Raw genomic sequence first — 288358 nt, forward strand, 5'->3', positions numbered from 1 at the left:
AAAAATGTATGAAGTTAACTGGGAAGAATCTCCAGTTTTACTTGTCACAGTATAAATTAATTACATATTTGGAAAAGGCCCTCAGCATTTCCTACAACCACAGCTCGAAAAGTGATATTGTTCTAAACGAGCAAATTACTACCTTGGCTTGTTTTACCGTGTTTCTGCTCAGATTTCTAACTGCAACAAAAAACAGTTTGGTCTGGTATCCACAGTGCAGTTTGGGGCTTCTACTTTAATGAAGTTAAAACAAAAACAATGGAACACTCACAATTGGCTTTTCATTTGCAGAATCTGGCTCCATTTCCTTCCTGGCTTCCTGAAATTCATGTGTATTCCTGTGCTAATGTAGTTCTTGAAAACACAAAAGTTCCAAGATTGTAATAAAGAAACCAAGAAACGAACTCTGCAAGACAGTTAAAACAACTTCCTTGACTACCACAGCAGGTGAGAATTCACTGGAATGAGGCAGCAGAAGGAATCTGATTAACCCCACCTGCTGAAGAGCTGACACACTATTCAGTTCACCTGGGCCAGGTCTTCACTTTCTGGCATTAAAATTCGGGGGCGGGGGGGCTCCTCGTGGTGCAGTGGTATTGTCCCAAACCCAAGTCTCAGTTTAGGGGTAAAGTCCGACCTGCTCCAGAGATGTGTATTAACAAGGTTGATTAGGAAATAGGTAATTTTTAAAAATAAAATTAAACTGCAAGGGGAGATTATAATTCTGATTTCTACTCTGAAATGAGTTCAGATGGTTTCCACAAACAAAGTGTGGTGAAAACAAGGTCAGAATGGAGAGGTGGGAGCAGGGGTGGGGTATGAGGAAAATGGAACAGTGCTTGGGCATGTGATCAGGAGCGGGGTAGGAGGGCAAAACAAATATACTGAACCCAAGACATTGACTTGGTTTCTCGCTTCACAGATGCTGCCAGTTTCTTCAGCACTTTGAGTTTGTTTCATATTTCCAGCATCTGCAGTACTTTTTCTTTATCTTTCAATTGGACATTTCAACATTTATTGGCCTCCTATTTTGGTATTTGCTGAAATATTAATACTTCTGTTTTTTGGAGACCTTTGACAAAATCATTATGCATCAAAAATACCAACAGCCTTAAGACTGAACACAAGTCGACCTGTATCCATCTTCTTGACAGCAAAAATTTTCATTTATAAATAATCGCTTTTGCAACATTTTTTTAAATAAAGAAAATCTGAACAGATTTGCAATAGCTTTACAAGAATGAGAAAGCCTCTGGTATATTGGCCAAGCATGTATCCAGCAAAGTCAGTGAGCATCAACTTATTGGGGATAATGGAAGGCATTAGTGACCTTATTCTTCCCCAGTGTCCATTCATAAACTTTCCGGCATTGAGAGATCAGAACCCCAAAATTTTCTTCTTACTCTCTACCCCACCCTGAGTCCCTTAGGTCAATTCCACTATATTAAATGAGATTGGTCAATTTAGCACAAACTAAATCAAGATTAGGTCAAAATGGTTCAGTTTACTTATCCGTTATTGTCTACGTTAAGCCAATTATATATACAGTCACATACTTGTTCCCGTGTTGTAATTCATTGCTCAATCAATGATCAATGTGAAACCTTAAAGATCTTTTGATAACTACACCTCTTGCATTTCTATAGTTTATTGCATCTATAAATTTAAGAAAAATGTACTTATATTTTCATGAAACCAGCATTGCTGGTTAAGCCATCATTTTTTGTCCACTTCCATTTGCCCTGGGGAAGATGGAGGCCAGTTACTTTCTTGAACTTCTGCAGTTTTTCGGGTATAGGAACACAAAGGAAAGCATACCAAATGCCTTCTTCACCATCCTATCTACCTGCAACTCCATTTTCAAGGAGCTATGAAACTGCACTCCAAGGTCTCTTTGTTCAGCAACACTCCCTAGGACTTTACCATTAAGTGTATAAGTCCTGCCCTGATTTGCTTTCCCGAAATGCAGCACCTCACATTTATCTAAATTAAACTCGATGAAGATGGTTGTTGCCTGACACTTGTATAGCACAAATGCTGCTTGCCACTTGGAAGCCCAAACATCGACACTGTCCAGGTTTTGCGGAATATTGAAATGGGCTACTAATAAAACATTTTATGTACAAAAGACAGAGAAAATAAATCATATCGCTGCTCCTTGGATGCTGCCTGAACTGCTGTGCTCTTCCAGCACCACTAATCTATAAATCATATTTGCCAACTTAAGGTTCCCATTCCTGATAGCCATCCAAGGTCAGAACAGTACAGCACAAGAGCAATGTGGGTAGTTACCTCCCTCCCTCCCTCTCTATTGTACTTTGCCTCATAGTTCTTTTAAAATAACACAAATAGATAGAGGTGTACTGAAGATGACAAGCAGATATAAATCAGGCACTCCCACAGCTCGAAGTGCAAAATTAGTGAAATTACAGGAGAGAGGTGGCATTGTATATTGGAGTCAGAAACCATATTGAAAGTTTAAAGTACATATCATTTTTATTTTCATCACTAACATTGTTTCTATGCTGAATTACAATTGGTTGCAAAATATTAACTTGCCTGTAGTTAAAAAATCTATGACAGCAATATAAACCTGAGTATGTTAATTGTAAAAGGTAAGGCGACTGCAGAAAGCAATTCTTACATTAATCTTGGCACTTTAGATGAATGTCAACACATCAATCATATATAAACACCAGCCATTTAAGTGATCACAGTTAGGTTCAGGATGATAAGGTGAACAGTTGATTCCAGTTTCAACTAATGGTTGAAGCCAGAGTTATGGAAGAAACCTAACCAGGAGCTGTTCCACAAGTTTACACAAACCATAGTTAAAAGACAAATTGAAAATGAACAGTTTATCTCAAAAGTGACTTTTTAAAAAAAAAAGTCGAAAAATCAAATTATAATTATCTCTCAAATATTTGTCACTTCTAGACAAAAACAGTTGCAGAAGTTATAAACTCCAATTTTTTCTATATTTCTTTAAATAAAATTATCTTAGCACTGAATTTTCTTAGCAAGCTCAACATATTTCTCAAATTGGTTTCACATAGATATTACAAGTTATTTTTGTTAATTATTCAAATGCACAATAATTGATACCCAAAAGCTTTGATCTTTCTCATGTCCCCTGGAATCTACTGAGGTTGTACAAAAAGTCCTGAATGTATTTTGAAAGATTATAAAAGAAACTAGATTCAGTTTCTTAAAAGAAATCGGTCAAACTGTTCTCTCCTTTGAGGGATGGCTTTGCCCTGATATTTTGTCCATTTGGCCATCATTCACATGTGTTAATGATGGAGAGTGGGGGAATAACTACAGATGACTATTCCTCATCCAATGAAATAGTCATCAGGAGTGGGAACTCTCAAAATTTTCAGTCTTTAAGCAGGGACACTGGAGACCAGCTTCACAGGGGTCAGCTAGCTCAGTACAGACAATGGATTGAACCTGTGATCTTCCTGTACTGTATGGTTGAGCTACCAATTGGATAAATACATATTTCACTCCATGTCTTTAATGCTATGACATCTAGTCAAGAATATGGCACTTGTAATTCAACTCAGCAATCTAGCCAACTATCAATGCTTGACAAAATTTTTGACAGAGGAATTTCCAATTGATTCATTAATCAAAACAATGCTAGGATGGAACTTTGTTATGGTCCATTGTTAATGTTAATGGATCTTTCACAGACACTTGCTGCCCCATCTTGCAGTCATTTCTTCCAAGGTGAATATTTCCACAACTGAACAATTTTGTTGTACTGTATCTAACTTGGATGTTATTCCATATTTCACTTGTTTCGTGCAGCAAAGGTTTGGTTCTGGAAATAACACTGCAGTGCTGAAAAAGCCAATGGTCAATCACCAGTTGGATAATTTCTGCATCTACAAATCTAATTACCTACATCTAACAACATTGATCAGAGACTGCATATAAAGAAAATAATAGCTGGCAGAATTAAATTACATGCAAATCAATGCTACTGCTGCTCAAAACCTCTTGCGGATATCAGTAGAATATATGTTTAATTTTCAACTGAACAGAACACTGACTTTTGTCAAGTCTCTCTTCAACAACGGGATAATGGCATTAAAAGAATGAAAGATGCATGGTGTAAAATGCACAAGTAATCAAGCAAATGATCAGGTCTGTCTTGCTTTTAGTTCCTGATCTTTGTTTAGACATGTACAAAAAACGTGTCCCATAAAAACAAACTCAAATTTAAAATACTTATTAGCTTCATTCAAACAATTTTTGGGAAATAATCAGACAATTCTTTACATACCATCACTAAAATTAATCAAGTAAATTTAAATGTTTATGTATTAGATTAACACAAAAATAATGAAGCTATACTCTAAACTTCTGCATAAAATTCAATATTTTTATTGAAGGCAATGGCCTGGATTTTTAACTTTGGGACATGCAACAGGAATCAAATAAATTCCGAGCATAGTATGCATGCCTTGGGAAATAGTGCTTGCAAATTTTCATTGGGGGGAGAGCCTGCAGTTGAGCCAGCCCACCTGGGAATGTGGTTAAAGGCCGCTAAAAGCGCTGAAATAGCTTGTTTAAAAGATCAGCCTTGATACCATGGGCTGATGCATTTTGTTCTAATGACAAAGGTAAAAGCCCCTAGACCACTTACACTCTCCCTGCTGCTTCCACGCCATACTATACCCCCCCCCACCACCCAACCCTCATAATCCCGATGGTACTTCTAGATCCATTTGCTTATAATGCATTGTATAGAATTAGTGAATCCACTAGTTCAAGAATGCAATTTAGCTGCAATCCATGAAATCCATTAAACAGTTGAAACAAATGAGCTTTGGGAAAATATTGCTTGATTAACAGCTCTGGCTTTCTGCTGTCAAGTGCACAATGTTTTTTTAGAACAAGTGCTGTAGTTTCTGCTACTGAGACATTTAATGGTCTGGATAAATATTGGAAAGTTATGAATGAATTATTTTTTAAAGTTTTTTTTTAAAAACAGCATCCTGTTTGCACTATGAGGTTTGTTGAACCAAACAGCATAAAGATGTCACAGCTTAGCATTTTGGTCATGTATGCATATTGAATGCGTGAAGTACAAATTTTAAAAAATTAGATTAGATTCCCTACAATGTGGAAACAGGCCCTTCGGCCCAACAAGTCCACACCGATTGTCTGAAGAGTAACCCACCCAGACCCATTCACCTACTCCCTACTAATGCACCTATAACTTTGGGCAATTTAGCATGGCCAATTCACCTGACACGCAGATCTTTGGACTGTGGGAGGAAACCTGAGCACCTGGAGATAACCCACACAGACACTGGGAGAATGTGCAAACTCCACACAGACAGTTGCCTGAGGCTGGAATCAAACCCAGGTCCCTGGCGCTGCAAGGTAGCAGTGCTAACCACTGAACACAGTGCCGCCCTGAACTTATGTTTTAAAAAGGTTTTCTGAGACAGACTGTGCTTCACAATACCAGAGGTCCCAACTCCACAATGATTACGAAGGAGTCGAACAAGCCTCAAGCTGGAGTTGACTAGGTTAGCAGGAAGTAAGCCCATAGCCCATAACCCAAACCTCCAACCTTAAAGGGGTTTGGTGAAAATCAGAGTGCAGAAGAGGAGTCAGGAATCCCAAATGCAGCACGTGACCACCATTCTTAAAGGGCTTCCAAGTCAAAAACACATTATTACAGCACAGAAAGAGGCCACTTGGCCCATCATATCAGAGCTGGTTCTCCTTAAACAGTACATCAAACAGATTAAATATTGCCAGACAAAGGTCTTTTGGCAAATTGCATCAAGAATGGCATTGTGATCATGAAAGGCGAGTATTTAAAAAGTACAGGATTTCTTTTCCTCCTGCAAATAGGTAGCTGTCAATTGGACTGCCTTGGGCAAATTTGTACTTCACGCATTCAACATTACATTTTGTGAACGCTACAGCCTCAGCTGACTGTTTTATTACAATTCAGATGGAAATAAAGGTTGTGAATTGAGGAGACTAATGCTGTGAATGAAAGTAATAACAAAACTAGTTTATCCTATGACACTATAAAATTACATAACTAAATTAAATCAGTCACACATCTAACTCAATGCAAAAATTAATAAAACAGTGCAGCGAAGAACTGAAGCAAGCAAAAAAAAAGGCTTTAAGCCAAGTATAAAAACTACAGAATGCTGAAAGCAAGCTTTAAAGTATTTAAAATTAACTTGACAATATTTATCGAGAAGTCTGAGCAAACTTCACATCGACTACAAAACAAGCTGTCCTTTGCTCTGTGTGCCAACATACTTTAGAAGCTTCAGCACGTTAAGATTTTAGTATAAAATACTCCTTTGTGTAACAGTTTCAAAATAGTTCTGCCTCCACAATGAACATGTCCATGGCATTTTATTCCAGTGTGTAGCCTGTCAAAATACAGTGTAAAACCTTGATCGGTTATGAAATAGTAGATTACTGCATTGCACTATTTTTCTGTTTCTGCCAGCTCTTTTCTCGCAGACTCAACTCAGCCTCTGTAAAGGCAGCTGGTCCCCAATTAGTGATCAGCTGACGACCCTTTGGGCCTACAAGAATGAAAGAACAAACAATAAAAAGGAACAATTCAATATGCACTGAATGAGAATGACAATATCTTAAACTTAATAATGACCTAGAAATTACAGTGTATGTTTGAGGCCAAGAGTAATGGAACAGGTAATAATTCCACATTTTCCATTATTTTACAGAAATTATTGTCGCAAATCTTCCCTGGCTCATTTCTCTCTGATGTACCACAGACCCAGGAGGACCAGTTCCACCACAGAACACACCAGATGGCCTCCTTCTTTAGAGACCGCAATTTCCTTTCCCACATGGTTAAAGATGCCCTCCAATGTATCTTGTCCACATCCCACCCCTCCAACCATAACAAGGACAGAACGCCCCTGGTGCTCACCTTCCACCATACCAACCTTCGCATAAACCAAATTATCTGCTGACATTTCCCCACCTCCAAACAGACCCCACCACCACCAGGGATATATTTCCCTCCCCACCCCTTTCCGCCTTCCGCAGAGACCGTTCCCTCCGTGACTACCTGGTCAGGTCCATGCCCCCCTACAACCCACCCTCCCATCCTGGCACCTTCCCCTGCCACTGCAGAAATTGCAAAACCTGCGCCCACACCTCCTCCCTTACCTCCATCCAAGGTCCTAAAGGAGCCTTCCACATCCATCAAAGTTTTACCTGCACATCCACTAATATCATTTATTGCATCCGTTGCTCCCGATGCTGTCTCCTCTACATGGGGGAGACTGGATGCCTCCTAGCAGAGCGCTCTAGGGAACATCTCCGGGACACCCACACTAATCAACCACACCGCCCTGTGCTCCAACATTTCAACTCCCCCTTCCACTCTGCCGAGGACATGGAGGTCCTGGGCCTCCTCCACTGCTGCTCCCTCACCACCAGACGCCTGGAGGAAGAACGCCTCATCTTCCGCCTCCGAACACTTCAACCCCAGGGCATCAATGTGGAATTCAACAGATTCCTCATTTCCCCTTCCCCCACCTCACCCCAGTTCCAAACTTCCAGCTCAGCACTGTCCCCATGACTTATCCTACCTGCCTATCTTCTTTTCCACCTATCCACTCCACCCTCCTCCCTGACCTATCACCTTCATCCCCTCCCCCACTCACCTATTGTACTCTATGCTACTTTCTCCCACCCCCACCCCCCTCCCCCACCCCACTCTCCTCTCACTTATCTCTCCACCCTTCAGGCTCTCTGCCTGTATTCCTGATGAAGGGCTTTTGCCCGAAACGTCGACTTTACTGCTGCCTGATGCTGCCTGAATTGCTGTGCTTTCCCAGCCCCACTAATCCAGAATCCCTCTGACGTATCTCCATTCTAACTTCCTCCCCATATGGAATCTACTTGGTTTTAGCTACCCAGCGTTGAAACAGTTTAGTGTTTTTTAAAAAACAAGATAAAATTGCTATATTGTAACATTTTAGCATTAAAGATTTTTTATTAATTCATGGGATGTAGGCTGATATCTTAAACCTCTAGAATTTGCATGATGAAGGTGTATGCAGTGCTATTAACAAGGGAGCTCCAGGATTTTGAGGGAGCAGCATTGCACATCCAAGTTTGGATAGTGTACAACTTGGAGGAAGAACTTGCAGTTGCTGTTTCTATGTGCTGACAGCCCTTATTCTAGTTGGTAGGGGTCATGTATTTCGAAGGTGCTGGCAAAAAAACTTTAGCAATTTGCTGCAGTGCATCTTGTTGATGGTACACACTGCTGCCATGGTCAACCTGTGCTGAAGGAAGGGAACATTTAAAAGTCAGTGCATCGGATTTCAATCAAGCAGGTTGCTTTGTCCTGGGTGGTCAAGAGGTTTTCTTTTTGAGTGTTGTTGAATTATCCATTCAAGAAGAATGCTCCATCACCCACTGCTTTGCATCTTGTCGATTTCCCTGCACCCAATCTGGTCTTGTAGCCACAGTATATACATAGGTCGCTTTTGTTTCAAGTTATGTTTCTGGCCTATGATTATCCTCAGAGTATTTTTGGTGAGGAATTTGGTGATGGCATTACAAGAGGTGATTAAATTCTCCTTTGTTGGAGAAATTATTGCCTAGAAGTTGTGCACAACAAATATTACTTGCTACTTATCAATCCTACTTTGAATGTTATCTAGTTTTGTGGCAGACAGGTACAGACTACTTCATATCTGAGGAATTTAAATGGAATTTAACTAAATGTGCAATTACAGTTGGAGTATTTGAAGTAATATTAAATCACTAGAGGGTGACATTACATACTCTTAAACAGATGCACAAATTGCTGTACTGACAGCCTCTGAACTTCATAGTTATCTGAATGATATTAAACTAAAAAGGGACAAGTTATCATAAAATGGATACAAGTGACATTTAAAGGAACAAATCAGAAGATAGCAGCAAGTGATTTCAGTAAGATGACCATTCCTTTTAAAGAAACTGATCTGGAATTGGGAACATATTACCTAGATCAATCTGAAATTGATAATGTGCCATTCAGTCATTGGGGAGCCAGAGTTCAGATATCTCTGATCCATATACAGGAGATAGCGGCTAGAAAGGTCAAGTCCCACCTGCTTCAGAGATGTGTAATAACATGTCTGAAGCGGTTAAATAGAAAATAGTGGCTCGAAAAGGGCTAATAAGAAGCAATTTGATGCACAGTCAGAAGACTAAAGACTGAATGACAACTTTAGTCAACAGAAGTGAGAGAGAGATTTATGCCAAATAATGGTTATTGCAGGTTCTGGGATTTAGATGTTTCAGTAAGATCAGGGAAAAAGATAAAAGAGGAGGTGGTGTGGCATTGTTAGTCAAAGATAGCATTAAGGTGGCAGAAAGGACATTTGATGAGGACTCGTCTACTGAGGTAGTATGGGCTGACGTTAGAAATAGGAAAGGAGACATCATCGTATTGGGGGTTTTCTATAGGCCTCTGAGAAGTTCCGGAGACATACAGAAAAGGATTGCAAATATGATTCTGGATAGGACAGTAACAGTGTAGTTGTTGTGGGGAAATACTATAGTTTGGTAACTTTCGATGGGTCAGTTTTTGTCCAATATGTGCAGGACGATTTCCTGACGCAGTATGTAGTTAGGCCAACAAGAGGTGAAGCTACACTGGATTTGGTACTGGGTAATGAACCAGGCCAGGTGTTAGATTTGGAGGTAGGTGAGCACTTTGGTGATAGTGACCACAATTCGGTTACATTTACTTTAGCGACGGAAATGGATAGATATACAGCGGAACCTCGATTATCCGAAAACCAATTATCCGAAAATCAGATTTTCCAAAGGAGTTCTCGAGGTCCCGATAGAAACATTACATCAAAGACATGTTTCGAACAGCAATGTGTTTTTTGTTTACAGTGATTAAACAGGCACTGCCTCCAAATGACTGACCTCCCACCCCCTCTCTACCCGTACCTTCCCTGCTTCCCCAGATAATCTGATCAACATTGTCCTGTACAGGGCAGAGGTGGAACCTGTCAAAACGTTGCAGTAAAAAGTATGTGTGCGCGTGAGTGTGCGTGTGTCCGCGCTATTTGGAGACCTATCCCACAAAGGCAGCAGCAACAGCAGTCTTTTTGTTGGTGTCCAGGCCAGCTGCCCCAGAGAGGGGGCAGGGGCAGTGTTGGACAGGGTGGAGGGGGCAGGGGCAGTCCTGGACGGGTTGGAGGGTGCGGGGCAATGTTGGACGGGGGCAATGCTGGATGGGGATGGGGGCGGGGCCAGTGCTGGACGGGGATGGAGGGGGCGGGGCCAGTGCTGGACAGGGATGGAGGGGGCGGGGCCAGTGCTGGACAGGGATGGAGGGGGCGGGGCCAGTGCTGGACAGGGATGGAGGGGGAATAGTGCTGGGCAGGGATAGAGGGGGGCAGTGCTGGATGGGAATGGGGGACGGGGACAATGCTGGACGGGAATGGGGGGCTGGGGCCAGCGCTGCACGGGGTTAGAGGAGGCCAGTGCTGGATGGGAATGGGGGGGCGGGGACAATGCTGCATGGGGATAGAGGGGGGCTGTGCTGGACAGGAATAGGGGGCAGGGACAGTGCTGGACAGGAATGGGGGGGCGGGGACAGTGCTGGACAGGAATGGGGGGGCGGGGACAGTGCTGGACAGGAATGGGGGGGCGGGGACAGTGCTGGACAGGAATGGGGGGACAGTGCTGAACGGGGATAGAGGGGGGCAGTGCTGGACGGGGATGGAGGGGCGGGGACAGTGTTGACGGGGTTGGGGGTGCAGTGCTGAATGGGAATGGGGGCGGGGACAGTGCTGGACATGGATGGAGACGGGGATAGTGCTGGGCGGGGATGGAGGGGTGGGGACAGTGCTGGATGGGGTTGAAGGGGTAGGGACAGTGCTGGATGGGGTTGAGGGGTCGGGACAGTGCTGGACGGGAATGGTGGATGGGCGCAGTGTTGGACGGGAATGGGGTCGGGGGGGCAGTTTTGGGAGGGGATGGGGGCTGGCCGGGTGTTGGACAGGAATGGGGGCCGGGGGGTGGGGGGGGGCTGTGGGGCGGTGTTGGACAGGAATGGGGGCCGGGGGGCGGGGTGTGGGGCCGTGTTGGACTGGAATGGGGGGTGGGGGGAGTGGTGTTGGAAGGGGATGGGGGCAGGGGCGGTGTTAGAAGGGGATGGGGGCGGAGGCACTGTTGGACGGGGTTTGGGGGCGGGGCAGTATTGGACAGGAATGGGGTCGGGCACAGTGTTGTACGGGAATGGGGGGGCGATGTTGGAAGGGGATGGGGGCGGGGGCAGTGTTGGACGGGGATGGGAGTGCGGGGGCGGTGTTGGACGGGGATGTGGGCGCGGTGTTGGAGGGCAGGGGAGGTGTTGGGCGGTTGGAAGGCTGGGTGTGCGGGGGCGGGGGGGCAGTGTGGGGGCTGGGTCTCACGCACTGTGTGCTGTTGCAGTCTCCTGAATGGGAGCAGACTTTAAAAACTCTGAGCCCCAGAGAAAAGGCATTTAATCGATTAACCAAATAAACGATCATCCAAACAAAATAGTGCCCGCCCATCTCGTTCAGATAATCGCGGTTCCCCTATATAACACAGGGCAAGAGTTATAGCTGGCAACTGTAATGCAATTAGGCAAGATTTAGGATGGATAGATGGGGAAGGAAACTGCAGGGGATGGGCACAAGTGAATCATGGAGCTTGTTCAGAGAACAGCTATTGCGTGTCCTTGATAAGTATGTACCTGTCAGGCAGGGAGGAAGTGGTCAAGTGAGGGAACCATGGTTTACTAAAGAAGTGTAAAGATGAGATGTGAAGGCTCAGTTAGGGTGCTGGAGAGTTACAAGTTAGCTAGGAAGGACCTACAGAGAGAGCTAAGAAGAACTAGGAGGGTCATGAGAAGTCTTTAGCAGGTAGGATCAATGAAAACCCTAAGGCTTTCTATAAGTATGTCAGGAATAAACGAATGACGAGGGTAAGATTCAGGCCAGTCAAGGACAGTAGTGGACGTTGTGCGTGGAGTCCAAAAAGATGGGAGAGGCGCTAAATGAATATTTTTCATCAGTATTCACAAAGGAAAATGACAATGTTGTTGAGGAGAATACTGAGATAGACCATTAGACTAGATGGGATTGAGTTTCATAAGGAGGAGGTGTTAGCAATTCTGGAGAGTGTGAAAATAAATAAATCTCCTAGGCTGGATGGGATTTATCCTAGGATTCTCTGTGGTCAAGTGTTGGAAAGGATTATAAGAGATAGGATTTATAATCGCCTAGAAAGGAATTATTTGATTAGGAATAGTTAACATGGTTTTTTGTGAAGGGTAGGTCGTGCCTCACACACCTTATTGAGTTCTTTGAGAAGGTGACTAAACAGGTGGATGAGGGTAAAACAGTTGATGTGGAGCATATGGATTTCAGTAAAGCATTTCATAAGGTTCCCCATGATAGGCTATTGCACAAAATACGGAGGCATGGGATTGAGGGTGATTTAGTGGTTTGGATCAGAAATTGGCTAGCTGTAAGAAGACGGAGGGTGGTGGTTGATGGGAAAAGTTCATCTTGGAGTTCAGTTACTCGTGGCTAACCGCAAGGATCTGTTTTTTGGTCCACTGCTGTTTGTCATTTTTTTAATTAGTTGGATGAGGGTGTAGAAGGACAGGTTAGTAAATTTAGAGATGATACTAAAGTAGGTGGTGTTGTGAACAGTGCAGAAGGATGTTGCAAGTTACAGAGGGATATAGATAAGCTGAAGAGCTGGGCAGAGAGGTGACAAATGGAGTTTAATGTGGAAAAGTGTGAGGTGACTCACTTTGGAAGAAGTAACAGGAATACAGAGTACTGGGCTAATGGTAAGATTCTTGGTCACGTAGACGAGCACAGAGATCTCTGTACCCATGTGCAAAGATCCCTGAAAGTTTCCACCCAGGTTGATAGGGTTGTTAAAAGTGCATATGGTGTGTTAGCTTTTATTGGTGGAGGGATTGAGTTTCAGAGCCATGAGGTCATGTTGCAGCTGTACAAAACTCTGGTGGGGTCGCACTTAGAGTATTGTGTACAGTTCTGGTTTCTGCATTATCAGAAGGATGTGGAAACATTGGAAAGGGTACAGAAGAGATTTATTAGGATGTTGCCTGGTATGGAGGGAAGGTCTTATGAGAAACGGCTGAGGGACTTGAGACTGTTTTCATTAGAGAGAAGGTGGCTAAGAGGTGACTTAATAGAGGCATACAAGATGGTCAGAGGATTAGATAGGCTGGACAGGGAGAGCCTTACTCCTTGGATGGTGATAGCTAGCACGAGGGGACATAGCTTTAAATTGAGGGGTGATAGATATAAAATAGATGTTAGAGGTAGTTTCCTTACTCAGAATAGTAGGGGCGTGGAATGCCCTGCCTGCAACAATAGTGGACTCACCAACATTAAGAGCATTTAAATGGTCATTGGATAAACGTATGGACGATAAATGGAATAGCGTAAGTTAGATAGGCTTTAGATTGGTTTCACAGGTCAGCACAATATCCAGGGCTGAAGGGCCTGTACTGCGCTATAATGTTCTGTGTTCAATAACATTCTTTTGAACTTCAGATATTCCTGCACAGACTTCAGAGTTGTGGGGTATATTTAAACCAACGCGGCAATCATATGACAGAGAATGATGGCATGTGCATGGGGTTTCCCTGCTGTTTTTACAAGAAACGCTAGCACCCAATCAGCCAGATGTTGAGAGCTTGTGTCTCAAAGTGAAAATAACTGCTATTATTAAATATCATTCATTTTGACTCAAAACATTTCCGTGAGACTTACATAGAACATAGAAAAATACAGCGCAGTACAGGCCCTTTGGCCCTCGATGTTGCGCCGATCCAAGCCCACCTAACCTACACTAGCCCACTATCCTCCATATGCCTATCCAATGCCTGTTTAAATGCCCATAAAGAGGGAGAGTCCACCACTGCTACTGGCAGGGCATTCCATGAACTCACGACTCGCTGAGTAAAGAATCCACCCCTAGCATCTGTCCTATACCGACCACCCCTTAATTTAAAGCTATGCCCCCTCGTAATAGCTGACTCCATACGTGGAAAAAGGTTCTCATGGTCAACCCCATCTAAAACCCTAATCATCTTGTACACCTCTATCAAGTCACCCCTAAACCTTCTTTTCTCCAATGAAAACAGCAATGAAAACTTGTAAAAACACTTTTGAACTTGGAGGTACTTTTCAGGAAATATTTTAGACTGGCTCACCAACTTAGCCTACTTTTGTAATTGACTAGACCATAAAATTTAAGATATGTGGACTCCCAAATCTTACACTATGGTAATGCCATGCGATATGATGGAATTTTATATTCGGTATGAAAACATGATGCCATCTTGTCGGGTGGTGTTAAGGCTCAGTGGTTAGCACTGGTGCCTCACAGTGCCAGGGATCCAGCCTTGAGCGTGGAGTTTGCATATTCTCCCAGTGTCTGCATGGGTTTCATCCAGGTCCTCCGGTTTCCTCCCACAATCCAAAGATGTGCAGGTCAGGTGAGTTGGTCATGCTAAATTGCCCATAGTGTTCAGGGATGTCTAGGTCAGGTGCATTTAGGGGTAAATATAGGGTAGGGGAATGGGTCTGGGTGGATTACTCTTCAGAGAATCAGTGTGGACTTGTTGGGCTGAAGGGCCTGTTCCCACAGTGTAGGGATTCTATCTCCAAAAAGAAGAGAGTAGGTAGTGATCAGGGTTCCTTTTCCATGTTTGACCTATTACTAATAACTTCATAGGGTTTTGAGTCAATGCTAAGGGGTATAAACTGCATACCACTGTGGGTTGGACTTACTGGTGGATGAAGACAGAGCCTAGGACATTGGCTGAAATAGATGTTTTTGAGAATAAAAGTCTTCCTGGGCTACTCAATATGACAGCTCTTCCAATTTTTGTACAAATATTTGGATGTTGCTGAGAAAGGTTTTGCGGTATTGGCTACAGCTGCACGTGCCTCTATTGCATCTGAATCCTAGATAAGTGCCATGGGAATTTCTTCTTCTGTTCTTAGAATTCTCTGAAGTGGTTTGAGGGAACTCTGTGGTTTGCTAGGCTATTTCAGAAAGACAGGTAAGAATTGAAGCTCTTAAATCAACAGTGAATTAACAACCCAACTATTTTCCCCCTACAGAGGTTTTTATTCATGGTTATCAAATTGTTCTCAGCTGTGATGAAGATACAGCATACAGTAAAGATCAATCAACACAGTTGACCATACTGGATATTAATTCCATAAAATTCAGCCTTTTGCATAGTGGAGCCTACAATGATTTATGTTCTGATTATCGGAATCCTAAAAGTTTACTTTGGAGGAGAAAAGGGAACAGATATGTACATTAATCTCTCACATTGGATAGGTTTACAAAAATAACCTTATCCAGCACTTATTCTAATTTGTCACCCAAATCAATTGGTTATGAATAGAAGATTAACAGCAAAATACTTATATACTTTGTCTAAATTAAGTTCTTCAAAAAAAAAACAAATTGCAGTTCATGAAAAATGCTTCAAAAGGAAGGAATCAGCATAAATCTTTCCTTGACATCATCTTACTTCGTGCAGTGATACAACAAGGAATTGCAAAGCATTTGTGGAGAGGGAGACCGAGTAAACATTTCAAGTCTGAAAACCCTTCTTCAGAATGAGGATCTGAAGACGAGTCTTTGGATTCAAAACTTCAACTCTGTTCTATCACCACCAGATGCTGCCAGACCTGCTGAGTTTCTCCAGGTTTTCAGCATTTTCAGTATTTTGCTTCTACTTGCATAAGTGACTGATGCCTTACTTTCACCAAAACAATGACAAATAACTTATTTTCCAACCATTTTTAAAAATCACATTCAGGTATAATTACACGAGGATATATTAACCTCTTCACTGCCATCTCCAACCTAGTGGGCCCTTGTACACGATAAAGGCTTTACTGCTGCTAGATTATTATATTCTATTGTACAAATAATTAGTCAACTTCCCCTACCTGGCTCGATAAGTCGGAGCAATCCTTCATGTTGAGCCACCTTGGCCTTCCAGTTCTTTGTCTTGCTAGCTGCCAGCTCTAATTTTTTTGCTGCTTCCTGACAAAATTATAAAGAATTGAACCAGTTTATTGCACTCATACATCTACAAAGCTTCAATTATTACCTCTTCTTCCCAATTTTCTTCCTCCATATAAGATTTAAAATCTTGTTGAGTAGAGATTGCAGAATTGTTGAGCACTATTACAATGACATTAATCATGTGAGAATCTTGACAGCCCATGTTATTGGTATGCCTTTTGCAATTCCCACATGTCTTACTCGAGAAGAGAATTACCATAGATCTTGGAAGCTACATCACATTCCCAGACAAGTAAAAAGGAAGTTGAGATGGGACAGGAATTTGAGAGAGAGAGAGACAGACAGACAGACAGAGACAGAGAGATTCAGTGAGAGAAGGAGAGCTATAAGGTCAAATACAAAGCAGGAGTCCATTCCCTAAATTCTTATTCATTAAAGTAATCTGAAAAAAACTTTCCCCTTCTCTCTCCATTGTATTTGCTTCAAATATTCATCTAATTATCCTTGAAACTGAATCAGGGTCTCTAATTCACTAACATCCAAGTGTTCTCCTCCAAGACAGACACCATCCTGACTTGGAACAAAACTGTCATTCCCTCCTTGTCACTGAGAACTCTCTCTATAGTAGCAATGTGGATATATCTCCAGTAGATGAACGTAGGTTGAGAAGACAATTCATCAACCCCTTAAATATAACTAGGGATGCAAAACCATAAGAGTAGTCTACAGTAAATTCAGAACTGCGAGATGAGTTCGGAAAAGTTCTGTCTATGACCGATCTTCCTCAATGTCTGTACAGCAATAGAAGCATTGGCAGACAAAATCTGGCATTAAAACTGCAGGATTACTGCTAACATCTGTTAGATTTGCAGATGATAAAGCAATTGTAACAAGCACAGAGAAGGATTATAAGAACCAGTAGTCAGACTGGTAACAACAGGCATGAACTTTGGAAGGAAAGTGAACAAAACCAGGGTTTTGATTTGGTATATACCCAAAAGACAAGAAATATTCATCTATTCATGGAAGGAATTGAACCAGAACAGGTGTGAGAATTCAAGTATTTAGGAAGCATATTATCTGCTGACACCAAAAGAAAGAAGAACTAGAATAACAACAGGAAGCATTGTATTTAAGATGATGACCACTGTTAACCAGAACACAGAATAAAAAACAAAATGTTACTTGTAAAGCACTTGTCCAGAATGTTCTTTGTATGGATGCGAGACCTGGGCCTTGGTTAAAGGGGAGACCAAATTACTAAATAGCTCTTAAATTTGTGTTTGCAAGGAGAATGGCAAGAATCAGCTGGATGGAAAAAGTAACATATACTGAGGAGAAGAAGAAAGTAAATAAACAAACATTTGCTCATCGTAGTTAGGAAACAGTAGAGACACTGGCAGGCACACCTTGGGCTGAAAGGGACTGATAACAGATGTTATGAAGAGAACATTTCAAGGGAAAAGAAGAAGAGAATATCAATACTGGATAGTTCGAAAATTATGGGGTATTATTGGTTAATGTAAAGACCATGAGAAGACAGAGAGACAGAGAGAAGACTGAGCCAGGTTCAACATTCAGGCTAGCTTTTGCAACAAATGTTGGGCTTGACAGCACTACTCACATTCTATACACAAAAAGAAAAAAATTCAAATCAATCCATCCCTGTGGCATGATGCATCATTCTGCAAAAAGCCGGTGTACAGAAATTACTCCTAAAGTTCTTATTTGTTGTGAGGGAAGAATTCTTAAGCTTATGATCCCTGTCTTCTCAATCATTTAATAATTATTAATTTTGTCAAAGCCCCTATATTTTTAAAACTTTTGAAAATCTTTCCTTTCTACTCTAATGCACACAATCCCAATATCTCAAAATTCAATTGAACTATCCCTGTGTCTCCGTTTCATTGTCATTACCTTTATAAATGTAACTGCATGCTCTGAATGGTCCTTCAAGTTTTTTTAATTGGACTTACAAAGTTTTTGGGAATATATTGCAACAAGACTCAATGTAGCGTAAGAGGTTAATGTTAAATATGCAAATCAAAAGGTTTACAGAGTGATGTAAGATCAGTTGACAACCATAACCACTCGAAGATTATTCCATGTAGTATCTCATGTAAAGCTTTGTCCAGTAAATAGCTGAGAATATTCACCTATAGCCTAGTCTCCTGCAGTCTCCACCATCTCTAGTGACAAATACAAAAACTGACAACCTTCATAGACATTGATAACAGGTAGTAACAGTGAATGAATTGACGGACAAAGCAGGAAATGGGAACAGAAGAGAAATAAATGATCAAGTAAATTAGAAAGCACAGGAAGCATGTGTAAAGAGAAGCAATAGAAAAATTTAAACCCTTACTGGAGTGCTTTGAAAAGGAATAGACCCGAATCAGATGGAGAAGTGGCAGCACTGACATTGCAGATTTAAGAGGGCACCCAAAAAAGTTTCAGGACTATTGGAAAAGCTACCAAAGAACAGATCAATGCCAGTGTCTGCACCAAGGATGGCAAGACAGACAACATCTTGGTCAGAAGGGCATTAACAAAAAAAAAGGCTGCATATGAAGTTGTTATACAAGCTGTCAATGCAGATCATTTAGAGGAACACTATTCCAGAAAGGGTAAAATTTAATAGACACACTCAGTAATTGGGAAAGACTATTGATCTGTTTTTAATGGCTTTGATAGGCTAGCTCAGAATTCCAACTACAGACAAATTAATTCAAAGCCCATATCATTATAGAAGAGACATAATGTGGCTTTCAGCAATTGAGGGAAGATTTAACTTCATTGAAAACTATTTGTTTAACCAGGCAGACAGAAATGAAAAACAAAATTATGCATTTATTTGAGGTAACAGGGAGACTTCCTGAAGAAAGACACTGAGACCAAAAGGTTTATAGGGGAGCAGTTTGGAAGATCAGATAGATTAGCCAAATCACCACGTGGCTCTCAGTGAACTGACCATGAAGGCAGAGACTTGAGGAGAGTTATAGAGTAAAGGTTAATGTTAAATATGTAAATAGAACAGTCTACATTAAGAGTGAGGAATGATAAAATGACAACCATAACCCATAGAAGATGGGTCCATATAGCCTTGTGTAAATCCTTGTCATGTAAATAGAAAGTGTTCAATAAATATTCATCAACAGCCTAATCTCTTCCCATCATCTCCAGTTCCAAACACAAATACACAATTTTCAGAGACAACAGCAGCAGTCTCAGTAGATGTTTTTAATTGCGTAGAAAATTATCTGTTATTTTCCATTGTAATACATATAATTAAAGTCTAGAAGTGACAACTACATGCTGAAGGAAGTGCATGGCCATTTTCAGATGTTACCAAATTAGAAGAATACAAATTAATTGATTCAGCATTTACACATTGTGAAGCAGCAATTAAGATCAAGAAACTTGCTTGATCTTTGTGCAATCTTCCACATGAGTATGTCATCTTGTGTGTCAGTCTTACCCCATATTGCTCAAGTGCATGTTTCCTTTCCCGCTCAAGTTCATCTAGTTGCTTCATTGCTGCATCCAACGCACGATCTTTCATTGCTCTCTGGTTTTCCAGTTCTTGCTTTTCTGCTTCTGTTGTTTGTATGGTTTGTTGTTGTTTTAAATGTAGCCTCTCCAAATCCAGACGTTTACTGCATTCCTCTTCCAGCAATCTGCAGTCAAAAAATACTGACAAAGTTAACAGGTTTCACATTCAAGTCCCTCTCTCTAGGCACAAATGAGTAAAAGTTCTATCCTGCAATTAATATCTAACATACCCAAGAAAAATACAAGGGCACTCTTACTGAAATCAAAAACGAGAGAAATATTTTATGTCTAATCATGTGTAAAACAAACTGTTTCTTTTTCTCATGAGTTCTCTGTCTTCTTGTGAGAGTTGGTCACTCTCTGGTACCTTTCCTAAGGGATTTTTTAAACTCATTGAACTTTAGAAACAGTGTTGTTATCAAGTTCATTCACACGGTTTCCAGCACAGGAACTGTAGTGGTGCAGTAGTAGTGTCCCTGCTGCTGGGCCAACAGTTCCCTGGTTCAAGACCCAAAAGTTTTAGAGGTGTGAAACAATGCCCCTGAACAGGCTGATTTGAAAATTTCCAGCACAATGGTCTTGGTTAATCACTTCTCTCCTAGTACAGAACAGATGAAATGCTTACAAAGTACTTGTGTTTAAATAGAATTGTATGAATTATGAAAATGTAATTTCAAAGCTAAAAGATCAACTATTGATAGTTGTATGTGAAGTTTAAAAACACGACAAGCACAAATCACAAAGGACACTTTCCTTAAACGAGTACTGGAACAATTCACGACTATTCAACAGACTGTTCTTCTAAATAACGACTTAATTATTCTGTTAACTAGGGGTATTATTTTTAGTGCATATAGTTACAGAGCTTTTCATAATATCTGAAAGCACTAGAGATGATTTCTTAAATAGTCCAAATTCGAGGTTACATACAGAAGAAGACTGCGTTATTAGATCGTCTTTATAAATCAGATAGAGAATGTAGAGTGCTATGGCCAATGGGGTATCTTCTGTCAGCACTATTTATCATTTATTACATGAGGAAATATCAGGAGATATGGACAATCTGCTTAAAAGATGGGATCAGGATTTGGGACTAGAAATCTCTATATAAACATGGAACGACATTTGGGAAAACGCTAGAAGTATCACCATCTGCAACAGAACTCAGATCATTCAGTTGAAGATACTTCATAAGGCCCATATAGCACTGGACCAATTGGCAAAATTTAAGGCAGGCGCATCTCCAATGTGTCCCAAATGTAAAATAGAGGTGGGCACTCTTGCACATTGCTTATGGACCTGTCATAAGATCCGTAGATATTGGACTAAAGTAGCAAATGCTCTGACAGAAATCTTAGGAACAGAAATTGTATCTCTCCTTTTGGGCTTTTCGAATTTCCCTCCCTGGTTTTGCACCGGAAGAGATTATTTTCTATTCTCTCTTTCTGTGCAAGGAAAAATATTTTGGTAAACTGGGTGGCTGAGGGTCCCCCTGGACTTTCGAATTGGCACAGAATAATCATAGAATGTATTCCTCTTGACTTCCTTACAAATATGGTGCACCAAAAGACCGCATTATTCCATAAAATATGGCAGCCCTTCTTGAATTACATAAATACAGATATTTCGGCCATCCTAACAAGGGCTTTTATTTGATTGAGATGGCGAACCTGGCTGGTCCGGGTCTCTTGGGAGAGGAATCCCGCATGAATACAGGTTTTGTTAGGATTTGATGTTAATACATTCCGAGCATGTATCTCATTACTCAATTTCTGTGTTATCCGTCGTTTTTTTCCCCTTATTTGAATAATGTAAGAGACTTAATTATACACTCTGGTTAGTTGTAGGTTAGATTAGTAGTTAGTTGAGATTTTTTCTCTTTTTTTTGTTAAATTTTGGTTATTATTTATTTAAGGGATAGCCAACATGGCTTTGTGCATGGGAAATCATGTCTCACAAACTCAATTGAGTTTTTTGAAGAAGTAACAAAGAAGATTGATGAGGGCAGAGCTGCAGATGTGATCTATATGGACTTCAGTAAGGTGTTTGACAAGGTTCCCAAAGGGAGACTGGTTAGCAAGGTTGGATCTCACTGAATAAAGGGAGAACTAGCTATTTGGATACAGAACTGGCTCAAAGGTAGAAGACAGAGGATGGTGGTGGAGGGTTGTTTTTCAGATTGGAGGCCTATGACCAGTGGAATGCCACAAGGTTCGGTGCTGGATCCTCTACTTTTTGTCATTTACATAAATGATTTGGATACGAGCATAAGAGGTACAGTTAGTAAGTTTGCAGATGACCAAAATTGGAGGTGTAGTGGACAGCGAAGAAGGTTACCTCAGATTACAGCAGGATCTGGACCAGATGGGCCAATGGGCTGAGAAGTGGCAGATGAGGTTTAATTTAAATGTGAGGTGCTGCAATTTCGGAAAGCAAATCTTAGCAGGACTTATACACTTAATGGTAAGCTCCTAGGGAGTGTTGCTGAACAAAGAGACCTTGGAGTGAAGGATCATAGCTCCTTGAAAGTGGAGTCGCAGGTAGATAGGATAGTGAAGGAGGCATTTGGTATGTTTTCTTTTATTGGTCAGAGTATTGAGTACAGGAGTTGGGAGGTCATGTTGCGGCTGTACAGGACATTGGTTAGGGTATATGAATAGGAAGGGTTTGGAGGGATATGGGTCGGGTGCTGGCAGGTGGGACGAGATTGGGTTGGGATATCTGGTCAGCATGGACGGGTTGGACCAAAGGGTCTGTTTCCGGGCTGTACATTTCTATGACTCTAAACACAAATTCGCTTTCCACTCTGCCAACCTTTCACTTTAATGCCCTCCTATGTTTAGTAATACAATAAAGGATGTACCATTTCATGATAGACACTTGAAAATACATACTTAGTAATCTCATTTAAAATGGAGAGCTAAAATAGGATTAAATGCATCCTGGAAACTGCAACAAGACAGAATAGCAGCACTTAAACAGCTTGTAGCATTAATTGCAGTTAGCAACAGTAAGGACACAAACATAAATAAACTGAATTCAGCAGGTATTGTAACACTGCCACAGGGATAGCCCACTAAGCCTTCAAACATGTTTCAACAGTCAATAAGCTAATTTGTCACTCCATTCAGCCACTTTAGTTTCAAATCCTCTTAAACTATTATTCAGCAAATCTATCAATTGAACTTATAAAGTAATGAGCTAGCATCTGCTGCTTTTTGAGGGGCTTCCATACTTCTTCTATCTACAAGAGGAACCTCGATTATCTGAACGAGATGGGCGGGCACTATTTCGTTTGGATAATCAATTATTCAGTTAAGCCTTTCCTCTGGGGCCTGGAGTTTTTTTTAAAGCCCGTTCCCTGTTCAGGAGACAAAGCAACAGCACAACGCGTGCGAGCGCCTGCCCCAAACCTGTCCAACCCCGCCCCCTCCTGCCCCCAATCTCGCCCACCGTCAACCCTGCCCTTCGCTCACCCCCAACCCCATCCAATCCCGCCCACCCCAAATCCGCCCAACCCTCACCCCCACCCGACCCGACCCCTAAACCTGTCCAAATCCACCCCACGCCCCCAGAAAAAGGCCACACTCTCACACAACTTTTTACTGCAGCATTTTGACAGAATCCACCTTTGCCCAGTACAGGACAATGTTGGAGAGATTATCTAGGGAAAGGGGGGTTCAGGGTCCTGTTTAATCATTGTAAATCAAAGGCTCGATCAGTGTTGGAAACACGTCTTTGATGTAATGTTTCTATCGGTACCTCTAGATCTCCTTCAGATAATCCGATATTCGGATAATTGATATTTTGATAATCGAGGTTCCTCTGTATTATGTGAACAAGTCTTTCCGAAGTTTTCAACTGAATTCCCTGGCTCTAATTTTAAGATTATGTCGCCATGACCTTGATACTTCCATTTGCAGAAAACATTTCTACACAGCCCTCTTGACTCCTTCTGCAATTCTAAAAAGCAACTTCAAATAATCTTTCACATAATACAAGCCTTCTTTATGTAATCACCCCTCATACCCAATCTGTGTAACCAAGGAGACATTCTAGTGAATCTGTACTGCACTTCTTTTGAAGTGTATGCATTTTAAGGTGTGGTGCTAGAAATGTCTAGCATATTCAAAATGTTCCAACAAAGGCTTTGTAAAGCTGTGAACTAGCAATGTCTCCCTTATATTTTACTCCTCTAGTTATAAAGGTTGATGTTCTATGAGCTCTTTTGATTATTTTTTGCAGTTGTCTAGATTTTAGTGATCCTAACGTTTCACAGTTTAAAAAATGTGGAGATCTATCCTTTTCGGTCCACAATGGATGATCTCCCACCTGTGATGAAATCCATATTGCAGAATATTGCTAATTTATTTAACTTATTAACATCTCTTGGTAATCTTGCGTCTCATCTACATTACCTACAATGCCATCAATCTTTGTATCATTGGAAAACTTGGATATACAGCTATATTATGTTGTCCAAGTTATAAATCAATTTGATGATAAGTTAAGGGTTGTTAGCACTACTCTAAACTCTATCACCTAATTACTTTTATAACCAGGTCAATAATTCCCTTTAATGCCATAAGCTTTCGTTTTACGTTAGTCTCTTATGTGGAACCTAAGAATGTTTTCTTGAAACCCATGTAAACATTTTGTGCTGTCCTTCTTAAGTTACTTCAGTTCAATTTGGTGAATTACACATGACCTATCCTTCAAAATCGACTTTGGCTTTTCCTGATCAGTTCTATTTCTCGATGTGCTCTTTCACAATTCTTAATTGGGCATTTCAATTCATTGACCCAAAAGTTAGAGCAACAGGTCTACACAATTTCCTGGTTGCATACTCTCTCCTTTTTTAAATAACTATTTTATGTAAGATTTAAAATAATCTCTTCTTGAATGTGCGTTCTCTGGAAGACTGTCTAGTAATATTTCAGTCTTTCATGTCATTATTTTCCAAATTCTTTCTGGTTGAGTTCCAGTACTTGCTTCATCAATTTACCTGGAACATCAAATATACTTAACATTTCTCTCTATTGTGAAGACCGACACAAAGTAATTTTGAACATGCTTTGAATATTTCCTTATTTTCACTTGAAATATTACTCAATTTTTTAAAGAGCTGACATGATTCCTGACAACATTTTTTTATCCAAGTTTTTGCTGTAAACATTCTATTCACCTGAAGGGCTTTTGCCCGAAATGCCTATTTCGAAGCTACTTGGATGCTGCCTGAACTGCTGTGCTCTTCCAGCACCACTAATCCAGAATCTGGTTTCCAGCATCTGCAGTCACTGTTTTTACCTTATTCTATTCACCTGTACCAGACTGGGAGCAATACTCTGGTTGGACAGTAGAAAGGCTTTGAAACCAAATAGAGGAGGCGAGGGATCAAGTTTCAAAAAATTCTATAAATTAAATAGAGATCACGAGCAAGACAGCAAAGTAACAAGGGTGACTGAAAGGGTAAGAATGTATAAACCTAAAGATTGCAACAGTAGGTTGGGCTAGAAATTATAAAAATAGTAAAAACAAAAGTGAACTAATTGAATACACAGCATATAACAAAGCAAATGAAGTTGCAGTACAAATAGAAATAAATCTGTATCATCTGATATCAATTTGATTACAATGACCTGGCTAAAAAACATGAATACATGGATCTGAATATTCTAGGTTACATTACATTTAGGAAGGACATAAAACTAGGAAAAGATGGAGGGATAGTTATGTTAATTAAGGATGGCATTGGTGCAATCAAGAGATGGCCTTCATTCTGACGATAAAAAAATGAATTCAATCAGTTTGGGTGGAAATGAGAAATCATAAATGTCAGAAGTCACTTGAGGGGGTGACTTATACATTCCCCCATTATCAACTATTCCTTAGGACAGGGTATAGAAGTAGTAGTGATGGGAACTTGTGAGAAAGGTATAGTGATAATCCTGAGTGATTTTAATCTGCATTAAAAACCAGGTGTGAGGCCTTCAGATCAGGAGGTAAAAACAATGACTGCAGATGCTGGAAAGCAAATACTGGATTAGTGGTCCTGGAAGAGCACAGCAGTTCAGGCAGCATGGATGCTGCCTGAACTTCAGATCAGGAGACCCACTCAAAAGTAAGGAATCCAAGTATGACCTTCGCAGAGCTATTAAGAAGCCAAGGATCAATACTGATCCAAACTAGAGACCCAGACAGACACTCGGCAACTATGGCAAGGACTGAATGACATCACAGGTTCTAAAAAGAGACAATGTAAGATAGCAGACGATGACACATCCCTCCCAGATCATCTCAATGCCTTCTATGCTCGCTTTGAGCAGAATTTCAGTGGAGAGGTAACTCTTATTCTGACAAGTCCTGACAAACCTATCCCAACAGTCACTGCAGAGATCAGATCAGTTTTCCTTCATGTGAATCCAAGGAAAGCGATGGGACCAGATGAAGTACCAGGCCATGCACTCAGAGCATGTGCAAATCAACTGGCAAAGGTCTTCTCACCCATCTTCAATCTCCTCCTGCAGTAGGCCACTGTCCCTGCCTATTTCAAGAGGGCCAACATCATCCCTGTACCTAAGGCGGCCCATGCAGCATGTCTCAATGACTACCGCCCAGTGGCCCTAACCTTGGTGGTCATGAAGTACTTTCAAAGGCTGGTCGAAGCATTAATCAACTCCAGCCTCCCCACTACTCTGGACTCACTCCAATTTGCCTATCGGAACAACAGAAAGGCAAGGACTGATTAGGGATAGTCAACATGGCTTTGTGCATGAGAAATCATGTCTCACATGATGTGATCTATATGAACTTCAGTAAGGTGTTCAGCAAGGTTCCTCATGGGAGACTGATTAGCAAGGTTAGATCTCGCTGAGTACAGGGAGAAGTAGCCATTTGGATACAGAACTGGCTCAAAGATAGAAGACAGAGGGTGGTGGTGGAGGGTTGTTTTTCAGACTGGAGGCCTGTGACAAGTGGAGTGCCACAAGGATTGGTGCTTAGTTTTCTACTTTTTGTCATTTACATAAATGATTTGGATGTGAGCATAATACAGTTAGTAAGTTTGCAGAGGACACCAAAATTGGAGGTGTTGTGGACAGCGAAGAGGGTTACCTCAGATTACAACAAGATCTTGACCAGATGGGCCAATGGGCTGAGAAGTGGCAGATGGAGTTTAATTCAGATAAATGCAAGGTGCTGCATTTTGGGAAAGCAAATCTTAGCAGGTGGTAAGGTGCTAGGCAGTGTTGCTGAACAATGAGACCTTGGAGTGCAGGTTCATAGCTCCTTGAAAGTGGAGTTGCAGGTAGATAGGATAGTGAAGGTGTTGGGTATGCTTTCCTTTGTTGGTCAGAGTATTGAGTACAGGAGAGGGAGGTCATGTTGCAGCTGGTTAGACCACTGTTGGAATATTGCATACAATTCTGGTCTCCTTCCTATCAGAAAGATGTTGTGAAACTTGAAAGGGTTCAGAAAAGATTTAAGAATGTTGCCAAGGTTGGAGGATTTGAGCTATAGGGAGAGGCTGAACAGGCTGGGGCTGTTTTCCCTGGAGTGTCGGAGGCTGAGGGGTGACCTTATAGAGGTTTACAAAATTATGAGGGGCATGGATAGCGTAAATAGGCAAAGTCTTTTCCCTGGGGTCGGGGAGTCCAGACCTAGAGGGCATAGGTTTAGAATGAGAGGGGAAAGATATAAAAGAGACCTAAGGGGCAAGTTTTCACACAGAGGGTGGTATGGGTATGGAATGAGCTGACAGAGGATGTGGTGGAGGCTGGTACAATTGCAACATTTAAGAGGCATTTGGATGGGTATATGGATAGGAAGGGTTTGGAGGGATATGGGCTGGGTGCTGGCAGGTGGGACTAGAATGGGTTGGGATATCTGGTCGGTATGATGGGTTGGACCGAAAGGTCTGTTTCCATGCTGCACATCTCTATGACTCTATCTCGGACTAAGCCTTGCTCTCTGCAACTGGATCCTCAATGTCCTGACCCACAGGCCACAATCAATGAAGATTGGGGACAATATTCCATCGTCACTAACACTCAACATTGAGCCCCCAGGGGTGCGTACTCAGTCCCCTACTGTACTCACTGTATACTCATGACTGTGTTGCCAAATACCACACTAATGCCAGTTACAAGTTTGCTGATGATACCACTATAGTCAGTCGAATCTCAGATGGCAACGAAACAGTCTACAGATGGGAGGTGAAAGACCTGGAAAAACGGTGCACTGAGAACAACCTAGCTCTCCATACCGGCAAAACCAAGAAACACATTATTGACTTTCGGTGGGATGTTACTCATGCCCTTCTAAATATTAACAGCACAGAGATGGAATGAGTGAGAGAGTGTCAAGCTCCTGAGAGTGGTCATCAACAACAAGCTTTCTTAGATTCTTCACATGCAATGGTTTCAAAGGCCCAACAACATCTCTTCTTCCTCAACAAAATTTGGCATAGTGGCAAATACCCTTGTCAACTTTTATAGTTGCGCTATCGAGAGCATTCTGTCTGGATGTATCACTAACTGGTATGGCAACTGGTATGTACCATTCAAGATCAGAGATGGTTACAGAGAGTGGTGAACTCAGCCCAGACAATCACAAAGGCCAACCTCCCATCTATAGAATCCATCTACCAGGTCCACTGTCAAGGAATGGCCACCAGCATTCTCAAAGATCCATCCCACCCTGGCAATGTTTTTCTAAACCTCTACCATTGGGGAGAAGGTACAGAAGCCTGAATACATGCACCAGCTGGTTTTGAAACAGTTTCTATCTTATTGTTGTTAGAATACTGAATGGACTCACAAACTCTTAGCATACGCCTGTACCTGTGTTTTTGTTTTGCTGCTGTGTACCTATTATTTATTTATCTATGCTACTTAACTATGTGATCTGCCTGCATTGCTTGCAAGACAAAGCTTTTCTCTGTGCATCGGTACACATGACAATAAATTCAATTCAATTCAATACATATAGATTGGTTAATTAGATTAGCAAGGGTAGCCTGGAGGATTAGTTCATTGAGTACTTTCTTCTCATTTTCTTAGAGCAGCATTTCTAGAACCGACCAGGGAGTAAACTGAAATCAATATTGTAAATATGTCATGAGATTAGTTTAATTAATAACTTCATAGTAAAGGTACCCCTTGATAATAGTGATCATAACATAATGCATTTCACATTCAGTATGAGGAAGTAAAGAGTGGTCAAACACTAATGTCTTTTAACTTAATTATGAGGGCATGAAGATAAAACTGGCAAAAGTGAACTGTGAAATTAGGTTAAAGGACAGTTCAATAGATAAATAGTGGCAGACACTTAAGGATATATTTCTAAATATTCAGAAACTACACATTCCACTAAGATTCTAAGACTGTGCATCTAAACTTTTCTCACCTTGACTCCATTTTAACGGTTGACAATAGCAATCACCACACCCGTGAAATAGGGGAAGGAAAGCCATTTGCAGAGTATAAGTAGGCCATAAGATCACCTACTTCTCCACAAGGTTTTTCAACACAGAAATCAGGCCTCAAGGTCAAACCATTTAGGCCAGACCTACCCGAAAGAAACTCCAAAAATTTAAAGTGACTTTAGCTCTCAATTGCAGCTGTATAGCAGGAATTGCTGTTTTGGCACTCATAGGTGAAGTCCTGTTTTGAGAGAATTAAACACCATTCTTGGCTAACGAAGAAAGAGTACACAATTCCTCAAAAAATGATGATTGGACAGAACAGAAAGAAGCGTGAAGAATTACTAGGACATTAATAAAGGAGAATTTAGAATGAGGGAAAGCTAGCTAGAAATATAAAAATAGATATCAAGTGATTCTAAAGGTCTTTAAAAAGGAAAAAAAGTGAGCAATGGTTCTCCAGATAGATAGTCCAGGGGAATTACTAATGGAAAATGGCACATGAATTAAGAAAACATCCAAATGCATTAAAAGCATTTCAAAGAAGCTTTACTAGACTGATCACTGGGTGGAAGTGTTACATTTATTAGACTGATTACAGGGTGGAAGTCTAGATTAGAGTGGTGCTGGAAAAGCACAGCAGGTCAGGCAGCATCTGAGGAGCAGGAAAATCGACGTTTCAGGCAAAAGCCCTTCATCCTGATTCCTGATGAAGGGCTTTTGCCCAAAACGTCGATTTTTCCTGCTCCTCAGAAGCTGCCTGACCTGCTGCACTTTTTCAGCACCACTCTACTCTAGATTCTGATTTCCAGCATCTGCAGTCCTCACTTTTGCCTACTGGCTGGAAGTGTTACATTTACTAGACTGATTACTGGGTGGAAGCGTTACATTTATTAGACCGACTACTGGACGGAAGTGTTATGTTCTGAGCAAAGTTTGGATAGGATCTATTAGAGTTTAGAAAAATGAGATGCGATATTATTGAAATATGCAAGGTCATGGGCAGACTTTTCAGAGTGGATGCAGATATGTCTACATCGAGGGTATGGTTTAAAAATAAGGAGGTCATGCATGCAAGATACAAAGGACTAAGGAAATCTTCACCAATAGGGTCATAAGACTTTGTAATGTTCTTGCCTCAAAAATGGTTTGTTTGGGAGGGTGGGTAAGAAAACATTTCAGGCTGAGACAGACAAGGGGTTGATGGTTATCAGGGATAGGCAGGTATGCACATAGCACTTCTTTGCTCTTACATGTGGAAATTAATATTTCTCATTAAAACCACCCTGTGTTTGCAACACGTCTGTCTCTTCTCTGATATCATTTTACTATGTGATTGCTGCTATCAAGAGAACTGTCCACAACTCACTCCTGTTGCAGTTTAGAATTCACACTTATTCTTTAATTCTAACCATAGACTCGCCACTGGTTCCTTTCCCATGTCCTTCCCTACTAAAGTTTTAATCGTTTCTTTCATCAACAGGGTGAGCCTCCTCCTCTGCAGGTTTCTCTCTAACTCGTTCCATCAGTAGAGTTCCCTCTTGCCCAAACACTGGTATGCCAGAATCTCATGAAATGGAATCCCTCCTTTGAGTAATAATCTTGACGTAAACAATCCTGAGGTTGTACTTTCCAAATTAGGACCTAACATCTAATGCTACCTGAGCAGAATCTCCTCCCTGTTCTTCTGCCATATTGTTGGTTCTGTCGCAGATCACATGGACATCCCTGTCCTTCAGTCTGTTCCACTGAAGCCCAACATAAGTTTAAGGAACAACATCTCATCTTTCAATTAAGCACTTTACAGCCTTCTGGACTTATGTTCAACCTCAACAATTTCAGCTTGTAAATTAATCATCCCTCCCATTTATTTCATTTCAATTGATTTTGATTTTTCCTTTAATTTTGCTTTCAGTCAGCAGCTCACCTGTTCCAAGGGCAATTTTAGTTTGTCTACTTCTCGTTTTGCTCCATCACTATTCCTTTTGGCCTTAAAAACTGACTTCTTTTGTTATTCAATCTTTCCTGACCACCACCCATCAAAGACCTTCCTTTAGTCCTTGTTCTACAACCACTTGTTCAAATCCTATGTTTCTAATATTCCTTGTTCTGATGAAACGTTTGGTTTCTCCTTCCACAGATGCTGTCTGACCTGCTGGGTATTGTCAGCTTTTTCCAAGACACTCAGTTATGCCTGCAGAGGGCATTACCCTCCCCCTAATTAGTGACATTCTCTAGAACTACTCTACATATAATGCGAGACTCTTCTTCCATGAATGTTCTTAAAATTTCCCCTTTTTAATATCTGGAAGATTTAAAGTATTTTACTACCTGGTCTGAAGTTTTCGGACAGATTCCTCCTCTTGCCGAGCCTGACGCTCATCCTCAAGAGCTTCCTCGAGCCTTTTGTACATTTCTTCCAGTTCCTTCACACGTTGAAAGTACTGCTGCAGTTCAGTAGACTTCTGAGCGACTTGCTCTTCCACCTGCTCTCTGATCTGAAAACAAGAGTGTACAGGTAATAACCTTTGTTGAATTAACAAGCATCCCACGTGGATACACAGTTGTTTCCAACTGGAATGAGCATTAATGGGCCTTCCCATTTATCAAATATAGTGAAGGCTCAACAAGATTGGCTGGATTCAAGACCAAAATGAGCCAAATTGAAGCTGCACAAAGTACTTCATTGGCCATTGAATGCTTACCAAAAGTCCATTAGGTTTAAAAAAGAAAGGACATTTAGTTTCAAAGGGAAATTACAAGGCTGTGCCTTGGATTTTAAAACAAACCTACCAGCACTCATATTTATTTCGAAAGAGGAGAACACAGATTCTAAACAGAATACTAGTAAACAGGCCCTGCTGGCTGTAGCTGAGGCTGTTGTTTAATTATTGTTTTAGAGACAAGTAATCTCAGTGTCCCTGTGCACCAACTGGAAAAATATAATCAGCCTGTACAATAAAATCAGTCCTGTTGAAATATTGCAATTGTTCCAATTCCTGAAGAACATTCACTGCAACATCAGTAACTTTTCTCAATTCAAATCAATTATTAGCAAATTAAAGCCAGTAACTACAGTTTCTGGGGCCATGAATCGTTGATCAAGCACAGGGAGATACTGTAAGCTGGAGGATTAGGAATGAAGAGAGTCTGAGGCTGCTCCAAAACAGCATTGATCCCATTACATGAGAAACGGGAAACTGAATTTCACATCTCACAATAAGATTATAGACCCATTAACTTCTGCTAAAATCAAACAACACATAATGGATAAACAGGGAATTCCTTTCATATTAATTCATTTGCAAACTGCTGCATATTTACACTAAGCAGCACTATGAGCTAAAATACTAAGCACTTACTTAAAAATGTATGGTTCAGAAAGTTGTAAGATGAATCCTCATCTGATCCATCTGCTACATTTACTGCCACCTTCTTTCCTGGGAACCACAGGACTGGTTTGTCTAGTGTAATAGTGGAAAACCAACTGGTAGTCTAACGAAGAGACCTCTTGTATCAAACAATATATTTATTGCATGATAACAACTAGACAGAAGTTACATTACTATGATAGACACAGTCTTAGTAACAATGAGGGGCACCTCAATGTGAGGGATTGTGTTCTAAAGTTACTCCCTGCTGAGTCCATGTGATATCATATTGGGCAACACTAAATGCATTCCTCAGTCATTTCAGACCCTGGCAACCTTACACAAGCTCCCACTGAGCCATGAGGCCCCATTGCTGAATCACATAGCACATTTCTTTATATATATTTATTCTTGTGAATTGATTCCATGAATCCAAGGCCATACAATATTTGTGTACCCACAATGCTATGGTTTCTAGAACCCACAGGAGGACAGCTCTGCAGCTGCTATGACAGACCGCAACACAAAAGAAAACTAATTTGTCACAGAGTATACCAGCTCAGAGGCCAATTTCACAAAGCTCTCGAATCTGTCAACAATTGACTGCTGAACTAATAAAAAAAAACTGGAAAATAATGCACAACTGATTCCTGTTTATCAAACATGAATAAAACAATCATGTAATAACATCTATGAACAGCTTAATTAGCAAGTTTCACTTTAACGCAGCCATAGTCCATATACTTTTTATCAAAAGCAAACTGTGAAGTGCATTGTACTTACATTTTTTTCTCGTTCCAGCTCCTGTCTGAATCGATCTTGCAGCTGCATTTGTGTCTGTAGGCGTCTTTTCTCCTCAAGAGCAGCCTGTGTTGCAGCATCCTCCAGTTCCTTTACAGACACAAGGCAAATATAGAGTCAAATAAAATTCAATACATTATGTTTGTCCTGCATTGTGGGTGGGGGGCTCTGTCCTCTCTTGGCAATGTATCACGATGGCATCTTAACAGGATTTCTTATTAAGTCAATGGTAGGAGAACTATCATTTCAATTTTATGACCTTTCACAGAACTGGAAGTAGTTAGAGATGTAACAGATTTTAAACACATACAAACAACAGGAAAAGTGAAAGGTAAGGACAACAGGGCCAGGTCTGTGATAGGGTGGAAGGTAGGACTGATTAATTGACAAAAGGGATGGTAGTGAAAGGTGAGAGGAAATGGTAGTGAAACAAGAATCAAAAGATGGATTTGGAGGAACTGAAATTGATCGAAGATTAAGTTTCACTTCAACTGCTATTCAAAAATACTAGTACAACGGCATCATTTGTACTTTTTACAATGTAGTAAGCAAGTAATTCTGTACCACCAAAAGAAAACACTCAGGGGTGAAGTCAGGACCAAGGTTCACCCAGCTTTTCCAAAAGCATCGTGGACCAAACATTCTTCTCAAGACAATACAATAATGTCCTTAAGATGCTAGACTCCAGGGTATCACTGAGCAGCTGAACATTCTGAAGTGTACGGATGAACAGCCAGGGGCTGTTGTCCATATCATTGCCATAGACAGAGGTTAAAAAAGGGGTAAAGGTACTGAAGGTAGATTTCAGGAAGCTAGAAAAGCAAGTGATAAACAGAACTTTAAAAAGGTAATAACCTCCAAACTCAAAGCAAAACATTGCAGCTGCTGGAAATCAGAAATAAAAACAGAACACGCTGGAATACTCAGGTAAGACCAAGGAATGGTCAATTTGAAATATTTACAGCACACTGTTTTTATCCCTGGTTTACTTCCAGTACGATAATGAGGACTGACACAGCACAGTGTGTTGACGAATATATCGCTGTGAAGGTGCAGAAGGGAAGGTGTTAGATTCCTGAGACCAGTTCTGAGGGTTGTGGGACATCTGGGCAATAGGAAGCACACATTTATTGAAACATAATTTGAAGGAGGAAAGGAATGTCAATCCAATATTTCTGGCTATTGGAATTTGAGATGAGATAGAGAGGCTGATAAAAGAAAAGATGAGGCAGAGGAGGCTGGACTCAATCTTGCTTAAAGAATCATCTCAGCCCTGAAGAGAAATGATATACTAGATGGATCATCAAATACAATACAGCATAGTAGCAGGCCCTTCGGCCCACCAAGTCTGCGCCAATTCCTAATTCTTATTTCGGCCTGCTACTTATTGCCCATACAGCGTATCTATCCCTCTGTTCCCCTCACATTCATGTGTCTATCAAGATACACCTTAAACATTGCTAACATGCCTGCTTCCATCACCTTCACAGGCAATGCATTCCAGGCAACCACCACCCTCTGTGTTAAACATTTCTTTACGCTCCTCCTCTAAATGTTCCCCCTCTCACCGTGAACCCATGCCCTCTTGTAGTCGACCTTTCCACCCTGGGAAAAAGCCTCTGACTATATACCATATCCATGACTCTCATTATTTTGTGGACCTCTATCAGGTCGCCCCCTCAGTTCCATCTTTCCAATGAAATCAATCCAAGTTTATTCAACCTACTGGTTGATGGCCTATTGGTATTATGACTGGACTGTTAATCTGGAGACCCAGGTAATATCCTGGGGACCCGGGTTCAAATCCGACCACGGTAGATGGTGGAATTTGAAATCAGTGTAAACCTGGAATTAAGTGTCTATTGATAGCCATGAATCCATTGCAGATTGTCAGAACCGCCTATCTGGTTCACTAATGCCCATTACGGAAGGAAACTACCATGACTATCTGGTCTGGCCTACATGTGACTCCAGGACCACAGCAAAGTGGTTGACTCTTAACTGCTCACTGTGGCAATTAGGAATGGGCAATGAGTGCTGGTCTAGATAGTGATGCCCCCATCCCGTGAAAGAATAAAAGAAACTCCTCAAAAGTAAAACCCCCCAGACCAGGCAACGTGCTGGTAAACCTTCTTTACACCCTCTCCAAAGTTTCCACATCCTTTTAGTAGTTTAATATTCCAAATGTTGTCAGGGGATAACAATAGCCGCGCCTCCAGCCTGGGTATCCTGTTGCGAGGAGGCAAATTCACCATCTCCGAGGTTAAGGAGGTGTTGGGCGGACGCCTCCTTGTCACCAATGTCATGTACAGGAATGCTCCCCAAGACTGATTAATGTGTACGTCCCAGTGGGTAAGAGTGAACGGTTGGCTGTCCTGCAGCAGCTTCCACTATTGCTGGCTACGTCCAGGCCGGTCATTCTGGCCGGAGACCTCAATTGTATCATTGATGCAGATGGATGATCTGGTGGGGGGGGGAACAGTAAACTGGAAACGGTAAAAGATGCCAAGCTGCACGACGTCTTCAGCACCCCTGCAGACAGAGGACAGCGTAGATACACCTGGTCACGGGCAGACAGGTCTATCTGCTCAAGGATAGATTACTTGTTTGTGTCTCGAATGTTCTCGGTCAGATCCACCGACGTCAAGCCGGTGTTCTTCTCTGACCACTGCCTCCTGCTGGCCGACTGTCACCTACAGGATGAGCAGTGGGCTGGTAAGGGAACGTGGAAGCTGAACACAAAGTTGTTGACTCCGGGAAACATTGAGGAGCTACGTAGGTTGGAGAACCGTGAAGCCCCTCTTTGAGTCCCCAGCGGACTGGTGAGAAACAGTAAAAGGGAACATAAAGAGGTTCTTCATCCTCAAAAGGTGTTCAAGAGGAGAGAGAGAGGCGGGGAAAACTGTCCCAGCTCCAGGAAAGTATGCAGAACCTGCTCCTGCTGCAAACGATGGGGGTTGATGTGATGGAGGACCTCCAGGAGGTGAAGGGCCAGCAAGCCTCGCCCTTTCCCTTGGAGGCTCCAAGATAATCTTCCGGTCCAGGGTCCGCTCGGTGGAGCAGGACGAGACGTGCTCACGTTTCTTCTTCCAGAAGGTGCACAAAGAGAGCTCCATGCTCAGCAGCCTGAAGGAAGAAGATGGCTCGATAACATCATCTCAGGCTGACGTCGTGAGGATCAGTAAATCCTTCTATGCCAGTCTGTATGATGCGAAGCCGACCGACAGCACAGCCTCCCAGTCGTTCCTGTCCTCTAACACGGAGGTCTTAGACAACAGAACACCGGAGGGGCTGGACCAGCCGCTATCTCTGGACGAGCTGACCAAGGCCCTCGAGTCCTTCGAAAAGAATAAAACTCCCGGAAGCGACAGCTTACCGGTCGAGCTCTATTCTGCTCTGCGGGACTTGATTGGCCAGGACCTACTGGAGGTGTATGTCAGTATGCTTCAGGCAGGTACCAGGAGTGAATCCATGAGGAAAGGCATCATCACCCTCATCTACAAGCAGAAGGGGGAGAGGGAAGAACTCAGAAATTGGAGACCAATCCCACTATTGAATGTGGATTACAAAATTTTGTCAAAGGTTATCGCCAACTGGGTCAGGCCTGCTCTGGGGTCAGTGATTCACCCTGACCAAACCTGCGCTGCGTGTCTCGCACTCCTCAGGGATATGATCGCCTACGTGCAGGACAGGGGGTTGGACACCTGCCTAATCAGCCTGGACCAGGAAAAAGCTTTTGACAGGATATCACACACGAATATGAGAGATGTTCTCGCCAAATGGGCTTTGGGGAGGGAATCTGCAATTGGATCAGACCGCTCTACACCAACATTGTAAGTGCAATCAATGGGTGGGAATCAGATAGCTTCCCAGTCAGATCTGGAGTCAGGCAGGGCTGCCCTCCCTCTCCTGCCTTGTTTGTGTGCTGCATAGAGCTATTTGCCGACTCCATCAGGAAGGATGCGAGCCTGAGAGGGGTGACTATTCCTGGCAGTGGGGGCCTACAGGTTAAGGCCTCCCTGTACATGGATGACGTCGCCGTTCTCTGCTCGGATCCACTGTCCGTGCACAGATTCATGTGCATATGTGACCAGTTCGAATGGGCCTCGGGGGCCAAGGTAAACAGAGGCAAGAGTGAGGCTATGCTCTTCGGGAACTGGGCCGACCAATCCTCGATCCCCTTCGCCGTCAGGACTGACCACCTGAAGGAGCTAGGTATTTGGTACGGGGTGGGGGGGGGGTGGTGGTGGTGCTGGGGCATGCGCCAAATCTTGGGAGGAGTGTATCAGCAAAGTGAGGCAGAAACTGGGCAGATGGAAGCTACGGTCACTCTCCATCGCAGGAAAAAAACCTGGTCATCAGATGTGAGGCACTGTAACTGCTGTTATACATGGCACAGGTCTGGCCTATTCCCAGAACCTGTGCCGCTGCAGTCACCCAGGCCATCTTCCAACTTATATGGAGATCAAAGATGGACCGGGTCCAAAGGGACTCGATGTATAAAGATCTGGGCAACGGGGGGAGAAAAAACACACCCAATGCCACCCTCACCCTGATGGCCACCTTTATGTGAGGCTGCATCAAGCTGTGCGTGGATCCCCGGTACGCAAACACCAAGTGTCACTACGTACTGAGGTTCTACCTGTCCCCGGTGTTGCGAAGGATGGGCCTGGTCTCACTGCCGTGGAATGCTCCAAGAAGTTGGACTGTTCCATATCACCTGCCCTTCGTGGAGAAGTTTAAGAAGAAAAACACCTTTGACCACAAGTCCATCAGGAAGTGGTCAGCACGTGGTGTCCTTGAGACCCTTCAGGAAAAGGAGAGGGCGGATCCTGTCTAGCAGTTCCCTGAGCAGACTGTCAAAGTCATTTGGCAGAATGCCTCATCACCAGAACTTTCCAACAAGCACCAAGACATGGTTTGGCTGGTGGTGAGAAGGGCCTGTGAGATCCTTTATGCACGCCCGGACTCTCTCCCGCATCGCACACTGCTCTCGAAGCAGCTGCGGGGGGGACAAGACTGTCACGCACCTCCTTCTGGAATGTGCCTACGCAGAAGAAGTCTGGAGAGGAATGCAGTGGTGTTTGTCAAGGTTCATCTCAAGCAGCGCCGTGATGCGGGACTCCGTGCTCTAAGATCTGTTCCCTGGGACGCACACCGAGACGAACATCAACTGTGCCTGGAGGATCAACAACTCGGTGAAGGATGCTCTCTGGGCGGTCCTAAACCTGCTGATCTTCCAGCTGAAGGAGTTGACCCGGACTGAGTGTTGCAGACTGGCACATTCCAAGGTCCAGGACTACGTGTCGAGGGATGCACTGAAGTTTGGGGCAGCTGCCGCCAAGGCGCGGTGGGAAAGACCACCGTGTAACATCTGCCTGCCTGAGAAGAACAGGGGGCCCACCCAGACATTTGGGCTCTGCTGACACCTCAGCAGAAGAGCTGGATAGCAAATGTACAGACTTGTATATAGGAAAAATAAGTTTCAATGTCTGTATGTAAAGCAATGTAATGTGCGCATAAGAATGGCATGACCAATTGTATAGAAATCCAAATAATTTTATGAATAAAGTATATTTTTGAAAAAAAAATTAGTGTGGTTACTTCTGCTGAAATGTGACAAAGATTTTCATCCAATCCCCGTCCTTATGCTTTGTCACTACAGGTTTGACAGGGTAAGGAAAATCATAGGGACATCATCCCTATCTTATCACTCCATGACAGGCATCATTAGGTCACCTAAACTACGTCACTTGAGATTTAAAAAAAATCACAGCTGTTCAAAGCCACAAAAAAGTACTGCAAAGTACGATAAGCTTATACCTAATCTTTAAATAGTGCATTGCTCACACTGGTGTTGTTATAGAAACAGTGTGTTGAGCTACGAAAGATATTATCTTTTATTTTGCAATACATGTACGCAAAGTCCAACAGAAACCATACTCTGTCATCTATCACACATACTTCAGAAAATTTAAAAATCCAAATGCTGCTTACGTTAAATCTAAGAGACAATAAATTACAGAATCACTGAAGCAAAGTTATAATTCTCAGCAGGTTTTAAAATAATTAATAAGTGGACCAACAACTTTGCTACAGCTGCCAAAAACTGAAAAGAATGCAAAGCGAAATTAAACGTGAAAATGATGATTACATGGGGAGCAAATTCAGATTCACTTCTCAGAGCATCTTTCTACCTCATTAACATAGGTCAATGTTAAATTAGGAAGTCACTCAGACTTCCAGTATAAAAATATTCAGACCTGAACAAAATTTATATTCGTAGGTAACTGCTGAAGCATGAACACACATTTAAAGGTTCTCAGCGATGTCCTTAGGCAATTATCCTGCGGTTGATTTCTTCCATGGTCATACATGAAAGAATAATCAATTAGGGCAAGTTATTCAAAGGTTACTGGGGAGGGGGGTTACTGATTTCAGCAGACCACCCCAGCAACAAAACTGGATAGCCCAATGGAGTATTTTAAAATGTGAAGATTTATTTTAAATATACTTTAATTTGTTTGCATTTTTCAGACTGCTTCCTTCAGCATTAGTAAATTGATACAAGTCAAAGAAGCACATTTACCACTAAAAACCAAGATTGACTACAAAATTGAAAACAGGTAAATTTGTTAATCTCATCACATTAAGCTGCAATAACTTTCAATATTTCACAAAATTGTGTGAAAAGAATAACACTAACTCGTTGAAAACCTTTTATAATATCCTCTCCACTGATACTCGTCTCCTGATGGTAGTAAGTACAGTTCAGTGAGTCACTCAATGTAATTCTAAGGGACCATTTCAACACTGGCTCAGATAACAAGCCATCCCACCATGGTGCACATCATTACTGAGCTGAATTCTGATTGTGCTGAATGACTGTTTAATATCTGCACTCCCCTGAGGTTCATCACCTGAAAGTTAGAATCTGGGAATATTTTCATGACCATTTTGACAAAAACTAACTCAGCACAGATTTCAGATCAAATTGGGGTTATTCTGGTCTTCATAATTCTGTAGCATACCGTTGAATACATTTAGCTATCCTGCCATTTGGTAAGGTCTCATATAACCAACCTGCGATCTACAAACTCTTCACAGACAGTTCACTCTGAAATAACTCCACAGACGCTGGTATCCCAACACCAAGTCACCCTCTAATGACACATGGAGAGTCTTTGACACTGATCCAGCTTCCTCACAGCTGCTTCTCAGGGTGAACAGGATGTCTGATACTCCTGTTCCTACCTGTCACCCAGGATTCCCTGATTTGACCAGATTAACAGCCCCAGTTGGGGAACTCATTCAATTAAGGTCCACTTGGCTGACCTCATTGCAATTACTATTTACACACACTTTCTTATTAACACACATGAATATGAAGAATTCTAAATAAGAACCTTAAAAGTTACAATCACAAGAAGAAAGAACATTTAAAAATCATAGTGTTCAACAAAGGACTAAAATTTATATTCAGGCAATCTTACACAATATGCTTCAGCTACTTGATGAAAAAAATGTCCCCAACCATTCAAGGAACCAAAGTATTTTACATTTGCTGATAATAACAGGTAGGGGTATCCTTCATCACCAGTACATGGAGAATAGATCTTCAAGATAAATTGAAGATATTCTAGAATATAAAGAATGTGATGAAGTATTATTTACTCGGCAAAATGTACTGTTTACGCAATGAACAATGGAGACACAGATGTCTGTAGTGTATGAAACCAGGTGGATCGCGTTGACTACAAGACCCTTAATTGGTGTTAACCTGGCCAATCAGGAAAGCCCTGGCTGACCATGATAAATAGGGGATTTAGAATTTTCTCAGTTCAGGGAAATGACTCCAAGCTGACTGGCCACAGCAGTGTACTGTGCACAAGTAAATAAAGGGTGACTTGGTGACAGGATACCAGCCTCAACACAGTTATTTCAATGTGGATAAGTAAAATCTTATACTCAAGAGACAAACCAACCTGTCAATGTTTAATCCAGCTATTTTTGTTATGTTTCCCCTAAATCCCCACACCACTGTAACCATACTTTATTGAAAGTAACTGATTCCTCCTGTTAACCTGACGTATTCAAGGTACAAACTAAACTCAAAATAACTACACGTCAATCATTTTATTAAGATCGTCTGCAGCCTTTTAAAAAAAAACTTATTCATGGGACGTGGGCATTATTGATGAGGCCTGCATTTATTGAGTATCCCTATCTGCCCTCGAAAAGGCATTGGTGAACTACCTTCTTCAACCATTGCAGACCATGGGGTGTAGATACACCTAGAGTGTAGCTAGGGAGGGAGTTCCAGGACATTGACCCAACAGCACTGAAGAACCAGAGGCATAGTTCCAAGTCAGAATGGAGATGGTTTTTAAGGGGGAAGTATTCCCGTGCACCTGCTGCACCTGTCCTTCTCGATGGTAAAGGTCACAGATTTTAAATATGCAATTAGAGAAGTCTCAGAGTGTCGCTGAGGTGCATATTGTAGTTGATACACATTATGCATTAGTGTCTGAATGCTGTGTGGGTCTTGTTGTATTTCAATTTGGAGTGCTTCCGTACTTGGTGAGTTATGAATTGTGTTGAACATTAGGGAATCATCAGCAAACATCTCTGATCTTACGTTGGAAACAAGGGCGTTGAAGAAGCAGTTGAAGATGGTTGGGCACAGGACACTACGCTGAGGAATTCCTGCAGAGATGTCCTGGTTTAAGATTATTAACCTCCAATAACCACAGTTTTTGCCCTCATTCCCATCAATTCCAGTTTAACCAGGGAAGCCAAACGTTTGTGGAAATCTTAGTAATAAATATGTAATTTGACAGTTTACAAAGAGGAGTGAAGACTATGCACTGCATTTCTCAAGATATTTTCACATTATACCACTGCGACTATGCAAACAAATGGAAGAAAAATTAGAGAAATTAAATCAGAAATTAGGGGGAAAAACAGCAGAACCAAATGGTTACTATGACTAAATGCAGAAAATGCAAGTGAAGCAGATTCAAAGACGAGCTGTACAAAGAGATAAAGCAGAGTAGAAGGTTCAACCACAAAGCTGTAATTCATGGTTACAAAATAATTGTTTCCACTTCGTGCGTAAAAGAAAGAATGGAAATGATCTCATTGTTTGTGCTTGCGTTTGTGTAGAAAATAAAATTAAAAAGGAAAGGAGTAATCCAAAACAATGTGATAAGGACATGGCCTACATCCAAAGTTAACTAACCTGACCTTGTTACAGAAATGATAACGAGAACTAAAGGTTTGGAATATTTGCAAGGTTTGGTACAGAAAGCAAACAATTGCTTTTCTTGTGAAGTTGTTTATAACATCAGGTAATCAGTTGCATTAGTAAGGGAACCTTGCTACTTGCTCCTTCAAGAGTCAAAAGTGAGCCTATTTTATAGAAGCAGTGATAGACTGATTCTATTATCAGTCAAGAACCCAAAGTTACTGGGAGTTAGGCTGAAAAGTGGTGTGAGGCTACAATCAGATCAGCCTCAATCTTATCAAGCGGTGGAACAGGATCAAGGGGTTGAACTGCCTACTCCTGTTCCTATATTATCTATGCATTTAGTTCCCACACGTATCTTGAATTACGTGAGTAGATTTTACATTCAAGTTTGCAGAAATACAGATAACCATCAGAGGATAATTTACAAAATTGAATGCAAGAGAGATGAGTGTTACAACCCAAGACCCTGCCCAATTATACCTCATCAGTAGATTTTCTCAACAGTACATATTTATTCTTCACTTCCTCCACTTTTAATAAATAACTTCCTCTCTAATTCCTTAACATCATCAATAAAATCGCAGGTCACCACCCATAATCCTGCAATGTTTAATCCAGGAGTACAAGAACAAAGCATTCATTAATTTTCCTCTATAAGTAATCATCAAATATCTTGTGGTTCAAGTAACGCAGTAACCTATGATGCATATCCATCCTTGCCACTGGTGAGATGGTATGAATATCCTCAACTTACCCATTTTTGTTTGGAGTGGGTCATTCCACATCTCCCACTCTAACACTCAGAATTACCTCTGTTAACTCAAAATACTCTAGATATGTGACTGTGCCTCTGCCAACCAGTCAAAGCATAGGCTGTGGGTAGATGGCCTTCTGTACCTCAGACTCTGCACAGATTCTACCAGGATTAGAGATTCTACTCATTTTTTCTTCAAACGTGGTGAATCTTTGGAACTCTCTTCTGGATAAGGTGTTGATACCAGGAGTTCTTGAATAATTTTGAAGTTCAATTAAATGGATTATTTTAAGTGAGGGAATGAAAGGTTGTCAGGGTAGATGAGAATTTGGATTTAAAGGTACAATTGGATCAGTCATGAACAGCCTCTTCCTGCTTCATATGTCTCTAGAAACCAATTCAATTACATCAAAGCTGCAACATTGTTTAAAAACTTAATTTGGTTTCAAAAGCCATCAGTGATGCCAATTAATAATTATACTGAAAGCTGGTGGAACTACAGGAAATCAATGTCTCACTGTCCAAAAGGATGCAATCCAATACTGTACTCCAGACTAAGTAAGACACCCAAAGCCAATTCACATGAAAGGAATACGAGGGACAACAGATTGCACATGTCAATGCTGCATTTGAAACATGACCATTACAAGATATGATCCTTGATCATTCAAAAATAAAAGATGATTACATTTGCTCATAGGTTAAGACATTATAATGTCATGATTTGGAGGTGCCAGTGTTGAACTGGGGTGTATAATGCTAAATATCACAATACCAGGTTATAGTCCAATAGGTTTATACAACGGATGAATGGACGCCGCACAACAATCAACAGACAGGAGTGTTCCCTCCCGCTGGGAGTGTTCCCTCCCGCTGGGAGAACACTTGACGATCCAGCACATTCGATATCAGATCTTCGGGTAACCATCCTCCAAGGCTGTCTTCAGGACCGGCAACAACACAAAGTGGCCAAGAAGAGACTGATCGCCAAGTTTGGTACCCATGGGGATGGCCTTAACCAGGACCTTGGGTTCATGTCACACTACAAGTGACCCCACTGCACTACACACACAAACACAGACAGACGCACGCATGTGCGCGCGCGTACACACACATACGCTCCTACAGACCCATACAGTCAAGCAGACCCTCTCTCATACATAAACTCTCTCTCATACGCTCACACATTCACTCCGACACTCATACCCCTTTACAGTTACACACACACAAGTTTGTGGGGTGAATTTGCACTTGCAGAATTGCATTTTATTTTGCTCAAAAACTGCATGAATCCATGTAATATTCTGTAACTCCCTTTTTTAGATTCGAATCAATCTGAACATTGGGGCATATTACAGCCTCACATTTGCCACCTCACCTCTTCATTGCATTATCTGAGCCAACATGGCACCAATTGTTAAAGTTCACTTGAGAATGTAACTTTAAGCAAGTTACGGGATTTATAGATGGAAGAAGTGAAACCAATATGGTCATTCTAAAAGATGAGAGACTTAACAGACAATCCAGGTCTCTTTCAATATATAATTTCAGTTGCATCACACTGTAAACTTGTGCCATAAATTCTGAGTTCTACAATTTTATACTCCACAACCACCTGGAAGTATCAGCGCTCCAAAGGCTAGTGCTACCAAATGAACCTGTTGGACTATAACCTGGTGTTGTGTGATTTTTAACTTTGTACATTATAAAGTGACACAGTTACAAAATCCAGAAGGGTTTCAAGTTTGCTTGCTGATCTAAGCTTGTAGAAATGTTAAGATTCACCTTATTGAGTTAAGCCTAAGTCCTGGGGAAAAATCAGCCACTCAACCTTTATTGCGATAGTATTCAAGAGTCCCAATGAATAACAGAAGAATCAGGTTTTTCTGATATGTTCTAAAATGTTCAGACAGGTATGAAGTCATGAAATGAGCCACTTGTGTACAGATTTAGAGGGTATTCAACTCCATTGTGGGAGAAATGAAATTTAAAATACAAATGTTCTTTCTGCAAAGCCAAATTCTTTAATGAGCAAAATGACCAACGTTAAAACCAGACTTTAAGCTGAGCTGTATTGCAGGAAATACCAAACAGAGGGAAAGGGCTTTTCTACACAATGATATGCAGAATGATAATGGTGGGCAGTGGGAAGGGGAGGGGGAGGGTACACCTTCTAAATGATAAATAGCACCTATTCACTAAGACCTGGCCCAAGTCTCCTCGCATCCAAGGACACAGCAGGTACTTTTAAATATTATATGAAATTAATAAAATTGGTCCGTACAACAGCTGTAGTCCATTTTGGCTTTGATTACAATGTTGTGTGTGTTTACCGTGAAAGATGATACTCAATGAAGCAATTATAAAAGAGTTCCTAGGTCTAAAATAGGAAAACCCATTTAAAACCATTGGGAAGTGATGGCATGTCCAAAGAGTTTGATCAGGAAAGGAAGGTTAGAGATAAGGAAGTAGTCTGCAAAGTCAAACAAGTCAAGGGTTGTTCTTCAAGAACAGCAGTAATAATAGCTTAAAGAATAGTGAGGCAATACTTGAAGAGAGAGAACCAGTCGTGTGTGAATAGGGTCAAGGGAGTAGGAAGCAAATCTCATGAACAAAATGAATTTGGGGACAGCAAGAGTGGTTATAGTTGAGAAAGTAAAGAAAGCTGTGAGTTCAGGGCTAAGGTGGGAGAGCCCTCATAGGAAATTTGAGTGAGAAAAGGGATGGGAGGAAAGCAGCTGAATGGATCATCTCAATTTTAGAATTATTGAACAATACAGAAGACTATCTGCCTTTCTACTGAATATTTTTTAGAGAGCTAGTAGCATAGCTGTAATGTCACTGCATTAGTAACCCAGAATTCAGGTAATGCTCTGGAGACATAAATTCAAATCCTACCACAACAGACTGTAAAATTTAAATTCAACAAAAATCTGAGATAAAGAAAAGCTAGTCTAATGGCAACTATGAAACCACTATCAATTATCATAAAACTCGACCTGGTCACCAGTGTCCTTTACGGAAGAGTATTACCATATTATCTTATCTAGCTTACACATGCCTCCAAACACACAGCAATGATAAAGACTCTTAACTGCCCAATGAGCACTAAGGAATGGACAATAAATGCTGGCCTAGTCAAGGACACACAGATCTCTCAAATAAATAACAAAAAAAATTCAGTGAGTTCCTATTTTTGCAATTTTTAATTTCTCCTTTATTTATCGAACTCTCCTTTGAATTCTCCTGTTGCCTCCACCTCATCAGGCAGTCTGTTCCAACACTTACTGATGTTATATTCTATTCGTTTATGCATAAAGCACATTACTTGCTGTCCTGCCACCTCCTTCAATTTGTGGACAAACATCCCTGTCTTCTTCTCTTTGCATCCATTTTAAAAAAACATACCACCGAGCTTGTATTGGTTCTGCTCATTTGTTTGTTTACTCATGGGATGTGGGCTATAGTGGCTATGCCAGCATTTACTGAACAACCCATGTTGCCTTGAGGTGGTGGTAAGCTGATTTCTTGAATACCTGTATTCCATTTTATGACTGTATCATGGTCATAGGTCACCACAGATCATAGAAATCCTACAGGGTAAAAACAATGACTGCAGATGCTGGAAACCAGATTCTGGAGTAGAGTGGTGCTGGAAAAGCACAGCAGTTCAGACAGCATCCGAGGAGCAGGAAAATCGACGCTTCGGGCAAAAGCCCTTCATCAGGAATACAGCGGGAGGGGGAGGAGGAGGGTACACCTTCTAAACAGAAATCCTACAGTGTGGCAATAGGCCATTCAGCCCATTGAGTCCAAACAGAGTCTCTGAACAGCATCCTAACCAAACTCACCCCACTACCCTATCCCTGTAAACCTGCAGTCCACCTAACCCACACATCCCTGGACATCATGAGCAATTTAGCATGGCCAATCCACCTAACCTATACTTCTTTGGACTGTCGGAGGAAACCCACGCAGACATGGACAGAATGTGCAAAATCCACACAGCCAGTCGCCCGAGGCTGGAATTGAACCTGGGTCCCTGATGCTGTGAGGCAGCAGTGCCACTAAGCTATCGTGCAGATTTTTGTTGAATTTAAATTTCACCATCTGTTGTGGTACAATTTGAATCTATGTCTTCAGAGCACTACCTGAGTTCTGGGTTGCTAATGCTTGCTACCAGCTCTCCAAAAATTATTCTGGGTTATTCTCCTTTTAAAATGTGTTACCTCACACTCTTCTGTTATGTCCAAGTCTCAGGTCATCTCCAAATGTCAAAATTGTGCAGAAACAAGTAGTATTTTACCAAATACCTTACTTATCTATTTCAGGTACTGCCAGTGCTACTAATATTAAAGCCTTGAATTTTATTGTATCCATTACCATAGAAACATCATTTATCCCAGCTTTGACAAAGTGACTTTAAACTAAACATTTACTACTTTCACAATTTTTCTCATCTGTGCCAATAGATCTGCAGTCAGTTCATTTGCTCCTTACACACCTCTTATTGTTGTTACTACTCCAGAAAACCTTTAAAACCTTGGCATTAATCATCAATCTATTCTTCGTACTGCCTCTTTATCCTTCATATCCTTTGTCACTTGTCTACTCTTTACGTGCAGTCCAATTCTTCCTTGTATTATCAAACATGCAAGTTAGATGCCCCAGTTTTTGTTTCATCCTTTCTTCCAGCTCCTTCATTATCCAGCCAGCTTTTGCTTTGGTTGTCCTGCCTTGGGGAAATGAATGTAGAATATCCCTGTTTCATCTCCTTTTTAAAAAGGCCATTCTTTGCTTCATTGATTATTTTGCTTGCCTTACCTGGGCCACATCCATTTTTAATTTACTGAATATGCCATTCTCAAATTAAGTATTTTTATTCTGGACCATATTTTGTCGTCTGTAACCAATCTAAATCTCACAATGCTACAATCATTATTCTCAAAAGGCTTCCTCATTTCGTAATGTTCTCCATTTGTCCACTTCACTAGATCTATTAATGCTACCTTCCCATTGGACAAGGAAGTTCCCTTCTGACATTCACCTTCTTCTTTAGTTAGCACAAATCATTATCCCAATTAGTACTGGTGTTATTAAAATCTCTCACCATAAATACTCTAATACTTATATATTTGTTAGTTTTGCAAGATGTCAAGTAGCAGAATGGTCGCTCCATTGCTGGCCTCCAATAAAACAACTTTGGTATTTGATCCCCCAAGGTCATTCTCTATGACGTTGCAATATTTTCCTCACACAAAATACACCCAACTCTTTTATTCCTTCCATATCTCTCCTGTTTATCTTAAAGAGGTCCCTCCTATTGCATGATGGTCAATTTCTCAACCATTCCCAACCATGGCTTTAGCCATATATTAACTTCCCACATCCTTCTATCTCGAGCATATGGCACTGGATGTGACCAGAGGTTGATACTTTAAGGCTAAGTATTCTAATTTGCTCCTTGTTTCTGTAAACTTTGACCATGCAACTTTGACCCTCTTCTTTCCTATATCATTGGTTCAACATGGAACACTGCCTTTACTCTATTCCTTTTGCTTGGAATCGTCTCCATGGAGTCAATTACTCTGTCACCAGGGAGACAACATACACTGAAAATAGCAGAACTGCCAACTTTCTAATTCCCCATTAACACTGCATCCCTACACATTTCCCTACCTGTACCAGGATGTCCTATTGTACTGAATGTTGAATCTTAGTCTGAAAGTGTTTCATTCCCAACAGACTCTGCACAATATGCCTCATCCTATCCTTCAAGGAGACCATCTGTTTCCGAGTGTGTAAGGGTAGGGGTAATCACTTCCTGAAACTGCAGTTCTGGAAACAGTTAACCAATGCATTGCCATTGAACCAGCCCTCAAGTTCTTTCACCAGAAATACAAGTTTAAACAACGAGAGGTATCTCCTGTAATTATGGGCATCCAGGATACATTATTGGGATTGCAATAAGAAAGTGGTATCTGAAGTTCTTGCACGTGCTGCTCATTCCACATCTTCGGTCACCCTCAAATTCTGGGCCTATACCATCCTCTTACATCCCCAACCCCATAATTTCAGGGTCACCCAGCCCCTCAAACCACAAGTTCCCATCCACAAGCAGGAGAGAAATGAATCTACCTCTGCATAAATCTACACAATCATTCAATCCCAGAGACAGAGATGTTATTGTTGCTGAGTAAAGAAAACTCATTGTATCTTAAAACAGGAATCGGATTCCTGATGAAGGGCTCCTTCCCAAAACGTCAATTTTCCTGCTCCTCGGATGCTGCCTGACCTGCTGTGCATTTCCAGCACCACTCTAATCCCCAGCATCTACAGTCCTCACTTGTGCCATAGAACCTTAGTGCTAACTGCATTAAAATCACCACACTTAAGAGCAGGATTAGACCATGTATCTTCTGGATTCTGGATTAGTGGTGCTGGAAGAGCACAGCAGTTCAGGCAGCATCCAAGAAGCAGCGAAATCGACGTTTCGGGCAAAAGCCCTTCATTCCTGATGAAGGGCTTTTGCCCGAAACGTTGATTTCGTTGCTCGTTGGATGCTGCCTGAACTGCTGTGCTCTTCCAGCACCACTAATCCAGAATCTGGTTTCCAGCATCTGCAGTCATCATTTTTACCTCCTGTATCTTCTGGATTCTGATTTGCCATTCAATATGATCATAGCTCAACTGCTAGCTCAAGTTCTCACCTTATCCTCATATCCCTGGTTTTCCTTCTTGCCCAAATAATTATTCTCAGTTTTGAATATATTAATCAACTGTGTAATCAGAGTGCATGAGATATAGGATCCCAAAGTTTCAGAACTCTGAAACAGTTTTTTCATCTCACCTGAATTGGCTGACCCTACATCTTGAGAATATCACTTCTGGACTCCCAGCAGACTTGCATCATTAACCCCCTTTGAAAATTTTATACACTTCAATGAAGGCATTGCTCATTTTCCTAAGTTCCAAACTGTGTGGAGTTACTCTATTCAATTTCTTCATCCTAAGTGAGCATTCGCATCACAGGAATCAATAAAATCACCTCTACAGCATCCCCTCCTCGATCTTTTACTATAAATTCCGTATCCTATGATCCTGCCCCGCTGTACACCTGATGAAGGAGCAGCGATCCGAAAGCTTGTGCTTCCGAATAAACCTGTTGGACTATGACCTGGTGTTGTGTGATTTCTAACTTTCTCCACCCCAATCCAACACTGGCACCTCCAAATCCTAGACCATAAGGGAAGGCTTAGTGGTTTGAAGGCACTCTGCAGTTCACAATTCAGGAGTGATCATTTTGAAGTGAAGCTTGTATTTTTTAAGACTGTAAATTGTCATTAAGTGCCTGTTTTTTGGGGGGTGGCTTTGGTTGTAGAAACCTCATTGAGGTTGGGTAACTGGCATAACAGCCTATTAATTACTCAGTCAAATAGTCAATCTAATAACAATCACGTTTTAAATTGGTGAAAAAAATACATTTTGTTGAAGGCTTTTGTCTTGCTCTTATCGGGATATTTCCCAAGAGGGGAAAACCAACAATGACACTGGATGAGAGTGTGATGATTGGTTGGCAAGTAGTCTCTGGTTGATAGGGGTGTTGCCATTTATATGGTTACCAGTTAACAGCCAATCTTGATTTAATTTTAAAACCAAACCAAGTTGACTTTGATTGGTCATGACATTGACCTGAAAAATGAACCAAAAAGTGTCTGTCACCTACTTTGTTGAGTTGGAACAAACACAACGTGTGTGTATGTTCTTTCTGCCTGCAAAGAACTGGCCCTCTCTATTAAAACATGTAGCTTGCTGTACACACAATTACACTACATTACGAACCTAACAACCGTAAATTGGATGTCAGCATAATTCCTCACACATTCAGGATTATCCAGTGAATGTTATGCTATTGCACAATCACATTTAATGTTAGACACTCAGTTTTGCAATTGCAGGTGGTTGGCTACAGTCAGTACCTTGCTAGCTGAGATCAGCTGAAGTGATACATTGTTTGATATGATCCACCAATCTTTGGGCAAGCAGCCAACTTTTACTTCACCACATTACTCTTTCATTTGATGTATAGAGTGGCTTTTTGGCTTGACAGCAGCATTCTATTAATGTTCTATTAATTAACACCATTCATGTTGTTACAATGAACACCATTCAGTTAGCTTCACTTGTTGGTTTGAGCAATGTGTACAATTAAATATGTAGACCTTACATCCCAAAGACCAGCAGATTGTATTAAAGAGCATTAAAGACCATGTCTGTTTGGCTGCTCACAACAAGCAAGGTAGTGACTGTACCCAACTAGCCCAAACTTACAAAACTCACAACGTAATGTCCAACATTAGATGTGATTCTACTATTGTACAATTGCTGGATAATACAATTGCCGTACAAAAGCCTTCAACAAAATGTATTTTTTTCACCAATTTAAAACGTGATTGTTCTTAGATTGACTAACTGACTGAGTAATTAATAGGCTGTTATACCAGTTACCCAACCTCAATGAGGTTTCTACAACCAAAGCCACCCCCCAAAAAACAGGCACTTAATGACAATTTACAGTCTTAAAAAATACAAGCTTCACTTCAAAATGATCACTCCTGAATTGTGAACTGCAGAGTGCCTTCAAACCACTAAGCCTTCCCTTATGGTCTAGGATTTGGAGGTGCCAGTGTTGGATTGGGGTGGAGAAAGTTAGAATGTGCAAGGAATTACATTAACAACCAGAATTATCAGCTACGCTCACAACGTTGCATATTTGTGAGTATTAGAAGCTACACATTAATATAATATGGAGGTGCCAGTGTTGGATTTGGATGGATAAAGTCAGAAGTCAAACGACACCAGGTCATAGTCCAACATGTTTATTTGAAATCAGAAGCTTTCAGAGCAGTGTTCCTTTGTCAGGTGAAGTTCCAAAAGTCTGGGATTTCAAAAATACCTGTTGGAGTATAACCCGGTGTCATGTTACTTCTAACATATATTACTACACGGAGTCCTTTTCTTCGCAGGCTGAAAGAACATCTACACACACTATGCCTTTTTCAACTCAACATAATCAGCGTCAGCCAGTTTCTGGTTCATTTCTCACTGCAATGCTTGAACCAATCGGAGCTGACCTGCCTCATGTAAAATTTAACAAAGCCTGGCTGTTAACTGTCAATCAACATTAATGAGCATATTCTCTATGGCAAAACCCCCGCCATTCGAAGAATACTTGCCAGCCAATCAGCATCCTCCACTGCTGTGTAAATATTGGTTTACTTCTCAAATTTGCATACTTGAAAATATGTGCAAGACAAAAAGCTTAATAAAATATGTACTTTCTAAACAACACTCATGTTCTGTACTATCGAATGACCCTGTCATAAATTATTGGTTATCCATTTTCAGAAAACCATTTATCACTTCTATAGACACATCTATCCATATGGAGCTCAGATCAAGAATTCCTCACCTTTCGCATTTTCTCTAATTCTTGCTGTTTATCTTCATTTGCCATTTGCAGCTCTTTCATTCGCTGTGCTATCTCATCTTGCTCTGCTTGTATTTTCTGTCGTAGTTCTCGCCGTTTCTGTCGTCCTTCCTTGTGTGGAGGAAGTCTCTGGTCCCTCAAAAAGTTGATGGCTGTTTGAATAGCTATTTAAAATGAACAAAGTCAGAAACCAAACACAAAGCTATACTTGGTAAAAACAATGACTGCAGATGCTGGAAACCAGATTCTGGATTAGTGGTGCTGGAAGAGCACAGCAGTTCAGGCAGCATCCAAGGAGCTTCGAAATCGACGTTTCGGGCAAAAGCTCTTCATCAGGAACCTGATGAAGGGCTTTTGCCCGAAACGTCGATTTCACTGCTCGTTGGATGCTGCCTGAACTGCTGTGCTCTTCCAGCACCACTAATCCAGAACAAAGCTATACTTGTCAGGTGTTACAGAGTCAAAGTTACCACTGTTAGTGTCGCTATGGTTGACCAGCACTCATTCTACTCATTCCCCTTGTATCAGTACCAGACTGCACCACAGTGGAATGCAGTTACCATGTCTCGATTGCTTTTTAAGTCTGATTTCCTGAACACTGGGACTAGAATTTATGATCTTTTGCAGCCTGTAAAATACTGTAATAAATTAAGCTGCTGAGAGTCTGGGCAAAGTTATTGTTAAAAATCTATTGGCCTTACAGGAAAACTATTTTATTATCTGGAACTTATTATTGCCGTATCAACAAAAAACTGAATTCAGAAACAGGAATGACTCAATAAAGGCAAACATTATGCAATCCAAGTTGCAGCGAGAATAGATGTATAAATAGATTCACTGTGGGAAACAGGGGCCCTCTCGTGGCACAGCCATAGTGTCCCTACCCCTGGACTGAGACACTTGGGTTCAAGTCCCACCTGCTCCAGAGATGTGTAATAACCTCTCTGGACAAGTTGATTAGGAAAATAGATAAAATAATTTTATTTTAAAATGCGATAGGGTTAGTGATTGACCTTTCTCCCCACCTAGGAATATGTCTCTTCTGTATCACACCATTCTCAATCTAATCTTAAAGGATGTGAAGAAAAAGAAAGAGACCTGTGCATGAATCTTTGAAGGTGGTAGGACAAAATGAGAAAATTATTTATATTAAATAAAAGTTGGATCTTTGACTTTGTTAATAGGGAAATACAGCACAGAAGTAAAGAAGTGATGATAAACCTTTGTGAAATATTGACTGGGCCTCAGCTACAGTGCTGTGATCAATTCCAATACTATTTTAAGAGGACATGTTACAAAGATTAACTGGAATGGTACCATGGCTGAGGGATACCAATTATGAGGAGGCACAAAAGAGGTACAGCAGAGAAGGTTAAGAACAAACCACTATAGAGACAAACCACTATAAATGCTGGAGGAAACATCACAGAAGTGCTTCACAGGAGGTTCCCAAGCACTGAGGATGTCACCTAGACAGGGGACGAAACATCTGCAACACAAATTCCCAGCTCAGCGAACAGAACCACAACAACGAGCACCCGAGCTACAAATTTTCTCACAAACTTTGAAGGTTAAGAACAGTTTGATGGAGGTGTTCATGAATGGTGTTGATAGTTTTCAGTTCACAAAAGCCAGTAGTCTGATGACATAGATTTTAAGTTGAGTGGCAAAATGACTAGAGACAACAGAAAACTGTTTTTACACACAAGAGAAATTTACAATCGAAAATTTACTTGAGGAAGCACATAATGCACCGACAGGAAAAAAAGTTACATAAAAGGAAAGAGCTCAAGGGTGATTGACTGTATAACTTGACTAAACAGCTAAGGGCTTGATGGGCTGACTGACCTTCTTCTGTGCTGCCTCATTCTACGATTCCAAGCCTGCCCACATTTATTTTACTTACAGCCCTCAAAATCAAAAATTGTGGTGCCGGAAAAGCACAGCCGGTCAGGCAGCATCTGAGGAGCAGGAGAGTTGACATTTCAAGCATAACCTCTTCAAAGCCAAATAAGCTATTTTCCGTCTATTTGGGTGGACTATATTTCAACCCAACGATATATTCAAGATGGAAAGAGAGTTTAATGGCATACTAAAGTAGTTACCTGGTTCTACTAAGCTGTGATACACTCATGTAAATGAAACAACTCCACAGAGACTGGTATCCCATCATCAAGTCACCCTTTATTTATGAGAGGAACGTTCTTGACACTGATCGAGCACCCTCAGAGCCAGTTCTCAAAGTGAACAGGATGTCTGACACTCCTCGTCTGTCAGCTAGGGCTCTCTGATTGGACCAGATTAACAGCCCCAATAAGGGAACTCACATTCTAGAAGGTCCACCTAGCTGACCTTGTTACAATTACTACAGTAACCATGATAAGTTCAAGAGAATGATAAAGGGTAAGAATTGTCAGAACTCAAAATTAATTTATTCTATTAATTCCTTCTGTATACTTAAATTGCATTACAGATTTAATTTAAACGATAAAATATTATAATATTTAGACACAAGTGAAAGACTTTGAGAAGTTGTTTAGTTTTAAAAAATCATCAATTTGTCAGATACTTCTAAGCATTTATTTAAACTTTAAAATGCCCCCCTGTTCTATTCAATCACTGAGAAAAGCAGCCTGTTTGAAAAAAAATCTACATATAATTTCCCAGCCGATCAAGGCCAGCTTGAATAACATATTCCAAAACGGTCTTCTGCTGAGTTGAATTAATTAGATATTATCCTTCTATGCCTTCTTTATGATAGATATTAACCCCAGTACTCAAGTGTAAGTAACATTTCCAGCATTGACAGTGACATGGGATTCACAAAGTTTTTTTTTAAAAGGAATTATAAAAGAGTTTTTAAAAAATCAGAAAGCTGCAAACTCCAAAGAAGTATTTCAAATCACCAACAGAAATCTATAGACATCTTGCTGATACACCCATTTTCAAAACATTGAATTATTCAGTGAAAATGACACATAATCTGAAAATAATGGGAGCAGTGATCCAGTGGATCAAGTAGTTTTCACTTTTCTCTATAATAATCTGCAGGTCCTTTTTTAACACTTCTGGTCAATGGAAAGGATGAAGTAGCAAATTGAAACAAGGCTTTCCCTTTTTAAAAAATTCTTCCATCAGTTGTGAGTGCTGCTGGCATGACAGCACCTATCATCTATTTCTGACTGCCCTTCAATTGAGTTCCCGGCCATTTCAAAGAACAGTTAAGAGTCAACCAGATTGTTGTGGGCCTGGAGTCTCACAAAGGCTAGATTTCCTTCCTTGAAAAGGACATTAGATTTTTTTAAAAAATGCTATTTGATGATAATTTCACCTTTTATAGTTTCAATTTGCATTGATTTGAACTTCAATTTCACCAACTGCTGTGTTGGGATTTGAAAGCACATCCCTAGAGGATCCCTCTGGATAATTAGTTGCCATTTGGTGATGACCTCTACTTTCAATGAAGTAGAATGAACTCACAGAGCTGATGCAATTCACCTCTTTACAGGCTAATCAGAAGGGACACTGGCCAAAGTGATAAGCAGAGCAAATCTCCACCCTGCTGATTTAGGAATTAAGATCCTAAGAGAACATTAGAAATTAACTCAATTTATTTAATACTTTAATAAATTCAAATTGAAACTTTGAAGTACTCAGTGTTTATGACAGTGCAGAGCCATTGTATCACGAGAACCACAAAAGGTATCTCATGTTATTTTGCTTACACTAACCAAAGTGATCCCTTGAAAATGAACCAGCAAATTCTACATAATCATTAACATTTGGTAGCATATCAAGTTGATTGATGCAAGATCAGGGAATGGAATACATCAACTTTGTAACAATGAAACTAACTCTAATTTCTACTTTTATTCAAAGAAGCCCACTTCTTGTTGAAAGATGGCCTTTAAATGTTAAGAACTTGCATTCATATTCACCTTCAGTTGACTCAAGTGTTCTCACATAAAGTAACTTTGAAGTTTACTACTGTTGTGGTGTAGTATCAGTCAATCTGTACAAACTAAAGTCTGACAGACAGCAGCAAAATAAATTCTTCAGTATGGGTTGAGGGATAAGCACTGGCAGGACACAAAGAATACCCCTACCTTCATTACATTGTGTCAAGGCATCTTTTTCATCCATCCAAGATGACAAAAAGGGCCATTATTGATTTAAAGTTTTATCCAAAAATTGACATCTTCATTAGTGCAGAATTCTCTCAGTGCTAAATTACTAGAGCCATTAATTTCCTTTCTCTTTAAGTGGTATTAAATAATACAACACTTGCATTAGCAAAAAAAAATTTTGAAGAATTTGAAATTGAGAGATTTGAGCCCATGAATTTTTGAGTCGGCAGTGGGAATACTACTTCTGAACCATGCTTGATATTATGGTCATGTCTAGACTGTCTTTGTTGACTTGTCTCATCTACCCAGCATTTTGTTGCTAATATAACTGTACTTGGCTAGGTGCATCTAGATAGCCTTACCACCCCAACAAGCTGTAAGAGGAAAATAACTTGTGTTCACTACATTCCTGTGATGTTTGAATTGAACGGAATTGAAGTTATTGTCACGTGTACCGAGGCACAGTGAAAAGCTTTGTCTTGCTCGCAAGACAGGCAGATCACAGAGTTAAGTAGCATAGATAAGTAAATAATAGGTAAACAGCAGCAAAAGCAAAAAATAATAATTTAATACTAATTAATATCACTCAAACTGAAACAAAATTAATGGCTCCAGTAGAATACACTTGATTAAAACCTCCTTCAACTTGAGTGTGCATACCAACTGAACTGTAAATAGTAAATAACGGACTGCTCTTCATATATGTCTAATTCAACCTAGGGCAACAAATTGAAATATTATAGAATGAAGATGGATATTGTATTAATCCCTGACATTAGAAACTGTCAATGCATTTAATAAATCTTAGACGCTTCACAACTAAGTTATATGATATATTGTATGTATTAATAACAGATCAATGACAAAGAGTTCATTTTCTCAACTATTTTCATTGTTTTTGCAGGCCAGAGGTGGGGATATTCACTCATCATGAATGGTGCAGAACGTTGTGCAATATTTCAGGTGCTGAAACAGCTCCAGCTCAAAATTCTTGACAAAATCTAAGACAATGCTGCCAACTAGATTGGCACCCCATCTAACCCCCTATCAGCATTCACTCCCTCCCCGACCAATGCACAGCATCAATTGCGTGAACCATCTATGAAGCAGCCATTCACGAAGGCTTCTTTGGCAGCACCCTTCAAATACATGACCTCTACCACTCAAACATATGGAAACACCAACATTTGTAAGTTCTCCTTTACCACACACCACACCATTCTGACTTGAACTATCAAATTGTTCTTTCACAGTCGCTTGGTTAAAGACCTGGAACTCCCTCACTAACAGGGTACCTATGCTGCACGGACTGCAGTGGTTCAAAGCATTGTCTCTCCACCATCTATACACAGGCAATCAGGAAAGGATGATAATACTTGCTTAGCCTGTTATGCCTACATCCTGTGAACAGATTGTCAAAAACATGGTACACAATACATTGGATTAGTTTTGGGGACAGCACATTCTGATTCATACAAGATTGGCCATTAATTGCCTCTATGTTTAGGAACATTGTAGAAGCTTGGATATAAAAATTTGTCCTTACCTTGGATCCATTCTTGTTTCTTCTTCTTGTCGGATGCGCTAATTTCAAAACTTTTGTCAGCGCATTTGATCATCAAGAGGCATTTCCTTCCATCTTTGTCTGGTAGAGACTGCAATGGAAATCAAATAATTCTATTTTCACAATCTAATTATCTTTTCAGACAAACTTACATACATTTTGTACATCAGGGCTTCATATCAATACTAAAATCCAATGAAATTACTGATGCTTTCCCTATTTGCTCCAGAGAACATCTTCTGTATACAATATTTTTAAAATATCATTGGCCTCAAATGGCTCATATGATCATGAACATTAGCCTGCATGTAACAGGCATTTCCTGATTTAATTATCTGATTGAACTAAGATAGGAAAGCTTTAGAATCAGCAGGAGGTCATCAGGCACACTGCAAATAGCTGGCAGTCTGATGGGGCACACTTCCTGAGAGCAGTTATCAGATTATTAACGTGATGCCACTGCTGCACTATTAGAGATGGGTGATGCTAAACTAGAGGGATATAAGAAACTTGTACACAGAACTGCCATTCACAACTACAGGATGCTAATCTTATTCACACCAATGGGATTATTTTTTGAAGTGTATTGCTATTGTTATGTTGCCAACTTCCAGACAGCACTGTGCCATAATCAGGAGATGGAATGGCTGGCTCATTAGCCTATTTTTGTATTGTTGACCAAGGAAGCAAATCTGACTCATCTCTGGAGATGGCATCACCCACCTCCAACAGTGCAGCAGTGAAGATTAGATTACTTACAGTGTGGAAACAGTCCCTTCGGCCCAACAAGTCTACACCGACTCTCCAAAGAGCAACCCACACAGACCCATTCCCCTACATTTACCCCTTCACTTGACACTATGGACAATTTAGCATGGCCAATTCACCTAAGCTGCACATTTTTGGACTGTGGGAGGAAACCGGAGCACCCGGAGGAAATGCATGCAGACACGGGGAGAACGTGCAAACTCCACACAGACAGTTAGACAGTTGTCTGAAGCGGGAATTGAACCTGGGTCTCTGGCGCTGTGAGACAGCAGTGCTAACCATTGTGCCACCGTGCTGCCCATAAAGTGGCATGTTTACGGTCAAATCACAGAAGGTGTACCCCATCAAAGTGCCATCGCTTTGTGGGTGTGCCTGAGGACTTCATTCTGATTCTAAAACTTCTTATCTTAGCTCAAATCCTTCAATCTTCAAAATGGCACAGTAAGGCCTTGCACATCTATCCTAATGGCTAGACAGTAACTAGATTTATATTTATTAAACATTTATATTAATGCTTACTTCAATACAATATCCTCTTGCTAATACACTGAAGGCTCAACCTACATTATGAGTTCAAGCCCTGGAATAGGGAATATTAGAACAAACCTCTACTAACAATAAAATGATTGAATAACACAGAAAAAAGATAACTTAATTCTTATAAGGGGATTCATGAAGAGAACATGACCAGAAATGGTTCCGTTAACATAAACTATTTTGATAAACTATTTACAGCAAAGTGCGACATAGTAACAGTAACCTTTATAAATCACACAAGTTAAGATTTCACTCCTAACAGAAATCTTATTGCAGAGATAGAGGACATGTTAAAAAATTGACAGTTGATTTCAATTAGATATCACGTGAACACAGATATGTGGTGGTTATCAGAATGAACGAGTCAAACCAACAGAGAAATTAATGAAAAGCATAGACAGTCTCCAAGGATACTGCTATCATTAGGTCCAGGAGACTTATAGATAAAAAGAAATTCTGCTTTTCAAATCAAACCAAAAGATTTCTAAAGTTAAGAGCTAAGTAGGCCTTCACAGCTGAGAAACGAGAAGTGCTAACAGTTGGATGCTGAAGACAACTGAGAGGCTCAATTTCAGCAAAACTAAAGAACTGACTTCAGGAAGAATGGAGGAGGATATGCCGTGTCTACATTAATGGAGCTGAGGTGGAAGGATCGAATGAGTCAGAGACCCCTTCCACCTCAGTAATACTCTTTTCCAACCTCTTCCATCAGACAGAAGATACAGCAGCTTAACCACACATACAATCATAGAGATGTACAGCATGGAAACAGACCCTTCGGTCCAACCTGTCCATGCCGACCAAATATCCAAATCCAATCTTGTCCCACCTGCCAGCACCCAGCCCATATCCCTCCAAACCCTTCCTATTCATATACCCATCGAAACGCCTCTTTAAGTGTTGCAATTGTACCAGCCTCCACCACATCCTCTGGCAGCTCATTCCATACACGTACCACTCTCTGTGTGAAAACGTTGCCCCTTAGGTCTCTTTTATATCTTTCCCCTCTCACCCTAAACCTATGCCCTCTAGTCCTGGACTCTGCCACCCCAGGGAAAAGACTTGGTCTATTTATCCTATCCATATCCCTCAATTTTGTAAACCTCTATAAGGTCACCCCTCAGTCTCCAACGCTCCAGGGAAAACAGCCCCAGCCTGTTCAGCCTCTCCCTATAGCTCAAATCCTCCAACCTTGGCAACATCCTTGTAAATCTTTTCTGACCCTTTCAAGTTTCACAACATCTTTCCAATAGGAAGGAGACCAGAATTTCATGCAATATTCCAACAGTGGCCTAACCAATGTCCTGTACAGCCGCAACATGACCTCCCACTCTTGTACTCAATACTCTGACCAATAAAGGAAAGCATACCAAATGCCTTCTTTACTATCCTAGCTACCTGCAACACCACTTTCAAGGAGCTATGAACCTGCACTCCAAGGTCTCTTTGTTCAGCAACACTCCCTAGGACCTTACCATTAAGTGTATAAGTCCTGCTAAGATTTGCTTTCCCAAAATGCAGCACCTCGCATTTATCTGAATTAAACTCCATCTGCCATTTCTCAGCCCATTGGCCCATCTGGTCAAGATCTTGTTGTAATCTGAGGTAACCCTCTTCGCTGTCCACTACACCTCCAATTTTGGTGTCATCTGCAAACTTACTAACTGTACCTCTTATGCTAGCTTCAAAAGCATTTATGTAAATGACAAAAAGTAGAAAACCAAGCACCGATCCTTGTGGCACTCCACTGGTCACAGGCTGAAAAACAACCCTCCACCACCACCCTCTGTCTTCTACCTTTGAGCCAGTTCTGTATCCAAATGGCTAGTTCTCCCTGTATTCCATGAGATCTAACCTTGCTAATCAGTCTCCCATGGGGAACCTTGTCGAACGCCTTACTGAAATCTATATAGATCACATCTACTGCTCTGCCCTCATCAATCTTCTTTGTTAATTCTTCAAAAAGCTCAATCAAGTTTGTGAGACATGATTTCCCACGCACAAAGCCATGTTGACTGTCCCTAATCAGTCCTTGCATTTCCAAATACATGTACATCCTGTCCCTCAGGATTCCCTCCAACAACTTGCCCACCACTGAGGTCAGGCTCATACTATTAAGTTCACGAATGACTTCTTCCCCTGCTACTATTAGACAGTTGAATGGACCTCTCTAATTTAAAAATCTAATATTGATCTTGCTTATGTGTAACCACCTGTGCAGTCTTAAACTTGTATCACTCTGTCTAAAGATCTAATCATCTACTTGCCCTTGTATGTTATAATCTGCCAGTACTGCACACGAAGCAAAGCTTTACACTGTACTTAGGTACATGTGACAACAATAAACCAAAACAAGTCAATTGTTCTTTCATTCATTTCTATTCACCACTAGCTAGCTAGACCACCATTTATTACTAATCGCTAATTGCCATGTGAAGAAGGCAACGAGCTGCTGTCTTCTACTGCCACAGCCCTTTGAGTATAGGACCTGGTGTTCTATCCAGTTTAGTCTTTGAAGCAGTTTGATACAATGGAGTGGCTTACTAGACCCTTTCAGAGGGCAGTTAAGAGTCAATTGCGTTGCTGTGGAGTCAAATGTAATCAGACCGGGCAAGGATGCAGGCTTCCTTCTCTCAAGGACATTAGCGAGCCAGATGATGTTTTTAAGACCACTGACAATGGTTACATGGTACCATTATTACATCTTTTAAGTCCAGATTTTATTCAATTAAAATGTCACCATCTGCCATAGTGGGATACAACCTATGCCCCAAGCCTGAGGTTCTGGAGAACATGTCCCAGTGACCTCAACACCACCTCCCAGTCGGCTCAAACTTAACCCTAAAGATTTAACAACATAATCCAGATTAATTCAGTTGTGTGAAGGGGGCATGATTCAATACCTTTCTCACACAGATAATGGACGAAGTCTGGAATGTACTACCTAAGAGTTCAGTGGAAACTGGTTTACCTGAAACATTCAAAGGGAATGTTAATTGGTATATGCTAAGGAAGAATATGTAAGGTGATGGGGAAGAGACAAGGGAACAACATTAGATGAGGTTAGGGACCAATTGGCCTTCTTTAGCACTGTAACAATTCTTTGACATGAGTGGCACAGTGGCCCAGTGGTTAGCACTGTTGCCTCACAGCACCAGCGTTCGATTCCAGCCTCAGGCAACTGTCATTGTGGAGTTTGCATGTTCTCCCTATGTGGGTTTCTGCTGGGCACTCTGGTTTCCTCCCAGAGTCCAAACATGTTCAGGTGAGGTGGATTGGCCATGCTAAATTGCCCTGTGGTGTCCAAGCTAGGTGTATCAGCCATGATTAATATGGGGCTGCAAGAATGAAATGGGATGCTCTTTGAAGAGTCGGTGCAGACACAATGGGCCAAACGGCTTCAATCTGCCATATACGGATTCTATGGCAGTTCAGCACATAACAGAGAGTTATGTACGATTGAGGAGGCTGTCTTGAGGATGAGATTTTAAAATGATGTCCTGCAAGTTTTCTCAGGTACACAAGATAGATTTGATATCAATATTCAATGCAAAGGGGAGTGCTCTCAAAGTCCAGTCAATGTTTCTCCCTGAAATCAATATCCTTCAATTAGCTGGTTACCTCATTGTTGCTTGCATACCCTTGTGTTACATTCGCTGTTGCATTTCCCGACATTACAACAGTGACTCCACCTCAAAAGTTGGTTCCTGGCTGGGAAGTGCCTGAGGTCATAACCACGAAAGCTGCGAAAATGTTTTTCCACAATGTGTAATAGCTCATGACTGAAAAACTGAAAGCTATTGAAGCAATCATATTGCAGTGCTGAGAGATCATTCAAGTTCAAGGTTAATTATTTCATAATGAGAAACAAAGGGAGAAAACAACAACTTAACTTGGAGAACGATTTCAAATGGATCCTAGGATTTCTCTCAACTCATTACGAACATCATAGGGAAAAATCCCTCATTCAAATATTTCTTCATTTGATAAAATCACATATAAGAGGAGTACACCATTCAGTCCATCATTCCTGTTCCACCATTCAATAAGATCATGGCTGATCTGATTGCAGCTTTAATGCCATATTCTGTCTGTCCCTATAATACTCAACTCCCCAGTCAATCAAAATGGTGTTTAATTCAACCTTGGATATAAATACACAATTGCCCAGCCTCCACTGTTCACAGTGAAAGGGAACTCTAAATGTAATGACACGTTGAGTAGCAATTCTTCCTCATCAGTCCTAATTTAGAGATACTTGTCTTAAAACTGTGCTTCCTAGTTCTAGATTCCAATATGAGAGGAAATATCAAGATCTCAGAAGATTGTGTTTATGTTTCAATAAGATCACCTCCCATTCTCTGAACTCCAAATGACCATAGGTACAAAACTGCTCATCACACGACAAGCCCTTCAACCCAATCAGCCAGTTTCCAAAGCACGCATACCTTTTCTTCAGTAAGGAGGCCAAAATTGTACACAGTACAGCTGTTCCAAGACTTCTTTAGTTTTATACTTATTTTGCCGAAGAATGAGCCAACAGATAAGTGGATTGTGATCCCACTGAAAATTTTCAGTTGAATGATCATTGGCACTATGCACCTCTTGTTTATTAGCAGTGTTGAAGAGATCAGAATCATCCCTCCTTCATCTGTTTACAAAACATTAACTGGATTTGGACCAATATAAAGCTGTTGAGTTGGGCAGCCATCACCACAGTTGTTACACTTGGTTTGTCAGAAAGAAATTTAAATGATATGGAGCAAATGGTGAACAGAACTAACTATATCCCTTCAACATGTTTACTTCCAGCTGCAAACCTAAAGACAAGCCAAAGGAATTTGAAAGCAGCATGGAAGAGGGTAGGAAAGAATCTCTTCCCACAATGTGCCTCAAACATTTGTGGTTGAAAGGGTTGTATTCAAACTCATTTTTAATCCCGAACCACCATTTAAATTATATTATACAATACTCAATATGAAAGTTCAGCTGTAAAATGTTTTAAGAAACAGGTATTCATGTCCAGGTATCCGGGAGATGGGTATGTCTGCTTCTCACTGTAGAAGCAGTGTGTTCTCGACAGGATCTCAGGGAAGCAGAGCAGACACCAAGCAGAGGCCAAGATAGAGCATGAGAAAACAGGAACACAGCATGCCTCTGCTTCATACTCACGTGCTCACTTTGGCTCATCTAGCCTGAACAGTTGCCCCACATGGGCGGCACGGTGATTCAGTGGTTAGCACTACTGCCTCACAGTGCCAGGGACCCAGGTTCAATTCCAGCCTTGGGCGACTGTCTGTGTGGAGTCTGCACATTCTCCCAGTGTCTGCCTGGGTTTCCTCCACGTGCTCCGGTTTCCTCCCACATCCAGAGATGTGCAGGTTAGGTGAATTGGCCATGCTAAATTACCCATAGTGTCCAGAGATGTGTAGGTTAGGTGAACTGGCCATGCTAAATTACCCATAGTGTCCAGAGATGTGTAGGTTAGGTGAACTGGCCATGCTAAATTACCCATAGTGTCCAGAGGTGTGTAGGTTAGGTGAACTGGCCATGCTAAATTACCCATAGTGTCCAGAGGTGTGTAGGTTAGGTGAATTGGCCATGCTAAATTACCCATAGTGTTCAGGGATGTGGAGGTTAGGTGCATTAGCTAGGGGCAAATATAGGATAATAGGGTAGGGGAATGGGTGTATATGGGTTACTCCAAAGGGTCGGGGTGGACTTGTTGGGCCGAAGGGCCTGTTTCCACACTGTAGGGATTCTATTCTTTGATTCGAACATTCCCCCACCTAAAAGGCCAGCCCAGTATTATGGTCCCCCGGTAAATGTTTATGGACACTCAGGGATCAACGAATCTTAACTGGAGGACCACTGCTCCAGGATTCAGTGGGTATGTTTGTGTAGAGTTCAGAGAGTTAGATCTGATGGTTGGGTGGTGTGTTTGCAATGGAGTGTGATGCCAACAGGGGGGCTCAATTCCCACATGGGAACTGAGGTTACCATGAAGGACCCTGCTTGTCAACCTCTCACTTCACCTGAGGCATGGTGACTGTCAGGTTAAAGCACCACCAGTCATCATGCTGTAAGGAGAGAGCAGCCCTATGGCCCAGTTGGACAATGACAACTTTGTTTCTTCGCTACTAATTCAGAAATCTGGTTTGATACTTCAGATATGAATGAGAGTTCAAATCCCACCTTGCCTGTTTATGAATTCAGAATCAGTTCAAAACAATAAAGAAAATTCAGGAAATTAATTTTAAAACTAATTCAAGGAATTGTTTGATTGTTGTAAAAGTACTGCAACTTCACTAATGTGACAGAAGTTTGCTGACCTTACCCTGTCTGGCCCATGTGACCTCAGGCTAGTATTGCAACTTCTGGTTGGAGCGTAGCACACATATGTTACTGCACTTGGTTTCCCATTTTCTAATCTTATCAACTAGTAAGCTCATTTAACATTTAGTTTTTGTAATAGTTAGGATATCTCATGTCTTAAACATTTAATCTATTGCATTTATTGTTGTGCAACATTAAATTTGATAAATATAGCAGACATTAAACATATTGGCAACAGAATAACAAAACTCAGTGCTAACCACTTGGGGGTTTTACAGTGCTAGCACTTTCAAACAAAATGCAAACTTAGCTCTATTTCTGCTCCTTGGCTTCTATCAGTTATAAGCAGTTTATGATATTTAGGTCCATTTACCTCCACGTAGCATCTGGAGCTCAATAAAATATCTCCTTTCTTCTCTTTAAGATCTTCACCAACATAATACGAAATTATATCAGGTTTCAGTAAAAACCAACGCTCATTCCAGTTCTTCCTTTTGTGTCCTTTTTTCCACAGATAACCCTAATTAAAAGATAACAATTCACCGTGAATTTGAACAAATAAGACTGTTAGCTACAATTAACACTAACGGGATTGAAGGCAAATCACTGAGCTCGTATTCCAGTGAAAGACCGAAATTTGAAGGAAGTGACTAACTAACAAAGGCTTTATTGTGGGGTTAAGATAACACATTTGCCGAAGACGTAAAAGATTGGTGTATATAAAACTAAGAAATATTGATAGATTAGTTGAGTGCTCAAAACTGCAGCAGATGGACGAATGTTGTTTTAAAAAAAAGAGGTCGGTCATGTTTGACCAAACATGTGTAAACCTGAACACTTCTTGAATGCTGAAAAGCTTGGAACAATGGACATTCAAAAAGTTTTAGGTTTGTATAAATAGTTGGATATTGAGAGGGACAGAGAAAGTGAGACACCTTGAAGATCATAGGTTCTTGAAGGGTGCAGGAGGGGTATGGTGGTAAAGAACACATATTGAGCACATAAGAATGCACATAAACTAATCCAAAATCACTCCTGTTAAAAATAAAATGTGGACACTAGCTCAAATAACAACATTAAATCTTACACTGTTAAATTCTTTATGTAAAGGTATATAGAACAAAGACAGGCAAATAGAATTAAATCACAGATCAACTATGATCACTGAATGATAGAACAGTTTTGAGGGGCTGAATGTCCTTTTTCAGCACCCAAGTTCCAAGAACTATTAATCATGTACCACAAGTACCACAAGCAGCTCCAGACAAGGGGCACCAGAAATTCAAGAATTATTCTCCTGAAAAAGAAGTACAACTGGAAAAGTCAGTGAAGAAAATCAGGATAACTTTATTAAGTTTTTAGATGCATAGAAGAGTTATGGCACAGAAAAAAGCCATATAGCCCATTGTTTCCGCACAATCAGAGAAAGAAAAGCTTTAAAGCAAACCATCTGTCCACTCCAATCCCATCTTCAAGTAGCTGTCCGCAGTCTTGTAAGTTGCAGTGACTTAGGTGCAGATCCAGGTACCTTTTATATAGATTGAGGGTTTCTGTCTCAATCATCAAAATAGGCAGCCATTTCCAGGCAGCCAGAACCTTTTGGGTGAAAAGTTTTCCTATGCTCCTTCTAATTCTTTTCCCAATCACCTTAAGTCTGTGCCCCCCAGTAAATTAACTTCTTTAGGGGAAACAGGTCTTTCCTATCCATTCTATTTAGGCCTTTCAAAGATTTGTATGTATATTAAAGCATTCCCCAGCTTTCTCTATTCTAAGAAAACAACCCGAGCTACAATTTTGAAGGCCTGGCAATATTTTGGTAAAATATCCTCTGTGTTCTCTCTAGAACAATTTAGTCTTCCATATAATGCAGTGACCAGAACTATACACAAACTTCCAGCTGCAGTCTAATCAGCTTTTTATACAGTACCAGTGCTGCTTTTGTATTCTAAACCACATCCAATAACAAAAAGCATTTAATATGCGTTCTTTACCACTATGCCTGTCCAGCACCCTTCAAGAATCTGTGGACATGCTTTCCAAGGTGTCTCACATTCTCTACCCTTCTCAACATGCTCCGGTTTATGTAATGCATTTCCCAGCTTTGTTTGTTCTACACTCCAAGTACATTACCTCACACTTCTCTGGACTGAATTCCATTTGTCTCTTTCCACCTACTCAACCAAATTATTGGTATCATTTTGGAGTCAACATCTACTCTTCACTGTCAACAGTCAATTTCTGTGTCAGCTGCAAATTTCCCGGCCAGGTCTCCCACAGATAAGCCCAAATAATTAATATGTAAAAAGTGCAAAGCATCCAACACTGAACCCTATGGTACACCACTGGAAACAGCTTCCCATTGCAAAGACATCCATCCTTAACATTATCCTTCTCTTCTAGTCATTGAACCAGTATTGGATTTAATTCACCACATAACCCTGTATTACAATGGCTTTTTACTTTTTTGACTGGTCTACCTTGTGGGATCTTACCAAATGCCTTATTAAACAACAACCACATAAACAACATTCACTGCATTATCCCCAGCAGTCTGAAATGTGCTTTCCAACACAATGATCCACCATTGCTGCTGTAATTGTCAAAACCAGTATTGTCATACAAGGTAACAGATCGAGACTGCAAACCTGAGACTTTTCAGATATATACCCCTCCTCCCAACATTTTAAGCAATAATTTTCCACATTGACCATTATCTTGATGGCATCCACTGTTCTTCCGAGAGTAGGCCAACTCTAGAATATAATTAGTAGAATTGCAGACCTGATGTTTGTATAAACACTTCAGAGGCATGAAATGCCACTATGATACATAGTTAACTTGTTTTCAATGAGTTCATAAACCTGGAATGTAATGTTTGTCTCACTAATGATTATCACAAATCTGCCAGATTATTGTTAAAACTGACTAATGCATCACTGACCCTCAGGGAAGGAAATCTGCTATCCTTATATGTTCTGGCCTACTTATGACTTCAGAACCATAGCAATGGCCTACAGGTCAGACAGAGTTACATCATATCATTATAGAAAGGTCAAAAAATAAAACTGCTGGTCCAATCAAGTTTCAGATAAATGGTAACACCCAAAATGATGATAGAGGGAGATTCAGCAATGATAAGCCATGGAAAGACAGCGGAGATTCTCTCTTATTGGAAACATCATTGCCTGGTACTTGTGTCACACTAACATTTCTTGTCACTCATTAGCCCGAATCGGAATGTTGTCCACAAGCAGCAAGACCTAAACATACCTGCTTTAGTATTTGTGGAGTCACAAATGGTACTGATACTTCGCAATCATCATCATACTTCCACACTTGTGACCTTATATGATGAAGAGAAGGTAACTGGTGAAGCAACTAAAGTTGGCTGAGCTTAGCACATTAACCTGAGGGACACATGCAGCTACTTACTGGGTTAGAGATGTTTGGCTTCCAATGACCAGAATCATTTTTCTTTTGCACAAGCAATGACTCTAACCAATGAAGATATTTCCCCCAATCCCTCATTCTGCCTCTTACAGCAAGCTCGTAGGTTGTAGCAGATTTCGCTCCCTAACTGGATACTCAATTTCTTGTACTCCATTAGTTATTTCACCAATACTAACAGTATTCTGAAGGACAAGGTACTTCTGAGACATTCTGAAGCTGAACTGGAATTTGGAATCCAAAATGACCATTAATACTTATTCTCTGCTTAAACTTGATTTTAACAGCCAATCTCACCTGTACAAACTATGTACAGCCACACGGAGAGGGATCTATAAAATGGCTAATTGGAATTTCATACACACAACAATGTGTACACTTTACAAATTAATTCATAAATAAGAATCAGTATGTGGCAAAATGAACTGCTACTTACAGCTAAGGAATTCAGCTAACTTCTAAAAAAAAATTGGTCATGCAATTTGTATCCATGGTAATACTTAGTAAATATTGTCAGAAGGTCACAGTTAACAGGGTAAAAAAAAGACAATCACCCAGCTAGTTCTGTGCATTAAAGTATCAGGCAACTGATATGTTCCATTTCCACATTGGGCACAACTGAAAAAAATCAAGTGCAATTTGTGCAAGATTACAAATCACTTGCTGTTGTAATAGATTTGAATAATCAATAAAGTAAACTTCCCCATCAACCACTGTAAATAGGGAGAACAATACAATAAGTTGTGAGCACTGCTGAAAAGCATACATGCCTTCAAAATTGGTAATTGTGTCCACAATTCGTTTACTTTAGCGATGGAAACGAATAGGTATATAAGGCGGGGCAAGAATTGTTGCTGGGGGAAAGGCAATTATGTTGCGATTAGACAAGATTTAGGATGCACAGGTTGGGGAAGGAAACTGCAGGGGATGGGCACAATTGAAATGTGGAGTTTATTCAAGGAACAGCTACTGTGTGTCCTTGATATGTATGTACTTGTCAGGCAGGGAGGAAGTGGTCAAGCGTGGGAGCCATAGTTAACAAAAGAAGTTGAATCTCTTGTCAAGAGGAGGAAGTCATCTTATGCTAGGATGGGACACGAAGGCTCAGTTAGGGCATTTGAGAGTTATACGTTAGCCAGGGAAGACCTGTGGAGAGAGCAAAGGCGATCCAGGAGGGGACATGAGAAGTCTATGGCAGATAGGATCAAGGAAAACCCCTAAAGCTTGCAATAGGTATATCAGTAATAAAAGAATGACTAGAGGAAGATTAGGGCCATACAAGGATTGTAGTGGGAAGTTGTGCGTGGAGCCCAATGAGATAAGGGAAGCGTTAAATGAATATTTTTCGTCAGTATTCACACTGGAAAAAGACAATGCTGTCGAGAAGATACAGGCTACGAGACGAGACGGGATTAAGGTTCACATGGAAGAGGTATTAGCAATTCTGGAAAATGTGAAAATAGGTAAGTCCCCTGGGCTGGATGGGATGTATCCTAGGATTCTCTGGGAAGCCAGGGAGGAGATTACAGAATTTTTGGCTTTGATTTTTATGTCATCGTTGTCTACAGGAATAGTGCCAGAAGACTGGAAGATAGCAAATGTTGTCCCCTTGTTCAAAAATAGGAGTAGAGACAACCCTAGTAATTATAGACCAATGAACCTTACTTTGGTTGTGGGTAAAGTATTGGAAAATCTTAAGAGATAGGATTTATAATAATCTAGAAAGGAATACATTGAATAGGGATAGTCAACATGGTTTTGTGAAGGGTAGATCGTGCCTCACAAACCTTAAGAGTTCTTTGAGATGTTGACCAAATAGGTGGATGAGGGTAAAGCAGTTGATATGGTGTATATGGATTTCAGCAAGACATGTCACAGAAAGTTATTACACAAAATACGGAGACATGGGACTGAGGGTAATTTAGTGGTTTGGATCAGAAATTGGCTAGCAGTAAGAAGACAGAGGGTGGCGGTTGATGGGGAATATTCATCCTGAAGTTCAGTTACTAGTGGTGTACCGCAAGGATCTGTTTTTGGTCCATTACGGTTTGTCATTTTTAAAAATGACCTGGATGAGGGCGTAGAAGGATGGGTTAGTAAATTTGCGGATGACATTAAGGTTGGTGGAGTTGTGGATGGTGCCAAAGGATGTTGCAGGTTAGAGAGAGTCATAGATAAGCTGCAAAGCTGGGCAGAGAGATGGCAAATGGAGTTTAATGTGGAAAAGTGTGAGGTGATTCACTTTGGAAGGAGCAACAGGAATAAAGAATACTGGGCTAATAGATTCTTGGTTGTGTAGATGAGCAGAGAGATCTCGGTGTCCAGGTACATAGATCCCTCAAAGTTGTCACCCTGGTTGATAGGGTTGTTAAGAAGGTGTACGGTGTGTTAGCTTTTATTGGGAGAGGGATTGAGTTTTGGAGCTACGAGGTCATGTTGCAGCTGTATAAAACTCTGGTGCTGCCGCACCTGGAATATTGTGTACAGTTCTGGCCACCGCATTACAGGAAGGATGTGGAAGCTCTGGAAAGGGTTCAGAGGAGTTTACTAGGATGTTGGCTCGTATGGAGGGAAGATCTTATGAGGAAAGACTGAGGGTCTTGAGGCTGTTTTCATTAGAGAGAAGAAGGTTGATAGATGATTTAATGAGACATATAAGATAATCAGAGGGTTAGTTAGATTCTCTAACTATCTAACTAACCCTCTGATTATCTTATATGTCTCATTAAGCCATCTATCAACTTTCTTCTCTCTAATGAAAACAGCCTCAAGTCCCTCAGCCTTTCCTCATAAGATTGTCCCTCCATACGAGCCAACATCCTAGTAAAGTTAGGTAGGGTAGACAGTAAGAGTCTTTTTCCTCGGATGGTGAGGGCTAGCACAAGGGATCATGACTTTAAATGGAGGGGTGATAGATATAGGACAGAGGTAGTTTCTTTACTCAGAGTAATAGGGACGTGAAATACACTGCCTGCAACAATAATGGACTCACCAATTTTAAGGGCATTTAAATGGCAATTGGATAAACATATGAATGAAAATGGAATAGTGTAGGATAGATAGGCTTCAGATTATTTCCACAGGTCGGCACAACATCGAGGGCTGCAGGGCCTGCAGTGTGCTGTAATGTTCTATGTTCTATTACCCATTGTTATCAATTGTTTCTTATAAAGTCATATGCAAGGAAACACTCTTCAGTCCAACTTGTCCACACCAACCATGTTCCCAAACTAAACTAGTCCCACCGTGTTTGGTCCTTATATCACCAAACCTTTTCTATTCATGTACATGTCTAAATATCTTTTAAATGTTGTAACACGACCTGAATCCACTACTTCCTCTCACAGTTTAATCCACACACTAACTACCCTGTGTAAAAAAATTGCCCCTCATGTCCCTTTTTATTCATTCTCCTTTCACTTTAAAAATACGTCCCTCTGTTTTGACCATCCCCACCTTAGAGGAAAGACCTTTGCTGTTCACCTCATCTATGCCCCTAATGATTTTATAAACCTCTGTAAGGTCAACCCTTAATCTCCTGTACTCCAGTGAAAAAAGTCCCAGCATATCCAGACTCTTCCCATAACTTAAACCCTCCAGTCCTGGCAACATACTGGTAAACCTTTTTAGAACCTTTTCCATTTAAAGGTATCTTTCGTCTAACAGGGTGACCTCAACTGTGCACAGTACTCACTCAATGTCCTGTACAATCTCAACATGACATCATAATTCTTATACTCAAAAGGTCTGTTTACCGTGATGTAAATTTCAAAGAATTATACACCTGAACCCCCAGGTCTCACTGTTCTACAACATTACTCAGAACCCTACCATTTATTGTCTAAGTCCTGCCTTTGTTTGTTTTACCAAGATACAATTTCCTTCCTAACTTCGCAATATATTCGATCAGGTCCCAGAGATTTATTCCAGCACTTTATCTTCTCTAACATCTATATTGATTTCCCAGAGTTCTCTAACCTCCATTTCTTTGGTGATAAAGGATATTCTATTCTATACCATAAAAACTGACACGAAATATGTATTTAATATCCTCTTCCATCTCCTGAGGGTCAACACAAAGACAACCTCATTGAGGGGTCTACTCTCACTCTAGTTGCTCTTTGCTCAATATATTTGTAGAATCTCTTACCATTATCCTTAACCTTATCTGCCAATGCCATTTCATATCTCCTCTTTGGCTTCCTAATTTCCCTCTTAAAAATGCCCCTACACTTTAATATTCATCAAGAGATTCACTTGAACCTAGTTTTCTATATCTATGATTTTTTAAATTCTTGACAGGAACCTTAATATCTTTATTCATTCATTGTTCCCTAGTCTTACCAGCTTTACTTTTCACCAACAGGAATATAATGTCTCTGAAGTCTTGTTATCACACTTTTGAAAGCATTCAGTTGTTGTCTCTTTACCTGTGAACAGTCTACTCCAATCAACTTTTGAAAATTGTCTCATACTATTAAAATTTGCCTTATTCTAATAAAGAACTTTAATTTTTATGGAAGGCTTATACATTTCCATAACTATTTTAAAATTAGTAGAATTATATGTTCCCTCCGAGTCAGAGAACACTTCAGCGGTCCGGGACATTCAACTTCACACCTTCAGGTGACCGTCCTCCAAGGCCGTCTTTGGGACAGGCAGCAATGAAAAGTGGCTGAGCAGAGGCTGATAACCAATTCGGTACCCATGGGGATGGCCTCAACCGGGACCTTGGGTTTATGTCACACTACAGGTGACCCCATTGCACCACACACACACAAAGTTTGTAGGGTGCATTTGTACTTGCAGAATTACATTTTACTTTGCTCAAAAACTACATGAATCCATGTAAGATTCTGTAAATCCGTTTTTTAGATTAGAATCAGTCTGACCATTGTGGCACAGACAGCCCCACACAGGGATGCTAACACCTTCAATACATTATCTTGGCCGACATGACACTGATTGTTAAAGTTCACTTGAGGATGTAACTTTTTAAAAAAAGTTTTACAATTTAAAGAACTGAAACCAACACGGTCATTCTAAAATATCAGAGACTTAACAAATGATTTAGGTCTTTTTCAATATATAATTTCAGTTGCATCACACTGTAAACTTTTGCTATAAATTGTGTTTTATAATCTTATTCTCCACAACCACCTGATGAAGAAGCAGCAATCCGAAAGATAGTGCTTCCAAATAAATCTGTTGGACTATAACCTGGTGTTATGTGATTTTTAACTTAGAATTTTGATCATTAGTCCTAAAATGTTCCCCTATTAACACTTCAGTCACTTATTCTGCCTTATTTTACAAGAGATCAAGTTTTGCTCCTTCTCTCGTGGAATCATTTACATATTGTTAAAGAAAAGTTTCTTGAACACATTTAACAAATTCCTCGCCATCCAAACGTGAATACAATGACAGTCTCAGTCTATGCCTGGTAAGTTAAAATCCCTTATTGTTGCAACCCTATTTTTCTTACATCCATCTGAGATTTCTCTACATACCTCTCCGCAGTTTCCCTCCGACTATTGGGAGGCTTATAATGCAATCCCATCAAGATGATCGTCCTTTTTTATTTCTAATTTCAACCCATATATTTTCACTCAGAAATACCCTCTCTAATTACAGTAGTAATGCTTTCCTGAATCAAAAACACCACTCCCCCTCTTTTCTTGTGTATCCTTCGTATAGCATCCAATACCCAAAACATAGAGTTGCCAGTCCTGTATTTACTTGCATTAAAATTATTAATTGATGTAATAATTTAAAAAAAGGTAAGCAGGTGCAATTTTATCACAAAAAAAACATTAACAGATGTCCAGTCCTCGAAGATTATGTAGCCTGATTTTAAATTACTGAAAATGGTAAACATATGGCAATATTTACGAATTTCATTGGTAAACTCTATTCAGCTTTTTAGCAAATTAAATATTTTTAGTACCTTAAACATTTTAAAATGTGCAACTGATGACTGGGTGTGGGAAACAAGCCCATATGAGGACACTAAGGATGTAGCCAGATTTGTGGGTGGTAACAGCTACAGAATCAAACCAATACTGAAATGTATCATATTGAGAACAAATCTCAACTAATCAGGTTAATATTAGGCTAATTCTGGAACTAATGCTGCTGCCAGTACAAAAGTTATTAACAGAGTTTTAAGAGACACATTAATGAAGCTTTTACCCCAGAATTTAAGTTCATGCAACTGCCTCATTTTTATCACAATGCAACTGGGTACACAGTGGTTTCACCAGCACAGAGAGGCAGAAAAAGAGGTCAGCTAGAACAAATATACTCCTTTAGTCAATGAAAAAAAAATGCTTTGCATTTAATCTGCCAGAATTTCTCATGCGGATAAAATCATAATATGCAACGTGTCTCAACAACTGTTGTAAAGGTCACACAATTCATCTCCACTCAGCTATGGAGGTAGTTTAGATAATTAGGAAGCAAAATGTATTTCGAGTAAATTTGGGGTAGCAAAGTGGCTCTGTGGTAAGTACTGCTACCTTAGTGTCAGGGACCTGGGCTTGGTTCCAGCCTCAGGCAACTGTCTGTGTGAAGTTTACACATTCTCCCAGTGTCTGCATGGATTTCCTCTGGTTTTCTCCCTCAGTCTAAAGATGTGCAGGTTAGGTGGAGTGGATCTAAAGAAAGGGAATTCATGGAATGCTTACAGGATGGCTTTTTGGAACAGCTTGTCATGAAGCCCACAAGAGAGCAGGCTATTCTGGACCCAAGTGCTTTGCAATGAACCAGACTCTATAAAAGATCTTAAAGTAAGGGAACCCTTAGGAAGTAGCGACCATAATATGGTAGAGTTCAGTCTGGAGTTTGAAAGGGAGAAGGCAAAATCGGATGTAATGGTGTTACAGTTGAATAAAGGTAATTATGAGGGCATGAGAGAGGAACTGACTAAAATAGACTGGAAGCAGAGGCTAACCGGGAAGACAGTAGAGCAAAAATGGCAGGAGTTTGTAGGTATAATCGAGGACACTGTACAGAGGTTCATTCCCAAGAAAAGAAAGATTAACCGGGGAGGGATTAGACAACCTTGGCTGACAAAGGAAGTCAGGAAATGTATTAAAGAAAAAGAGAGATCCTATAAAGTGGCTAAGAACAGTGGGAAATCAGAAGATTGGGAAGGATACAAAAGCAAACAGAGGATAACAAAGAGTGTAATAAGAAATGAGAGGATCAAATATGAAGGTAGGCTAGCCAGTAATATTAGAAATAATAGTAAAAGTTTCTTTCAGTACATAAGAAACAAACGACAGGCAAAAGTAGACATTGGGCCACTTCAAACTGATGCAGGAAGCCTAGTGATGAGCGATAAGGAAATAGCAGGAGAACTTAACAAGTACTTTGCGTCAGTTTTCACAGTGGAAGACATGAGTAATATCCCAAAAATTAAAGGGTGTCACGGGGCTGAGTTGAGTATGATTGCCATTACGAAAGAGATAGTGCTAGAAAAGTTAAAAAGTCTTAAAATTGATAAATCTCCTGGCCCCGATGGGATACACCCTAGAGTTCTGAGAGAGGTGGCTGAGGAAATAGCAGAGGCATTGGTTGAGATCTTTCAAGTCACTGGAGTCAGGAAAGGTCCCGGATGATTGGAAGATGGCTGTTGTAACCCCCGTGTTCAAGAAAGGATCAAGGCAAAAGATGGAAAATTATAGGCCAATCAGCTTAACCTCGGTTGTTGGTAAAATTCTAGAATCCATCATTAAGGATGAGGTTTCTAAATTCTTGGAAGAGCAGAGTCTGATTAGAACAAGTCAACATGGATTTAGTAAAGGGAGGTCATGCCTGACAAACCTGTTGGAATTTTTTGAAGAGGTAACAAGTAGGTTAGACCAGGGAAACCCAGTGGATGTGGTCTATCTAGACTTTCAAAAGGCCTTTGATAAGGTGCCACATGGGAGGCTGCTGAGCAAGGTGAGGGCCCATGGTGTTCGAGGTGAGCTGCTGGGATGGATTGAGGATTGGCTGTCTAACAGAAGGCAGAGAGTTGGGATAAAAGGTTCTTTTTCAGAATGGCAGCCGGTGATGAGCGGTGTCCCTCAGGATTCGGTGCTGGGGCCACAGCTGTTCGCATTATATATTAATGATTTGGATGAGGGAACCGGGGGCATTCTAGCGAAGTTTGCCGATGATACGAAGTTAGGTGGACAGGCAGGTAAGTACTGAGGAAGTGGGAGGCTACAGAAGGATCTAGACAGGTTGGGAGAGTGGTCCAGGAAATGGCTGATGGAATTTAACGTGAGCAAGTGCGAGGTCTTGCACTTTGGCAAAAAGAATAAAAGCATGGATTACTTTCTAAATGGTGAGAAAATTAATAAAGCTAAAGCACAAAGGGATCTGGGAGTGCTAGTCAAGGATTCTGTAAAGGTAAACATGCAGGTTGAGTCCGTAATTAAGAAAGCAAATGCAATGTTGTCTCTTATCTCAAGAGGGTTGGAATATAAAAGCAGAGATGTACGACTAAGACTTTATAAAGCTCTGGTTAAGCCCCATTTGGAGTACTGTGTCCAGTTTTGGTCCCCACACCTCAGGAAGGACATACTGGCACTGGAACGTGTCCAGCGGAGATTCACACGGATGATCCCTGGAATGACAGGTCTAGCATATGAGGAACGGCTGAGGATACTGGGATTGTATTCGTTGGAGTTTAGAAGATTAAGGGGAGACTTAATAGAGACGTACAAAATAATACATGGCTTGGAAAAGGTGGATGCTAGGAAATTGTTTCTGTTAGACGAGGAGACTAGGACCCGTGGACACAGCCTTAGAATTAGAGGGGGTCATTTCAGAACAGAAATGCGGAGACATTTCTTCAGCCAGAGAGTGGTGGGCCTGTGGAATTCATTGCCACGGAGTGCAGTGGAAGCCGGGACGCTAAATGTCTTCAAGGCCGAGATTGATAGATTCTTGTTGTCTAGAGGAATTAAGGGCTACGGGGAGAACGCTGGTAAGTGGAGCTGAAATGCGCATCAGCCATGATTGAATGGCGGAGTGGACTCGATGGGCCGAATGGCCTTACTTCCACTCCTATGTCTTATGGATATGCTAAATTGCCCATAGTCCTGAGAGGTGTGCAGACTATTAAATTAGTCATGGGAAATGCGGGTCAGGGTGGGCTGCTCTTCAGATGGTCAATGTGGACTTAATGGGCTGAATGTTGTGCTGGAAAAGCGCAGCAGGTCAGGCAGCATCCGAGGAGCAGGAGAATCGAAGTTTCGGGCATAAGCCCTTCCTCAGGAATGAGGCTGGTGTGCCAAGCGGGCGGAGATAAAAGGTGGAGGGGGGCGATTTTGGGGGAGGGGCGCTGGGAATACGATAGGTGGAAGGAGGTGAGGGTGAGGGTGAGGGTGATAGGCCGGAGAGGAGGTGGGGGCAGAGAGGTCGGGAGGATGATTGCAGGTCAAGAGGGCGGTGCTGAATCTGGGGTTGGGACTGAGATAAGGTGGGGGGGAAGGGGAAATGAGGAAGCTGGAGAAATCTACATTCATCCTGTGTGGTTGGAGGGTTCCTAGGTGCTCTTCCTCCAGGCGTCGTGTGGCCAGGGTCTGGCGATGGAGGAGGTCAAGGATCTGCATGTCCTTGAAGGAGTTAAAGTGTTCAGCCACGGGGCAGTTGGGTTGGTTGGTGCGGGTGTCCCAGAGGTGTTCCCTGAAACGTTCCGCAAGTAGGCAGCCTGTCTCCCCAATGTAGAGGCCACATCGGGTGCAGCGGATACAGTAAATGATGTGTGTGGAGGTGCAGGTGAATTTGCGACGGATATGGAAGGATCCGCCTCACCTTCATCCCCCTACGCTCCCGGATCAACGAGTTTGACACACGGCTAGACATCGAGCATTTCATCCACCGCCTTCGCCTCCGCGCCTACTTCTTCAACCAGGACTCTCGCCCACCCTCTGAAGACCCCTTCTCCCACCTCCAACACACCCCATCCACCTGGATACCCAGTGCTGGCCTCTTACCCGCCCTTGATCTCTTCATATCCAACTGCTGCCGTGACATTGACCGCCTCACCCTGTCCATCCCTCTCACCCACTCCAACCTCTCACCCTCATAACATGCAGCCCTCCACTCCCTCCGCTCCAATCCCAATCTCACCATCAAACTGGCAGACAAGGGAGGCGCAGTGGTAGTTTGGCGCACCGATCGTTACACCACTGAAGCCAGACACCAACTCGCAGACACCTCCTCCTACTGCCCCCTTGACCATGACTCCACCTCCCACCACCAAACCATCATCTCCCAGACCATTAATAACCTCATCACCTCGGGATCTCCCATCCACCGCCTCCAACCTCATTGTCCCACAACCCTGCACTGCCAGTTTCTACCTCCTGCCCAAAATCCACAAACCTGACTGCCCCGGCCGACCCATTGTCTCAGCCTGCTCCTGCCCCACCGAACTCATCTCTGCATACCTCGACACTGTCCTGTCCCCCTTAGTCCAAGAACTCCCTGTCCACCTCCTCCATGATTGTCGCTTCGCCGACCCCCAACGCCTAATCTTCACGATGGACATCCAGTCCCTATACACTTCCATCCGCCATCACAAAGGCCTCCAAACCCTCCGCTTCTTCCTCTCCCGCACCCAACCATTACCCTTCCACTGACACCCTCCTTCAACTGACTGAACTGGTCCTCACTTAACAACTTCTCCTTCCAATCCTCCCACTTCCTCCAAACCAAAGGAATAGCCAGGGGCACCCGCATGGGCCCCAGCTACGCCTGTCCCTTCATCAGACATATGAAACAGTCCATCTTCCGCAGCTGCACTGGCACCACCCCCCGACCTTTTCCTCCACTACATCGATGATTGCATTGGCACTACCTCGTGCTCCCACAAGGAGGTTGAACAGTTCATCCACTTTACTAACACCTTCCACCCCGACCTCAAACTTACCTGGACCATCTCAGACTCCTCCCTTCCCTTCCTAGACCTCTCCATTTCTATCTCGGGCGACCGACTCAACACAGACATTTACTACAAATCGACCGACTCACACAGCTACCTAGACTACATCTCCTCCCACCCTGCCCCCTGTAAAAACACCAACCCAAATTCCCAATTCCTTCGCCTCCGCTGCATCTGCTCCCAGGAGGTCCAATTCCACTAACGAACAGCCAAATGGCCTCCTTCTTCAAAGACCGCAATTTCCCCTCCGAGGTGGTCGATGATGCTCTCCTCCACTTCCCACACCTCCGTCCTTGAACCCTGCCCCTCCAATCACCACCAGGACAGACCTCCGGATACATCGTATCATCCTCCGTCATTTCCGCCACCTCCAGACAGAACCCACCACCAGGGATATATTTCCCTCCCCACCCCTATCAGCGTTCCGGAGAGACCACTCCCTCCACGACTCCCTCATCAGGTCCACACCCCCCACCAACCCAACCGCTACTCCCGGCACCTTCCCCTGCAACTGCAAGAAGTGCAAAACTTGCGCCCAAACCTCCCTCCAAGGCCCCAATGGATCCTTCTATATCCGTCGCAAATTCACCTGCACCTCCACACACATCATTTACTGTATCCGCTGCACCTGATGTGGTCTTCTCTACATAGGGTAGACAGGCCGCTTACTTGCGAACGTTTCAGGGAACACCTCTGGGACACCCGCACCAACCACCCCATGGCTGAACACTTTAACTCCCCCTCCCACTCCGCCAAGGACATGCAGGTCCTTGACCTCCTCCATTGCCAGACCCTGGCCATATGAAGCCTGGAGGAAGAGCGCCTCATCTTCTGCCTAGGAACCCTCCAACCACAAGGGATGAATGTAGATTTCTCCAGATTCCTCATTTCCCCTCCCCCCACCTTATCTCAGTCCCAACCCCCAAATTCAGCACCGCCCTCTTGACCTGCAATCTTCTTCCCGACCTCTCCACCCCCACCCCCTCTCCGGCCTATCACCCTCACCTCCTTCTACCTATCATATTTCCAGTGCCCCTGCCCCAAATTCCACACCCCCTACCTTTTATCTCAGCCCACTTGGCACACCAGCCTCATCCCTGAGGAAGGGCTTATGCCCAAAAAGTCGATTCGCCTGCTCCTCGGACGCTGCCTGGCCTGCTGTGCTTTTCCAGCACCACACTTTTCAACTCTGGTCTCCAGCATCTACAGTCCTCACTTTCTCCTCCTTAATGGGCTGAATGGCCTGCTTCCACACTGTTGGATGTCTATGATTCCATGATTCTACACCAAGATCATGTCTAAAGCTGAGGCCATGCATTCAGATGCGACTCTTGTTTCCTTTCTCACCGATCTAATACAAACTTCCCTCTGAATGTTAATTTTCACTATTTCCTGCCTTGTCCCCTCCAAATTATTTTTGACCTTGTGCTCATCCAACTTCCCTTCCTGGCCTCATGCTGAGTGATACTTTCAATGGTTCCCATCGCTCGGGTCACATGCCCAACCCTTCACAGACCACTGTAATTCCTCTTGGAAAACAAATTCTATTGTCACCAGCTGTCCAATGACACAGCCAGAAACTGTGCTATGAGAATGCAGGAGAAAGATATGAAATTAGTTTCCACACATTTGCTGATGACACCCAGTTTGACCTTTCCTCCACCTGTCCCTACCCTTTCACTGACCCTACTGTGAAGAGTGCTTAGCCATCAATTGACTTGAGCTGTGTTTTTCTCCAGTTAAACATTAGCCTGTCTGAAGTTATTTTTATTGCAAATTCCCAAATCTAGACTCAAGTCATTGTGGTCATTGAGGCTCTTATCAGAGAACTGATTCATGATTTCTCTCCTCACCTTCTTCCTTAAATCCATTTTGTTGGCCAAGCCTTCAGCCGCTTGCTCATTTATATCTATTTATGTTCATGTGAAATGCTTAGGGTCAGATGCCCCACACCTGCTCCTAATTTGTATGTTTGAAAACTAGATCAGAGTACAAAGCTGCCATTTTTTAAAGACATGACAAAAAATAAACTCTTAAGCATCTCTAAAAATTTAACTTGGTGTTCAACTGTTTCAGATGATAAACATTAAAAGAGTTGACACAGAAAGAGAATTCACCCCTGATCAGGGTTGAAAAGTGGTAACTCCAATATTTTGCAATGGTAGCACTAATCACAGCATCACTGTCAAGTTCAAAGAGCAGCACGGAACAGAGGGTGGCACAGTAGTTAGCACTGCTAACTAACAGCACCAGGAACCCAGTTCGATCAGGTGACCGTATGCAGAGTTTGTATATTCTTCCCATGTCTGCATAAGTTTCCACTGGGTGCTCCGGTTTCCCCCACAGTTCAAAGATGTGCAGGTTAGGTGGATTTGCTAAGCTAAATTGCCTATAATATCCAGTGATTTGTAGACTAGACGTGGATTAGACACAGGAAATGCAGGGTTACAGGGAAAGAGTCTGGGGTTGAGTCTGGGTGGGATGCTCTTCGGAGGGTCGGTGTAGAGTCGATGGGCTGAATTTCCTGTTTCCACTCTGTAGGGATTCTATGATAAACAGCTCAAAATTACCTTACTATGCAAGAAATGGTAATCTGGATCGACTTATTTATGAAGTTTTATTTGGGGATGAAGCCAAGTCACTCCAGAAATGTTGTTACAAATTCAGGGTCAGCTGCAGATACTTTCTCAGGTTCAGTGACATCAGTTACCCCTTACAGGTCACATGCCTCGCAAATTCCAAACTTGATTCACACTACCAAATATCCACTAACAATCCAACGATGTAGCAACTGGTATCACCAATGTAAATTGGATATTGTGTAAGTTGCACATATCTCAAGTGCACTTCTCCAATCTTTTTGAAGGAAAACCATTCTCGAAGATAAGAATGAAACAAGCTGTTTTATTTGTCAGGCAGCACAAACTTACAGTGCAGTTATAAAAGCTCTTTCTTCATGTGTTAATCATTCATAACGAGATCTACAAACTTGTAAATGGATAGAGATGAATAGTTTACATCTAATCATCATTAAAAACATGACATTAGCAACAGATAAATAATTATCCCAGAGTGTACAATATTTCAAACAAGTAATCTGAAGTGAAGGTAGACTCACCTTGATGTAAAATGGTGACATAAAGAAAAGCTCAGAAGACCCAGAAATAGAATTATATGGATGGAGATGAGGAATATGAAGGGCAAGGCTATGGTGGTGGGGTTAGATTCTAGGCTCCTAACAGTAATTCACTGTTACGCTAAGTATTAAGAAATTATTGGACCTTGTAACAAAAGCATTCTAATAATTGTGGAGAACTTTAATCTTTGTACCAATCAAGTTGAGAACAACAATCTGGGAAACGGGCTTGCAGTCTTGGAATAATAAGCTGTGGAACCAGAGATGATGGTGCCTTAGTTCTAGTATCATGCAATGAACAGGGCAATCTCATATTAACAGCTTGACTGGGAAAAAGTGACCATATCAAAACACGCTCTTTTAATAACAGTCTCAGCAAGAAAGGATCACCCAAGGAACATTCAGTAAGCTAGGAATGGTATTGAATTAAATAAAAAAAGGTTATTATGTTACAAAGAATGAGAATGAGGAGCATTTAAGAAACCAGCAATGCACAAGAAAATGTTAACGGTGAAAACAGAAGGAGACTAGACTAGCCAGGAAGATAAAAATAGGATCTAAACATTTTTAGAATTATATAAGGACAGTAGTTAAATTAAGAGGCAGGGACAGGAAACCTCATGGGAAATGGGAGAGTGATAAAATTGAGCAATTATTTTATGTTTGTCTTTACAGTAAAAAGACTGATTACATAGTCGAAATAGACAGTGATTTAGGGGCTAATAGGTGTGAGGAATTTAATAATGCAATAATTCAGGATATCCAACTGGAATGGAATATCATTTATTGTTGGACACCAAAATAGAGTGACCACTCGTGGCATGCACATGCTAGTCCCAGCCTGGGAGAGAAAGCTTTTTACATGTTTTCTAAATCAATGTCTTCAGATGTCATTATGCACCTCAGCAGCAGGTGGGACTTAAACCTGGGCCTTCTGGATCAGAAATAGGAACAATAACACTGCATCACATGAGGGCCTAAAGGGCTCAGGTGATGTGTTACAGCTGGGCAGGCCATTGCCTGTTACCAAGGGAACTCATACTCAACAATCTCCATGAGCAGACTAAGGAGTCATTCTCCATGAGTCTTGCTGTGATTATCACAGGTAATTAATTTCAGATAGAAAGTGAAAACCAAACTAACTGGAAGGGACTAAAAGTGAGGCTCTTGAAGCACAGTGGTAGAGTTTCTACCCCTGAATCAGGAGGCCCAGATTAAAATCCCATCTGCTCCAGAGGTGCATCTCTGACCAAGTTGATTAAGAAAATAGGTTAAGTTAAAAAAAAAGGACTAAAATCTGACAAATCCTCAGAGCCCGACAACCTACGTTTCAGGTTTTAAAGAGTTTGCTACAAAAATAGTGGATACAGTGGTAATGATTTTTCCAAATTCCCATGATTCCAAAACAGTCCCAACAGACTGAAATTACCAAATGCAGCACTGTAATTCAAGAACAGAGGGTAAGAGGTGGTCAGTTATCCTCCTTGTACTTGGGAAAATGCTGGAATCTATTATTCATGAAGTCTGAACAATACACTTAGAAAATGATAGTACGATCAGACAAAGTCACCATGCTAGGGAATTAGTGCTTAACAAACTTATTAATTTTTTTTAGGGGATCTGGTCGCATAGATAAAGGGGAACCGCCAGTATACTTGGATTTCCAAAAAGGGAATCAAAAAGGGTGTCATACAAAAGATCGGTACACAAGTGCACCAGGAGTTTGGGGGGTAAAACAGTTTCATGGATAGAGGAATATTTGAGTTAGCATACTATTAACAAGTAGAGTGCTACTGTTTAATCAATTTGAAATGTATGTGAATGGCTTGAAGCAACAGGGAGATGATAAAAATTTAGAGTGGAATGTAAACTGGGATGAAGACACAAGGAGACTACAAAGTGATAATAGATAGGTTGTGCATGGCACTGCAGCAACAAAAGGGATATAATGTGGGGAAGAGTGAGATTCTTTACTTTGGTAATGAAATAGAAAATCAGATTTTTTTCCGAAAAATACAAAGCTTCTAAATGTTGTTCAAAGAGATGTGGGTGCCTTCATACAAGGTACACAGGCATAGTGCTGGTAGTATCCTTACCTTTGGGAAAGAATTTCAAGTATCATCTCAGGCCTTGATGGGCACAGAAGATGTGACTGGCTAAACTATTCAGATTATCAATCTGAATCCATTTTATACACCTGCGGTGGGCAGCAAGGGGAGGGAGTGTTTACTGGTCAGCCAAGATCTATGGTCCCTTCTCCACTGATACATAGCAGCATCATTGGTGAGTTGCAGCTTGTTGAAGGTATACAAAGATCCTCGGAGAACACCTTCCAAACCATAACGTCAACCACCCAAAAAACAAGGGCAGCAGACATATGAGGATGCCACCATCTGAAAGGTCTCCTCCAAGCCACTCACCATACTGATGTTAAACTAGATCAGCATTACTTCACTTTTTAACAGCATCAATGGAGTACTTACACCCCCATGTACTACAGTGGTTTAAGAAGCCAGCTCACCATAAATAATGGCCTCATAACAATGCTCAAATTTAATTGGATAAAAAACACATGCAAATGCTTTTCATCCATGACACCATCTGACAGCAAGCCATTTTTCAGATACATGACCACCACAGACGGTCTTACCTCACCATCAACTCTAGTGACTCCTCCATTGTCTAAATTATCTGATTTCTAGCCATTGAGTACTAGGTATTAGACAAGTAATGTACTCCAATAAATACTGGGAAGACAGATGCCAATTATTTTTGATCCCTAGCTTCTGACTCCATCAAATTTCCACAGCAAGTATCAGAGGCTACATCAGGCTGTTCACAAGCTTGATGATAGATCCAGCCAAAAACATAACCTAATGTGTATTTTCACCACAATAACATCATCCAATTCTGGACCCTGCCTCAATTCAGCTGCTGCTGTTATCATCACCAATACCTTTGTAACCTCCAGAATTGATTGTTCTAAAGTACATCTGGTCAATCCCCCTTGAGATATTTTCCATAAACTTGAGTTCACCCAAAGCGCTATTGCCTATGTCCTAACTGGCATCAAATTCTGTTCACTCATCTCCCATATGCTCCTGGAAAAGCCATGCTTCGATGGCCAAGTTCATCCCTATTCCTGTCATCTCCTCTATGCCTACTACCCTCTGACATATCTGTGCTTTCATTCATTCTAGCCTCTTCAGTATCCCCAATTTTATTTGCTCCATCTGATACATCTGTGGTTTAGCAAGGTGGGGGGAGGGGACTCCCTCTCAAACTCTCTCTCTCCAATTATACAGCTAAAAATCACACAACACCAGGTTATAGTCCAACAGGTTTAATTGGAAGCACACTTCCAATTCAACCTGTTGGACTATAACCTGGTGTTGTGTGATTTTTTAACTTTGTACACCCCAGTCCAACACCAGCATCTCCAAATCATCCAATTATACACTTCACCTTCCTCCTTTAACTCGCTTCTTGTTTGATATTTCTTTGACTAAATCACTGGCTATTACTCCAATATCTCCTAATGTTGCTTAGTGCTGTTATTGTGCCTCTATAGTGAAGACCCTCAGGACATTTAATTACATTACAGGATGCTACATAAGTACAGGTTGCGATTGTTCAATGTTGAATCCAATGTACTCAAGCAAAAGGTGAGATGCTACTCCTTGAATGGCACAGAAAACAGAACGAAAAAGGTGAGAGAGCTCAGGGTCACATTTGTGAACTAGACAGAGGTGTTCCATAAAACAGAAACACAATTTGTGTTTTCTCTCCCTAGCATTGGGAACAAAGAATTCAATTTACCAAATAAACAAAGTTCAAGTAAAACACTTGCATCTGGAAGGCATGGTTAGAACTCTGAACAGTGGGAGGCAAATATATACGAAGGCAGGTGATTGTCTCTCCTGTATTTCTGAGAAATTGATGTGAAAAAGGCAGGCAATATTGGGGGTGACTGAAGAGTAGATCAGAATGTGATGGAGGGAAAGGTACCTTCGAAATGTTGAAAGGGGAGTTGAAAGGTGCATTTGTTGGTGGAAACATGCTGGAGTTTTGGATAGAAGGAAGATGAGGAAGATGGAAGATATACTAGAAGCACAGCTTCCAAATCTTTTTGTCCATCTCCTTCTGCTTTTCACTACAGATCTCTTTGTCCCATGGGCAATCCAAGTGCTTGCAGCTTTTTCCTTGGGCATAGACCTTAGCTGTCCTATTCACCACTATATTCCTCACTTTGGTTGACTTTTTTCTTACATTGAATTACTTCTTCTTTGACTTCATTCACTTCCTCCAAAGAAAAGAGGTCATCGCTCTGTCTGCAGTTTCGTGGTCTGTGTGATACATTTTGTGCTCCACTCCTGCTCAGAATATGACCTCCCCATCTTATCCTAACACACTGATGAATGAAACACAAATGAATTGGAACAAAAAAGTTCTCTAGTTTCAGTTTTCAGCAGTCTTAGCTGAAGCTGGATGTGTAAAATAATTGGTGATGAGAAGGGAGGTAATTTTGAATCTTATTTAAATAAAAGAGGTTACCTCCTTCTCAGGGGTTCAGTTTAAAAGCTCCAGACCACAAGTGTTCGATTATAACCCTGAAGGAGTTACACAAAGCTGATAAAGTCGAAGCTCACTTGTATGACAGTTCCAGGAAAAGGCCATCAGACTCTCAAGATGGAGATCAAAGACAAGGCAAAATCAAACCTTACAGATGTAAAAGAGAAGGGAATTATCTTGAGTACGTTCACGATAAAGGAGTAGTTTTAGGAGGTATCAGATTGTATTTTCACCGTATTCTGGAAAGCTTAAGTATGTGTATATGTAAATAGTTTGTTTATTCTAATTTGACTTACACTTCTTTTATAGATGGTGCCACACCTGCTGAGTTTCTCCAGCACTTTCTATTTTTATTATAGTATCTGTTATGATCCTGCTGACCAGATTTCCCTAAATTAAACTGGTCCCAATTGCCTGTGTTTGGCCCATATCCCTCTAAACCTTTCCTGTTCATGAACCTGTTCAGATGTCTTTAAATGTTGTCACTGAACCTGGACCTGCATTTATCACTTCCCCTGGCAGTACATTCCATGCAAACTGCCCTGTTTCCCTTCTCACCTTAAAGTTTTGTGTAATAAAGTTCTGTTTTATTGTTAACCCTGAATTTGCAGCAGTGTGTTTGTGTTTCAGTGAAAGACTGTCTTGTTAAACCAAAAAGAAAATCTAAAAATCTACATTTGGGTTCTAGCTTGTCCAATATAACATCAGGTCAGATCATAACAGATACTATAATAAAAATAGAAAGTGTTGGAGAAACTCAGCAGGTGTGGCAGCATCTGTGAAAAGAGAAACAGGGCTAAAGTCTCAGATACAATACAACTCTTCTTCAAAACTGCCTCTTGTTCCTAGATTGCTCTCCATTATTAGTACACCCTACCAGACCCCAAATTCAATTGTATTATTCCAATGCTTTCTAATTCAAGGATCGTTACCACCATCCCTAGAACTGCAAAGATATTGGTCATCTCATCGATCAATATGGCTATGTGGCTTCCTACTATCAATAAAATATCGCCAAGTTCCCTGCTTTTTACTGAAGGTAAAGGATTTAACTGAGCCAAGAAGAGAAACAACAAACTACCGGTCCTACAAATGTAACACCATCAATTAAGTCTTCCTCTAATGTACATATTCACACAACCTAAACTGCAAGGTGGCAATTAACATGGAGAATGGCATAATAATTTTTTTTATGTTTCATATACACACATACACTCCCTACTCATGCCCGATTACAGACACATGTATTCTACTACACCTGATCGGATCATTCTTTCCCCATGACTGAGTTTCAACCTTGACTTCCACTTTAACAGCTGCTGCTGAACACAAAAAACAAAGTTACAAGAAGAAAAACAAAATTTTGGAACAGCTTCATGACAAATGTAAGAATCACCCACACTTAAAAGTTTAAAATCAGGTGTGGCATGCAGCACCAAACACCAGCCAAACCCATTCCCAATACCCACCCTCAATCAGGTTTTGAACCCTGACAGCCTATAAACAATAGTGATGTTTAAGAGAGAATTAGACAGACACATGAACAGGTAGGGAATAGACAGATATGGACTATGTGCAGGCAGACGGGATTAGTTTAGAATGGCATCGTGGTCAGTGCAAATATGGTGGGCCAAAGGGCTTATTCCCTAGCTGTGCTATGTTCTATGTATAACAAACAATTTTACTTGCAGCATTTTGCAAAAGGGTCTATTTCTGTGTTGTATAATTCTATAGCTCCTAAAATGCTGTGTGGTTCAGCTCCTCACTTTCCCAGAGCTGCTCCCAGAGTTTCACAATGACTCCTAATTTAATAATTAATCTGACAAGCTAATCAAGTAAACTCAGCATTAACTTCTATAATACAAAGTAATTGAACCCCCCCTTACATTAAAAGCATACACACTTTTATCCTATTTTCATGGTAGTGTTCCTCCCAATAATCTCTTTAGTTCAGATTAACACCGTTTATGTGGGCAACATAATCCCCCACCCTGCAGCACCCCAAAAATAAAATTTCAGAAGCTCCCAGCCGTTCAATTTCCTCAGGTGTTGTAACCTCCCCAGTTTCAATGACTGAACCTCCACACTGTTCATTCAACACACAGGTCTCCTCTCCAAATATTCACTGAACAAATATTGTCCTAGTCCCAGCAAATGCTCAGATACTTGCTACCTCCCTCAACTACTTACTAACTCACCCCGTTCCCCCCTCATTCTTTTTTACCTCATTTCCCTCTAAAGCCTACTCATCTTTATTCACCAACTGGCTCCTGGAAATATAATTTGCAACAAAGCAAATGATGCAGCTTCTACAAGAAAATCATTAAGTATACTTACAACAGAGCATGTTTTTTTTAAGTACCTGTTGTAACACCTCTCGTCTGGTAATATGAGACCGCATGACAATACTCAGCGCAGAGTGCCCCGATAATATTCAATGTGGTACATACCTTTCATCTGAGACTAAAGTCACCAACACTCAATTATACGAACAGTTCATGTATTTTTATGATGAATAGCACCACCCTCTCCTGTAGTGCACTACAATAAGAAATCTGCAAAAACAATCTTCCAGGAAAGCCCTTAGTAGAGCAGCAACAATTATTCAAATATCATCATATAATGCAATAAAAGCATATTTGGGGTGACTTTGACCTCCTGCAAACAGTTAATAACTCTTGAATTTTGAAAAATTAATCAAATGGTGACCACAAAACCATTATCAATTGTCGTTAGAGGGCCGTCTGGGGTTCACTGATGTCACTTCAGGAAATAAAACAAGTCATCCTGAACTCGTCTGGCGTACATGTGACTCCAGATCCATAGCAAAGTAGCTGACTTTTAAATGGACCAAGAAACCACTCAGTTGTATCAAACCGCAACAGAAGAAATGAAACCAGATGCCACTCAGCATCAGCAAATTGACTGGAAACATATGACACAAACAGTCCCATTGACCATGCAAAGTACTCATTTCTAACCTCTGCGGGGGGGTCATGCAAAGTTCGGGAGAGGGTGTCTCAAAGCAACAGAGCTGAAAATGTGTTGCTGGAAAAGCGCAGCAGGTCAGACAGCATCCAAGGAGCAGGAGAATCGATGTTTCGGGCATGAACCCTTCTTCAGGCATGCTCGAAACGTCAATTCTCCTGCTCCTTGGATGCTGCCTGACCTGCTGCGCATTTTCAGCAACGTATTTTCAGCTCTGATCTCCAGCATCTGCAGTCCTCACTTTCTTTTATCAAGCAACAGCCTCACATAGGCATTTTCACATAATCATACCTTAGGGACATCATCCCAGATATCAGATTCACTGTCCTTGTTTATATTCTGACCACCCGAGGTGGTGGCACAGTGCTGTATAATCAGGAAGGGAAATGCCCTGTTGGTGCTCCAGAATAATGGCAATGGGTGAAACATTGGCCAGGAAACAGCTTGCTGCTTATTCCATGCTGCCCGCTTCAGCTTATGAATCACTACTCCATATTGAACACGCCCTGGAGAAAGCAGCAAGGGTAGTAAAGATTGTATTGTATGTGGAGGACTTTATTGACCAGCATTATGGCATCAAGGAGTCCTAGCTAAACCAGAGTCAATGGAAATCAGAGGGAAAACTCTTCACTGGTTGGAAGCATACCTAACACAAGGGAAGATTCTCTGGTTGTTAAAGTCAATCATCTCAACTGTGTGACATCACACCAAGCATTCCTCAGGTTAGTGTCTTAGGTCAAAAACCTTCATCCTCCATCTTAAGGTCAGAAGTGGGAATGTTGCTATTGACTGCACAACATTCAGACAATTTGCATTCCTCATAATGAAGCAGATCATAATATAGGAGCAGAAGTGGACAATTCGGCCCACCCAGTCTTCTCTGCAATTCAATTAGATCATAGCTGATCGATGATCCTCAACTCCACTTTTCTGTCTCTTCCCCATAATCCTGGATTCCCTCAATGATTAAAAAGCTGTCAATATCAGCCTTAAATATACTTAATGACATAGCCTCCACAGCCCTATGCAGTAAATAATTTCATAGGTTCACTACCCTCAGAGGAAATTCTTCCTCAACTCTGTCCTAATGGGAAAACCCTGACTCTGAGATTATGCCCTCTGCTCCTAGACTCTCCCACAAGGGCAAATAATCTGTGTTTACCTTATCATGTCTCCTAAATAATCCATTCCTGAAGAAGGGTTTATGCCCGAAACGTCGATTCTCCTGTTCCTTGGATGCTGCCTGTCCTGCTGCGCTTTTCCAGCAACACATTTTCAGCTCCTAAATAATCTACACAAGGTTTTCTCTTATTCTCCTAAACATCAGTGACTATAAGCCCAACCTACACAACCTCCCTACATAAAGAAAATCCCTGCATAGCTGGAATCAAACTTCTCTGGACTGTCTCCAATGCTAGCATATTCTTTCCTTAGATAAGTGGACCAAAACTATTGCTTTCCTTATTACATGCTGGACTCAAGCTTTTTGTGATTCATGCACGTGAACCCCCAAATCCCTGTGCAGAAAGCTACAGCACAATCTAACTCCATTCAAATAATATTTAACTATTCTATCCTCTGCCAAAGATCAGAATGATATGTTTTCCCACACTATATCTTGTCTGCCATGCTTTTATCCACTCACCCAATCTACATTAGAGTGGTGCTGGAAAAGCACAGCTGGTCAGGCAGTATCCGAGGAGCAGGAAAATCGATGTTTCAGGCAAAAGCCCTTCATCAGGAATGAAGGCAGGGAGCCACCAGGGTAGAGAGATAAATGGGAGGGGGGTGGGGCTGGGGAGAAGGTAGCAAAGAGTATAATGGGTGGATGGGGATGGGGATGAAGGTGATAAGTCAGAGAGGAGGGTGGGGCCTGCTCATGATTCCACCCCTATTCCCCCTACCAGCACACCCACTCCAGTTACAGGCTCTGCCCCTATTCCCAGCTCCACACCTACCCCAGGTCTTAGCTCCCAGCCCAGCCGAGTTTTCACCATCCCCCCCAGACCTCCCCCTCATTGAGGATGAACAATCAGTCCTCAGCAAAGGCCTTACCTTTATCCTCCTCCATCCACGCATCAATGAATTTAATATGCGTCATGACGTCAAACACTTCTTCTGCCGCCACCCACCTTAAATTTTCAATCAGGACTCCCACCCACCTTCCGAGGACCCCTTCACACGCCTCCAACACACTCCATCCACCTGGACACCCCGCGCTAGCCTATTACCCGCCCTCGATCTCTTCATTTCCAACTGCTGCCGAGACATTAACACCTCAATCTGTCTACACCCTCCTCCCCCACTCCAACCTCTCACCCTTACAACGCGCAGCCCTCCACTCCCTCTGCTCCAATCCCAACCTCATCATCAAACCAGCGGGTAAAGGGGGTGCATGGTAGTTTGGCGCACTGACCTCTACACCACTGAAGCCAGACGCCAATTTGAAAACACCTCCTCCTACTGCCCCCTTGACCATGACCCCACACCCCATCACCAATCCATCATCTCCGAGACCATACACAACCTCATCACCTCAGGAGATCTCCCATCCACTGCTTCCAATCACCCTCCTCCCATTTTTCCCTCCATCCTGGAGGCTCTCTGCCTTCATTCCTGATGAAGGGCTTTGCCCAAAACGTTGATTTTCCTGCTCCTTGGATACTGCCTGACCGGCTGTGCTTTTCCAGCAGCACTCCAATGTAGACTCTGATTTCCAGCATCTGCAGTCCTCACTTTTGCCCACTCACTCAATCTGCCTCTGTAGACTCATTATGCCATTCACACTTGACTTCCCACTTCTTTGTTACCTGCAAACTTAGTGATGTATTTTAGATAATCATGTCCCCAGCAATGATCCCTGTGGCACTCCACTAATTACAGGTAGCCATCCTGAAAATGGCCTTTTTGTCCCTACTGTATTTTATTAGTTAGAAAATTCTCTCTACATGCTAATATTCTATACCAAACACCATAGGCTTCTAACCACTCTGCTATTACATCTTTTGCCAAAGACTTTAGCATTCCCAATAACAAATATTAGACTAACTGTCCTGTAGTTATTTGTTTTCTTTCTCTCTCTTGGTTTAAATAAGGGTGATGCATTGGCAGTTTTCCAATTCTTGAAAAATTACCATTAGTACATCCACTATCTCTGTAGCTACTTTTAAAAAAATCCTTGCATGCAACCCATCAGGTCCTGGGGATTTATAAACCATTAGCCCCATCAGTTTCCCTGGTACTTATTCTCCAGTGATGGTTATAATGTTTATTTCCGCTGTCCCACTCCATTTGACTCCTTAATTTTTAAAATGTATTTTTGAAATGTTATTAATGTCCTCTATTTTGAAGATAAATACAAAATATTTACTCAACATCTGTCATTTCCTGGTTCCCTATTGTGTTTCCCTGGCCTCATTCTCTCAGGGCCCTATGCCCACATAGCCTTTCATTTCCTGTTTATATATTTAAATAATATTGTCCATTTTTCTTACCTGCCAGTTTACCTTCATTTATTTTCTCTCTCAATTACATTTGTCAGGTTTCAAAACTTACCAAATTCTCTCATTTACCACCAAGCTTTGTCACATGATTTTCTTTCAATTTGATGTCTTCCTCAACTTCCTTGTTTAACAATGGTCAGTTTGTTCCCTTTCTCAAATCTTTCTTTCTCACTGGGATGTATCTTTGCTGAGAGTCATGAACTATTTTCTTAAGTGTCTGCCATTGTTCCTCAACCACCATTTTGACTAAACACTTCTTCCAGCCCACTCTAACCAACTCACCCCTTATTCTTATGTAATCCTATTATTTAAATTACATGGTGATTTGCTTGGACTTCATTTTTAAACATGCCTTCATGAACTGATGATTTATCCTCTGTGCTAAATACCAGCTACTGTTCGGGGCTGAGAGACTACTCCCACCAGTATCTTCTTCCCCTTGTTATTTCTTATCTCCATCCATCTGTTCAAAAATCATTTCTTACTATCTGCAGTCTGTGTTTATATGCAGCAATACCTGTTCATTATTCTGACTTGGGCTCACAAGTGACAGGTATTTTTCACACTACACAAGTGCTAGGCAATGTGTCATCTCAAACAAGTAAAAAATTAACTATCTCCCCATGACACATACAAGTATTACCATTATTCTCATCATCAATATTCTGTAAGTTATCGTTGATCAGAAATTGCAATGAACCAGCCATATACATACTGTAGCTACAAAATCAATTCAGAGGTTGAGAATTGAGACCAGTAACTCACTTCCTGACTCCTCAAAGCCTATCCACCATCAAGAAAGTACAATTCAGAGGTGTGATGGCTTCAACAACACTCAGAAGCTTGAGACCATTCAGAATAAAGTAGACCAGTTGATTAGCACTCTATTAAATACATTCAACATTCACTTCCTCCACTCCTGATGCAGATGTACCATCTGTAAGATGCTGTCCAACAACTCACTAAGACTCTTTAGCCAGCACCTTCCAAATAGCTGACCTCGAAGGACAGGAGTGACAGATACAAAAGAACATCACTACCTATAAACTTCCACACACCATCCTGACTTGGAACAATATCCCCATTCCGCCATTGTTGTTGGGTCAAAATCCTGAGATTTCTTTATGAAGAGAATGTGCATGTCTCCACACTCCCAGGGTTGCAACTTTTCACAAAGGCAGCTCACTACTACCTTCACGAGAGCTATTAGAGATATTCAAAAAAATGCCAACCTAGCCAGCTTTCTTCACATCACATGAATGAATAAAAACAAAGAAAAAAACTTAAATTGCGATGTCTCATAATAGGGTTTTAGATTTTAAAATTACTTCTATATTTTATAAAAAGTACATATTTATATCTTGCATCAGGAATAAGTGAACAATTACAAATTCTGTCAAATAACATTCCATCATTTGATTGTTATTGGAAATAAATCATAGGCTATCATCAAGAACAATGCACAAACCAACCATTAGTAAAGTGAGCTGACAGGCAGTTTCCTTTTTGCAAGCTTCATTACAGGGGCAGGATAGATTTAAGAGCTGTGTTTTGAAGCAAAATCCATCTGTATATTTAGATTATCTTTCAATTCTAATTGAATTTGCAGATATTTTATATAAAACTACAGATTGTAGGCACTGAAAATGTATATAAAAGCCAGTTGAGCAAGTTTATGGATTCCATTAGACTATTTAATATTTGAAATACTTTATTTCAATATGATCCTAAACACTTTGAGAATAACAAGGTTTTTTTTTTATTTAAACTCAAACTGTGCAAGGAAGAAAAGGTAAGCAGCCCTCTGTCAGACTTGCTGGCAAATCACTGGGCAAGGCAGAAAATTAATAGGGACTGTTTTCTACTCTGGCTGGGAACATAAGAGGGAAAGACCAGGCACAAAGACAACCAGATAGTTCTGAGGAAAACATCAGGTCTGGAAAAGGAAAATTGTTCTTTAACCCAGATTCAGAATCAACCAGGATCATAAGGACAAGGAGGGAAAAAATGTTTAAGTTTTCTACTTTTCTTGTTCTGCGCAATAGTCTGCAGTTCGTTTAATTGGGACAGAACTGGATTACAATTTTGTTATGATTATGGCTCTTCTCCCACTACTATTTAATGTAAGTTACCAGGAAGACCATCTGAATATTTTATAAAATCAGATTTTAAACAAAAAAGGCTAAAAAAAATTAAATAATTCTTGACAAATATAAAGCATGAGTTTATTATCAACAAAAATGTATTCAATAATATGCAATGATTGGCCAGCATTTGCAATCTGCATAAAAAGTATAAATGCATATTCCTACAAATATGCCCAAAATATAGATACACAGAGTCTCTTTTTCTCTCTCCCTCTCACTCTTCAGGAAAGCAAAAAAGAAAATTCACATTCCTCTGAAAAAGTAAACTAATTGGTCAATAGGTTATTCTTGAAGATAAAACAATTACGCATAGAATGTTCTGGAGTCTGTTGCTCAGACATTCTTACACATGCTCAAATTGCTAATCATGAATGTTTGTATCTGATGTCTTGCAGACACAGCTTGCTCAGGAAACAGAATCTTCAGATGTTCTTTTCAAAGACCAAAGAGGCTTCATTCTGAACTGATGAAATGGGTTTTCTTTAGCAGGCTTCTCTGCAACTGAACCAGATAAAACAAGAACCTCTCCAAGCTCGTGATTATCAAAAACGTAATCACTATTAAAAGACCCAGCAGGGTCTCAAGCAAAGCAAGCAGTAATCACCACATTTATAATTTTTAGGAAGCCATGTTAAAAAAAATGCCCATAGTGAACTTTTAATGATCTCTTTCAAATAAATCACTCCATGTTTACCACAACATTGAAATTAATTCATTTTCAACAATCCTTCAATGTCTAGGTCGTCCAAGCAATGTTAAATACATTGTGCCCTCATAACAATTGTTACAAACAGCAATTGAAGGTTCAGAGCAACACAAAGCAAAATAGCAATTGGTTTCAAGTGGAAACCCCTTAAAGATTGACACAAATGAGGATACACACAAGACAGCTCCTATTTTTAAACCCATGAGTTCATGGTCACGTAATTAAATCCTGGATAGGACATGCATCCCCCTAATCACAAGACACTCAAACCGTTTGCAGAAATGATCAATGTACCAAACAGACTATATCATAGTACACACCAACCTTTTAACACAAACAGAAACTGCTGGCGAAACTAAGCTGGTCTGGCAGCATTTCTGGGGAGGTAGCAGAGTTAACATTTTGAGTTGGGGTGACTCTTCAGCAGAACATCAGAAAAATCACCGGACTCAAAACATCAACTTTGTTGTCCCTTCACAGATGCTACTAGACCCGAGTTTCACCAGCAAATTCTGTTTTTGTTCCAGCATTTGCAGTTGTTTTATTTTGACCTTTTAACATATATACTTAAAACTGATTATCTACTAACATCAACTTACATTTACATAGCATATCTACATGCTAAAACATCCAAAGACACTGTAAATATGCTGCAGCAGCATCAATTTATAGTCATATGGAAAGTTAGCAAAAACACCAAGATGCAAATTACTTTAATTTTGTTTATTTGAATATATTTTTAGTAGTTACTTTATTAAGAGTGCCCCACATCTTAAAACATTTGGTCAATAAAGTGAAAGAACTTCCGCTCCATAACATATGCAAACATTTGCTTGTTAAGTTTGTATTTTAATCTCTACTGTCCAAATGGTTTATATTAAAATACATCACAGGAAAGTCATTTGTTTACTTACCAGTATTAACTAAAATGCTCATGTCCATCACCTAACCTTCCAAACCTCCCGTTTATTATCATTCCCCATTTTAACATTAAACCATTCAAATATTTCATTCAAAAATATACTGCTGGAATTCAATCATATTTCAAACAAACCTCAAATGTCTCCATTTCAATAATGAATCATAAATTGTACCCTTGGATTATCATGGTTTGCAGACATTTTCTGGTTACGGCTGTACTGGTTCTACTTATAAAACATTCCAGGGCATACAAATTCTTTCAAACAGTTAATCTCACTTCCTGACATGACTGAAAGAACAGAACAAGAACACAACCACAAGCCACTTCTTACTGCATCAAGTGACCAACAAATGTCAGATAATGTTTTCTAGTTCATCCCGTGTTCAGATAACTAGAGCAAAGATATTAAAAAAAAACCATATTTTCTACTGAATCACAAGATTGGAATGGAAATCATAGAATCCCTACAGGTCCACACTGACCCTCTGAATAGCATCATACTCAGGCCCTATCCCTGTAACCCTGCGTTTCCCACGGCGAATCCACCTAGCCTGCATCTCCCTGGACACCAGGGCAACTAGCATGGCCAATCCACTCAATTCGCACATCTTTAAACTGTGGGAGGAAACCGGAGCATCCGGAGAAAATCCATGCAGATACAGGGAGTATGTGCAAACTCCACACAGACAGTCACCTGATGCTAGAATCAAACCCAATGTCACTAGCGTTGTGAGCTACTGTGCAACTCCTGTGAAAATGTTTGTGCATTTCCCAAGAAATATTAAGGAGTGGTTAAGAAATGGCATTAGGAAAATACTTTGAAAATAGATAAAACCAACTATTATACTCAGTTTTTGAAAAGATTTCAGATATGAATTACACAAACACACAATGTGGCTGCTAGTCATGCAACCTCTGAAGAAATTGCCTCACAGCACCAGGGACTCAGGTTCGATTCCAGCCTCGGGCAACTGTCTGTGAGGAGTTTGCACACTCTCCCTGTGTCTGCATGGGTTTCCTCCGGGTGCTCCAGTTTCCTCCTATAGTCCAAAGATGAATTGGCCATGTTAAATTGCCCATAGTGTTAGGTGCATTAGTCAAGAGGGAAGTGGGTCTGGGTGGGTTACTCTTTGGTGTGGACTTGTTGGGCCGAAGGACTAGTTTCCACACTGTAGGTAATCTAATCTAAAAAAAAATGTCATGGGACACAGCCCATAATAGACTTTTGCTCTAAAAACTAATGACAGTGTTTCCCTTCTTTCTCCCTCATTGCACTTTGTTGAATATTGGGTGGGAATTAGGTTGAGAAGAATGGCAAGGATTACTGATAAGCTACAATTAAGTTATCTCCAGAAACTACAAGAAAACAGCAGCTACCATTAAGATTCGAATAGTGACTACTTGTATTGCTTTATGACTCATAAGACTGAAAGAAAACCAAAGTTCAAGAACAAAAATTATAGAAAATGAGTTAACACCTGAAAGATAGGGTATTTAAGATATTTTAATTGCGATCTGGTTAACATCTCAATTGTGTTCAATTCAATAAAAACAGAAGTTAGCCATTTATGTCCTTTCTAGTATTCTAATAAGGTAGCTTGTTGTAAACTTGGATCGGTTATCTTGTCATTTTTAGTGGTGGTGGAGACTCATAGAAGTCGCCTGGTTGCCTGATTCTTAAGAATAATGATTCCCCTTGCTGTACATTTTCCAACATGATGGCAGTGACCAGGCATTTTTGCATACCTATCTTACATTGCCAACATCAACTACAAGAGAAATGAACTATAGTTATGGCCTAAAATCAGTTACAAAGTCAGTACAAAGACAAGAGCCTTTGAAGTGCCTGTTAAAAAGATGAAGTTAGCGAGTTTTGAGAAGATTTGTAGCTCAGGTTGAGAATCTGGATGTAAGTTTGCTCACTGAGCTGGAAGGTTTTTTTTCTGACGTTTCATCACCATACTAGGTAACATCATCAGTGAGCCTCCGGTGAAGCACTGGTGATATGGCATGACATCACCAACCCAAGGAAATGTATGCCCATAAGTAAAAAATGGGCCATACCACCACTGCTTCACCGGAGCTTCACTGATGTTACCTAATATGGTGACAAAATGTCTGAAAATGAACCTTCCAGCTCAGCAAGCAAACTTACATATAGAATTCTGAATGAAGTATTTACAGCATAAACGCATATATAAAAATGATTCTTAAAACATACAATAATTGTAACAAAAATCATAGCACAATGAAAATTCTTTAGACTTGTAAAAAAACTGTCACAATACTTCAAACTTCAATTTTTGCAATCATAATACTATAGCAGTCAGTTCATACACAACTACTCTAAACGTATATCTTTGTTTAATTGCTTGACAATATTTTGCTCTCCTACAAACATGGAGTCTTCTCTTTCCTCGGGGAGATACCTGTACACTGACTGGTGTCTCTCAGTTCTCCCCCCCCCCCCCCCCCCCCCCCTCTCTAGGTAATCTAAGATGGAGGCCAGGAAAAATTTCAGCATGTAACAGCTGCTCCTTTTTGGAGATATATTTAGGAGCTGGAGGCGGTTTCCTCGAATTCCAGGAGCAGCAATTAGTTTTATATGCTGTTGCATTGTTTTGGAACTTTGGGGAAAAAAAGTCAAAACAACACCAGCTTTCAAAGGAAGAAGTACAGACAAAGGTCATTGCAGGAGGAGTGTTGGGGGGGGGGGGGGGGGGGGGGGAGGAGGGGGAGGGGGGGGGAACCTATATAGTTACTGCCTTCGAGGTTTGAATTTGTATATTGCTGGACATCGGAATGCACCTGGGAATATTATGAAACTGTGAAATTCACAACTGATCTTGGAGGAACCGTTGGGCGAAGTTCACAGCACAGAATCAGATAAATTAACCGTTGTTTAAATGCAGCTCACAGAGAATCTGCAGTAGTGAGCAGAGTGGGTTCTTTCTTGATTATATGTTTGTGGAGATATGTCTCTTGATTAAACTTAAAATATAAGCCATAACTATTAATTTAACCTGGAGCAGTGTTTGTAGAGGAATAAGACGATGTTATTTTATGGGTCTGTAGATTGTGAAGGAGCATAAATGGCCTTTAATAGAGTGATATGTACTTCTTGCCAGATGTGGGTATTTAAAGAGAGTTTAAGGGTTACTGCGGAGTATATCTGCCATAAATGCTGCTGGCTGTGAATCTTACCAAATTGATTGGATCGGTTGGAGAGACAGTTAGAAGCAATGAGGAATTTGCAACAGCAACAGTATATGATGGACGGCAGTTATAGGAAGGGGGGAAAAGTCTCAGATACAGTCACATAGATGGGTTAACTCCAGGAAAGGTAAGAGAGGTATGCATCTAGGGCAGGAGTCTTTTGTGGATATACCCATTTCAAACAGGTATGCTGTTTTGGAAAATGTAGGTGGTGATGGATTCTCAGGGGAACGAAGCACGCACAGCCAAGTTTTTGGTATTGAGACTGGCTCTAATGCAATGAGGGGCATGTCGGCTTCCGAGAGATCAATTGTGTTCGGGGATTCTCCAGTTCGAGGTACAGACAGACATTTCTGTGGACAGCAGTGAAAAAGCAGAATAGTCTGTTGCTTCCCTAGTGCCAGGATCAAGCCTGTCTCAGAGAGGGTGCAGAATGTTCTTATGGGAGAGATGGGCCAGCAACAGGTCATTGTCCACATTAGAACCAGTGACATAGGAAGGGAAAAGGTTGAGTTTCTGAAGGGAGATTAGAGAGTTAGGCAGGAATTTAAAAAGGAGGTCCTCAAGGTAGTAATATCTAGGTTACTCCCAATGCTACAAGCTAGTGAGGGCAGGAGTAGGAGGATAGAGCAGATGAATGCATGGCTGAGGAACTGGTATATGGGGGAAAAGATTCACATTTTTGGATCATTGGAAGCTGTTTTGGGGTAGAAGTGACCTGTACAAGGAGGACGGATTGCACCTAAATTGGAAGGGGACTAATATACTGGCAGGGAGATTTGCTGGAGCTGCTCAGGAGGATTTAAACCAGTAAGTGGCAGGGTGGGGGGTGGCTGGGACCCAGGGAGATAGTGAGGAAAGAGATCAATCTGAGATTGGTATAGTTGAGTACAGAAGCGAGTCAAAACAGTCAGGGCAGGCAAGGACAAGGTAGGACTAATAAATTAAACTGCATTTATTTCAATGCAAGGGGTGTAACAGGGAAGACAGATGAACTCAGGGCATGGTTAGGAACATGGGACTGGGATATCATAGCAATTACAGAAACATGGTGCAGGGATGGGCAGGACTGGCAGCTTAATGTTCCAGGATACAAATGCTACAGGAAGGATAGAAAGGGAGGCAAGAGAGGAGAGTGGGGGAGGGGGGTATTTTTGATAAGGGATAGCATTACATCTGTGCTGAGGGAGGATATTCCCAGAAATACATCCAGGGAAGTTATTTGGGTGGAACTGAGAAATAAGAAAGGAATGATTACCTTATTGGGATTGGATTATAGACCCCCAATAGTCAGAGGGAAATTGAGAAACAAACTTGTAAGGAGATCTCAGCTATCTGTAAGAATAATAGGGTGGTTATGGTAGGGGATTTCAACTTTCCAAACATAGACTGAGACTGCCACAGTGTTAAGGGTTTAGATGGAGCGGAATTTGTTAGGGGGAAAAGGCAATTTTCTGATTCAGTATGTGGACATCCCTACTACAGAAGGTGCAAAACTTGACCTAGTCTTGGGAAATAAAGCAGTGCAGGTGACTGAGGTGTCAGTGGGGGAGCACTTTGGGGCCAGCAACCATAATTCTATTAAGATTTAAAACAATGATGGAAAAGGATAGACCATATCTAAAAGTTGAAGTTCTAAATTGGAGAAAGGCCAATTTTGACAGTATTAGGCAAGCACTTTCGAAAGCTGACTGGGTACAAATGTTCGTAGGGAAAGGGATGGCTGGAAAATGGAAAGCCTTCAGAAATAAGATAACGAGAGTCCAGAGAAAGTATATTCCTGTTAAGGTGAAAGGAAAGGCTGGTAGATAGAGGGAATGCTGGATGACTAAAGAAATTGAGGGTTTGGTTAAGAAAAAGGAGGAAGCATATGTAAGGTATAGACAGGATAGATCGAGTGAATCCTTAGAAGAGTATAAAGGCAGTAGGAGTATACTTAATAGGGAAATCAGGAGGGCAAAAGGGGCATGACATAGCTTTAGGAAATAGAATTAAGGAGAATCCAAAGAGTTTTTACAAATACATTCAGGACAAAAGGGTAACTAGGGAGAGAATAGGGCCCCTCAAAGATCAGCAAGGTGGCCTTTGTGAGGAGTCGCAGGAAATGGGGGAGATACTAAATGAGTATTTTGCATCAGCATTTACTGTGGAAAAGGATATGGAAGATATAGACTGTAGGGAAATAGATGGTGACATCTTGCAAAATGTCCTTATTACAGAGGAGGAAGTGCTGGATGTCTTGAAACGCATAAAGGTGGATAAACCCCCAGGACCTGATCAGGTGTACCCTAGAACTCTGTGGGAAGCTAGAGAAGCGATTGCTAGGCCTCTTGCTGATATATTTGTATCATCAATAGTCAAAGGTGAGGTGTCGGAAGACTGGAGGTTGGCTAACGTGATGGCACTGTTTAGGAAGGGCAGTAAGGACAAGCCAGGGAACTATAGACCGGTGAGCCTGACCTCAGTGGTGGGCAAGTTGTTGGAGGGAATCCTGAGGGACAGGATGTACATGTATCTAGAAAGGCAAGGATTGATTAGGGACAGTCAACATGGCTCTGCGCGGGGGAAATCATGTCTCACAAACTTGATTGAGTTTTTTGAAGATGTAACAATGAAGATTGATGAGGGCAGAGCAGTAGATGTGATCTATATGGACTTCAGTAAGGCATTCGACAAGGTTCCCCATGGGAGACTGATTCGCAAGGTTAGATCTCATGGAATACAGGGAGAACTAGCCATTTGGATACAGAACTGGCTCAAAGCTGGAAGACAGAGGGTGGTGGTGGAGGGTTGTTTTTCAGACTGGAGGCCTGTGACCAGTGGAGTGCCACAAGGATCGGTGCTGGGCCCTCTACTTTTTGTCATTTACGTAAATGATTTGGATGCAAGCATAACAGGTACAGTTAGTAAGTTTGCAGATGACACCAAAATTGGAGGTGTAGTGGACAGCAAAGAGGGTTACCTCCGATTACAACAGGATCTTGACCAGATGGACCAAAGGGCTGAGAAGTGGCAGACGGAGTTTAATTTAGATAAATGCGAGGTGCTGCATTTTGGGAAAGCAAATCTTAGCAGGACTTATACACTTAATGGGAAGGTCCTAGGGAGTGTTGCTGAACAAAGAGACCTTGGAGTGCAGGTTCATAGCTCCTTGAAAGTGGAGTTGCAGGTAGATAGGATAGTGAAGGCGGCGTTTGGTATGCTTTCCTTTATTGGTCAGAGTATTAAGTACAGGGATTGGAAGGTCATGTTGCAGCTGTACAGGACATTGGTTAGGCCACTGATGGAGTATTGTGTGCAATTCTGGTCTCCTTCCTATCGGAAAGATGTTGTGAAACTTGAAAGGGTTCAGAAAAGATTTACAAGGATGTTGCCAAGGTTAGAGGATCTGAGCTATAGGAAGAGGCTGAACAGGCTGGGACTGTTTTCCCTGGAGCGTTGGAGGCTGAGGGGTGACCTTATAGAGGTTTACAAAATTATGAGGGTCATGGATAGGGTAAATAGGCAAAGTCTTATCCCTGGGGTGGGGGAGTCCAGAACTAGAGAGGGCATAGGTTTAGGGTGATTGGGGAAAGATATAAAAGAGACCTACAGGGCATCTTTTTCACACAGTGAGTGGTATGTGTATGCAATGAGTTGCCAGAGGAAGTGGTAGAGACTGGTACAACTGCAACATTTAAGAGGCATTTCGATGGGTTTATGAATAGGAAGGGTTTGGAGGGATATGGGCTGGGTGCTGGCAGGTGGGACTAGATTGGGTTGGGATATCTGGTCGGCATGGACAGGTTGGATCGAAGGGTCTCTTTCCATGCTGCACATCTCTATGACTTTATAACTTGCCTCATGACTTTGTCATCAAGGCCATAAATTTAAAGTTTATAAACTGTGTAATTTTGTGTGTAATTTTACTTAACTGTGTGCCTGGTTCACTTTTTGCTTGTTTGTTAAAAGTTTAGTGAGGTTCAAAGTAATTCTTTTGTTTGAATTTCTCCAAATTTACCTTGGTTTCTTTTGTAGCTTGTACCTAATATTTCCCCTGAACTGTCTGAAATACTGAAGCTAAAAAAAACATAAAAGCAAATGAAATTGGCAATAAGATATCTTTAAAGGATCTTTATCCATTAGCTTTTTTTTCCTTTCATGGGACATTTATAAATGACTTTTCAACCTGATTTTACAACAGGAATATTATTTTCATTTATGTTGCCTGTTGTTGGGTGGTGGCCATCTCAACTCAGTTTTCTCCTCTTGTGAATTTCCCCATCCAGATATAGTCCTCCAATATCCAAGAAGATGCTGTGAGCAGCTTGATGAAAGATCTCTGCCAAAGCCACTCAATTCTGCTTCAAGCCATGAAATGTAACTCAATAGATACTTATCCCTTTGATGTCCTTATCACATCTACCTGAACACCCAGGGAGATGAAAAACACTGGATAAGTTATGAAACTGAATATTGACTCATGCTACACAAAGCATGACCACTAAAAACCTTCTGAAGAAATATACTGCTGTCTTTTGCTGGACTAGATAAGCCTGAGTGTCATAATGAAGCTTTTTTTAAAAAACAAGACACTTCTTTCACATCTTTCTGTAACCGCTTATTACATTCCACTCAGAAAAAACAGCATGACCCAACTAAGAGAGTTTTGGGGGAAAACAGAGGGGAATAAGCCTGAGAGACGACAAAACCACTCTTACCTGTTTCAGCACATCCAAAATGAGCTCACAATAAACTTCATTGATTGCCATGGACAACGTTTGTCTGTTCATGCCCTTAGAGAACAGGCCAGAGCCAATCAGTTCAATGAACTCCCATGCAGAAAGGCCACAGCGCTTGGCACCAAGATGAGCTCTGTAGTCTTCAAACTGCTCTTGCTGCCAATTAACTCCCATTGCTTCAGTCAGTTTCCGTAGCAAATATTCAATCTGAGCAGTGAGAACAGTAACATTGGCGTAACTATTAATACAAAGTTAATGGCTTAACATAATATTAAAACAGCATACATAAATAGAATAACTAGTTTCATTTATACAATACAAGGAAGCAAAGGCCATGAGCAAGTTTCAGGTCTAATGCTGTGTGGGCATATATCTGACAATAGGCACACAGATAGGATTAGAAGAGAGACAGAGAAATGAAGGATGAGGGGGTGGTGCATAAGGAGGTTAGCGAGAAAGAAAAGATAGCGAAAGTAAGAAGTCAATAGGAAATGAGTACCCATAAAGAGAAATTTAAATGCATATTCAATGTCTGTGTGAATTTAGTCTCTGGCATTGTCTGTGCTGATCAAGGACCTTTGACTCTGAAGGTTATCAACACTCTGTAAACCTGAACTGTGACCAAAGGCTGTGGTCCTGATTTCTGCTGTTTGGACTCAACTTCAATAATAAGTGAAAGTCAGTTGACTCTTATGTAACTCTTCATCTATCAGAAAGCACAACTGGTGCATGATGTGAACAAAACAGAACTAGAGATTTTCTTGGCAATGCTCTACTATAAAATGAGAATCCCTGATGGCAAGAGAAAAGTAGAATGGTGCTTGGTACATAGTTAAAAATCACACACCAGGTTATTGTCCAATAGGTTTAATTGGAAGCACTAGCTTTTGGAGTGATGCTCCTTCATCAGGTGGTTGTGGAGGACACAATTGTAAGACACAGAATTTATAGCAAAAGTTTACAGTGTGACATACATAGTGAGTCCTGCATTAGCAACTTTTGCAAATTTCCCTGAAGTTAGAGGAGTGTTCATTAACTTCTTTGAAGCTAAATCCAGCTACAAATTGCATTATATTCAGGACTCAATTTTCTATTGAGATGTTCAAATTATGTAAAGGAGCTATAGATGCATTGATGATGCCTTCCCAGATCACTTAAGCATTTTCTCATCACCAGCACAACAAAGTATTAGTGAGGTCACTGGCTGGTTGCTATGGAGAAAATATCAGCAAGGCTTTCTAATCCTGCATATCAAAATTGCAAAAACAAAAGGCTCCTTTAGGGGTTGCTCAGCTATTACTTAAGTACTGACATGCATTTCAGCACACAACTGTTAATGAGAAGCAAGATTCTCTTGAAAAGCCATTAATAAGTGGGAGGAACACAATGGTCCATGTCAGAATAGGATCTCTGTCAAACAGGAAGTTCAACACAGCATGTTACCACAGGCTAGAAATGGACCAATAGCAGCGCTAGTAAATGCACATCCTGTTAGGAAGGAACCCTTTCAGAAAACGTCATTTCTATTTTTGTGCACAAAAGGGATAAACAATAAATAATTTATGTAGTTAAAGTTCCCTCTCTATTACACGAGTTCCACCTTCTTTGACGTAAACATTTTTTCAGGGAATTCAGCCCACGCCCATTTATAAATCATTTCGCATTAAATACTGCTAACCACAACATTTAACTCTTTATTTTAAGTAAAAAAAACATTCCCAGTATAATCAAATGCATAAATGAATAAAGTGTTCCCTGACCAAAATGAAACAAAAGCAAATCAAAACAATGTTCTCTCTTCTAGAATTAAAAAAAACTCTTACCAATTTAAGTTCACCCAATCATCGCTTGTCAATGCTGAACTGGCAGATTTGATGATCAGGCTCATGAACATACATTTGAAGTCAAATATATAAAACTAGAACTATTAAGATTATTACAAGTTGTAGAAAAGCAGAGTTAAAAGTATCGTATTCACAGCAAACATAAAAAATTTACAACCAGATTTTAATCCCTCGAGTTATCAATCAGGGAAATTTAGAAATATTTTTATGCCTTTCATAAAAGACTTCTGCAAAGAAACATCAGCAGTAGGTTATGAAGACAATTACAAAAGTCACAATGGTATTAGTTTTAAATGACAGACTATATATTAGTTTGGAGCTTGTACTTTTCAGGTATTGTCTACGTTCAGGTAGCTGCTGAAAGCACGAACTGGAAACACGATTTATAAGATGAATCAATAGGATAGGTTACAGCCAATCAAATTTTTGATATCTACAACACACAAAGCAAACTAAAATTCTCTGAAAATCATATTTTTATTAAATATTTTAAAATTCCAGTAAAGAAACAATGCAAGAACACTAAAAGAAACAGAAGACATGAGGACTAGACACTGAGCCTTAACATAAGGTGAAGTTGGTGGCTCACAAATTATTGATCTACACAATGTTGTGGGCCCATATTCAAGACAGGAATCAACACATGAGTACTTGCAGACCTGGGAATACAGTGCTGTCATCAATATTTCCATGAGCAAGATCTTTCATTTTAGTTTTGTTGACATTTTATCATCGTATTTTGCCTCCCATACTGCAGATAGCTGAGCATTGACACAATGATGGGTGATATGGTGCGTGCTGTGTAAAGTCTACATTAGAGAATTTGCGAAAAATGAATGTGCTGGCAGGGAGTTTACTGTATTTGTAACAGCTACTGAAATACATTCTTCAAAAGTCTTCCCTAATCTTGCTGTCATAATGAACTTTGTTCTGATGCATTTAAAAGCAATTCAAAAATGGGATCAGTACAACCCCAGCTCTTACTATTATATTATACCAGCATTAAATTTCAAGGTCAATGATATACTTGACAAACATCACAAAAGTCTCTGATAAAAGGTAAGAAATGCAATGAATCAGTGTGTATTGACTTCAAGAAAGCCTTTGGTAAGATACAGCATTGTAGCAAAGTATATTACAAGCTCAATGGAACTTGATTTGAAGTCACAATCTTGCACACAGCCACATTAGCAATGAAACTCTTCAATTGTGTGCTAATATTTACCATCACAATGTATCCAAACTTATTCAAAATCTACTGTCTAAAAGGAGCAGGTATTAGGAGGGGTGACTAGAAGCTTAGCTGAAGAGTTGAGCTTCAAAACAGCTCCTGAAAAGATGACAGGAAACTGGAGAAATGGTGCAGTTTGGGAAAATAATCCACATTTTAAAACGTTGAATCAATTTATCCTGCACTCAAATGCAAAACTAAATGGTTCATCCCTTTGACTGCCTTGTAGTGGACAACATGCCAATCATGTTTATGTTAGCACATGCTTGTAAGACTCAGAAGTGTCCAACATTAAATGTGGTGATCTATTGGACAGCATTTACAAAATAATCCTGACTGCACTAAGAATTACACCACAACCTAAGATTATCTGTAATGAGCATTGTACAACTCATTTGCACATGCTAGAGGTTTACTTTTATTCACACAAAGAGCCATGTTCTTTGTTGATAAAAGGAATAAGTCCACTCATAGCCTTTTGTCATCAGGTAAGGGGTAATCGGAAACAATTCCTGAAACATCCCTACTGTAACACACTGACCAATCAGATTAAATTGGCCTGGTTTTAATTTAATCAGTTAATTAAAATTGACTTAACAATTTCTGCTGCATCTCCACATTAACCAAACAGTACCCTCTGAATTTAGTTTCTTACATAGAGTAATAGAAATGTACAGCATTGAAACAGATCCTTCGGTCCAACCTGTCTATGCCAACTAGATAACCCAACCCAATCTAGTCCCACCTGCCAGCACCCAGCCCATATCCCTCCAAACCCTTCCTATTCATATACCCATCCAAATGCCTTTTAAATGTTGCAATTGTACCAGCCTCCATCACTTCCTCAGGCAGCTCATTCCATACACGTACCACCCTCTGTGTGAAAAAGTTGTCCCATAGGTCTCTTTTATATCTTTCCCCTCTCACCTGAAACCTATGCCCTCTAGTTCTGGACTCCGCAACCCCGGGAAAAGAATTTGCCTATTTACCCTATCCATGCCCCTCATAATTTTGTAAACCTCTATAAGGTCACCCCTCAGCCTCCGACGCTCCAGGGAAAACAGCCCCAGCCTGTTCAGTCTCTCCCTATTGCTCAAATCCTCCAACCTTGGCAACATCCTTGTAAATCTTTTCTGAACCCTTTCAAGTTTCACAACATCCTTCTGATAGGAAGGAGACCAGAATTGCACGCAGTGGCCAAATAATGTCCTGTACAGCTGCAACATGGCCTCCCAACCCCTGTACTCAATACTCTGACCAATAAAGGAAAGCATACCAAATACCTTCTTCACTATCCTATCTACCTGCGACTTCACTTTCAAGGAGCTATGAACCTGCACTCCAAGGTCTCTTTGTTCAGCCACACTTCCTAGGACCTTACCATGAAGTGTATAAGTCCTGCTAAAATTTGCTTTCCCAAAATGCAGCACCTCGCATTTATCTGAATTAAACCCCATCTGCCACTTCTCAGCCTATTGGCCCATCTGGTCAAGATCCTGTTGTAATCGGAGGTAACCCTCTTCGCTGTCCACAACACCTCCAATTTTGCTGTCCTCTGCAAACTTACTAACTGTACCTTTTATGCTCACATCCAAATCATTTATGTAAATGACAAGAAGTAGAGGATCCAGCACCGATCCTTGTGGCACTCCACTGATCACCAGCCTCCAGTCTGAAAAACAACCTTCCACCAACAAGAGTCCCTATAATGCAGAAAGAGGCCAATCAGCCCATCAGGTCTGCAGTGACCCTCCAAAGAGCAAACCACCTAAATCCAAGTCCTCGCATTTACCATGGTTACCCAATGAGCTTGTACATCCCTAGACACTACAAGGTAATTAGCACAGTTAATCAAACTAACCTGCATATTTTGGAAGGAAACTGCAGCAACCATGCAGACACAGGAAGATTGTGCAAACTCAACATACACAGTCACACAAGACTGGAATCATACATGGGTCCCCCTGGTGTTGTGAGGAAGCAATCCTGATGACTGTAAGATGAAAAGCTTCAAATACACGTCTCTTTTGGTAACATTTAAAGTCTGACTTAATCATAATTTAAAAGTGAAATGACTTCCTTTCCTCTCCTGTATTTTATTTCCCATTCACTGAAACAACAGGGCAGTTGAGTTCTCAGAAATACGTTTCAAATCCTCAAAGCCTTTTTCCCCACCCATAAGTCTCAAGTCCAAAGATTAAATAGAACCCTCATGTGAATGGGTGTGCCTACAACAACACAAGAAGCTCATCATTATCCAGGACACAGCAGTTCACTATACAGTATTAGTCAGCCTCCACATCTCTGGCCTCCGTTTCCAAACCCTTCAGCATACAATGATTGTAGTTGTACAGGCACAGCTTTCACAACAGAAACTCACCACGTCAGTCTGATCTTCCCCTAATCAAGCATGCTGATTTTGTTTATTTGAAGGTTTACCGAACTTACCTCTTCTGGGACTATGATGAGAGGATACACATCTTCTGACAGGAAATTGAAGATGCACCACACTTTAAAAGTATCATCATCACTGATCAGTAAATTGTTGCGGTTCAGATTTTTCTTGACACACAGAGTCCAGCACATCCTATTGAAGTCAGATTTATCAAAGCTGTTTGGTTGAACCTTTAACAGAGTAGGAAGGGCGTGGAAGAAAAAAATAAAAATAATTAGGAAGAGCTCAGGAAAAGTTGAAGCAAACAAGGTGATTGTTTTTCTTTAAATTTCTAACTTTCAGTCAAAAAGTTTGATCCTTTTTCCAAGATATGTTAATAACAATGAGAATGTCTACTGCCAGTCCATGCCACCAAGAATTCCCCTTTGTCGCATGAGCAGAAACACTAAGCATCACTGCATGGCAAGTTGTTCCATTCACCAAGCATAAGGAAACTTTAATTGCTTCTGCTGCACAACCTTCACCATAGAAACCGAGTAGTTGGTCAAGAACAAATTCCAAAAGGCTAATTCTATTCAATGTACTTCAAAGCTCTCCTGATCAAATGGGAGATAAATGAGAGCAATTAGTAATATATTAATTATGCAGCTGATTAAAATCTTTAACTGTACAAGGTTGCCTTGTAGACCAAACCACAACTACAGCCCTCAATAAAGTTACACAATTACAGTTCAGCTCAGTTAGCAGCTAAGTCACAGTTTCCCCTTTGCAACTTCATGTCACATCATGAAGGATTTACAGGTTCTGCAAAAACTCATTAAAACACCAAACTTTCAATTTAATTATTTGGAATCCAAGTAATTCAACTTCTGTTTACAAAGCCAAACAGCATGGAAACAGATGTTTCAGTCCAAGCAATCCATGCTTACTATAATCCCAAACTAAACTTGCCCCACCTGCCTGCGCTTGGTCCATAGGCCTCAAAACATTTCTTATTCATGTACTTATCTAAATGTATTTTAAATGCTATAACTGTACCTGCATCCACCACTTGCTCTGGAAGTTCATTCCACAAAATTTCCCCTCATACCTTGTATAAATCTTTCAACTCACACCTTAAAAATATGGCCCTCGTCTTGAAATTTTCCACCCTCAGAAAGGACACCTGCCTCTCACCTTTTCTTTACACCACGTGATTTTATAAACTTTTATAAGGTCACCTCTCAACCTCCTATGCTCCACTGAAAAAATCCCCAGCCTATCCAGCCTCTGCTTATAACTCAAAACCCTCCATTCCCAGCAACATCATGGTGAATCTTTTCGGAATTCTCTCTAGCTTAATAATATCCTTGCTATAAGAGGGAGACCAGCAAGGGATACAGTACTCCAGAACAGGCCTCACCAATTTCCTGTACAACCTCAATGTAACAACTCAACTCCTACACAGGTAGTTCATCTATAACACGACGATAGCATTCTTGTGCAACCCCACATTAGAGAAAAATCATGCTTTAGAAATAGCACACAAAATTGTTAGCAATGTAATTGCACTATAGCCAAAGAATGTTTTAAAAATTTGCGTTTTAGGAACTGTGTACCAAATTCATCAATTGTGGTCCAGAAAATTTGCTTTAATGACATGCATGAGCTGAAAATGTGTTGCTGGAAAAGCGCAGCAGGTCAGGCAGCATCCAAGGAACAAGAGAATCGACGTTTCGGGCATCAGCCCTTCTTCAGGAAAGAAGGGCTGATTCCTGAAGAAGGGCTGATGCCTGAAACGTCGATTCTCCTGTTCCTTGGATGCTGCCTGACCTGCTGCGCTTTTCCAGCAACACATTTTCAGCTCTGATCTCCAGCATCTGCAGTCCTCACTGTCTCCTTTAATGACATGCATGTTTAGATTAGATTAGATTAGATTCCCTACAGTATAGAAACAGGCCCTTCAGCCCAACAAGTCTACACCGACCCTTCAAAGCGTAACCCCACCCAGACCCATTCCCCTACCCTATATTTGCCTCTGACTAATGCTCCTAATATTATGGGCAATTTAGCAGGGCCAATTCACCTGACCAGCACATCTTTGGATTGTCGGAGGAAACTGGAGCACCCGGAAAAAACCCATGCACATGCAAGGAGAATGTCTGTGTGGAGTTTGCACAGTCACTCAATGCAGGAATTAAACCCGGGTCCCTGGCACTGTGAGGCAGCAGTGCTAGCCACTGAGCCACCGTGCCATCCTAGCAGAACAACCTATTCTCAAAAGTCCGAGAAATGAAGGCAAACGTTCTAAACACCTTCTTAAACACCCTACATGTGATGCAACTTCGTAGAATTATGTACCTTAACTTCTAGGTATCTCCATTCCACAACACTACCCAAGACCCTACACATAAATAGTATAAGTCTTGCCTTTGTTTATTTTACTAAAATGCACCACCTCGCATTTATCCAAATTAAACTCCATTTGCCACTCTTCAGCCCATTGACTTAATTGATCAAGGTCTCTTTGCAATCTTAAATCACCTTCTTCATGGTCTACTATAGCACCAATCTGGGGTCATTCAAAAACTTACTAACCATGCTTTTTATATTCTCATCCAAATCATTTATATTAATGACAACAAAAGTGGACACAGCACCAATCCTGTGGAACACCGCTGGTTACAGGCCTCCAGTCCGAGAAATAATCCTCCACCAGTATCCTCTACCTCCTGCCTTTAAGCCAATGTTGTATCCAATTGACAGCTCACCGTGAATCCTGTGTGATCTAACTTTACTAATTAGTCTGTCACACAGAACCTTGTCAAAGGCTTTACTAAAATCCAAGTAAATAACGTCTACCACTCTGCCCTCAATCAATCTTCTTGGTTACTTCCTCAAAACATTCAATCAAGTTTGAGAGACATCATCTCCCTTGCACAAAACCATACTATATACATCCTACCTTTCAGAATCACTTTCAACAACTTACTCACCACCAAAGTCAGACTCAAAAGTTATAATTCCCATGCTTCTCCTTACACCCTTTCTTAAATAAAGATATAACATTAGCCATTCTCCAGTTCTTGGCACCTCACCAATTCTTAATAAGATCTTAGAATCCATTATTAAGGACGAGATTGTGCAGAGTAGAACAGGGTTGAGTCAGCACAACTTTGTCAAGAGGAGGTCATGCCTGACAAATCTGTTATAATTCTTCGAGGAGGCAACAAGTAAGTTAGACAAAGGAGAGCCAATAGAAGTGATATATTTGGATTTCCAGAATGCCTTTGACAAGGTGCCACATAGGACGCTACTAGATGAGAACCCTAGATGTTAGGGGCAAGGCACTGGCATGAATAGAGGATTGGCTGACAGAGAGTACAGTTAAAGGGATCTTTTATCGGATGGCAGCCAGTGACTACTGGAATTCTGCAGGTGTCAGTGTTGGGACTGCAGCTATTTATGTTATATATGAATGATCTGGACGAAGGAACTGAGGGCATTGTTGCTAAGTTTACAGATGAAACACAGATAGGTGGAGGTGGACAGGTAGTGTTGAGGGGCAGGGAGGCTGCAAAAGGGTTTATAGAGGCTAGGAGAGTGGACAAAGTAGTGGCAGGTAGAGTACAATGTGGCAAAGTGTGAGGTTATACAATATTGTCAGAAGAATAGAAGTGTAAGCTATTTTGTAAATGCAGGGAGGCTTTGGAAATCTGAGGCACAAAGGGGCTTGGGAGCTCTAGTTCAGGATTCTCTGAAGGTTAACATGCAAGTTCGGTTGGCAGTTGGGAGGGTAAGTGCAGTGTTGGTACTCATTTCAAGAGGGCTAGAATGCAAGAGCAAAGACATCCTACTGAAGCTGTGAGAGGCTCTGGACAGACTGCATTTGGAATATTCTGAGCAGGTTTGGTCCACATATCTAATGAGGATGTTGTTGGAAGGGGAGATTTATAATGATCCTTGGGATGAAGGGTTTGGCATTTAAGGGATGGTTGAAGATTCTGGTTCGGTACTTGATATAGTTTAGAAGGTTGAGGGGGATCTGACTGAAGTTTAGAGCGTAGTGCTGGAAAAGCACAGTAGGTCAAGCAGCATCCGAGAAGCAGGAGAATCAATGTTTCAGGCAAAAGCCCTTCATCAGGAATGGGCTGATGAATTCCTGATGAAGGGCTTTGCCCAAGAAGTCAATTCTCCTGCTTCTCGGATGCTGCCTGGCCTGCTGTGCTTTTCCAGCACTACACTCTCAACTCTAATCTCCAGCATCTGCAGTCCTCACTTTTGCCCCGGGATCAGATTGAAACTTACAGGAGTCTGACAGGCATTGAAAGAGTGATGTGGAGAAGATGTTTCCCTTCGTAAGAGAGACTAGGATGCAGGGGCACAGCCTCAGGATGAGGGAAAACCCTTTAGACCTGAGATGGGACGTAATTTCATCAGCCAGAGGGTGGTAACTTTGTAGAACTCATTGCCACAGAGGATTGTGGAGGCCAAGTCATTGAGTGCATTTAAGACAAAGAATAGATAGGTTCTTGATTGGTAAGGGGAATAAGGATTACGTGGAGAAGGCAGGAGAACGGGGTTGAGAAACAAATCAGCAATGATCAAACAGCAGAACAGAATTGATGGGTTGAATGGCCTAAATCTGCTCCTATATTTTATGTCCTTATGGCCTAATTTATAGATTCACAGAAGATTGCAATGTTAAAAGGCACACATTTCTAAACTCTCTAAAAAAGATCATACCAATACAAATAAAACCTGTCAGCTTACGAGCGATCATAGCACTAATCCTTCAAGAACTGTGCTTTCATCCCATGACAGCCTTCCTTTAGATACTTGCAGAAAAGTACAAGTACAAACATCTATTCAAGTTACAAACAGGCCTCTTTTTATGCTCAATTGGAAAGTCACAGGCAAGATACCTGTTTAAAATTACATGGAAGTGGTTCAACCCATTCTGCTTTCCACATCATTCTCTTGTCAGGTTGAACAGACCCATATGTGCCTGTACAAGTGCACCACCTTCACACATTTGACTATGTTTTAATATTTGCAAACAGCCTGAGAAATAAGTTTTCTTAAATTTATTAAAACAAAGAAAATTTATATATATTCCTTCAAACAAAGGCAAAACAAAACCCCAGAAACACAAAATGTTTGCATTTGAATTAAATGTTTTCCCTTACCTTGGTGAAATACCCAGCAATTATTAGAATTGTGTTCAGAATAGTGACCAGTCAAGAGCCAGTGACAGTATTTTCACCCAAGTTAGAAAGCTGTGGGCAAAATTGTTACTCTCAGAGAAATGAGCAAGATTAATACCTCAGCGCAGAATTGACTGGGACATTATCACAAGTGTCATCTTCTCAATAAGATTTTACACTGACGTCCGTCCTGGCATCTCAAGCATGCCTATTTACAGATGAGCAGGGCATCCTCCTAGAATCTGGCCAATACATGAACTTCCTGTCTACGATTTGGCTGCCATACTTCCCTACAATAACAGCCTAATACTTCAGAAGTATCCAATTGGACAACAGTCACTGGACAATGAACTGCAATTTCAAATAAATACCAGGACAATGTGCCTTGGTGGACCAATCTGCCCAGACTCTAAATTATGTTTATTTCCTATTCCACTTAGATATGTTCATATATAAACTAGCCTTCAACTAATTTCAGAAAAGGCTGCAGGGCCATTGTAGCTGCTGGTCCAAACAATAACATAACCTTTTGCATTGTTAACCTACCTTGTAATCTATTGAACTATCCCCTAACGATGTTATCCCCTAACTAAGCCACTAAAACAAAACTGCGACTGATTCAGAGGAAACTTTGGACAGTGCCAACTTCAGTCAAGAATGAGAGAACAATTCAGTTGTTGATTCTTCACAAATCCTCTCATGGAGAGTTTTGCAAGGTATATTGCCTTCCTCATGCCAGAGTGTGGAGAAGGTGCAGAATATTGTGCAGGGTTGGGGAAGGCAGTGCGCAAGCTAGGAGGAGGAAAGGCAATTGTCTTGTAGTATTTTCACTGGACTATTAATCCAGAAATTCAATTAATATTCTAGGACCTGGCTTTAAATCGCACCCTGGCAGATGCTGAAATTTGAATTCAATAAAGAATCTGGAATTAAGAGTCTAATGATGACCATGAAACCATCATTGATAGTCAAAGCTCCATCTGGTTCACTAATGTCCTACAGGGAAGGAACTGCCATCCTTACTTGGTCTAGTTTACTTGCAATAGCAATGTGGTTGACTCTTAGGGATGGTCAATAAATGCCAGATATGGCCACTTCCTGTGAGTGCCAATTAAAAAGTTTGATTGTCTCTAATGTCAGATTCCCTGAATTGAGGAAAGTGTTAAATATTAGGACTAGTACTACGCACAAGTGACAATGTTAACTAAAAGATGGAGAACATCAAAATGTGACATGATACAGAGGTGGGGGGGGGGGGGCGGTTCAGGTTCTTGGGGCAGAAGAAGCACTCTGGGAAGGATTTAACATCAAATGCAAAAGGGATGTGGATGTATTGTACCTCAACAAAAATAGAACCAATGACTTCATAGAAAGGCCAGGTCTGGTTCAGGAAGGCTACATTAGTGAACATTCAGCATAAGTAGGTAGAAAAGACTAAATCAAGAAAAAAGAAAAGTGCTGGATCATACAAGAGGAGAGTGCGGTACATATTAAATAGGAGATAGTGAGGACTGCAGATGCTGGAAAGTCAGAGTTGATAAAATGTGAAGCAGGAGAAAACACAGCAGGTCAAGCAGCAGAAGACGAGTAGCAGAGTTGACGTTTCAGGTCCTGCACAATATATTAAATAGACGCAGATTAACAAGGACTATGATGAATGCAAATAAAAGCTTAGAACAGAAGTATCTAAACTCAAAATGTGGTGAATAAGGTTGGGTAAATGCAAGCACAAATAGCCCCTAAATTCTTGATTAATTGGAGATACAGATTATAGATGTACTACTTCTGGTTTTATTTATCTTGCCATTTTAAATAAACCATTAATGTGGATTGTAACCTTCAAAGACAGCCGTCCACTCTAAATTTGAAGAAAATAAATTTTATCCTTAGAATCTATCCTCATAAGAAAGATTTACTGTTGTCCTGGTTGCCCTATCACACCTTCTCCAACACGTAAATTCTTGTTTATTTTTAACATTGCTAAGATCAATCATTACTCCTCTAAATTTTTCTTTCCTGTACCTATCCAAGCTCAAAATATAGTCTCCTACATGCTTCATCCTTCTAAAGTCTCTACCATGTCAAAATCACGACTTGGCTAAAAAAAAACTCTCCTGCTCTGGCCTATTATTTCCTGGGATGACAGAATTTGCTAATGTGGATCTTCCTTCCCATTATAAACTTCACCATTTTAAAAGTCAGGATTAGAATGACCTCATCAACTACTTCCTCACTTACCGCACTTTTATACAGTCCTTTTCAACATTATTTGCTTTTTGTGATATTGATCATGAATGTTCAATATGATTTCTTCCTTTGAAAAATAAGCTGAAGTTTTGTTTTAACCCACAGAAAGATCATATACTCTGAAGAATAACATGAACAATTCTCTATTATTTTAAAATAGACTACCATTAACATGCTTTTCAAAAGCAGTAGACCATGAAGATTTAATGTTCATGCTTATTGGCTTGATACAGACTTTACTTATTAGCAGTGAGTAACATCTGTACGTTATGTAAGGGCTACTTCAAGAATACAGTTAAATTCTTGGTGCAAAGAACATACAGGTATGATAGGAACTGTAGACAAATTATTCAGATCATGAAAAACACTGGTATTATTTGAATATTTGAGAAAATGATGCAGCAATAATAGGCTAATAATTTATTGAGATTCTTGGATTTTTAAACTATAAAGATTTTGTTTTCATAATTAAAATACAGTACTTAATGTCAATCAAATTTTAAAACATTTGAGTTTCAATTTTATGTATTTTTGCTCAAGTTTAAAATATTAAAAGCTTTTGTCTGCTTTAACAAATACAAATGACTTGTTGATTTAAAGAAGCAATAAACTGCCTGCCCTTTAACAAGGCATTCCTTGTTCGGGAAGGGCAATTATGGAGAACTGCCCAGATCTCTGGTTTCAGCTGGGTGTGTGATAGAAAAGGAAAAATGTGTTTCCTGAAGTTTACATAAAGCAAGCACTGAAATATTCTTGTGGTCATTACACAAACAACTAAGAAAAAGGTAGTGTGCAGAATCAAAATGTGAGTCAAGGGAGGGGAAGTTGCACAAACTCTAAGCATACTCACTCTTCTAAATCTCATTGTGGTAGTTTCAATTGTGAGACTTAAAAAAAGTCCTTCCGCCATTTTAAGAAATCTGCTTCCTCTGTTTTTATTTCCTCCCCAAAAATAGGCATAAAAAGGATGACATTTTGTTAAAAGAACATCAACCTAAAAAAAAAATCAGCTTTTTCTTTCTCCATAGACCTGTATGTCTTGCTGTCTATGTTCAGCATTCCTGGAAACTTTTTTTTCAAATTTCCAGAATCCACAATACATTGTTTTTATGTTACAATTATGATGGCAATATAACTAAAAATTGAATTCTTCTTGGACATATTTTAGCATAAATGTGAAAGCATGTTGTAAGGCATGTCACTTAGCATCTGCTTAAATTTGAGCTGAGATTGACAAAGTAAAGTGGATTTTGCTCATTGCTACATTCCATCTACCAAGGCATGTATACAATTAAGAATTGGGTTTGCTCACAGAAAGAAGTAGTTAAACTGAAGTAGCACTTTTCACGTTGGGACATCCCAAAATGATTCAAAGCAATTAAGTATTTTCTTTTGAGGTGTAATAGCATTCATCAAAAAGTGAAATTGCAGCAGCCAACCTATACATAGCAACATCCCACTAACAGTAATGAGTAAATGACCAATACACTGTTTTATAGATGTGTGAACCAGAAGGGGTCTCCTGCTCTTTGTCATTTACACCCCCTTGAGGGGTTGACAGGGCCTTACTTTTATATGTCACCTGGCAGATATCATCACTAACATCTAACTCAGAAATAAGGACACTACTTGAAAGCCAGGCTCAGCTCAATAGGTACTAATTTTACTACAAAAGCTGCTACTCTGTGCAAGGAATTATTAAACTAAACTTGCAACATAAGAGAGATTCAGACTTTGGGTTTAATATCAATTTATCAAGAAAAGATACCTTATCCAAGATAAACCTGTTCAAATAGGGCATGTATCCCTGGTTAGAAACTGGTCCTTCATCATCGTCTTTAAAATGGTTTTCCAAAGCCACTGGATTATGAGGTACTTGCAACACTGTACAGAGACTGTGAGAGAGAACCTGTTTCAATAGAATATAAAACAAGTTAGTGAGATCTGTATTACAAAAGGTTGTGATCGCAAATGTTTGCAAGGAAAATCTGACTAGATGAAGTAAAATGATTTGAAACCTATCTAACTTCAAAATAAAACTTGCACTAATACAGCACGCTGCAGTTCCTGAGAATTATTCAGGAGTGTAATCCACATATTATTTTTGAATAGCAGTTAGTATTAACATCTAAGCACAATCAGAATTGTGCCATGCACCAGCATCACTTGAAGGTGAGCACAAACATGGTGGAACTTTAATCTAATGGAACCATGCACAAGGGGGAATTAAAGGGAACATTGCCAAGTCATGCTATCTATCTAACTAGGGCAAGTATTGCTGTTCTTCATTATGGACCAGACCAAAACATCTCAAAAATATATCAAGGAGATAAGTGAGACTCTAACTCTTATCTTAAAGGCTGTGTTACAGATGTGACTTGAATGGACCACTATTAGGTATTAAGCAAAACATACATTATTCTTATAACAGTTCAAACACAAACAAAAGAAATTGGCATAGTTTAACTCTTGAAATATTTAGCAAAATAATATATTATTTAACTATTAGTCATCAACTGTTACAATATAGCAGCATCTCATAAACACACCCTTAGCAAAGGCAAATACAGCAAAACAGATTCCTCACTTCTATCTCTTCCAGTCCAGGAGAAAGGAACACCAAAAATAAGCTTGTAGCAGAAAGAGAATACAATTTTTTTTGCTCCAGCAAAAGACAGAACTGTGTCTAGCATCTTAAACAGTAAAAACACCCAATTTCAACAATTGGGAACAAAACTACAACCCTGGTCTATGTGAGTCTGACTCCACCTGCTTATGCTTCTTGTGTCTAATTTAAAAAAACACGAGGACAGCATAAAGCTATTTATCCACTGCTTCTGAAGCAGACATTCCACCGTTGGCAACGCCTCCCTGCAAGAGAAACAGGACAGAACAAATCCCTCTTAAAAACACAGTATAGTCACATCTTGACCTTTTATCGAGTATAAATGTTGCTTATCCCCTTGAACTGGCATTCTTGCAAATTGTTCTAATGTGTGTGTTAGGGAAAAAGCAATAATCAATAATCAAGTTGTGTACCCCAAAGTGTGGATAGCAGTAATTGAGGGTGGTCAATAATTTAAGCCTCAGAACTTGACTGTTTTTTTTAAATCAGGAGTATCCAATACACAAACAAGTTACCAAACCAGTCTTAACCAGTCTGTCCAGAGGTTAGAAGTGGGTCATGGGCTGATGATTATTGTTTAATTCCACTCACAATTCAGATACTGAAACAGTTCATATCCAAATGCATTAAACCTGGAACAATATTTAGGTTTTGACTGATAAGTGGCAAATAACATTTGTACCATACAAATGCCAGGTAATGACCTTACCTAACAAAAAAAGAATCAAATCATTGCTCCTTGAATTCAATGGCATGATTACCATCATTGAATCCCCAACTGTCAACATACTGCGGTTACAAAGTCAGGTCAGAGACTGGTAATTCCTCACCTCCCAACTCCCCAAAGCCGGTCTAGCATCTACAAGGTACAAATCAGGAGTGATGGAATATTCATAGCTTGGATGAGTGCAGTCCCAACAGCAGTAAGCAAGCTCAGCACCATGGAAACAATGTAGTCTACCTGAATAGTACCCCATTCAGCACCTTAAAAACATTCTGTCCCTCCACATGAGGGGCATAGACAAGGTAAAAGTAAAGGTCTTTTTTCTAGGTTATGGAAGTTCAAAACTAGAGGGCATAATTTTAAGGTTAAAGGAGAAGATTTTAAAAGGGACCAAGGGTCAACGTTTTCCACACAGAGGATGGTTCATTGGTGGAATGAACTGCCAGAGGAAGTGGTAGATACTGGTACAGTTACAACATTTAAAAGGCATTTGGACAGGTGGATGAATAGGAAAGGTTGAGAGGGAAATGGGCCAAACGCAGACAAGTGGGACTACTTTAGTTTGGGAAACCTGGCTAGCATGGACAAGTTGGATCACAGGGTCTGTTTCCATGCTGTATAACTCTGACTCTGTAAGAAATGCTCCATGGTTGGTGTACGTGCCATGCACAGTACATTGCAGCGACAAATCAATTTCCCTTTGACAGCACCTTTCAAAATCTCTATCACCCAGAAAAACAATGGCTGCTGGTCAATAAAACCTTCAAAACCTGCAACATGGTTTGGAGAACACTTCATTATTCCTTCATTTTTTCCTCAGTTAGAACCTTGAAATTCCTTCCCTAACAGCACTGCGATACCATATGGACTGTTAATAAATTGGCTCACTACAACTTTCTCGAAGGAGATTAGGGAATAACTGCTAACCTTACCAGTAACACCCAGATCCCAGTGATGAATTTTTAAAAATCTGTGCTCAGCAAATTGGCAATTGAATGGAATGAGCAGATAATGTTTTTGGTGACCTAGTCTGATAGAGTCATAGAAATGTACAGAACAGAAACAGGCCCTTCAGTCCAACCCATCCATGCTGATCATAAACTAATCCAGTCCCATTTGCCAGCACTTGGCCCATATCACTCTAAACCCTTCCTATTCACATACACATCCAGACACCTTTTAATTGTACCATCCTCCACCACTTCCTCTGGCAGCTCATTCCATACACGCACCACCCTCTGTGTGAAAAACATTGCCCCTTAGATCCCATTTAATCTTTTTTCCCCTCATCCTAAATCTATGCCTGCTAGTTCTAGACTCCCGCCACCCCAGGGAAAAGACCTTGTTGATTTACCCTATCCATAGTCCTCATGATTTTGTAAACCTCTATAAAGTCACCCCAAAGCCTCCAATGCACCAGGAAAAACAGCCCCAGCCTATTCAGCCTCTCCCTATAGCTTAAACTTTCCAAATCTGGCAACATCCTTGTGAAACTTGAAAGGGTTCAGAGAAGATTTACAAGATCTTTCCAATAGGAGAGAGACCAGGATTCTGCACAATATTCCAAATGTGGCCTTACCAATGTCCTGTACAGCTGCAACATGACTTCCCTACTCCTATACTGAATGCTCTGACCAATAAAGGAAAGCACACCAAATGTCTTCCTCATTATGCTATCTACTTGCGACTCCACTTTCAAGGAGCTATGAACCTGCATTCCAAGGTCTATAAGTCCTGTCCTGATTTGCCTTTCTAAAATGCAGCACCTCACGGTTACCTAACTTAAACTTCATCTGCCAATCCTTAGCCCACTGGCCCATCTGATAAAGATCTTGTTATACTCTAAGTTAACTGTCTTCACTGTCCACTACACCTTCAAATTTGGCGTCATCTGCAAACTTGCTAACTATACCTCTTACATTCAATGCAAATCATTTATATAAATAACGAAAAGTAGTGGACCCAGCACCGATGCTTATGGCACGCCACTGGTCACAGGCATCCAGTCTGAAAAACAACCATCCACCACCACCCTCTGTCTTCGAGCCAATTCTGTAAATGGTTAGTTATCTTTGTATTCCACGCGATCGAACGTTGCCAACCATAAGGAAGCTTGTTGAACGCCTTACTGAAGTCTATATAGATCAATTCCACCACTCTGTCCTCATCAATCCTCTTTATTACTGCTTCAAAAAAAAATTCAATCAATTTCATGAGACATGATTTCCCATGCACAAAGCCATGTTGACTATCCCTAATCAGTCCTTGCCTTTCCAAATACATGTACATCCTGTTCCCTCAGGATTCCCTCCAACAATCTGCCCACCACCATTGTCAGGCTCACCGGTCTGTAGTGCCATGAGTTTTTGTTACAATCTTTCTTAAATAATGCCACCACATTAGCCAAACTCCAATCTTCCAGCACCTCACCTGTGGCTATCAATGCTACAAATATCTCAGCAATCATCTCCCTAGCTTCCCACAGAGTTTGAGGGCACACCTGATCAGGTTCTCGGGATTTATCCACCTTTGTGTGTCTTAAGACATCCAGCACCACCACCTTTGTAATATGGACATTTTTCCAGATGTCACCATCTATTTCCCCACATTTTATATTTTCCATGTCCTTCTCCACAGTAAACACTGATGTAAAATACTCAATTAGTATTTCCCCCATCTCCTTCAGTTTCACATTGGATGAAACATCAAAAACATGTGGAACTACTGTAGATTCAATACTTAGAATCATACTGATGTACAGCATGGAAACAGACCCTTCGGTCCAACCTGTCCATGCCGACCAGATATCCCAACCCAATCTAGTCCCACCTGCCAGCACCCAGCCCATATTCCTCCAAACCCTTCCTATTCATATAACCATCCATATGCCTCTTAAATGTTGCAATTGTACCAGCCTCCACCACTTCCTCTGGCAGCTCATTCCATACTCTTAGCATCCTCTGTGTGAAAAAGTTGCCTCTTAGGTCTCTTTTATATCTTTCCCCTCTCACCCTCAACCTATGCCCTCTAGTGCTGGATGCCCCCACCCCAGGGAAAAGACTTTGTCTATTTATCTTATCCATCCCTCATAATTTTGTAAACCTCTATAAGGTCACCCCTCAGCCTCTGACGCACCAGGGAAAAAAAGCCCCAGTCTGTTCAGCCTCTCCTTATAGCTCAAATCCTCCAACCCTGGCAATACCCTTGTAAATCTTTCCTGAACCCTTTCAAGTTTCACAACATCTTTTCAATAGGAAGGAGACCAGAATTGCATGCAATATTCCAATAGGGCCTAAGCAATGTCCTGTATAGCTGCAACATGACATCCCAACTCCTGTACTCAATACTCTGATCAATAAAAGAAAGCATACCAAATGCCTTCTTCACTAGGGTGGTTGGGTGGTGCAAGAGGGGAGAGGTGTTGGAGATTAAAATACAGGCTGGCCTTCAATATATTGGCCCAGATTTCAATTTGCAAACAATGGGGAAGGCTACCATGCTGCTACCAGTTGTTGCCTGAAGTACACTGTCTGCAACAAAACACAGAAATTTGGTAACTTTTATCCAAGTTACCCTACTCTGCCACACTGTTACAAAAGGCCTTTGAATTCAACACCATGTCCTTGCTTATCTTTGAGTGGCCCTATTCTCTCCCTAGTTACCCGTTCGTCCTTAATGTATTTATAAAATCCTTTTGGATTCTCCTTAGCCCCATTTGCCAAAGCTATCTCATGTCCCCTTTTTGCTCTCCAGATTTCATCTTAAGTATGCTCTAAGGATTCACTTGATCTCTGCTGTCTATACCTGACACATACTTCCTTCTTTTTCATAACCAAAACCTCAATTTCTCTAAGCATCCAGCATTCCCTATACCTACTAAACTTTCCTTTCACCCTAACAGGAACACACTGTCTCTGGACTCTTGTTATGTCATTTTTGAAGGCTTCCCATTTTCCAGCCTTCCCTTAACCTGCGAACATCCATCCCCAATCCGCCTTTGAAAGTTCCTGCCTCATACTGTTAAAGTAGGCCGTCCTCCAATTTAGAACTTCAACTTTTAGATCAGGCCTATTCTTTTCCATCACTATTTTAAAACTAATAGAATTATGGCCACTGGCCGCAAAGTGCTCCCCCACTGACCTCTCAATCACTTGTCCTGCCTTATTTCCCCAACAGGTGGTCAGGTTTTGCACCTACTCTAGCAGGTACATCCATATATTGAATCAGAAAGAATGTTAGCCAGAATATTAGTAGAACTATTTCCTCTTCACTGGAAAGGACCATGTAATCATTAACAGAAATCAAGATGATAAATTGGGCCTTTGGCCTGTCATGTAATAGGTGACACCTCCAACAAACCCCACAGCATTCCATCATGGATGCAAACTCAAGAGGAGAATTCCTGCGAAATGTTTTGGTGGGACTTAAACTGATGAGCTACTGACTCAATCAAAACTTCACAGTTAACAATACTTTATGAACAAAATTATTTCAAAAATAGAGAACAGTATAACAGCTTACCAAAATACCCTATTCTGACATGTGCAAAAATACCTTATCTTTAACAACATCCTCAGATTTTAAAGCAAACATATTATTAAACAATACTACCTGTGGGAGTAGAAGTTTAAAAAAAAATTGGAAAGAATGCAAGTGGCTATTTATAGACTGAGACAAAACTTGAAATACTTCTATCTACAAACAAATCATGAAACCACACTACATTTTGTGGATTCTTGACAGTTACTGAAGCTACAGTCCACTTTATTAACTGAGGAACTTAAAATATTTGACATAGAAACGTAGATTATTAAATTGGACAATATTAAACTGAACAATAATGCAGTCCCAATGAACCCCAACTTTTCCCTGCACCTTTTCTGCATTCACTACTACCTCACCCTCCTGCTCATTCTAGTTCTTACAGTTACCATGCTAAGCAGAATTTGTTGCATTTAGTCTGTGTATCTGTTGTACTGGCTTGGCAGCTTGGGGCAACCTCAAGTACATCATCAATCTGTTCGCATTCATAAGAATCTTTGAGTATTTCTCCTGAAGCTTTTCCACTGCAAAAGTTTGTAAAGATTAAGACAAAAATGTTAAAAGCACTTTTGACCTTTTGAGTAAAATTCAGAAGAGTGACTAGATGTTTGTGGACCCAGATCTGCCATCAGAAATATTGACGCACAAGCTGAGAGAGAGGTGACAACGAAGACCAAACCAAATACCTGCTTCATATTGGATTGGATTCAGGAACAAAAGGATTCACACCACGAGTGTGTGCCGTTTTATAGAATTTCATAAATAATGTTCAGAGCACAACTTTTATTAGATTAATTATTAGATTAATTTTATTAGATTAAAACAAGGCAGTGGGGAACTTGAGGTGACTGCTACAGGACATACCAACTAGGAGTCCTTTACCATATTAATAATATGAAAATATTATTCTTCTATAACATGGCTCTGGTGTTGAATACCCAGCTGTCACTCAGTTGAGGCATGCATGAAGATTGTCATGTTGGATGAAACATCAAAATATATGGAACTGCTGTAGATGTATAGTAGTAAGATTCAATACTTTCACTAGAGTGGTTGTGTGGTGCAGGAGGGGGAAAGAGGTATTGGAGAGTAAAATGCAGGCTGGCCTTCAATCTATTGGTCCAGATTTCACTTTGCAAACAATGGGGAAGGCTATCATGCTGCGAACAGCTGTTGCCTGAAGTACACAGTCTGCAACAAAATAGAGAAATTTGAAAACTTTTATCCAAGAAACCCTTCCACACACTGTTAGAAAAGGCCTTTGAATTCAACACCAAGTCCATCAAGAAAATATAGAATGCAATTGTAACAATTAAATAAAAAATTTAAAAAGTCAGAAAAAGTCTGGGGAGCAAACTTAACAACTTGATAGATTATAATCATAACAAACAATGCCGCTGAAAGTTTAACTGTACAAGCATTGAGTTTCATTGCTTCAGTGTTAAAGGCTTTGAAATGTTTTATTTTGTTTTATTTCTTTTAATTCTACGTTTCTTCCCTGACTTTTGTTTTGCTTTAGTAAACAGCGGTTCCCAAAGTGGAGTACACACAATGCTGGACGTGCAAATGTGTAATGGTCCATTTTCAGGAAGAGGAGTTTCTTTCTGACCTCCAGCGGCTCCTGGACCTAAGGTTCTCAGATGTGCCTCCACTCAACCACGTACTGTTCCTCCAGCCACACACAGCTCTCTCCTAGATGTGTTGCTCAGAGGCACAGCTGCTGCTTATTAGTTACTTTCTTCCTGCACATGGATACACACGTGATTGGAGACACAGTGAGAAGGTAGTGATAGCATCTGAGCTCAAGCATTAGCACAGTGATACGATCACAGCAGTTTTAAGCTGAAACACTTAATGGGAGAGGCAGCTGCGTGACCCACAGGTCATTAGACGTCTGCACTCACAGGCCTGCTGACCGATGGCATCACCCTGATGGAGCGTCTCCCAAAGGTGGAGAAAAAGTGAGTGGAAGAATGGAGTTTGGGAAGAAGGGTTGCTGAGGCAAAGAAGAGCAAGAGGGCTGCTGAGGGTTGGGAAGAAGGGGTGGTGAGTGAGTGATTCTGTGAATAAGAAATGGGTTCACAGGTACTTCCAATAGCAAGCAAGAAGATTTTGTAACATGCTGATCAAAATATTATAACTAGCTTCTTTAATGTATTGCTAAAAAAAAGTAACTGGAATATGCAAACTACTTTCAAATGAACTGACAAGAGCACACCACACACAAGCATTTACATCTAATGACCAAACAACATGGTCTCAAATTGTTTGCTCCTATCAATTATTTTTCACTGTTACAGTTCTAAAACATGTAGTTGTTGAAGGGGCTGTTTAAAAATAAAAGCCTGTAGATGGTAAATATGAATAGGCATACACAATCAAGTAGGTTCAAGAATCAGTGATGCATATGGTTTAATTCTAATTTATATTTCCTGCTGTAGACTTTGTATGTCTCAGTGCACGTTCTTCACCTCCACTGTTTGAAGAGCCTTGGCATCCTTTGGCCTGCTCACACAGCTCCCCAATGGCTTGCTATGCTGGATCAGGTGGTCAAAGACAGCACTTCTCCATTTAAAAGACCACAAAGCCTGACAAAGACTCCCAATCTCTTATTAGCCAAAAACCATCTAGCATAGGAGCCAGGAAAGACAAGTTAGGTGGTCAACAGTTTAATGAAATGGGGTGAGGGAAGCAGAGCATGGATTCCACAAACAAAAGAGAGCAATAGGAGAGAAAAGGAAGAAAGACACAAACTTCAGGGGAACCTTTGAGAGAGTATAGATCGGTGGGCAGAAATGAAGAAATGAATGGCCTCCTTCTGCACCATAACAATTGAAATTCTAGGGAAAGGGATGGAAGCAGCAGAGGCAGCTGATGGTAGGATTCAATCTTCGTTACAGAAGTTTGTGACATTGAAGCTAAGGAGCAATACCATGTGAGTTCAGAGAAAGGTGAAAGAAGAAAGATTTAGAAATGACATGAGGGGCTTTTTTTATATACAGTGGATGTGGGTACAATTACAATGTTTAAAAGACATTTGGATAAGTACATCAATAAGAAGTGTTTAGAATGATATGGGCCAAGGGCAGGCAGGTGAGACTGGTTTAGTTTGGGATATGGTAGACATGGACTGGTCAGACCAAAATGTCCATTTCCGCGCAGTATGACTCTGTAACAAAAAAAAATTATCCTGGATTGGTGTGAAATTTTACAGGAGATAGCAAATCATGTGTATGGCTTGATGAAGCTGAAAATGTGTTGCTGGAAAAGCGCAGCAGGTCAGGCAGCATCCAAGGAATAGGAGAATCGATGTTTCGGGCATAAGCCCTTCTTATGGCTTGATGTAGTCCAGCCAGATGTTGTATTGAGTGATGGAAGCATTTTGTGTGCCATAAACACTCAAGTCTGCTGCCTTTAGGCTTAAGGAAAATAATAAGGATAAAGTACTAAGTTTAACAATGAAACAGAGGAGAAGGGATTGAACCTTCCAATATCTGTTATCATCACAGATTTGATGCAAGTTAAGAGAAGGCTATCAAAACCTCACAGAAATTGCCCAATAAATTCAAACTTCCAATGGACTGATGTCTACTGCCTGGGACCTCCTATGAATGTCGCTGATTGAGCTTGGTGTCAAGTACTTGGACTTTTCTGGATACATACCCTGGAAATGCCAGGTTGTTTAATATTTGGTCTAACTCCAAAATTAAACCAACATAACTGACTGAGTGCCACAACCAACTCCCCCATCCACCTCTCCATCACCCATCCCATAACCACATCCCTGATTTGACTACCTCTCCTCCTATTATAAAGCTACTAAAGGAATCGAGAGATGTTTTAAAAAGTCTGAGGCAGCTAATAAGGGCATTTTCTTTCTTTGCCTGTCTTTACTGGAACTTGACTGCCACTTCAATGGATATCTACTAAATCGCATCGAGACTTCAAATGGGACTGGAAGTCACAAAAGGGTTAGGTCGTAAAAATCTTCAGGGACAGCATCAATATACACAGTATCAGCACTGACCAGAAGATCTGGGTTAAGGATTTTACTGGGACAAGGATAAGATGTGGACTGAGCAGCAACTCTAAATCATGACTCAAAGAAGCCATCCAAACAAGGCACCAGAAGGAGCCAGTACAATTATTGCCTCTCCTGCAAAGGAAAATTAAAGAAACAGAAAAAGTTAACAAGATAGTTACAAGCATATAGTGGGTGGCCTTGCGTTTATAAATGGCAGCTACACTGTTCACAGTAACATAGTTTCATTGTGTTTTTTAATAATACAGCTACAATACTATTTTTCACTCACATTTCAACAAGACAGTTTACATAGACAATCCTTGTGAAAATCTCCCAACAGTATTTAAACGTTTATTTCTTGGATTCAAGTTATCACACCAATGTCCTTTGTTGTGTGCGATAGACAAAAGATTTCTGTTAAGTTTCATGGTCTGATCATCTTAAAATCCAGTCTTCCAAGGACAGTGTGAAGGATCTTTCATGCAAGCAGTTCTTATCTAAATATCAGTACAAACATATATTATATCTTTTCTGTAATTTATTCATACTATTTAAAGAGAAAAGCTCATCAGTTCCGCTTTAAAAAACCACTAAGAATGTTACTTTTGATACTGATTTCCATTTGGAGATTTCAAATTAAAAAAACAAGCAGTGATAACAGCGCTAGCAGATTAAAGTCAAAAGCGCAAATAAAAACTTTACATAGCCCATGAACAGAATATTTTACAATCTTTTGTTTTTCGTGTGAAATCTGGCAATGAGTAGAGCACAAAACAAGGAAGTTAGTTACTCTGGTCAATGTGCAGATTAGAATAAAACTGAAAATGCAAATATTATGGAGTGCTTTAAATTAAATCACAAAAATCAATAAAGGGAAGGTGAGATAAACATATGAGAAAATAATTTGTTGTCTCCGATTCATGGCAGTACAATCTGGCAGTGATGATCATTATTTAAATAGTAAAAGAAAGCAACTGAAAGAAAATAAAGAGATTTTGTTTTATAATTTTTTAAAGAAACTTCTTGTAAAATGCATTAGGATTTCCATTTAGTTTGATGAAAGTTATGAAAGACTCTTAAATTCAGTGCCTTTTATGTGTTAAACACTAGTGCTTTATGCCTACCAAAATTTTGGTTCAGAGTGATAGAGATGTATGGCATGGAAACAAACCCTTCAATCCAACTCATCCATGCCAATCAGATAGCCTATATTAATCTAGTCCCATTTGCCAGCACTTGGCCCATATCCCTCTAAACCCTTCCTATTCATATACCCATCCAGATGCCTTTTGTAATGTTGTAATTGTACTGGTGTCCACCACTTCCTCTCGCAGCTCATTCCAAACATGCACCACCCTCTGTGTGAAAATGTTGCCCCTTGGGTCCCTTTTATATCTTTCCCCTCTCACCCTAAACCTATGCCCTCTAGTTCTGGACACCTCATCCAAGGAAAAGACCTTACTTTTTTTTGTCCTATCCATGCCCCTCATGATTTTATGAACCTCCATGAGGTCACCTCTCAGCCTCTGACACTCCAGGGAAAACAGCCCCAGCCTATTCAGCCTCTCCCTGTAGTTCAATCCTCCAATTCAGGCAACATCCTTATAAATCTTCTCTGAACCCTTTCAGGGTTCACGATATTCTTCCTATAGGAGGGAGACCAGAATTGCACATAATATTCCAAAATTGGCCTAACCCACGTTCTGCATTTGATGCTCTGACCAATAAAAGAAAGCATACCAAACGCTTTCTTCATTATCCTATCTACCTGCGACTCCACTTGCAAGGAACTATGAACCTGCACTCCAAGGTCTCTTTGTTTAGCAACACTCCCCGGGACCTTACCACTAAGTGTATAAGCCTTTCCTGATTTGCCTTTCCAAAATGCAGCACCTCACATTTATCTAAATTAAATTCCATCTGCCACTTCTCAGCCCATCAGGTCAAGATCCCATGGTACTCTGAGGTAATCTTCTTCGCTATCCATTACACCTCCAATTTTTGGTGTCATTTGTAAATTTAATGACTGTATCTCCTATGTTCACATCCAAAAGCAGACAAAAAGCAGTGGACTGAGCACTAATCCTTGTTCAGGCCTCCAGCCTGAAAAGCAACCCCCCACCACCACCCTCCGTCTTCTATCTTTGAGCCAGTTCTGTATCCAAATGGCTAGTTCTCCCTGCATTCCATGTGATCTAACCTTGTTCATCAGTCTACCAAGAGGAACCTTGTTGAATGCCTTACTGAAATGGGTCATATCATTAACATTAGGCATTATTGTTAATTGCCATTTGGTAGTAAAGAACTCCAGAATTGCTGTATCCTTTTTGTTTTTCAACAACATTAGATTATTCAAGATACATGTTGCAAGCCAGTGAGTGAGTAAAATTTCACAACTGACACTGCACCCTGTAACCAAATACCTCAATGTTCCAGGACTGTTGAAATCTTATTTCCTAATACTTGCTACATTGCATGACAGCCCTGATAATTCTCAGATGCAATGTCTTAACAATACCTTAAAACTGTACCCTGCACTTTACCCTTCAAATATTAGGTGTTGAGACAATTTAATATTCACTATTTTCCAAATCTCCCCAACCCTCACCCCATTCCAGATCCAACCCTCCCCCTCAGCGCCACCCTCTTGACACAACCTACTTGTCCATCTTCCCACCTATCACAATCACCACCCAACTGCATCCACCTATCGCCATCCAATCTTACCTTTACCCCAGCCACACACCCTATTTCTCAGCCCCTTTCTTCCCCTCCACCCTCCCCAAGTCCTAATGAAGGATCCTGCCCAAAAACATCAACTCTCCTGCTCCTCAGATGCTGCCTGACCCCAGCTGTGCTTTTTCCAGTGCCACACAGTATCTACTCTGACTCTCCAGTATCTGCAGATCTCACTTTCTCCGAGATGTGCACAATGCATTTGGCATTTTTAAGTTGAGAGCTCAATACAGACTTGCATAAATTTAATAGACTGAACTTTGAACATATCAATTATTTGCCTGCTGTAATTTACTGTGCCATAGTCTATTAATTATTATTGCTTGTAAAATGCATAGCAAGGATAAGACACCAGTGCAACAAGTCTAAACATAAATTTTGGTTGGTACAAGACACTGAGGAAAACAACGTATAAATTTCTACTGAGTTTCATGTTGGATTACACCTAAAATAAGGAGAATTCCAGCCTTTAACACACAATATCAATTGATTTACAAGAGAAAACAACATGGGTGCAACTAGTCTCAATTCTGAGATTTTACCAATTTATCAATTTGATTGGTTTTATATCCAGACTATGGATTTCAGAATACAGCTATGCTCTGTCTGACTCAGTCTCCTGCTTATCACAGCAGGAGACTATTTTGCCCAGCATGTCGGTCAGATCTTTTCCAGAAAAAACAACAAAAGCTCACAGGTCTACTTTCTTCCTCATAGCCCTTTACCACCTTCTGCTTCAAGTATTTATGACATTTTCATAAAAGACAGGTTTCTCCCTTTGGTAGAGCATTAATTCACTTTTTCAATACCTTCTAACAAAAAATAAATAATTCCTTCATTTTATAAACTGTAACCAATTTAAATTGATCACCCCCATTATTACTGACACCTTAAACAAAGAAAGTAGTTTTAATTTATTCATCCCAAAAAGCCTCAAATTTCAAAACAACTTCTATTAATTCTCCTTTACGTTATTTTCTGAGAGGAGAAACGTATTAAGTATTCCCTCTTGGCCATTATTTCCAACTGATGTCAAGAGCATCAACACATGCTATAAACTTAAGGGAAATTTATGCGACTAGCTGTTAAAATTCACACTGCCCTAAACAATGACTTGAATAGTTTTACTATATCATGCTCTATTTCTCAACTTTTATATTGCAACTCGCCTTTTTAATGGACATCTATGTTCTGAGATTATGAATTTGAATTTGTAGAAAAATGTCTTTCTACTTAATGCACGCTGTCCTTGCAAAACACAATTTACTTTTCCAATTTAAATTTTATCTACCATCCTTCTGTCCATTCTACTGAATGCTTCTATACCCCTGTTTGTGTTATCAAAACAATGTGACAATGTGCTCTCCATGTCCAAAGCCAAATCATCAACGTATTTAATGAAACCAAAGGGATACCATTCCTAACCATTCTCCAAACTGAAAAACAAACTTTAACTGTATGTTTTCAAAATTATGAGAGGCATGGATAGGGTAGATAGACAGAGAATTTTTTTCCCCAGGTTAGAAAGTTCAAGGAGGGCACAGGTTCAAGGTGAGAAGAGGAACATTTAGGGACGAAGTGTCGGGGAAATTTGTTTCACACAGAGGGTAATATGTATCTTGGAACACACTGCCAGTGAAGGTGATGAAAGCTGGCGAGTTAGCAATGTTTAAGGCAGATTCTTGATATCATGAATGTGAGGTGAACAAAGGGATAGAAACCACATACGGGCAATAAGTAACAGGTCCAAATAAGGACTGGGAGTTGGCGCAGGCATAGTGGGCTGAAGCGCTGCTCGTTGGATGCTGGCTGAACTGCTGTGCTCTTCCAGCACCACTAATCCAGATAGTGGGCTGAAGAGCCTGTTCCTGTGCTGTATTATGTTGTATAAATAGCAAAATATTGCCCTTCATGCCCTAACTCTACAAATTTATATTTACCTTTATCTACATAACTAAATCACCATTCAAAAATGCAAAGTTAATAGTTGGTTACTATTGATTTAAGACTATTTCTAAATACTCTGTAAATGAATTGTAATTTCCATTAACAAGTAATCAATGGGCAGTGACTTATCCACCTACATGATTCCTCTTCACCTTCCTGACTTGTTTTCAGCCTCTGACACAGCTAAGCACACCATCCTCCTTCAATGCCTCTTGACTTTTGTCTGTCTGCTTAGGACTGCACTCAATTTATTTCTTAATTACTTCATTTGAATGTAACCAGAGCATTGCCCACAATCCACATTCCCTCTTATTTTTCCTGCACTGCTTGGACTTCCAAGACACACCAATCGGCATTTGCGGACACTTCAAGTGGCTACATAGTTTGAGGGAACATTGCCTGCAATGGTTTTCCTTCCTGCTCTCTCACAGTTACTTTCATAGAATCATAGAACCCCTACAGTATGGAAGCAGGCAATTTGGCCTAACAAGTCCACACCAACCCTCTGGGAAGTATCCCAGTCAGACCCATTCCCCTACCCTATTACTCTAAATTTACCCCTGACTAATGCACCTAACCTACACATCCCTGAACACTATGGGCAACTTAGCATGGCCAATCCAATCTACCTAAGTGCAGGCACTTCTTTGGATTTTGGGAGAAAACTACAGCACCAGGAGGAAACCCACGCAGACACAGGAAGAACGTGCAAACTCCACATAGATAGTCGTCCGAAGCTGGAATCAAAACGGGGTCCCTGGTAGTGAGACAGCAATGCTAACCACTGAACCACCGTGCCGCCCTTTGTCTGCTAGATATATCTGTTCCCTCTTATTTGTCAACTACATGTTGCTCATTCGTCATACCACTGTGTAGGTTTCCGTATGTACAATGATGACACCCAGGCCTACCTCTCTCAACTTCCACAGTCTCTAAACTCAGGCTGCTTAGCCAACATCCAGTGCTGGATGAGCAAAAATGTTGTGAAGATTGAAACCAATATTTTTGATTTTTCCGATACAAACCTCACTCCCTAAACACAGATTCCCTTGTACTCTCTGGTAACTGTCATGAGATTGAATTGGAATGCTTATAAACTTGGTCTCATTTTTGACTCCCAGATGATATCCACATCTCTTCTGTCACAACACCCAATTATGGTCCCCTTAGCTCACCTGCTGTTGAAATCCTCATCCATGTTTAGGTCACCACTCGACTGACTATTCTCATGCATCTCTTGCCCTAATGTGCACCAAGTCTCAGGCAATCTATGCCCAAAAATATACTATGGCTTATAGTTTAGCAATGCCTCACTTTTGAACTGTTCCAGCTCCTTGCCCCCTAATATCTTCTACAATATCTTCCAGCATTGCAACGTGAGAATATTTGCATTTCTCTAATTGTGGTCTATGGGACATCCCCAGTTTAATCACTCAACCATTGGCAATCAAGTCTTCAGCAATCAAAGGCTAAAGCTTTGCAATTCCCTCTGTAAATCTCTCCACTTCTCTTCCTTAAGATGCTCCTGGAAACCTACCTCTAAAACCAAATGTTTAGTAATTTATTTACCTGAATCTCTCATTTGGGTTGGTTTCAACATTTATTTGATAACGCTCCTGTGAAAAGCTTAAAGGTGCTCGATGCACAAGTATTATTTTTGACTTCTTTCATTTTTTAAAACCATTTATTTTTCTACAATTGTTTAATGATTGTTTCACATTAATTATTTTGAACTTCAGATTTGGGATAAGTAATTAACATAAAATATTTCGTAACATAAAATATCCTAGCATAGGTTATGTTTACAGTTATCTAAAATAATCATGCAGCATAGAAACAGGCCTTTCAGCCCATCATGCCCATGCCAACAAACAAACACCAAGCTACATTAATCCTCTTTACCTGCACTTGTCCAGGGTCTCCTGTGCCCTGGCATTTGAAGTGCTCATTCAGTGCTGGAATTAAATTTAGGATTTATGCTTGTTGGCACTCCATATAAGCTCCCATATGAAGAACACTCAGTTGAATGCAGTAACAAAGTAAGCCCGTAATACCACTGCAGCACAAAAAGCTCGGATACAAAGACAAAATAAAATCTGTATGCATAACTATTAGGCATTTGGTTAAAAATACAAGAAAAACATTAAATCATTTCAAAAAACCTTGAAGCTCATTATTCCAGCAAAATCAATGCACAGTACCTTCAGTGCATAAAGTGAGGTCAACAAACCCTCAGCCATATTATTTTTATTAATGCAAAGCCAATTTGCCCCACTACAAATACAGCAAAAAAAATTCAACAACCAACATCCATTAAATCTTAAAAAGTTCATCCAGAGATTAGATGAATCATACAAATCGTGATTGTGGAGGGTCATTTCCTTGCCCGTAATGAGTCAGCTGATCTGAGCCACTAAATACAAATGCCCTCAACAAACTGCTACCCCATGCATATATGTATTGATTCTGCATGACTCCTAAAGACAGAGTGGTCGCTTGGATACATAGCAGATGATTCTTGGTAACAATCAATGGGAAAAACAAGGCTAGGAGCTTCAAATATAATCTGTACGTGCCAAGCTGCAGTACTGTGTTGGCAATTGTGTTTGAATGCTTTCCTTGGCTCCAGTTATGCTTTAATGAGTTTTTCTTAATAAAAAGAAGCTAAAAACAAGTTTAATGGAATACTTTTCTTCCCCTCAGTGCCATCACTTTTGTTTCAAATTCCATTAAAAGTAATGTCGCAAACCAAATCCTTCAATTTTCCCACCCAAATGGTTTTTCTTCAGGTATAATGCAGACAATGGACATAGGCAGACTATTTGACCACATGATTCATCATAGTGAACTCAATTTTCAAGTTCTGCATTCATCTTTCACAGCACAGCTCACTGAATTGCAATAACAAACTTTTTTTAATCTTGAATTGCAATCACTGAAGCCAACTGTCGCAATTTAATATCACCTAAGAGTACCTAACTGAGGAAAGTTGACCTCATTACATACTAACCACAACACAGGTGAGGTGATTACAAGTATTAAAAACAGAATGATAGGAATTATACATATTAAAATTATTTCTAAAATATCCTAATTCACAGAGCAAGAATGTGGAATTAATGGAAAGCTTCTGCTTTCCCATTGAAAGTAATTTGGGATGCACATCAACAAAAATATCAGTTTCATCCAGGAGACGATGGAATGCACATAAACTCTCAGTTATGACACAGTCCCTATACCAACAGGTCTGAATTCTCTTCAGGCACATAATTGAGAATTTACAATGGAAATTATATCCACTCACTGACCGTTTTTCCAAAATCTATTTAGAGACAAAAACAAAACTGCAGATGCTGAAATCCAAGGTAGACAAGGAGCCTGGAAGAACAGGCCTCATCTGGTGATGAAGAAATCAGCGTTTCGGGTGTAACCCTTCAGTCATAAAAAACATTGACTTCTCCACTTTCTGATGCTTCCTGGCTTGTTGTGTTCTTCCAGCCTCCCAAAAATCTATTTACAATCTAATTTCCTGTCAATTTTATTGATGTACACAAAAATGGGCAAAAGCAATCAGGGTCCAGGAAAATGATCAAACTTTCAATCGTTAAGTGTGAAAATTAAAAATGTCAAGTACCTAGCCATCACTTAAGCATGTTGAGCACAGGGTCAAAATTATGCAATGGATTAACATTGATTGCATCCAAAAAAACAGAATGCAATGCAAGCCTCAGTCAGGATAACCAGCATGATTCCAGGAAATTGACGTAATGATCTTGCCTGCAGAAACCAGAAACAATGAGCTGAGTTGCATGTCAACATAGCAATAAAGAGATGGGAACAGAATAGTGCATTTAGCTGCAGCATTATTAGATAGGTAATACAGTTGCATCCACACTTCCTCAATATTTTGAGCCATTTTCTCTCTTTCCCCATCCCTTCTAATTACATGCGTCTGAGTGCAAATCTTTTATATAGACATGTGGGATATGAACATCACTGGCTGGCCAGCATTTATTGCCCATCCCCAGTTGCCTTTGAAGCTGCCTTCTTGAACTGCTGCAGTCCACATGCTACTGGGTTGACCCATGATGCCCTGAGGGAGGGAACTGCAGTATTATATGACTATATACAAAAATCCAGCCTAAGATAAAAACAATTACTGCAGATGCTGGAATCTGAAACCAAAAGAGAAAGTGCTGGAAAATCTCAGGTCTGGCAGCATCTGTAAGGAGAGAAAAGAGCTGACGTTGAGTCTAACTGACCCTTTGTCAAAGCTGAACAAGGCTTTGACAAAGGGTCAGTCAGACTCGAAACATCAGCTCTTTTCTCTCCTTACAGACGCTGCCAGACCTGCTGAGATTTTCCAGCAATCCAGCCTAAGAGGCAGTTTCACTGACAAGTTCCTTAACTGACAGCAGCTAAATACACAATATATACAATATAGTAAATATTTAGCATTTCACCATCCATTAATACATCTTAAACAAAAGGAATAACATTGCAAATGAGAACAGAACAAAAAATTAGCCCATTATTCATGACCTGCTGAAGAGATTAAATAAATATCTTCCATTTTACAGAAAAAAAATAAGTGGATGAATGAACTTTGAAAATAACTTCATCGCTTCAAAAGGCAGATTAGGTTCTAGCAATCCCTGAAACATTTGACAATGCATGAAGAATCTTAACCTGATGCCAAATTTCATTTCTGAGATTAGATACCAAGTGTCACAATTTTAGTGGAAAATTAAAGGTAACATTAAAGCATAAACTGTACAGTAGCAACCTGCAGCTCTATGCTAAGGTAGAGAAGGAACTGGATTGTACCTCAGTACATCACCGACAGTCCAGGAATCCCCTCCTCAATACATCCCAGCCCTCATCGAACAGAGCCCACGTCAGTACAGGTTCCACAGCTCAACAACTACCTCAACTTAACAGAGTCTAGCTCTTACTCAACTTGGCCCACACCTCCACAGGTCCCACAACCCAAAACAAAACCCTCAGCACTGACCAGCACCTCTCTCCCCTCAATACAGCCCACCAACCAGCCCAATCCAATCCAGTCCAGCACCCTCTTTAACACCGGCTAGACCAGTATAGCTCCTCCAGTCCCAACAAACCCCTCTCAATACAGCGAGCTCCCCTCACCCCAAACCCAACAAAAAAACCTCAAACTCGCCTTGAGTTGGGACTTGGACACTTTTCCGCATTTGTCGACATCCAGAGCGGTGAATGCATGCCAGATCACTTTCAAAAGCTCGTCTCGAAGCGCCATCCTTGTCTTTAAATGTGACCGTTTTGCTTTCACTGCACAGTCACTGCCCGCAGTCTCCCAGCGGTGTAACCCACCCCTTCCGCACGTCTGTTACCGACTCGACGTAGTTCACATTCCCAGAGAGGAACTCCACCCACAAACCACAGTCCCCCAAATTGAAAAGGACTCATTGTAATTCCTCAAACTGCACCATTGCAGAAAACTAACGGCTTTAAATCAAACAATCGATCACAGAATTACACGTAGTTTTGTTTTAATGACTAAGCTATATGCAACTTCAGGAACGCGAGAGTGGTTGTTAAAACTACAAACATTGAGGAACTAACATTCAGAGGCAACTTATCAAAGGAACAAAGTGATTTTAACCCTATGAGGAGCTGAATATTCGTACAACGCTGACGTCAATTCTAAAAGGTTATAAGTTGGTATAAAACAGGGCAGAATTGTCATCGGCTAAAATTACTCAAATTTTACAATTGACAATCTCCACATAGGAAGCACCTCCCTTAACTTTGTTTTTATACCAATGGCATTGACTCATCGCTGAGAAATTTTGCCAATGCAATGCTTCTATGGGGTTACTTGAACGGTGGAAGCAACCATGTACAGTGAACAATTAGAGCTTGAAGACTTTTGCTGAATATTTTACTTTTATTTAGATTTTTTTTTAAAAATCATGAATCCATTAAAAATACAATATGTGTCATAATCTAGACTTGTTCAGCGTCATTCATTTGAAAGCCTCGAAAATTTTCGTTTAAGACATCGAAATCATTGGATCTTTTAGCAGAGTAAACCCATCAACCCATAATACCTGTACTGGTTCTTAGAAAGAACTGTCCAATTGAGTTGTACTTACCAAGTGCCTTTTAACATTTTCTAAAGAATTTAAATCCACCCCTGCGCCAGGTAGTGCATTCCAGATCACAAAAGACCTTTGTACAAGAAATGTCCCCATTTCCTCTCTTCTTCTTTTGCCAATAATTTAAATCTATAAACTCTGCTTATGGACTTTTTTTGTTAGAAAACCTGAAGTTATCTTGAGAATGTGACTTAAAAGGAGTTCTAGGACTTACGTATTAAAGAACCGAACTAGCAAAACCATTCGTAAAAGATGAAAAGGTTAAATTAAGTTTAATATATTTCGGCCACTTGACACTGTATAATTTTGCTATAAATTCTGTCTCTTCTGGTTCTGCTCCACAACCACCTGATGAAGAAGCTGTGCTTCAAAAGCTAGTTCTTCCAACTGTGCGTGGATCCCCGGTACGCAAACACCAAGTGTCACTATGTACTGAGGTCCTACCTGTCCCCGGTGTTGCGAAGGATGGGCCTGGCCTCGCTGCTGCGGAATGCTCCAAGTAGTTGGACTGTTCCGTATCACCTTTCCTTCGTAGAGAAATTTATGAAGAAAAACACCTTTGACCACAAGTCCATCAGGAAGTGGTCAGCACGTGGTGTCCTTGAGCCCCTTCGGGAAAAGGAGAGGGCGGATGCTGTCTAGCAGTTCCCTGAGCAGACTAGCAAAGTCATTTGGCAGAATGCCTCATCGCCAGAACTTTCCAACAAGCACCAAGACATGGCTGGTGGTGAGAAAGGCTCTGCCGGTGAGATTCTTTATGCACGCCCGGTCTCTCTGCCGCACCGCACGCTGCCCTCGAAGCGGCTGCGGGGGGGAATGAGACTGTCACACACCTCCTTCCGGAATGTGCCTACGCAAAGGAAGTCTGGAGACGAATGCAGTGGTGTTTGTCGAGGTTCGTCCCAAGCAGCTCCGTGACGCAGGACTCCGTGCTCTATGGTCTGTTCCCCGGGACGCACACCAAAACGAACATCAACTGTGCCTGGAGGATCATCAACTCGGTGAAAGACACTCTTTGATCTGTCCAAAACCTGTTGATCTTCCAGCTGAAGGAGCTGACCCCGACTGAGTGTTGCAGACTGGCACATTCCAAGGTCCAGGACCAAGTGTTGAGGGACACGCTGAAGCTTGGGGCAGCGGCCACCAAGACGCGGTGTGGAAAGACCACCATGTAACATCTACCTGCCAAAGAACAGGGGGCCCACGCAGTAAGTGGCTCCGCTGACGCCTCAGCTGAACATATGGATATATGATTGGTAAACGTACAGACCTGAATATATACAAATGATAAATTCTGATCTCTGTATGCAAAGAAATTGAATGTTTACATATGTATGGCATGACCAATTGTTCAGATCATCAAAATATTTTATGAATAAAGTATATATTTTAAATTTTAAAAAAAACTAGTGCTTCTAAATAAACCTGGTGGATGGCACGGTGGCTCAGTGGTTAGCACTGCTACCTCATAGCAGCAGGGTCTCAGGTTCAATCCCAGCCTGGGGCGACTGTCTGTGTGGAGTTTCCACATTGTCTGCGTGGATTTGTTCCCACAGTCCAAAGATGTGCAGGTTATGTGAATTGGCCATGCTAAATTGCCCATAGGTTAGGTGCGTTAGTCTTCGGAGGTTTGGTGTGAACTTGTTGGGCTGAAGGGCCTGTTTCCACATTGTAGGAAATCTAATAAAATAAGACTATAACCTGGTGTTGTGTGATTTTTAACCTTATCATAATTAATGTTAGTCTCCCTTAACTTGCTCTGCCCTAAGAATGTCATCCCAGCTTCACCACTCCCTCAAAATAGGTGAATTCTCTCATCCCTGGTGCCAACATCCTATGTATAATCTCCAATGCCTTAGAATCATTTGAAATTGGGATCTCTATTTTAAAATTATAATTTACTGGATGTGGGTATTGCCTTGAAAAGCTGGCAGTGATGAGCTATCTTCTTGAACCGCTACAGTCCATGTGGGGTAGGTACATCCACAAAGCTGTTCAAAGAGAGCCTCAGGATTTTGACCCAGTGACAGTGAAGAACGGCGACATAGTTGCCAGTCAGGATGATGTGTGGCTTGGAGAGGAACCTACAAGGGAACTGTGTACAACACCCCAGCTGAGGTATAACTGGACATTTGTAAAGGATTATCATGAATTCCTTGCTTCTGTATTCACGCTCATCAAGCTAACCATACCACAAACTTATTCCGAATACTGCGCACATTCAAGCAAAGAATAATTTTGCCTTTCTACAATTATTTCCCCATTGACCCCACTCATTGCTGTTTTTCTATATCCGTATACTCCATCTCTTCCTGTCCCACTCTGGATAACCTTATACAAAAAGCAGCCCAGTAACTCTGCCATATCATCTTGCTTTATAAGCCTACATTTCCCCTCTCTTAAATCTACATCCCCACCCCATTTGTTTAAGCCATCTCTACAGCTCTAGTTAATCAATTCACCAGGATTCTGGTCCCAGCATAGTTCAAGTGAAGCCTATTCCATAAGAACACCTCACTTCTACCCAAGTACCAGTACCAGTGCCCCACAAAATGAAACCTATTTCATCCAACAGCAATCTTTGAGTCATGCATTTAACTTCTTGACCTCATTTACGCTACGCCAGTTTGGCTGTGGCTCAAGTATTAATATAGAGATTATTGCTTTAGAGATGCTCCTTTTAAATTAACTCATAACTGTTCAAGGTTTTTCAGCAAAACCTCCTTTTTTAGTTGTTGGTGCCAATGTAAACAATGAGTACTGGATCCCTTTCCAAGTTTTGTTTCAGCCCTGAGAAGATTCCTTATCCCTGACACTGGACAGGTAACATAGCCTTCAGGACTCCTACTCATGGCTGCCGAGAACAGATTCTATTCCCTAATTATACCACAACTACATTCATATATCCATCTCTATGTGAATTGCTCCCTGTGCCAAGGTGCCATTGTCAGTGAAATAATAAATAGTTTGGGAAATAAAAATCATTTATATTCTTAGTTTATTATCAACAATCTCAAATATCATTACAAAGATGACATAAAACATTAAAGACCATGATTAGGACTTATTAACAGAAACACCCTAATCATTTTCATTTTGGGTGCTTCTAGAAATTCAGTTGTTTTGAACTGATAAATGGGAATGAGGTGAGAAGACCTCTTAAATTAATTAAAGAAATTCTTAACCCAATGCTCAGAGGCTACACTTCCCTCAAATGTTTCAAGTTTCTGAGAAATATTAACAAAGGAGAGATACATTAACCAAAGAAAATATCATCTAATGGATCGACAACCAGTTGCAGGAAGGAAACTGATTCCAGCGTTGCCAGCTTTGATGTGGTGATAAGGGTGATTCTTCACTGAGGTTTGAGTATGAGGCTATTGCCAGGGTAAAAGGGATGTATCTGTCTTTCTGATATTTGTAATGAGATTATTCCAATAGTTCTTGTGTGGTCTCATCTAATTTATGTTTTGCCTTTGTTTAGCTAACTTTCATGTTCTATTATTTAAAATGATAGTCTCTTGTGTATATGCTCAGTGACTGACTTCCACAATAAACAAAAGGAAAAAAAAACAATTCATGGTTTATCAGGTCAAGTTCTTCTCTTGGATCGGACTTGTTCAATGTTATCATTAGCTGGGATCATAACAGGCTATAGGCAAAAATAACATGTACTTATGTGTTACGCTTGGACAAACCTAATAGCTACCATCCTTCACACAATAACCATGGCACCTCATCCTCTGCCCTGAACTGGCCACTTGGTCAGTGAGGAGTGAATATCCAGTAGATGCATTATCACTAGAAAAGACTGAGCATGGATCACAGCACCACACTGTGAGGGCAGAAGCATAGGTAAGTACTAATGAGTGAGATAGAGAGAAGCAAAGGCAAGAAGCAAACGATGTGCCAAGAGTGGAATGAAAGATGAAAGTGGCAGAAGGTTTGGTTGAGGCCAGAGCCACGCATAGCATGTCAAAAACGTCAATGTGGACAGAGCTTGACTTTAGCAAAACCAGCAGTTGTCAAGGTGCGCACAGTGAAATGGGAAATGACATTGCATGAATGGGGAATAAAAACAATTATTGCTGGAAAAGCTCAGCAGGTCTGGCAGCATCTGTGGAGAGAAATCAGCTAACATTTTGGGGTCCAGTGACCCTTCCAGATGTGGTGAGCTTTTCTAGCAATTTCTGTGTTTTTTTCTGATTTGCAGTATCCACAGTTCTTTTGGTTTTTATTGTGTGAATGGAATTGGACTCCTGCACTACACAAAATAACATTTCTGCAAAGTCTCGTGCTAAACCACTAAATCCATACCATGGAGTCTGAAGCATTAGCCATCATCAGGTGGCTTCAGGTCAGCCTGAAGACACCCAATCCCAACATCACAGTATAAATACTTCAGAAAATAAGAGATAGGACAAAAGCAAACGAATTGGTCCCTTAAGCCTACTTCAATATTCAATAGTATCATGGCTGATGTGTTTGAGGCGCCAACCCATTTCTCTGAATGCCCCCTACATACTTTGACTCCTTTATTAGTTAAGAATCTATGTATATCTGCCTTAAAAAATACTCAATGCCACTACCTCGATCACAGAGGAGAATTCTACAAATTCACAACCCCCTGAGAAAAGAAAACATTCTTTTCTCCATCTTGAATGCGAGACCTCCAACTTTTAAACTATGTCCCCAAAAGTGGATAAATCCCCAGGACCTGATCAGGTGTACGATAGAATGACGTGGGAAGCTCGGGAAGTGATTGCCGGAAGACTGGAGGTTGGCAAACATGGAACCACTATTTAAGCAAGGTAGTAAGGAAAAGCCAAAGAACTATATACCAGTGAGCCTGACATTAGTGTTTGGCAAGTTGTTGGAGGGAATCCTGAGGGACAGGATTTACATGTATTTGGAAAGGCAAGGATTAATTAGGGATGGTCAACATCACCTTGTACAGGGGAAATCATATCCCATGAACTTGATTGGACTTTTTGAAGTAAAGAAGAGGATTGATGAGGCCAGAGCGGTGTACGTGATCTAAATGGACTTCAGTAAGGCATTCGACAAGGTTCCTCATGGTAGACTGATTAGCAAGGTTAGATCTCATGGAATACAAGGAGTACTAGCCATTTGGATACAGAAGTACCTCAAAGATAGAAGACAGAGGGTGGTGGTGGAGGGTTGCCTTTCAGACTGGAGGCCTGTGACCAGCAGTGTGCCACAAGGGTCGGTGCTGGGTCCACTGCTTTTTGTCATTTATATAAATGATTTGGGTGTGAACATTGGAGGTATAGATAGCAAGTTTGCAGATGACACCAAAATTGGAGGTGTAGTGGACAGTGAAGACGGTTACCTCAGAGTACAATGAGATCTTGATCAGATGGGTCAATGGGCCAAGGGGTGGCAGATGGAGTTTAATTTAGATAAATGTGAGGTGCTGCATTTTGGAAAGGCAAATCAGAGCAGGACCTATACACTTAATGGGAAGGTCCTGGGGAGTGTTGCTGAAAAAAAAGAGACTTTGGAGTGCAGGTTCATAGCTCCTTGAAAGTGGAATCATGGGTAGATAGTATAGTGAAGAAGGCATTTGGTATGCTTTCCTTTATTGGTCAGAACATTGAATACAGGAGTTGGGAAGTTATGTTACAGCTGTACAGGACATGGGTTAGGCCACTTTTTCAATATTGTGTTCAATTCTGGTCTCCCCCCCTGTCAGAAGCATGTTGTGAAACTTGAAAGGATTCAGAGAAGACTTACAAAGATGTTGCCAGGGTTGGAGGATTTGAGCTATAGGGAAAGGCTGAATAAGCTGGGGCTGTTTTCCCTGGAGTGTTGGAGGCTGAGGGGTGACCTTATAGAAATTTATAAAATGAGGAGCATGGATAGGGTAAATAGACAAGGTCTTTTCCCTGGGGCAGGTGTGTCCAGAACTAGAGGGCATTGGTTTAAGGTGAGACGGAAAAATTTAAAAGGGACCTAAGGGGGAGATCCAAGATGGCAGCGGTCTAAGTGATTTGCTGTGCTGCACTCTGTGCCATACCCTCTGGCAAGGTGGACCATTATCCCCCAATTAACCACCCCGAGGAGAAAAATCGATAATACATAGCTACTGAACATCTGAAGCTGCTAAAATTGTGGTTTGAGAGCTCTAAGATCAGGATGAAGGCGAATGAAGGAAAAGGAGCGAAAGGGGTACAGCAAGCTGGGCACTCCCCTACTGTTTCCGGGGTGCTCTTGGCCATTGCTCAAACTCCTGGGCCAGCCCCTTTGGATTTAAAGGGGAAGCAGCATTTACTCTCGGAGTTTGGCAAATTCTGAGAAAAGATTGAAGCAGTGATGGAGCCAATATCTGCCATTCTGAAAAAGCATGAGCAGGAGATTCAAACACTGGAGCGAAGAGTAGAGGCAGTGGAGGAGAGGACCACGGTATCGGAGACCATGGCAGAGGTCACAGGAGGAAGGATCTGAACACTGGAAGACCAGGTTCAGGTCCTTGAGGAACAAGTGGATGACCTGGAAAACAAAAGCAGAAGGAAAAACTTACAGCTCGTGGGTTTCCTGGAGCATAAGGAAGGTGAGGAACTCGTTGGATTTCTGGAGAAGTGGCTCCCGAAGTTCCTGGGGCTGGAGTTGGAGTCGGGTCTGGTGAGTGTGGAGCGGGCCCACTGGATCACCATGTGCAGGTCCGTGTGGAACCTGCGCCCCCGTGCAATCCTAGTGTGACTCCAGCATGATAAAAGAAAACAATTAGTGATTTAAACAGCAAGAAGACTAGGAAGAGATTCACAGGCTTTAACATACAAAGGCTCAAGAATAATGTTTTTTCAAGACTTCTCAGGAGCCATAGTTAAGAAGAAAAAGGCATTTGATTAAGTTAAGAGAAAATTCAATATTCCTTAAGGTACCCGGTGGTATTGCATTTCACTCTCAGAGGGACGGTATATAACTTTGATTCAGCAGAAAAGGCAAAGGACTTTGTGAACTCTTTGAAATGAAGGTCTTGGGTTGGGACTGGGGTGTGGGGGGAGGGGCACTGTTATGTATAATGGTACAGTTTTTCTTTATTTGTTCTGCCTCTCTTTTTCTACTCTCTCCCCTTCTTGTGGTTATCTGTTTTATAGCTTTTGTACTGCCTTGGTGCAAAACCCGGTTTAATTTCAGTGGGTTGGTTATTATTTGGGTTTTTATTTGCTGCTGTCCTTCCTTTGCTTTTTGGATTGGGAGTGGCTATACCTGTGATTAAGATACATGGAGAATAGATGTGGAGAGGAGAGGGTGGGCATCCATTGTTAATTCTCAGAATGTAAAAAATATGTTTTCTTTATCTGTGCATTGCCTGGGACTCAGGTGCAGCCTCGGAAGGAGTCAGGATGGTCGTAAGGATTGGGAGGATTGCCCCCTATGGGCAAGGGGGTAGATCTCTAGTGAATTGGGTTTTATTTGGGTGTATGTTTATGTTTAATGTAGTGGTTAGTTTTTTAGTTGGATTAGTTTTTAGATTTTATAGAGTTAATGTCTTCTTTGCTTCCCACAGCTCAGATAATCCTTCCTCTTGGGAAATCATGGGCTGCCCTGGACTACCATGGCTACTGATTTGTTCAGGTGCTGCACCTTAGGAAGGAAAGGGTCAACATCACCCTGATGCAGGAGACACATTTAACTGATAAGGAACATCTGAAGCTGCAGTAGCAGGGTTATAATAAGGTATTCTTCTCCTCCTTTAGCTCCAAGAGTAGAGGAGTGGCTATACTGGTAAGAAGGAACCTTCCTTTCCAGGTAACTGAGCAAATTAAGGACAAACATGGACGGTTCATCATTCTTTAAGCTATAATACATGTCCTGAATGTGTATTGTCCCCCAGCACACCCTCTTAAATTTCTAATTGATGCAGTTGCTATATTAATGAATCTTGGGGTGTGCTACACAATCATAGGAGGGGATTTTAACTGCCTAATGGATCCCGAGGTTGACAGGATGCCAAGGGGCCCAGCAGGCACGCCTGCACAATTTAAGCAGTTGGTGGACTTGTGTGAGGAGTTGGGATTAGTGGATGTGTGGAGGCATCTCCACCTGAATGGAGGAGATTTTACTTTCTATTCCAACCCACACAACTGCCATTTGTGAATTGACATGTTCTTTCTGCCGTCGGCTTGTTTGGACAGAACATTGGTTTGCAAAATTGGTAATACAACTATCTTATACCATGGGCCAGTGTATTTAGATGTTAAAATCAAGGGTGGCGGAATAGATTAGATTACTTACAGTGTGGAAACAGGCCCTTTAGCCCAACAAGTCCACACCGACCCGCAACCCACCCAGACCCATTTCTCTACATTTACCCCTTCACCTACCACTACAGGCAATTTAGCATGGCTAATTCACCTAACCTGCACATTTTTGGACTGTGGGAGGAAACCGGAGCACCCAAAGGAAACCCACGCAGACACGGGGAGAATGTGCAAACTCCACACAGTCAGTCGCCTGAGGTGGGAATTGAACCCAGGTCTCTGGCGCTGTGAGGCAGCAGTGCTAAATACTGTCCCACCGTGCCACCCACATAGATGTATGACATTGGCGTATGGACCCATTTCTGTTAAGGGATAGCAAATTTGTTGAGTACATTACAAGAAAGTTCAGGGCCTTCTGGGATATCAATTCGGGCACGGCGATTAATCCAGCAATACTTTGGGAGGCCACTTAGCACATTTATGAGGCCTGATTATGTCATATTCAATGACTAGAAGGAGGCAGAGGGAGGAGCAGCAGTGGATGCTGGCGACCCGGCTGCAGATAGCTGAGGAAATATATTATAATAGGCCTTCATTAGTCAAGCTGCAGCAGGTCACAGCTCTCCGGGCTGCTCTCAACTCATTGCACACACCAGTGGCAAAAAAGGGTCTCCTTTGCTAAACAAAGATTGCTTGAATTTGGAGATAAGCCAGGGAGATATCTGGCATATCTGGCTAAAAAGAAAAATGCTACCCAATCCATTATGTCAATTAGAGAGAAGGCTGGCACAGTTACTCATGAGTTGAAGACGATCAATGTTAGATTTAGGGAATACTTTGCAGAGTTATACCGGTCGGAGGACGGTGAAAACGGTACAGGGAGAATACAGTCCTGTTTTGAGAACCTGGACCTCCCCAGTATAAATGCAGAACAGGTCTCCCTGTTAAATGTGCCTATGCTGATACAAGAGGTACAGGAAGTAATAAAGCACCTTCAGGGTGGCAAAGTACTGGGATTCCTGAGTGAGTTTTATAAGGAATTCATAAACGTGTTGGAGGAGTCACTTTTGGGGATGTATAACTATTCATGTGCACAGGATTGTCTGCCTCCTTCTCTTAGGGAGGCTAATATCTCCCTCATTTTAAAGAAGGGGAAAGACCCCGAAGAATGTGCTTCATACAGACCAATTTCATTGTTGAATATGGCCTTTAAAATTCTGTCAAAGGTGCTGGCCCTGAGGTTGGAAAAGGTATTCCCCTGAATTATAAAAGAAAATCAGACGGGTTTTATCCTCCAACCGTCGTGTTGCTATGGTCTGGTGATGGAAGAGTCCAAAGACCTGCATTAGCTCAACACTTCAACTCCCCCTCCCACTCCACCAAGGACATGCAGGTCCTTGGACTCCTCCATTGCCAGACCATAGCAACACGACGGTTGGAGGAAGAGCGCCTCATCTTCTGCCTAGGAACCCTCCAACCACAGGGGATGAACTCAGATTTCTCCAGTTCCCTCATTTCCCCTCCCCCCACCTTGTCTCAGTCAAATCCCTTGAACTCAGCACCGCCTTCCTAACCTGCAATCTTCTTCCTGACCTCTCCACCCCACCCCACTCCGACCTATCACCCTCACCTTGACCTCCTTCCACCTATCGCATTTCCAACGCCCCTCCCCCAAGACCCTCCTCCCTACCTTTTATCTTAGCCTGCTGGACACACTTTCCTCATTCCTGAAGAAGGGCTTATGCCCGAAACGTCGATTCTCCTGTTCCTTGGATGCTGCCTGACCTGCTGCGCTTTTCCAGCAACACATTTTCATCTAAAAGGAGGGATCCTGAAATAATGGCCCCAAACATGGGAATGGGGGAGCATAACATCTCCCTATACGCTGATGACTTTCTCTTGTTCTTAGCCAATCCGGAGGAGTTAATTCCTCGATTGATTCAAAAAATTAATTTATTTGGCAGATTTTTGGGATACAGGATCAACTTCAAAAAATCAGAAGCCATGCCAGTGGGGGAGGGGGGATTAGTGGAGCTGCCTGATCTGAAGGACAGAGTGCAGTTCCCATTTAGATGGTCGCCAAAAGGTTTTTTATATTTGGGAATTATCCCTGCCTTCCACCAGCTGTATAAAGCTAACTATGCACAATTACTGGAGAGGATAAAACAGTATTTTCAGCAGTGGGAGGGATTACCGTTACGATGGTTAGGCCAAGTAGCTCCAATCAAAATGAATGTTGTCCCTCGCCTGTTATACCCCATGAGAACGCTCGTGTTGTTGCTACCCAGATGAGTGTTATGGATGCTCAGTGGTTGTCTTGGGTCCTTTATTTGGTGTCGCAGGCGCCTTCTAATTAAATTTACTAAATTGCAACTCGCGCAGGGTGGGGGTGGACCTTCCAGACTTGAAGAGATATCAAGCTCCCTGTTAGCATATGTGGGTGACTGGGTAAGGATGGACTCAGAGTCGATTTGGCTTGACGTTGACACCTCACAGTCAAGATGTCCCCTCGTTAATTTATTATTCATGGATAAGATGAAATCTGTGATCGAGCAGTGTAAGAGCCCGATCATTGTAATACGGTGAAAGCCTAGAGGATAATGGGACAAGGCGAGGGCAATTGGCTTAAGACCTCGCCATTTACCCCGTTGGCAGGTCCTCCAGGATTTAAATTTGGGTCAATGGACTCCGGCTTTAAGCTTGGGAGAATAAGGGAATCTCTTGTTTGGGAGATTTATTTGATGTCATTTAGCCAACGAAGTCAGAAATATGGATTGTCTAATATGGACCTTTTCCGGTACTTTTAGATAAGACATTATATACAGAGGAAGACCACGCTCCTGGCTCAGCCTCACAAGTCAGACGTGGAGAAAGGAGTGCACGGGTGCTCTTTCAGTTAGTACTTTGTATCATTTACAGAAGGGACGTGCCTTAGGAGATGTGGAGAGGTACTGTAGAACTTGGAATCGGGAACTAGGAGAGGATCTCTCACTGGAAACATGGGAAGATATATGGGAAAATGTAAAGAAAATCTCAATATGTCACAAAGAGCAGGCTATGCAATTGAAGATTTTACACAGGGCTCATCTGGCGCCAGAGAGGCGAACTAAGATCAAGAGAGGAGCATCTCCAGGGTGTCCCGAATGTAACATTAGTATCGGCACTCTTACACACTGTTTTTGGTCACATTGCAAGATCCAGAGATACTGGAGTGCCATAGTAAGGGAGCTAAAGGAAATCCTGGGAATTGAAGACAAAGTGGACCCGGTATTTCTTCTTCTGGGGTTGCCAAATTTGCCGTCTCTGGGGAATCATGGGAAGAGACTGTGTAACATTCTTACTCACTATGTGAGGAAGAACATTTTTAATGAATTGGATGTTGGAAAAACCCCAGGTCTTATGGGGTGGCACAGGCTGGTGATGAGGCATCTCCCCCAAGACTACCTCACAAATATGGTGCACTATAAAATAGAGCAGTTTTACAAGATGTGACAGCCCTTTCTAAATTATATTGAAGCAGACCTATCAGCAATATTGATTATGGCTGTGGGAATCAGTTTGGGCTCACATAGGGCTGTGGTAGGGGGAAGCGGGGGGGAAAAAAAATAATACGGGTACAATGATTGGTGCTCCCAGGGGTGGGAGTTTTACTGGAGATGTGGTGAGTGCAATAGAATAAAGAAATGCAACGTAATTTAATTTACGATAATTTGAATTTAGCTTAAATTAATTTTTGTTTATTTAATTGCAGTTTAGTTTAAGTAGACACGTTTGTTCTGGGAGAATAGTTGGCAGTTTATCATTAATAGTATTGTGATATGACATTTTTGTACTACCTCTATCTTTTTGTATTTTGGTATTGTGTTTTATATATGATTGTTTTGTAAAAGATTTGAAAAAGTTTTTACTAAAAATACTTATATAAAAAAAGAGACCTAAGGGCAACCTTTTCACACAGAGGGTGGTACGTGTATGGAATGAGCTGCCAGAGGAAGTGGTGGAGGCTGGTACAATTGCAACATTTAAAAGGCATCTGGATGGGTATATGAATAGGAAGGATTTAGAGGGATGTGGGCCAAGTGCTGGCAAATGGGACTAGATTAGGTTAGGATATCTGGTCGGCATGGATAATGCTGTAACAAAATGTCTGTTTTCGTGCTGTACATCTCTATGACTAGTCTCTTCTACAAGGGAAGACGTTTTCAGCATCTACTCTATCAAATGTACTTACAGTCTTATGTTTCAATAAAATTGCCTTACATGCCTCTAAACTCAAATGATTAAAGACCCAACCTGTATGGACTTTCCCCATAAGGTAACACTTCACCCAGGAATCTGTCAAATGAATCTTCTCTGAATTGTCTCTAATGCAATTATACCCTGTCTTCAACTACCAAAACAATATTCAGCAGTCTCCAAATCTCCTGTAAGTGTTGAAAAGCATCACTACATTTACATTCCTCTCTATTTGATTTCCTAATCACTTGCTGTACCTACATACTAATGATATTTATATTGTTCATATACCAGGATATCCAGATCCCTCACAGCACAGCAATCTCTATTTCTGATTTTGCCTTGTTTTTGTGACAAACTGGAGATGTTTACATTTTATTTCACTATAGTCCATCTGTCAAATCTTTGTTTACCCGATCTGTATCCTTTTGGAGTTTTATGTCCTCTTCATAATTTCCTAAATTTGTGCAGATTTAATAATACATTTGGTCCCTTCATCCAAGTTATTGATATTGATTGTAAATAGTTGAGGTCTAACACTGATTCCTTTGCAACTCCTCTCATTAGAGCTTGCTAATCTGAAGATTTCTTAATTATGCCTACTCTGTTTCCTGACAGCTTACCAGCTAATATGTTACCTTCATCATTATGCATTCTTATTTTGCCAAATAGCCTCTGGAAAACCAAGCAGATTATATCCACAGGTCCCCCTTCATCCATGTTTGCTTATTGCTTCCTCAAAGAACTTGAATAAATTGATCCAATACAACTTCCTCTTTCACAAAACGGTGTTGACACTACTTAGTTACATTGAAATTTCCTAAGTGACCTGTTGTAACCTTAATAGTAGATTCCAACATATTTTCTGTGATGTTACGCTAAGTGGCTTGTAGTTGCGTGCTTTCTGTCTCCCTCCTTTCTTGAATATTCCTTAGGGTAGTGTCCTAGGACCAACCAGCTTCAGCTACTTCATCAATTATCTTCTCTCTATCACAATGTCAGAAGTAGAAATGTTCGCTGATGCTTGCACAATATTCAGCATCATTCACAACTCCTCAGATATTAAAGTAGTCCAAATGGAGCAAGACCTGAACAAAATCCAGGTTGGGACTGACAAGTAGTAAGTAACATTCACACAGCACAAGTGATAGGCAATGTCTACCCTTGATATTCAATAGCATTACCATACTGAATCATAAGAACAGGAGTAAGCGATTCAGCCCCTCAAGCCTGTTCCACCATTCAATGAGATCATGGCTGATCTGTGGTCTAACTCCATATTTGGCCCATATCTCTTAATTTATTTGCCAAACAAAATTTTATCTACCTTTTATTTAAAACTAGGAACTGATCCAATTTCTACTGCCATTTGTGGAAGTGTGTTCCAAATATCTATGACCATTTGTGTATAGAAGTGCTTTCTAACATCTTTCCTGGACATTCCAGCCATAATTCTCAGGCTATGCCCCCTAGTTCTAGAATTCCCTACTTGTAGAAACAATGTCTTTATCTGTCTTTTCCACTTAATATCTTGAAGACATTGAATTAGATCGCTCCTTAAAATTTCTAAATTCTAGAGAAAACAGGCCTAATTTGTATCACCACTTCTCAACTTAAGTCTGGATATTATTCTTACAAACCCCAGAATCAACATAGTGAGGTTACCACTGACCAGAAACTGAACTGGGCTAATTATGGCTACAAGCCCAGGTCAAAGACCAGGAATTCTGCAGTGAGCAACTCACCTCCTGCCCACGTCTACAAAACACTGGAGTACTCTTTGCTTGCCTGGGTGAAAACAGCTTCAACACTCAAGAAACTTGACACCAATTCAGGACATAACAAGCAGCTGGCCAAATAATTAAGTATTTACAGAGTACATGCTAAAGTTGTTGGGTGGACAAACATCACATGCCAACTTGCTCCTGATAGTGACTGCAGTCTGTCAGAAAATCTGGATTTTACAGGCAACAGATAAAATACTCAATAAAACAATTATTATTTATGAAATGAATCCTCCATTGCATTTATTTTGGGCTTTGAGTTTATGATCCAAAAGAACATGTTGCAGAAAGTAGAATACTGGCAGATTTTGTTTAAACTATTGATAGGGAGTCCGAGATTAGATTACTGAGAGAGGGAGTATGTCTGGTTGTGAAATTGGCACAACAGCATACGTACAGTGAAAGGATGTGGGAATTAAACGTTTAGAGAGTTAAGACCTTAGAAATTAGTTGGATTTGCTTTATTCATAAACACTATATGGGCACACAAGAGTTATGAGGAGCAGTCAGTAAAAATGGAGCTGAGACCTCAAGCTCCCCAGATCAGCAATGGTCTCATTGAATTGTGGAGCAGGCTCGGAGGGCCAAATGGTATATTCCGCTCCTCAATCCTATGCTCCTCTAAATGCCACTTAGCAAAAAAAACCTCTCTGCATTAACTTAGAGGGTATTGAATAATACTTAGTTGGGAAAAATTGCATGGATGTAGGATAGGACAAGAGAATAAGGCAAATTGGATAACTTTTTCAGTCATCACAGGTATGATGAGCTGAAAGACTTCCTTTGTGGCATATCATTTTGTGTAATATGGGAGGGAATAATATTTTATTGTCCCTTTATATTACATGCATTTTTTAATATACAGAGAAATCTCAATTATCCTGCTATCGATTATCCAAATATTGGATTATCCAGCAAGATTACAATGTCCCAATACTCAGCTAAACTATGTTATCTGGCATTCAATAATGCAGAACAAAATTCTCCCTGCCCATGTCCTTTGGATAATCTAGGTTCCTCTGTAGTGCAATCTAACAAAATGTACCAAATTTCACATTAATCTTTATTTACTTTTCATTGTCAGTTGGTATATTTGAACATTATATCTCCAAAACTGTAAAACCACAAGTTACTACATGATTTCTCTATTGTAATTATTATTATTATTCTGAAGCTGTTAGTCCATCCATCAATTGCATTCTGTCCAAGCACAGCTCTGAATTAGAGTCATAGACACGTACAGCACAGAATCAGACTCTTCAATCCAACTCGTTTATACCAATCACATACCCGAAATTAATCTAGTCCCATTTGCCAGCATTTGGCCCATATCCCTCTAAACCCTTCCTATTCATGGACCCATCCAGATGCCTTTTAAATGTTGTAATTAAAGTCTTTCACAAGGTCTTTAACCACTTAACGAAGAGTTGTGACTTTTCCACTGCCTCCTTCTTGGTTTTCATCTATGAAGTAAGTTCTCCAAGGAGGGCCACATCCAGGTCCTCAGGAGCCTCGTTTACACTTTGTCACACGGGAGGCCGACTGCACCATTCTCTCACAGGACGTCAATGCAATATTCACAGCTAGTGTTCCGCTGCCTGGGACTGCATGGATTGAAGCCCAAACCCAACCCTTCCAACTCAGAGGCAGGAATGCTGCCATTAAGCCAAAGGCCTAATACTAAAATTTTAGTTATAAACAAAGATTTAACCAATTAGACTATAATACAAATATAAAGATTACTTTGAAATGTGGCCTTATTTGCTTTGTTACATGTCCAACTTGCAGAAATCACAAATATAGCAATCGACAATTACATGCCTTTGTACAGTTTTCATCATACGGAGAATGATCAAAACATTTCACAATAAGGAGCAAAAGGACACTTAGCATGTGAAAGGAAATTGGAATGGAAAAGCTTTTGGAAGAAATTCCATATGACCAAAATGTAGCAACTAAATCATTCGCCATTAATACAGAAGGAACTTTAGAAGTTTGGTGTTAAAAGAAGAAAGGATCAGTGTAAAGTTATAAGGCAAAGGAGATCACATAGCCATGAGAGGTACTTAAAAATGAGTGGAGAATTTTGAAATCATTTTGCAGGGGCACAAGATCCAATAAAAGGAAGACTGGGAAGAATCTAAAGATAAAAATCTGAGGAGGGAAGCAGTTCAGTTGCAGAACCGAGGTCTCATAGACCCTCAGCTGAAAAGAAGGACCTTACTCCCCAAAGATATGCAGCAAAACACGGATGTGATTTTGTAATCCATGGCCTTCATTTGTGAATCAGAAACCTTTCCTTTATTTTAAGGATAAATGGATCCATGTAGCACATTCAATGAAATTTTCAGCATCTCCTAGCTCAGTACTAACTTATGACCAAATCAATGCTTTATAGAAGCATAGTTTGCATTCTGTGGCAATAAAACATTCCTTTTTTTTGGGTCGGTTCAGGTTACTGTGTCAGTAGCTTTCAGAATCTGATCACTACCATTGCACTAACCAGTTCACTGTCTATAGTCAGTTAGCTGGCCTCTCCTTCATAACACCATACAAGTGGAATATCGGAAGCAACATCAGAATGCTCAAGCAAAATCTTGAGAGATGAAGGAGATATGCCTGAAACTGCTTGGAGACTCATAACAACGAGAACAATGTTTTAGGGGAAAGGTGGTTTGATTAGCTTACTAAAACTTAGCTTATTCAGTCACGTGCAAGACAATTCGCAGCAAGACTCTGCCACCAATCACATTCCATTAAAATTTCTGGTCATGCCAGCCCAAGTGGTGTCCCTGATGACTCCAGCTTGACACCAGCAGTTCAGGCCCACTCCAAGGGAAGCAAAGATCTACACCCCTTGGCTGTACCTTCATGGCATATCTATAATTTGCCATTTCAATGCTACACTTTAGAGCACATCATGACACACTGTACAAAGAACAAATACCTAATTCATGAATTCGAGCAGGGTGCATCTCAAAATTCTTCAATTGCTTTTTTAGCCTTCTTCACACCACTTTGGATACTCAAGATGTCTCTGCCTTGCCTTTATATAGTGTGCCCCTCATTTAGAACTTGGTGCCCTGAAATACTGGGGGCTGCTATCCAGAGGAACAAGTGATGAGTTAGAGTCACTAAGAACCCCATGCAAATGACTGAATGTACAGAGGTCCCAGGACTGAAATCAGGAAACTTCCTATGACTGACTGTGCTAGAACCCCTTGACTGAATACTATCACTATTGACTTACCAGAGAACTATCCCACTTAAAAAGAGGGCAGAATTAGCACTAATGAAAAGCCAAGTCGAAAGAGAAGCCAATGAAAAACCTAATGGACAGCAAACAAAATTGAGGAACAATTTCATCAATAAAACAGACGGTGAAAAAAAGAGCACACCACTTTAAAATTGCAAAGTGAACCAGAGTTGGCCAAAGCTAGAGGTGGTTTAAAACTTAGCAAGGCTTGTGAAAGGTCAGGCTAATGGAAGTAAATACAGTCACAAAAACATTAATATGGCACAGCATGCTATCTTGTGATGTGACAAGGTTTTTGTATTGATAGAATACCACCATCTAGTGGTTTTAAAAAGAATTGACAACAGTGTCAATTTCATCAGGTCCTATCCAGTTTAACCCATCCTCAGGAATGTTTCCTATTCTGGCTATTACTACTTTAGAACTACTTCCGGGTTTCACTCTTAAGTGACTAAGTTTTAATTGTAAAATTATACACTCTTGTTCTGCATTCATGCAAAGGAAGTCTGGGTCAATAATTAGTCAAAAGCTTACAAGTACACTGCAACTTCCATATATCTTTAATGTTTAACCAAAACAATAGCTCAGTCAAGTACAAAGAGTACATTGCAATATTCAATCATTAGCCATTAGATCAGCACTTATATGGAGACTCCACCTACCTTCCATTGAGCATGTGGCAGTATTCAGAAGTAAGTGGCAATTTTCATTTCAAGTTGGTGAAAGGCAAGATTTCAGTTATCTAGTGGGGAGGGAAACATCGATTAACTACACAATCAACACTGTTTCCTAACCAAAAGCTTTTCTGTCCCTTGATAGTGTCCTGCCAATTGATAAAATAACTGCAGACATGCCTTGATGATACTAATTTCAATATTTATTGCCCTTTGTTGGAAATCTCACCTAGAGAAGTATCATCCAATTAATTGCTTCAACCACATACAGTAATAGAAGCCTTGTCTATGCACCCCACGCCCTCAATTTAACAAAGATGTACTCTGAACACTACTTGGTGCAAATAATGAGCAGAGTTTTGGATCACTTTCTCATTTGATAGTAATTTAAGTAATCAATTTTAAATAATAAAAGTATTTTCATCCGACGAGCTGAGTGATAATGGAGTGCAAGTGGAAATAAGCATTCTCAGTGCAAATGTTATCAGAAACTCATCTTGGGATCACACATGACACCCAGGATGAAATTGGTCAAGTTGAGACAAATAAAGGTTTAGACCTCCAAATACTTAATTGGAGGAAATGTTTGCTTATCCTTACTGCATGTGGAAAAAGCAGTCTGATATTTTGACAATAGAAATCAATACCTGAGAACTAATCAGTTTTGGATTATGGCACAAAGACATGAAAAAAAAATACACAAACCACCTTAGATAACAGCGGAGGTAACATTATGGGAGGAGAAAAAATATTATCATTTAGCAGATGAGAATAACAATTCTGGCCACAGAACATTGGATGATGGTTTAGCTAATGATTGTCAAAGGTTGCACTCAGATCATGAAAGGTCAAGCAGGGACTGTTTGCTTTTCCCATTAGCTAACCAAAGTTTCAAATAAACATCTAACCACTGTTCAGTTAATATTGTGGAGTTGAAAATCAAGCCAGAGGTTTAAACAGGCAAACACAGGAACATTGAGCACAGACTGAGAAGCAACGCTACATAGTAATTAAAAAAAAGGAAGATCAGAAAAGGATCAATAACTTGCAGAGATGGGACAGTCAAAGGTGCTCAACGTGAATGTCCTGACACATGGCACCCAAAAGTCAAATGCAGGACAGCAAATGGCCATGACTATACAATGGTAAAATAACTTCCGCTCCAACCTTTTTATTCTAACCATTGTCATGTGAAAGCCAACAAGCCATGTTTCTCCCCCAAATTGTATACAGAAATGAACTAACTTTATTCTGCAAGACTTATCCGTTTCAAATGCATCCAATCTGCTAATTTGCTGAAATGCTCTGTCATTCTACACTTAATGGACTTTCCACAATGGACTGTAGGTTATCTTTCTAATCAGATGCTTTTACATATTTCTGAATGTTTTACCATCAAGTGTTACTTTATCCTCTTCACGGTGTCTCCACCAAAACACCCGTTTCCAACAGGCTAATGGGACTTATTTCATATGTATTGCTCCCACCTGTTTAAATCACAGAGTAACACTGGCTTACACTTCTAAAACATCAATATTTTCATACAATGCTCAACATAAATATAAACCAGTCAAAAAGATCATTTACCTCAGATTTATGTTATGTTTCACCATTTAGAAATCAGATCCTTTTAAGATAACCACCTAGATTTTCTGTCTACAATTCAGTTCAGGTCTTTTGTTTCACAGAAACCCTACAGTGCTGAAACAGGCCCACTGGTCCAACAACTCCACACTGACCTAAGAGTAACCCATTCCCCTACATTTACCCCTGACGAATGCACCTAACCTACACATCCCTGAACACTATGGGCAATTCTGCATGGCCAACTCACCTAACCTGCAAATCTTTGGATTGTGGGAGGAAACCGGAGCACCCGGAGGAAACCCATGCAGACACGAGAGAAAGCGCAAACTCCACACAGTCACCTGAGGTTGGAATCGAACCCGGGTCCCTGGCACTGAGGCAGCAGTACTAACCACTGAGTTTTTCACAAATGAATTCGTAGATACACAACATTGCATATGCAGATTTTGTTAGCTATAATGAAAGATCCATTTAATATTCTGAAATCAGATTGTTTAAAAGAACTTTGAACTATAACTTAACATGTTAAAACAAAATGGGAAAATATTATGTCACTAAGACGGATAGATTATCTTTCTTTCATAGGGGCAACACCAACACTAACATGTCCCATCTTGAATTGTCCTGGAGATAGTGGTGAAGAGTTGCCTTCTTCAACCAGTGCAATCCATCTGATACTGGCACAACTGGTTGGCTGACCAACCAGTTTCAGAAGGCAAGTAAGAGTCGACCACATTGCTGTAGATTTGGAGCATTATGTTAAACCAGCTAAGAACAGAAAATTCATTTCTAAAAAAGGGAATTAATGAATTTTCACAACCAAAGATGACAGAAACAATGACCATGGAACTGAGACTAGCATCACATTCTGATTTATTTAATTCAAATTAACTTCCATTATGCTGCTGAAGAATTAGCCTTGGCCCCTGGACAACCTAGTGTGATTACATTACAGCTACACAACTGTTTCCACTGTCTAGATGATGTGTGTAAAAGTCCATTTACTGCTTGGCTGAATCTTCAGAAACCAAAATCAATTCAATTAACTTATTTTGTGTAATTAAGCAAATAAAAATCTTGACACTAAACGTAACATTTACAAATGTACACTTGTTTATTGGACAAGACAGTTAAGTGACAAACCCCACAATTTACATTTCTAAAAATACAGAAAATACAAACTGGAAGAAACAAAGGTGCAATGTATCCCTACAAAGCACTAGCTTAAAAAAAAACTGCTGTAAACACAAGCAGTAAACAGTGAACAACTGTTATTTCATTTAATACACATAATTAAAAATGCATTTTCCAAAAACATCTAATCCTAGTACAGCAATGATTGTTTATAATGCTAGCTGAATTTTACAGAAAGTATACAATACTGACTAATATAGCAGCAGTTTATCCAAGACAAGTTCATCCATGGTGTCTGCCATGGAAATCCCAATGTCTACAAAGTGCTCCCAGTACAATGTATAACATGGTTCAAATACATCCTCTAGATGTACACAAAGTTTTAAACATGAAACCTGGCAGATTTACAGAATTCATGGTGCATGTGCCACTCAATAAAAACGTCCTGATATTTTTGATAGATTTTTGTCCCTTTTATTCAAAAGGCACACTAAAATTGAAAAATAAAAGTTAAGACCAGAAAGGCAGCAGAAATGCTACACCCTAACCAAGAATATTCTCAATGGTCCTACAACTGTGTGGTTAACTGAACTGGCAACAAACTTTCAAAAATAAAAAATCCCCAGTTTAAAAACAAAATCAGCTGTCACTCCGAAAGTTTCAATATATTGTAAGGCTAACAGAACGGTTGATCTTTTTCCCAATGATCCTTGTGCTTCTGTTACTTTGCACAGTAGACCTGGTTGCCATTCGGTCTGTGAACAATACTCTCTCTTCTGCTGCTGCTTTTGCCATTTGTGCCTTCTTCAGTTCTCTAAAATAATGAGAGGTCCATTATTTCATACAGCATGTCAATTCAAATAAAGGAATGAGCATTCATAATTATTTTAAATTTATTTCTTGATCATCAAAATTATATTCATAGGTGTATAATTCACTGAAGACTTTTACAATCCATAGGCAGCTATCAGTCATAGCCACAAATAATTATTTGTGGAGATTACAGCACAGACTAGGAGTGTCACATTACAATCTCCAAAGATTGAGAAAGAACCAAGAAAGCAAGTGTTGGGGAACAGCAAGGTGAAAGAAATCTCTCCCCCTTGAGAGATTGAGGAGAGAAAGCAGCAAAGAAGGAGGCAGAGGTAAGAAAAAGCAGGGAAAAAAAAGAGAAAATAGAGATAAGCAAACAGACCAATTAATAGCTACAATTAAGTTTAGGATTTGAAAAAAAAAAGGTAGATTTGTTGAAAACGTGGACTCATTGTTGTGGTTCTGTTCCCGGAGCTGGGAATTTGTGTTGCAGACGTTTCATCCCCTGTCGAGGTGACATCCTCAGTGCTTGGGAGCCTCCTGTGAAGCGCATCGGTGATGTTTCCTCTGGCATTTTATAGTGATTTGTATCTGCCGCTTCCGGTTGCCAGTTCCAGCTGTCCGCTACAGTGGCCGGTATATTGGGTCCAGGTCGATGTGCTTATTGATTGAATTTGTGGATGAATGCCATGCCTCTAGGAATTCCCTGGCTGTTCTCGGTTTGGCTTGTTCTATGATAATAGTGTTGTCCCAGTCAAACTCATGTTGCTTGTCATCGGAGTGTGCGGCTACTAAGGATAACTGGTCGTGTCATTTCGTGGCTAGTTGCACAAAACCCTAGCCAGAGATACAACAGCCAACCTGCTGGACATACAGAACAGACAACAAGACCGGGAACCTATCAACAAAGATTGCATACTCAGACTACTGGACCTGTGCCTCACAATGCACTTCACATTCAACAACCAAATATATGAACAAATGAATGGCACACCCATGGGCTCACCCATCTCTGGACTCATAGCAGAAACGGTAATGCAAAGGTCAGAACAAACAGTCTTACCGCAAATTCAACCCAAACTCTGGGTCAGATATGTAGATGATACCTTTGTAATCATTAAAAACACAGAAATAGAGAACACACACCGGATCATCAACACCACACTCACAGGAATCTGATTCACTAGAGAGGAAGAAAAGGACAACCAACTCCCATTCCTAGACATGACGGTACAGAGAACACCGAACGGAGAATTCACCACAAAGGTTTACAGGAAAGCCACACACACAGACCAAGTCCTAAACTACAAAAGCAACCACCCCAACACACACAAAAGAAGTTGCATCAAGACACTGTTCAAAAGGGCCACAACACAGTGCAGTACACCAGAACTGCAAAAAGAGGAAGAAGAACACCTATACAATGTATTCGCCAAAAACAGATACCCCTGCAATTTCATCAACAGATACCTAAGGGAAAGACAACGGAATGAGGACATGCCACAACCCAAAGGACTAGCCACACTACCATACATCAAAAACATTTCTGAAACTGACAGCCAGATTACTGCGACCACTAGGACTCATAACAGCACACAAACCAACAGCCACTCTCCGACGAGAACTCACCAGGACAAAGGACCTGATACCCAGCATGAGCAAAACCAATGTAGTGTACAAAATCCCATGCAAGGACTGCATAAAACACTACATAGAACAAACAGGAAGACAGCAAACGATCCGTATCCATGAACACCAACTAGCCACGAAACAACACGACCAGTTATCCTTAGTAGACATACACCCCGATGACAAGCAACAGGAGTTCGACTGGGACAACACTACTATTATAGGACAAGCCAAACAGAGAACAGCCAGGGAATTCCTAGAGGCATGGCACTCATCCACAGATTCAATCAATCAATAAGCACATCGACCTGGACCCAATATGCCAGCCACTGCAGCGGACAGCTGGAACTGACAACCGGAAGCAGCAGATACAAATCACTATAAAATGCCGGAGGAAACATCACAGAAGCGTTTCACAGGAGGCTCCCAAGCACTGAGGATGTCACCTAGACAGGGGTTGAAACGTCTGCATCATAAATTCCCAGCTCGGCGAACAGAACCACAACAACGAGCACCCGAGCTACAAATCTTCTGCCAAACTTTGAAAATGGACTCAACTCTGATTAGGTTTGGGAGGTGCAAGGAGGATTGAACAACTGCACCAAAAATGAGTATGTGAGAAGAAGAGTAAGTCAGACAAAAGTAGAGAGTCACAGAGGAAAAATGCAAACAAACAAAAAGACCAAACTTTGACAATATTTTTGAATTAATTCTGTCCATGCACTTTGAGCAGAAATAGCAAGTACGCATGAAGTGAACTTAAATGTTACCTTAAGTGACCTACAACTGGCTAGCCACTGAAGAATAAAAGCTTACTTTTGCAAAAGTGCATTTTTGAATTTTTCTGCATTCAGCTCTAACCGAAGTTGATCAGCACTCTTCCTTGCAGTTGGAAGCAACACGGAATGTCTGATCAAAGTACTTGCAGTCGGTCGTTTCTCTGGGTCTGGATGGAGCATTAACTTAAAACAAAGAATTGAAATTAGCATTTTTTTTAAACAAACAACACTGCAACTTAAAACTTCTCACTTAAAATGTCACCATTGCTTTAGAAAATTATGAAATAAATCAAAATCCAAGATGAATTCACCATGTAAATATCCTACCTTCAATAAATCCAAAAATTCCTGAGAGAGCTTTTGTGGAATTGTAGGAAGCTTTCCTCGGCGAATTTCATGCCACTTTTCTCCATTGGTTGGCAATGGCTCTGCACCAGCAGCAGATATAACCGTGAGTGCAAGGGCAAAAATATCTGCTTTCAGCAAATGTCTGTAGTCCTGAAATAAAAATACAAAATATTCAAAAAATATCATCAGACAGAACAAGGCTCAGTGGGGTTGGGGATGGGGTAAAAATGGTAACAAGCATGCAGTTATAAGTGAGAGCGCGCTTACTAACTTCACATAAGTCGATCACACCGAGAATTCAAAAACTCATGTATAATTTATCACTTCGCTGAGTGAAAACATACTAACCTACCGATTTAATTCAAAGTATTTCTGATCTGCTTGGTTCAATTATTCATTAATTTCTGAGTCAACAAGAATTGAAATCATGGCCCAGATTTTCCAACAGCCGGCAGTTTCTGAATAGCAAGTGGGAGTTGTGCACGGGGACCCTATGGAATCCACATCATAGCTGACAATTCATTAAAGTGTTGGGCAACTGAAGATGCTAATGAGCAACCGATCTATGCATGAAACTCTTCGAAAGTATCCATGAAAACCTGAGACATGCAGAACATTCCAAAGAAGGAGTAACATTGCTACTTCTCCCAAGCGTGGTTTCACATATTTAGCAAAGATTGATCACAAACGAATTTTTAAACAGTACCCATTCTGAATAGGGAAAGCAGAGGTAGTAGAGAAACCTAGTTCCCTGGGCTAGAAAAAAATTTTCACAATCAGAAAAATACCGGATAACCCAATTTGTAAGAATTCTCAGCATACTTCGGTCTTCAAAGGGAGAAACAAATAGATATTTAGATATATTATAGAGCTCCTTATTTGATTAAGTAGGTGCTTAATCATTTCTTTAGTGTAGAAAAAGGGCATTGAATATCAGTCTGATTACAGCTACAAGTACTACTTTACACACAAAGGGAATATTTTCAAATAGTATCATTACCTTATGCAACATATGTACATGGTGGATTCACATTCCAAGATTCAAACTCACTTAAAAATACTGACTTCCAATATCTTTTAAATATCAATGGGAGTTTCAATATTGATTAAGCAAATTACAAAGCTGTTGCAAAGCCTGCAAGGAGTTGGCAATAATATTATCATCGTCTATACTATTTTGGATGAAATTGACAAACTATTCTGGCTGTTCACGTAAAATTTTGTCCAACTTCGTTTGATCATATTGGAAAGAGCACAGTCAAGCTTTTAGTTTTTTTAAAATCAGAAATCACCAACTACACAGTATGCATATCAAAATTAGATTCAGTGAACTCTTTCTCAAAAAGAGAATGTCACAATCAGATCTCAATAGAATTACCGAGACCAATGGCAGAATGTCAAATTTTTAAACAGGACAATCAATTAAAAACACAAAAGCATCCTTTATGATTAGGGCAGATGCAAGTTAATCTGTTGGCACAAATAGTCAAGGATACATGTTCCACAAAATTATTACAACAATCATAAACACTACCTCTTGCAGCACTTCATTGGCCAAGAACCGACTATCTCCCTCCTCTACATGAGGATTGGATACACGAGTAACATGTCCAAGATCACCTTATTATAAAAATAAATTTGAAATTACAAAACAAATTCAAAAATTTGTACAATCAAAACAGAAAATGCTAGAGAATCTAAGATGATCTGGCAGCGTCAATAGAAAGAGAAATAAAATTAACTTAAAATTCAAAGATGCCTCTTTGGTTCCAGAGAAAAAAAGCATTATACTCTAAGTGTTGACTGTTTTTCTCTTCACAAATATTGCCAGAACTACCGCACATCTCCGTGCACAGTGTTTTATTTTTATTTAAATTTGCACAACGCTTCACCCAAAAACAGGCTACATAGCCAAACAGATTCTTTGACTGTGCCATCTAAGTAGTCTCACTTTCCAAAATGTTTCACCACAGGACTGCAAATGATTCAGTTTCAAATGTGTAGCCAATTCCCCTTGAAAGTACAGGTACACCATCCCTTATCTGAAATCCGACAAGCTCCAAAATATGAAACCTTTTCGTGGAGTGTCATTTTGGCATGCGAACAGGTGACCCAACTCCACACCCACTCAAACCACGTCACTCAGATGTGATGTGGCCTAGCACTGGCAGGTGTCAATTGTGCTTCAGCGTACATACTATTCACACGTGCATCTGCTGTTAGGTAACTTTTTTTTAAATTTCACTGTGAAAATGTAATTTATTCCGAAATCCAAAACACAACTGGCCCCAAGGATTTTGGCTAAAGGAATGTGTACTTGTACAATTAAATCTGGTTCCATCAGCCTTCAGGTAGGGCATTGCAGACTATAATTTGCTGCATTATAGATAATTATTCACCGCCTCCCCTCTGGTCCATTCATCAATGATCGTAAATCTCCATACTCCTGTTACTCTCCTACCGAGTGGTAACTGTTTGCTCATTTACACAAGGTCCTCAACTTTAAATGAATTCTGAAGTAAATTGTACCTATTTTGTATACAATATTTGTTGACAATATGCAGTCTTCTTCATCCATCTCATCTGCTGCCGAATTAGTAACTAATTTTTTGGATATAAATATGTTACCTGAAAATAAAAGGAATATGTACTTTTAATATCCAACTATTAAAAGCAGATTTTCAATTGCAATACTTTTCAGAAGCTGAATATTCTGTACAGCTATTTATACATCCTTTCATCCAGCCACAGCAACACCAATAAAGAGGAATTAAGTGTCTCCTTTATAAGGAGCATATCAATACATTGCAACAATGTTAAAGGAGTCTTAGCTACATCAGATTAAATGATATCCCCAGGGGTGATGGCTCTAAATTTGTAGTGCCCACTGGTTGTTTGAAACCTACAAACAAGCATGATGTAGCCCCTCCCAGGACATGCAGGTGCAGATGCAGTTACAGAAGACAAACGTGCAGTAAATAATGAACACCTCATTACTCACACTAGAAAAACAGAAGGCTGGAAGAACACAGCAAACCAGGCAGCCGCAGGTGGTGGAGAAGTCAAAGTTTTAGGTTGAGACCCTTTGTCAGTATCCTGTTTGTTTACTTTGGATTCCAGCATCTGCAGTTTTTGTCTCATTACCCACATTGTTTGCTGGACCCCTCAAATGGGTTTAGCAGGAATCCACAAAGAGGGCCTCAAAATCAGCCCATTCCACTAAAGGTCAAGAGCATAGTGTTCAGATGCACCCAGAAGGAACAGCCATCTTAAACAATGGAAAGGGGGCTGTATCTCTCACATCCAAATGGATGAGAGAACGCTGACTCCTCCAAGCCTCAGAAATATGCATTTGTGCTCTATCAGATTTCCTCGAAAGATTTTAAAAGAAAGGTGTAGAACAAATGGCATCTTAACTCTATCCTTAGTCTTTTGAGTTGCCTGATCACACATAGGCACTGCAATTAGTGTCAGCATTTTTAGGTATTCTTTTGGAGTGAATGAGGAAGAGGAAATCAGAATAATTGCCCTGGTCTAACAGAAGTCACTTGATGGCATGAGTTGGTAAGATCATCAATGAGACACTTCCATGATTAAATCGACAGCATGCATTCCTGATATCACATGAACCAGTGATTTCAGTGGGATGCGACAAAATATTCAGCCTAAGACAAAGGAGCAAAAATTAGGTCATTCAGCCCTCGTGTCTGCTCCACCTTTAAATAATGGCTGATACGTTTCTCGGTCAAGAGTGTGGTGCTGGAAAAGCACAGCAGGCCAAGCAGCATCTGAGGTGCAGGAGAATCGATGTTTCAGGCATAAGCCTTTAATCAGGGCTTTCTTCTTATCTCTGTTCTAAAATCTCTTCCCTTTATTTGAAGGCTGTCCCTTCGGCTTCTAGTCTCTCCTACATGTCGGAACGTACTCAGCCAGAAGCTGACAGTCAAAAGAGCATGGGTGCCAGAATATATAAATATCAACAGTTATCAAGTCTGGAATTAACATCTAGAGCAATTTAGGGCTCAAATATATGCTGAATAACTCAATATAACATTTAGCTTTACAAAATGAGCAGAAAGTCATGACTACAGCAAAGACGACTACCTCAGATTACAATGGGATCTTGATCAGATGGGCCAATGAGCTGAGGAGATTAAGTTAGATAAATGAGACGTTTTGGGAAAAGCAAATCTTAGCAGGACTTATACACTTAATGGTAAGGTCCTAGGGAGTGTTGCTGAATAAAGAGACTTTAGAGTGCAGATTCATAGCTCCTTGAAAGTAGAACCGCAGGTAGATAGGATTGTGAAGGTGGTGCCTGGTATGCTTTCCTTTATTGGTCAGAGTATTGAGTATAGGAGTTGGCAGGTCACGTTGGCGGTGTACAGGATGTTGGTTAGGCCATTTTTGGAATAGTGTGCGCAGTTCTGGTCTCCTTCCTATCGAAAGGAAGGTGTGAAACTTGAAAAGGTTCACAAAGCATTTACAAGGATGTGCCAGGGTTGGAGGATTTGAACTTTAGGGAGAGACTAAAAAGAGGCTGGGGCTGTTTTCCCTGGAGCGCCACAGGTGGAGGGGTGACCTTATAGGAGGTTTATAAAGTCATGAGGGGCCTGGATAGGGTAAATAGACAAAGTCTTTTCCCTGGGATGGGGCATAGTTTTAGTGTGAGAGGGGAAGATATAAAAGAGACCTAAGGGGCAACTTTTCCACTCAGGAGGGGGATGCGTGTATGGAATGAGCTGCCAGAGGAAGTGGAGGAGGTTGGTACAATTGCAACATTTAAAAGGCAACTGGATGGATATATTAATAGGAAGGGATTAGAGAGTTATAGGCCAAGTGCTGGCAAATGAGACTAGATCAGGTTGGAATATCTGGTCGGCATGGACAAGTTGTACATCTCCATGACCCTTTTTATGAAGGCAATGCAAATTGGGAGAAATCCAAAATCATCATATTTTAGGAAGGATATAAAAAAATATAAAATTTGCTAAATGGACAGAATTTAACAGAAAGACTGAACAAATTAGGGTTGCTTTTCCTAAAGCTGGCTGCCAAGAGGAGATCTCATGGTGCTCTACATTATGGAGGGTCTGGACAAATGAGATAAGGAGAAACTGTTGCCATTGAAAGGACAGTCTACATCAGAGACTGTTTGGTCATAAAGTATTGGCAAAAGAACCAATCGTGATAAGAAGGGCCCCCTTAAAAGAGAGCGAATGATTATGCTTGGGAATGGAGTGGAAGAGTAATAGAGGCAGATTCAATTGGGGCTTTTAACAAGGAACCGGATAAACGCATTAAGAAAAAAAGTGCTAAAAATATAAAGAGCAGATAAGGACATTTGAACTTTTCCTGCAGAGAGCCAGTACAAAAGGGCCAATTGCCTGAGTCCTTGCTTAAACGATTCTAATTTTATAAGAATTCATTAAATTGTATAGATCCAATAATAGAGTTCCTTTCCCCAAGTTATTTGATATTAATGATATGTCCACAGACGTAAAAGGCAAATGGTTCCGCAGTTCTAAGTAAACAAATCTAATGGATTGAACAGTTTTATGTAAATATAAAAGAACACTTGGAACCTTAAGCTCTATGTTTAAACACAATGTTGACAGCTGCATTCTTTAACTTGACCACATTGCAATTACACTTTTGTCCACATTCAAGATCCTCCAATTTCGAAACCTGCATCAAAAGTCTATAAAACTTGAACTGCGAGGAGACATACACACTTTAGCAGCAAAGCAAGTGTACAGTTCTCAATGGCTTGATTTGGCATTGAGCATAATGGATTGCCATACTAACATTACATATTGTTCATACACAATCACAAAGATCAAATTTGAGACAAATCTTTTGGGTAAAAAGCTAAGGAGTCAAATTTTATTTAGGGACTGTTTGAGAAGGGCTAGCTTCCAAATAAAACACATATTCCTAGTATATAGTTTTCAAAAGCTGAAAAACAGCACTCATGCAACCAATTGTCTCTTTCTTTATTAAGGAACTTCATCTCTGGGAACAGGAAGGAGTGGCTGAGCCTGTGACTGGTTTCAATGCTGCTCAGGGATCAATAAAGTGAAAGTGAAGCACTGTGCCATTAGAAATTGCCATGGAGCATAGCATGTGCACTCATTCAGGTTTCAAATGGTAAGGTCCAAACTCCCTTTCACTTCAGCAGAAAGGCTGAAACAATGAGTATTGGACATAGGTCCAGATGTTCACCTATAACTGCAAGTTGGTCCCTGCATCTTGCTTTTACATTTGGAGAAACTGAGAAAAACACAAATCAAAATCAACCTACATTCTTCCCACCTTAATTGACAATTATCAAAAAGATACTTTTAAAACTCAATAAAACTGTTTGTTTCCCCAAAACTAATCATAGACAGAGTCAAGTGTGAATATAAATGGTAGTAAAGCATCCACTAAAATAACAAGGGGTTTCAATACTTACTTGGCTTTATATCCATATGTACAAGAGACATACTGTGAATATATTTTAGACCCCGAGCTACCTGTAATAACAGGTCTCTTAACTCTGGTTCATTAAAATACAGTTGGTTCCTATTACTGTCTGATATTGCATCTGACAGGCTTCCACCTTTCAAAACAAAAAATATACAAAATATTATAGTTTGGAATGACCCAATTTAATTGATAAATTGTAGGTTAAACTTAAATTTACATACATATGATTATATATTTTTACAGATATATATGAATATCCTAAAATATTCCTAATTCCAAAACTCACCATTACAATACTCATTTTGTATGAGCATATGATCATCTTCAGCCCAGGCTGAATAATAACGAACCACATGGGTGTGTTGTCCTAACACTGCATGTGCGTAAACTTCTCGTAGAGCATTTTGTCTAAAGAAAAAAAATTGAACACAATCAAAACAGCAAATCATAGAAATACAATTGTTGCAGTCAGCATAAATTAAAAAAGGATGGTTAAATTTCCAGGTATATAGCAATTAGCTAGTTGAAGATCAAGATAAGCAACCAAAAGACATGCATTAGTTTTATCAAACATTGATTTTATTCATTGTACTAAGAATTCCGCAAAAAAAAAACTCACGAGCAGTTGATATTAAATAAAATGGTAAGATAGTCAAAACACAGAATTCAGCAGCACTCAACAAAGTGGGAGGGTGGAGCAAATCCTCTTACTTTCTGTTGAAAGGCTGGGCGTCAAAATAATGATTGGTAATTTGTGTTTTAATAAATGGGCAGTCACCATAAATCTTGACTACATAAACATTCATAAGTTACTTACTCATCAACTGAACCTGCCAATGGTTTCTTTGAGCGTTTTATTGCATAAATACAACCATCAAGTCGTTTGACGCACTTAAAAACGGAACCAAACTCTCCAGAACCAATCTTCTCCAATTCATGAAACTCCGTTGTATATCGTGACTTCATGTTACTTTCAGTGATTGGAATTCTCTATTTTAAAATGTATGAAATAAACCCAATGCATAAGTAAATATTTTATTACTCAGGTAGAGAATATGGTAAAACTCATACCTAACTGAACTGGATTACAAACTATGTAGAACAAAAGTTAAGTGAAAACTGCCAAAGTATTTGCATATAATTGATGATAAAGATAAGCTCCTGTACTAAATCCAACCTTGCTCAAACCTAGATGCAGCACATTTAAAACTTTAATCTGCACACAACATTCTTTTCCAAATATGACAAATTATTTCACAATTGTGTGATTAATATCCATTTGTAGAGAGTAATTTCAGCACTAAAATTTACGGTTTGAATTTATCCATTATAATTTCTTTGGTTCACTGCAAATCAAATACATGATACCTCAGTAATACAAAGGCAGAAATCACAAACTTCAAAAATAATGCGATTTGTTTTGACAAAAAGAGGTATTCAATTTAGTTACACTTGAACAGTTGAGTAAATTTTTGAACTACATTCTATATGGTACAAAACGTGAAGTATGCCCAGAAAAAAAAAACGTTCTCATGAAATTACTAAATCTTTAAACATCAACCCAAATCAGCCTATTTGTACTCCTGTTCACAGTATTTTCCATGAAGTCCTTGTGTGCAGTTCTTGCAAACACTGACATTGTAGATATCAGCACAAGTCTCAATTTTGAAAAGTTGCATCGGATTCTAAATGATAATCATTTCTCTTTACTGCTTGACAAGCTGAGTTTCTCCAGAACTTTGTTTAAAATAAATTTAGGACACAATTCTCTAAAGTATCTTACCCCGGATTAGTTTTCAAGCAATTTATTAATCCAAATTACAAAGCTGCTTTCAGACTTTATTTTTTTAAGGAATAGGTCAATTGAACACATTTTAAACAAATATTATTTTCCTGTTTTCTAAACTACTTTTGCAGATCTTGATTGCATCAGGACAAAACATATCAACAGGGGTTGACACACTAAACGCACTCGCTCCTAATATGAACTGTATAATGCAACAGTTTTGCATTCGCTGTGATTTTTAATTAAAATTTAGATGATACACGCAAGCATTTTAGCATTACCTTTGCTGGTCGAATGCTTTCATCATCAAGTTCCCCATCGCTTCCATCCATCATCTCTCTGCATGGAAACCTAAAACAATTAGATTACAAAACCAAGAAATATCCCAACAATTACACATTTGTAATATGACTACTACAGGCAACAATATCAAGGAAGGAGGGCTTATATAGAAAAGCATTTACTTTGGTATGAAATAATAAAGTGGCTAAACCTACCTAAAAATGTGCTGTAAAACACATGATAATGCATACATCAGTTGTCATAGTTGAAGCTATATTATTGGCCCAGTGCAAAAATCAATTGAGATTTATCCCTTCATTTTAATGTCAGCACAACACGGTGGGACAAATTTGCAAAAACTGCCATTTTTCTGCATTATAATATTTTGAATATGCTTCAATAGCACTTCATTGGATGTAACGCACTTGAAGATATCTGTGCTCTTAAAGAGCACAATATAAGGGCAAAACTGTATTTTCATTTCCAATAACTCACATATTATATATAAAACTGTGGCCAGGTTATTACATTCTACCATACCAAGACAGCTTTCACTTATATAAACCTTACCTACTGCTACCCCATCTCACTTTATTCATGATTTTCACACCCATGTCAATTTCTCTAGTGTTCCCCTCAATCCAAAAATTCACTCAGTCCCAGTGCTCAAAACATTCAAGGCTCTGTATCTACCTGATATGTGGTCAAATTATCAGGAGATTGGGACAAAGTTAGAAAGGACCTCAAAAGGTTTAAATCTCTGGATTACTCCCAGTGCCACACATTTCAGGATGCAAGAACAAACAAGGATATCATCGAAGCCATGGTATGAGGCAGAGTGTAAAAGATTGAGGCATTGGGATGATTTCTGTGCAGAAGACATTAATTTAAGGAGGAAAAATTAAAACTCAACAAGAATGGAATCAACGTGCTTTTGGGGAGGTCCACTCCTGACTAGAAAGAAGACTACTAGAATTGTTGTTAAGACAGTAACACCACATTGGAGGACATGGGTCAATATCAGAAATGTTGAGAACTTCAGAAAAAAATATAAAACAAGGATAGCAATACTGATTTGGAAAGACATTAGGGGGTTGGATATGCTGGAGGGTAATGACAAATTCCATTTGTTCAAGTCAAAATGCATAAGTTCTATAATCATGTTATTAAGAATATTCACTGCCATGTAGATTTACGACTGCTGTTCAATCAGAATAGCGATAGGATAGACTGGTGATTTTGGGGGTTTTAGGGAGGGGGGGACCAAAGTTCAGATGAGGCCAAGTTATTGAATTTGATTCTGGTCATCACACTTTAGGATCCAGGAGTGTGCAAAACTTGAATGAGTACAAAGACTTACCAGAACTGTTCCAAGGATAAAAGACCTTGGCTGCAAAAGATTAATTTGTAGAAAATATGGTTGTTCTCCTTGAAGCAAAGGCACTGAGATAGGCTATTGGGCCAATTGAGCCTGTTCTGCCATTTAATGAGTCCTCTGACTATAACTTCAAATCCACATATCCACCTATCCTGATAACGTTTCGTATTTTTGCTTAACAAGAACATGCCAATCTCTGCCTTAAAAATATTTTTTAAAGAAATAAAACTCCACTTCAATTGCCTTTACTCGAAAAGTTCCAAAGATTCCTGACCCTAAATTTTTTGACTCAGTTGTCTTAAAAAGGTTACTCCTTAATTAACAGTAATAATCTAGTTCTAGATTTGCCTAAAGGAAATACCCTCTCCAAATTCAACTCATTGATGCATTGTCTCACACTTTTCAATCAAGTTACCTTTTAAGAAAGGATGTAAATTCATAAAAGGTGACCGATATTATAGAGAGAATTCCACATGGCCTCACCAGCACCCGATAGAACTGAAGCATAATCTCTACTTCTATATTAAATTCCCCTTGCAATACATGCTAATATTCTATTAGTTTTCCCAATTACATGCTATACCTGCACACCCAGTGCTCCAGAATCTATCACCAAAATAGACAATTTCACCATTCCCCCACACACTCCTTTGCACTCGTTAGTTCACACCTCCAACAACTCAGTACCACTTTTCTGGTAAATTTTGAGTTCTTCCCTTCCTTATATTTTCCTGATTGAAAACTGCTTCTGGGCTCTATAGTGGAGGCTGATACAAAATTCCTGCTCAGTTCATCTGCTCAATTTTCCATTATCAATTCTGCACACACACTTCCTAAAGGACTAATGCTCACTCGGTTAACTTTTTTTTGTACAAATATATTATCTGTTTTGAGCATGCTGACGAGCATTTTTTGTACTAACTGTGCTCATCCAATTTTTTAATTCATTTTTTGCTTTTTATATTACGCGCAATCTTCTGACCTGCCCTCCCTTTGCACTTATATGCATTACGTTTGATGCAACCTTGACCCTCTGCAGTTAAGAACTACAAGGTTGGTGTATTCCTTGGACATTTGTAGGAATGTATTTATTCTGCATTCTGGAACATCCGAAATAAAATTATTTCCCAGTTCACTTTAGTTAGCTGTTTTATTACCCATATAATTGCCCTTATTGTTTATAATAAAAGTTTTCGACTCACTCCTCTCGGAATGTAAAATTCAAATCATGTGATCATTGCCAAACGGCATTTTATTGAAGCTTTTGATCTTGTATTCAGGACATTTTAAAAGATTATCAATTCAACTGGAAACTGAAAAGCTCCAAACAAAATGTATTTCTCAGAAATATTCAAATTCTGTACTACAGAACGATGTTTGTTAAATGATTGCTACCTAAAGGTGGCATTATTAGGTCATAAATCAATCCCACATCATTGCAGAAAACTAGATTTAGAGTAGCCTGCTCTCTGTTTGGTTCCAGTACAAGGTGCTTAAAGAAACGAACCCCAAAACATTCTATGAACTTATCTAAGCCAGCTTTTCCAATCTAGGAGAGAGTGAGGACTGCAGGTGCGGGAAAAGGACAGGTCTGGCAGCATCAGAGCAGGAGAATCGGCGTTTCGGGCAAAGCCCTTCATCAGGCCAATCTGTCTTTTTAAATTCATCTAGATTAAAATCCTAAATTATTCTTATCATTCTTTCTTCCCTTATTCTCCACCCGGTGTGGTTACTGCTCAGGGGGCCTGAACCATTCCAAGTGGATCCTTATCTTGATCACTTTTCATTCCTACTCAAAACTATTTTCTTATCTTGGTGTGCAAGAGGCACTATTCAGAGAGTCTCTACTTCACCTTTTTCAATAAGTCACAAAACATTCTGCTCCCAATTAACTGATCATATGCAGAATAAGGGACAAAAATATAAGTCTTTGACAAAAAGGTGCAGCAGAATGACAAACATTTTTTCCCCCTAATTCATGGCAATGACTTGGAACACAGTTTCAGTGCATTCATTGTTGGTATTATCAATGACTTCAACAAAGAAAAAAATTGGTTGTGGCCTTGAAGTAAGCCTGCAGGGCATCAGGGGTGAATATGATTAGCTAAATGTCACCCTCTTGTACCAAAATGACACTGTCACATTTAAAAGCAGGTAAAAACTTATATTTTCTTCTGAGCATCTGCCACTCTACGTCAGTAGCTTGACGCGTTGCCCTTTTTTCTGCTTTCCAAATGTGCTGAGATGTTTTTAACTATGAGAAAAGTTCTAGATAAATGTCATTTCACATAAATTAATGTTCTTGAAAAGTTTATCAAAATGTCATTTTGCACATTTATACTCGTCTTTGCAACCTAAACAGTCCTCCCCATCTAAAGAGGATTTACTATTTTATTTCCCAGCCTCATAGCAGTTAGGACACACTATGTACTAACAAGTCAGACCTCCCAGTTTACTAGTCTCAACATCTGTCTTCAGCTCTGTGATCTAACATTTTGACTCTAGCTATAAACAGAAAGTTTTAATTCAGGCAAGATCCAACACAAGAGTCTCTCTGCACCAAATCCAGGATAAACTAGGGACAGCTGTAAGCCACTGACTTTAAAATGAGGATTTAGGATAAAGCAGATAAGTTGTTTCCATGAGAAGAAATATTTATGCAGGAGGACATATTTAATTTAACTGAAGTAGTCATGGAAAAGGGAAGAATTTAGTAAGTTGTGATCAGAAATACATTGACTGAAATGATAGAGGGGGGAATTCATGGCAAATTTCAAAATAAGTGGATGTATACTCAAAAATTGAAAAACTCTGCAAATGGCACAGGAAAGAGAGGTGGGGGTAAGCAGAATAATGGATTAGCATTGAGAGAGTTGGCAATAATCACAATGAGACTTTCCGCTTTACTTATCATTCTATCATATAACATCACAGAAATTAAAAATTAAGAAATGCCTATCTTCGTTTTAATAAAGCAAATGTGAAATAATCAAGTGACATTAAGTTACAAAGAGTAGCATGAAATACCAGAGAAAGTAAAAGTAGGCTATTGACGTTGTGTGCAGTCAGACAAGAGGGCAGAGGTTTTTAAGAACACTGAGCAAAATTACAAGAGACAATACTAAGTATGCTAAAAATACTTAAAATTAATAAATGCCACATAAGATGTCATAGCTATTCTCATATATATCTGAAACTGCTGACAAATCAAGACAAAAGGTCAAAATCTTAAATTTTCCACAGTTATATTAAATCATAACTGGAAAACAGCTCAATACATACCCATCCCAATAGGTCCTTTTCCTCCTTCTACATTGTGCAGATGAAGAATGGATGTACATGGAGTCTGGAGTGAAGGGGTTAATGTTGACATGCGGAGGTTTATTCCTGTTGTGATCACATGGAATTCTCTCAGACTGCTCAACATTTCTGAAAAGAGCCCCTCCACGACGTCTTACTGAGCTGGAACTCAGGCAACTCCTAACCCTTGCTTTAGACAGCAAACTCTGAAAACAAGCATGCCATATTAGCATTGGGGTATCAACTCATCAGCAATAACAGAGCAAATTCAAAGTATAAAACTTATACAATGCCACATTCTTAGCTTGGCTCAGTTAATAATTAACTTAAATTGAGTATGTTATGGGTCCATAGAAGGCTTACAGAATCCCTACAAGTGGAAGTAGGCCATTCAGCCCATCGGTTGCACACCGACCTTCTGAGAAACATCCCAAGAACGATCACCTATCCACCAAGAGTCTAATCCACCTTACTGACACATCCCCAGACACTATGGGAGGCTGTGGGAGGAAACCAGAACACCCAGAGAAAGCTCACAGAGACACTGGGAGAATGAGCAAACAAAGTCCTAGCACAAATCACTGAGCCACCATGCAGGGCTCTGTATTGCATACCTCTATTTCAGGAACTATGTTACTCTGGACTTCTGCCAATATTATGCACTAACACCACAAAAGAAATTATCTAATCCTTTAAGTATCATATATTAGGTCTTTACATGTCTGGCCTTTATACTTCTGAGTAATTGAGAAGTAGTTCTTGAAAAGAATTCTACTAGCTTTACATCATCCTTGGTAAGAGACAAAAAAAACTGAACGTGATAAAACGTATAAGAACCTAAAACTGTCTTAATTTTAAAAACATTTTTCATTTCACCATTAATAATTTTCACTGTCATAAAAAGGTAATGCGCAAAAACTAAATTTCACATTCCAAAATAAATACTCATTAGCACCAACTGACACAACAACAGATGTCAAAACAATAATAGCACGTGATTTGCAAGAGTTCAATAAGCGGCTAGAAAGTCCATGCAAACATAACCGGAAAAAAATCTAGGATATCTGTAATGCTCACCTATACCGCCCTTTCCACAAAAGCAAACTACAAGGGGAAACGATTACGGATCTGTATGATGCAGCGTTAAATTTAAAAAGAAAGTCAGGAAACAGTAAAACCAATTGAATAAAACAAACATTTCCTCATTAGAAGATAATCTCACGATGTTTAGAGCCTGTAAACGTAATCGGCAAAATGACAACGCCCCCAAATAAACAGTGCTTTACCACATCGCCGGCCTAAAGCCACGTGGAACCGAGCGGCAAGGACATGCACGTGCATCATCCAGTCTCTGTTATTTGCGCAATGTGTCAGGTTGATAGAGAAATAAATTAGTTACAATAGTGGAAAACATAAAACCACTAACTCTTCAAACCTGCTCTGTCATACGTTGAAAAATTCATTACAGTAAGGGATTATAGAAGTGGTGTATCTTTTACCTAGCTATTTCAAACAAATGACAGTCAAGATTAGTGCTGGAAAAGCACAGGTGAGGCAGCATCCGATTTTTTTTCCCTGCTCCTCGGGTGCTGCCTGACCTGCTATGCTTTCCCAGCACTACTCTAATCTTGACTCCTAATAGCCAGCATTTGCAGTACCCACTTTCGCCTACTTCAAAGAAATCTCAACAGAAAAGGCAACGTAATACAAATGGGTAATTACTAAGTACAAGCATTGTCAAGAGCAGAAACGGACCAACCTCTTAAAATTTCACATTCGTATGCTTCTGGAAAGAGAAAATGTTACAATAGACCATGGCTAAACCTGACTATAGCAAAGACAAAACCATGGGAATATGATTAAGAATATTCGCTCAATAAATAATATGTTTCGTCCATTTAATCTCCCACAGCTTTCTAGCATCTCTTGGGAATTAGGAAACTACCCTCTTCAGAAGCTCAGGCACAATTCTTTAAAATATCCTTTAATGTTCTTCATGGGAAATGTAGGATTAGATGGGGTGCGACGCTTTTCAGCGGATTGGGTGTGGACTCGATGAGACCGATGGCCTGCTTCCACACAAGAAATTTACAGACTGCTGTCTGTAAAATACAAAAGCACTTCAAAAGGGTATATTATTCTTTGTGAACGAGGGATTATTGGAGGTAGATTCCAGAAAACAACACACAGCCAACATCTGTTGACAATAAATTAAATTTGTGCAATTAAATTTAGTAATGGCTCATCCTGTGATTAAATAAAGTATTCCAATTTAAAGATAATAATACCATACATTAACTTGTTCAATTTTAATGTATACAAGCTAATTTCAAATGTTCCTGTGGCTATTGTAACTTTAAAAATTAAAACATGGTAACTACCCAAAGAAATGACAATAAATTTGGATTGATAACTATCTCAATTTATGTTCACAACTGTCAAAGGGGTCTGGGCACAGAGTACTTCACATAAAAATCAATTTTAGCAAAAACAGCTATTTCTTGTATTTCTTTGCCAACACAGCAAAAATCACAGACCTGAAACATTAACTCTTGTGTCCATAACAATGTATAGAGTCATAGAGATGTACAGCATGGAAACAGAACCTTTATTTCTACTAAAGTTAAAAATCACAACACCAGGCTATAGTCCAACAGATTTAATTGGAAGCACTAGCTTCTGGAGCGCTGCCCCTTCATCAGGTGGTTGTGTAGTATAAGGTTGCAAGACATTATTTATAGCAAAAGTTTACAGTGTGATGTAACAACTTATATATTGAAAAAGACCTTGATTGTTTGTTAAGTCTCTCATCTGTTAGAATGACCACGTTGGTTTCAGTTCATTCATATGTAAATCGCAAAACTTTTGAAAAAGTTACATTCTCAAGTGAACTTTAACAATTGGCGTCTATCAGCCCAGATAATGTATTGAAAGTGAGAGTTCCCCTGTGTGATACTGTGCCATAATGTTTAGACTGATTCTAATCTAAAAAAAATTGACAGAATCTTACATGGATTCATGCAGTTTTTGAGCGAAGTAAAATGTAACTCTGCAAGTACAAATTCACTGTACGAACTTAAACATGTATGTGCGCGCGGGGAGGGGGTTGTGAGTGACTGTGAGAGTGGGGGTGCATGTGTGTGAGTGAGAGTATAAATTGGTATAAGTCTGTAAGAGGGTGCATGTGTTCACTTGAGAATGTAACTTTAAAAAAAAGTTTTGCAATTTACATTTGAAAGAACTGAAACCAACGTGGTCATTCTAAAAGATGAGAGACTTAACAAACAATCCAGGTCTTTTTCAATATATAAGTTCAGTTACATCACACTGTAAACTTTTGCTATAAATTATGTGTCTTACAATCTTATACTCCACAACCATCTAAAGTAGCAGGTGTTCCGAAAACTAGTGCTTCTAATTAAATACTATTGTGTTGTGTGATTTTTAACTTTGTACCCCCCAGTCCAACACTGGCACCTCCAACTCATAAGATAAAAAAGATTAGCCTCGAAAATGAAGCTCTGAAATTCTTTCAAACAACATTTCTTTGGCCAAGCTTCTGTTCATTTGTTTGATGATCACTACTAAATTGTATTCGACCAAGCTTCCAAGAAGGATTGAGATGTCATGTTACATTAACAGCGCTTTTCACAGAACTGAAACAACAGTCATCTGAAAATGGGATTAAAGACTGTGACACCAGTTCAATCTGACATATTGTGGCATGGTTTCTTTATCTGCAAATTCTGACAGCAATTGCTGACAGGTTAGCTGAAAAAGGCACTCCAAATTCCAAATCAATACCATTCCAAAAAGCATTGCACTGCCAACAGGAATGTGAACCCAAAGATATTTTTCTGACTTCAGCAGCATCATTCCATTATCAACTGTGACATGTACTACCACCCAAGTTAAAATTACATAACTCAGCATTAAACTGACATAGTACATTGCTGGGGCTATATTCCTCAGATAGATATTTATAGCTACACACAGTTTTGAACTTCATTTCTTCCAATATTGAGAAAATAAATCATGGACAATTTAGACGTCTAGATCATCTTTAAATTAAAAGATGTATTGACCTTGGCAGATAGAAAAAATATCAAATGTCAGCTTTCAGAAATACAACCCTATATAATGAGAAATCACCAAAAACAAACAGAAAACGTATTTTCCAAAAAGTTCAACGTTGTTACCAACGATCTGACAGCAACACACAATCCAAAAAACGAACACATCCAATGGTCAAAGTTGCTTAAAGTAACTCCGCAAGTTAACTAACATTAACACAAAACCACTGGAGAGAATCTTGTAGAAACTGATTTTCCATTTTTAGTTCTGAAATACCTGTAGCTACAACAGCAGGCAGGAAACACTCCTGAAAATTTAATGTGGCCATATCAGACAACCATTGCTGATATCCAGATTCAATTCCTATTAAAAAAAGTGCACTTTATGTTGCTGATAACGATCGAACAGGAACGATGAATAGATTACACCAAAGTCATATCTCAATCAAATTGGATCTTAAAACTCTGATGACTATCTATAGAGAACGCGCACTATCTAGATTTCATGAGGTTAAATATAAAGAATGAATTAAACTTTATACATGACGTTTCTGATATTCACGAAAAATGGCTGGGATTACTACTACCACGGATTGCAGCTGACAAATTTAGAGTCGGGAAAAGTAGAAAGATGCCCAAAACTTTGATGTAGTACAGAACAGTGATTCTCATTCCCAAAGTCAAAACAGTTATGCCATTTCCGTCTTCAAGAAAATCACGTTAAAACAATGTGCATAAGTATTGATAAGTCATTCTAAAACAAAAGTAAAATGCAGAATGTCCAACTTCACTCGCACCGAGACTGCTAGATCACATCCTGGTGAAAAATATAACACAAACGTTTTTGAACCTTTCAGTTGATCCTGGTATGACATGTGGTGTATTCTTACCTTGGGGGTGTGGGGCGTGTCGAAGAGCCGCAGTTTTCTGAGTGTTTTATGTGGCGGTGTATCGGGGCAGTCCGGGATTGGGGAACTACACTCCTCCTGCTCCCCTCCTTCTCGGATTGGGGAACTGCATTCTTCCCGGTCGCCGCTTTCACGGATGGGAGAACTGGAGGATTCCTCCAGGTCCCGACGCTCACGGTAATCCCGCCGAGTCTTGAGCGGAGACGGGCTGCTCACGAAGCTGTCCTCCCAGCTCAGGTTCCCCAACTCCAGCTCCTCCGCGCACTGTCCGAGCGCAGCAAGCGCGCCGTATTTCCGCTCGGGGTCCGGCGACTCCTGGAAGGCAGAGTCCTCGGTGCTGTTTCCATTATCCTCTTCCTCCTCGTCACTCCCTGCGAAGCTGAGTTTTTGTACCGGGAAACCCGAGGCGAGAGTGGAGCTGGTGCCGGCCCTTAGGCACGCTCGGCGGAAACTCATCGCCAGAAGAAAACTCAAAGTCACTATCCAGCCCGGTTCTGACGGAGACCGCGCTGTGCCCTCGGCTCGGGCTCGGCCCCGGCCCTGACGGAAACCCCGCTGTTCCTTCGACCCGGCTTCGACGGAGATCTCGTTGTCCCCTTGGCCCGGCCCTGACGGCGAACCTTGCTGTCCCCGTATCGTCCACAACACTACAGGTTTCCCGCGACCGTTGGTCACGTGGCCAGCTCCGCCAATCGCGGGCGCGTCCTTGTTTTCAAAAATACGGTCACATGATCTGTGGCACATCGACTGCGCGCGCAGTCTGACAGTTCGCGTCATTTTCGCGCCAAACTCTCCCTGACCTTATTCAACCTCTCCCTCCTTTGTTATCTTAAACATACTTCATGCAGGGCTTTATTAGCAGCATTCTTAAAGACGTGGATAAAACTTTTCCTTTATTAGCAATGAATGTAGCTTTCAATCAAATCAACTAGATTTTTCAGACTTACAAGTTTAATTTTAAAGTAACCTCACTGAATAACTACAAAATCTGATTAAATATATTAAACCTAATCAACACCTGACTGACAAGACTTACTGCTTATTGTTTCAAAGTTAATCAAATATTGGTTTCCTTGTGCAGTTGTATTCTCATCTCTATTTTGACCCTATCTGCAAACTTGGCAGAGCAGATAAATCATGCTTATTTCCAAACAATGACTCAGTGACGGTGAATTGTGTTTATGACTGGATAATCTTTCATCAAACATTAAATCAGAACAAATGTTAACATTGTGCAACTGAAACCCGGGCCATAAACCTTTAAGCATATCTTAACATAGATCTTTCGGCTTTCTTCTTAGCGTCCGGAGAAGCAGCATCAAAACCGATATGTTCAAACGCCAAACACAGTCTCATTCTAATTACCTCTTCACATTCTACCCCATCCCTTCTCTCTAATCAAGGCTACCGTTAAACCTCAATCCTCCAGTATTGTACTGGATTCTCACAAGAAATTAATCTCCAAAACATAGCTCCAGACAACCCAAATGTAAACCATGAAGAAAATTTAGCTTTTTCCCTTTTTTGAACATTTCATTTCTAAGCTGTGAAAAACATTTGATAATGAGGGGCAAGGCTCTTTTACTGAATCAATAATGAATTCAGTTGAGTAACAAAAAAAACATTCATTTTCAATATATGGCAAGGATGTGTGTATGTAGTGTAAATGAATGAGGCTGAATACGAAGTCAGGAAAGGGAGTCAAGTGATAAATCAACACATACAGCCAGAGTGGAGATCATTATTGCGATTGGCTTCATTCACTCTATTTAGCAACAAATCCAATATTTAAATTACTCCCCATCTAAAGATATCGCCCCTTTCTCTGCTCCGTTAGAGGCAACTTTATATTTATTTCCCGTCATTCTGGACCACTAGAGGAAACAGTTTAGCTATCCATCTGATTGTAACTTTTCATTAGTGTGCTAACAGATCTTTTCCTACGAGTAAGGTTTCTATCAAGATTTGTAGCTCGGGAGCCCGTTGTAGTTGTGTGAAGTTGATTTGCAGACGTTTCGTTCCCTGTCTAGGTGACATCGTCAGTGCTTTGGAGCCTTTGGTATCTTCCGGAATTTACAGCAGTAGCGCTTTACAGGAGGCTCCAAAGCACTGTGTCCACAGATGTGATCCTGACTTTCTAGTTGTTTGCTATTTCAATTCTTCTCCTTGTTCGCATGCTCACATTTCTCTTCTTGGAATAGTGCAACATTTCCAGCTGGACCAACAATACCTTATCTTCTGATTTGGCACTTGACAGCTTTCTGGTCTTAACACTGAATTCAATAACTTCAGACAATAAATTCTGCTCTCAGCTTTGCTTTTTGCTTTAAACCAATGGCCAGTTTAAACCTTGTTTTCATATTTTTGCTTTCAGACAGAGCTATTCGTTGTTCTTCAATTAACATTATGCTTTACTGCAACCCTTACCATTCCCCAAATACTTTGCTTTTTGTTCCATAACACTTGTCATTTAATCTCGTCTTTAACATATTCTTGATGATTCCTTCGTTTCAACTCCCCTCTTAACAACATAAAAACAATGATTTCTACATTCCTTCTGTTGCAAAGAAGGTATATTTGTCTCATACTGTTTCTCTTTCCACAGGTGCAGACAGATTTGTTGAGTTTTGTCAGCGTATTGTTTTTATTTCAGATTTCCAGATTCCACATTATTTTGCCTTTATAATATTCCATTTTATTATTGACTGGTTTTTGTTTTATTTGCTGGGAGAACATACTGCTCTTCAACTTTTCTCTTCATTAAGAATTTACAATAATTAAAAAATGTTGAGTCAAAGATGCTTATTGTGGGGATCTTGTTGCCAAAGCTTTGACATCATCAAAAGAAAAACTATTCACCTTAATTTGGACTACTTACAGTAATCACAGTAGGTTTGCAATTACTTCAACAGTACAAGGAAGACAAACGGGTGTCCATTGCTTATGTCAGTCAATAGTTTTCTCCAGTTTACTTTTCTATTCTCATTCCCTCGGTAATTATTTTTGCCAAATCTATAATCCCAGTCTTTGTGCAATTATTGTAGTATTCAAAAAGACAACGTCTAGGGCACTCTACCTGAACGCACACAGCATTCATAACAAGGTAGATGATCTAAAGGCACAAATAGAGATGCATTGTTATGACCCAAGTATCAGTACAGAAACAGCTGCATGGTGAACAGGACTGGGAACTGAATATTCAAGGACATTTAACAAGAGGAGAAGGAAAAAAGAAGTGTTTCCCGTGCTCTATACCTCTATGACTATGACTCTAAGTGAAGTTGAGCTGGTAACGAGGACTGGAATCAGTACATTAGTAAGGGAGGATTTCAGATTGGAAGAACAATGTGGGGAATCCAGGTGGAACTAAGAAAAAGCAAAGGACAGCGAACATTGACTGGAGTGGTTTATGGGCCACTAAACAGTACTGGCAGTGTGAGGCATGCAATTAATCAAGAGATGAGAGAAGCATGTAACATTGGCAATGTAGTTATCATGGTGACTTTGATGTACATATAGACTGGGTAACTTAGCACTGGAGCTATGGAGGATGAGTTTCTGGAGTATGTTAGGGATAGTTTTCTAAAGCATTATGTTGAGCTGACAAGAGGACGTGCTTTTTTAGATCTAGTATCACGTAATGAAAAACAGACTAATTAAAAAATCTTGTAAACTACAATGAGTATCCACAATGTGATATAAATGTTATATTGTTTTTGAAAGTGAGGTTGCTCACTCTGAAACAAGTGTGTTAGATTTGAATATGGGGAAATTATGAAGACGAGGTACAAATTGGATGAGGTGGATTAGGAACGTACATGAAAAGGCATAACTGAACGTCTTTGAAGAACTATTGTATGACTTACAGCAACTATAATTTTTTTTCCAGGTACAAAAATTCCAATAAGGTCAATTGTCACCAATGAAGGAAGTTCAGGATTACACAAGATTAAAAATTGTTCATGAAGTTGCTAGAAATAGCAGCAAAGATATAAAAGTAAGCTTGTAAAAACTTCTACGGGTACATAGACAGGAAACATTTTACTAAAATTAACTCGGGTCCAGTCAGGCAGAGTCTGGGGAATCTATAATGGGTCGAGAAGGTAAATATGTTTACTTTGGGTCTATTTTCACTGAGGGAGATAGATAGAAGAAATCTCTTTGAACTAAAGATCCAAGTGGTTAAGGAGAATAAGGAGCTGAAGGAAATTAATATTAGTGAAAAGATTGTAGTGGAGAAATTTATGGACTTTAGGTTGATAAAGGCGAAAGTGAGGACTGCAGATGCTAGAGATTAAAGTCGAGAGTGTGGTGCTGGAAAAGCACAGCAGCTCAGTCAACATCAGAGGATAAGGAAAATCGATGTTTCGGGCAAAAGCCCTTTATCAGGGCTTCAAAACATTGATTTTCCTGCTCCACCTGCTGCACTTTTCTAGCATCACACTCTCGACCTTAGGGTGATAAATCCCAGAAGTTGGTGGTCTTGTTGAAGAAAGTGCCTATAGATAGTCGATGTGTTGATGATTATCTTCCAAAATTCTAGTTTCTGGAATGACTCCTGTGGAGTGGAACGTAGCAAATGTCACCCCACTATTAAAGAGCAAGACCTCACTACTCCTGTATGCAAATCCTCTTACAATAACCTTCTCATTGGCCTCGCTAATTGTTTGCTGAACTTAGTCTTCAGTGATCAGAAACATGTCAAAATATTCAAAACTACTCAGCATTGTATTGACTGCTGCATAGGCAAAATCCATTAACTATTTGGAAGATGGCGTATACAGAAAAATGAGACATTAATGCAATTTTGGTTCTGTTTGGTGAAACATTTTGACCAAGAAGAGCAAGACGACTTCCTTCGTCTCTATAAATACAGCCATGAAATTCTTATCTTCCAACAGAACCAAACAATTTGGATGGACCCAATTTACAGCATTTAATTCTTCAGATGGCTCTTCAACAATGCAGAACTCCCTTAATATTGTGCTGGAGTACCCATCTAAAATGTGTGTTCAGGTTCTGCTTCCTGAGTGCTACCAAGGAAGCCAAGCTTAGTTAGAATGAATAACTGATGTTTTTAAACATTAGAAACTCAAATAAAAAGCCTCACAAGAGAATTAATTTCAAAATATTTTCTTTTAATATACTTAAAAAAAATTCCCTGGCAAAACCTGCTGACAAGAAGTTACACTACTTCTAAATAAAAAAGTAAACATTTAAATTTTTTTCCTAATTTATTTTTTAAAAATATAGTATAGTAGCAATAACTTGTATGAAGTCTCCTTAACAAAGTGGCTTTTATGCTTTAATAAATCAACCTTTCTACTGATAGATGTTATTGCCAAAATCTAAGCATATCTGTTTAAAATCCTACACACACGATGCACCTTTATTATCAATTCATCAAATCATTCATGCAACCAATTGTATTTTTTTCCTTTGTTTTCATCATTTAAAATGCCTTCAGAATAATGCCTGACACAAAAAAGTGTTTTTTGAATAAAGCAACATAAATTTGGATTGTATATGTTTAATATTGCACAACCAAAGCTCCTCCTTTTGTACTTTTACATGATCATACGTAAAAAGTAAAATGTAGGTTACATCTGTGGCATTAGTATGTATTTACAGGTAATTGGTCACAAGCAAAGATCAAACACCTTTTAGTAGTATGAAATTAGTTTCCATAAAAGTGTAAAACTGTAGTCCCAAATATGTTCATCTCTTTAATGTTTGCACTAGAATATAATATTCTATCACTTAAGATTTCCCAGGTGTTAAAATACATGCAGAAATAACTTTTTAATGCATGCTCCACATTTTCGGGTCTACAGTTTAAAGTACCTTAATATCAAGAACCTGATTTGTTTAGTCCAAACTGTACACAGTTAACAGACAGTGATAATTTACACTCTAAAGCTGCAATATATCATAAGACGTTTATGCAAACTTTAGCAAAACCATTTAACAGGAAATGTATGTGTCCAGTAAAGTTGATGAACTAATTTGGAATAAAGAATCCATATCTTTAAACTGGAAATCAGTAGTACAGTAAATATTATTCTGACTCATACCTCCAACTCGAATACAGTTTTGCAAAGATACTATTTTCTTCAAGTGCGCTGCATCTAATAGACCTGAGCAGTGACAAAATAAATTAGAACAGTATACAAGCAAAGATTGGAGATAAATTAATACTCAACTTCTTAGACTAGTTTGCAGTGCAAAAACTTTGCTTCATTAGCTTATTTTCAACTAGTACTCTGAACGCTTGAAAAATTCATGACATTTACAACAATATATTGCAGCTTTAAAAATGTTTAAAAGCTACACAGGGGCTGTAAGTGATACAGTCTGTGTATTTTATACAGTACAATTATTGTTAGAAATAGGCAGAACTGCAGCCCTTACATTATTTTCAATTATTTCTTTATTGATGTTCATCAAGTCCTGGTGATTCACCACGCTGTATTCTAGACGCTAATCTGATCGCTTCCTCCAATGATTGCTGCTCGCCAAGCTATAAGAAAACATAATTATAATAATTTTTATAATGTAATATTCCTTTTTTATAAAACTCCATTTGCCAATTCAAAACAATGTGCCACTGATCATTAGACATTGTCAATCAAAACACCGAGAATAGCTCAAATTATATTGTGACAATGCTGCTCCTTCAGCAAGGTTATGTTGTCCTTGAGGTTTTTTCCAAGAGGGAATGTAAAAGGCAGAGGTTCCAATTTGTCTGGGAGTAGGGACTTTGCTAATGGCTAAGATATATTGTCTAAGGCAACAATCAGGGAAAAGGCTTTTAGGTTTTTTTAAAAAAAAACACTTGTACAATGAAAGGGGAGTGGCCAGTTCTTCCAGTTCAGACTTGTTTCTGGCTTCATTTGGTTTTAGCAAGCAGTCTGTTCGAAGATCCTGGTCAAAGAAAGCTGCTGGGAAAAAATGATTCCCTGATTCAACATATGTCCCAGGTAGATTCCCTCTGCCATCTCTCTAATATCTCTCCCGTAACCACCTGTGTTTGAATTTACCTTTTTGCCAAGGAGTATGTTTATGAGGATGTTGCAGGAAATTGGAACAGTACTTTGTTAAGTTGTGGGGGAATATCGTGTCAGTCGAGCTTTCATTTCATTATTATTCTAAATTCTGTGTCCTTTTGTTTGTTTTTCATTCGGTGGTGTGTAAATGAATTCTGTTTTACTTGAAGCCAAGTGGTTTGACCAGTTGCATCACTCCTGCGATATCCACCTTACATCTGCCTAAAACAACTAGAAAAGTTAGAATCTGGGCGACCGTCTTCAAGTGTTTTGAGGGGGTCTGGACTGGTCCATAACAGTATGAATAGTCAAGTTAGCTACATGGAAACAGGAAATAGAGACAAGAGTAGGCCATTCGTCCCTCTGAGCCTGCTCTACCAATCAATATGATCATGGCTGATCATCCAATTCAGTGCCCTATTCCCACTTTCTCCCCATACCCTTTGGTCCTTTTTGTCTTCAGAAGTATATCTAACTCCTTCTTGAAAACATTCAATGTTTTAGCCTCAGCTGCTTTCCGTGGCAGAGAATTCCAAAAGCTCGCCATTCTCTCGGTGAAAAAAGATTCCCTCAGCTCACCCTTAAAATGTGACATTTGATTTTGGACTCCTTGGTCATCAGGAGAATTTAAACAGTCTAGATCCGTTAGAATTTTATAGGATTTGATAAATCTCTTCTCATTCTTCTCAACTCTAGTGAATTTAGTCCTAACTGATCCAGTCTGTCTTCATATATCAGTCCCACCATCCTAGGAATCAACCTGGTAAATCTTTGTTGCACTTCCATAGTCAGAACCTTTCCTCGGGGAAGGAGACCAAAGCTGCACAGTGGTTAGCACTGCTGCCTCATAGCGCCAGGGACCCAGGTTCAATTCCCGCCTCAAACTGTGTGGAGTTTGCACGTTCTCCCCGTGTCTGCGTGGGTTTCCTCCGGGTGCTCCGGTTTCCTCCCACAGTCCAAAGATGTGCAGGTCAGGTGAATTGGCCATGCTAAATTGCCCGTAGTGTTAGGTAAGGGGTAAATGTAGGGGTATGGGTGGGTTGTGCTTTGGCGGGTCGGGGTGGACTTGTTGGGCCGAAGGGCCTGTTTCCACACTGTAAGTAATCTAATCTAAAAAAGTACTCCTGCTGTGGTCTCACCAAGGCTCCGTATAACTGCAGCAAGACATTACTGCTCCTGTACTCAAATCCTCTCACTATGAAGGCTAATGTATCATTTGTTTTCTTCATCCCCTGCTGCATGCTAACTTTCAGTGACTTCAGCAAAGGCATCCAATTCTCGTCGCACCTTCCACTTTATCAATCTATTGCCATTCAGATAATAATCTGCTTTCCTGATTTTGCTAATGAAGTGGATAATCCCACATTTATCCACATTAGACTTTGTCTACCATGCATTTGTCCACTCACTCAACTTCTCCAAATCACACTGCAGCAACTCTGTATCATCCTCTCAGTTGATCCTCCAGCCAGCTTTCTATCATCTGAAAACCTGGTGACATTATATTTAAATCCCTCATTTAAACCATTACTATATATATTGTGAATAGCTGGGGTTCAAGCACTGATCCATGTGGTACCACCACTGCCTTCCACTCAGAAAAAGACAGAAAATTTGTTTTTTTTCCTATCTGTCAACCAACTCTCTATCCAGGTAGGTACACAAACCCAAATCCCATGCTTTAGTTTTACATGCTAATCTCTGACATAGGACCTTCTCGAAAGCCTTCTGCAAGTTCAGGCAGGAACAACAGTGTAGAGTTTTAAATATTAGAAAATGTCTATGTATTTTAGAAGCTTCATAAAAAGTCAAGTCAGGTGCAAAGGTACAGGTGTTGAATTTAAGGGTTGAAATAATCCATTGCTACGTCAAACATCTCCACAAATCCTGCATATTGTTTTACAAAGTGTTTTCCATGGAGAAGATCACGAGTTACTGTCTTTCTAATTTCATAACTATTTAGCTAATTGGTCATTTTACTCAGGAGATGTAATAGAAATTGTTGATCTAACGCATCCTACAGCACGGTTGGATCATTACTGCTTACAGTCATCTCTCTACAGACAGATCAGTTCGAGAAGATTCCAAATTAATTTTATGGTACGATCCATACCTGCAAAGTCTCTCAGCTTTGCTCTTTTGTTACATACCTTCCTTCAGCCAGAACAAGTACAATGTAAACAAAAAGAAGCCAATACAGTAGCTGTCAAAGGAACCACCACAACTTCATACTTATATAAAGCACATATAACCCATTGCAAAATATAGAAGAAAGCTGGACCAACCACCATTCTCAGAGATAACAAACAATGTTATTTTATCACAGCAAATTGAAACACTTTAGAAAACAAAACCAGCTGATTTGATATTCTGTACTGTTTGGAGACAAAGCAATGAGACCTAAAGTTTTACACTGATGATCAAACAAATTGTCCGGTAGCAGAGCACAAATTTCAGCTTAAACTTGCCAGTTGCCTGTTGGTAATTGTGTAGTCTAAAGGACAGCTAATGCACAGAAACTAATTATCTATCATCACAAAAGCTGTTCCAAGGACCAAACAAAAGGTAGCTACCCAACTGAACAGAGTTTGAACATATCTCCTTTCTATTACTTAGATGCAATTAGTTTTTACTGATTGTCCTTGTAAGAATACTGAAGGTGAATTCCAATTTTATCCTTATTCTGCATTTTTATTGCATCATCAGTAGTGAAAACAACAGCCACAAGTGCGAGTTTATTAATTTTTACTCTAGAAACATACCTAAATTGACAGGTTTCCATCCCATTTTATGTTGATTGTTTGTAATAAAATATTTAAGTACAATTTTGAAAACATTTTGCTATGTTAATTTTTTAATCAACAATAGAAAAAATGAAGATCAACAGTAATTTATCTTTGCAAGACCTTGCACAACTTATGACATTAATACCGCCTTAGGAGGAATTAGAGATCTGAATAAATGCTATCATGCCAGTAATATCCACATCCTCATTATGGATTATAAAAGTGTGCAGTGAGATTAAACCATAAAAGCAAAAATTTGAAAAATACAGATGAAATAAAAATTCTGAATTTCAAGTATTTCATACTAAGGAGCCACTGATAATTTAGTATTATGTTGATGATAAAGGAAGGGAACTCATGGGATTGAACGCAAGTCGAGTTGTATATGAATCACAACTTGTGATTAATAGGATGAACGGTGTTGCTCTCTCTTTCTCCTTTGATGGGTTCAACACTGTGGAACAACATGTCAACATGATTCAAGCTTTTTAAAAAGATATGGGAAAAAAGTGAGAGAGGAACATTTACTGTTTTAAATAGCTGGAGCAATAACCAAGTTAGGGAATTTTGATGGAACCACTGCCACTCTGGCAGAAGAACTTTGGTGGAAACCCACTTTACTATATCAGTGAAGTTATTGCCAAACTAGCAGCTGAGAGTGGAGAAAGCACTTGAAAACTTCACTCTCCACTCTGACTTAGTTTGAACACTTCACTTCCCTAAATACATCTTGGGATTTCAATTATAATAAAGAACTGTACATCACTAAAGCAGATAGAATCATTGAGTCATAAAGATGTACAGCATGGAAACAAACCCTTCGATCCAATTTATCCATGCCGACCAGATATCACAGCACTTAGCCCGTTATCCCTCTCAAACTTTCCTCTTCATATTCCCATCCAGATGCCTTTTAAATGTTGTAATTGTACTAGACTTCAGCACTTCCTCTGGCAGCTCCTTCCATACGTGCACAACCCTTTGCTTGAAAAAGTTGCCCCTTAGGCCCCTTTTAAATCTTTCCCCTCTCATCCTAAATCTATGCCCTCTAATTCTGGACTCCCCCACCCCAAGGAAAAGACCTAGTCTCTTTTCCCTATCCATGCCCCTCATGATTTTCTAAACCTCTATAAGGTCATCCCTCAGCCTCTGACGTTCCAGGGAAAACAGCCCCAGCCTATTCAGCCCCTCCCTGTAGCTCAAACCCTCCAACCCCAGCAACATCTTTGTAAATCTTTTCTGAACCCTTTCAAGTCTCACAACATCCTTCCAATAGGAGGGACACCAGAATTGCACACAATATTCCAAAAGAGGCCTAATCAATGTCTTGTACAGCCTCAACACAATTTGATTTGTGAATTTGCTGATTTTGTATATAAAAGGTATCAAACTAATCATGAATAAATGATCACTGATTTCTTCAGAGAACTGAATTTTGATTTTTGTTTTTCAATTCCAGCACATAATTACATGTCTTGAATCGCTGTAATGCAGTAGGAAAAAACCTCGGCAGCATCATCAGATTACAGTAGTTCTTTGATTTGAAAGGAACATAAACATTAAACGTAAAGCATATCAAACTTTATTGATGCATAATATGCAATAAAAGCAGTAATTTTACCCTTCCACCAGGGTCACAATGCTGGCAAGACTTCAATGTGAAAGAAGCAACAAGGTTTTAAAGATACAAGAACAAAGTTAAAGGGGGATGAGAAGAGACAAAATTATAAGGAACTCTGACAAACACTGGATTTTGAAATCAGTCATTAAGAATGCTTAACACACAAAGATCTCTAGTATAATACAAAACTGTCAGGTCGTTTTGTTTTTTAGACAAGATTTTTCAATTTCATTCTGAAAAAAAAAACATCAAAGCATTTCCTTTTTATATTAAGTTCGAATGATGAAAACCCACCTGCACTGCAATTTGAGTGCCATTTGCCGTAGCCAGTAATGTTACAGGTCGTGCTCCTCCAGTTACTAAATGATGCTCATGATTCTGTTGGGTAACCATTTTTTCCACTTCAACAGATGCAGCTTGTAATGCAGCTATAGTAGCCTCACCTCTCATCTCACAATCTGGTGTCACTATAGCCACCTTTAGAAAAACAAGTGTTTTTAATTTTTTTTTTCAAAATGCTTTCAATTCACAAAGCACATAATCTCTTCATTCCATTTCATAAATTTGGTTTAATTATTAATTTTAGAAGATTATTTTGAATAATGCCGTCAACTGGTCATGGTATTTCAACAGAAATCTAATTCATGTATAACTGGACTGCCAAATACAGCTGTCGGTCATCGATGCCTTGTTATCCAGACATCTGATCTAGTGATTGGAAAACATTTTGCTTTTGTGAGCTATTATTGCTACAATGAATAATAAACAAATGTTATTGACTTAAGTGTCGTTTATGTCAGTGACAGAGTTAATAAATCTGTTTCATAACAGCGAACAAGGACAGTCTGTTTAAAGTTTTTTTGAAAAAAAACAAAAGTAGGTAAGCGCCTGGTATATGATTTTGAAATTCCCAAATTCCTCAGTTTTGCACTGCTTTCATTCACTCAAGTTGTCAGTTAAGTCCTCATGACCAAAAAACAAACAAAGGCTTAATAATTTGTAAAATGAAGAGGCCCTGTTACGGTTTCATAGTCTTGCTAGGGAACTAGTCTGACAGCCTTTTTAAATGTAAAAAATATGTGAAACAAGAACAACATGGGAAGGCTCGAGAAAGAAAAGAAATGAAGAGTTCTTAGGTAAGCAGGAATGTGGAGTTAAGGACATGATCAGATCAATCATGATCTTTCTGAATATATAGCAGGTTCAAGGGACCAAATAGCCTATTCCTGCTTCTACTTTAGGGAAGTCCAATGGCAGAGCTAGGCTCGACTGATAAGGAGGATTAAATTTGAGACTGGACCAAATTGGCAAGAGCAGTATAAAGTTCTGAAGTGGGAAATGCCAGCACACCTAGACCAAAGGCTGAACCAAGAATGACACTGACATGCAACCTAGAGACTAAATAAGAATAAAGAACAAAACAAAAATTTTTGAATTTATATAGTACCTTTCACAATCTCAGAACATCTCAAAACATTTTAAAATCAATAAAAGAGATTCATCAGCATGAAATGAATGTAACCTGAAATTGGCAACTCAGAGAATGATGGGGTGTCATGATGCCACTGAACTTGCCACTGCTCAAGTCTATATTCCATATTTATAAGTCTATTCAACATGTAGTCTCAAATAAATTTCTTTTTAACTTTATTTTGTTCACAATAAATTATGCAATAAATAGATGTGGAAAATCAATTAAATATTTTGCATTGTGAGCAAATTCAAAACATGCACATCCATAGCTATACCAAATTATGGTAGGTTTATTTTGTTCTGAGAAAGTGAAAAATAATTCAGAAGTTTAGAAAAAAATAGAAATTCTGCATAAATGCATAGAATTCGAAAAGTCTAGCTAGTCTGAGCACAAGTCTGGCCCTTGACTGATCAACAGCCAAAAGAAAATATTATTCTAATCTCAAAATACAACAGAACTCCATTACCTGTTGACCATCTGAACCATCTGTTGTTACCATTGTAACCGAGTGCGTATCTTGTGTTGATATAACTGCATCATGCGTTGGGACTGTGATGGTAGTGCCATCCTGTGTAACCATTGTTATAGTATTGCCAATTCCTTGCAGATCTGTCTGAGATATGTTGACCTGAAACAAACAAATAAAGCAGTTTTCAAATTTTAACATGCAGACCCAGATTTGTTTTTTTTTTCCCAATTGCTGATCTCTTGGATTACTGCAGACACAGAGTGAAGATTGTCTAATTTTCAGTGGGTAGAAGGCAAAGAATAATTTAACTGGATGGGAACATGTAATTTAGTCAAGTTCAATCTCATATTTTGTCCATACTTATATGTAATAGTAATTTTGTAGTTATTCTGTAATATTTGAATTGCACATCACTTACAGTAAAGTAATAATACAAAAATTTAGAGAACAAAGAAATAACATTGCAAACTGATAAAAGAACCTAACTTTTGTTTCTCAAAGTGCATTTATTCCTTAAAATACCCTGGAAGGGCAAGGCATCTCAAAAATTAGAACAGATGAAGCTAGTTGTTTTATATTGCTACTATACAATAGCAACAAGCATTGCTACTAACGAAATGCTGCTCTCAAGCCAAAAAGACATTCTGCCTATCACACAAATAAATCATATGGCATATGAATTTCAGTGTTAGCATGATACCATATACATAGGCCAAACATCCCAAATACTCTCAAATTGTATCAAACAGCAAACCCCTTTGACTGTTCACTGCAGGTATTGACTGTACCAGTCAGTCTCTGCTTGTAAAACTGAAGACACAGTTTCCAACATTAGACATGTTTTTACACTTGGACAACATTTGTTAGACAGTTCTGACTGTGTAAAGAATTACAGTGACAAGTCAGGATTATCAGTCTCACAGTGTAGTAGACTGTGCATACTATATAACATATATAAATGCGACATATATAAATACACCGGGCCCTGTGCTTTACAGCAAGAACATGTACATAGACTGCAACATTGGTGACGGCCATTTCCAGACCAATGCTTCAACCAGTCACAATCCCTGCTGGTTTTTTATCAAAATTTGGCAGTTAACGATCAGTCAACAGCAACACCTTTGTCAATCAGAGTCCACTTGCTTAGTGATCACTGATCAAACCATCAGTCTCTCCTTGTACAGTAAAAATATTATTTTCCATTTACACTGCTTTTTCGTGTGAATTGTCCTAATGAATAAAAAATGAAAAGCTAGAGAAAATAACATCAGTTTGAAGATGTAGAGTCCAAAAACCGGGCTTACCAGTGTGGAATGAATCAGCTGAATCTGCTCATGAACGCTTTGCTAAATATAATAACTAAAGTGTGCAAATGTAGTAATCCACAACAAAACATAAACAAAAAAAAACCAAACCAAATGAGCCTCAGCTAAGATGATGAATAGTAGAAAAAAACAGTAATGATGTTATTTCCTACAAGTCCAGGAATGATCAAATTTCCATTTCTAATGGCAACAAACACCAAGATGTTCATCCCAATTGGGGATAACAATGATGCTATAATTTGTGGCTCTCTCTTCACTTCCAGGAATTTGTATATACCCAGTGATTTGTACACTGATTCAATCTAACTCCTTGCTGTGCAAAATTGAGTTATGATGCTTTCTCTACTCTCTCTACCCTGTAACACGTTTAGCAAGGGCAGGGGGGGCAAGTGTGTGGAAGAGCGAGAGAGGGTAAAAAGCAGATGTTGCCAATTTGTTTTCTGAACATAATTTAAAATTGAGAGTAACATTCACATTATAGAAATATTTGAAATACATAAGTACGTGAAAATTATGGGTTACACACACCGTAGTTTCAAAATGAACCAGTGACTCAAATGTTAATCCCTTCTGCTCCCATGTTGACAAAAATAAACAAAATACAACGGTTAACATAATTTCTGGATAATGCATTTGGACCAACTACAAAGAACATAATAAATAGGTCTTAATTAGTAGTAAATTAATACTGGTTTTTATGTGCTTCAGTTGCACCACAGTTTTGGAACCAAAAGGTCACCTTTTCAGACTGAGTGAAACTACAAACTAGCTTGGAAAACATTCTGCAGTAATTGACAGATTTGTCTAAAATTCTCAAATGTTTTTATCCAGACAGGGTAAACAGACTCTGGCATGTATTCTGTTCTGGCTAAAAGGAACAAAGCTAAAATGCTCAAAGTGTAAAGTGAAGTTGTAAAATGTTTCCAAATTTCAACCTTCCATGTGTAATGTTTGAATTTTGGAGTTTTTAACTTTTTTAATGAAACAAACTCATTCCAAAAAAAATTATCCCATATATACTCAAGTAATAATTGAATCTCTTTAACTACTTTTTAAGGTTAAATTTTTGGGGTAGACTATTACATGGATACAACATTTGAGGGGCTGAAATTCATGCCGTATCATTAGCAGAAGCCCAAATGCTCTCCAAACGAATAAAACAACACAAGTTGCAGTAGTTCTGAAAACCCGGAACGCAGCATGACGGCCAGCAGACTGGAAGACCTGGTGTGGAGTTTAATGACCGGCACGCCGACTCATAGATGTTTATCTGTTATCTGTGAAGAACGACGGTCGATTTTTATAGGTGGTATATGGAAACTTCCAGATATTTTGGCCAAACAGGAGATCAACTATTACTTGAGCATATATGGTTATATTACATAGATGGTATTAATTTTAGATCTAGACAATGAATCAGCTCAGCTCGGAGGCTGATCGAGTGGAATCAAAGTGGAGTTGGCAAACACATTTGAAGATTCTTCAAGATGCTTGAGGTCAAGTCATCAGTTCATAGAAAAATGATGCAAAACAATTTAGGTAAGCACAAGTAACTGACAAAGAAGTGTCCCCTTCATTACCAGTATATTGATTTAAATGCTTATATAACAGCCTTGAAACATTTACAAGCAGGTAAATGAGTTGGATGCAAACATTTAATAATATAAATTATATGAATACCATTGTATTTAAATTGAGCAGTAACTATGAAATGCAGGGAACTAATTATCACCTACAAGTAGGTATTATGGAATAAAACTGAGGTTTAAGAAACAAAAGTGATAGAAATGATGACCAAAGATAGACCAAATAAAGACATAGAATAAAGAACAAAGTGAGGGGGAGATCAAACAATTCAGCATATTCATTTATAAATGATCCTGGGGTTGTAGAAAAAGAAAATGTTGTAAAAGGAAAGGGAGCCACAGAAAATATATATTGGTGAACTTGTTCAAATCTTAAAAGTATTATTGAAAACTAAGTAGTAGTTATCATGACATAATGTAATGACACGTATAATGTTAAATCTTGCAGTTTTCAGTACAACAGTATCCACTACATAAAATCATAGAGTTATAGAGATGTACAGGACAGAAACAGACCCTTCAGTCCAACTCGTTCATGCTGACCAGATATCTTAAATTAATCTAATCCCATTTGTCAGCATTTAGCCCATATCCCTCTAAACTCTTCCGATTGATATACCCTTCCAGATGCCTTTTAAATGTTGACATTGTACCAGCGTCCACCACTTCCTTTGGCAGCTCATTCCATACATACACCATCCTCTGTGTGAAAAAGTTGACTCTTAGGTCCGTTTTAAAATTTTTCACCTCTCACCCTGAATCTATGCCCTCCAGTTCTGGACTCACCCATAGGGAAAAGACCTTGTCTATTTACCCTATCCATGACTCTCGTGATTTTATTAACCTCCCAGCCTTCAACACTCCAGGAAAAACAGCCCCAGTGGATTCAGTCTCTCCCTATACCTCAAACTCTCCAACCCTCATCCTTGCAAATCTTCTCTGAACCCTTTCAAGTTTCACAAGTAGCTCCTGAACCTATGCAGATATAAACTAGAGGTTCCACATTCACTTTTTATTTCAATATATTTTTATTGAAAAAACAGATTTCTAAAATAGTACAAATACAAAACAATACAATTCAAAACAATACAAAGAAAGAACACAAAAAAAAGTAAAAGAAAAACCCAAACCGCCCTCATGTAAAAATGTATAAATATACATAGAAAAATATATAATAAAAAACCCCAGCTAACTATTTAACTCAATAAATAATAACCAACAATAAACTAATAGAGAGTAATAACTCAACTCAGCCAAACAAGGCACTCATACATTTGCAGTTCCTCCTTCCTGGATATTGGACTCGTAAAACACAATAGTTATGGTTATATAAAAGCCCTTATTAGTGTGCAGATAAATCTGCATCCAGGTATTCCAAAAAGGGCCACCAGGCCTTATAGAAATTCTCAGTTTTGTAGTCTACCATACTTCTGAGAAAATCGAAAGGGAATATGCTCCATAACAATCTTCCGCCAACCTGACTGGCCTGGGGGGGGGGGGGGGGGGGGGAGAGGTGGTGGTGGTTTCAGATACCCAACCTAGCAAGATATTCTTCCTTGCGCAGAAGGTGAGGATGTTGAAAAGTTTTTTCTTATGCGCATCTGCAGGGAACACACTGGGCAGGCCAAGGAGGAGAGAGATCAGGTCCTTCTCTACTCCTACACTAAAATCCTCTCCAGTGCACCCACCACAGTGGTCCAGTATGTTTAAAGTGTACCACAAGACCAGAGACAATGGGTAAGAACGCCTGTACCTACCTTACGCTTGGGACATGCTGAAGATACTCCTGGTTTAAATTTTGACAAACGGTCCAGAGCCAAGTGGACCCCGTGGAGAATCTTCAACTGTAAAGCATGAGTCCTATTGCAACTTGATATCTTTCTTGCGTTTTGCCAAGTATCTTCCCATGCCTCTGAATAGACCTCAATGTCTAGCTCTCTCTCCCATACCCTGCAGAATTGATAGAACTTACCTGAGGTGGTATTCCCCAATTGATGATATAAAGTGCTGACAGAAAGTGTACTCTTAGCACTGAGCACTCTCCTTTCTGTGTCGGATTCGTAGGGATCAGACAAAAGTCTTTTTTTGAATAAAATCCCAAACTTGATAACAAAAACGAAAGAGGTCCCTGTTAGATAGCGCGTGTTTTCGTGCTAACTGATCAATGCACATCATTGTGTCTCCCTCAAAAAGAAACACCATGCAAGACACACCCCGAGCTGCCCAATGCTTGAATCCTGAATCTATCACCCCCGGTTGAAAACCCGGCAAACCCACTATAGGTGTAAGAGAAGATGTTTTGCCAACATTGCCTTCCCTCTGCCGAATTGCCCTCCAAGCTTCAACAGTATTGACAACCATTGGGTTAGGGCAATATTCCCTAACTGTCCTCATTTTGTCCAAAAACAGCAAGGTAGTAAGGGGCACCTTGCCTGGGAGGTTTCAATATCTAACCATATTGAAAAAGGGTGCCCACAAGCCCAATCACTCATGTAGGATAAAAGCAAGCCTAGTTAGGTAGGTTTTAATGTCCGGGAGATCCACTCCCCGCAATCTGTGAGGCAATTGCAGTTTAGCTAATTTAATGAGGGGCCCCTGATGATGCCAAATACCAGCTGTTCGGTCTCCTGAATGTTTGTTTATTGAAAATCAGGGAGCATTATCCATATAGGGTATAACAAAGTGGGGGGAGGAGGAATATTCATCTTAATAAGTGCTATCCAACCCAACCACAAGACTGGAAGCACCTCCCATCTTTGAAGGTCTTGTCTGATTTTGTCAAATAATTGAACAAAATTAGCTTTGAACAGTCAATCCAGAACTCAAGTAATGAATATGCCGAAGTACACAAAACTCCTGTGACCACTTAATTGGGAATTGATATTCGCCCTCAAGACCTAGCACCTTCGTAAGATCATCCACAGGCACAGCCTCTGATTTTGCAAGATTAATCTTGTACCCCGAAAAGGCGCCAAACGCACTGATGCATTGTATCAGGTAAGGGTTAGACAAAAAAAAATGAGGACATCATCCGCGTACAACAAAATCTTATGTAATTTTGACCCCACTTCTGGAGCCGATATATTAGGATCCCAACAAATGGCCTCCGCCAATGGTTCAATCACCAATGTAAAAAGCAGTGGCGAAAGGGGACAGTCCTGCTGGCTGCCCCTAACAATGTTAAAATTGCTGGATTGCACCCCATTGGTGATGACCAAAGTGAGAGGATCACTGTAGAGAACCTTTACCCATCTTATAAATACTTCACCCAAACCAAACCGCTCCAGAGTATAGAAAAGGTACGGCCACTCAACTCTGTCAAATGCCTTCTCTGCATCATCAATCCCTGTATTGACTATTGTTGGCATGCTTGAATTACATTAAGCAGTCTGCTAACATTATTGGAGGATCTGCGGCCCTTTATGAAGCTCATCTGGTCTTCTTTAACAATAGAAGTTAACACAGTCTCCAGCCTTAATGCAAGAGTCTGAGAGAGGATTTTAAAGTTCACATTGAAAAATGAAGTGGTCCTCCAGGACCTTTCCATTTTTCAGAATAAGCAAAATATTGACGTCTCTCAGAGATGTCGGGAGACAATCATGGCTGTATGAGTCATTAAACATGTTGAACATCAGGCCTGACGATATGTTTATAAATTCCTTACAGAATTCACTGGGAAATCCATCAGGACCAGGCGCCTTTCCACTCTGAAGCTGCCTCAGAGCTTCCTGCATCTCTTGCTCTGATAAGAGGGCATTGAGAAAGGATTCCTGTTCGGGGGTCACACCCAGATCCTTTCAGTTTGGCCCTCCCCTCCTCACAACCCTCAGATTGGTACAATTTAAGAGTAAAATCTCTGGAATGCTATATTAATCTTTTTGGAGTCACATGTTAGGTTCCCAGACTATTCCCTAATTGCCGTAATGGCTTGAGGGGCACTCCTTTTCCTGTCAAGATATGCTAGATACTTGCCTGGCCTGTCACCATGCTCTTATGCCTTTGCCTTGTAAACGTAAGCTCATTCTTTGCTGTCTGTGTGAGCATGGAATTCAATGGAGACCACAGCGCCATAACCCTCTGTAGCTTCACCAATGAGGGCCTGTCAAAGTAGGCCTTCTCGGCTGCCTTCAACGGTGCTTCAAGGAGACATTGCTGCTCACCCTTCTGCTGCTTCCTACTGGCAGAATATGAAATAACTAACCCCTGGCATAGGCTTTGGCAATTTCCCAAAGGGCAGATGGGCTACTAACCAAGCCTGAGTTGATGCCTAGGAACGCCCGAAATTCCAGAGAGTAGTCCACCAACTTATTACCCTTGAGGATAATGGCATCCATTTGCCAGTGCTTTGAACCCATGTAACGTCCTTAATCTTAACCAACAGGTTCACTGGAGCATGATCGGAGATGGTAATATTACCAATCGTACCAGGTACCACCAAGTCCAGGGATGCCAAGGAGGTCAGAGAAAAAAAATCAATCCTGGTGTGACATCTGTGTGAATTGAAAAAAACCCATAAAATCCCTACCTGTAGGGTGCAGACACTTCCAAACGTCCAGCAACCTAACTCCACATACAGACCCACTAATTGTTCAGTTTGTACAGAGGGTATTGGAGGGCTTCTGGGATCCATCTGGGACTTGAGACTGATCAGTTTAGAGAACACATCTACCAAAAGTTTGAGTGGATCGGCTGGAGGGCAATAAACATTTAAAACACCATATTCTTCCCAGTTTATCAGGGCTTTGAGAATTAGAAATCACCCATGTGTATGTCTTTAACACACTCTCGTAACTAAAATGGGAGATTCCTCCTAACCAGTATCGCCACTCCCCTACTTTTGGTATTAAAAGATGAAAAGTAAATCCGATCAAAGCCATTCTGCTGGAGTTTCAAATGCTCCCTGTCATCCAAGTGTGTAGATAGAACATAGAAGAATACAGCGCAGTACAGGCCCTTCGGCCCTCGATGTTGCGCCGATCAAAGCCCACCTAACCTACACTAACCCACTATCCTCCATATACCTATCCAATGCCCGCTTAAATACCCATAAAGAGGGAGAGTCCACCACTGCTACTGGCAGGGCATTCCATGAACTTACGACTCGCTGAGTGAAGAACATACCCCTAACATCAGTCCTATATCTACCCCCCCTTAATTTAAAGCTATGCCCCTTATAATGGCTGACTCCATACGTGGAAAAAGGTTCTCACTGTCAACCCTATCTAACCCCCTAATCATCTTGTACACCTCTATCAAGTCACCTCTAAACCTTCTTTTCTCCAATGAAAACAACCCCAAGTGCCTCAGCCTTTCCTCATAGGATCTTCCTACCATACCAGGCAACATCCTGGTAAACTTCCTCTGCACCCGTTCCAGTGCCTCCACATCCTTCCTATAGTATGGCGACCAAAACTGCACACAATATTCCAGATGCGGCCGCACCAGAGTCTTATACAACTGCAGCATGACCTCAGGACTCCGGAACTCAATTCCTCTACCAATAAAAGCCAGTACGCCATATGCCTTCTTCACTGCACTATTTACCTGGGTGGCAACTTTCAGAGATCTGTGTACATGGACACCAAGATCCCTCTGCTCTTCCACACTACCAAGTATCCGACCATTAGCCCAGTACCCCATCTTTTTGTTACTCTTACCAAAGTGAATCACCTCACACTTAGCTACATTGAACTCCATTTGCCACCTTTCTGCACAGCTCTGCAGCTTCTCTATATCCCGCTGTAACCTGCCACATCCTTCCTCACTGTCTACAACTCCTCCGACTTTCGTATCATCCGCAAACTTGCTCACCCAACCTTCTAACCCTTCCTCCAGGTAATTTATAAAAATGACAAACAGCAATGGTCCCAAAACAGATCCTTGCGGAACACCGCTAGTGACGGCACTCCAAGATGAACCTTTGCCATCAACTACTACCCTCTGTCTTCTTCCAGCCAGCCAATTCCTAATCCAAACCTCCAACTCACCATCAATGCCATATCTCTGTATTTTCTGCAGTAGCCTACCATGGGGGACCTTATCAAACGTCTTACTAAAATCCATATATACATCTACCGCTTTCCCCTCATCTACCTCCTTAGTCACCTTCTCAAAGAATTCAATAAGGTTTGTGAGGCACGACCTGCCCTTCACAAAACCATGCTGACTATCCTTGATCACAATATTCTTATCCAGATGTACATAAATCCTATCCCTTATAATTCTCTCTAAGACTTTGCCCACAACAGAAGTGAGATTCACTGGCCTATAGTTACTAGGATTATCCCTACTCCCCTTCTTGAACAAGGGAACCACGTTTGCTAGCCTCCAGTCCTCTGGCACTACTCCTGTAGACAAAGAGGACACAAAAATCAAGGCCAATGGCTCTGCAATCTCCTCCCTTGCTTCCCAGAGAATCCTAGGATAAATGCCATCAGGCCCAGGGGACTTATCTATTTTCACCCTTGCCAGAATTTCCAACACCTCTTCTCTACATATCTCAAAGCCATCCATTCTACTTATTCGTGCCTCAGTATTCATATGGACAACAATGTCCTGTTCCTGAGTGAATACTGACGAAAAGTATTCATTCAGTGCCTCCCCAATCTCTTCAGCCTCCACACGCAGCTTCCCATTACTATCCTTGATTGGACCTATTCCTACCCTAGTCATTCTTTTATTCCTAACATACCTATAGAAAGCCTTAGGGTTTTCCCTAATCCTACCAACTAAGGACCTTTCATGTCCCCTCCTTGCTGCTCTTAGCTCTCTCTTCAGGTCCTTCCGGGCTACCTTATAACTCTCAATCGCCCCTATTGAACCTTCACGCCTCATCTTTACAAAGGCCGCCCTCTTCCATTTAACAAGGGATTCCAATTCCTTATTAAACTACGGCTCCCTCACACGACCCTTTCCTCCCTGCCTGATAGGTACGTACTTATCAAGGACACTCAATAGTTGCTCCTTGAAAAAGTTCCACATATCAATTACGCTCTTGCCTTGGAATCTACTTTTCCAATCCACACATCCTAAGTCATGCCTCACCGCATCATAATTACCCTGCCCCCAGCTATAACTCTTGCCCTGTAGTACACACTTATCCCTCTCCATCACTAGAGTAAAAATCACCGGTAACAAACCAATATCCACCTTCGCCTTTCTAAGACTCAAAAGTACCTCCTTCCTTTTAATTGGTGAGTGACTCCTCTTGACATTCCAGGTACACCATTTAATCAAGTTATAAGTCATAACCTTCTGCAGTAACATTTAGATTCCAGACAGGAGGAATTCAAACCACAAACTGCCAAGCCTTAGTGTTGGAAGATCCATCGAACACATCAATTACATAAACCAAAACTATTATAGTTAACAAACCTACAAAGCTATCAAAGATTATAAACAATGAAAACCAAAAAACAAACCGATATTTCAAGCGCCAACAGCGCCAAATAGGGGAACTCACCCCCTGCCCAAAGTACCAACTACCCATTCCAAAACCCAATTTCCCATCCCGCTGCCAAGACTATAGCCCAGGCATATATATATGCCTGAACCAGGCATAAACTGCCCATAAGTAGGCATCTAGCCATCCCAACCATTTTCCCTCCTCCTAGCTCAAGCCGAACCGCAAACACAAGCAGCAAAGAAAGAAAGTACACCATGAAATAGCAATGTGAATAAATACATTTTTTTAAAGAAAAAAGGGGTAAATACCCGACCCAGCCTTTGGTCTAACTTAACTTAGAAATTGAGAGTATACATCTCAACCACCACCAAACATAGTTTAAAACATATTTTTACCAATTAAAAAAAAGGAAAAGAAAGCCCCAATTGGACTTCCTCTCTTTTTTTAATAGAGACATACCCAACTAACACTATTTGTACATATTAAATTGTTCAAATTAGGTTAATTTGTCCACAAAGCCTCTTGCCTTCTTCGACACATCAAAGAGATGTACGGATCCTACTAAGGTGTATCGAAGCACTACCAGATACCTCAGAGAGTACAGGATCCCAAGCTCCCTCAGTTTTCTCTTAACACCATCATAGGTATTTTTTTCTGGATCACCACTGCTGAGAAGTCCTGGAAGAACATGATCTTAGAGCCATCATACATTAGGGCTTCGGACCCTTCCCCTGGAATCCAGAAGCTGCCATGATTCTTTCCTTATCTCTATAATGATGAAACTGCACCAAGAGAGGACAAGGATGTTGACCCAGACCGATCTCCGCACCATTACCCGGTGAGCGCTCTCGACCTTTAAGCCTCTCATTCCAGGCTCAAAAGTTAAGGAATTTCAGCAACCAGACCTCAATAAATTCCGCTGGCCACTCACCTTCCTTACCTTCTGGCAGACCAATGATCAGAATATTTTTTCTCCTGCCCCTGTTCTCAAGATCATCCATTTGGTCACGCAAATTATGGACCTGCGTCTCAAGGGCTTGGATCTTATCCCTGGAGGAACTGGTACCAGCTTCCACCACTGTGACTCTGTGTTCAATTTCATCTGTCTCTTTTCCCAGGTGTCCCACTGCTGTTCATGCTTCTCCAGCATGATAGAGGAAAAGCTGGCCCCCAATCTCTATCTGCTTACCCAATATCTCACGAGATTTCACAAGCTCCTTCACCAGGACCTGGTAGGTAATCGAGTCTGAGGATCTTGCAGGCTGGGCCGTGGGCCCGGCCTCGGATGCTCCTCCTCCTCCTTCAGCATTTCTGGGCGGCGAAAACACAGGTAAGTTGATTTTTCGCAGTTTCCTGGGACTCCACGACCTTTCCAGAGTCCCAGGATATCGCAATGGTCCAGGTTGGGTGGGGTTAGAAGTCTGTCCCACTTGTGCTGCAGTGCAGAGCTCTGCAACGCGATCCTCCTAGATTGCCGCCATCTTGGATCCCCCACATTCACTTTTAAAGAATTTATTATAACAGTGATTTCGAGTTTTCATGACTTCCAATTACTTGGATGTTACTTTTCGAAAAGATTCAGAGAGCAGCCTCCATCTTCTCCTCCTTCTTACACAGTCTCCTTGCTCTTTTTCATTCCTTGCAGTCTCACTCTCTTTGCCCCTCACATCTGCCTGCTTCGTCCCCCCAGCTCGCAGCTGTTATAACCAGTCAACAGAAATCCGCATGGTGAAACAAACATCATGTTTGACAGAAGTCTTTGAGGATGTAAATTGCAGGGTGGATCATGGACTACTAATATATGTTGTGTTTTTAGATTTCCAAAAAAACATTGAGTATGGTGCCAAGTTAAAGGATACTGCAGATAATAAGAGGCCAGAGCGATGAGATCATTAATGGATAAAAGTTCCGCTAACAAAAAATGGAGCTCTGAGATAAATGGCCAATTTTCAGGTTGGCAAACTCTCACAAATGCAATGATGCAGGAATGATTGCTGGACTTCAACTATTTACAATGTTAATAACATTTGTCAAAAAGGTTTGGCAACAATTCAAAGATAGGTAGGTAAGTTGTAAAGATGGTACAAAGAGACTGTAAAGAGACACAGAAAGGTTAAGTGACAGGGTAAGATCATTGCAGATGGAGTATAATATTGGAAATGTGTAGTTGGTACTTTGGCAGGAAGAGAAGAAAAACTATCATTTAAATAAAAAGACAATGCAAGATGCTGCCATGAAGAGAAATCTGAGTATGCAGACATAGTAATTAAGGAGGCAAATGGAATGTTGGTCTTTATCACAAAAGGGATGCAGTATAAAAACATTGAAATATTATTCCAAGTGTATAGGCATTGGTGAGACCAACAGTACTGTGTAGCTTTACCCTCTTCATTTAGAAGAGATGGGGAGAAGGTGGTGTAATGATAATGTCACTGCACTAGTAATCCAGAATTCCAAGGCTAATATTCTGGGAATGTAGTGTTCTGACTATGTAGTTATCTAACTTATTAATTTATAAAATTATTGGCTGGATATATATATATATATATATATTTATTACAGAACCTATTGAAAAGAAACTTTTCAAAGCAAAGAACACTTGTTATAGCAGCAAAGATTCTGGATTAGTGGGGCTGGAAAAGCACAGCAGTTCAGACAGCATCCAAGGAGCAGTAAAATCAACGTTTCGGGCAAAAGCCCTTCATCAGGAATACAGGCAGAGTGCCTGAAGGGTGGAGAGATAAATGAGAGGAGGGTGGGGGTGGGGAGAAAGTAGCATAGAGTACAATAGGTGAGTGGGGGAGGGGATGAAGATGATAGGTCAGGGAGGCGGGTGGAGTGGATAGGTGGAAAAGATGATAGGCAGGTAGGACAAGTCATGGGGACAGTGCTGAGCTGGAAGTTTGGAACTGGGGTGAGGTGGGGGAAGGGGAAATGAGGAAACTGGCGAAGTTCACATTGATGCCCTGGGGTTGAAGTGTTCTGAGGCAGAAGATGAGGCGTTCTTCCTCCAGGCGTCGAGTGGTGAGGGAGACCATAGCAACAAAGATGCTGCATTTACAAAATACGTAAAATGCTTGGAGTCATGGGTCTGCAACACGTTCAGGAAAAGGTCACATGACTCATTTTGTGGTTGTAAAGCACCTTGTGTCTGGGCACAGACAGTGAGAAATAATTTACCACAGAGGCAACAACCTCTGCCCACTTGCTCTCTGTGAAATTTCTCTCAAAGTTTGAGATTTGAAAATGCCCCAGAAGGCCTAATCACCACATGGGCATGGTTCTTAAAAGTCTCAATCTATACCATCATCACCACAACAAAAATAATCAAATAGTCATTAATAATCCAAAAATAAACCACAGTGCCAACTGCATTTGTGGAAAGTGACTTGGGTTGCAGAACAGCATTTTGTGTAATCTGCAAATATTGCTTTTTTTTCCTGAATATAACTATTACTTGGCCAAAGTACTTTAGGATAACATTCCACAGTTTAATACTTTCTCCAAGCTTGCAGATATGTGCCTGTGTGGAAACATACGTTTTTGCATGCATGGAGAGGTGTGTAGAACTGTGCACAAGCTGTAAAACCTCAGCAGATCTGGCAGTATCTGAGGAAAGAGAGTTAACGTTTCAGGTCTAGTGATCCTTCTTCAGAATGCTCTTCGGTGGCTGGAGGAGTGCCAGTGTGCGTGTTGAGGTCTGTGTGGATGGATGGGTGTGCACACGCATGCTGAGGAGAGAAGCATGTGCCAGAGAGGGCTGTACGTGGGGGAAACAACATTTGCAGGGAGAGGTGCATGAGGGATGAGGTGTGTGTGGTGGGGGAGGTCAGCACGCAACAAGGCAGTTGTGTGTGGAGCAGAGGTGCATGTTGGCGGGGGGGGGGGTGCGAATGTGGAGACACACAGGTGTGGTAAGGGTTTTGTTACATTTAAAATGGAAGTTGGATGTATTTGCAAATTTAAATCCTTTTTTGTCAATAATCTGTCCAGGTTCCTTTAAGGTTCCTTCATTCCTGGGATCATTCCTATAAACTTCTGCTGGACCCCTTTCCTTGCCCCACACCTCCATTGTACACAAGAAATCTTGAGATTGGAAAAGGAAGGTGATATTGCCAATTTCATATCTATATCATTTATATCCTTTAAGGAACCTGGCTAACTTGATATGGAGCTGCATGCAGTTTAATATAAATGATATAGATATGAAATTGGCAATATCACCTTCCTTTTCCAATCTCAAGATTTCTTGTGTACAATGGATGTGTGGGGCAAGGAAAGGGGTCCAGCAGAAGTTTATAGGAATGATCCCAGGAATGAAGGCTTTTATTATGAAGAGCAGTTGAGGATTCAGTCTAAACTCAATGGAGTTTAGGAGGTTGGGGATGGTATCTCATTAGAACTTACAGAATACTGAAAGGCTTGGACAGAGTAGACCATAGAGAAGATCCTTCCTCTAGCAGGAGAGACTAGGACCCAAGGACATAGCCCAAGTGAAGGGGATCAAGGATTATGGGAAAAAAGGAAGATGGGGTTAAAAAACCATCAGCCATGAGAATGGCAAAGCAGACTCAAAGGGGCAAATAGCCTAATTTTGCTCCTATATCGTATGGTCTTTCAGCCTACATGTGACTCCAGATACACACATGGTTAATGCTTAATTGCCCTCTGAAACAGCCAAGCAAGCGCTTCAGTTGTTCTAAACTGGAGCACCATGGATGCATCTGTACAACATGGAGTGCAACTGTACTTTATTACCACAAGCAACTAGGATATGCAACAAATGCTAGCTTGCCAGCAATGCCCAAATGCCATGAAAAAAGCAAACGAACAAAATCACAACAACACAATTTTAAAATGAGGAATATTTCATTTAAAATGAAGAAATTTTTCTCTTAAAAGATCTCCATCTTTGGAATTCTCTTCCACTGACATCATGGAAGCCAAATCATTAAGTATGGTCTATATTGAGTTTGACAGATTTTTCATTGTCAAGGAAGTCAAAGGTTATAGGGAGCAGACATGAAAATGGAATTAAGGCCAAAGTCCAGCAGCCATGATCTTATTGATTGCTAGAGTAAGCTGCAAGAGCCAATTGGTTTGCTCCAGCTCCTAGTTTTTAAACAATCTGCAAATAAAGTAGCAAAAGTTGTTTGTCAATCTAAAAATATATTTTCTCCATTCTTGCTGGTCCACTGAACTTGGGCCAAATGAAAAAAAAACTGTTGAATTCTACATAATTGTTTGCCAATGCTCTGTATGTAAACTTGACTGAAAGATACTGCTGACACTCAGGTATTCTTGTCTTTCTGAGCAACTAATATTGATATTTGGCCTATTTTAATATAATTTTTTTTTAAAATTTACTTTGTGATGAATAGCATATAATTCTTCATATTTTTTGGAATCTGATTTCAAAATATATTCTGTTGCATTTTAGTTACCTCTGAGTTAAATCCAACATTTTGTCAGAGCATAGTTGAGTCTGGATCCTGTGGCATTAATGGAAAGGTATGAATATTAGTGAGTTTTGAGAAGAGTTGTAGCTCAGGTTAAGGTTCTCGATGGAAGTTTGCTCACTGAGCTGGAAGGTTCATTTTCAGACGTTTCGTCACCATACTAGATAACATCACCAGTGAGCTTCTGGTGAAGTACTGGTGTTATGACTCGCTTTCTATTTATGTTTCTAGGTTTCCTTGGGTTGATGATGTCATTTCCTGTTCTTTTTCACATAGGTTGGTAAATAGGGTCGAAGTCAAAGTGTTTGTTGATAGAGTTCTGGTCGGAATGCCACGTTTCTAGGAATTCTCATGTGTCTCTCTCTGTTTGGCTTGTCCTAGGATGGATATGTTGTCCCAGTCGAAGTGGTGTCCTTCCTCATCTGTATGTAAGGATATTAGTCAGAGTTGGTCATGTCTTTTTGTGGCTAGTTGATGTTCATGTATCCTCGTGACTAGCTTTCTGCCTGTTTGTCACAGTTCTTGCAAGGTGTTTTGTAAATGAGATTTGTTTTGCCGGTGGGTTTGTGAGCTACCATGATGCCAAGAGATCTGAGTAGTCTGACAGTCATTTCTGAGATGTCTTTGACATAGGGGAGAGTGGCTAGGGTTTCTGGATGTGTTTTGTCTGCTTGTTTGGGTTGGTTGCTGAGAAATCGGCAGACTGTGTTCATTGGATACCCAGTAACACAGAGACTCGAACAAACAACTCTGCCAGCCATCCAACCCAAACTTTGGATCCGCTACATGGATGACACCTTTGTCATCACTAACCAAAACAAATTAGAGGAAACCTTCAAGACCATCAGTAATATCCTTACTGGTATAGAATTCATAAAAGAGGAGGAAAGCAACAATTAACTGCCATTCCTAGATGTCACAGTAAAGCGAACAGTCAATGGGGAACTTCAAACCAACATCTACAGGAAAACAAAACATACGGACCAAACACTGAACTACAGAAGCAATCAATCAAACGCCCATAAACGAAGCTGCATTAAAACATTATTTCAATGAGCCACCACACATTGCAGCACAGAGGAGGTACGAAGAGCAGAGGAAAATCACATATACAGTGTATTCAAAAAGAACAGGTACCCAATAAACATAGTCTGCCGATTTCTCAGCAACAAACCCAAACAAGCAGACAAAATGCATCCAGAAACCCTAGCCACTCTCCCCTATATCAAAGGCATCTCAGAAATAACTGCCAAACTACTCAGATCTCTATTATGCATCATAGTAGCCCACCAACCCACTAAAACAGCAGCTAATGAACTTGGAAGACCCTATACAGACAAAAAACAAAACTAATGTCATTTACAAAATACCACCAGGATACATGAACATCAAATAGCTACAAAAAGACCCACTCTGACTAGTATCCTTACATACAGATGAGGAAGTACACCACTTTGACTGGGACTACACATCCATCCTAGGACAAGCCAAACAGAGAGAGAGAGAGAGACACACACACACACACACACGAGAATTCCTTGAAGCATGACATTCTAACCGGAACTCTACCAACAAACACATTGACTTGGACCCCATTCACCACCCTCTGACGAAAAGAACAGGAAATACATCACCAACCCAAGGAAACCTAAAAACATAAACAGAAAGAGGGTCATAATACCAGTACTTCACTGGAAGCTCACTTACGATGTTACCTGGTATGGTGACTTAACATTTGAAAACAAATCTTCTAGCTCAGCGAGCAAACATACATCTAGGTATTCATATGGTTGGCTTATGGGCAAACAGCATAAACACATAGGCTTTGTTTTCAGCTCAGATGTATCTAGGTTGGCCGAGACTTTTCTAAATTCATTTCAGAAGACACCAGTTTGAGTTTAGAAGCGAGTTTTGTTTTTCTCTTAGAAGAAGTTTGTTGAGAAATCTGCAGGTTATTGGAAGTGAGAAAGTTAAAGTTTTCAGATTTGTGAGAAAACGATGTCAGCAAATCTGTAAAGGATTCATCAGACTGTCTCTTCAACCCAGAGGAAAAAATACTGAAAGGAATTAGTTACATAGAACTGTAAAGGGATGAATGGGGATGGCACCTCTCGAGACAGGGGTCTCCATAGAGCTAATGTTGAGGAACAGATTGAAACTTTGCTTAGTTTTAGATTCCACATATCGAGATAAACTTTTAAAATACCTTATTGTGTACCATAAATACCTGCTGTTGCAGAAAACTTCCATCCTCTTGTGAATTCATCTCAATGTTAATCATATTAATTAACTAAAGAAGAAAAATATTGAGTCAGATTTCATTCAGGGATCAGATTTGTTCAATAGTGCCTAGCTGGACTTATAAAAAATACAGCAGCTGCAATAAACAAATTGGATAAAGAAACAGACAGAAAGGAGAAGAGTAAAGTCACCATAGTTCCAGAAGATGATGGGGCTGCTCCCTTATTAGACAGAAACAATTGGTGATATTTTAACCCGAGGGTCATCATGCTTCAGGTAAAGAGAAGGGTCGAAAAGGAACAGCCTTCATGATAACCTCAGCTAGTGTGGGAAATGAATCCATACTGCTGGTGTCACTCTGCATCACAAACCAGCTGGCCAGCCAACTGAGCTGACTCACTCCCCAAGAGAAGAATAAGCAAATAAAAGCAAATTAAAACTGGACTCTACAAGGCTAGCCAAGACAGGAATTAGAGTTTAGTTTTTTTTCTTACCTGTTGCTGTGTACCATCTTGGGCAATAAGGGCCATATGTTGACCTACGTCTGCTTGAGCAACTGTAGTAACTTGCCCAGATAATCCATTGTCTTCTTCAACTCCGGTTACATAGGTAATTGGTTGTCCTTTAAGGATTTCATCTCCAGATGTAACTTATAAAGTAAAATAGGACACAGCAATACGTTTCAAATTGGGGAATATCTCATTGAACATAAAAAAAATACAGTTAAGTCTAAAACTAGTAATTTCACATTTATGAGAAAGATTGCAGGGAAATAATGGGGCAAGTGGGAATGAAGGACTGTTGTTTCAAATAGCCGACACAAACTGAATAGACTGAATGGCCTTCTGTGCTACACCAAGCTGTTATTTTATCATGCCACAAAAATGCATAATATTGTTATTTCAGTCTCCAGTGCAATATCATGAAACAATTTTGCATGTTATTTAATTGAGAGTTCACAAAATAATCTAACAAATCAATATGAAAGGCTTTTGTTTTAGAAAGAGCAAGTAAGCATTAACAATTGCAGCAGATTTATACAATTCCATATTTGTATTATCGTCAAAAATTTCTCATTCTCACTTTTTTGCCAACATAGAAGGTCAGCAAAATTTCTTGCCTTTTGCTGCAGCACTGACATTAGTGAGGTATATTACCATATAAAACAAAGCTGTTGTTTGTGGCTGTATGTTTGACCCTCATGTTCAAAGAGAAGAAAAAGGAAATGCAAATTCACATTTTCTCATACTGAGCAGTCTAAACTCCAACTGCCAAAACACAACAGAAACACATTTACTTTGGATGATTCATTAGTCTCAGACATAAATCATTCCTTGACTATATGCATGAGAATCGTTGTAAATCAGTATTAAATTTATTCAAGGTTAATATCAACATGTAGCTAAATAGTTTAAGTAGAAAGGAGATTTTGTCCAGGTTTACAAGGTATATTTGCTAGTTGGAAATTTATGACCTCACCAAAATCTGAGGTTTTTATATGGCAGGGTGGGTTAGATGTGGGGGTGGTTGAAGAAAGAGGAGCAGAAATCACCTTCATGAGTAGGTGGAAATAATGAGAGAAGCGAAAATATTATCAGTCCATCACATTTGTATAGTACAATATATATTCGTAATTTCTCAGATCTACAAAATACAGCTACAGAATTGATTTTTATTAGATTAAAAAATCATTATGATCATAGACCAGAATGCCATATTGATATAGTGAACTGGCTTGAGACCAGTACCTTTTTTTTAAAAAACAAATAAAGTGAAAGATCCAGGGGACTTCGTGAATAGAGGCACAGGTCTTCATGGTTTTGAATAAACAACAACAAACGCCACTGTATAACTTTAGAACAATAATATAAATTTACATACAACTTAATCTTAATATTCAAGAATTATCACTTGGTAAATATGCATAACAGACTGAATTAACACCCTACACACGCATCAAAGAGCAAATTATGTCAAGAGAGATTTGACAGATTTATTTTTGATTCATTCATGGTATGTGGGCATTGCTGTCTAGGCCAGCATTTATTGCCTATTCCTAAATGCCCAATGTCATTTAAGAGTTAACTACATTGCTGGATGTCTAGAACATAGAACATAGAAGAATACAGCGCAGTACAGGCCCTTCAGCCCTCGATGTTGCGCCGATCAAAGCCCACCTAACCTACACTAACCCACTATCCTCCATATACCTATCCAATGCCCGCTTAAATACCCATAAAGAGGGAGAGTCCACTACTGCTACTGGCAGGGCATTCCATGAACTTACGACTCGCTGAGTGAAGAACCTACCCCTAACATCAGTCCTATATCTACCCCCCCTTAATTTAAAGCTATGCCCCCTTGTAATAGCTGACTCCTGTTGTCACATGTAGGCCAGACCAGGTAAGGATGGCAGTTTCCTTCCCTAAAGGACATTAGTGAACCAGATAGGTTTATTCAACAATTGATAATGCTTCATGGTCAGAATTGGGCTCTTAATTCCAAATTTTTAAAAATTGAATTCAAACTCTAACGTTTGCCATGGCAGGATTCAAACCCAGCCCCCCAGAACATTACCTAGATCTCAGGATTACCAATCTAATGATAATATCTGTAGGACATTATCCTCCAGTGGGAGTCAGAGTCAGAGCTTTACACTCTGGTAAGTGGCCATTCAGTCCATTGTGTCTATGCCAGCCATCTAGCACTCGTGTCCTATTTTACAGCAATTAGCCCATAACTTGGTATGTTATGGCACTTCAAATGATTGTGATGATGCTGCCCCTTTAATAAAGTTATTCTGTCCTTTGTTTTTTCAAGAGAGGTCATAAAGTTTGTGAGAAGATTTGTAGCTCGGATGCTCGTTGTTGTGGTTCTGTTCGCCGAGCTGGGAATTTGCATCGCAGACGTTTCGTCCCTTGTCTAGGTGACATCCTCAGTGCTTGGGAGCCTCCTGTGAAGCGTTTCTATGTTGTTTCCTCTGGCATTTATAGTGGTTTGAATCTGCCGCTTCTGGTTGTCAGTTCCGGCGGTCCGCTGCAGTAGTCGGTATATTGGGTCCAGGTCGACGTATTTGTTGATAGAATCTGTGGATGAGTGCCATGCCTCTCGGAATTCCCTGGCTGTTCTCTGTTTGGCTTGTCCTATAATAGTAGCGTTGTCCCAGTCGAACTCATGTTGCTTGTCGTCTGTTTGTGTGGCTACTAAGGATAGCTGGTCTTGTAGTTTCGTGGCTAGTTGGTGTTCATGGATACTGATCGTTAACTGTCTTCCTGTTTGTCCTATGTAGTGTTTTGTGCAGTTAATGCATGGGATTTTGTACACTACGTTGGTTTTGCTCATGCTGGGTATCAGACAACAACTCGCCAGGACAAAGGACCCGACACCAAGCATGAGCAAAACCAACGTAGTGTACAAAGTCCCATGCAAGGACTGCACAAAACACTACGTAGAACAAACAGGAAGACAGTTAACGATCAGTATCCATGAACACCAACTAGCCACGAAACGACACAACCAGCTATCCTTAGTAGCCACACACACGGATGACAAGCAACAGGAGTTCGACTGGGACAACACTACTATTATAGGACAAGCCAAACAGAGAACAGCCAGGGAATTCCTAGAGGCATGGCACTCATCCACAGATTCAATCAACAAACACATCGACCTGGACCCAATATACCAACCACTGCAGCGGACCGCCAGAACTGACAACCGGAAGCGGCAGAGACAAACCACTATAAATGCCGGAGGAAACAATACAGAAGCGCTTCACAGGAGGTTCCCAAGCACTGAGGATGTCACCTAGACAGGGAACGAAACGTCTGCAACACAAATTCCCAGCTCGGCAAACAGAACCACAACAAGGGGTCATAAAGGCAGAGGTGCTAATATGTCTCAGAAAGAGCTTACTTTAACAATGGCAGGGGAGTGGCCAGTTCTCCCAGTTCAGGCTTTGATTCTAAACAGCCAGACAAAAAACTGCTGGTAGCAGAGAAGCAGTTACAGTGAAAAAGAGATTACATGCTTTCACAGATATTTCTTGCCTGAACTTTCTAGCTGAAACCTATCTTGCCTGTAAGGACCTGTGTTTGAATTTAACACTTGCCAAGAGGTGTGTTAATGGGAAATTGCGGGAATTGGAACAGGTTCATTAAGTTGAGATTTTGAGTTGGTTGGCTTTTCAAATAGTTGTTATTCTAAATTCTGCTTTTTTTTTCATGTTTGAAGGGCAGTGTTTAAATAAATTCTGTTTTGCTTGAAGCTGAGTGGTTTGACCACCTGCATCACTCCTGGAATATCCACATTAAATCTGCCTTTAAAAAAAATACAAGTTAGGATCTGGGCTACCTTCTTAAAATATTTTGAGGGAGTCTGGCCTGGTCCATAACACGATTTAAATATTTTTTAAATGTTGTGATAGTTTCTGTCCCGATCACCCTTTCAGGCATACCTATCACTCAAATGCTTATTTAAATCCCCTCTAAACCTCCTTCTTTGGGATATTCAGCAATGACATCCAAATGGTGATGACACAGTGAATCAGAAAATCCCATTAAACTTCTCAAGGATTTGCCTTGAAATTCTCTCTCAAGAGTTCTGTGCCGCTTTACTAACTGCTCCCATTCTGTATCGGTCCCTGGACTCCAAAACTGCACTCATTCACAAATATACCTCCACCAACAGCTAGCTCTACCAAATTAAAATTGTTCCCGGTTTTCCCCAAGTTCCAGTTTTTCTCAGCTACATTAAGCAAACACTGCTTGCGTGCTTTCAATCCCCACTACCTCAGTTGCACTGAAGTATCATTTCAGCTAATAAGAGAGACTAAGTAGGGTGAGGTTGCTTTCCTCACAGCAGAGAAAGCTGGGGGTGGGGGGAGATGGTGAGAAGACCTGACTGAGCTGTACAAACTTACGTAGGACACAGATTGGGTGGAGAGAAAGAAATGTTTCCCCTCAATAGAGGGATCAAATCTTAGGTTAATCAGATTTAAGGTAAGGGGCAGGACACTTCGAGGGAATTTAAGGAAACTTTTGGGTGATGGGTATGCCTGAAAGGGTGGTAGGGGCAGAAACCATCACAACATTTAAAAAGTATTTACATGAACACTTGAAGCACCATAACATAGAAAGTTATGAGCTAAATGCTGTAAAATAGGATTAGAATGCTTGGTGGCTGGTATAGACACAATGGGCTGAATGGCCACTTTCCATAGTATAAAACTCTAACTCTATTACGGCTGACAGGTCCCTTCCGAAACAGAATCTACGATCTGTCTCAGCTCCCCAGAACCACTTGCGTCCTGACTGACTCCAGATGCCCACTAATTTTGAGAATTTCTTGTTTTCTGACATACCAAAAACATCCAATTGCTCTTGACTCCTTCCTGAACTCTCTACATAGTGTGTAGTTTGACTATCTTCTTATCAGTACAGTAGCTTCAGTAATCCTACCACGGAGTCGACATTTCCCTCTTTCTCCTCTCCTCCTCTAACCTTTGAATTCCTCTGGGGTATTCCTGAAATGTCCTAAGTGACCTATTGAAAACTTTGCAGTAAGTCCCTCACCAATTGCTAGGCATTATGCAAAGTTGCCACACAACAATCTTCAGACCATCTGCTCCATTAATGCTATCGGTCATCGATTGCTGGCTTGCTTGGTATAACAAGCAAATACTATAGAGGATTTCATCATAATACTGACTTCATAATTACCTTTCATTTACATGTAACAGAGTCATAAAGATATACAGCACCTAAACAGTCAGGCCCTTCGGTCCAACTCGTCCATGCCGACCAGCTATCCGAACCCAATCTAGTCCCACCTGTTAGCACCCAGCCCATATCCCTCCAAACTCTTCCTATTCATATACTCATCCAAATGCCTTTTAAATGTTGCAATTGCACTAGCCTCCACCACTTCCTCTGGAAGCTCATTCCATAAATGTACCACCCTCTGTGAGAAAAAGTTGCCCCTTAAGTCTCTTTTACATCTTTTCCCCTCTCACCCTAAACCTATGCCCTCTAGTTCTGGACTCCCCCACCCCAGGGAAAAGACTTTGTCTATTTATCCTATCCATGCCCCTCATAATTTTGTAAACCTCTATAAGCTCACCCTTCAGCCTCCGATGCTCCAGGGAAAACAGCCTCAGCCTATCTAATCTCTCCCTATAGCTCAAATCCTCCAACCCTGGCAACATCATTGTAAATCTTTTCTGAACCTTTCAAGTGTCACAACATTTCCAATAGGGAGGAGACCGGAATTGCATGCAATATTCCAACAGTTGCCTAACCAATGTTCTGTGCATCCCAAAACTAAATATCCATTTGCTATCCAAAATCCTATGGTTGCATGTTTGAGATTCAAAAGCAGCCAAATGCCCAGCTACATAAGTGGAAAGAAAAGAGGGTGTTGTATAGCTGAGTATGCATTGTCTTACAATGGGAAAGATTAGATTTACAGAAAAATCACTTGTGTTTCAATGGAGTTAGAAAATTACAAGAAGCTGATGAATAAACAATATGTTACAAATAACAACATTTAAACAGACACATGAACAGGCAGGGAATAGAGAGATATGGATCATGTGTTGGCAGATGGGATTAGTTTAGAATGGCATCATGGTCAGCATATACATGGTGGCCATATTTCTGTATTAGACTATTCTATATTTATCAGATATTCAGACTGACTTTACAAATCCCATTTACATTTTTTTTTAAACCATGATGTTTATGAATTTCACAGCACACAAACGTTTTCAGACTTTTGCCAAAATTTTTTTTTTATGATTCTTCAGGATTATTGAATATTACCAGCTAGTCGAAGACTCATGGACAAAAACATGAAAACAAATAAAGTTGTACTCACCATCCTGTGATTCAAAGAAAGTTTCTTCTTCTTCAGTTGGTTCACTGTCACCATGTGCAGTTCGTTTATGCATTGCCAGGGTAGAGGTCTGTTTATATGTTTTGCCACAGTGGTTACAGTTGTAAGGTTTAGAATGGGTATGAACTACATGGTGCTTATATAAACTGGAGTATTCAGTGAAACGCTTATCACAACCAGGTACAGTACATACATAAGGCTTTTCCCCTGAAAATTATAAATAACGTCATAATTACATAACAAAGATGAATTCAACAATAAAAGTACAAAATATTATAAAATGTTTCAGCAATGTGCAAAAAAGGTAATCTTTTAAAATTCTTTTGTCATTTAATAGTTTGAAAGAAGTTACAGCTCAAATTCATCAGAATTAGCAGTTCATGCTAAGTCCTCTTATGTTTCTTTAAAAAACAATTCACTGAAGCATTACACAAACTGTACAGAGTTGTTAGTTTTTCTGCCCTAAATCCAACATGCAGTCTAGACATCAAATCCAGGCTATAAATTCCTTTTAGCCAACTGTGAATCTTTTGCTGAGTGTTTCAAATTTTTGCTTAATTAAACAGGACTCTCTCACCCATTATAAACATGCAGAAACTGCACAGGGTAATTATTCACTTAAACAGAACACCTTTACTGAGTCTGTTATAGTGACTATCACCTTTCCAGGATTTAGTCTTGTTACTCAACAATGAAAAATTCTGACTTTCAGGCTTTGAACAAGAAGTTGAGACTCAGACCTTATTCTGAAGGCTTTTAAACTCTGGCGAATTCTTGTATGCACACTGCATAATGTATATTATGACTACAAATTGAAAATATACCTGTGCATTGCACATTCCAATCAAAAAATCTCTTCTAAACATTATAAACGTAAAGGATCTGAGTGGAAGTGAGGATTGAAACTTATCCCAGATTTTGCTCCTCATAGTAAATGACTGATTGACTTAAAATTGGCTGAAGCCCGAGAATGAGCCATTTCTCTTCTCACCTATAACGAGTCATCCAGGAACAACAAAAGTGAATCAAAAAGATGGCACAACACTCTTATACTTTTGTTGCAAGAAAGCATTCATTACATTTTTGACCAAAATGGATAGTTAAATAGATATCTGCTCTATTAGGTAACAAAAACATTAGCAGACTTTGGGAAATATTGAGTCGTATTTTATTCTGCTTGATACCTGTGTGTATCCTCATATGGTTCTTGTAATTGGTGGCACTAGCAAAAGCTCTTCCACAGCCAGCCTCTGGACAGAAATATGGCCTTTCACCTGTATGAGTCCGAATATGCACTTTACGAATATTTGATGTGGTGAACGATCTGCCACAGCCTTCAAATGGGCATTTAAATGGTCTTTCACCTGTTTGTCAGATACAATGCAATTTGACTTTAACAAAAACAGGGCATAACACATGTAGTAAATCACCTCCAATATTTAGCCAACATATTACTGTAATATCATATTTACATCTTTATCGTTATGCATATGTATGCTTGAAAATAACTATTGCACAATAGTTCTGCCAGAGATTTGATACAAAATTTTTTGATTTACCTATATTTACTTTAACCTCGAGTCGTAAAACAAGGATACAAACAATAACATTCATTTTATTTTGATTTTTTTTGTCCAATAACTAAACATTTAATATTTAATTGGTCCAAAACCTTGTAGCCAGAACCCATTTGATAAGGTGTCAAGTAAAATGTTATTGCACAAGTTTGGAGTTCACGGTAATCAGGGTAACATTACAACATGGATTTCGGATTAGTTAACATACACAAGCCAAAGTTTGAATAGAAACATCGAAAACAAGTCCATTCAATATGATCAAGGCTTATCATATAATTCAGTACACCATTACCATTTTGCCCCTATACCTTTTGATAGCATTAGCCTTAAGAATTACATTCACCTCCTTCTTGAAAACATTCAATGCTGTGACATCAACCACTCTCTGAGGCAGGGAATTCCACAGGCTCTCCACTCTCTGGATGAAGAAATTTCTCCTCATTTCAGTCCAAAATGGCCTATCACATACAAGTACTTCTTCTGTTACGTAATGGTTGCATTCTTGTGCAACCTCACATTATAGAAAATGTTTCTCATGTTAGAAACAGTGCTTAAAATGTTGGCGATGTAATCGCATTACAGCCAATACATTTTAAAGTTTTGCACTTTAGAAGCACTGTCCCTAATTCTTCAATCGCATTACAATGAATTCGCCTTAATGAAACGCACGTTACAGCAGAATGACCTGTATCCTTAAACTGTGACCACTGGTTCTGGGATTCCCTGGTCATGAGGAAGCTCCTTCTTGCCTCTACCCTTCTAGTCCAGTTAGAATTTTATAGAGTTTCCATGATATCGCTCCTCATTCTTTTAAACTACAGTGAACATAATCTTAAACAATCCAAGCTCTCATATTTCAGTCCTGCCATCCCAGAAAACAGTAAACTTTTGTTGCATTCTCTCCAACTCCAGAATTTCCTGCCCCAGATAAGGTGATTGAAACTGCACATAATAATACCACCTCATGAAGGAGCAGCACTCTGAACACTAGTGCCTCCAAATAAACGTGTTGGACTATAACCTGCTGTTGTATGATCTTTAACTTTATTCACCCCAGTTCAACACCGGCACCTCCACATCACAGCACATATTAACCCAGGTGTGGTCTAAGGCCATGTACAATTACAGCAAGACACCCCTGCTCCCACCAACATACCATTTGTCTTCATCACCTGCTGCACTTGCATGCTCATTTTCAGCAACTGGGTGCACAGGGATCGCCCCTTTTCCCAATCAATCGCCAAGGAAATACCTGCCACTCAGAAAAATATTTTTCTGTTTGCCAACGAATTCTTTATCCATGTCTGTACACTATATGCAATTCCATGCATTTTAACATGCTAATCTCTTATGTTGGACCTTATTGAAAGCTTTCTGAAAGTTGAAGTAAACTATATCAACAGGCTCTTCTTGATGAACTCTATTTAGCAACATCCTCAAAAAATTCCAGTAAATTTGACAATCTTGATTTCCCTTTCATAAATCCATGTTGACTCTGTCTGATCATGTCACTGTTTTCCAAGTGTTCTGCTATTAAATTGTTTATAATGGGTATTTTCCCCATTACGAACATCAATGATCTGTACTAATTGATCTGTAATTCCCTGTTTTCTCTATATCTCCCTCTCTAAACAGTAAGATTAGATTAGAATCCATCCAATCCATCGGAACTGTTCCCCAGTCTACAGACTTTTAAAAAGGTGTTCATCATCAATGCATCCACTATTTTCTAGGGTCACTTCTTTAAGTAGTCTGGGATGTAGATCATTATCCACTGGGGATTTATTGGCCTTTAAACCCATCAGATTCCCTACTAATACAGATTTCTTTCAGTTCCTACCTCTCACTGGGCTGTTCCCTCACACTTTTGGGACCTTTTTTTTTGAGTACTTCTTTGTGAAGAGTGAACTAAAATATGCATTTAATTAGTCTGCCATCCTTTTGTTTTCATTATGCCCTGTTTCTGACTGTAAGGTACTTTTATTTGTCTTCATTAATTGCTTTCTGGAACGAATGGAGTGTTGCAAGGATTATTCACAGGACCTCAATAATTCACTCCAAATATTCATAACTTCAAGGAGGCAGCAGAGTGCAGTGTATCCAACTTTGCTGATGATACAACAGTAGGCCGGATGGCTTGTTATGATAGGACACAAGGAATCTACAAGGGGAAAGTCATGGGTTGAGAAGGCAAAAACCTAGCACATGGAGAAATGTGATGTCATCTGGGATGATGGGATTGACTAACAGCTAAACAGGTTAGGTCTTCATTTGTTGGAGTTTAGAAGAATGAGGTGGTGATCCAATTGAAACATACAAGATTCTGAAGGGGTTCAATCAGGTAAATGTGAGAAGATATTTACACAAGTGGATGAGTCTTGAACTAAGAGATGTAGTTAAGAATAAGGGGACATGATTTAGAACAGATCTGAAAGAACTTCATTTCCCAGAAGGTTGTCTATGTCTGGGATTCTTTACTACGGAGAGTTGTGGAGGCTCAATCGCAAAGTATTTAAACAGAAATTTTTTAAATGTTAGGTAGTTGCGGTGAGTGAGGAGCTGGCATTAAAGAAGAATTGAGGCCTGCGGAAGATCAGGTACAATCTTATTGAATGCCAGAGCAGGTTTGACTGGCCAGATGGCATACTCCTTTTTTTTTAGGTTTTTACATTAAGTACATATTAAATTGCAACATTTACTTTTTAATTTTGCAAACATAGTACAAATAAAATTAGAATTACTGATCATGCTGTAAAAATAGAAGATATTATTTGGAAAGTTAAATTTATTTTTTAAATAGAAGGGATTAAATGTATAGGTTTTAGTGATACATCAAGTTATTAAGTGATGAGATGGGGTAAATGCCGAGTATAGAAGGAATATTGATAGATACAACATTAAATATAAAATAGTAAAACAGAGAGCCGAAGAAATATTTTACATAGTGGGTTGTGCGGCTGTAGAATGCAATACTTTTAAGTGAGCAGAGATCATGTCAATATTTAAGTACAGGTTATATAGTTAGCTGAAGAAAAATCAATGACTGCTCATTTGCAGGATATACATCAGCATGATTTCATTGACAGCCCTACCCAAACCCCTCGATTTTTACTATCGAGAAGAAAAAGGGCAGCACACATACAGGAACATCATTACCATTGAGATTCCCTCATGACATCTAGACTTAGAAATGTATAATTGTTCCATCATTGGCGCTGGGTCAAAATCTTGGAATTCCACAGGTGAGAGCACTGTGGGACTTTCTTCAACACACTAAGCAACAGTTTAAGATAGTGGCTCATCATCATCTTTTGAAGGGAAATCACAGGTAAGCAACGAATGCTGGCCTTGCCAGTAACACTAGACTGGGTGGGCCAAATGGTCTGTATTCATGTGTAATTTCTGTGCAATTAAATGTTCATTTACCTTTGTGACGGTAACAATCCGTCAACAATGCTCTAAAATTCCGCTTCCTCCATTTCCTGATGTTGACTTAATCTCTGCTTGTACAGCACAGTGCAGTTCAGAAACTGTGCAAGGGACATGGGGAACGTGTCATATGTTACTTTGTAGCCCACTAAGTAGAATACCAACACCTTTAACACAATGCTATCTTCAAAGTTTATCGTATATATGTCATTCTTATTGTATTATTAAGCAACCACGTATTAACAGGATTTTAGGTACTAGAATGGTTTACATTTCAAAGAGAATCACAAAATTCATTGCAGTAAATGCCGAAATGCTGTTCCAATGCTGTTACTTGTACTAGCATTTAATTGATTCTTGAGAGCTAACTGACTCAGTTAGTAGCACTCACATCTTCGACAGAACATTATTGGTTCAAATACATTTCAGGACTGAATTACATTAAAAGTTTTTCAGAACTCACAAGTGATAATATTTTTTAAAGCACTACTTTCAGGTGGGACATCAAAAACAGTGTGTGTTTTTGTGGTCTTAATATCAATGGTCAGATCTACAAGAAAATACTTTTTATTGATCCAAATTGAGATTGATAAAGTAATGGATAAAAATAAAGTTCAGAGTTCCACTAAGCGCCATTCTTTCAGAATGAAATACCAACATTAAACAATCAGCTTTATTATTTTCACTTTTGTTTTATTCCCTTCTGAAAACTTTATTCTTTCATCATTCACTTTGATCTTAGCTCTACTGTGCACCCTTCATTTCTTCATTATATTTACTTATTTCACTTTTATTCCAACTTATTAGCTCAATTTTCGTATTTGACTCTATGTAGAAGTTGCTAATTTTCTCCCAGCTTTTTAGAATTTGGCTCAATTTCTAGTCTAATTTCTTCCTGACATATTTGATAAACTTGAAATTATACTACATTATTTTCTCTTTTAGTTTTGTCTCCTGTGTTCTTCATTTATGAGTTGCTTTATGAAGATGACAGCAGGTTTTTGTTAAAATGGTGTTCATTTCTGAATTTCCTCAATTCAACATACAACTGTCCTCTAGAAAAGACAACCCACTCCAGAAATGGACAACAGCAATAGATTAATTCAAAAAGCTAATTTGCAGCTCAAACTAATCTCGCTAGTAACTGGGATATTCACAGCAACAAATACAAACTAGACTGTGAAGCTTCAATTCCAGAAAAGAACATGAAGATCCCAGGTTCAATAACTGGACAACAGTCTGAGAAGGGAAGGGGGAAAATGACCAGCTATTTAATGATAGCTGTTCAAAGTGCACAACTCCACAACACTGCATCCACCAAGCTTGTCCCACATACATTGAAATCGTCAGCCAGGCCTTAATTGATTCCAAAATTGTCTACTCCAATAGTCTACTTCCCATCTTTCTATGTCCCACCCTATATAAACTCCACGTAGAGTTTCTCATCAAATTTCACTGGTTCGCTTTCCTTCAACACAACAAATTTTAAAATCTCGCATTGAATTTTTAAAAGTTTTTCATGGGAGGAGAGTTTCATGTTGTTGATCCCTAACTGCTGTTGAAAAGGAGAAAGTGAGGACTGCACATGCTGGAGAATCAGAGTCTAAAAAAGATCATGCTGGAAAAGCACAACAGATCAGGCAGCATCCAAGGAGCAGGAGAGTTGACGGGCACAAGCCCATGAAAAGATCCTGTAAGTACTTGAACTGCTATAGTCCATCTGGTGTAGTTACATTCACAGTGCTGCTGAAAGGAGATTCTATGTAATAGACTCAGCACAAGTGAAGCATCGACAATATAGTCCAAGTCAGGATGGTGTATAGCAAAAAGTGAAACTTGCAGGTGTTTGTGCTTCCATGCATCTGTGGCCCTTGTTCTTCTTGGCGGCAGAGGTTTCAAGTTTGGATGGTCCTGTAGAAGGAAAAATGGTTTGCTGCCTTATCTTTGCACTCTTCCTCTCTCAAGTGCCAATAAATGTTGACCCCAACTGTTAATTCTGGCACTGTCACCTATTTCATTACTTCTTTTAATTTTGTGCTGTCAAGCTACAGTTTACATAAAACTGTAGAGTCACAAGACAAAGACAACATGAAAAATGTTATAACGCAATAGTAGTTGTCCAGTTTCACACATGAAATGGCTACTTACATGCAACAATGGCGGGTTTCTAATGTCCCAGCAAAGAGTTAATGCCACAGGCAAACAAAACTTGTTGAAAAAAATGAAGATGACAAAATAGACAATCCCATCTTAGAAAACCAGAAACTATACCTTTAAACTTCAAAAGTACTGAACTGTACTGGCAGTGTTTTTTTCAATTACATATCAGAAGATATATGCCAACTCAGTGAAATCCAAATCCTGCAGGTAATTCTGCTATTGTTGGTAAGTAGCCAGGTTACTCTGTGGCTCATGTTATCCAGATAGATTTGGTTGCTATGGTAATAAAGCTTTGTTGAAAGGCATGAAAGCAAATAGTCTGTGATAAACAAATAGTTAGGGTCTCTTAAATGATTAATATTTTTCAGTTAGTGATAATGTTATCACATTGAAATTACACTTAAAGAAAAAGTCATGCATATATTTGACATCTCAAAAAACTGAACCGAATACAAGGTGGAAACAGAGGAGCAAATCTGCAGATGAGTTACAGAAAGATGCAAGAACTACAGGGTAGGAATAATGGGGTATTCAGTTATCCTAATGTGAACCGTAACAAATTTAAGAACAAAAAGTACAGAAGGGGGACATTTTCTAAAGTGTACACAAGAAAATTTTCATCTGTAGGCTTTGAACCCAATGAGGAAGCATTGGTGGATCAAGATCTGGGAACAAAGTTAGATAGGTAGAATATTTTAAGTGGGAGGTCACATGAGGAATTAGATTAGATTAGATTAGATTACTTACAGTGTGGAAACAGGCCCTTTGGCCCAACAAGTCCACACCGCCCCGCCGAAGCGCAACCCACCCATACCCCTACATTTACCCCTTACCTAACACTACGGGCAATTTAGCATGGTCAATTCACCTGACCTGCATATCTTTGGACTGTGGGAGGAAACCGGAGCACCCGGAGGAAACCCACGCAGACACGGGGAGAACGTGCAAACTCCACACAGTTAGTCGCCTGAGGCGGGAATTGAACCCGGATCTCTGGCGCTGTGAGGCAGCAGTGCTATCCACTGTGCCACCGTGCTGCCCAGAATTAGAATTAGAATGGTTTTGAAAAATGGTAAGGAACAAGTAAGTATAAATTGCCTATCTGGAGAAGGCCTAATTCCAATGAATTAGAAAGGGATCTCGCGCTTTCAATTATGTAGGGCTCATCACAAAATCACACTTCCATCTTTTTCCTTCTCCTTGGAACATCTCAATCTTTACCAAATACCACATCAGGTTTCTGAGAGATATTTTGATTCCAAAATCATCTGAACAAATTAACAGCTCTCTCTGACCTAATACTATCTTTTATCCTTCAAGTTTGTCATCAGCAGTCCAGCCTCCAATAATCAATTCTTGAGCTCAGAGTCCTTGGAAACTAATGTCCCTTTTCCAAACTTCCTTTTTGGACCAAAGCCATTTAATAGGTTATTACCTACCAAATTCGTGCTCAAATTTCCCAGAATTCCACGTTTGGATCTCTCCAAAGCGATTTCCACTTCAATATAAAGTTGCAAATGGCATCCTGACAAATTACGTAGCTATGGCCATGATGAGCCATCCCACTTAACCTTCTAAACGGCTGACAGTCTTTGACGTGGCTAACCACTTTATCCTCTTCAATCATCCAGTTGGATGGGACTCCATTCACCTGATTTTATCATCTATCCAGTTGCAACTAGAGGATCAGAGAATCTCTTCCCACAACTACACTGTTACCCCTGTAGTCCACAAGAATCTGTCCCTGGCTTTCTCTCACCTCTTGTCCACATATTGGCTTCCACCACAATATCTGAAAGCATGGCAAGTTCCACATGGATTCAGATGACATTCAGCTCTACCCCACCATCAACCTTCTCAACTTTTCCATAGTCTCTCAATTGTCAAGACAGTTTTTCAGATATCAAGAAATGCATGAGCAAAGATTTTCCCCAAATAAGTACTGGGAAGACTCAAGTCATTGTTTTTTGTCCCCAATGTCCACTAAGTAGTCTCTGACTCCATTCCCTTCCATTTGCAGCCAGACTGTTCTCAATTTTGGTATCTTCTTTGACGGTGATACATTTTTTACCTCACATTAATATTATTTTAAACATCATCTACATAGTAAAAACAAAATAAAAGCAAATTACTGCGGATGCTGGAATCTGAAACCAAAAAAGAGAAAATGCTGGAAAATCTCAGCAGGTCTATTAGAGGGTCAGTTAGACTTGAAACGTCAGCTCTTTTCTCTCCTTACAGATGCTGCCAGACCTGCTGAGATTTTCCAGCATTTTCTCTTTTGGTATCGTCTACATGTTCTTCTGCAGCATGGCTCAACTCCGCACTGCCTCAACTCACCTGCTGCTGTCATACTCATCCATGACTTAAGTACTCAAGACTTTGCCAGATCTCACAGCTCCCATCTCACACAAACTTTAGCTCATCTGAAATTCTGTGTCACATCCAAACTCACAACAAGTGAGTCACAACACAACAAGAAAGGGACGGTCTAATCCATTCTTATCTCTGCCACCTCCACCAGCTGCTCGTTGTATGCTGCCTGAACTGCTGTGCTCTTCCAGCACCACTAATCCAGTATTTGATTTTCAGCATCTGCAGTCATTGTTTTCACCTCCACCAGGTGTCAACCTGCCAGGATCTTTGTGGTTTCCTATTCATTCCAATTGTAACCCATCCACCATTGACATCCTTTTGATTCCTAGGCTCCAAACTCAGAAATTCCCTGTTTAAACTCCTCCATCTATCTACCTCCTTCTTCAAGACACTTTCTAAAATCTCCCGCTTTAACCAATCTTTCAGTCACCTTTGAGAAAAACTTTGGGACATTTTACTTCATTAAAGCTATCACATAAAGGCAAGTTGTTGTTAAGTTACTATGGTATCATTTAGATGAAGTGATATGTGGAAACTGCATTGATATCATTGTTTTCTAGGAATCAAAGTAAACCAAAGAGGAAAGAAATGTAGCGGTTAGAGTTAGTGGCACGTATTTATAACGCTATAAAATATAAAGAAGATAGTCATAAAAACACAATCTATTGTATTATAGAATTACAGCTTTCAATTTCATCACTCAAGTTGCCCTGACAGCAAAGAAGTATCAGATTGCAAACATTAATGTTTTTACTGAAAACCCAAGTATTTCCATAAAGGTCCACTTGAAGAAAAAGCTGGTTACCAAACAGGTTACATTAAGTTGTATTTTTAATTGAGGTTGTGAGAATGAAAAATGCAAAATGAAAAATGCATTTTCTTTTAACCAGATGTAATTTATATATTCTGTTTGACCTGTGTGAGTTCGGATGTGTTTCTGCAAATCCCCTGAGGTTTTAAACGCTTTGTCACAACTTTCTTCTGGGCATCTGTATGGCTTTTCTCCTGTATGGGTTCTTGTATGGCTTTTTAATCCATATCCTGAAACAGGAACAGAAGTATTCACAGAGGAAAATACAACATTGAACAATCATGGAACTAAGCAAACAGATTTTTAATCAGATTGTAGGCAAAAACCTCAGCAAACAGATTTTTCATGCTTCCTGACATTGGATGCAGTGACAATGGAGCACCATCACAAAACAAGTGGAAAGGTATAAGATTGATAATTGTTGCATTTTAGTTTAAACATTTCAAATGATACTATTTTTGTAGCTTGTACACAGTGTACCTTTATTTTAAATGCAGTATAGACACTACAATTTGATTATTCCAATCATTAAACTAAAGACCGGACATGTATAGTAAACCAAAGGAATGGATAACCAAGTATTAGAAGGGTGAAAACTAAATAATAATTTCTCAAAGGAGTTGTCTGGGTGTTGTGGAGTCAGTGGAAGAGTGCAAATCTGATTCCAAAGTTCAGTATTATTGGGACTGAGACCTTGGCAGATTTCAGGTTCTCCCATATTTTGGACAAAAGACTTATAATCAGACCAGATTTTGCACTGGCAAACTGGAATTATGTTTAAAGGATTCCCATGCAACTTTGCAAAGTTTTAGTTTCTGGCTACTGTGACTCTTGAGGAGGTATTGAAAGAGACAGAGTGGCCAGAGATCACTGACCAGGAATGAGAAATAAGTGACCAGTGCTCAATAGCAACTTACGTTTTAATGCACTCCTTCATTTCCTGACTTTGTTTTCATGCAAGCATGTTTATCTTTTCTGGAAGAGCTCAGCAGTGCTCCCTTTAAAACTGTTACTTACACTGCGCGTTGTCCTTGGCAGGTGCATTGGTAAACCAACTACATGATGAGGTGAGTGGTGCAAAAAGTAGGCATGAAGCCTCCTGTTGGAAGATTCAAGCATCTATCCTGGGGCCTATTTTGATGCTTATTCCAAGATTGCATCCAGCTGTCTGTCTCTTAAACTATGTATAATGCCTGTTATGTCAGACACCCGCAAAACAGGGAGTTACTAATTACTGAGTAACTGAATATCGGTACAGCTGTGAATATAGTGATATTCAAGCAGGCTGCTTTGTCCTGGATGGTGTGAAGCTTCTTGTGTTGTTGAGGCTGCACTCATCCAGGCAAGAGGGGAGTATTCCATCACACTCTTGACTTGTACCTTATAGATGGTGAACAAGCTGTGGGGAATCAGGTGGTGAGTTACTCACTGCAGTATTCTAAGCCTCTGACCGGCTCTCGTAACCACTATGTTTATGTGGTGAGTCCAGTTATGCATCTGATCAATGGTAGCCCCCAGGGTGGACTGGGTTAACAGTTGACAGTGGGGGAAATTCAGTGATGGTAACACCACTGAATGTCAACGGACAGTGATTAGATTGTCTCTTGTTGGTGATGGTCAGAGCCTGGCATTTGTGTGGCATGAATGTTACTTGCCACTTGTCAGCCCAAGCCTGGATATTGCCCAAATGCAACAAGATTTGGACATGGACTGCTTCAGTACCTGAGGAGTTATGAATGGTGCTGAATACTGTGTAATCATCAGCGAACATTGCATTTCTGATCTTATGAGGGAGGGAAGGTCATTGATAAAGTTGAAGATGGTTGTGCCTAGGACACTACCCTGAGGAACTCCTGCAGAGATGTCCTGGAGCTGAGATGGCTGATCTCCCACAACCACAAACATCTTCCTTTGTGAATGGTAAGACTCTAACCACCAGAGAGAATTTACCACCACACTTCAACTGATTCCAGTTTTGCCAGGACTCCTGATGCCACACTCTGTCGAATGCAGCCTTGATGTCAAGGGCTGTCACTCTCACCTCACCTCTGGAATTCAGCTCTTTTGTCAACGCTTGAATCAAGGCTGTAATGAGGTAACTTTACTGGTGGTTGAGAGTAGACCGATGGGGCAGTAATTGGCCAAGTTGGATGTGTCCTATCTTTTACGTACAGGACATACTTGGGCAATTTTCAATATTCTTGGATAGTTGCCAGTGTTATAACTGGAACAGCTTGGCTAGGGAACCTGCAAGTTCTGGTGCATAAGTCTTTAGTAATACTGGCAGAATGTTGTCAGGACCCATAACCTTTAGAGTATCCAGTGTCTCCAATTGTTTCTTGATATCATATAGAGTGGCTGAAGTATAGTACCTGTAATACTGGGGACCACTATAAAGTATTGTCTGAAGTCTAGTACCTGTAATACTGGGGACCACTAAGGCTGAAGATGGATCATCCACTCAGCACTTCTGACTGAAGATTGCTGCAAAGGCTTCAGCCTTATCTTTTGCACTGACGTGCTGGGGATGGGTGTGGCAAAACTGCAGAGCTTGGATCAAATCCATTGGTTGTAGGACCACTTAGCTCTGTCTATCACTTGCTGCTTATGCTGTTTGGCATGCAAGTAGTCCCGTTTATTGGCTTCACCAGATTGACACCTTATCATCAGGTATGCCTGGTGCTGCTCCTGGCATGCCTTCCTGCACTCTCCATTGAACCAGGTTTGATCCCCTGACTTGATGGTAATGGTTGAGTGGGGGATATTTCAGGCCATGAGGTTACAGATTGTGCTGGAGTACATGGATGCCCAGTCTTGAGTTGCTTGATCTATTTGAAGTCTGTCTCATTTACCATGGTGACAGTGCCACACATCACAATGGAGGTTATGATCAATGTGAAGGCCAGGACTTCGTCTACACAAGGACTGTGCAGTGGTTGCTGTTATCAATATGGTCATGGACAGATGCACCTGCAGCTGGCAGATTGGTAAGTATGAGGTTAAGTATTTTTTTCTCCCTTGTTGGTTCTCTCATCCCCTGCCGCATACCCAGTCTAACAGGTATCTTCTTTTGGATCTACCCAGCTTGATCAGCAGTGCTGCTGCTAAGCCACTTTTGGTAGCAGACATTGAAATCTCCCATCCAGAGAACATTTTGTGCCCTTGCCATGCTCAGTCCTTCCTTCAACATGGAGCAGTATTGATTCATCAGTTGAGGGAGGATGTACATGGTAATCAGCACGAGGTTTCTTTGCCCACGTTTAACTTGAAGCCATGAGACTTCATGGGGCCCGGAGTCAATTTTGATGACTGCCAGGACAACTCCCTCCCGACTGTATACCACTGTGCCACCACCTTGGCTGGATCTGTTCTGTCAATGGGACAGGACATGTCCAAAGATGGTTATGGTGGTGTCTGGAACGTTGTCTGTAAAGTATGGCATCAGCCTTGAGGAGATGAAGTCCTGCAATCACCTTGTAAATACCCTCCATCATGTTGTGCCACTGTACTAGAAAGGTAGACTTTAAACAGATCTGGAAACTCAAGATAGCCTTCAGCACCTCATGGATATCCATCACCAACAGTAGACTTGTAGGCTAACATAAAATGCACTGTTATGGCTTGGCATATCTCCCCATTCTACAATTAACATCAAACCACTGAGTCATCCCTAGTTCAATGAAGACTACAGAAGGACATTCTCGGAACAAAAGCGGGCACACCTAAAAATAAGGTATTAATGTAGAGAAGCTGAAAAATAGGACTAACTGCTTGCCAAAGAGGATACACAACAAGTGATAGTCAGAGGAAAGTAATTCCACAACCAACAGGTCAGAGCTAAGCTCTGTAGCCCTTTCACATCCAGCAGTGAATGATGGTCAATGAAACAAGTCACTGGTGGAGAAGATTCCAAAAATATTCCCATCCTCAATAATGAGGGAGCCCAGTACATCATTGCTAAGGATAAGGTTGAAGTAATTACAATGAACTTCAAGGAGAAGTGATGAGACCAGAGGTCCCTAATATCACAGATGCAATTTCTCCAGCCAATTTGATTAATTTCTGTCGATATCAAGAAATAGATGGAAGAACTGGATATTGCAAAGGCAATGAGCCCGACAACATACCCGCAATAATACTGAAGACATGTAGTCTAGAATTGCTGTGCCCTTCGCCAAGTGATAATCTAACATTGACATTTAATGGCATTACCATTGCTGAATCTTCCAATATTAGCATCTTTGGGTTTACAATTGACCAGTAAATGAACTGGACTAGCCAAAAAAATACAGTGGTCACAAGAGCAGAACAAACACTAAGAATCCTGCAACAAACAACTCATTTCCCATCTCCCTGTCCACCATCTATAAGATACAAGTCAGATAATGTGATGGAACACTCTCCACTTGACTAGATGAGTACAGCTACAACAACACTCAAGAAGCTTGACACCATTCAGGACAAAGTACCTGCTTAACTGGCATCATATCCACAAACATTCACTCCCTCCACCACTGCTGCTCACCTTCCTAATCCATTAGCGCTACCATATGGAAGGACATAGTAAGCAGATTCTAACACTAACTCTATTGTGACAGAACAATATCACCTGCAAGTTCCCCTTCAAGCCACTCACCATCCAGACATGAAAATATATCACCATTCCTTTAGTGCTGATGGGTCAAAGTCCTGGATCTTCCTTCTTAACAGTATTGTGGGTTTACACACACCAGATGAACTGCAGTGGTTCAAGAAAGCAACTTACAACTACCTTCTCAAGGGCAATTGGAGTGGGCAATAAATGCTGCCCTGCCAACAACATCCACATCCCATGAATGATTTAAAATAAATCCCGGAATACTTCCTGATGTTTATTTCTTTTCAGCTTCCTTATTTTCTTTGTTCCAATTACATTTTAATGCTTGTACATTTTAGTTTCAGTCATGGACTATTTGCTGCATGAATGGTGACCAAACTACTGCTGTACTTCCACTACTTTCGGTTTTTGAGACAGGGAGATTCTTCTCACTTCTGTCCAGAATGAGCAATGCATAAATTAAAACAGCCCATTGTTCTGAACTGACCCACAAGAAAAAAAATCTTTTCCACGTTCACATTGCCATAACCATTCAGGATCTTACACACTTCAATCAAGTCATTCCTCACTCTTTTAGATTCTAATGGGACAAACCTAGCCTGTTTAACCTCTCCTGCTTTCTGCCCCTCCCTTCTTGAATTGAGAGGTTATATTTATTACTTGCTCTCTTGCTGTCTCTTTGTACATTCCGATGCTATCATCCTCTTACATTCTAATTTCTTCCTTCCGATTAATCTTTTAGTCATTCTCTGCTGTTCATAATATTCTGATACATCATCTGACCGCCACTTCATCTCTGTACTGTTATATTATTTTCCCTTATGTTTTATGCTTACTGCTTGAGATAGGTGTTCATTGAACACAACCATGTCAAGGATCAGTAATCCAAATTGCATCTAAACAGCCTATTAAAAGAATTAGGTGATCTTTGAAACTAAATTCATGAAGAACTATAGTCAAATTTTGTGTGTGTGTGTATATATGGGCCATGCTTGTTGGGCATATGATCTGAAGTTTTTATTGGCTTTTCTGGACTGTGCGACTCTAGGTTGGGTCTTGGGCCATTGAGAGCGGCTGGTTCTCTGGTGTCTACTCAAACATGGGGCTGTTAATCAGAAACTTTGCAGATCAGTTTCTTTAATTGGCTCAACTCATCCCCTTCAAGTCAACTGGTTACTGAAGAATTTTCCTGTATTACTGTGAATTGTACTTCTATAAATCTTGACTGATGAAACCAGAGCATCCAAATCTCCTGAAGCTCAGGCTTCCCACAGCTCAAAGGTCTTGTTCAGTCCATTATCTCCTTCATTCTCACCCATCTAAGCTTGGTTACCCCCTCATCGCATTTCATCTCATTGATCCTCCAAACACAACTACACATTTTCTTGATCTCTTTACAACCACATGTGGTTTGACAATTGAGTTTTGATGTATTGCATTATTTTTTTCCCCAAACCTCACCTGGACACAAACTCACTGTTTGAGCTGCTTGTTTATTTCAATATGTGATAATATTCCAAATTGTTATGCAGTTGCTTTTGTACACAGTTTAAAAGGGCATCGTTAATGATCCATGAGCAAGAGACTACCTGTACATACTAAATCTCTCTATTGTTCTCTCAAGAAACTGAAATTTTTAGTTAATTGGATGTCAGTGACATAAAAAACTTAAATCTCCAAGCCAAGTTCCTGGTAACTGCCTATAGGCTGTAGATTATCTCCTGAGGGAAACTCTCCACTTAACAACTGTTGTTTTTAGTGGTTGGAACTAGCTGTCATTTTCAGTAAATGTTTCATATTTGATTTGCAGCCAACTGTTTGAGACAGCACTTCTGGAACTAATGTGGGTTTTATGTAATGGCAAATTAACAACTGAGTAAGGCCCTCTTGCAGCAGGAGGCACAGTTATTGAAATTTTTACACAACTTATTGTGTTGAGCACAAACAGTCGGCTAATCAGATTAAATAGTTTGTCTTAGAACCAAAGAAAAGTTACAACTCTGATAGAGGCCATTCAACCCATCATATCTGTGCCAACCCCCTTTATCCTTCTAAATGCCATCAGAGTCTTTTACTGCACCTTCATTCTCAGGATCATTCTTATAAACCTCCTCTGAATCTGCTCCAACGCCAGCACATCCCTCCACACAGTCAGAGCCCAAAACTGCTCACAGTATTCCAAATGCACTCTGTCTAGAGCCTTAGACAGTCTCAATGGTGCATTTCTACTCTTGTACTCTAGCCCTCTTAAAATCACCGCTAATATTGCACTTGTCTTCCTAAGTGCCAAATGAACTTCCATGTTACCCTTAGAAGAATCCTGAACTGGAACTCGCTGCTTCATATTTCTGAAAACTTACCCCATTTAGAGAATAGTCTATGCTTTTATTCTTCCTACCAAAGTCACACTTTCCTGTCATGTGTTTTATCTGGCACTTCTTTGTCCACTTTCCTAATCGGTCTAATTCTTTCTGCAGCCTCCCCACCTTGTCAACACTATCTGTCCTCCACCTACCTTTGTGTCATCTACTAATTTAGCAACAATGCCCTCAGTTCCTACATCTAGATCATTAACACTGACTCCTATGGAACTCCACTTATCATCAGATGCATCTGATAAAGGTCTCTTTATCTCCACTCTCTGCCTACTGCCAGTCATCCAATCCTCTATGTCAATCTTCTATCCCCAAGACTTGGCCCAGACATAATGGATTCCTATCTTATTTAGCAGCCTTCTGTGTGGTACCTTGTCAAACGCCTTCTGGAAATCCAAACAGATTACAACCACTGGCTCTTTTTTGTTTAACTTGCTCATTATTTCCTCAAAGAATTCTAACAGGTTTGTCAGACATGACTTCCCATTGATGAAATCATGCTAATTCAGCCCTATTTTACCATGCACTTCCAAGTACGCAGCAAACTCATTCTCAATAATGGATTCTAAAACCTTACTAATTAACAAAGTCAGGCTAACCAGCCTATAGTTTCCCATCTTCTGCCTCCCTCCCTCCCTTGTACACAGGGTTGCTACATCAGCCATTTTCAAGTCCTCTGGGACCCTTCCTGATTCCACCAATTCTGAAAGATTACCACTAATGCCTCTACAATTGCCTCAGCTATCTGTCAGAACTCAGTAGTCCATCTGGTGTAGGGTGATTTATCCACGTTCAGACCTTTCAGATTCCCCAACATCTTCTCCTTAGCGATGGTCACTACACTCACCTCTGCTGTCTGACTATCTTGAAGTTCTGGCATGCTGCTGGTGTCTTCGAGACTGAACAATGAATGAAAGTACCTAATCAGATCGTCTGTCATTTCTTTGTTCCCAATTACAAATTCTCCAACCTCATTTTCTAGCAGGCCAATGCCCGCTCTGACCTCCCTCTTAACTTTTATATCTAAAAAACACCTCTTACAATCTTATTTCATATTACTAGCTATTCTACCCCTATTGCTTTATTAGCTATCCTCTTTCGGTTTTTAATAAGACTTCACAATCCTCTTACTTCCCACTAATCTTCACAACATTGTGTGCTTTTACTTTTGCTTTTATGCTGTCCCTGACTTCCTTTGTCAGCCATGGTTGCCTCATCCTGCCTTGCTTCTTCTTCCTCGAGATGAATTTCTGCTATGCCTCCCAAATTATTCCCCAAAACTCCTGCATTACCCCTCCATCTTCCCTGCTCAGCTCCCCTTCCAATCAACTCCACCTTTGTACTTACCTCACTCAATTGCAAACTGCAGGGTGAACTCTATCATATTATGGTCACTGGGTCTAGGAACTCCTTCACCTTAAGCTCCCGAATTACACATCACCAAATCCAGAATTGCCTATTCCCTTGTGGGCCTAAAATGTTTTGCTGGAAAAGCGCAGCAGGTCAGGCAGCATCCAAGGAATAGGAGGGTCTGCTGCGCTTTTCCAGCAACACATTTTCAGCTCTGATCTCCAGCATCTGCAGTCCTCACTTTCTCCTCGAAGATATTCCCTTGTGGGCTCTACCATAAACTGCTTCAAAAAAAACACTCTCGTTGACATTCCATGACTTCAGTTTCTTGTGATACGCTACCAACCTGATTTTCCCAATTCGTCTGCATATTGAACTCCCCCATGATTATTGTTATTGAGCCTTTTTATCTCCTAATTTATTTTATTCCCACATCTTGACTACTGCTTATGTACGAAGCCTGTACATAATTCCCATTAAGATATCTTTTCCTTCACAGTTCCTCAACTCTACCCACACAGATTCTACATCTTCCAATTCTATGGCACTTCATTCTGTTAATTTAATTTCATTTCTTACTAATAAGACAACCCTACTCCCTCTGCCATCTGCCTGTCTTTTCGATCGAATGCATATCCTTGAATCTTTAGTTCGCAGCCTTGTTTCCCTTGCAGGTTTGTCTCTCTGATAGCCATAACATTGCACTGGTAAAAAGGGCAGGTACAACAAGCTCATTTATTTTATTTTTTACTGCATGCATTTAAGTGCAACACCCTCAGACCTGCACTGACTGCACCCTTCTCATACTTGTTGCCTTAGCTGATGTGCCTGAAGTTACATACCTGATCCTGTCCATACCGTCTGCCCTATTATTTGTTATGTACTTTATATTATGAGCTAGCTTAGTTATTTTGTAGGTCACCATTCTTCTTCCTTGAGATGAATTTCTGCTCTGCCTCCCAAATTATTCCCAGAAACTCCTGCATTACCCCTCCATCTTCCCTGCTCAGCTCAGTTTGCAATCCCCTATTAGGTCACCCTTCAGCCTCCTCTGTTGTGAGGAAAACAACCCAAGCATTTTTCCTCCTACTTGCAATTTTCAAACCTGAGCAAAGTTCTTGTAATGTCCTCTGTACTCTCTCAACAACAATGATGTCTTCCTTGCAATGTAGCAACCAGTAAACCGTACTCAAAATTCCAGCTATAGCCGAACTAGCGTCTTATATAGATGCTGTATTAGATCTCTACTTTGGTGCTCAATACCGTGCCCAATGAAGGAAGGCCTTCTTTATCTTCCTGTCTAGCTGCCTTCGAGAACTTGAAGGCATATATTCCAAAGTCTCTTACTTCCTCTAATCGTCTCAAAACTTTCCTGTTTATGGTGTATTTCCTTACTTTGTATGTTCTTCCCAAATGAAAATATTGCATTTCTCCAGAATTAATTCTGTTTGCCAATTTTCCACCTACTCAACCAAAACATTGATATTTTGTAAAGTAGTTTATTTACATAAAATGTACAGTTATGTTAAATATAAATCCATATCTGTAAAATAATTGAAGAATATCCAATTTGACAACAGTCTATGGACCAGGACCGATGTATTTGGATATGTAACATTGGAAATGAGATTGGTATACTTCAAGAAACAGTGAGAAATGTAAATACTTAAAAATAGAACTCATAGCAATAGCAGGTACTGGGACCGCAGTTGTGAATCAGATGATAGAATTTTTAAAAATATTTATTCATTTGTGGAATGTGGGTTTCGCTGCTGGCCAGCATTTATTGCCTGCCCCTAGTTACCCTTGAGAAGGTGGTGGTGAACTTCTTTCTTGAACCGCTGCAGTCCACCTGTTGTGGAATGACCCACAATACCATGAGGGAGGGAATTCCAGGATTTTGACCCAGCGACAGTGAAGGAATGGTGATATATTTCCGAGGATGAGGAGTGGTTTGGAGGGGAAATTGAAGGTGGTGGTGTTCCCATATATCTGCTGTGCTTGTCCTTCTAGATGGAAGAGATCATGGGATTTGAAGCTGCTATCTGAGGATCTTTGGTATATTCCTGCAATGTATCTTGTAGATAGTACTCACTGCTGCTGAGTGTCAGTGGTGGAGGGAGTGCATGCTTGTGAATGTAGTGCCACTCAAACAGGCTGCTTTGGCCTGGATGGTGTCAAGCTTCTGGTGTGCAGTTGGGGTTGCACTCATCCAGGTAAGTGTGGGGTATTCCATCACACTCCTGATTTGTGCCTTGTGGACAGTCTTTGGGAAGTCAGAAGGTGTATTACTCAACACAATATTCCAAGCCTCTGACCTGGTGTTATGTGGTGAGGTCTAGTTGAGTTTTTGGTCAATTATAACTCCCAGGATGTTGACAGTAGGGGATTCAGTGATGGCAAAACCATTGAAAAATAAGGGGCGGTGCTAAGATTGCCTCCTCCTGGTGACTTTCATGGCCTGGTATTTATGTGGCATGAATGTTACTTGCTACTAGTCAGCCTAAACCTCGATATTGTCCAGATCTTGTGCATTTTGGCATGGACTGCATCAGTATTTGAGCAGCTGGGACTGAACACAGTTTAATCATCGGCGAACATCCCCACTTCTGACCTTATGATGGAGGGAAGGTCACTGATGAAGTAACTTAAGCTGGTTGGGCCTAGGACTCTACCCTGAGGAACTCCGACAGAGATATCCTGGAGCTGAGATGACTGACCTCCAACAACCATAACCATCTTGCTGTGTGTAAGCTATGATTCTAACCATCAGATTATTTGACCCCTGATAACCATTAATTTCAGTTTTGCTAAGGCTCCTTGATGTTACAGTTGGTCAAATGTGACCTTGATGTCAAGGGCTGTCACTCTCCCCTCACCTCTGGAATTTAGCTCTTTTGTTGACGTTTGAATCAAGGCTGTAACGAGGTCAGGAGCTAAGTGATCCTGGCGGAACCAAAACTGAGGAACACAGAGCAAACTATTGCTGAGCATTTGCTGCTTGATAGCACTGTTGATGTCACATTCCAACACTTTAATGATGATTGAGAGAAGACTGATGGAGCAGTAATTGGCCAAGTTGGACTTGTTTCTGCTTTTTAAGTCCAAGACGTTCTCGGACAATTTTCTATATTCTCGGGTAGATGCTGGTGTTGTAATCATATGGAATAGCTTGGCAAGGGGAGCGGCAGGTCCTGGAGCACAGGTCTTCAGTACTATTGCCAGAATGTTGTCAGGACCTGTATTGAGTGTGTCCAACCACTTCTTGATATCACATGGAGGGCATTGAGTTGGTTAAAGACTAGTATCTATAATGCTGAGGACCACTGGAGGAGGCAGAGATGGATCATCCACTCAGCACTTCTGGCTGAAGATTGCTGCAAAGGATTCAGCCTTAATTTTTGCACTGATGCACTGGGCTCTTCGATCATTAAGGATAAGGATATTAGTGGAGCTTCCTCCTCCAGTGGGTTGTTTCATCATCCACCATTCACGGCTGAATGTGGAAAAACTGCAGTGCTTCGATCAGATCCATTGGTTGCGAGATTGCTTAGCTCTGTCTATCACTTGCTGCTTATGCTGTTTGACATGCAAGTAGTCCCATTTCGTTGGCTTCACCGGGTTGACACCTAATCATTAAGGATGCATGGTGCTTCTCCTGGCATGCCCTCCTGTACTCTCCATTGAAGCAGGGTTGATTCTCTGGCTTGTTGGCAATGGTTGAGTGAAGGATATGCTGGGCCATGAGGTTACTAATTGTGCTGGAGTACAATTCTGCTGTTGTTGATGGCCCACAGTGCCTCATGGATGCCCAGTCTTGAGTTGCGAGATCCATTTGAAATCTGTCCCATTTAGCACAGTGATACTGCCACACAACATGATGGAAGTTATTCTCATCTCCACAAAGACTGAGAGTTGGTCACTCGTACAAATTTGGTCATGGACACATGCACCTGCAACTGGCAGATTGGTAAGGAAGAGGTCAAGTATGTTTTCTCTCTTGTTGGTTCCCTCACCACCTGCCGCAGACCCAGTCTAGCAACTAAGCCCTTTAGGATCCGCTCAGTTCAAATCAGTAGTGCTGCTGCCAAGGTTATGGACATTGAAATCTCCCACCCAGAGTTACTTTGTGCCCTTTCCATGCTCAATGTGTTCTTCAACATGGAGGAGTACTGATTCATCAGCTGTGAGAGGACAGTACGTGGTAATCAGTAGGAAGTTTCCTTGCCCATGTTTAACTAGAAGCCATGAGTCTTCATGGGCTGCGGAGTCAATGCTGAAGACTCCCACGGCAACTCCCTCCTGGCTGTATACCACTGTGCCACCACCTCAACTGGGTCTGTCCTGCCAGTAGGATAGGACATATGCAGGGATGGTGACAGTAATGTCTGAGACATTGTCTATAAGGTATGATTCCATGAGTATAACAATGTCAGGCTGTTGTTGGACTGGTTTGTGAGACAGCTCTCCCAATTTTGGCACTAGCCCCAGATGTTAGTAAGGAGGGCTTTGCAGGGTCAACTGGGCTGTTTCTGCTGTTGTCTTTTCCAATGCCTAGGTCGATGCCAGGCGATCCGTCCAGTTTTATTTCTTTGAGACTTTGTAGCGATGGGTACAACTGAATGGTTTACTGTGCCACTTCAGAGGGCAATTGAGAGTCAACTACATTACTGTGGGTCTGGAGTCACACATAGGCCAGACCAGGTGAGGATGGTAGATTTTGTTCCCTGAAGGACATTAATGAACAGATGGGTTTTTCTGACAATTGACAATGATTTCATGGTCATCAGTAGATTCTTAAGTCCAGGCTTTTTTTTAAACTCAATTCAAATTGCATTTCAGTATGACAGTGGCAGATCTTATTCCTACCTTTTAGCATGAAAAAAATCTCAACACTAATATGACAACTTAACGCCCATTAAACTACGTAGTAACCTTTGAGATGTTTAAAAGAACTTTGATAGTTATCATATAAAAGGGACAATATTCAAAATATGGCCTGATGCTGGTCTGACACAAATTAACGACTCTTCTTATTTTTATGCACTGCTCTATGCCAGTGAATCCCAACACATATTTTCTCTTTAAGTGGCATTTGAGCAATGGTCATAGACTTTTGATAACTCCTACATTATAATGTCCAAGTCCTTACCCTACTCACTACACATGTTGTACTCATTGGGTATACAGTGAGTGAACAGTGGTAATATTGTGATGGGCCAAATGTCCTCCCACTTTGCTAATATTTTCTAATATTAAATATTTTATATTCACATAATAAAGAATGAAGTTGCATCAAACAGTACCTGTAGCAAAAGCTTTTCCACAGCTTGGATATTCACACCTATACGGGCGATCCCCCGTATGTGCCCGCTCATGTACCTGTGACCAGACAATAAAATTGAAATGGATTAAAAATGTCAAAATAAGTCAACATCAATCTGAATGGTACACCAGCATGAGTACTCATTTATACAGTTTTGGTTTTATTCATACAACTGAAAGATTTTGGGTTTGGTATGTTGTTAGAATGTTCCTTCTAAATTTCACACATATTGTATCACTCTTCAAAATGTACTGACTTCTAATATTCACAGAATGTTGACAACTTTTTGACATATCATGCAAGAAATCAGTCTTCTTTCCTATGGATATTTCATCGCAGTTTCCCATTTCTTTCGAATCTTACCCTCATCATCATCAGCCATAAAAGGGCATTTAGGTAGTCAATGTGAGGGTGGGATGTCAAATTCAATTTACAATATCCAATAAGAACCATGTCAGCTAATTTCAGTCAAGAGTGATGTGATTTTGTGTAACACTGAGTTAAAATCTCACCCTATGATGACACTTCTGGCCTTTTTTATTGTCCAGTAACTCTTATGGATGCATACACAGACACTATGAATATTGACTATTAAGATTCAAACAAATTTCAATTAATTGAGGATCTCTAGGGGCAGCACGGTGGCTCAGTGGTTCGCACTGCTGCCTCACAGCACCAGGGACCCAGGTTCAATTCCAACCTTGGACGACAGTCTGTGTGCAGTTTACACATTCTCCCCATGTCTGCGTGGGTTTCCTCCGGGTGCTCCGGTTTCCTCCCACAGTCCAAAGATGTGCAGGTTAGGTGAAGTGGTCACGCTAAATTGCCCATAGAGTTAGGTGCATTAGTTAGGGGGAATCGAGTCTGGGTGGGTTTGGAGGGTCGGTATGGACTAGTTGGGCCGAAGGGCCCGTTTCCACACTGTAGGGAATCTAATCTAATCTAAAGTCAGTGTCATGGGACTGCACTGTTGTAAAGTACCAATTAAAACAAACTGTGTGGTAAGAAAGCATTCTATACCATACTAAAGGAGCTGGATGAGATAACAGCACTCTTCCCAGCCTCACTCTTTATACACATCTGCTTCGAGTTTCCCTATTATACTACAGCTGAGTAGCTAATCACATAGGAAGCTGTGGGTGTGAAACTATTTCTAACTATCCTATGAGGCACACTTGAATGGTATTCCTGTGGTGGTCTGCACAAATGAAATAAGCATCCTGACACATTTAACAGGGGCATAAAATGGCGACTGCAAACTATAGGAGTAAATCAATGTCCAAAACTAGCATAAAATTCTGCATGCAGTATAAATTTAATTTGATGCCTCATTGTACAAAGCTTGTTCTCTTTGGCATACAATAAAGTCAAATAATTCACCAAAGAAATATGTGACTACTCTTCAGTACAAGGCGCTTATTTGTGGCACTTTACGATAATGTGATTGTTTATCTATGCAAATAGCACCCTGCACCAGTGTTCAAAGCGAAGCAGGGAATTCTTCTATTTTCTTGATAATGTTCCTTTTCTAACTGCTACATCAAAAAGCGGTTGACCAGTTAATCATTTAGTTTCTGTCTGTGGAACTTAATTGTGTGCAAGTTACTTGATCATGAAGAGTGCAGATCGAAAGCAGAATGATCAGATTGACAAGTGGGAGGACTTGCTTTTCGTAAAGAAAGTTTTCACCTTCCAGTATTTGGCTCTTCCTTCAGTGCAGAGGGAACTGAATGATATTTAACAGGTAAGTTCTTCTACTTAAAATAAATAGTCTGTAATGTTAAGATATGGCAGAGCAGATCGGCAGAGTGGAATGGACAGTCTGTGGCATGTATCCGACATAAACAAACCTACAGGAAGTGTCAGTAACTGCATAAACCTAAATTCCACATTTCGTAACATAGGTGACAGCTGGAATCATCATGGTGCATTTATGAGCTTCAGATCTGCTTGAATAGTAATTTTAGGGAGGTAATCATACCACAGGTTAGGAATATTGCAGACAGATGGGGAATGGATGACCGCAAGCCCTCTAAGCGAATCAGGAAGGAACTGCAGGGGTCACAAGGAAGAATCGAGCTTACTAATCAGTTTTCTGTTTTGGATACTTGTTAAAGTGATGGCTCCTCTGAGGAGTTCAGTCACACCAAGTCAATGGCCCCACAGATGGTTTAGCTGCACAAATAGTGTGTTTTTTTAGCATCTTACCTCGAGGTTCATGTCTCAGCCACTAGGTGCTGTGTTTTTTTTTTGCTTTTAGCAACAATTCTGCATTTAACTTTGAATGATTTTTTGAAAGTTCATTCCAGTGGGTCATGGGTGTCACAGACTAGGCAACATTTATTGATCGTTCTTGGTTACCCAAGTGAAGATGGTGATGAGCTGCCTTCTTGAACTGTTACAGTACACATCAGTAGGTTAACCCATAATCCCCTTAAGGAGAGAATTCCAGGATTGTGGCCCCACAATAGTGAAGGAACAGCAATGTATTTCCAAGGCAGGATGATGAGTAGCTTGATGGGGAACTGGCAGATGGGTGGTATTCCCATGTATCTGCTGCCCTTGGCTTTCTAGGTGGAACTGGCCTTTGGTTTGGATGATGCTGTCTAAGGATCTCTGGTGAATATTCAGTGCACACTGCTGCTACTGGGCATTGGTGGTGGAGGGAGTGGATGCTTGTAGATGTGGTGTCAATCAAGCAGGCTGCTATGTCCCAGATAGTGTCAAGTTTCTTGAGTGTTTGGAGCTGTACCCATCTGTGCCAGTGGACAGTATTCTGCCACATTCCTGACTTTTGCTTTGTGGATGTAGACAGGCTTTGGAGAGTCAAGTGGTGAGTTACTCACTGCAGTATTCCTAACCTCTCACTTGCTCTTGTAACCACTGCGTTGACATTGTACAATCATCAGCAAACATCCCCACTTTTGACCTTATGATGTAGGTAAGGTCACTGAAGCAGCAACTCCACTAGCTCAGATGAGAGGGAAAGACAGAAAGAAAGGTGATCATTTGACGTCAGTCATAGGAAGATTACTCCACTAATGATAGACTCCATCATGAAAGACTAGACAACTGGACATTTAGCAAATAATGGTGAAATTGGGTGGAGTCAACATGAATTCATGGAAGTGAAATTATATTTGACAAACCTGTGGAATTTACGGTGGATGTCATTTGTAGCACAGATAAAGGAGAACCAACGGACTTTCAGAAGGTTTTTGATAAGCTTCCACACAAGAAGTGAGTAAATAACATTAGAATGCATGGAATTGAAGCGATTATACCAGTACAGATTGAGAATTGGTTAAGAGACAGAGAGTAGGAATGAACACATTATTTTCAAGTTAGTAGGCTGTGATCATTGGAATACCACAAGGATCAGCGCTGTGAGCATAGGTGTTCACAAATCATTTGGATAACCTTAATGCAGAGACCAGTTCACTATTTCCAGATTTACTGATGATGCAGAATTAGATTAGAATACAAGTTATGAGGAAGATGTCAAAGGCAAGAACGGCACTTGAGCAGGCTAAGTCAATGGACAAGCACATAGCTGACAAAAAATAAAGTAAGTGTAATGGCATTCATTTTGGTAGAAAACACAGAAAAACAGAATATTTCTTAAATGATGTGAGGTTGGCAAATGCTAGTGTACAAGGGACGTGGGTGTTCTTGCACATGAGTATGTGAAAGTGAGGATGCACTTGCAACCATCAAGAGGGAGGGTAAATGGTATGCTTGCCTTCATTGCAAACGTATTTGAGTGCAGAAATAAAGATGTCTTACTGTAGCTGTATAAACCCTTGATGAGGCAGCACCGGGAGTAATGGGTACAACTTTGGTTTCTTTATTGAAGGATTGATATACTTCTCATACAGGGAGTACAATGGAAACCCCTGAAGTGTTGGGATTGTTTTAAAAGGAGAGATTAAGGAAATGGTACATGTGTTCATTCAAGTTTTAAGAATGAGAAGTGATCTCATTCAAACTTACAAAATCTTTACAAGGCATGACAGATAGGACGTCTCTCCTGCCCAGTGAGTCAAGAAGCAGGGTACTTAATCTCAGAAGAAGGGGTAAGCCATTTAACATTGATATGAGAATAAATTTCTTCACTCGGAAAAATATGAATCTTTGGAATTATCGACCCGCAAGGCTTTCAAAGCTCAATCATTGATCATGAAATGATAAAAATCGATAGACTTCTGGAGACTAATGCCATTAAGCAATATGGTGATGGTGCAGGCAAGTGGCATTGCAGTATATGATCAGCCATGATGCAAGTGAATGGCACAGCAGATTCAACAGGCTAAATTCCTACTGAACATTTGTTTGCATCTCAGCTGTGCTTCAGAATCTCCCCATTCTGATGGAAGTTCACCAACCTGAAATGTTTACTCTGTATCTCTTCACAGATGCTTCCAGATCTGCTAAGTATTTCTAGCATGTTTTATTTTTACTGTTTTTCAGGTTTCCAGAGCCCCCAGAATTCTTTTTCAATTTAAGTAACTGACAAATCTTTTCAATTTAAAGCAATGTTTGAAGTTAGTCAATGTACTTTTGAACTATACCTTGAGATGATGAGCAGTCGTGTACAGTCTTCCACAACCCTCATATTCACAACGAAAAGCCTTTTCTCCCAGCTGTTGAGCCTTGGCACTCACTCGTGCAGTTACATGGCCCTGAAGAACAATCTTGGGAAAAAGAACAAGTATGAATAAGTAACTAATTTTCTGCTGAGTATTATACTAGTCTAATTTGCTCATTCCTTACACACAAAACATCCACAATTCATTGACTTGAACTCCACCATCTGAAAATGAACTGATAATTTGTTAGGTTACATTTTGTAATGACGAGGCCAAGATTTCACCAAAGTGTGCCACAAAAATGGGTATTGGATCCACTGCTTTTTGTCATTTATATAAGTGATTTGGATGTGAACATAGGAGGTACGGTTAGTATGCTTGTAAAATTGGAGGTGTAGTGGACAGCAAAGAAGGTTACCTCATAACACAATGGGATCTTGATCAGATGGGCCAATGAGCTGAGGAGTGGCAGATGGAATTTAGTTTAGATAAATGTGAGGTGCTGCATTTTGGAAAGGCAAATCAAACAGGACTTATAAACTTGATAGCAATGTCCTGAGGAGTGTTGCTGAACAAAGAGACCTTGGAGTGCAGGTTCATAGTTCCTTGAAAGTGGACAGGATAGTGAAGGTGTTTGGCATGCTTGCTTTTATTGGTCAGTGCATTGAGTGTAGGAGTTGGGAAGTCATGTTGCAGCTGTTCAGGACATTGGTTAGACAACGTTTGGAATATTGTGTGCAATTCTGGTCTCCCTGCTATAGGAAGAATGTTGTAAAACATTCCAAAACTAGAGGGCAAGAGGGAAAGATTTAAAAGGGACCGAAGGGGCAACATTTTCACACAGATGGTGGCATGTGTATGGAATGAGTTACCAGAGGAAGTGGGGGAGGCTGGTACAATTACAACATTTAAAAAACATCTGGATGGGTATATGAATAGGGAAGGTTTAGAAGGATATGGGCCAAATGCTGACAAATGGGATTAGATTTATCTAGGATAGCTGCTCAGCATGGACAAGTTATAGCGAAGTGTCTGTTTTCATACTGTACATCTCTATGACTCTATCAATACTAAATACTGTAATGTGTGTCAAATCCTTCTAATCTTTACTTATTCCTCATAAATTTAGGCAAACCACTATTAATAAAATAAAAACACTGTTTTGTTTTTACATCACTATTAATGGACAAATTCGTACTTCAACATCTCTTCAAACAAGACTCGCCCTTTTTAACTTTTTCTAATATTGACAAAATTCAATGGAAGTTCATCCTATCCTGATGCTTCTCCCTGATGCACATTGTCTGGTTTCCCCAAATCAGCTGTTAAAATTCTTCAATCCAAGTATCTATTATCATCTCAAATTGGAGTAAAAGAATTTTATTACATTCTCATAACCCCTCCTTCTTGCTTCAAACTATAAAAAAAATTAGAGGGGAAATAAAGCATTTGGCTTGTCAAGTCTGTCTCATCCAGACATGTTGCAATGAAGGCCATGACCATAACACACTGTATCCAACAGCAGCTCAGTAAGCTGACAAAATCAAATACAAACTTTTGAAACACCACATCGATTCAGAGAGAAAAGAAATTCTGGGTAATTCTTCTCAGATTCCCATTCCTGAAAATTCCAGTAGGAACTCCAATACAGTAGTACCATGATTTTAAGGGGCTCCTTTTGCAGCGACACTTTCATTACACAATGCAATCACTTTGTATTATATTTGTGTAATGTGATATTTGTGGAATTTGGACTCACATAGAAACAAAATTAGAAGAATTCATCAACATTCTCAATAATTATCACTGTTCCATTAAATTTAAAGCCACACACACAAGGTGTGCATTAACTTTTTTGACATGTCAGTATTTAATTAGGGACAATCCAACAAATGCTTTCTTTAAAATAAAAGAAATCTGACAGACACTTCTACATAGAAGAGCCATCACCTTAAATATGCTTGCCATAGACTGGTATGGCTGCAGCTAAACAGTTGTATTTTTTGTCTCTAACACAGTCACTGTGTCTCAAGTAATTCATTGCTTAGACATATGGTAGCACAAACCTTTACAAAACTGTTCAATATTAATTGTACAATTTACACAGTGCTCATTGCAACAGCATTCACATCATTTACGGCCATGTAGTAGATCTTGAACTCCTGCAGCTTTAATTGAGAGACTCCACATGAAATTGCAAGGAATTCATTAACTCAGTTGGCCTTTTCCAAATTTACTGAGAATTCTTCTGATGAGTGGTATAAAACTCTATCCTTCCCATGAGAACCATTCTTTCCCTTTTCACACCCTTAACACCTTTGGCATCTTTCCATCCTATGTAGCCCCTTGCTCCTATACTGTGCAGCTCTTTTCTCATCACTTGGCAGCCTCACTTCCTCTCCAGCCTCAGGCATGGCTTCACTGACCTCACTTCCAGGACCCCAGCCCCTAGCTTTGCTCACTTCTTCCCACCCTCCCCTTGAGTGGATGCTGCCATGCACCTTGCTGTTCCTCTCTCGTCTTGCTGCTAATAGTGAGCCTAATATCAGTAAACACAGGAGATAATCAGCCTATGATTAAAGGAGCAGCTCCTCATAATTTTCATCGATTTACTTGCAGGGGTCTTTACTCTGACACCTTCATGGGTGAGCTTTCACAGGCAAGTTTGGGGGTAAATGTGCCTGCTGCCCTCTTGTGTATTGAGTTTTGACCAGAATTCTTCTCTTCTGCATTTCTACAGCCAAGAACTGTCAATTGGCCAACCACAGCAACTTCAGGAAAAAGGACAAAGGCAAGAAGCACTGTCAAAAGATTAGATACTCATGGCCACCAGGATACAGGACCATATGAACTTTAAAGGCTAATATGGAACCAGGATCCACACATGGAAACTTGCCGAGCATGCGTCAAGTGAAGCTGAGCAAATGACAGGGATAACTTGTGCTAACTCATTGGACAGCAACTTGCATGAGATTTGTTATGAGAGACTCAAATGAGAAGTTCGATATAGTGGCTTAGAGAAGAAAATTAATTAATATGCAAACTAACTTATTTCATGCATTGGGAGTTGTGTCATATAGTTTTCTTTCATCGTCAAATGTGCAGGAGTTTGATCCAATGGAACACAGAGCATCATGCAAGGCTGGAATCCAAGCCCTTTCACCACACAAATGGTGCTTAAATCCATAATAGCACTTTCAGACCTAGCTACAATACAATATGAAGTTTTAGCTTCCAATGTTGTACAGGCAGAAGTCGTTCTCAGTGCTGCATTGGATATTCAAATAGAAGTCACACAATCGATAACTGGTGCCACACAGGATCGACTGCTGTCATCTTGGTCCTCAAAGAAGCATTCACAATCTTACAACAGTCCAGTAATTTGTTCTCCTATGGATCCTAACCACTTGCCACTTCAAAGAAAATTCCTCACAGCTCTGTTTCTTTTGCTATTCACCTTAAGTTGATGCCCTCATTCTCAATCATTCCACTAATAGGAATGGTTTCCACACATTCCTCTGGTCCTACACCCATTTTAAAGTTGTACCCTTTGTTTTATTTTGCCCCTCCTTCATCTTCCTGCCAAATTATAATTTTACACTTCTCTGCATTTAGTTTCATTTGTCGCTTGTCTATTCAGTCCACCAACCTGTCTGTGTCCCTCTGAAATACAGGACTATTCTTCTCACAATTCACAATACAGCAAACATTTTATTAACTGGGACCTACGGGACCAGGAATATGTCAGGTGATCAAATATTATGGTTAATCAAGAAGTCCACATAATCAATGCAAACACAGTTATAGAAACATAATTCTGGAGGTATACATATCAATGTTATACTTTACTTACAGCATAAATCACTGAAATAATACAACTTTGCCTTAAATAAAACATCAGCGGAGAGCCTTCTCACTTTCACCCTGAACTGACTACTCAGACATAATGAGATTGTGATGAAACTGTAAACTTCCAGTATTTCGGATATATATGATTTTTGCTGGTTAATCAAAAGTACTGGTTCATAAAGTGCCAGTTAAAACAAAGGTTGCTGTACTTCCAACTTTTGTGTAATCTATAAATTTTGAAATTGTGCCCTGTACATTCAAGTTGGTATCAGTGTGTGGAGACTTTACCTGGGTCCAGACAAAGGCAGACTGAGTATAACTGGGAATTTGGTTCAAAGTGGAAATTCAGGACAGAGGGAGAAAGAAGTGCTTTAAGTAAGGCTTATCTAAAAAAAGTAATGTCTACAAAGGATGAACAGAAAACGACAGAAGACACTGAAACAAAGGCCTACCTCATGGTGGAATGGGATCAGAATGAATTGATAGTCGTTTTTGCTCTCATTTCTTTAAAATAGCTTAGGTAAAAGAAGGATATCGGTGTTTTGAAAGAAAAATTACAAAGTATAAAGAGCAACTATTCCAGTGAAATTAATTAATAAATTAAATAAAATACAATTTTGATAACAGGTCAGGTGATGTATTGCTATCACACCATGTAGAAGTTGCTGGACACCAAAGTGATCAGAGTATTTGTATTAAGTGTTTGCAGCTCAAGAAACTTTGGAGCTGGAGTCTGAGCTGCAGACATTGCTTCACAAAGACGATGAAATTAACTGGACACTTTGCTCAAGGCTGCAACTTCAGTGCTCATTCAAATTTGGTCGGTAACCAGGAACAGAAGGTGACTGCAGGTGAGACAGGTATGAGGACTTGGAAGCAGTGCTCAAGGAGTCTTGTTCCCTGAAACTGTTCAACAGTTATGTGGGCTCTTGCAAGCGATATGGAAGAATAAAGAAGCAAACTGATCAAGATATGGGAAGCCATCAAACAGGGGGAGGAAATAGGACTGAAGTAGTGATAGGGTATTGGATAATTTGGGCAACAGATATTGTTCTCTGCAGCTGTGGGCAGAAGTCCCAAAGATTGTCAGGTGTCAGGGTTAAAGATGTCCCCTCATGGCTAGAAAAGAGCTTGGCTTGGGAAGGAAGGTATTCAGTTGCCATTATCCACTTTGGTACAATCGAAATTGACTTGACTAAGAAGGATGTTCTGCCGAAAGGATTTGAACAATTAGGAACTAACTTCTACCTGAGCCAATAAAAAAATCTGGCATAGAGCAATTAAAATCAAGAAGTTAAATGTTTCAGTTCATAGGGCACTGACACCAATACTGGGATAGAAGAGAACTGTACTGGTATATTGATCCCAGCACAGTTCAAATGAAGCCAATGGGCAGCTATTCAGATAATGGCACCCAGAGTGGGAAAGGAGGGGGCAGAGTGTACAAATATAGAACTTAAAACCAAAGAGGAGCAATAACATTGTTGGGAGTGTACTACCATCTGAGGGAGACATAAGAGAAGATAGGAGAAAGTGAGGACTACAGATGCTGGAGATCAGAGCTGAAAATGTGTTGCTGGAAAAGCGCAGTAGGTCAGGCAGCATCCAAGGAACAGGAGAATCGACACTTCAGGCATCAGCCCTGAAGAAGGGCTGATGCCCGAAACGTCGATTCTCCTGCTCCTTGGATGCTGCCTGACCTGCTGCGCTTTTCCAGCAACACATTTTCAGCTCAGATAAGAGAAGATAGGCAAATTTCAGAGACATGTAGAAGTAATAGGTTAGTGATAGAGGATTTCAATTTCCACAATGTTAGCTGAGGTAATCGTATACTGAATGTTTAAAAGGAACAGAATTCTTAAAATGCACCCAAGAGCACTTTTTATGCCAGTATGTAGAAGGCCTTACAGGGGAGGAAGTGGTTTTAGGTAATGAAGCTGCGCAAGTATCAGCTGGGGAGCATTTTTCAGACAGCAATCATAACTCTGTTGGATCCATTATTGTTATGGAAAAAAGAACAAGGATGGGCCTGAAATTAGACTTCTGAACAAGGGGAAAGCCATTTTAATACAATCAGGTATAATTTGGTCAGAGGTGATTGGGAGCAAATACTCTTAGGTAAATGTGTATCAGAGCAGTGGGGTGCATTCAATAAAAAAAGAGAGAGTACAAGGCCAACATATTCTAATAAAGACTAACAGTGGATCCAACAAATTCAGCTCACCTTGGATATCAAGGGAAACACAGGATCAGATAAAGAGAAAAAGGGAAGCTTATGGCAGCAACCAAGGGCTCAAACCAGAGAAACCTTACACGAGTACCAAATGTTCAAGGGGAAATTTAAAAACAAAGACAGAAGAGCAAAAAAAATGGGCAGAAAGAATAATGACAGGTAACATAAAGGAAAATCCCAAGTTGCTTTACAAGTACATTAAGGAAAGAAGGGTAACTAGGGAAAAGAATAATGATAATTTGTGCATGGAGCCAGAGGGCATAGGTAAGACTTTAATTGAATACTTTGGATTGGTGTTCATGAGTAAGACGTTCGATGTGGTTATGGAAAGTAGCTATCTAGAGACAGTGAATGTAATTACTTGGTAGGAATGAAGATTTTGAATCAGTCTGGGTAGAAATACAAAAAGGGAAAAAAAAAACCCTGGTGCACAGATTCCCCAAGCAGTGCTGTAGTTCTGCGCTGTATAAAAGGTATGGCAATAATCACAGACGATTGTAATATATGTATAGACTGAATTAATCAAATTTGCAAGGGTAGCCTCAAGGAAGAGTTTATTATTGAATGTATTAGAGATTGTTTGTTTGCAGCAATATGTTAGGGAATCAACCAGGGAGCAGGCTATTCTGGATTTAGTAATGTGTAATTAGGTGAGATTAATTCATTCATTCATTGGAAAGCATCTTTTACGCAATAGTGATCATAGTCTGATCATTGCATAGAATTTCAAATTCCATTTAAACTGCTGAGCACTGGACTTAATTTCCAGACCCCTTTGCTGACTGACATTGTAAATGCCTCTCTCCTCCCTTTCTCTTCAAAAACCCATCCTCAACCCTTATCTCTTGCCACCTGATCTCTAACTTCTTTTCACTTCCAATATTCCTACAGCACTTTTTCAATATAAATGGAATCCTATGTGACTGAGATTTGATTGCAATATCTCTCCCTAATTTTATATTTTCATGTCATAATTGTATAACAAACATTTTTGAGAAGATTTGTAGCTCAGGTGGAGGTTAAGGTTGTAAGTTTGCTCACTGAGCTGGAAGGTTTGTTTTCAGACATTTCATCACCATGCTAAGTAACACCATCAGTGAGCCTCCCTCTGGTGAAGTGTTGGTGGTATGGTTCATTTTCCATTTATGTATCTTGGTCCCTCAAGGTGATACCATTTCTGGTTCTTTTTCTCAGCGGTTGGTAAATTGGTACAAATCAATGTGTTATTGATGGAGTTCCAGTTTGAATACCAGGCCTCTAGAATTCCTATGTGTGTCTCGGCTTAGCCTGTCTTGGAATGGATGTGTTGTCCCAGTCAAGGTGATGTCCTTCTTCGTCTGTATGTAAGGATACTAATGATAGTGGATCATGTCTTTTGGTGGCTAGTTGGTGTTCGTGTATCTTGATGGCTAGTTTTCTGCCTGTCTGTCCAATGCAGTGTTTGTTATAGTCCTTGCATGGTATTTTGTAAATGCCATTCGTTTTGATGGTTGTTGGTAATAGGGTCCTATAGGTTCATCAGCCACTGTTTCACTGTGTTGGTAGGTTTGCGGGCTACCATGGTGCCAAGGTGTCAGTATAGTTTAATAGTCATTTCAAATACGTCTCTGATGTGTGACAATGTGACTAGAGTTTCTGGGCGTGTTGTGTCTGTTTGTTTGGGTTTGTTGTTAAGGAATCGGCAGACTGTTTATTGGGTACCTGTTCTTCCTGAAAATGCTCTATAGGTATTTTTTTCTGCTGCTCATTATTCCATTTACAACCTCTGAGAAAAAGGCTCAGGAATGATATCACCCACCTTAAGAAACCAAGACACATAAATAGAAAGCAGGACATAATGCCAGCGCTTCACCGGAAGCTCACCGATTATGTTACCTAGCACGGTGACGAAACGTCTGAAAATAAACCTTCCAGCTCAGTGAGCAAACATACAACCTGTATAACAAACATTTGCTGCAACCTTTATTATTATGATCCAGCTTCTAAGCAGAGCTCCTACACATGTAATTTTTCTTCACATAAAGTCATTCCCAAAAGACTGGAAGCAAATGAGTGTATTTTAAAAACTTAATTCAAAGATGCGCTCATGCCTAAAAAGGCATACTTACGTAATACATATAATATAATATGTTACCAATTAGAACTCAAAATTCACAGGGGTGGCAGGTAAATTGCCCCTAAAAGTTTAACTTTCATTTATGACAGATCAGAGAAAAGGTGTCCCTGTAAACAGAATGGAAAGAAATGGCAAGGAGCAGCTCTTCCAATCACAGGCTGGTTCTTTCTTATGCTTTTTCAAGTAACAAGTGTGGGAGTGAAGCAACCGGTGATTGGAGGAGCAGCAAGCAACAAGCTAAGTATGCACTTGCAGGGCAGGAGTTGCTGGAAAAACCTTTGCTCATGGTTGAGCTCCAAGAGCTGGTGTTCTGGTAGGCGGGGTGCTGATGTCCAGGAATGGGGATGCAGGTTCAAGAGGTGCTGGGTCCAAAAGCAGACTTTTCGGAGTGGGAATATACTAAACAGGTACCAGAAGAGCTATGAGAGGGACAGTATCAATGAAATCAGAGTGAAATAAATGGAATTTCACACAATTAATCAATGTTACTGCTCCAACTCTTTTATCCAGGAATGTTTACCTGCATTTTTTTCTCATGATCACTCTCATTCACTAATCCTGTACTACTGACATTCTCGCTTCCATCAGCAGTGACCTACACAAAAAAAATACAATTAGATAAAATGCTAAGAAATATTTTTAAACAGTAATATAAATTGATGCCTAATATTTTTACTTTTCACAACTACTGACATCTATTCAGTTTCCTGCCATGTACTCCTTCAACACCTAACAATAACAAACATTCCCTTTTTACTCAGGAGTTTCAGTAGTGCATCTCAAGGACAACACTGACAGATTATTTTAAGACTCTAAACGTATTTTAAACACTTATACAAAACATTAAAAGTTAAAAATTAAAAATGAAATAATTTGAATGAAAGATCGAAAGATCAAAGTGTCAAGTGTTATTACACTCCTGACATTTAAACAAACACTCACTTTTGTAGCATACTGTTCAAGTGCAGTGATGGTCTCAGGATCTACTGTGGTTTCTCCAGTATGTAACCCTGCCAGGGTGCTATCAGCTTGAACGGTAAGAATAGTGTCAGATTGTGGAACTTGTATTGTATGGTGGATATAGGCAGTAGTTCCATCTTCCAACTGGACTGCTTGCACTGCATTTGGATCATAGCCATCTTTATCATAAAAAAGAAAGGAAATTATGAATAGTGTCCTTGTTCTTGGATGACAGTTTTACTGTAACCTCTAATGAATTACCTTTTGGTGTATGATGGATAAACGCAGTTGATCCATCCTCTAGTTGGACTGCCTGTCCATCCTCAAAACGCAAACAATCTCCTGCAAGAGAACAGTCAGCACAAGGAGGTTTTGAATAAATTTTGAGCTATTGTAATAGGAAAGTAGTAGTACCACAATGGCTCAGCAGTCCTATGTATTGCTAACATAGTCATAAAAATAAAGTTACCATTATATGTTAATGCAGTTGAGCTATGGAGATTAAAAACATCAGTCTGCAATCCTGCTCCAGGATTGCAATCCAATAATACAAAAGCAAAATATTGTGAATGCTGGAAATTTGTAATTATAACTGAAAATGCTGAAAAAAGAGAGATCAGGTAGTGAAGAGAAACAGATCTTCTTACGAAGGAGAGAGATTACACTTCATCAGAAATTCTGTTTGTCTCCACAAATACTACCTGACCTGCTCAGTTTTTCTAATTTTGTTTGTTATTGTAGCCATCCAATAATAGCAGGTATAAAGTTTCATTCTTTGTTTATCAGGTGAGTATAAGATCGGTATCCCACTGTGATGTCTTCATCACAACTGAAAATGTAAAGAATGGACATGAAAAGTTATCCATGGCAGTGAAGACACTGAAAATATTTTTCTTTTTAACATGCATATTCCTGATGAAGGGCTGATGCCCGAAAATTCAATTCTACTGTTTCTCGGAAGCTGCCTCAACTCTGATGCATATAATGGCCCAAGTATTTGCTCCATTTCACACCAATAACAGGGTCAATGGTGGCACAGTGATAATGGCACTGGACTAGTAATCAGAGTCCAGGCCAATGCTCAGGAGAACCTGTTCAATCATTACTAGAATAGCGGGTGGAATTTATATTTAATTCATAATATCTGGAATCAAAAGCTTAACTTAGTAATAGTTTAATGGTCAATTAATTGATTATCTTAAAAATCCATCCGGCTTGTTTAAGTCCTAGAGGGAAGTTATTCTGCCATCCTTATCCAGTGTGTCCAACACGTGACTTGAGAAACGCAGTAATGAAGTTGGCTCTTGACTGTCCTCTGAAATTGGCTGGTGGCCCAGCCAAGTGTACCACTCCACAACAGAGATGCTGCAGTTTTCAAGAAGATGGTTCACCACCAACTTATTTAGAGCAATTAAGGATGAGCAGCAAATGCTGGCCTGACCAGAGATGCTACATTCCAAGGAAGATTAATTTAAAAATATGGAAATTCTACATTTTGTTTCTCAGCAAGAATTTCATCTGCATCTTGGATTGCAACCATTTAAATTTAGTGCTTTATACGTTTAGATGGAATAAATCTTTGTTTTCTGAATGGGAGTATCTCCAGCAGAGAGGGAAGATGTCACTCTTTGCTTTACGTCAAATATAAGTCATTCAAAATTATTTGCTTGCTGCAGAGAACCCACCAGTTGTGTATGAGAACAGTGTGCTGAAGTGAGTGGGGAAGTCTGTTGCAGAGGGAGGGAGTGATCAAGATAATGCATGATAAACACGAATCATGGGCAAACATCTCAAATTTAAGAAAACAGAAGGCCTCATATTGTTTCAAACTACTTTACAGATATTTTTGTAACACGTTCCCTCCAAGTAACACATCATCATAGCTTGAAATTATATTGCCATTCCTTCACTGTCACTGGATCAAAATCTTGAACACCCTTCCTCAGGTGTGGACTGTGGGTGAACTTAAACCCTGGAACATCAGTCATTCCAGAAGGCTTTCCCTTCTCAGGGAAATAAATTCTGTCCCAGCCAGTAATGTCCACGTTCCAAGAAAGAACAATTTTTAAAAAATCACGGTTACAAAAAGGCAAATGTAGCAATCAGCTTGTAGACAGCAACGTTCACAAATAGAAAATGAATATTAGAGAATTGGATTTGGTTGTGCAGATCAAAGAAGAAAAGTTGTCATGTTGGAAGGTGCACTTCTAAAGACTTTTACAGCTTCCTAAGGGAACAGGTAAGTTTAATGTCTCACCCAAAAGACAGTATATCTGACCTTGCAACATTCTTTGTACAAGGATCAGCTTTGATAGTATGGTCAAGTAATAAGATTGGAACCTACACACTTCTAATTTAGAACAGAACTACAAATTAAGTTGACACTGGCAACACTATTCCAGGTGCAAGCTATTTGGAAGCAGAATTTCAAGTTTTGTTTCTTTCCTCACTTTAGGTCCCTTCTTGACTCCTGCACAATTTCCTGACACAAACAACTGATAAGTGACAATCTCTAAAATTACTTATGTATACAAAGCCATCAGTATTGTTCTTTCTGACACTGCATGAAATAAGTGCAACATTTTATGTTATGTCATATTGAATTTTAAAAAAATTAAATCCATACAATTATATCTGAAATATTGAGACAGTTTCACTTTTAGTTTTATCTATTCAAATAAAAGTTGACAATTTGCATTCACACCGCAACTGCTGTCAACCTAAGTTGATACAAAGCAAGATAAGGTTAACTTATGCAAGTTCCAGCATACATCTTGCATCTAGCTTACATTCTTGGTCACCACTCACCTGATTTTGGTACTGAAACTTGTTGGACATATGCTGTAGAACCATCCTCTAGCTGAATTACTTGACCATCAATTAACTTCCCATCTGAAAAACATTAAGTATATCTTATAACATAGAAAATGAAGGTTCTTCCATGCACAACATGTAACAACTTGTGGTGTCACTGCTGCAAAATCCAGATCAGGAGTGTTCCAGGAACTAACCCTGTTCAGGTCAGAATCACCAGAGTTCAGTCAGAACAGCAACAGGATATTAAAATTGCTTACAGTATCCCTAGGCTAAAATGACTAAAAGAAAATCTGTTGCATTTACTATTCATGATCAGTGATTCCTGCTGTTAAAGTGGTGAAGGGAGTTGTAGGTGTGTTTTAATGCCCATATTGCTTACACGCAATGTACAGGTTCATTCAATTTGGGGTATTAGAAGGTGGCTGTGCCTGAGGAATCATTCATATGTCAACAGAGGAAATCCAAGATGTGGATAAATGTTTACATTGTGGTGACTGGGAACTAGTTAAGGTTTATAGGTATGGCACACATTTACTTCCTTATATATATTTTGTGTTTAACATCGAGCTGAAAGAAAGTTATAGCTGTAAACTAGATAATATCAGGAGACCAAAATATGGAAAACAAACAGATTAAATAGAAGAATTGTTGTATAATTAGAAATTCACCAAGAAAATCTACACCTTTAGGATTGTGTTGAATATATGCTGTAGTTCCATCTGCAAGAGTAACAGCTTGTAAACTCACACCGTCCATATTTTCCAGTCGATCACCATCTAAATAAAAAGACTCATTACTGTTCGAAATGGGCATATCATAAAATAATTTTGTACACAAGTTGAACAATTTTCTCCCTACATCCATCCACACACACGCATTTATTATTGGGTAGTTGATGAAAAGCAATTGGAGAAACTGAGCAATAATGTTTACAAAAGCTGCATTATCACAACATTTATGATTCTGTATTTCCCAAATTCAATTTTTTTCCCATTACGTTGACCATTACAACAAATTCTGTCTAATTTTGCCCGTGCCATTCAACATGGATTTGAAGCATAATAGAATCAAGAGGACACTGTGCTTATCAATTATCATTCCACGCACATAAGGGAACTTAACATAGTCTCCAACTAAATTCAAGAAATTGCCATATGGCACTCTACAGACATTAATTTATACACTGCAAAGTGCTTTGAACCTCCAACTAATCCACTACATTCCTTTAAATTTGAAAAATAAATATTTTAATTTGCTTCAGTAGGATGTTCATTTTATTTTTTTTTCTAATTAACCTGTTCAGATATGTTTTTACACACCTCTAGAACAGGTGAAATCTGAACCTGGGTCTCCCAGGTCAGAGGTAGGAACATTACCACTGCACAAGAGCTCCCCCCCGCCCATTCCTAAGTGGATGCTTGTTTGCTGTTCTATGACACCTGTATTAGTCATCCTTATGTTAATGCAATACTGTCATTGATAACCTTGTATCATTTACAGAAACACTGACCAAAATACTTGCAGATTAGTACAGCTCGATCTCGCAATCATATATACTTTCTACAGGACATTGGGAAACATTGAAGATTTTAAACAGCAAAAAAAATTGATGTGCAAAATCTTTTTCTAATCAAGCTATGTGCTATAAATTAACCCCTTAATTTTCTTTCCTGCACCTCAACAATTCAGTCAGAGTTGTGAACGAAGTATTTTCTCTTTCCTCCTTTCACCTGCTCTCAGACTGACACACCCAGCCCTGCAATTATCTTAGTAACATCTGGAACCCTATTTCAAACCAGCAGCCTAACATAGTCATATTCACATAGCCATACCTTACAGATAATGTCCCAAACAACTATCATCATACCCTAAGCATGTCCAGACCCAGCCACAGGGCAGGACAGAACTACCCAAATGGTGGAGATACAGTGATATACAGTCAGGAGAGAGCTGTCCTGAGACTCCAGATCCCATGGGCAAGGAAATCTCATGCTGATTATCACCTACTGTCTCCATGTTGAATACCTTTAGGAGGAGGCACTGAGGATGGCTACGTCACAAGATGTCTGGTGGGTGAGGGATTTCAATATCACTAATAGTAGTTTGAGAGTACCACTACTGAGCAAGGTGGACAAGTCTGAAAGGATATAGTCAATGAACTGGACATGTGGCAAGGGGTGGGAGGACTAACAAGAGGTTAAAAACTTAGTCACCCTCATCCTCACCAATCAACCTGCAGCAGATGCTGGGCTGCACAACAGTCCTCCTGTCAGTCATTGTGGAAACAAAATCCTGTATGTATCTTGAAAATATCCTCCCTCATGTTGCGTGGCACTGCCAGAATGAAATAAACTTCAAAAAAGATCTAGCAAATCAATATTTGGCAGTCAAGAGTTGCTGTAGACTGTCAACAGCAGAACAATTGTATTCAACTACAACCTGTAATCTAATGACTTGGATATTCTTCACTCTCCTGTCACCATCAAGATGGGAGTGCATGAGAGCATGCCTCATGCAGTTCCAGTCATATCTAAAACTAAGATGGAAACTACAGCACAGGACTAGATTAGATTAGATTAGATTACTTAGATTAGATTAGATTAGATTAGATTATATTAGATTACTTACAGTGTGGAAACAGGCCCTTCGGCCCAACAAGTCCACACCGCCCCGCCGAAGCGTAACCCACCCATACCCCTACATCTACATCTACCCCTTACCTAACACTACGGGCAATTTAGCATGGCCAATTCACCTGACCTGCACATCTTTGGACTACTTGCATATCAAACAGCAGAATCAAAATTAAATAGACAGGACTGCACAATTCCTCACCAATGAATCGGATTGCAGCTCCGCAGCAATGCCACAACGATCTAGGAATGGTGGTAGAAATTAACAACTAACAGTTGAAAAAGGCTCCACAAAATATCACTTGGGGAGTGATTTTGTAAAAGAAAATGCTGAAGGCTGAATGAATTGCCGAATGGATGATTCATCACTGCCTCCTCCAAAGGTCCCCAGCATCACAGATGCCAGTCTTCAGCCAATTCAATTCACCCCACATGATAGAGAAACTGCTGAAAGCTGTGGTAATACACAGGCTATGGACCCTGACAACATTCTGGCAATAGTATTATAAATATGTTTCCTGGAGACAATTGCACCCCCCCCCCCCCCCCGCCAACCCACGGTAATACAGCTGCAACACTAGCATCTACCTAACAATATGGAAACATGCCTAGGTACACCCTGCTCACAAAAAGCAGGAAAATGTCAACCAAGCCAATTACTGCCCTGTAAGTCTAATTTCAATTATTGGCAAAGTAATGGAAGAGGCAGTCAAGAGTGTTGTCAAGTGGCATTTGCAAAAGACAACCCTCTTACTGCACAAATTTTAGGTTCTACCAAGGCTGTCTAGCTCTTGCCCTCATTACAGTGTGGCCCAAAATTGGACAAATGAGCAATGGTGAGGTGAGAGTGACTGGCCTTGACATCAAAGCAGCATTTGCTCAAGTATGGCATCAAGGAACCCTAGCAAAACTGGTCAATGTGAATTAGGTGTAATCTACTGGTTGAAATCATAACTATCACAAGAAAATGGCTGTGCTTATTACAGGTCAATCATCTCAGTCCAAGGCCATCATTTCTCACAGTCATGCCAAAGATCTTCATGTCTTCATCAATAATCTTCCTTATCATAAGGTCAGAAATGTGGATATTTTCTGATGATTGCACAATGTTCAGCGCTGTACACAATTCTTCACCTACTGAAGCAGTCAATGCCCATGCACAGGAAGACCTGTACAATATCAAAGTAGGATTAACAACTAGCAAGTAATATTCACATCACTGCCTGGCAACAACCATGTAAAACAAGAAAACCTAACCAGCTCCCCTTTACATTCAATGGCACTACCCTTGCTAAATCACCCACATTATCAACATAATGGAGGTTACCAGTGACCAGAAACTGAACTGGACTAGACACGTATGCAAATACTATAGCTATAAAGACCAAATCAGAAGTTAGAAATTCTGCAGTTAATAACTCACCTCCTGCTTGCCCACGACCTGCCCACTATCTACAAGCCACAAGAGTGTCTGGTAAGTACAGTTCCAATATCACTCAACCTTCCAAGACAAGGCAGCCTTTTTGTTTGGCGTCCAAACCTTCAACATTCACTCCTTTCACCACTGACACACAGTAGCAGCAGTGTGTACCATCTCTAAGATGCACTACAGTAGCTCACCAAGGCTCCTTCAAAATAACTGCCAAATCTGCAATCTCCATCAACCACAACGACAAAGACAGCATACAGATGGGAACATAACCATGTGCAAGTTCTCCTCCAAGCCACATGCCATCTTCACTTTGAATTGTATCACTGACCCAGTGACAGCGAAGGAACAAAGTCCCAAAACTCTCTCACAGCATCCAAGGACCTTGTACCCAAGGACTGCAGTAATCCAGGAACACAGCTCACCACCAATTTGTCAAGCACCAATAGGGATGGCCAATAAAAACTGGTGTTAATCAGCAATGCAACATCCTATGAATGAATGAGAAAAAAATTGCCCAGGCAGCGGATTCAATATTACACTTGGAAAAAAAACTCTACAACCCACTGCAAATCATTAGATTGGTCCAAATATTGCGCTGGATTTTACGAAGCTATAGCTAAGAAACCATGGCAATTAATCCTCCCCTTTATCATGGCAGAAGTTTCATATCAGTTTTCTGGTAGCAGAAAAACCACTCTTGATTAAATCAGAGGGTGAAGGGACGAACAGGTTTTTGGCCATCAGTGGCAGAATGCCAAATGATACCCATTATCTCTGAGTCAACTGCAATTTAGAGTTGGCTGTGGGATTAAGTAGAGGCTGTATAGGTCTCAGAATGCCTCCCAGCAAAACCTATTGTGTTTTGAAGGGAAGGGACAGATGCAAAGAGGAAAGAGAGAGATCTCTCACGCCCAAGAATGCTATTTTGAATGACGGGAGCTAGCATCAGGTAGGGAAGAGAGCACGGATGGCCACACTTCTGCTTTTGCCTCCGATCCTACACTTACATGAATTCTACTTCACTCTCATTCACCTGTGACTTGCGTTCCCTCTGTGATTCTGGATGTCAGGTAGGTACAGTGGTGCTAGCAGCCACCACTCCTGCTGGTGCAAGAGATAAGTGGAGTTGACTGGCCACAAGCTCTCGGCAGATGGAGATGTCAATCTCAAAAACAGGCCATTGTATGCTTGGGATTAAATATCTGAGTTACACTTGATTCCTTCAGACCTCACCATGGAACTAACAAGGAGTTCTCAACAGTTCTCAGACCAGTGGGCAAGACCTCCATTCGCCTGGCAAAATCCTAGCCACTGCTTTATACACTGCACACACAAAATAGGGAAACTAAGTCAACTGTATTTAAACTGGTGGAAATCATCTACATCATTCAGTACTTTTTGGTTACACAGTAAACCATTGTGTTGCTAGATTAATTACTTTAAAAAATGCCATATTGTCTTGTGCAATTTGCCTTCTGTTCTTCCATATCACTGGTGTTAACCTCAACCTGAAAATCTTCAAAAGAAAAAACAAATCACAATTCTAAAACTGTAATACAGATTAATACTTGTAGATATTTACCTGTTACTGCTACAGCTTCAGTTAGGCACAGTGTGACATGCTGACCGTTGCCCATTCCCTGGAATTCCGCCATACTTTGGGTTTCTCTGTTTATCTGTGCCAATAACATATCTGATAAAATGTCAAACAATCAGAATTAATGGGCATTACTTATTTCCAGCAGGAACACAATCTCATCACAAGTATTCAACTAAATTAAATCTGTTAAAACTATAGTGAGAGCATGCTAAATAATTGGTGGGAATAAACTTCACAAAGTCACAATAATATGAGAGTTTGTGAAATCTGAAGTTTATTAGCTTTCGATTATAATTTAAAAGCCTGAACAACAATTCTTCTTATCCAATAATTTTAACAAGATGTCTCATGCTAAGTATCGCCATGTTCAGCTTTCTCTCTGAAACATTTTGAAAGGGTAAAATTGAAGAAAAAGGTACAGAATATTGAAAGTAATAACAAAATACAATAAAATTCACACTTCTGGCATGCACTAGGATCAGATGGTGTTCAGAATCCCAAAATGCCAGCTGACCTAAAAATTAATAATATAGCTATTTAGGGGGCTGATTGCAAAAGAACTGGCTGCAACCACTCGACACTGATAATGTAGGTACTTCATATATCATTTGACTCCAGTTAAAATAATTTTAAAACTGCCAATGTTCAAAACATGATTGTGGTCCTATGGTTGTAAATATTCTATAGTCAATCAGTCAATCATAAAGATAATCCAAAGCTCCACGAAGGACTTAATTTAGTTTTGACCCAAGCCGTGACTTTTATTGTTCAGGTGCCTGTGAAAGCTTAACCACCACTTGCAAGCTGTAAAAGCTGCAAGTGCAGTTTCTAACTGCTTATTTTGATGCAATTGTAAATGACCCTACATGAGTTTTATAAAGAATAGTGTGTTTTGTAAACCTGGCACAAGATTAAAAAAAACATTTCTGAGAATCCACATCCATCACATCTATATCTGGTGGAGTATTTATGTTTGAGAGAAATATACAAAATTTAGTACCAATAATTCCCACATGGGCTGGTTCATTAAATTCAGCTTGGCCATCAGGAGATATGTTTACTAGATGGTAGGGACAGGAGTAGGGAAAAAAAGAAACAGATGAACTAAAACTCATGCCAGGTACTCCTGCATATCACTTAGTGGTCAGTTCAACAGTAGTATTAACAAGATGATTGCTCACTGATTCAGTCAACAAATGGCATATGCTGGATGGTTGTGGGTTAAAATATATAGGTAGGCAAGAAATTAACCAAGTACTGTCTGCAGAGCAACTTACAAAACTGTTAAGGATAGAACAATACAGCGACCTTCAAATCATCAGAACATAATTTGCCATCCTTGCAATAGCAAAAGGACTTTAGTATCATGTTGAAATAAACAATATTATATTCTTTCATATTTTATATTTCCATGGAGTTGCTTTCCACTTTGATAATATCTTTATTGATACCCTTACATAACGTCATGATTGTGTTTAAAGTAAATCATATTCTAATAACAGCAGTCAAACTTCAAACTCTCCGAGAAGCACAAACGACAGCAAAATGAACTAAACTGGCAATCAACTACAGTTTTACAAACTGTTTTTGTATCTTTTAAGTGCTTATTTCAAAAGAAATGATTACTAAATCGCAACTTTGGTAGACAGCAGCAAAGCAAGTGACATATTATTTTACACTGCTGTGAAAGTGAAAACTGCCCAAGTATGTCTGGTCCATAATAAGCAAAACAAAAACAATGCAGCCAATTACCATTCCTTCAGTCTACCATCAATCCTTAGCAATGTGACAAGGTGTCATTTCAACAGGAGATATTTGCATATCCACATTCAGCTGGGGTTTTGCAAAGTCCGCTCCAGATGTCATCACCTTGGTCCATACATGGAAAAGAAAGAGTGAACTCCTGCAGTGAGAATTATCCTCACCTGTCAGATTATGGAGGTCATTTTAAAGATCAGCTTTTAGACAGGATCTCAAGATCAGGCACGGTCTACCTGCTTAGCTCAAATTTAAGATTACATAGTGCATTTATCAAAGACAACAACAGTTCTCCCCAGTGTCTGTGCCAATATTTACTACACATTAGACAATGTGTCAGAAGATGCGGCAAAGATTTAGAACTCTTGTGGTGCAGTGGTAGTGTCCTAACTCTGGATCAGAAGGCCTGGGTTCAAGTCCCATCTAGTTCAGAGTTGTGTCATAATGGTTCAGAACAGGTTTAGTAAAACAAAACTGCATTTAAGGATCTTGATTTTTGCACAATTTTTTAAAAGATATTTTTATTGAAAATTTAACATGTTTTTACAAGTTTACAAAAGAAAACTAAAAAAAACCCAAAATATAAACATTGATATACAGTTAAATCTTAAATAAATGATAACCAAAATCTATCAAACAAGAAAAAAGAAATACCAAGAGAAAAAAAAAGACAAAACTCAACTAACTACTCATCTAATTTACAACTAGCCAGAGTGTATGATTAAAATTCTTACATTATTCTAGAGAAAAAAACCCAACGGATAACACATAAATTGAGCAGTGATATACATGCTCAGAATGTGTTAACATCAAATCACAACAAAACCCATATTCATGCAGGATTGCTCTCCCAGGGGGCCCCGGACCAGTCAGGTTCACCCTCTCAATTAAATAAAGGCCCTTGTAGGATGACCGAGATATCTGTATTTGTGTAATTCAAGAAGGGCTGCCATATTTTTATGGAATAATTTGGTTTTTCTTCTGGTGTACCATATTTGTAAGGAAGTCGGGGGAGTATATTCCATAATTATTCTGTGCCAACTTGAAAGTCCATGAGGGCCCTCAGCCACCCAGTTTACCAAAATGTTTTTCCCTGCACAGAAAGAGAGAACGGAAAACAATCTCTTCCCTGTCGTAATTTCAGGTGTTCTTTATCCAATAAATGTGTCTCCTATAGGAGAGCTATATCAATCCTCTCTTTCTTGAGGTTTGATAATATTCTCCTCCTTTTGATTGGTGAATTACTCCCCGTGACATTCCAGGTGCACCATTTAATCGACCGATCATCCATAATACTGGGCAAGATCAAGACCCCCCAGGAGAAGGAACCCGATCCAAAACATCCCGAGCAGAGAGCATATAAAATTCACAAAAATAAAAGCTCTTTAATACATTCAGATCAATATAATAAAAAACTATTTCTAAATAATAAAAAAAGTATAAAACATATTTAAATGGAGATCTTCCCCCTTATTCCCAGGGGGCATCACTTCCTTTCCAAAAAACCCATCATAACCTCTCCCAACCAGTGCCCCACCCTTGACCCAGGCACCCCACGATAGGATAAAGAAAATTCAAGTATACTACTGAACTAGAACTAAGAGTGAGTACCCTATCCCCCACCCACCCTCCACCCACACCAACACCTGGATATATTTGGTAATGTTAATACCATCTATGAACATATATGACTATAAAATTACAGTCTCTGCAAATAATAATTAAATATAGTAATACAAAATAACAGGGGAAAAACAACCCCGCTCCCAAGGACAAAGATAAAATAGGATAAGGTAGTCACCTTCCCCCCATCTACATTAACTAGACCCCCTGGCCTATATATATATATATATATATATATCTATATATTATTTTATAATCGCTAAGTAAAGAATGAATAAATAAACCCTTCTTCCCACCCCCCCTGGAGATAATGTTATACAGTAAGATAATGAAAGGAAATAAAAGAGGGGTAAACCGGGGTGGGAGTAGGGCAAGACAACATCAATTAACTCTTATAATTCATCTTAGAGAGTCCAAAAGTTCCTTGGCCTTCTCCGGTGATCCGAAGTTATACACGGACCCTTCATGGCTGAAGTGTAGTATAGCTGGATAGCGCAAGGAGTATTGAATGTTTAAATCCCTTAAACGTTTCTTTGCTTCATCAAACGCCTTCCTCTTTCGGACCACAGCTGGGGAAAAATCCTGAAATAACATAATCTTGGATCCTTTATAAAACATGGCTTGGGGATCTTTCCCAAGATTCCTGGAGGCTTCCAAGAGCATCTGCCTCACCTTATAGCTCTGCAGCCGGAACAGGACCGGGGTGGGGGCACTAGTTCGAGCCAGGCCCACGTATTGCAACCTGGTAAGCCAGGCCTGATCCAGCCTCCAGATCTAAAAGCTGTGGAAGCCACTGTTCAAGGAACCTTGTAAGCTGGCCTTCTTCTTCCCGTTAGGGAAGGCCCAGTAAACGAATATTTTTTCGACAACCTCGAGAATCGAGGTCGTCAATGTGATTCTCTAAGGTCTAGACTTGCTGCTCGAGAGTCTGGACCCGATCCACGGCCGATTCGGCAATGGCCTCGGAGGTTGCGGCCTTTAGCTCCGCCCCTCCAACTCAGTATTCAATTTCTTCGATGTCTCAGCCGTGCTTTTGCAGCACGGCCGAGAATGAATTCCATCGACTTCGGGACTCTTCAATGAAAGCATTGATCTTCGCATCAAGTTTAGAGATTATTTCCGTGAGGCTCACCACCGTAGGTAAGTCCCCAGGGACGGATGCGGATGCCTCTGCTGGAGCTGGGGAGGGTGGGGGAGGGGCGCCCGCCTGCTGAGAGCTACGGGCTCCTTTCCCCCCCTAGTCATTTTTACAGGAGACTGAACTGTTTAAATTTAGTACTGAACCACTAATTACATTAAGTAAAAACTATTTTAAATGATTTGGTGAGTGTGGAGGAGGAGGGTGGACCACTTTGCCTAGGTCTTGGGAGGAGCACTATAGACTCAGACTTGCTGAGTTTCCACCATCTTGGATTTCCTGACTTTTGCACAATTTATAGTAGTCTGTTCTGTTATAAAATGGTATTTCCATTCCTGTGTTATAGGAAAATCAAGTCATAGCAGCACTATTTAAATTAGTGAGACCAGAATCATATTATAACCAATACAGGTAAGGAAAATTCACATTCTACAAATAATAGTCTAAATGCTTCAAACATGTTGAAGAAACAGGCGTTATGGCAGAACCAACCGTACAAATCAATAGCTTGTAGTGTAGAGGCCCTCTCTACTTTTCTTTTATTTTATTCATTTTTGGAGGTTTCGAACTATGTGGAAGTTAGGATTTGAACTTTGAAGAGCAGCTTGCTTTAAAGAAGAGAACATATACAGATCTTTGAGTTGTTCGGAAGGGTCACTGGACGCAAAACATTAACCTTGATTTCTCTCCACCGAGGTTGTCAGTCCTGCTGAGATTTTCCAGCAATTTCTGTTTTTGTTGTGAACAAAGCCAAATATTTGCTATTGGGAACTGGCCTTAATTATTATTATTCTAAGGACACTGTAGATGAATCAACACCAAACTGGTCCTAAGCTCTGGGCTGGCAGCTGGTCAATCAAGGGAGGAATGGTACTAATCAGCCAACCACAGAGTTAAAAATCACAACACCAGATTATAGTCCAACAGCTTTATTTGAAAGTACAAGCTTTCGGAGCATTGCTCCTTTGTCTGGTAGGTACATAGACCCATGTCCCAACCATAAAGATTGTTGATTTGAGAGAAGAAAACAACAGCTCTGAAGGGGTTTTAACAGGAGGCAGTGTGATTTATTTTTGGAAGCTTCCAGAAACTGCCATGATTTACACTCTAAATTTCTATCAAGTTATCAAATTGTTTCTCAGACATTAAACAGTCTTAAAGAAATAAGAAAACATTTCTAGGAGTCTGCTGAAACTTCTTGTATTAACTGGTGACTTCAGAATTCAAGCAAGATACACAGTTCTACAGACCTGTGAACAGCCCATTGACCAAGCTTTTCATGAAGGCCTAGCATCCATTGATTGGTTTATTGAACTGACAAATTACAGTTCTTTTATTTTCTTTGACTTATCCTTTAACTGTGTCTGTCTGTGAGAATGAGACTTCTGATCAAGAAAATTAATTTTTAGATCATAAATATTAATTACATATTGTTTATCCTGTCCTGCAAAAGTCACATTATTAGTAATAAGTTATTAATTTTTGTTTAAGTTATAACATTGGAGAATTCATTAAGGTCTGGTTAGGTGCAATTGGGCAATTTTGAGGGTCAATGAATATATTAGTTTCACAGTATTGCAAACCTAATGATAATGAGGGTGATTTTGGTTTGGCTTGCTATCCCTGTATTGTGACAATAGGGTCACAGGAGTTGTTCAACAAAGAAAACCCAAGTATAATGTTGTTCACCTTCTACCATTAAGGTAGTTGCATGTATGGTACAAAAATAATGTTAACTAACCACAACAATCAATCCTTATTAATGAGTTGCCAATAAGCCCAGACAAAGTGAGAAAATCCTTATTGGCAGAACACTTTGGGAATCATGGATCCAAAATCAACTTTTTCCTCTCAAGCATGTGAAACTTAAGGAGTTTCATCTTGCCAATTATTCACTTAGAGTATTTCAAATGAATGTCACCTATTTCCACTGCCTTTCTAAAGTGCATATTCTACAGATTTACCATTAGTTCACTGAATCAATACTTCTGCAGATTAGCTCTACATTCACCCCCTTTCAACTTGAAGCCCCCGTTCTCTCGTTGTACTTGAAATAACTCCACAGAAGAATCACTGGGTCACTCTTTATTTACGCATGGAGAATCCCTGACACTGATGCAGTTCCCTCAGAACCAGCTCTCAGAGTGAACAGGATTTATGACCCTCCTGAATTTTTTTTATTTCTTTTTTTTAATCTTTTTTTTCTTTTCTTTCTTTTTTTGGTAGGAATTAAATCAAAATAGAGTTGGACGGGGGAATAATGCACTCCACAACACTCCTGAACTTTTTTTTTCTCTATATTTTTTTATTTCCTTTTTGTTTTCGTTTTCTTTTTAAAAAAATTTTATCTTTATTCAATTTCCACCACCAGGAAGATAGGAAAAGCACCCGAGTGGCCAGTGACAAGCACTGCCCTCCACATCAAAAGGGCAATGCTGTGTGATCAAAACAGTGAAAGGGAGGGTAGGGACTAAATCAAAATAGAGTTGGACGGGGGAATAATGCACTCCACAACACTCCTGAACTTTTTTTTTCTTTGGTGGAGGTCCTGGGGAGGGGCCCCAAGGCGAGTCCCAGGCAGCGATGGTGGAGGCAGGCCTTGGGCAGCAGCAGCAGTGGAGACAGGCCTCTCCTCAGGCCACAGCAGCAGTAGCGGTGGTGGAAGTCCTGGGGAGGGGCCCCAAGGCAAGTCCCAGGCAGCAGCAGGGAGGCAGGCCCCAAGCAGCAACAGGGAGAGTCCTTGTACGTACACACACACACACAGAGAGTCACAGTCCTAAACTGAGCCAATTCTCCACACAACGGGGAAAAACACCCAAGTGGGCAGTGACAAGCAACTGCCCTTCACATCAAAGGGCAATGCTGTGTGATGCCCTTTTTATTTTTTTTTTCCCTTTTTTTTCTTTCTTTTTTTTTACTACCGCCTAAGTGCGGTAGTGCTTATTTTTTTCCCCAGCACCCATGGTGTGTGTGTGCAGGTGTGAGACACAGTGAGAGACACAAAGTGCACCAATCTTTATTCAATTTCCACCACCAGGAAGATATGAAAAATACCTGAGTGGCCAGTGACAAGCACTGCCCTCCACATCAAAAGGGCAATGCTGTGTGATCAAAACAGTGAAGGGGAGGGTAGGGACTAAATCAAAATAGAGTTGGACGGGGGAATAATGCACTCCACAACACTCCTGAACTTATCTGTCAGCCAGGGCTTTCTGATTGGACCAGATAAACAGCACCAATTAGGGAACTCTTATTCTATGAGGTTCACCTGGCTAACCTTGTTACAATCACAACAGTATTCTTATTGGGCAAAGTGAAAATTTAATCAAAGTCCACAGATTTTATTTCTTTAGAATCCTAAAAGGACAATTATATCTCCTCAGAAAAAGTGAGGACTGCAGTGGCTGGAGATCAGAGTCAAAGAGTGTGGTGCTGGAAAAGCACAGACGGTCATGGCTCCAGCTATGCCTGCCTCTTTATCAGGAATGTGGAACAGTCCATCTTCCAAAGCTACACCGGCACCATTCCACGCCTTTTCTTCTGCTACATCGATGACTGTATCGGCGCTACCTTGTGCTCCCACAGGGAGGTTGAACAGTTCATCAATTCATGAACACCTGTCACCCCGACCTCAAGTTCACTTGGACCATCTTCAACACCTCCCTCCCCTTCCTGGACCTCTCAATCTCCATTTACGGCGACTGACTCAACACAGACATCTACTTCAAACCCAGACTCCCACAACTACCTGGATTACACCTCCTCCCACCCTGCCTCCTATAAAAACGCTATCCTTTCTTCCCAATTCCTCCGCCCTGCACCGCATCTGCTCCCAGGAGGACCCATTCCACCGCAGAACATCCCAGAAGACATCTTCCTTCAAAGACTGCAATTTCCCCTCCCACGTGGTCAACAATGTCGTCCAGCATATCTCCTCCACTTCCTGCACCTCTGCCCTTAACCCCACCCCTTCAATCACAACAAGGACAGAACGCCCCCCCCCCCCACTCAGTTCTTACCTTCCACCCCACCATCCTCGAGATATATCATATCATCCTCCATCATTTCCGCCACGTACAAACAGACCACACCAGGAGGGGTATATTTCTCTCCCCAACCCTATGTTCTGAAGAGCCCATTCCCACCATGCCACCCCTTCCCCCCAACCAACCCACCCTCCACTCCCTGCATCATCCCCTGCCACCACAAGAAGTGCAAAGCGCGTGCCCACACCTCCCCCATCACCTCCATCCAATGCCTCAAAGGATCCTTCCACATTCGACAGAGATTTACCTGTACTTCCACACACATCATTTACTGTGTCCATTGCTCTTGATGTAGTCTCCTCTACATTGGGGAGACAGGACGCCAATTCATGGATCATTTCAGAGAACATCTCTGGGACACAGGCACTAAACAACCCCACTGCCCCGTGGCTAAACACTTCACACCCCCTCCCACTCTGCCAAGGACATAGTAGTCCTGGGCCTCCTCTACCGCCAAACTCTAGCTACCCAACACCTGGAGGAGGAACGCCTCATCTTCTGCTTTGGGACCCTGCAACCACACGGGATCAATGTGGACTTCACCAGTTTCCCATTTCCCTCCCCCCACCTTATCCCGGATCCAACCTTCCAACTCAGCACTGACCTCTTGAACTGTCTACCAGTCCATCTTCCTTCCCACCTATCCACTTCACCATCCTCGCCGACCTATCACCTTCACCCAAACCTCCATTTACCTATCGAACTTCCAGCTACCTTCCCTACCCTCCGCCCAACCTCCTTCCCTTTTATCTCTCAGCCCCCTTGGGCTGCACCCCTATTCCTGATGAAGAGCTTATGCTCGAAACATCAAATCTCTTGCTCCTCAGATGCTGCCTCACCGACTGTGCTTTTCCAGCACCACACTCTTCGATAATTATATTGCCTGTCAGTCTTCTCTTTTCTTGTGATAAAATCATTTCTTTACTTAATTGGTTTCCATAAACTAAGCCCTGCATCAGTTTGGCTGTGATTTATTGTACCCTTTTAAGAGTTAAAAATCTCAGTTTTGTATATTGTGATGGCCAAAACTGCAGCCACACTAATTATTTACAAAGTGATAAGCTTGCCTTGTTATTTCACTTAAAATTGATATTTTAATACAAAATTATCACAAAGATAGCACTCAACTTCTCAGAGTTATATTCATGCACCTGCAAAAGTGATGCAATTAGGTTTAATTTTGCAGTACTTTTTCTGAAAACATGAAAAATAGAGTAAGACAGTTCATTTTTTAGATCAAAATATACATACTCTGATACAATTTTTTTAGGGTTTCTTACTTGGCATCAGCTAGAATCTATTCTTGCAATTCAGCAAAGCCTAACCAAAAGGGGTTTCTTCAAACAAATTAAGCTGAAAATCTCCACCTTTGTGGTGAACTAATTGCTTTTCTAATTGTTGGTTTGTTCCTCTGCAAACAAGCTAGAAAAGGATCATAATTACCTGTCTTCATTATTCAATTTGACTCTTAAAAATTCACAGTCAAAAAGTACAACCAGTCAGGCAGCATCTAAGGAGGACAAGTTGACATTTCAAACATAAGCTCTGCATCAGAAATGGGGCTGGGGCGGGGGCGGGGGCTGAGAGAGAAATGGTGGGGGGGTGGGGGAGTAGTTAGGAATGCGATAGGTAGATGAAGGTGAGGGGTGATGGTGATCGTTCAAACTGGAGGTGATAGGTGGGAAGGAGCATGAAGAAAGGGAGGACTGCAGATGCTGGAGATTAGAGTCGGGAGTGTGGTGCTGAAAAAGCACAGCAGGTCAGGCAGCATCCGAGGAGTAGCAGAGTCGACATTTCGGGCAAAAGCCCTTCATCAGGAATCACTTTTTACTTTTTCCATCAAGATTCCCACCCACCTTCCGAAGACCCCTTCGCCCACCTCCAATATCCACCTGGACACTCCATGCCGGTCTGTTACCCACCCTCAATCTCTATTTCTAACTGCCACTGTGACATTGACCACCTCAACCGGTCCACCCCCCCCCCCCCCCCCCCCCCCCCACCCATTCCAATTTCTCACCCTCAACACACAGCACTCCACTCCCTCCGCTCCAACAAGAACCACCAAACCAACGGACAAGGGGGTGTGCAGTGCTAGTTTGGCACACTGACCTTCACACCGCTGAAGCGAGATGGCAACTTGACCGTACCTCTTCTTACCGCCCCCTCAACCATGACCGCACCTCTCATCACCAAATCACCACCTCCCAACCGTACACAACCTCAGCACCTCAAGGGATCTCCCAACCACAGCTTCCAACCTCATAGTTCAGGAACCATGCACCGTCCGGTTCTACCTTCTACCCAAGATCCACAAGCCTAACTACCCTGGCTGACCCATCGTCACGGCCTGCTCCTGCCCCACCGAAGGAACACAAACAGGTAGGACAGTTCAAGAGGGTGGTGCAGAGTTGGAGGGTTGGATCTGAGATAAGGTGGGCGGAGGGGATATGAGGATACTGGTGAGATCGACATTGATTCCATGTGGTTGGAGAGTCCTAAGGCTGAAGATAAGGTGTTCAAACCTCGCCTTTCACCTCCATCCAAAGTCCCAAAGGATCCTTCCACACCCGGCAGAGATTTTCCTAAACCTTCAAATACCTCATCTACTATATCCATTGCTCTCGATAGGTCTCCACTACACCGGGGATACAGGACGCTAACTTGCAGAACATTTCAGAGAACATCTCCGACAACCCCACTGCCCCATGGGCCTCCTCTACTGCCAAATCCTAGGCACCCAATGACTGGAGGAAGAGCACCTCATCTCCGCCTTGGTACCCTCCAACCACACGGAATCAATGTTGATTTCACCAGTTTGCTCATCTCCCCTTCCCCCCACATTATCCCACATGCAATTTTCCAACTCAGCACTGCCCTCTTGAACTGTCCTACCTGTCCTTCTTCTTTCTGACCTATCACCACCACCCCCACACCTTCATCTACCTATCGCATTCCTAGCTATCTCCCCACCAGCCCCACCCCTTCCCATTTATCTCTCAGCCCCCTTGGGCCCACCGCACATTCCTGATGAAGAGCTTCTGCTCGAAACATTACCTCTCCTCCTCCTCGGATCCTGCCTGACCAGCTGTGCTTTTCCAGAGCCACACTTTTTGACTCTGATCTTCAGCATCTGCAATGTTCACTTTCTCCCCTCTTAAAAATTCATGACATGCTTTTTGGGAGACTAAGGTTTTATGTGCCTCCTCCTTCAGCAAGTCAAATGTTAATTTTTCATCCTGAAGGACACTATCAAATCTACTATAGTTCAGACTGCTTGACTGAAATATGAGAAAATAATAATGCAGCTGGTCTTTTAAAGCGCTTCTGTTTATGTGTATGGATGCATCTGAGTCACAAATTATAATTGGTTCGTGTTTCAGGAACACCTGCTTTTTTTTAAAGAGGCTTTTACTTATTAGGTTCCAGTATTTTTGATGAAACTACAATGAAAATGCAATTGTTACATTTGTAACTCTAGAGATATTATTTTCAAACCTTAACTGATTCCAAAACCAAATCTTAAAACATACTTTAGTTTCTAAAAGGAACCACAAATTCATCCATCTAAACAACAGTCAGCAAATTATAGTTTCCTCAGATAAAATCCTGATTTCAGACATGATATAATGGTGAACTGTGAACTTTGTCGCAATAAGTGTCAAGGAACTCCTCAATCAAACAAGTCAAACCTGCTCATTGATCTTCAATGACACACATCAAGACTTGAGGGTCAGCTTTGACCAGAAACCTTGAGCCATATCAACAATATAGCTAAATTATATGGCTGGCTGGGTTCCTTTATCTGGAATCATAGACGGCCCCTCATTAAGCTGAAGAAGCTACAGCTTCCACAGGCAAGGGGAGGACTGGATTTCCCAGATTTTAGGAAATATCAGTTAAGTTCCCTATTAAGCTACATAGCCGATTGGGTCATCTGACCCGCAATCAATCTGGCTGGACATCGAGGCTTCTCAAGTAAAATGCCCACTTATTAACCTCTGGTTTTCAGACAAGAGGAAAATCATCACTGATCAATGTAAAAACCCTATAATACTAAATACAATTAAAGCTTGGAATATAATGCAGCAAAATGAGGACAACTCACATAAAACATCCCCCTATGCTCTGATAGTGGGAGCATGGGGGTTTCAAACGGGCTTACAGATGCCACTTTCAAACTCTGGAGATCCAGGGGTTTCTCACGTTTAGGGGATCTGTTTAAAGAAGGGTCATGATGTCTTTTGAACAGCTGCGTCAGAAATTTGGATTACCTAATGGTGATCTCTTTCGATACTTCCAAATTCGAGGTTACATACAGAAGGCGACTATGCTATTAGACAGTCTTTATAAATCAGATAGAGAACGTAGAGTGTTATGGCCAATGGGGATATCTTCGGTCAGCACTATTTATCATTTATTACATTATGAAGTATCGAGAGATATGGACAATCTGCTTAAAACATGGGATCAGGATTTGGGACTGGAAATCTCTATAGAAATGTGGAATGATATTTGGGAAAATGCCAGAAAAATCTCCATCTGCAACAGAACTCAGGTCATTCAGTTGAAGATACTTCATAAGGCCCATATAGCACCGGACCAATTGGCAAAATTTAAGGCAGGAGCATGTCCAATGTGTCCCAAATATAAAATAGAGGTGGGCACTCTTGTGCATTGCTTATGGACCAGTTATAAGATCCAAAGATATTGGACTAAAGTAGCAAGTGCTCTGACAGAAATCTTAGGAACGGAAATTAAAGTGGATCCAGTATCTCTCCTTTTGGGCTTTTCAAACTTACCCTCCCTGGATTTGCACGGGAAGAGATTATTTTCTATTCTCTCTTTCTGTGCAAGGAAAAATATTTTGGTAAACTGGGTGGCTGAGGGTCCCCCTGGACTTACGAATTGGCACAGATTAATCATGGAATGTATTCCTCTTGACTTCCTTACAAATATGGTGCACCAAAAGACCGCATTATTCCATAAAATATGGCAGCCCTTCTTGAATTACACAAATATAGATATTTCGGCCATCCTAACAAGGGCTTTTATTTAATTGAGATGGCGAACCTGGCTGGTCCGGGGCCCCTTGGGAGAGGACTCCCGCACGAATACAGGTTTTGTTATGATTTGATGTTAATACATTCCGAGCATGTATCTCATTACTCAATTTCTGTATTATATATCGTTTTTTTTTCCCTGGATAATGTAAAAGATTTAATCATACATTCTGGTTAATTGTAGGTTAGATTAGTAGTTAGTTGAGTTTTGTTTTTTTCTCGGTATCTCTTTTTTCTGTTTGATAGATTTTGGTTATTATTTATTTAAGATTTAATTGTATATCAATGTTTATACTTGGGTTTTTTATTTGTAAACTTGTAAAAATGTTAAATTTTCAATAAAAATATTTATAAAAAATAATATAGCTAAAATATAGGGCAGGAGGTGGATAGTTTCTAAAAATTCTTACCTTGTAACCTCCCTAGCTCTAAACTGTGATACAAACTCAACCTTGATGGGTACATCTATAGCAGCATTTAAGAAGCTCAATATCAACTAAGACAGAGTAGCTTGGATATTAGCATACTTGCTACAGAATCAATGTTCACTCTTGCACAAGGTTTGGACATACTGTAGCAAGTTATCATTAGTTTACAGAACTTTCCTCCATTACAATTGTTAACGCAAAAGAGGTTGTATGAGAGATGACATGATAATTGTTTGTTAGAATCTAGCCAGAATGGCATGAAACTAAATACCATTCCTTCCATATTTACAGGACTGTGAAAATTTCACTGTCACAAGGACTATAGCAGTTCAAGCACAACATCTTCACGAGAAAACTAAGAATGGGTAATAAGGAGTTTTGCCAATGTCACTCACATCCCAAGATCAAATTTTAAAAAGTAAACCACAGAAATCACATTTACAGAAACAAAGGAGCATACAAACCTTTTATGAATTAATTTCGCAGCCCTAATCTCTCCCATTCACCATACACCTCAGTTTACATCACATGCTGATCAACTCAACATTAAAGAATATGATAATGTCGATTTCAAAGCATTTCATTCTTTGAACCAATAATTCATTTTTAACCTCCTTCCTCATTCTTTCAATTACTTCTGGATTAATCATTCAAGTTGTTGGAGAGTCAGTCTTTCCCTGCTCATCAGTAAATCTTTATCTATACATGTATTCATCAGTGAATAAGGTCCATGCAGAGAACAGTAGTAAGAAATGAAAATTAAAAGCTTTTTACTTGAATGCATGAAATGTCCACACAAGATAGATGAACTATCTGTAGAAATAAACTGTTTTGACCCAATCATCAAACTTACTCAAATTCTAGAACTGTTCTGGTAGAGTGGAGAGAGGGAGAGAAAAAACACAGGGAGAAGTTTGCCAGACATCATTTGTTGGCCGGGATGTGGAGGTGTTGGTGTCAGATTGGTCACACAACACCAGGTTACAGTCTAACAGGTTATTTGAAATCACAAGCTCTCACAGCTCTGCCCCTTTGTCAGGTGAAGTGAGAAGAGCATCCAGGCACAGACTTGAAAATCAGACAGTCCTCATGGTAGACTGGTTAGCAAAGTTAGATATGAGGAGAAGTAGCCATTTGGATACAGAACTGGCTCAAAGGTAGAAGACATAGGGTGGTGGAGGAGGGTTGCTTTTCAGACTGGAGGCCATTCACCAGTGGTGTGCCACATGGACCGGTACTCCGTTCACAGCTTTTCATGATTTATATAAATTATCTGGATGTGAACAAAGGAGGTATATTTAGTAAAATTGGAGGTGGAGTACAGTGGGATCTTGATCAGATGGGCCAAGGAGTGGTAGATGGAGTTTAATTTATATAAATGTGTGGTGATGCATGTTGGAAAAGCAAATCAGGGCGGGACTTATACACTTAATGGTAAGGTCCTGGGGAGCGTTGCTGAACAAAGAGACCTTGGAGTGCAGGTTCATAGTCCCTTGAAAGTGAGTCACAGGTAGATGGGATAATGAAGAAGGCATTTGGTATACTTTCCTTTATTGGTCAGAGCATTGAGTATAGGTGTTGGGAGATCATGTTGCAGCTGCACAGGACGGTGGTTAGGACACTTTTGGAAAATGCATGCAATTCTGGTCTCCCTCCTATGTTGTGAAACTTGAAAGGACTCAGAAAAGATTTACAAGGATGTTGCCAGGGTTGGAGGGTTTGAGCTATAGGGAGAGGCTGAATAGGCTGGGGCTGTTTTCCCTGGAGCTTCGGAGGCTGAAGGGGTGACCTTATGGAGATTTATAAGACTATGAGGGCAATGGGTAGGGTAATTAAACAAGGTATTTTCCCTGGGTGGAGCAGTCCACAACTAGAGGGCTTAGATTTAGGGTAAGAGGGGAAAAATTTAAAAGGGGCCTAATGAAGCAACATTTTCGTGCTGAGGGTTGTGCATGTACTGAGCTGCCAGAGGAAATGGAGGAGACTGGTACAATTAAACATTTAAAAGGCATCTGGACAGGTAATTGAATAGGAAAGGTTTAGAATGATATTGGCCAAGTGCTGGCAAATGGGACAAGATTAGTTTAGGATAACTGGTCGGCATGGACGAGCTGGACTGAAGGATCTGTTTCGATGCTGTACACCTCTATGTCTCTCAATCAAAAGACCATTAAAATGGCGTAAGTGGAGTGTTAACAGGCAGAATAATTGGTCTCTGCAGGGTGACCAAGTGTGTCAAGTGTCAACAGCTAAATAGCAAGTGAAGGGATGACCTATAATCCAGCTAATTGCAAAAAACTAAGATATCAATAAGTAAGTTATTTTGGTTAGAGCATTGGCATGCATCTCTTATACCTAGCATGTTAGTCATTTGGTTTGTCTCCAGCACCACCTTATTTTTAATTTTTTTGTAATTATCAATGATAGCCAACAGTGGTACCATTAATGGCCAAGCCCTGAAGGACAAGCCTGGCAGACTAGACCTACAGCTAGTGGTGAGGGAAAAGTCCACTTGATAACTTTCTCGCCAATCTACTACTGTAGATACATTTGTTCAAGACAGCATTGATAGGAATTATCATCACAATCTTTGTGGACATGATGTCTATGTGAGGATATTATCCCCTGTGCTGTGTGGCACTAATACTATATTTAATGGGATCGATCCACAACAGATCTCGTAGGTCAAAACTGGTCACCCATTAGGTGTTGTGAACAATCACCAGCAGCAGAATTGTACTGAATTACCATCAATAGCTTCATGGCCTAGCACATCCCCCACTTTACCAATACCATCAAGTTAGGTTATTAACTCAACTTCGCAGAAAAGCATATCAGGACTATTTCTGGGACTACCTAAAAATGAGAAATTGACTGGTAAAGCGACAACACAGTACCACATCAGCACTAAACAACAGACAATAGACAGAAATAAGTAATCCCATGACCAAGAGGTCACATCAAGGCTTACATTGAGGACAATTAAACAACTGATCAAATCAAGTTCCTATTCCCAACAATATGGGTTCTTGGTACATTGGTACAAAAGACAAATCTGAAGAATTTGCAATAGTTTCAGCCAGAAGTCCCAATTCCATGGTCCATCTCAGCCTCATCTTGAGCTCCCCAGCATCACAAATGCCAAACTTGAACATAAAACTGACTTTCCACGATATCTAATTAGAGCTGTTAGCACAAAATACAACAAATGTTATGGGGCCTGAGAATAAACCAGCAGTGATCCTGCAGATTTGTGCTCCAGAATTGAAAGTTCCCCTAGCCAAGATACTTCAACACAGCTCCAACTCTGCCCAGGTATGTCCTGTCCATAAAACACAGGTTGTTAATTATACCAATTGGATTTGTCCTATCAGTCTACTCTTGATAAACAGTGATGAAATGGAAAAAGTGATGAAAAGTGTCATTGACAATGCTACCAAGTGAAATTTACACTTCAATAACCTGCTCATTGATGGTCAAGGTCCTGAGCTCCAGAAGTGAGGTGAGACTGACTGACATAAAAATTGAGGCAACATTTGACTAAATGTAACATCAAAACATTTTAGCAAAACTGGAGTCAATGGGAATCAGGATGGAAACTGGCTGGAACCATATCTACCAAGAAAGAAGCTGGCTGTGGCTCGGGGGGGTGGGGGGTCAAATGTCTCAGGTCGAGAACAGCACTGCAGAAGAACACAAGGAACACACAAGTTTAAATTCTTCAAAATATTGTCCTAGCTCCAACCTTCAGTTTCAACTTCAGTTGTTTCATCAATGACCTCCTATACATTATAAAGTCCAAAGTGAGGATGTTTGCTGAAGACATCATAGCCCATAGCAAGAACTGAATAACACTCAGGTCTGGGCAGATAAGTGACAGGTGTTAGACTTCATCTTGTGGAGATATCTGTGTTGTCACATTGTACTATTTGTAAGCTTAGAATTGGAATGTCTTAGTGTGTACATCTTTCTAAGTGTCAGATACTGGAATGCAGCTTTATAAAAACAACCCTGAAGTATTGGTTGGGAGGGGACCAAGGGCTCCTATTTAGGTACAAGTTATGGTTAGCAGTAAGAATGGTGGCCAAGTTGACTCAAAGCAAGGTGGTCAGAGCACACAGAAGCGAAGAATATTTTTCCCATTGGTCAAGAATTGGAAATAATTGTGGGTTTTGTTGACACTTGTACATAAATTTAGGTTAAAATATTACAAAATTATTTTCAACAAAAAGGTATAAAATAGAATGCATTGCTAAGATTTTTGCATTTGCTGAGTGATAGAAGATACTTATATTTGTTAGAAAATACTTATATGGGGGAACTTTGAAATTAGGAGTAAAGCACATGATTAGGAGTTTGCATTTGCTGGAGTAATTATCTCAGATTTTAGATTGCCGTAAAAATCTAGAAGTTGGGATCAGTAAAGTACATATTAATCATTTTGGGAATACTCATCTTGGTTAACTCTTATTCTGTCTCTACAGATGATACCAGACCTGTTGAGTTTCTCCAGCACGCTGTTTTTATTTCTGATTTCCAGCATCCCCAGGATTTTGTTTTTATTTATTTGGAAGCTGTGTGTAGCTCCAGCAATTAAGGTGGATTAGAAGCTTTAGCAATTAAGGACCACGAAACTAAAGATGAAGTCTTAAAGCTGCAAAGTGATTTGTAGATGTATTAAAGTTGGCTAAGTTAAAATATTAAAGGATATTGTGATTGAAGAAACCAGGGTTCCGGAGGAAGGATAGGCTGACCATATTGTACTTGTGAATTATGCTGTCCCTCCACTAGTAGAATGCTAAGTATTAAGAAATGTCAAATAAACATTGATAGTTTACCTTTCAAATTAATTATTTTCCTTCTTGTCAGCTATTGCCAAATAAGAATTTGGGGTTTAGTATAAAATGCCAATCGCACAAGTAAAACTAATGCCATGCAAGTGCTATGCAAAGATCACCTCCAATATTTAGCAACATTACCACTGCTGAACCCCCACTACAAGCTTTTTTTTGGAGGAATGGGCGGGGGGGGGTGAGTTGTTACCATTGAAACTGAATTGGACCAACAA

The 288358-nt window shown here is 40.3% G+C and overlaps 3 protein-coding genes across 12 annotated transcripts in view; all 3 read right to left on the minus strand.

Annotated features, from left to right (window-relative positions):
- Nucleotides 1–2470: 2470 nt before the first annotated feature.
- Nucleotides 2471–141428, minus strand: LOC140493628 (switch-associated protein 70-like). Of its 3 annotated transcripts, XM_072592267.1 has the most exons (13): nt 141072–141180; nt 139524–139666; nt 121059–121199; nt 111911–112087; nt 106367–106594; nt 66461–66607; nt 58429–58537; nt 52738–52919; nt 33244–33351; nt 31421–31587; nt 19592–19790; nt 16035–16131; nt 2471–6581 (listed from the first exon to the last, which is right to left on the minus strand). In XM_072592267.1, the coding sequence occupies exons 3-13, from the start codon at nt 121089–121091 to the stop codon at nt 6469–6471; spliced, it is 1560 nt and encodes a 519-aa protein (XP_072448368.1). In that variant the 5' UTR covers nt 121092–121199; nt 139524–139666; nt 141072–141180; the 3' UTR covers nt 2471–6468. The 3 variants fall into 3 exon arrangements, with proteins under 3 accessions (XP_072448368.1, XP_072448367.1, XP_072448369.1); XM_072592266.1 differs by lacking the exon at nt 139524–139666 and having other exon boundaries at nt 141072–141428; XM_072592268.1 differs by lacking the exons at nt 139524–139666; nt 141072–141180 and adding an exon at nt 131496–131515.
- Nucleotides 141429–162884: 21456 nt separating this feature from the next.
- wee1 (WEE1 G2 checkpoint kinase) lies at nt 162885–185487 on the minus strand. Of its 2 annotated transcripts, none has more exons than XM_072592270.1 (11): nt 184678–185487; nt 179697–179920; nt 175036–175093; nt 173786–173958; nt 173255–173376; nt 172955–173101; nt 169027–169125; nt 168032–168117; nt 166477–166647; nt 166187–166332; nt 162885–163742 (listed from the first exon to the last, which is right to left on the minus strand). In XM_072592270.1, exons 1-11 carry the CDS (start codon nt 185470–185472, stop codon nt 163589–163591), a joined length of 2175 nt encoding a protein of 724 aa, XP_072448371.1. In that variant the 5' UTR covers nt 185473–185487; the 3' UTR covers nt 162885–163588. The 2 variants fall into 2 exon arrangements, with proteins under 2 accessions (XP_072448371.1, XP_072448370.1); XM_072592269.1 differs by having other exon boundaries at nt 175036–175105.
- A 4325-nt stretch (nt 185488–189812) lies between these two features.
- The window catches only part of znf143b (zinc finger protein 143b), a 102868-nt gene continuing 4322 nt past the window's right edge, over nt 189813–288358 (minus strand). Inside the window, exons 1-17 of one of the 7 annotated variants that reach the window (XM_072592273.1) lie at nt 270987–271090; nt 269217–269327; nt 264238–264345; nt 263561–263644; nt 261014–261094; nt 260735–260931; nt 260313–260387; nt 251577–251699; nt 246986–247061; nt 233462–233587; nt 224189–224368; nt 222987–223211; nt 216605–216759; nt 216097–216159; nt 198089–198250; nt 196443–196625; nt 189813–191215 (exon numbers count right to left, since the gene is read on the minus strand). In XM_072592273.1, coding sequence (XP_072448374.1) covers nt 191126–191215; nt 196443–196625; nt 198089–198250; nt 216097–216159; nt 216605–216759; nt 222987–223211; nt 224189–224368; nt 233462–233587; nt 246986–247061; nt 251577–251699; nt 260313–260387; nt 260735–260931; nt 261014–261094; nt 263561–263644; nt 264238–264345; nt 269217–269325 — 2037 coding nt within the window. In that variant the 5' untranslated portion in view covers nt 269326–269327; nt 270987–271090 and the 3' untranslated portion in view covers nt 189813–191125. Of the gene's footprint in view, nt 191216–196442; nt 196626–198088; nt 198251–216096; nt 216160–216604; nt 216760–222986; nt 223212–224188; nt 224369–233461; nt 233588–246985; nt 247062–251576; nt 251700–260312; nt 260388–260734; nt 260932–261013; nt 261095–263560; nt 263645–264237; nt 264346–269216; nt 269328–270986; nt 271091–288358 lie in introns of those variants that run through there. The other 6 variants (XM_072592272.1, XM_072592271.1, XM_072592276.1 and 3 more) reach the window with 6 other exon arrangements.

This window comes from Chiloscyllium punctatum, chromosome 22 (genome assembly GCF_047496795.1).
Source record: "Chiloscyllium punctatum isolate Juve2018m chromosome 22, sChiPun1.3, whole genome shotgun sequence".
Taxonomy (NCBI): Eukaryota; Metazoa; Chordata; class Chondrichthyes; order Orectolobiformes; family Hemiscylliidae; genus Chiloscyllium; species Chiloscyllium punctatum.

What these genes read in the sequence shown, in the direction of transcription:
- wee1 (XM_072592269.1), bottom strand. Translation starts at nt 185,472, where the DNA reads ATGACGCGAACTGTCAGACTGCGCGCGCAGTCGATGTGCCACAGATCA. An exon ending in AAAAGGACCTATTGGGATGG is followed by an intron (nt 175,106 to 179,696) that starts GTATGTATTGAG and finishes TAATTGTTTTAG; the next exon opens with GTTTCCATGCAGAGAGATGA. An exon ending in AATTTTTGGATTTATTGAAG is followed by an intron (nt 166,333 to 166,476) that starts GTAGGATATTTA and finishes CTTTGTTTTAAG; the next exon opens with TTAATGCTCCATCCAGACCC.
- LOC140493628 (XM_072592266.1), bottom strand. Translation starts at nt 141,167, where the DNA reads ATGGCGCTTCGAGACGAGCTTTTGAAAGTGATCTGGCATGCATTCACC. An exon ending in ACAGGTTTATCTTGGATAAG is followed by an intron (nt 112,088 to 121,058) that starts GTATCTTTTCTT and finishes ACTCTGTTAAAG; the next exon opens with GTTCAACCAAACAGCTTTGA. An exon ending in AATTAGAGAAAATGCGAAAG is followed by an intron (nt 33,352 to 52,737) that starts GTGAGGAATTCT and finishes GTGTCTGTAAAG; the next exon opens with GAACTGGAGGATGCTGCAAC.